The sequence below is a fragment of the Ranitomeya variabilis genome, chromosome 4 (assembly GCF_051348905.1).
Source record: "Ranitomeya variabilis isolate aRanVar5 chromosome 4, aRanVar5.hap1, whole genome shotgun sequence".
Taxonomy (NCBI): Eukaryota; Metazoa; Chordata; class Amphibia; order Anura; family Dendrobatidae; genus Ranitomeya; species Ranitomeya variabilis.
The window spans coordinates 387,828,355-388,087,059 of NC_135235.1; the positions used below are offsets into that span (position 1 = coordinate 387,828,355).

General features: G+C 44.2%; 3 protein-coding genes across 8 annotated transcripts; 2 read left to right on the forward strand and 1 right to left on the reverse strand.

Annotated features, from left to right (window-relative positions):
* Positions 1 to 73,591: 73,591 nt before the first annotated feature.
* Positions 73,592 to 115,438, reverse strand: LOC143764859 (gastrula zinc finger protein XlCGF66.1-like). Of its 2 annotated transcripts, XM_077250909.1 has the most exons (8): positions 115,192 to 115,270; positions 103,510 to 103,569; positions 92,948 to 93,075; positions 92,689 to 92,865; positions 92,489 to 92,612; positions 92,294 to 92,391; positions 89,818 to 89,914; positions 73,592 to 74,416 (listed from the first exon to the last, which is right to left on the reverse strand). In XM_077250909.1, the coding sequence occupies exons 3-8, from the start codon at positions 93,059 to 93,061 to the stop codon at positions 73,656 to 73,658; spliced, it is 1,371 nt and encodes a 456-aa protein (XP_077107024.1). In that variant the 5' UTR covers positions 93,062 to 93,075; positions 103,510 to 103,569; positions 115,192 to 115,270; the 3' UTR covers positions 73,592 to 73,655. The 2 variants fall into 2 exon arrangements, with proteins under 2 accessions (XP_077107024.1, XP_077107023.1); XM_077250908.1 differs by lacking the exon at positions 103,510 to 103,569 and having other exon boundaries at positions 115,192 to 115,438.
* LOC143764854 (uncharacterized) lies at positions 83,901 to 196,628 on the forward strand. 5 transcript variants are annotated; one of them, XM_077250886.1, is made up of 13 exons: positions 83,901 to 84,157; positions 142,633 to 142,772; positions 147,253 to 147,435; positions 148,110 to 148,182; positions 148,293 to 148,387; positions 148,516 to 148,606; positions 152,873 to 153,121; positions 161,313 to 161,452; positions 169,468 to 169,650; positions 182,852 to 182,924; positions 187,985 to 188,079; positions 188,228 to 188,318; positions 190,859 to 196,628. In XM_077250886.1, exons 2-13 carry the CDS (start codon positions 142,695 to 142,697, stop codon positions 191,794 to 191,796), a joined length of 2,289 nt encoding a protein of 762 aa, XP_077107001.1. In that variant the 5' UTR covers positions 83,901 to 84,157; positions 142,633 to 142,694; the 3' UTR covers positions 191,797 to 196,628. The 5 variants fall into 5 exon arrangements, with proteins under 5 accessions (XP_077107001.1, XP_077106999.1, XP_077107002.1 ...); XM_077250884.1 differs by lacking the exon at positions 83,901 to 84,157 and adding an exon at positions 130,953 to 131,216; XM_077250885.1 differs by lacking the exon at positions 83,901 to 84,157 and adding an exon at positions 131,251 to 131,345.
* Positions 196,629 to 227,614: 30,986 nt separating this feature from the next.
* On the forward strand, positions 227,615 to 230,617 carry LOC143767886 (uncharacterized). Its single transcript, XM_077256407.1, has 3 exons — positions 227,615 to 228,513; positions 228,668 to 228,830; positions 229,618 to 230,617. The coding sequence occupies exons 1-3, from the start codon at positions 228,417 to 228,419 to the stop codon at positions 230,615 to 230,617; spliced, it is 1,260 nt and encodes a 419-aa protein (XP_077112522.1). The 5' UTR covers positions 227,615 to 228,416.
* The last annotated feature ends 28,088 nt before the right edge of the window (positions 230,618 to 258,705 follow it).

A 258,705-nucleotide genomic window follows, 5' to 3' on the forward strand; every position in this document is an offset into this window, starting at 1 on the left:
ATACCATTGGGCAGTGAAGAAAAAATAATTACAATTTTACTACAAAAATTTAGTTTCAGTCGCAGATTTTACATTTTACAAGGAGTAAAAATGGCACCAAAACTTTTCACAATTTCTACTGTGTGGCAGAAAAGCAGAAACCTCCATTTTGACACCCTCTGGAAATGTACCCACAGGTGTATTGACTACCGTATTTTGACTCCATGGGTGTTTTCCATAAATAAGCTGCAGTGCATGTTGCTCAGTGAAAACTGCATATCCTGCCGTTGCAGTGCCCAGTACATTGTAGTGCCCAGTATGTTGTAGTGACCATATATTTGTAGTGCTGATACATTGTGACCAGCTCGTGGTTCTGGAGACACACAGCCGTAAATTAAATGGGCTTTCATCGATACAGAAATGCTAATCATGTGGAAGCTAAATATGGTTTAGACACACAGGGGTTCAGAAGGGAGGGTGGAATTTGGATTTGGGAGTGCAGAATTTGCTGGATTTCTTTTGGGGGGCGAGGAGCTATAGCACCCCCTATATTTCCGTTAACAAATAATGTACCTGAGTGGGGATTTGCTTTTCTTGCGGATTGAGTTGAAGCTTTTGCTGGGAACATGTTACATCACATTTATCATATGCTCTACACTGAGCACTTACTTTGGGGTTTCCATCTAAATCTTTGACTGACGTGATTCAGATAAAACCCCTAAGGGATCCATTCACTAATGATAAAGCAGAGTTACTCTGGACTCCGGCTGACGGCATTTTAAGGCTATGTTCACATGTTGCATTTTTGCTGTGTTTTTTTTAATGCAAATTTTAAGCTGTGTTTTACAGTACCAGAGATTTCAGAAAGCTCATGCACACATATTGTTTTTTTTCCTGACAACTTGAAAACTGCTGTTTTTACAAACTGCAGCATGTCACTTCTTTTAACGATTGTGCGGCATTTTTTCACTCATAGAAACAACGAGTAGGTGCAAAAATGCAGCATAAAACACAGCTATCAGGTTTTGCTGCGTTTTTGAGGCAAAAACCTAAGGAAGGTGCATCATGGTTTTTTTGGCGACACTGAACTTTATCAGCATGCACAAGACAATAAAAGAGCAGCAAAGAAAAATAAAAAATACGCACCAAAATCTGCCAAGAGAGCAGGTTTTGCCTGCATAAAAAACACAGCAAAACCGCATCAAGTGATCATAGCCTTATGCACGCTTAAAAAGATGGACACCTTGTCTCTATCAGCCTCATTATAGAGAATCTTCCACCGGGGGCTCCATCTGAATCACGTATTTCAGAGATTTACATTGAAACCCCGATGCAAGAGCTCAGCGCAGAGAGCAGGATAAAGTGAGCTGAGCCTTTCTGCAATCTTTGAGAGGCAGAATGAAAAAAATAAAAATAAAAATCAACAGCAGGTGAAGAATTGGTTTCATTTATTTTGTACGCCATTCCTCTTACAGTGTAAGTGATTAGATGACTTTATTCTTCGGGTCCATGTGATTACAGCAATACCTGATTTATATCATTTTTATATGTTGGGCTGCTGTCACACAGGAAACTGCTTTTTTGTGCAAAAATAGGTGTCTGTATCGCCATATTTTGAGAGCTATAATTTATCCATATTTCTGGCGACAGTCATTTGAGGTCTTGTTTTTTGCAGGACAAGTTGATGTTTTTTTTGGTACCATTTTCAGGCACATGACATTTTTTGATCGCTTTCTATTCTGATTTTTGGGAGGCTGAATGAACAAAGACAACCAATTCAGGAATTGTTTTTTTTTTGTTTGTTTGTTTGTTTGTTTTTTTAATGCTATTTACCATTTGGTAAAAGTGATAACACAGCTTTATTCTTCGGGTCAATGCAATTACGGCAATACCACGTTTTTTTCATGTTTTCCGCTTTTACACTACAAAAGCAATTTTATAGAAAAAATAATTGTTTTTGCATCGCTATATTCTAAGAGCTGTAGCTTTTTTATTTCTCTGCTCTCAGAGTTCTATTGCAGCTTATTTTTATCGGGACAAGATGGCGTTTTCAGAGATACCATGTCTATTTTCATTTGACTTTTTTATTTTGTGTTTTGTTGGGTTTTTTTTAAGTATTTTTAGATTTTTTTTTCTAATTAGTCCCTCTATGTGACTTTAATTTTTATTAGGCTGGGGTCACACTAGCGTATATATATATATGGTCCAATGTTGATCCAGGAACAATGGACTATAGGATGCACTTTTTTCCCCAAAAATTTTGGGGGGACCGTCTTATAGTCCGAATGTAGCTAACAGGGGGGTTGCAGTGGTGGTGGAGCGGGAGCATGCACCAATTCTGCATGTTAATAGCAGTCACTCTACTGCTATTCACAGTCGCCGGAGACAGATTCAGGGAACGTTGAGCTTCGTTTTGGGTAATAAATTGATGAACGAGGGACTGACTGTTGTTTTTGTTTCTGTCTTTATGTTTTTCAGGTGTCCTTTTCTTAACAACTTTGGATTAATTGGATTACAGCGGATCTGCATGGGATTTCTTTTTCTTTTTCAATAAATTGGTGAACGAGGGATAGTGTGGGGGAGTTTTTATTCAAATAAAGTGTTTTTTTTTTTCTATGTGTTTTTATTTTTTATTACCAGGTGAGTTATAGGGGTGTTTGATAGACACCTCTCCATTACTAACATCAGGGGTTGTTGGTAGCTTGGATTTTTGACAAATCACAACTGTTATCAACCCCAATTACCATTACCACAATTGCCAACGCACCAAGGCTGTGAATTTACTGTACTTGGCTGATGAAATTTCGAGTTTCCTTTGAGATGTGTGTGCAAAAATCGGGCGGCATACAAAGTCTGTGTGCCATCAGATTTTTCTTCTCGCACCCAATGACTTGCGTTGGCGAGTGCAATCCGATTCTTGCATCCACTTGCAGCATGCTGTGAAATTTTCCTCAGTCAGATTAGAGAGAAGGAAAAACTCACAGATAAGCACTGACTCATTTAATAACATTGATGGAAGTGCAATGCGATGTTTTCTCGCATTGCACTCATCCAATATATATGCTTGTGTGAGCGAGACCTTACTCTGATCACTGGTGTAATGCATTGCATGGTCTAACAGGTTTGCCGTAGCTGGCTCACCCAGAGCTAGTCATGACAACGATCGGGCCCTTGTGATGATGTTGTGGGGGGCGCCAATTGGAAGGGAGAGGGAGCTCCCTTCTTCTCCTAGTCTCACAAATGCTGCAATTGATCTCGATTGCGGCATTTAGGCTATGTGCCCACGTTACGGATTCGTGTGCGGATTTTTCCGCCCCCTTTTTGTAAAATCCGCAGGTAAAACACACTGCGTTTTACCTGCAGTTTTTGTGTGGATTTCATCTGCGGATTCCTATTGAGGAGCAGGTGTAAAATGCTGCGGAATCCGCACAAAGAATTGACATGATGCGGAAAATCGTAGTTACTTACCGATAACGGTATTTCTCTGATCCCATGACGGCACCACGGAGAGAGAGGGATCCACCCTCAGGGACAGGAAACCTACAGGTGAAAAAGGCGGTACCTCTGTCCCACATCAGTTGGTTTACAGAGCATTATACAGAACTTCAGCTGCAACTCAAATGGTTATACAAAACAAATTATTTAATTCAAGCTTAATAGAGGCACCACGTGGCTAATTACTAATAACCAACTAATTCTAGTGTGCACACCTATGTGAAGGGAGGGAATGTAAGGGTGCCGTCATGGAATCAGAGAAATACCGTTATCGGTAAGTAACTACGATTTTCTCTTTCCCCCATGACGGCACCATGGAGAGAATAACATAGATTGTACATTAGGGGGGGGGGGGGGACCACTGCCTCCAGAACCCTTCTCCCAAAGGTGAGGTCTGAAGAAGAAGTCAAGTCTAGCCGTTAATGGTTAAAGAATGTAGAGGGAGAAGACCAAGTAGCGGCTCTACATATCTGCTCTATCAAGGTGCCGTCTCTTTCTCCCCAGGATGTCGCTACCGCTCTGGTTGAATGAGCTCTTATCTCCCCCGGGACGGTTGCTCCACAGGAGGAATAGGATAGGGTGATGGCGTCTCTTATCCATCTTGCCAGTGTGGCCTTTGATGCTTTTTGTCCCTTCTGCGGACCCTGGAAGCAAACAAAAAGAGCCCTATCCTTCCTACACTCCCTCCTAGCTATCAGATACTGGGTCCTATGGAACTATGATGCAACCAGGGCCGTATTTGCCACTAGGCACGTGAGGGCACGTGCCTAGGGCGCCAAGATGCGGAGGGCGGCACCCGAGCAAGGTTTTTTTTTTATATAAAGGCTGAGAGAGTGTGATGAGAGAGTACAGCATAAATACTGGGCCCTATAGTGGGGACACAGTGTGAGAGGACAGTGTGAAGAGGGGGCCGGTATGGAAAGGAAAGGTCAGTGTGAAGAGCATGTACCATAAGAGGGACAGTGTGGGGGTCATATTTTGTGCAGACAATATAGTGAGGGGCAATTTTTTATTCAGGAGCATTATAATGACACTTGTATCTTTAAGGGCATCATGTGGAGATTTTCGGCAAAAGAGCGGAGAAGATGGAAGTCTGCAGAGACAGCTGTGAATGACAAAAACCCATCATGGGGTCTGGACAAGATGAAGAAAAGAAGGAGAACGACTCCAGAGACGACGTCATCTATAAGGTACCTGGATGTAAATGTTATTTGTGATACTAACTAACTCTCATGTTTTTATTTATGTTAGGAGCATTAAAGGGGATGTCCAGGTTTGTAATGAGTCTGCAGTCATTCTTTGTGACTGCAGACTTCTGAATTCTCACAGTGCGCACTGCACGCTGTCAGGATTCTTTCGTGCTGGCGATTTACATACATGCGGTCACATGCTGACTAGACATGTGTGGCCTCACTCAATGAAAATGAACTGAGCGAGGCCGGGCACGTCTAGTCGGAATGTGGTCAGAAGTATACAAATCGCATGCTTGTGCTGACATGACTGTCCACCGGCAAGGGAGAATCCTAAAAGTGTGCAGTGCATGAGTTGTGAGAATTCAGAAGTCTGCGATGTCAGGATTCAGCTCTGCAGGTTCCAGTAGTCGTCATATGGACACTTCACTGATATGTGACTTTCATACTTGTGGTCCTGTGATGACGAGCTTCTCTTCTGCTTCTCAGTTTTTCACTGATCATTGAGAGCATTAGGGAGAGGAGCTCATTGGTACATGACTAAGTGTGCAAATCACATATGTCCTGGGGAGGGGGGGCACCAAACTGAATTCTTGCCCCGGGTGCCAGAAACCCTAGGTATGCTACTGCGAGCGGTGATTACCGGGTCCGGTGGAGGGATGTCTGTGCACAGGCAGTGAGGCAGGGAGTGAGGGTGTGCACAGAGAGAATGGAGACCCGGAGACTGCCCATCCCAGTCTACGCCGTAGCCTGGAGCCCTCATTATCGAAGGAATATGGCAGTTAATAAATTGTTTTTCTAAAGCTTTATAGTGTAGTTTTAGGTCAGGGAGGGATAGTTAGAGATGAGCTAGCAAGGTGCAGGGACAGGTAGTGATGGCTACTTGCGGACATGTGCGGCACTTGAGGTTTTGCACTTGCGGTGAGACAAAAAAAACACTGCTAGCAGCGGTTTTTTTCCATTGCTGCAAGTACCGCAATTGCCGGATCACTGCAAAACCGCAAGTGCCGCACATGTCCGCAAGTCCCATAGGGACTGAATGAGGCCGAACGCAGTGTTGCCGTAAGTGATCCATTACGCGGCAGATGCGGAAAAACTGCCGGATCTGCTGCAAAAGGCTACTTTCACATCAGCGATTTTTGCCAAAGTCACTGCCGATAGTGTCATACTCACCAAAGGGGGAGGCAGCACTAAAAGTGCCTAGGGCAGCAGAAACTCTAAATACGGCCCTGGATGCAACTTTCGGGAGGTAAGCTGGGTCGGTCTTAAGGATGACTATCTTCCAGTATCTGTGTAAAGGGTGGGTATGCCGATAAAGCCTGTATATCGCTAACCCTACGGGCTGATGTTAAAGCTACGAGAAGGGAGGTCTTATGGGATATGATTTTCAGCGGAACCTCAGACAGAGGTTCAAAGGGAGCCTTAGTTAATGCATTCAGAACTAAGTTTAGATTGGGGGAAGGAGTAGTATGAAGGGGAATAGGCCTGGATCTACTTGAAGCCCTAATAAATCTTATTATCCAACGATTTTTAGCTAGGTCATAGTTGTGCAAAGCTCCTAGAGCAGCCACCTGGACTTTCAAGGTGTTTGTAGATAACCCCTGTTCCAACCCTTTTTTGTAAAAATTCTAAGATTTTGTTTATTGGGACTTCCCTGGTTAGGTCGACGCCGGATACTTTTTCCACACTCGCCAATATGCTTTAGTAGTTACTGGTTACCTACTTTGTAGTAGGGTGGATATCAAGTTTGAAGAGAAACCCCTACTGCTTAGGAGTTCCCTCTCAAATGCCAAGCTGTCATGCGTAAGTTTATGTGTGTATGATACACTGGCCCCTGGGACAAAAGGTCTGGAGTGTCTGGCAGGACCCAAGGGTCTGAGATGGACATCACCTTAAGCCACGAGAACCATATTCTTCGTGGCCAGAAAGGTGCTATTACAATAACCCTTGCATTGTCCTCCCGAATTTTCCTCAACGCTAAGGGGATTAGAGCGATTGGCGGGAAAGCATAAGCTATATGCTAATCCCAGGGTATTGTGAAGGCGTCTAGAGCTACTGGCCCCCCCAGGGATCGATTGAGCAGACGGTTTCTATTTTCCGATTCTGACTGTTCGCGAATAGATCTATTTCTGGTCGACCCCACAGCTCTACAATCTGAATCTTGAATACTGATTGATTTAGTTCCCACTCCCCTTGTCTTAGGCGTGTCCTGCTTAGGAAGTCCGCTGTTCGGTTCTCTGTGCCTTTTATGTAGAGAGCTGTCAATGACTCTAAACTGCCCTCTGCCAGATAAAGGATGGATTTTGTTACCTTAATTAAGGCCCAATACCTGGTGCCTCCCTGGTGGTTTAGGTGTGCCACTACGACTTGGTTGTTCGAAAACACCCTTATGTGTTGGGATCGAAGAGAGCCCAGAAAGTGGATGAGAGACAATTTTACTGCTAGTAATTCTTTCATGTTTGAGGAGGCGATTTTTGTTCCTGTGATCAAGGGCCCTGTGCTATTTGATTTTCTAGGTGTGCCCCCACCCCCAAGGGCTTGCGTCCATGGTTAGAGTTTTGGATGTTGGCCATACCCAGGGAACCCTATGGTCAAATTGACTGACTCCGCCCACCATGCCTGGGAGTGTACTGTTTTTGATGAGATGCTTAACTGCCGATCTAAATTCCCGCCTAGGGAAGCGCCTGCGTCTAATATTTCCCATTGAAGATCCCGGGTATGGCTTTGTGCCCACTGGACTGCCGAGATACAGGCTGTCATTAATTCCAGCAGGGACATCGCCTTTCTCAGGGTAGTGACCGGGGAGTCTCTCATGTGTGATACCATCTGTATTATATTTTGAATCTTCCCCGGTGGGAGATAACATTTTTGTTCGTTCGAGTCTAGGATTATCCCCAAGTACTCCTGTACATGACTTGGTACGATTCTGTACTTGGCTAAGTTCAGCATCCATCCCAGACTCGTTAGAGACCTCAAGACTATGTCCAACTGTTCTTTACAGTGATGTGAAGAGACGCCTATTACTAAGAGATCGTCCAGATACGGAACTATTAGCACATTTCGTTCGCTTATGTGGGCAATAACTTCCATTATTTTGGTAAATACTCTTGGAGCAATGGCAAGGCTGAAGGGGAGCGCTCTGAATTGGTAATGTTTTACCTCCCCCTGAATCATTACAGCTACTCTGAGAAATTTTTGGTGGTCCCTGTGAATGGGTACATGGTAGTACGCATCTCTTAAGTCTAATACAGTCATGGGAAAAGCATTTTTACACAGGATTTTATTGCTTCCATTTTGAAATGTTGGGTTTGAAGGAACTTGTTTAATTTTTTAAAATGTATGATTGTCCTGTATGTCCCGTCTGGTTTCTTCCGGAGAAAGAGAGGGGAGTAGAAACCTTTGCCTCTTTCCTAGTAAGGGACTTCTTGTATCAGGTTCAAAATGTCTCCTTGAAGTGCTAACTGTTCTTCTGCTGTTTTTTTGGGGACTATTATGAAGGAATTGTTTGGAAGGACATGGAACTTCAATTTTAGGCCTTCTTTTATTATGTCCAGGATCTATGAACTTCAGGATATTTTTTCCCAGGCCGGAAAAAATAGGCCAATCTTCCTCTGACCCAGGGAACACCTTCATTATTGCTTTTTGTTATTAGGGGGTTTATTAAACATTAATCCTTTGTTTTTATTTCTTTTATCCTCCCATCCATCCTTTTTTCCTTTCGGGGGCTTTCGCTGCATAAATCTTCTGTTCCAAGAAGGCCGTCTGTAGGACTGGCTGGGGAACCCAGGAAAAGATTTTTTTCTTGTCCCATGCTTTGTCTAGGATGTCATCCAGAGTTGAACCAAACAGGAAATCGCCTTCACACAGGATGGAGCATAATTTAGACTTCGTTTGCAGATCCCCCGGCCAGCATTTGAGCCATAGGGCGCGCCTTGCAGCATTTGAGAAGGAGGCGGACCTGGATGCCAACCTGGCCGAGTCAACCAACGCGTCCACTAAAAACGCTGCTGCCCCTTTCATTACAAAAACTGATTGTTGAATGGTTTCTCTGGGTGCTTTCCCCTTCAACTGAGAATCTAAACGATCTAGCCATACCATTAAGGCTTGGGCAGTACACGTGGCTGCTATCGCTGGCTTCAATCCTCCCCTGCCGCTTCCCAGGAACCATTTAAAAAAGTTTTCGCTTTTTTATCCATGGGGTCTTTTAATGTCCCTATGTCTTCGAAGGGCAGGGCAAACTTTTTGGAGGCTTTTGCTATTGCTATGTCTAGTTTCGGCGCTTTCCACCATAGGGAGCATACCGGGTCATCAAAGGGATACTTCCTTTTAGGGGTCAGGAGAACCTTTTTGTCTGGTCTTTTCCATTCTATTTTAATTAGGGAGTGGATTTTTTCATTTATTGGGAAAGCTCTCCGCTTTTGCTCCAACCCACTAAACATCAGGTCTTGGGCCGTTTTCTTAAGGCCCCGTCTCACTTAGCGATTTACCAACGATCACGACCAGCGATATGACCTGGCCGTGATCGTTGGTAAGTCGCTGTGTGGTCGCTGGGGAGCTGTCACACAGACCGCTCTCCCCAGCGACCAACGATCAGGGGAACGACTTCGGCATCGTTGAAACTGTCTTCAACGATGCCGAAGTCCCCCTGCAGCACCCGGGTAACCAGGGTAAACATCGGGTTACTAAGCGCAGGGCCGCGCTTAGTAACCCGATGTTTACCCTGGTTACCAAAAAAAACAAACACTACATACTCGCCTTTCGGTGTCCAGGTCCCTTGCCGTCTGCTTCCTGCTCTGACTGAGCCGCCGTACAGTGAGAGCGCAGCGGTGACGTCACTGCTGTGCTCTCACTTCTCACTGTACGGCCGGGAGTCAGTGAGAGCAGGAAGCAGACGGCAAGGGACCTGACGGACATCAGAAGGCGAGTATGTACTGTTTGTTTTTTTTTACATTTACGCTGGTAACCAGGGTAAACATCGGGTTACTAAGCGCGGCCCTGCGCTTAGTAACCCGATGTTTATCCTGGTTACCAGTGAAGACATTGCTGGATCGGTGTCACACACACCGATTCAGCGATGTCAGCGGGGCCTCAACGACCAAAAAAAGGTCCAGGCCATTCCGACACGACCAGCGATCTCGCAGCAGGGGCCTGATCGCTGGTACGTGTCACACATAGCGAGATCGCTATGGAGGTCGCTGTTGCGTCACAAAACTTGTGACTCAGCAGCGATCTCGCTAGCGATCTCGCTATGTGAGACGGGGGCCTTAGGCCGTTCATCTACTAACCCCATAGTTGATCTTACAGCTTTTATGAGGGCGTCAGTCTCTTCAATCGGGAAGAAGCTGCAACCCCCTTCCGAGGATGATGAAGAAGACTGGGAAGATGATGATTTATTTGAATCGGACAATTGACGTTCTGATTCACTAACACTAGATTCAGGAGATCTTTGTTTGGCCCTATGTTTTTTCTTTGAGCTTTTAATGCCTTTTAAGGCATCTTCTACCTGACTTCTTATCAGTGTTTTAAGGTCTAATGCAAAATTCGGGATTCCTCTTGGATTGTTTGCTCTATACATATAGCGCAGAGCTTTTTCCCCCACGTTGTGGGCAGCTCTTCTGAGCATATAGCACACGCAATGTGTTTGGACTTGGCTACACATTTCTTCCCCTAGAAAAAAAGATAACAATAAACAATAAAAGATCAAAATAACAATAAAAGATCACTCACCCTCCTGTAGTAAGAGAGATACCGTCTCTGGCCTAGGGATTATGTCCACAACTGGATCCACTTCTGCCATGCCGTTTTGCCGGAGCTTCTGCTGAGCCGAGACCCTGAACGACCACTGCTACTACGCTGCTGGGAAGAAATGTCTCCCTTGCACTGCTGTCGCTGTGGGTGCTGGTGTTGCTGGTGCCTCCTTGGAGCCTGCTTAGGGGGACTGCACGTGGACATCCTGCTCCTCTGGCTGCTCATGGTCACTCATGATGACTGGGCACTTTTTTACCCCCATTCAGGGGTTTAAATATCTTTCCATAGGCCCTCCACGCTCTCAGGTAATGCGGCGCTGCGCAATCACTGATTTCCCAGTGATGCACCGTGCCACCGCCGGAAACGTCCCTAGTGCATGCGCATTACTGATTACCCAGTAATGCCTGGCGCTGCTCGTGTCATAGGGGGTCTCACGCGCGCGTGCCCTTGTCTCAGCTTCACAACCGAGCTCCGGGGATATCCAGCGGGGTGTGCTGCAGTCAGGGTCCGCGGCGTGCAAAAATGAGGTGACCGCCGTCCCCCTTACGCCGTCTTGAAGTCGCTCTGGCGAGGGATCCTCCCCAAGTGACCGCCGTCACTCAACCGCCATGGAGGATATTTTTTTTTCTCTTTTTTTCCCGGGAGAGGCAGACTCGGTCCTTTCTTCACTGCCTCAAGGTCCGCCGACCCCGGCGTGGCGCTTCGGGGACACAACCGCCCCAGCCGAGGCAGGGAGCCCCGCTGCCTAAATCGCACTGGTTCGGCCCCAGGCATCCCACGATGATCATAAGGTACGTGCTGTAGGTTCCCCATCAGGGACAGGAAACTAACTGAGAGGTACTGCCTTTTTCACCTGTATGTCTCCTGTCCCTGAGGGCGGATCCCTCTGTCTCTGTGGTGCCGTCATGGGGGAAAGAGAAAATACAACGCAGCGTTTCCGAGTGGTATTTTCCGCATCATGGGCACTGCGGATTTGGTTTTCCATAGGATTACATGGTACTGTAAACCGCATGGAAAACAGATACGAATCCGCAGCGGCCAATCAGCTGCGGATCCGCAGCCAAATCTGCAATGTGTGCAGATAGACTTAGGGGGATAAACAGACGGAGGTGGTAGAGGTACAACTCCTGGCACTGACAGCCAGGGATCGGCTATAATATAAGCTGATCTCCCAATGACTATCACGCAGGCACAGCTCCTGTGCGCACATAATCGCCATATCACACACATGCTACGGTCTGGAACTCCTACCCGACCAGGACATAAGGGTATGTCAAAGGTCATAAATGGGATTGTCACTTTGGTATATACAGAAATTCTTACCTCTCCAGTCAACAAGAATATCATCTCCAAAGTTAGATTTAATATCAAGTCAGTATTATTTCTTGTTTCTTCAACCATCCTCAATGACTTGCTTTGATGACCTTCGTAATATTTCATCTTGACCCAGCAACCTGTCAAAAAAACCAAACTAATTACTTGTAGATGAGGGACTCAAAGGTAACCACAGTATCAAGGTGGAAATGAACTCACCAAACAACATTGTACTATTAGGCTGTTATCTATTGTAACTTGCAGGTGTAATCATATACTCAGCACTAGATAAAACCTATTGGTCAATTGGATGGAAGTAAGGCACTCCTGGTAGTAGTGCACAAGTACGATCCTATCCCGGAATATATTAGTAAGAAAACTTGGAACTCAAATACAGATGGATTTTATTGCCACAAACAATCCATGGATATATTATAAATGTTTCGATCTTGGAACCAGAACTTTACCAGTAATATTAATTATGCTTTGCTTATATAGCACTATCATATGCCACAGCACTTTATATTAATGCTGCCCCCATTGGGGCTCACAATCTATATTCCCTATTAGTATGTCTTTGGAGTGTGGGACGAAACCAGAGAACCCGGCGGAAACCCACACAATCACGTAATACAGATTGACAAAGAATTTAATGTAGACAAAAGAAGTCAGTGCTGTGGGAATGAGAGGTGCATGCTGCAATGGAAATGGGCTCATTAACTTTAGTCTTACATAAGACTATTCTATATACACACTAAGTACACAGTTAACCCCTCCCAACATCCCCCATATGGGGATGAGAGGTGTTTTTATGGAACGGGCTCAGGATCCAAGCCCAAACCATAGACTGCAGGTGCTGGCTGTGTTAGCTAGCTCTGACTGTTGCTGTTTAACCACTTAAAAGTCTTTGTTAATTTATGACAGCAGCAATTAAGTGCTAAAATCGATCAAGGTTACAGGTCCGTTCTGATGCCAATTGCACCCATGACTATATTGAAGGGCTGCCCCTCTACACTCCTGTACTCCTCTATTCAGATGGGTAATTGCCATCTCAGTATTACCATCATTTTACTACTACACTGCAAGTTTAAGTCCCCTAGGGCTGACTGAGCACAATGTCCTTTATTTATTTTTTTCTCCAGCCTCAGTCCTACTGCATCCTGCAGTCCTTAGTCTCTGCCTCCTACTGTAATGCTGTCAAACTGAATGAGCAGAAATTAGCACGGAAGAGGATGCAGCAAAGGGATTTATTTTTCTCATCGCACAGTCCCAGGCTGCGGCTGAGTGAAGTATGTTTGTTCATGATGACAGTCGAGACCCATCTTGAGCTGTGCTTCTTCAGTCTACAACCTATCCACACATGTGACTAGGACAGGCTGCAGTTTGAAATATGTGACAAGGGCAATTCATATCACATTCACGGAGAACTCTTAAGATTTATTTTAGTCACTTATTGCGTTTCATAGACACAATCATCAGTGATTCCATTGGGGCTCACAATCTAGACTCCTTAGCAGTATGTCTTTGGAGTGTGGGAGGAAACCTGGGTACCAGGAGGAAACCCACAAAAACACTTCGAGAACATACAAGCTAATTGCAGATGTTGTCCTTGGTGGGATTTGAAGCCAGGACCCCAGCGCTGCAAGGATGCAGTGCTAACCACCACTGTTCAGTTTTATTGCTTTGACATATCTGAATACTGCGTCACCTAATGTACAATAAGGAGAACCAAATCTGAAGGCTGCCATTACTCTTCACCTGATCACTGAATGAGGATGTTCAGCACTGACATACATACTAAACACCAGGGGACAGACCTGTAAACCACTCTTACAGATACCAAATGAGAGAACAAACAACCCACAAACCCACCCCACCAAAGACACCCTCACTTATTATGTATCTCTAAATCCCTCCAGACACATAACTCTCATTATGCACATCTCACTATCATTATACACCCATCATATTACAAACCACAACTTCATACACTGTGAGAATACTACCCCTCCCTCGCCGGGGGCATAATTATAAGGCCGGGACTACACACACAGCGAGATACGGCCGAGTCTCGCAGGTTAAAACCAAGCTCTGGCACCGGAACTCCAGAGCGGAGCGTACGGCCGCATAGCAATACATGGAGCCGCACGCTCTGCTCCGGAGTGCCGGTGCCAGAGCTTGTTTTTAAACTGCGAGACTTGGCCGTATCTCGCTGTAGTGTGACTCCGGCCTAATAGGTGCAGAGGTCCTGGAAACTAGGGGGCCCAAAAAGACCCTTTACCAGATAAGAAAAGACCATTACTATTAAAAACCTGTGATAGTTGGGGGCAGAGTTGGAGATTTTGCATTGGGGCCCACAAGCTTCAAGGTAGGCCACTGCCCCTCATCCATTTTTAACGGTTACTCACTTATAGAGTAAATGACAGCAAAACATGGGATGAAAAAAAGAACAGGCCTGCTGCGTGACCAGGTGGCCATAGAGATCAAAGGGCGTCATAACTCCCGGAGAAAGGGCCAGCGTTAAAGGTAGGCAGTCTAGGCATTTGCCTAGGGCCCCCATTCCACCAGGGGCTCACAGCCAGTGGTGTACTACCAATAGTGGCACACTATGAAGCTGCTATTGGTCCGCGAGTCAGAGGGGTCCGGTGCCAGCACCACCCTCCCCACGTTGCACATTCAATTGTATCAGCATCATAGATGCCGATACAGTTGAAAGCAATGGTGAAGGAGAGAGCATCAGATGACACTCCCTCTCCTATCATTCCCCTCAGCCTCTGACGCAGCGGGCGTGATAATGTCACTTCATTGCACGCCATGCTGTGCCAAGCAGTGGAGCTGCTGAGAAGCGCTGCAGAGAACAAATGCAGGAAATGAGGAAAGGTGACTACACGACTGTGGGGCTGTGTTATTCTATATCAAGGACTATGGGGCGTGCATTATACTATATGGGACCTGTATTATACAGTATTGAGGTCTGGGGAAATGCATTATACTCAATGAAGGACTGTGGGGTGCATTATACTATGAGGATTGCATTACAAAATATGGAGAACTATGAGAGGTGTATTTTACAATATGGAGGACTATGGGATGCATTATACAATAGGTAAGATATGGGGAGTCTATTATGCTACATGGATGACTATGGGTAGTGCATTATACTATGTGGACATTATGCTATGTGGACATTATGCTATATGGACAACTATGGGGGGTGCATTATGCTATATGGATGACTATGGGGGGTGCATTATGCTATATGGATGACTATGGGGAGTTCATTATGCTATATGGATGACTATGGGGGGTGCATTATGCTATATGGACGACTATGGGGGGTGCATTATGCTATATGGACGACTATGGGGGGTGCATTATGCTATATGGACGACTATGGGGGGTGCATTATGCTATATGGACGACTATGGGGGGTGCATTATGCTATATGGACTACTATGGGGGGTGCATTATGCTATATGGACAACTATGGGGGGTGCATTATGCTATATGGACTACTATGGGGGGTGCATTATGCTATATGGACGACTATAGGGTGCATTATACTATACGGAGGACTATGGGGTGCATTATAGTAAACAAGCAAAATGCTGCCTATTCACTGAGTGATTAGACTGTTTATGCCGGAACAGAAATCATTGTTCTCAGCAGCACATCGCCGGTGTAAACTGTATACGTGCTGCTGATAACATGATGATATGTATGGTGCACATTGATCTATTAATGATCACTCACATCATTGTTCCTCAGCTGGTGTAAAGAGGCCGGGAAACAAGCATTGAATGATTTCAGTATTGTCGATCACACTCATTTACCGGCCTGAACTCAGCACATGTAAATACAACCAGAATGTTTCTGTGTGATGGAACAACATGTCAGCATTCGGGGGGCCCCTTTGCCTAAAACAGGCCTTGCCAGGAGATAACACACCCTAGCATGTACCCTGTGACAAGCAGGCACACCTGTATGTGCTCTTTATGCACAGGGCACAGAAGTCACAGCAGTCCCCCTGACCTGACCCTGGAATCTGTATCACACAGAGGACACTACAGTGCACTGCTAACACCACACTGATCAGTCAGGACGCCGGGCTCCTGCACATGTACGTGACCCACTGCCGCCTCACCAGTGTTTCTGCCAGGCTCTGTACCGCTCCTCCTCACCTCTCTGACCTGGATGTTATGACACTTTACTTCCTCTCTGTGCATTCATTTCACCCTGTTCTTTTGATTGCAGGCCGTAGCTATGCAACCCTGGCCGCGCCCCATGACTCTCATTGGTTAAGGTGGCGGCCATTTTCTTGTAGCCTGTCTAGCTACACAGCATGTGGGCAAAGCTCGCGATGCAGCGGTTGGATTCTTATTCCTCCAATTTGTTATATCCAGTGTCTTCTTCCCAATTTCTTCCTCGTCTCTCAATGAGCATACACAATGCCGTAAGGAGCCCTGAGGCGAAGTCACTTGAAAGCAGCTGCAAAACACAAAGCACTGGCACAGAAATGGGCCTTCATATATCATACATGTTGTGGCTAGGCTATCTGATACACTGATATCACATATGCCCACGTCAGAATCTTTTCACTTCAGGCGATTACAAACAAGAAAGCTGGCATTATGGTGGCATGTTCAAAGCTACAGATAAGGATGCAGAGATCACACAGTCTCGGGCCGGTTTCACACGTCCTGATATTTCCAGTACCGGAAAAAACGGTACTGGAGATATCCGTGGCCGTGTGATACATCCATGTGGCACACATGCGACAGCCGTGAGCCATATAAGGACCACACGGACGGCTGCCGGGAAGCAGCGCTACAGTAAACGCTGTCTCCTGCGTGTGGTGCTGACACAGGCTGTCATCCGTTCTCCCCTGCTCGGCCTATTGTAAGGTGACATTTAGCCGGCTTAGTAATGGCACAGTGTCAATAAGACACCTATCCATTACTAATCCTAAAGTTGTTAAAGGGTTAATAGAACACACACCCAGTAAGAAAAAAGTATTTTAATGAAATAAAGCAATACACTCAGTTTTGCCATCTTTATTAGTCTGCTATTCTAAGCAAAGCCATCGTTCTCCTGTAATAAATCATAAAATAAAAAAAACAACAATATACCCATACCTGTCCGCCCTACAGTCAGTCCCACGCAGTAATCCATATCTGGGGGCATTTACAGTTTAGCACTGCTAATGTGACCGCTCCCGGCTGTAAACGATTGGTGAATTAATGAAATGCTGGGAGCGGAGTTTCAGTGACTATCGGTGACGTCACTGAAGCTGCGCTCCCTGGTGGCCTGAACTCAAATGAACTCCAGCGTGGGAAAATCATTTGAGTTCATGCCGCTGAACTATGCGCATATCGCAGCGCAAGAATACGCGCATAGTGACAGCATCCCCTGGCCACCACATACCTCCGTTCTCCTTATTTGTTTGCACCTTGATGCTACATATTTACTACCTTATGGGTCTCACAGAATCTAGAATTAGCATTGTTTGAGAAAGATTAGTCATAGAGTCGAAACGTCACGCTGCTTGATTCTGTGCCCTCTACGTGAAAAATCATTATATATGGTGTCACTACTCTTCTTACTAAATATTCACTAGCACCACAAACTGAGAGAGCAGCTGTTTGACTTTTTATCAGGATCCCCCAATAACGCCAGAACGGTATGCTACCACCAGTTCCTCGTTAGATACAAGCCTAGTCCGTTAAAGGGCACCTGTCACCTCGTTTTTTCAGTATGAGATAAAAATACTGTTAAATAGGGCCTGAGCTGTGCATTACAACCACCTATGCTGCCGAAATACGTTACCAAAGTAGCCGTTTTCGCCTGTCAATCAGGCTGGTCTGGTCAAAAGGGCGTGGTGTCTTCCCCCAGATCTTGCTTAGTTTTCCGTTGGTGGCGTAGTGGTTTGCGCATGAGATGCGAACTCTGCTTCAGGAAAATGGCCGCCGCGATCTCCATCTGCGCACGCGCGGCATCCCGCGGCCATTTTCCTGAAGCCGCAGCCAGCAGAGCGCCGCTTCTGCGCACGCGCGGCCAAAGGAAGATGGCCGCCCCCACCGATGGCCTATGAAATAGTGCACATCACGCTCTTTTAACTCCCCTGTGCAGTGGATTCGGGACCTTGGGCATGCGCAAACCACTACGCCACCAACGGAAAACTAAGCAAGATCTGGGGGAAGACACCACGCCCTTTTGACTAGACCAGCCTGATTGACAGGCGAAAACGGCTACTTTGGTAACGTATTTTGGCAGCATAGGTGGGGAATCGGGGTCCACAAAATACACTGTTGTAATGCACAGCTCAGGCCCTATTTAACAGTATTTTTATCTCATACTGAAAAAACGAGGTGACAGGTGCCCTTTAACAAGCTTATATCGGGTCAGAAACCAACCCCAGGTATTTCACAGACATGAAAAATCGGGTTTCGAGATAAAAGAGCAGCCCAAAATTAATTAATATTTTAATTGCCGAAAGTCTCACTAGAAACTACAAATATATACAGAGTAATATACAGGTATTACAGCCAGAAGTACAGATAAAAATTAGTGTACAGGTTTGGAATAGCAGTTAGCTGTATGTGTCACGTTACCAGTTCTTATCACTTGTGGCTGGAGGGGAAGCTGTTATGGTTCTCAATGGCAAGAGAACATAGCCCAGCAAACATAAAAACTAGCTCTTGGAAGGATGGAAACTAAACTGACCATGAACTAAACCTGCCGCACAACTAACAGTGGCCGGGTAGCGTTGCCTACGTTTTATCCCTAGACGCCCAGCGCCAGCCGGAGGACTAGCTAATCCTGGCAGAGGAAAATATAGTCCTGGCTCACCTCTAGAGAAATTTCCCCGAAAGGCAGACAGAGGCCCCCACATATATTGGCGGTGATTTTAGATGAAATGACAAACGTAGTATGAAAATAGGTTTAGCAAAATTGAGGTCCGCTTACTAGATAGCAGGAAGACAGAAACAAGACTATCAAAACACCATCCTGAAATTACTTTAAGACTCTAGTATTAACTCATAACATCAGAGTGGCAATTTCAGATCACAAGAGCTTTCCAGACACAGAAACGAAACTACAGCTGTGAACTGGAACAAAATACAAAAACAAACGAGGACTAAAGTCCAACTTAGCTGGGAGTTGTCTAGCAGCAGGAACATGCACAGAAAGGCTTCTGATTACAATGTTGACCGGCATGGAAGTGACAGGGAAGCAAGGCTAAATAGCGACTCCCACATCCTGATGGAAACAGGTGAACAGAGGGGATGATGCACACAAGTTCAATTCCCCCAGTGGCCACCGGGGGAGCCCAAAATCCAATTTCACAACAGTACCCCCCCCTCAAGGAGGGGGCACCGAACCCTCACCAGAACCACCAGGGCGATCAGGATGAGCCCTATGAAAGGCACGGACCAGATCGGAGGCATGAACATCAGAGGCAGTCACCCAAGAATTATCCTCCTGACCGTATCCCTTCCATTTGACCAGATACTGGAGTTTCCGTCTGGAAACACGGGAGTCCAAGATTTTTTCCACAACGTACTCCAACTCGCCCTCAACCAACACCGGAGCAGGAGGCTCAATGGAAGGCACAACCGGTACCTCATACCTGCGCAATAATGACCGATGAAAAACATTATGAATAGAAAAAGATGCAGGGAGGTCCAAACGGAAGGACACCGGGTTAAGAATCTCCAATATCTTGTACGGGCCGATGAACCGAGGCTTAAACTTAGGAGAAGAAACCCTCATAGGGACAAAACGAGAAGACAACCACACCAAGTCCCCAACACAAAGCCGAGGACCAACCCGACGCCGGCGGTTGGCAAAAAGCTGAGTCTTCTCCTGGGACAACTTCAAATTGTCCACTACCTGCCCCCAAATCTGATGCAACCTCTCCACCACAGCATCCACTCCAGGACAATCCGAATATTCCACCTGACCAGAAGAAAATCGAGGATGAAACCCCGAATTACAGAAAAAAGGAGACACCAAGGTGGCAGAGCTGGCCCGATTATTGAGGGCAAACTCCGCTAAAGGCAAAAAAGCAACCCAATCATCCTGATCTGCAGACACAAAACACCTCAAATATGTCTCCAAGGTTTGATTCGTCCGCTCGGTCTGGCCATTAGTCTGAGGATGGAAAGCAGACGAGAAAGACAAATCTATGCCCATCCTAGCACAGAATGCTCGCCAAAATCTAGACACGAATTGGGTTCCTCTGTCAGAAACGATATTCTCCGGAATACCATGCAAACGGACCACATTTTGAAAAAACAGAGGAACCAACTCGGAAGAAGAAGGCAACTTAGGCAGGGGAACCAAATGGACCATCTTAGAGAAACGGTCACACACCACCCAGATGACAGACATCTTCTGAGAAACAGGAAGATCCGAAATAAAATCCATCGAGATGTGTGTCCAAGGCCTCTTCGGGATAGGCAAGGGCAACAACAATCCACTAGCCCGAGAACAACAAGGCTTGGCCCGAGCACAAACGTCACAAGACTGCACAAAGCCTCGCACATCTCGTGACAGGGAAGGCCACCAGAAGGACCTTGCCACCAAATCCCTGGTACCAAAGATTCCAGGATGACCTGCCAATGCAGAAGAATGAACCTCAGAAATGACTTTACTGGTCCAATCATCAGGAACAAACAGTCTACCAGGTGGGCAACGATCAGGTCTATCCGCCTGAAACTCCTGCAAGGCCCGCCGCAGATCTGGAGAAACGGCAGACAATATCACTCCATCCTTAAGGATGCCTGTAGGTTCAGAATTACCAGGGGAGTCAGGCTCAAAACTCCTAGAAAGGGCATCCGCCTTAACATTCTTAGAACCCGGCAGGTAGGACACCACAAAATTAAACCGAGAGAAAAACAACGACCAGCGCGCCTGTCTAGGATTCAGGCGTCTGGCGGACTCAAGATAAATTAGATTTTTGTGGTCAGTCAATACCACCACCTGATGTCTAGCCCCCTCAAGCCAATGACGCCACTCCTCAAAAGCCCACTTCATGGCCAAAAGCTCCCGATTCCCAACATCATAATTCCGCTCGGCAGGCGAAAATTTACGTGAAAAAAAAGCACAAGGTCTCATCACGGAGCAATCGGAACTTCTCTGCGACAAAACCGCCCCAGCTCCGATTTCAGAAGCGTCGACCTCAACCTGAAAAGGAAGAGCAACATCAGGCTGACGCAACACAGGGGCGGAAGAAAAGCGGCGCTTAAGCTCCCGAAAGGCCTCCACAGCAGCAGGGGACCAATCAGCAACATCAGCACCCTTCTTAGTCAAATCAGTCAATGGTTTAACAACATCAGAAAAACCAGCAATAAATCGACGATAAAAGTTAGCAAAGCCCAAAAATTTCTGAAGACTCTTAAGAGAAGAAGGCTGCGTCCAATCACAAATAGCCTGAACCTTGACAGGATCCATCTCGATGGAAGAGGGGGAAAAAATATATCCCAAAAAGGAAATCTTTTGAACCCCAAAAACGCACTTAGAACCCTTCACACACAAGGAATTAGACCGCAAAACCTGAAAAACCCTCCTGACCTGCTGGACATGAGAGTCCCAGTCATCCGAAAAAATCAAAATATCATCCAGATACACAATCATAAATTTATCCAAATAATCACGGAAAATGTCATGCATAAAGGACTGAAAGACTGAAGGGGCATTTGAAAGACCAAAAGGCATCACCAAATACTCAAAGTGGCCCTCGGGCGTATTAAATGCGGTTTTCCACTCATCCCCCTGCTTAATTCGCACCAAATTATACGCCCCACGGAGATCTATCTTAGAGAACCACTTGGCCCCCTTAATGCGAGCAAACAAATCAGTCAGCAGTGGCAACGGATATTGATATTTAACCGTGATTTTATTCAAAAGCCGATAATCAATACACGGCCTCAAAGAGCCATCTTTCTTAGCCACAAAGAAAAAACCGGCTCCTAAGGGAGATAACGAAGGACGAATATGTCCCTTTTCCAAGGACTCCTTTATATATTCTCGCATAGCAGCATGTTCAGGCACAGACAGATTAAATAAACGACCCTTAGGGTATTTACTACCCGGAATCAAATCTATGGCACAATCGCACTCCCGGTGCGGAGGTAGTGAACCAAGCTTAGGTTCTTCAAAAACGTCACAATAGTCAGACAAGAATTCAGGAATCTCAGAGGGAATAGATGATGAAATGGAAACCAAAGGTACGTCCCCATGCGTCCCCTTACATCCCCAGCTTAACACAGACATAGCTTTCCAGTCGAGGACTGGGTTATGAGATTGCAGCCATGGCAATCCAAGCACCAACACATCATGTAGGTTATACAGCACAAGAAAGCGAATAATCTCCTGGTGATCCGGATTAATCCGCATAGTTACTTGTGTCCAGTATTGTGGCTTATTACTAGCCAATGGGGTGGAGTCAATCCCCTTCAGAGGTATAGGAGTTTCAAGAGGCTCTAAATCATACCCACAGCGTTTGGCAAAGGACCAATCCATAAGACTCAAAGCGGCGCCAGAGTCGACATAGGCGTCCGCGGTAATAGATGATAAAGAACAAATCAGGGTCACAGATAGAATAAACTTAGACTGTAAAGTGCCAATTGAAACAGACTTATCAAGCTTCTTAGTACGCTTAGAGCATGCTGATATAACATGAGTTGAATCACCGCAATAGAAGCACAACCCATTTTTTCGTCTAAAACTCTGCCGTTCGCTTCTGGACAGAATTCTATCACATTGCATATTCTCTGGCGTCTTCTCAGTAGACACCGCCAAATGGTGCACAGGTTTGCGCTCCCGCAGACGCCTATCGATCTGGATAGCCATTGTCATGGACTCATTCAGACCCGCAGGCACAGGGAACCCCACCATAACATCCTTAATGGCATCAGAGAGACCCTCTCTGAAATTCGCCGCCAGGGCGCACTCATTCCACTGAGTAAGCACAGCCCATTTACGGAATTTTTGGCAGTATATTTCAGCTTCGTCTTGCCCCTGAGATAGGGACATCAAGGCCTTTTCCGCCTGAAGCTCTAAATGAGGTTCCTCATAAAGCAACCCCAAGGCCAGAAAAAACGCATCCACATTGAGCAACGCAGGATCCCCTGGAGCCAATGCAAAAGCCCAGTCTTGAGGGTCGCCCCGGAGCAAGGAAATCACAATCCTGACCTGCTGAGCAGGATCTCCAGCAGAGCGAGATTTCAGGGACAAAAACAACTTGCAATTATTTTTGAAATTTTGAAAGCACGATCTATTCCCCGAGAAAAATTCAGGCAAAGGAATTCTAGGTTCAGATATAGGAACATGAACAACAAAATCTTGTAAATTTTGAACTTTCGTGGTGAGATTATTCAAACCTGCAGCTAAACTCTGAATATCCATTTTAAACAGGTAAACACAGAGCCATTCCAGGATTAGAAGGAGAGAGAGAGAGAAAGGCTGCAATATAGGCAGACTTGCAAGAGATTCAATTATAAGCACACTCAGAACTGAAAGAAAAAAAAAATAAAAATCTTCAGCAGACTTCTCTTTTCTCTCCTTTCTCTGCCAATTACTTTAACCCCTTGTGTCCGGTCAAACTGTTATGGTTCTCAATGGCAAGAGAACATAGCCCAGCAAACATAAAAACTAGCTCTTGGAAGGATGGAAACTAAACTGACCATGAACTAAACCTGCCGCACAACTAACAGTGGCCGGGTAGCGTTGCCTACGTTTTATCCCTAGACGCCCAGCGCCAGCCGGAGGACTAGCTAATCCTGGCAGAGGAAAATATAGTCCTGGCTCACCTCTAGAGAAATTTCCCCGAAAGGCAGACAGAGGCCCCCACATATATTGGCGGTGATTTTAGATGAAATGACAAACGTAGTATGAAAATAGGTTTAGCAAAATTGAGGTCTGCTTACTAGATAGCAGGAAGACAGAAAGGGCACTTTCATGGTCAGCTGAAAACCCTATCAAAACACCATCCTGAAATTACTTTAAGACTCTAGTATTAACTCATAACATCAGAGTGGCAATTTCAGATCACAAGAGCTTTCCAGACACAGAAACGAAACTACAGCTGTGAACTGGAACAAAATACAAAAACAAACGAGGACTAAAGTCCAACTTAGCTGGGAGTTGTCTAGCAGCAGGAACATGCACAGAAAGGCTTCTGATTACAATGTTGACCGGCATGGAAGTGACAGGGAAGCAAGGCTAAATAGCGACTCCCACATCCTGATGGAAACAGGTGAACAGAGGGGATGATGCACACAAGTTCAATTCCCCCAGTGGCCACCGGGGGAGCCCAAAATCCAATTTCACAACAGGAAGCTCTCGTATCCACAGGCACCTTCTTAGTTCTTGTTCCGTCTCCACATGTCACGTGACGTGGCTTCCATTGCAGAACAAAGATGAAGACTAAATGTGTGTAGCTAGCTTTTAACCCCTAGCTCACCCCCTCCCATATTTGCCACCACCCCTCTGGGTTGGACTGAACTCTTCTCCCTTGACATCCTAGCTGAAATAATTCCCAATATCTAGGATGGGTCATAACTTCCTAGGGGAGGTCCAAACAGGACGACTGATGTCTCAATGGGTTCATTAGGGCTGGACCAATATGGAGAGTCCATACTTGGGTCGGCTAAGTGGTTCTGGAGAGCTCAGAAGCTGGGAAAGCTAGAGAAACATGAGATGCATGTGTGCGTGCAGAGGGCTCCCAGGGTTCTAGTGGTATATTGGAGTTGACCCCGAGATGCACGGTGCTTTCATGATTCATCTCTAGATGTCGGTGCCAAAGAGTCTAGAGTTTTCTCTTGAAGTAGGCAGACTTGTACAAAAGACAGCAAGGGGTCTCAGCTCTGCCTGCCTTCATTAACACTTGGCCTCTAATTCTCTGGCAATTTGGCAAAAGCTCTGCTCTTTTGGGAATTGTGTACTTTTCCCCAAGGGTGGGGAGGCCACAATTCAGGAGTGGAGGGAGATCTCTGGATAATCTATGGGGCCTGAATTCATAAATCCAAAATGGAGTCTCCCTCGTCCCTCACAATAATAGACTATTAGATTATTCCAAAAGTTTTTGTCTGTTTGTTTGACACAATAAAGAATAAAACGATTGGAATAATCTAATAGTTGCTTATATACATATTTTTTTTTACCTTTATAATGTCGGTTATAGTCTGGACATGATACATCATTGGGTACCTCCATAACTTACATCCTAATCCTAATCTTCCTATAATAAGGTCTGCCCTTTATATTAACAAATAATTTCTTCACGTTTCAAGGAGAATTCTACCATCAGATAAGAGGGACTGCGATGGGGTTGAAGGTCGCACCCACATATGCAAATCTGTTTATGGGGGAAATTGAAGAATTATTTACATATGAAAAAGAATGCCAAGAGAATATAACTGTATATAAGAGGTTCATTCATGACCTCTTTTTTATATTGGACAATTCCAATTATGAATATAAACAAAGAACCCTACTTGAGATCAACGAGAGAAGAGGGCAACAAGATTAATATGATTGTAATTTCATAATACACTGCTCAAAAAAATAAAGGGAACAGTTAAACAACAGAATATAACTCCAAGTAAATCAAACTTCTGTGAAATCAAACTGTCCACTTAGGAAGCAGCACTGTTTGACAATCAATTTCACATGCTGTGGTGCAAATGGAATATGGAAACAGAAGGCTAGCACTCAACTAAGGGAGTTGGACGGTGCTAGTAAGAAGAGACTGATTGTCCCAATAGTCAATGATTCCGAAAAATACTGCACTCGTCAAAAAATGAAGTTTTATGCTTAATAGTGTAATTTTATTTGCAACAAGTGATTTGTAGCGACAAGCAATACGTTTCGGCCAATTTAGTGACCTTGGACATGGAGTCCATTGTCAGACACGGCAGTGTCAGCACCTGCAGCTGTACCACCACCGATTGGCTGCTGCCTTATACCCCACAGACTGGCCATACTTCTTATGCATCACTAGGGGACACAGTAGCATATGTTCCCTGCACAGTGCAACTATGTGACCAAGGCAACTAAATTGGCCGAAACGTATTGCTTGTTGCTACAAATCCCTTGTTGCAAATAAAATTACACTGCCTGATGAAGAGACGTATGTAGTCTCGAAAGCTTACAATTTGTTACCATCTTTTCAGTTAGCCATTAAAAGGTATCAACCACTGAGGACTCTCAATTCTAAATATTTTACTATTAAGCATAAAACTTCATTTTTGACTAGTGCAGTATTGTGCAAATGGAATAGACAACAGATGGAAATTATTGGCAATTATCAAGACACATTCAATAAAGGAGTGGTTCTGTAGGTGGGGACCACAGACCACATCTCAGTACCAATGCTTTCTGGCTGATGTTTTGGTCACTTTTGAATGTTGGTTGTGCTTTCACACTTGTGGTAGCATGAGACGGACTCTACAACCCACACAAGTGGCTCAGGTAGTGCAGCTCATCCAGGATGGCACATCAATGCGAGCTGTGGAAATAAGGTTTGCTGTATCTGTCAGTGTAGTGTCCAGAGGTTGGAGGCGCTACCAGGAGACAGGCCAGTACACCAGGAGACATGGAGGGGGCCGTAGGAGGGCAACAACCCAGCAACAGGACCGCTACCTCAGCCTCTGTGCAAGGAGGAAAAGGAGGAGCACTGCCAGAGCCCTGCAAAATGACCCCCAGCAGGCCACAAATGTGCATGTGTCTGCACAAATGGTTAGAGACCAACTCCATGAGGATGGTCTGAGTGCCTGACGTCCACAGATGGGGGTTGTGCTCACAGCCCAACACTGTGCAGGACGCTTGGCATTTGCCACAGAACACCAGGGTGTTCAAATTCGCCACTGGCGCCCTGTGCTCTTCACAGACGAAAGCAGGTTCACACTGAGCACATGTGACAGACGTGACAGAGTCTGGAGACGCCGTGGAGAGCAATCTGCTGCCTGCAACATCCTTCAGCATGACCGGTTTGGCAGTGGATCAGTAACTGTGTGGGGTGGCATTTCTTTGGAGGGTCACACAGCCCTCCATGTGCTCTCCAGAGGTAGCCTGACTGCTATTAGGTACCGAGATGAGATCCTCAAACCCCTTGTGAGACCATATGCTGGTGTGGTTGACCCTGGGTTCCTCCTAATGCAGGACAATGCCAGACCTCGTGTGGCTGGAGTTTTTCAGCAGTTCCTGCAAGATGAAGGCATTGAAGCTATGGACTGGCCTGCCCGTTCCCCAGACCTGAATCCGATTGAACACATCTGGGACATCATGTCTCACACCATCCACCAACGTCACGTTGCACCACAACGTAGGCTTCAGGCAACTGCAGTCCAGGGCACCAGATCACAGGTACAGGCAGGGTCCGGCCAGCTTGGAAGCGAGTTCAGAGCCCCCTTTACCAGCTGGAGATGATAGCCTTCCTACTAGCGCTTTGGTGTAGTCCCTTTCTGCCTATGGCTACAGTCAGGGTCCTCACTGTTCTTTCTGCCCTCCTCAAAGGTAGGACACTAACCCACATGACAGGTGGCTCGAGCCTTTTTACATGGTCTCTATCATGACCCGGGCTCTATGGGCCACTGTGTCTCCTAGGTGTTAGCGCGGACAGGTGATGTGAAATCCAGCTGTCCTGCCGGTTCCTGCTGTAAGTCCTGGAGTCCCACACAACCTCGGTCTTCCGGCTACCAGAATCTGCGCTCTGCAGGGAGGTAGCCCAATTGTAGCTGTCATCCCCAGTTATCACTCGCCTGTGCTTCTTCCTCCTGTCAGTCTTTACAAGTTGCTCTGCTCTCTTTTTCCTTCCCAGGAGCTGCAGAATCACTCGTCTGCACAGCCCCAGCTTTCCTTCCTCACTCTTCGCTCTCCTCTCACCAACTGTCTAACTCTAACTGCCTAGTAACTGCCTAGCAACTGACTCCACCTCCCGACCAGAGAGAGCTGCTCCCCTGAAGTCTGGTGTAGAGCTCCCCTCCTGGCCTGGAGTCAGAACGGTGTTTTATGTGCTGAATACCTGTTAAAGGGATCCTTCCTCGCTTCCAAGCATCACATCACTCTCCCCCCCGTGAGGAAAGCAATGCCACTGTAACAACCAGGACCCTGGGGTGTTACATCATACAGGCACATGAAGGCCACACACACAACTGAACATAATTTCCTTGTCTTGAGGCATTTCCACTGAAGTTGGATCAGCCTCTAATTTGATATTCCACTTTGATTTTGAGTATCATTCCAAATTCAGACCTCCATGGGATATTCATTTTGATTTACATTGATCATTTTTATGTTTTATTGTTCTCAACACATTCCACTATGTAATGAATAAAGATTTGCAACTAAAATATTTCATTCAGTGATATCTAGGATGTGGTATTTTAGTGTTCCCTTTATTTTTTTGAGGAGTGTATATGGCACAAGGAAATCTGAACAAAGAAAAAAAAAATCAGGACCATCCTTTTAAATGATCCTGTTTTAGGTAAACCTCTACCCAAAAACCCAGGCTTGCCATTCTGCAGAGTCCGTATACAGTAATTAAAAAAAAAATCAGCTCCAAGTCGACTCAGATCACGGTCCAATACGAATAATTTCTAAATGTAACAATATACTGTCTATCCTGTCTTTCTATTTGCAATGGTTCTACCACCATCTCCTCATTCACTATGGGTGAAATATTCCCTATTAATGATCAACTTACATATATGTCAATTTATGAAATATATGTAAATGAATGCCAGTGACGGAAACAATATGTCGGACATACAACACAACCCCTGCACAGTAGGATAAACTCCCATAGGTCAAACATAGGAAAATAATTTCTTAACCATGGACTGGCCCTTTCATTATAGTTTTATACTTAATAAAAGTCTCAGTGAAATATCATATAAGTCCTATAGAACATGTTTCACAAGAAACACGGAACCGCGTCCAACAAGTAAATAGGAAGGAAGTATACTGGATATATAAACCTAATACATTAAAACCCAAAGGCCTAAATGAGATTACTGATGTATTTTTATATGATATAATGTATAATTTTATGGGATCTTATGTTTTTTAGGAGTGTCAATTTTTAATTCTATATGTTTATACATTATTTATATCACTGTATATAATTAATCTCTTTATATGACAGACTTCTTTTATATATATATATACAGTATATTTATGTGTGATGTTTACACATATAGATTTTAATAACCAGTAGTGCATATTTCTTTATACATATGTACTTTTAAACTAGCCTTTGCACATGGATAATTTATACTACTCACCCACAGTAGTCCTCGATCTCTCCATTTGTTATACTCTCAGAAGTGTCGCTCCTTTGTTTCTTCTATAGTTCTCCACCATGGGCTCTTCACAGCCTCTACAGCTTCTCCCCTATGTAGCTTTTTTCCCATGCCTACGTCATTATTGACCTAGTTCCCAGCCTCGGTGGTGTGGAACCCCAAATGTGGAAAGCAGTGAAAATTAACATAAGGGACTTTTTGGCTGGCCTAGATCCCCACTCCTACTTCACACTTGAGGATAGGTGCACACGGTCAGTAAATGCTTAGTTGCGTAGAGTCCAACCCACAGCATCCAGATATTACAAGAAATCCCATGCCCACTACGTGTCCAGAGACGCATGCGGATCACCCGTGGAGACGGACATGCGGGGCGTGTTTACATACCGAAGCACAAGCCTCTGCAAGATAGATTTCAGCCGGTCAATGTATTCGGCACTGTGATTCCGCACGGTTCAATTAACCCACAAGGATTCACCTGCATTCAATAGCCGACAGCACTTTGGACGCAGCAGACATGTGCTACATCCAAAGCGTTGCTGATTACTGACCGTCTTAAGTCTACACATACCCGGAGTCATTCTACATTCAACTTTCATTCTGAAAGGGTTCACTTCACTTTTTTCACTTGGAATAAAGTTTTAAAATATTTTAACTTTGAATATAATTAAGAACACGCATACCACCAACACATTTGTAAATAAAAAAACCTTTTAATTACTTTTATTTTTAGATTACAATAGTTTTTATCCTTTATCAGATAGTAAATCACCTTCGCTCATTCACAGCTAGCTCTTTTAAACCAGGTCTATTATTTGTGGCTCTTGGAAAAAAAGCACTCTGTAATTTGACATTAAGACAATAATACTTCATGAGTTCGTAAAAATAATGTCCGTGATATTTTACACCCATAAAAAAGTAATAAAAATGCTTACGTTGAGGCTGTGTTCACACATAAGGTACCTTCACACTAAACAACTTTACAACGAGAACGACAACGATCCGTGACGTTGCAGCGTCCTGGATAGCGATCTCGTTGTGTTTGACACGCAGCAGCGATCTGGATCCCGCTGTGATATCGCTGGTCGGAGCTAGAAGTCCAGAACTTAATTTGGTCGTCAGGTCTGCATGTATCGTCGTGTTTGACAGCAAAAGCAACGATGCCAGCAATGTTTTACATGGAGCTAACGACCTGTGAGAACGATAAGTGAGTCACCGTTATGTCACAGGATCACTCCTGCATCGTTCTGGAGCTGCTGTGTTTGACGTCTCTACAGCGACCTAAACAGCGACGCTCCAGCGATCGGCTCGTTGTCTATATCGCTGCAGCGTCGCTGAGTGTGACGGTACCTATAGCGTAAATGCTGCATTTTTTCTACTGCTTTCTTTCCTGCAGGTGCCCTCACCACACAATCTTCTCCGATTATTGCACGTTTTCTGCATTTCTTTTATAGGTGTTCCCCTTTGGTGCAGATGTGAATCCGCGTTTTTAATAGCACAGAAAAGCTTTCATTTTGCACTTAAAAAAGCAACAGCGTTTTTTTCCCTTGTGTTTTTTCAGGCTCACCTAGAAGCCTATAGCGAAAAAAAGCACCTAAACCGCAGACTACAGCAGCATCTTTAGACACATCGAGTGTGGAGATTTCATGAAATCACATCCGCTTTGCTTAGGCTACTTTCACATTTGCGTTTGGAGCCGCTGCGGAGGGCTGTGGACTTCCTCCGTGAAGCCCCGCCCTCCGCCGATAGCTCCGCCTACTTCTGCATGCGGCCGGCATGCGACCTGGGTACCTATATTTAACATTAGGTACGCAGGTCGTGCCGCAGTATGCGGATGCTGCCGCATGCGTCGTTTTGACGATGCGGAAAAAAAAAAAATTGCTACGAGCTGCGTCCTACGCTGGTCTCCGCATCGTCAAAAGGACGCATGCGGCAGCATCCGCATACTGCGGCACGACCTGCGTACCTAATGTTAAATATAGGTACCCAGGTCGCATGCCGGCCGCATGCAGAAGTAGGCGGAGATAGCGGCGGAGGGCGGGGCTTCATGGAGGAAGTCCATAGCCCTCCGCAGCGGCTCCAAACGCAAATGTGAAAGTAGACATTTAGATCATGTTCACATGTTGTGTAAAAACTGCAGTTTTTGCTACAGAAATTCTGCTGTGTTTAACTGTCCAAGCAAAGTGGATGTGATTTCATAAAAACTGTGCCTCCTGCGGAACTGTGTGGTTTTGCTTTTTTCTTCTCTGGAAACTTCCATGTGTAGCCTAAACATATCTAGAAAAATAACAACTGTAGTTACTTTTTTAAAGTGCAGGATCAAAACTTTTCTGTACAATAAAAAGCATAATAAAAACATGGGTTTGCATCTGCACAAAAAAATACAAATAAGGGGCAAAAGGCATAAAAAATGCTGTAAAGATGCAATAACCAGAGAAGATTGTTATTACATAGTTTGGTGTAGACACCTGCAGAAAAGAAAAACACAGTATTTGTGCCAGATGGTAAGGCTACTTTCACACATCAGGTTTGCAGGATCGGGCAAATTTTTGAAAAAAACGGATCCATTGCAAATTGTGAAAAACTGATGTGACAGATCCGTTTGTTTTTTTTTTTTTTTTTTTTTTTTAATTTTTTATTTTCAAATTTTCAAATTACATTAACAACAAAATGGTACACATAAATCTGAGACATGAACCCGGGGATAGAGTTTGGACTTCCTGTTTGGGGAGAGAGAGACCCCAGAACGGAAAATGTGCATGATTTGTATGGAGAATGTTCCTCTGGACGGTTTCTCCAGCTGCTGGAAAACTAATTTTTGACGGATCCGGCAAAAAACGGAAGAAACGTGTGGCCATCAGGCACAATCTGGCGCTAATACAAGTCTATGAGAAAAAAACCGATCCAGCAGAAAAAAAAACGATCCATTTTTTCAAAACTCGCCGGATTGTGCCTGACGTCAAAAGCCTGATGTGTGAAAGTAGCCTAAGAGGTTTGTGGCCTCTGGTCCAGCAACAATGTTCTACTAACCTGCATGCTGGACCAGAGACCTGTGAATCCATCGGCTCATCTCCTGTATACAGAGGACAGTTCCGGATTCGGGTCTATTCAATTGAATCTCAGTCGTCTGAGTTTTTCACTACCACCGCTCCTCTGACATCTCCTCCTGCCAGGGTAGAAATAAATTATAAATGGGTGTGGATTGGGGTTTGTTCAGGGGTGTGGCCAAAATATGCAAAAGCTCACGTAGCGCACTGCATGACCTGTCCCTCTTTTTGTTCTTCAAAAGTTGGGAGGTTTAACACCTGAGAGTCTTTTTGGTCCATGTGAGGAATCATTGCATCGGGACCCTCAACCGTATATATATACCACAAACTAACAGATGAGTATTGAGTGCATCATAGAGGTACCCTTATCATAGGTGCACATTGTGCATCTTTTGGTCTGATACTTTCAGCTGGGTGATATATCAGCGGATTATGACATCTGAATCTGTGTTGTGTTAGTATGTTGTTCTTTAGGAGTACCAGGAAATTCCCAATATGCTTATGGGGTTAAGTATATGGTATTATTATGTTGCTGAGACCTAGACACTTATTTTCTATGTATCTATATATCTGTTACTATGCGTATGGGGGGTGAATGATACTTTCTATCGCCTTACTTACATCACATTTTTTACCCTATCTTTGTTATAAAATATAACACATTATTACATTGCTATGACAAGCTGTCTGGCTTTCAATTTCTAACTATCATCTTATAGGGCATAATCAGGAGATTAGGGACAGCCATCGCACGAGCGGGGGCGCCATTCTTGTATTTCCTAGGGTGCCAACCTCCACATCTAGGTAAGCATAATTATTAGAATATAGTGTCTAGGGATATATCACCTGCACTTCTATGGTATGAATATATGACAGCACTGTTTTGTCACTGGTACTTCTATATGTTATGTGAAGGTGGGCTTACCTCTTTATCTTTTTTTATAGAGGTTAATAGTGACTGGGCACTATTATATATATATATACAAATTTGTATATATATATATATATATATATATATATATATATATATATATATATATATATATATTTATTCGTACACAAATGTATATATATATGTATATATATATATATATTATATATATATTGTGGTGCAGTGACCAATCTTACAGCCAGGGGGCGCTGTGGGTGCGCAGCAGGATGCGCTTAGATGTATAACTGTGGTGGTGAGAGAAAGTCCGGCAGGATTATAAATGGCCGGTATGTGTGTCGCAGAGGAGGACACTCTGCGCTGTCAGTCTTAAGTTATGTTGTGTTCTGGGACCTGTAGTCCAACAAGTAGTTGTGTAGTTCTAATGAGAGACTGGCAGGGCTAGTTATGAGAGATGGGAGGGTCAAATTAGCCACACACACCCACGCTCCCACCCAGGGGAGTGGTTACAGGTATGTAATGTGACCAGGGTGTGGGTCACATGGTTCCTGTGTATGGATCCGTTTGGTCCATGTGCAAGGTCTTGGCCGGTCAGTGTTGGAGTCTCCTGGCATTGGAGAAGTCCTGGAAGCACCTGAGACCGTGGACGGTCAGTGTTGGAGTCTCCTGGCATTGGAGATGTCCTGGAAGCACTGAAGAGAGTGAGTCCTGCAATAGCCTGTGTGTTGGATTGTCCTGGAGTGGGCTGGAGTCCTGGAAGCACTACTGAGGCTATGGACTGAATGCTCGAGGGTGTTGGATTGTCCTGGTATGGACTGGAGTCCTGCAAGCACCTGGTAAGAGTGTGAGTCCTGGAATGGTCAGAGTGTTGGATTGTCCTGGGATGGGATGGACTGGAGTCCTGCAAGCACCTGGTAAGATCATGGAATGATGGCCTGTGTGTTGGAAGTGCCTGTGATTGGACTTCCTGGAAGCGCATGGAAAGCTGCATCTACAGAGCCTGAGACGGTTTCTGTGTTGGGGAAGCTACAGTTCCTACTGTGGGTCTGGACTATCCGAGGGCCCTGGGCACAAGGACGGTGATCCCAGTGAGGCAGTTTCCCTGTGAACCAGCACTGGCAGGAGTCAGTGTGTGGAGCCGAAGCTCCTGAGAGGTAACCCCCGGTATGGGAAAAAAACCTGTAATATACGACAGAGACGTATCGCCATTGGAACAGACTGTCAGTGGGTAATATGTTCTGTTGATACATGCAATGAACTGTGCAGTCACCTGGTGACTGAAGAGATAAGGTGTGACTACTGAATGCTTTGTAAAGCCACACGTGTTAAAGTAATGTTGGGTTGAACAATTAATAAAATGTTCAATTCTCTAGTTGCCTACTTCTGGCCTAATGGATATTGATCAGATGCGCACCAAAAGAAATACACCACACAGTTGGATGTAAACTCTCCTTGATCAATCTCTGGCTCAGCTCCAAGAAGGACTTTATTTGGCTTAAAACACAAGCTTATATATTTCCTGTAAGGGGGCTCGATTAGCTCTAAAATGGGAGTGATCGGATGTATTTCATTGGTTAGTGGGTTGGGCAATGAGCAAGTCCATGGGCGGATCTATGAGGTCATCAGGGTGGGTTGGTCCATGAGGTCATCAGGGTGGGCGTCACTGTGGGTGGATCCATGAGGTCATCAGGGTGGGCGTCATCTTGGATACTAGCACACGGTCTGCTGATACAGGAAATGGCAGCCATCTTTAGGGTCTCATTGATCATCGTGGATACCAGCACATGGCATGCTGACACAGGAAATGGCAGCCATCTTTAGGGTCTCACTTTGATCTGAGGAAACTTATGTAAGGTTAAACAGTACATGTTATGGGTCTTGAGGTTAATTAAGTATTTGATCTTATGGCTCTCCTCAACAGTCCCCCCTAAATACTTTATCAACCCTTTTTTTTTTTTTAAATCTTGATCCCACCGTGGTTCCCTAACCCACCGGTGTTAAGTGTCACTATGACATCAGAGGCTTCATGACAATATGGATGCTATAGACACCAGAGAATGTGTGACCAATTATGGGTATACCGAGGAGGTATATCGGAGCGCGTTACCCATGTTCTCGGGACTTTCCTACCTGCTGGATCTATTACTCTCCAATCTCCCATCTCCATGGTTACATAAAATACACATGTGCGACTAACCCTGATGTACACATCCTAGATCTGACCGTCTCGCCCGGGAGGGGGGAATTGGAGTTTTCACCAGTTTGAGACAAGTTTTCCCTTGTGGAAAACCTCCCTTTGTAGCTGGACTTTGACAAGCAGGTCAGATCCTACTCTGTCCCTAACTGTCTAACAAGTTTATAATGTGAGAGATGGATCCAGGAGGAGCTCAGCAACCCTGACCGAAGTAGGAGTAGTCAGTAGCACTTAGTAGGGACTGTTGTGGATTCTGTTGGTGGGCTCCCTCTGGTGGTTACTGCTGGTACTGGGTGACTTTGGTGGGTTGCGGCCTTTGGTTTCCACCTGTCCATCAGAGGCTGGGTGTTTCCTATTTTACCTGGCCTTTCTGTCATTTCCCTTGCCAGCTATCAATGTGTTCAGATGTGCTCTGTTTGGTTCCTGCCTACCTGCTCCCAGATCTTTCAGGATAAGCTAAGTGCTGATTTTCAGTTGTTTGGTTTTTGGTCCAGCTTGCTTAGAATGTCTCTATGCTAGCTGGTTGCTCTAGTGGACTGAGGTTCTCCCCATGTGCCATGAGTTGGCACATGGGTTCTTGTAATCTCAGGATGGTTTTTTTTTATTAGGGTTTTTTGCTGACCGCTCAGTCCCCTTTTGTATCATTCTGCTTTCTAGTTTTCAGCGGGCCTCTATTTGCTAAAGCTATATACATCATCTCTATGTGTGTGCCTTCCTCTCATTTCACCGTCAATACATGTGGGGGGCAACTATACCTTTGGGGTTAATTCCTCTGGAGGCAAGTGAGGTCTTGTTTTCTCTGCAGTACTAGTTAGCTCTTAGGCTGGTGCGTGGCGTCTAGAACCAACGTAGGAACGCTCCCTGGCTATCTCTAGTTGCGTTTGTCAGGCGTAGGGCAGCGGTCAGCCCAGGTTCCATCACCCTAGAGCTCGTCCGATATTTGTTATACTTTGCTTGTCCTGTGCTATCCCTAGCCATTGGGGATTCATGACAGTATAGCCGGCCACAAAGTGTTAATTGTTTGGGCTGAAGCAGGAGGAAAAGAAGTGTTCAAGGAAAATTTTTTTTTTTTTTCCTTCAGAGTTTTGCTGCCTAGCCCTTAATTGCTGTCTAGCTGCTTCTTACCTCCTCTTAACCCTTGAATGGCTCTGATCTTAGCTGTTTATCATGGATGTCCAGAGTTTGGCTTCCAGCCTGAGTAATCTCGCGGCAAAGGTTCAAAACATACAGGATTTCGTTGTTCACACTCCCATGTCTGAACCTAGAATTCCTATTCCAGAGTTTTTTTCTGGAGATAGATCTACCTTCCTGAATTTCAGGAACAATTGTAAATTGTTTCTCTCTTTGAAATCTCGCTCCTCTGGAGACCCTGCTCAACAGGTCAAGATTGTTATATCGTTCCTACGGGGCGACCCTCAGAATTGGGCATTTGCATTGGCACCAGGGGATCCTGCGTTGCTCAGTGTGGATGCGTTTTTTCTGGCATTGGGATTGCTCTATGAGGAACCTAACCTAGAGATTCAGGCTGAAAAGGCTTTATTAGCCCTCTCTCAGGGGCATGATGAAGCGGAAATATATTGTCAGAAATTTCGGAAATGGTCGGTGCTTACTCAGTGGAATGAGTGCGCCCTGGCTGCAAACTTCAGAAATGGTCTTTCTGAGGCCATTAAGGATGTTATGGTGGGGTTCCCTGCGCCTACAGGTCTGAATGAGTCTATGGCTATGGCCATTCAGATTGATCGGCGGTTACGGGAGCGCAAACCCGTGCACCAGTTGGCGGTGTCTTCTGAACAGGCACCTGAGACTATGCAATGTGATAGAATTCAGTCCAGAAGTGAACGGCAAAATTATAGGCGGAAAAATGGTTTGTGTTTTTATTGTGGTGATTCAGCTCATGTTATATCAGCATGCTCTAAACGCACAAAAAGGGTTGATAAATCTTTTGCCATTGATACTCTGCAGTCTAAGTTCATTTTGTCTGTGACTCTGATTTTTTCACTGTCTTCCATTTCCGTCGATGCCTATGTGGATTCAGGCGCTGCCCTGAGTCTTATGGATTGGTCATTTGCTAAACGCTGCGGTTTTAGTCTAGAGCCTCTGGAAGTTCCTATTCCTCTGAAGGGAATTGATTCTACACCATTGGCTATGAATAAACCGCAGTATTGGACACAAGTGACCATGCGCATGACTCCCGTTCATCAGGAGGTGATTCGCTTCCTTGTACTGTATAATTTACATGATGTACTAGTGCTTGGTCTGCCATGGTTACAAACTCATAATCCTGTCCTGGACTGGAAAACAATGTCTGTGCTAAGCTGGGGATGTCAGGGGGTTCATGATGATGCACCTCCGATTTCTATCGCTTCATCGACTCCTTCGGAGATCCCTGCGTTTTTGTCAGATTATAAGGATGTTTTTGAGGAGCCTAAGCTCAATTCACTCCCTCCTCATAGAGAGTGTGACTGTGCTATAGAATTGATTCCTGGCAGTAAGTTCCCTAAGGGTCGTTTATTTAATCTGTCACTGCCAGAGCATACTGCTATGCGGAATTATATTAAGGAGTCCTTGGAAAAGGGACATATTCGTCCATCTTCGTCCCCTCTGGGAGCAGGTTTTTTTTTCGTGGCAAAAAAAGATGGTTCCCTGAGGCCTTGTATAGATTATCGCCTTCTGAATAAGATTACAGTCAAATACCAGTATCCTTTGCCATTATTTACTGATTTGTTTGCTCGCATTAAGGGGGCTAGGTGGTTCACTAAAATAGATCTTCGTGGTGCGTATAATCTGGTGCGGATAAAACAGGGTGATGAGTGGAAAACCGCATTTAATACGCCTGAGGGCCATTTTGAGTATTTGGTAATGCCTTTTGGACTCTCCAATGCTCCGTCAGTCTTTCAGTCCTTTATGCACAATATTTTCCGTGAATATCTGGATAAGTTTATGATTGTGTATTTGGATGATATTTTGGTGTTTTCTGATGACTGGGAGTCTCATGTTCTACAGGTCAGGAAGGTGTTTCAGGTTTTGCGGGCCAATTCTCTGTTTGTGAAGGGCTCAAAGTGTCTCTTCGGAGTCCAGAAGATTTCTTTTTTGGGGTACATTTTTTCTCCTTCTACTATTGAGATGGATCCCGTTAAGGTTCAGGCTATTTGTGACTGGACACAACCTACATCTGTTAAGAGCCTTCAGAAGTTCTTGGGGTTTGCTAATTTTTATCGTCGGTTCATTGCTAATTTTTCCAGTATTGTTAAACCTTTGACTGATTTGACTAAAAAGGGTGCTGATGTTGCTGATTGGTCTCCTGCGGCCGTGGAGGCCTTTCGGGAACTTAAGCGCCGGTTTTCTTCTGCTCCTGTGTTGTGTCAACCAGATGTTTCACTTCCTTTTCAGGTGGAGGTTGATGCTTCCGAGATTGGAGCGGGGGCGGTTTTGTCACAGAGAAGTTCTAATGGCTCGGTGACGAAGCCATGTGCTTTCTTCTCTAGAAAATTCTCGCCCGCCGAGCGCAATTATGATGTGGGTAATCGGGAGCTTTTGGCCATGAAGTGGGCATTTGAGGAGTGGCGTCATTGGCTTGAGGGTGCTAAACATCGCGTGGTGGTCTTGACTGATCACAAGAATCTCATTTACCTTGAGTCTGCCAGGCGTTTGAATCCTAGACAGGCTCGTTGGTCATTATTTTTTTCTCGTTTCAATTTCGTGGTTTCATACCTGCCAGGTTCAAAGAATGTGAAGGCAGATGCTCTTTCCAGGAGTTTTGTGCCTGATTCTCCTGGAGACACTGGGCCTGCTGGTATCCTTAGGGATGGGGTAATATTGTCCGCCGTATCCCCAGACTTGCGACGCGCATTGCAGGAGTTTCAGGTGGATAAACCGGATCGATGTCCACCAGAAAGACTGTTTGTTCCGGATGATTGGACCAGTAGAGTCCTCTCCGAGGTCCATTCTTCTGTGTTGGCTGGTCATCCTGGAATATTTGGTACAAGAGATTTGGTGGCCAGGTCTTTTTGGTGGCCTTCCTTGTCTAGGGATGTGCGTACCTTTGTGCAGTCTTGTGAAGTGTGTGCTCGAGCTAAGCCTTGCTGTTCACGGGCTAGTGGGTTGTTGTTATCTTTGCCCATCCCGAAGAGGCCTTGGACGCACATTTCCATGGATTTTATTTCTGATCTCCCGGTTTCACAGAAAATGTCCGTTATCTGGGTTGTGTGTGACCGCTTTTCTAAGATGGTTCATTTGGTGCCCTTGCCTAAGTTACCCTCCTCCTCTGAGTTGGTTCCTTTGTTTTTTCAGAACGTGGTTCGTTTGCATGGGATTCCGGAGAATATCGTTTCTGACAGGGGATCCCAGTTTGTGTCTAGATTTTGGCGGACGTTTTGTGCCAAGATGGGCATTGATTTGTCTTTCTCGTCTGCATTCCATCCTCAGACGAATGGCCAGACGGAGCGAACTAATCAGACCTTGGAAACTTATTTGAGGTGTTTTGTTTCTGCTGATCAGGATGACTGGGTTGCTTTTTTGCCACTGGCCGAATTTGCTCTTAATAATCGGGCTAGTTCTGCCACGTTGGTCTCTCCTTTTTTTTGTAATTCGGGGTTTCATCCTCGTTTTTCCTCTGGTCAGGGGGAATCTTCGGATTGTCCTGGAGTGGACGTGGTGGTGGACAGGCTACATCAGATTTGGAATCAGGTGGTGGACAATTTGAAGTTATCTCAGGAGAAGACTCAGCAGTTTGCTAATCGCCGTCGCCGCGTGGGTCCCCGACTTCTTGTTGGGGACTTGGTGTGGTTGTCTTCTCGTTTTGTCCCTATGAAGGTCTCTTCTCCTAAGTTCAAGCCTCGGTTCATCGGTCCTTATAGGATCTCGGAGATTCTTAACCCTGTATCTTTTCGTTTGGATCTCCCAGCATCGTTTGCTATTCATAATGTGTTCCATCGGTCGTTGTTGCGGAGGTATGAGGTGCCCGTTGTTCCTTCGGTCGAGCCTCCTGCTCCGGTGCTGGTGGAGGGAGAATTGGAGTATGTTGTTGAAAAGATCTTGGATTCTCGTGTTTCCAGACGCAAACTCCAGTATTTGGTTAAGTGGAAGGGTTATGGTCAGGAGGATAATTCCTGGGTGGTCGCCTCCGATGTTCACGCGACTGATTTGGTCCGCGCCTTCCATAGAGCTCACCCTGATCGCCCTGGGGGTTCTCGTGAGGGTTCGGTGACCCCTCCTCAAGGGGGGGGTACTGTTGTGGATTCTGTTGGTGGGCTCCCTCTGGTGGTTACTGCTGGTACTGGGTGACTTTGGTGGGTTGCGGCCTTTGGTTTCCACCTGTCCATCAGAGGCTGGGTGTTTCCTATTTTACCTGGCCTTTCTGTCATTTCCCTTGCCGGCTATCAATGTGTTCAGATGTGCTCTGTTTGGTTCCTGCCTACCTGCTCCCAGATCTTTCAGGATAAGCTAAGTGCTGATTTTCAGTTGTTTGGTTTTTGGTCCAGCTTGCTTAGAATGTCTCTATGCTAGCTGGTTGCTCTAGTGGACTGAGGTTCTCCCCATGTGCCATGAGTTGGCACATGGGTTCTTGTAATCTCAGGATGTTTTTTTTTTATTAGGGTTTTTTGCTGACCGCTCAGTCCCCTTTTGTATCATTCTGCTTTCTAGTTTTCAGCGGGCCTCTATTTGCTAAAGCTATATACATCATCTCTATGTGTGTGCCTTCCTCTCATTTCACCGTCAATACATGTGGGGGGCAACTATACCTTTGGGGTTAATTCCTCTGGAGGCAAGTGAGGTCTTGTTTTCTCTGCAGTACTAGTTAGCTCTTAGGCTGGTGCGTGGCGTCTAGAACCAACGTAGGAACGCTCCCTGGCTATCTCTAGTTGCGTTTGTCAGGCGTAGGGCAGCGGTCAGCCCAGGTTCCATCACCCTAGAGCTCGTCCGATATTTGTTATACTTTGCTTGTCCTGTGCTATCCCTAGCCATTGGGGATTCATGACAAGGGACCCTCAAATCTCGACTCCAGGGATGTCTTTCTGATGAACTTCTTTACCAGCACGTAGTCACCAGGTTGGAGAGCATGGGTACCTTCAGTGGAATCTGGACCTGGAATGGATGATAAAACTTGTACATGTGTTACTGACAGTTCTTTAGTAACAACAATTACATAATTTACAAGAGTATCACTTCCTAAGGCTAGCTGTTGTGGAAAATATTGACCCAACCTTGGAGGCCCCCCCAAAAAGAATCTTGTATGGTGTGAGTTTAGTGGGACCCCTTGGAGTGTCTCTGACTGAGTATAAGGCAATGGGCAAAATGTCTGTCCAAGTCTGACCTCCTAACTGGCTTTCAGTAATTTATTTTTGAAGGTGCCATTCAGTGTTTCTACTTTCCCACTGCTCTGTGGGTGATATGGAGTATGTAAACCCAAATCAGCTCCCACCAATGTCCATAGTTCCTTAGTGCTGCAATGAATGCGGGTACTTGGTCACTCTCTTACCTCTGGGACCCCATATCTGCATACTACTTCAGTCATCAGTCTCTTAACAGTCACTCTGGCAGTCATGTTTGTTACTGGATAGGCTTTGGGCCATCCTGAGAACGTCAGTCACTACCAATACATACTCATACTTCCCTACTTTTGGCATTTGAATGTGATCAATCTGAATTCTCTGAAAGGGATAGAGTGGTTTAGCCAAATGTTTCTGAGTAACTTTCTGAGGTGGTGCTGGATGGCATCTTGCACACACAAGGCAGGACTTGAAATATTTTTGGGTGACAATAGAGATCCCAGGGGCCATATAAATCTTCCAAATCAGGTCATTCATCTGATTCTTGCCTCTGTGGGTGATACCGTGTGCCCATTCTGTCACCGAGGGGTACAGATTACGGGGTAGACAGAGCTTTTTGTTCACCCTCCAGACTCCATCTTCATCTTTTTTTAGCTCCTCCTTCTTGCCATGACTTCTTTTCATCATCTGATGTCTTGTCTTGATGTAGATGGATAATCCTCATAAGAGTGCCTTTAGTCCCTTCTTCAGTGTCTTGTGACACGTACACCGCTGCTTTCTCTTTCCCAAATGGATCCGCAGCATAGGTTTTTGCTGTTTTGTCAGCCAAGAAGTTCCCCCTAGCTTCTGGAGAATCCAATCTCCCGTGAGCTTTGATCTCGATCACTGCAACCTCTGAAGGTAGATCCAGAGTGACCACAAGTTCTTGCATGGTAGCAGCATGTTTTACAGGAGTTCCACTGGACGTTAGGTATCCTCTGGCTGCCCAGATACTGCCGAAGTCATGAGCCACTCCGAAAGCGTATCTTGAATCCGTGTAGATGTTAACCACCTTCTCCGTCGCTTCCTGACAAGCCAACGTCAAAGCTTTAAGTTCCGCTTCTTGTGCAGACATGTGCGGTGGTAGCGATCCAGCTGAGATGATCTGGTCATGTGTAACCACGGCATATCCCGTATGGAACCTTCCTGTTTCATCTGCAAATCTGGAACCATCAGTGAAGAACGTCACGTCAGCATGTGGGAGTGGGTCTTCAGACACATTTTTCTTGGAGGCTGCTTCTTCCTGCATTTGTTTGAGACAGTCATGATCCTCTGAGTGTGTAGAGGCATCTTCTCCGAGAGCATCAGTATCATCATCCACATCCCCCCTGGAAAGAGGAAGCAGCGTGGATGGGTTGAGGATGCTGCAGCGGACAAGAGTGACATTATCCGGAACCAAGAGCGAAAATTGGAGTCTCATATGACGCTGCACCAACAGATGTTTAGGTTGCAAGAATAGCAATTATGTCGTGTGGAGCCATTAAGAGAACTGGATGTCCTCAGATGATATCAGAATTTGGGATTCCAAGAGCTGGTGCAGACTGTATGGCCTGTTTAAGAGCGTAGAAAGCTTCCACGGATTTGGTACATAGTGGAAAAGCTGAAGTCTTGAGGTCACCGTACAATGGCTGCATCAGCTTGGAGGCATCTGGAATCCATTGGCAACAATAAGTGGTAGGTCAGCCAGCTCATCCGAGGCCCATGTCTTAGGTTCTTGGCAGAACTCAACACCAGAGTCCCATGTAGTGTCACTGGCAAGTGAGGCATCATTGAACGCGATTTCCATAACAGGCCAATATGCATCGCCTGCTTTAAAATTTGCCAGGGTAATGAGATCTTGCCACGTGGCTGAGTAATTCCTTTGGATTTGAAGCATGCTTCTGTAGAAAGGCATCGGCTGTTTTTCTGGATCTAGAACTTCGTTGAACAGAGTAGCAGCTTGCTGGGGTGTAAACTTGACATAGAGGGTGGGCCCCTCAGACATGAGCATTGGCACTGTTGGTGGTGGAACCTGAGGCGGGAGTAGAGATGGCACCGGGAGTACAGATGTATTCCCTTGTGTATGAGGAGCAGGAGGAGGTAACAGTCCTGGAATGAGGGGCTCTATTTGGGCAGCTCCAGTATCATGGTGTGGGGTCCGTGTGACGCAGGCAGTCTTAAAAGCTTTAACAGTCCTGTCCTCATTACTAATTAACCTGATTTCAGAGAGGCAGCAAAAGCTTGGGGGGCTACACTTGTTTATTATAATTCCAATGATTTCCCTTGTACAAGCATGAACAGGGAAACCGAAAATGCCAACACCAATGGTGGGAATTGTCATGGTCTCAATCTGCTCACTAATATTCGCATACTCTAAAATGCAAGTTATTGCTGCACCAAGTTGTTGAGCACTAACGTCTGGATGAATAGGGTCATAAGTAGCGGTCACAGCGTGTATGATCATTCTACACGGGAGATTGCCAGCTTTAGTCACCGCTATGTCCCCAACAGCTATCTGACCACGTGACTCAACAATGATTTGACTGTCAGCTTGAATAGTCACCCCTCCTGCTTCCACTATAGCTCTAGCTACACCTCCATTGTGCTCTGACCGAGAATTGGCAGCATTAACAATAGCGTCTGTCTCCACTGTTATGTCACCCTTTCCTACCACTAACAAGGGTCCCTCAGGAAGTTCTTTTTCAAAAATAGGTTGCCAACATTCCCTCCCCTTTGTGCTTCCTGTGCTATTGGTATCCCCCTCCCAGATTGAGCCCCCCTTGTTACAGTTGCCACCATCCCATACAGGTGTGCGCTTGGCTGCGAGACAGCCTGTGAGGTACCGGGTATAAGGTTAGGTAGACTGCGTGAGAGTGCTGTTGTAGTGGAAGCATTGTGAGGAGAGGCCACTGCTTGGAGCATCTCATGTGGGTGTGTGGCTAAATTGGCAGTGGAAGTGACAGTAGAAAGGGTCGGTGCCGGGGACGATCCAGGTGGGAGGATTGCTGGATTCACGACAGGAATGATAGCGGAAGGGGTCGGTGCCCCATTGGAAACCACTGAGACAGGAAACATGGGTAAAGCCTGTTCACTTCCCGAAGGAATATAGTATTGGCCGTTAGTGGTCATTACTGGGTAACAAGGATTTAGTGATGTGGTGTGTAGCCTTAGTCTGAGATGTTCACCACCAGGAGCAGCACATTTGCCATACACAAAATGGCTGCCACCAGAATTACAGTTGCCATCCACAAAATGGCCGCCGTCAGAATTACATTTGCCATCCACAAAATGGCTGCTGCCAGCATTAACACATTTGCCATCCACAAAATGGCTGCCGTTAGCATCAACACATTTGCCATCCACAAAATGGCTGCCGTTAGAATCAACACTTTTGCCATCAACAAAATGGCTGCCGTTAGCATTAACACATTTGCCATCCACAAAATGGCTGCCGTTACAATTAGCACATTTGCCATCAACAAAATGGCTGCCATTACATTTAGCACATGGCCCATCCACAAAATGGCTGCTATTACAATTAACACATTTGCTATCATCCACAAAATGGCTGCCATTACATTTAGCACATGGCTCATCCACAAAATGGCTGCTATTACAATTAACACATTTGCCATCAACAAAATGGCTGCCATTACATTTAGCACATGGTTCTGGGCCACCATCAGGGCCGTATTTGCCACTAGGCATGTGAGGGCATGTGCCTAGGGCGGGGACACTGCAGGGGGCGGCACCTGAGCAAGGTTTGGTTTTTTTTTTTGTTTTTGTTTTTTTAAAGCTGGGTCACCTCCCGACCGACCCCGCCCCAATGCCCCCCCGGCCCCCCCCTGGCTGCCCGCCCACCCTCCTTGAAGACGATACTCACCCTGCTCCATCGATGCTTGGTCTCGGCGTCTGGAGCTCGTCCTGAATGAGCGGTCACGTGGTACCGCTAATTAAGTCATGAATATGCGCATATTCATGACCTTAATGAGCAGAGCGGTATCACCTGACCGCTCACGCAGGAAGAAGGTGCAGCGCGCCGGGAGTCTCGGACAGCCAGAGGGACGTCGCGGCCGCGCGGTGAGGAACAGGTGAGTATGAGGGATGGGGGGACAGGGTAGGGGGGAAGGAGGACGGTAAGCCATGCCATTCAAGATGGGGGGGTGGAATATGAGCCATGCATACGGGGGGGTGGAATATGAGCCATGCATACAGGGGGGAATATGAGCCAAGCATACAGTGGGGGAATATGAGCCATGCATACAGGGGGGGGGGAATATGAGCCATGCATACAGTAGGGGGGGGAATATGAGCCATGCATACAGTAGGGGGGTGAATATGAGCCATGCATACGGGGGGGGGGGAATATGAGCCATGCATACGGGGGGAATATGAGCCATGCATACAGTAGGGGGTGAATATGAGCCATGCCTACAGTAGGGGGGTGAATATGAGCCATGCATACAGTAGGGGGGTGAATATGAGCCATGCATACAGTAGGGGGGTGAATATGAGCCATGCATACAGGGGGGGGAATATGAGCCATGCATACAGAAGGGGGGTTAATATGAGCCATGCATACAGGGGGGTGAGTATGAGCCATGCATTCGGGGGGTGAGTATGAGCCATGCATTCAGGGGGTGAATATGAGCCATGCATACAGGGGGGTGAATATGAGCCATGCATACGGGGGGGGGGGGGAATATGAGCCATGCATACAGAAGGGGGGTTAATATGAGCCATGCATACAGGGGGTGAATATGAGCCATGCATACAGGGAGGTGAATATGAGCCATGCATACAGGGAGGTGAATATGAGCCATGCATACAGGGGGGTTAATATGAGCCATGCATACAGGGGGGTGAATATGAGCCATGCATACAGGGGGGTGAATATGAGCCATGCATACAGGGGGGTGAATATGAGCCATGCATACAGGGGGGTGAATATAAGACGATACTCACCCTGCTCCATCGATGCCTGGTCTCGGCGTCTGGAGCTCGTCCTGAATGAGCGGTCACGTGGTACCGCTAATTAAGGTCATGAATATGCGCATATTCATGACCTTAATGAGCAGAGCGGTATCACCTGACTGCTCACGCAGGAAGAAGGTGCAGCACGCCGGGAGTCAGGATAGCCAGAGGGACGTCGCGGCCGCGCGGTGAGGGACAGGTGAGTATGAGGGATGGGGGGACAGGGGAGGGGGGAAGGAGGACGGTAAGCCGCGCCATTCAAGATGGGGGGGTGGAATATGAGCCATGCATACGGGGGGTGGAATATGAGCCATGCATACAGAGGGGGGAATATGAGCCAAGTATACAGGGGGGGGGGAATATGAGCCATGCATACAGTGGGAGAATATGAGTCATGCATACAGGGGGGGGGGGGGAATATGAGCCATGCATACAGTAGGGGGGGGGAATATGAGCCATGCATACAGTAGGGGGGTGAATATGAGCCATGCATACAGGGGGGGGAATATGATCCATGCATACGGGGGGAATATGAGCCATGCCTACAGTAGGGGGGTGAATATGAGCCATGCATACAGTAGGGGGGTGAATATGAGCCATGCATACAGGGGGGGGGAAATGAGCCATGCATACAGGGGGGTAAGTATGAGCCATGCATTCAGGGGGTGAATATGAGCCATGCATACAGGGGGGTGAATATGAGCCATACATACAGGGGGGGGGGGAATATGAGCCATGCATACAGAAGGGGGGTTAATATGAGCCATACACACAGGGGGTGAATATGAGCCATGCATACAGGGAGGTGAATATGAGCCATGCATACAGGGGGGTGAATATGAGCCATGCATACTGGGGGGGTGAATATGAGCCATGCATACAGGGGGGTTAATATGAGCCATGCATACAGGGGGGTGAATATGAGCCATGCATACAGGGAGGTGAATATGAGCCATGCATACAGGGGATGAATATGAGCCATGCATACAGGGGGGTGAATATGAGCCATGCATACAGGGGGGTGAATATGAGCCATGCATACAGGGGGGTGAATATGAGCCATGCATACAGGGGGGTGAATATGAGCCATGCATACAGGGAGGTGAATATGAGCCATGCATACAGGAGGGGGGTCATTATACAGTATGGAGAACTGTGTGTGGCCATAATACAGTATTGAGCATCATGTGTGGCCATTATACAGGATGGAGCATCATGTGTGGCCATTATACAGTATGGAGCATCATGTGTGGCCGTTATACAGTATTGAGCATCATGTGTGGCCAATGGCCATTATACAGTATGGAGCATCATGTGTGGCCGTTATACAGGATGGCGCATTATGTTTGGCCATTATACAGTATGGAGCATCATGTGTGGCCATTATACAGTATGGAGCATCATGTGTGGCCAATGGCCATTATACAGTATGGAGCATCATGTGTGGCCGTTATACAGTATGGAGCATCATGTGTGGCCAATGGCCATTATACAGTATTGAGCAGCATGTGTGGCCGTTATACAGTATGGAGCATCATGTGTGGCCGTTATACAGTATGGAGCATCATGTGGGATCATTATACAGTATGGAGAACTGTGTTTGGCCATTATACAGTATGGAGCATCATGTGTGGCCGTTATACAGTATGAAGCATCATGTGTGGCCGTTATACAGTATGGAGCATCATGTGTGGCCGTTATACAGTATTGAGCATCATGTGGGATCATTATACAGTATGGAGAACTGTGTTTGGCCATTATACAGTATGGAGCATCATGTGTGGCCGTTATACAGTATGGAGCATCATGTGTGGCCATTATACAGTATTGAGCATCATGTGGGATCATTATACAGTATGGAGAACTGTGTTTGGCCATTATACAGTATGGAGCATCATGTGTAGCCATTATATAGTATGGAGCACTGTGGCCATATTTTTTTGTTTATAATTATTGTATATAAAACAGTGTGATCAGCAGTGCTAAATGGCTGTGGTTGGAACGTGGTTATGGGTGTGACTAGTTGTGAAATGGGTGTGGTCAGAGGCGTGGCCTAAAATTTGCCGCGGCGCACATAGTGCGCCGCAAACTTTATACCTCCTTCCCTTCATCAAAAGTTGGGAGGTATGGTACCGCATTTGCCAGATCATGGCAAGTGCCGCAAAGCCCATAAGGAATGAATGAGGCCGAACGCAGTGTTGCTGTAAGTGATCCGTTACGCGGCAGATGCAGAAAAACTGCCGGATCTGCGCAAAAGGCAACTTTCACATCAGCGATTCTTGCCAAAGTCACTGCCCATAGTGTCATACTCACCAAAGGGGGAGGCAAGCTAAAAGTGCCTAGGGCAGCAGAAACTCTAAATACGGCCCTGGCCACCATTATACGGTGGTGGCCGCTCACAGGATATATTTTTGTAATACACAAGTCAAAACTCTACCCTATTTACTCCTTTCCTCCTCTACCCAATTTTCTTTATACAAACTTTCAGAGACTCTTTCCCACGCCCTAGCAGTAGACCACAATCCATTATCTTCTAGGATACCTTTTCTTTCTTTCAAGACAAGCTTCCACTCCAGGGGCTGCAACCTTCCCCCTTCTGGCATTCCACACAACTTCATAAGCTTTTTACATTGTTTAACATGACTCTTCCCTTCACGAGTCGCTACTAATGTGCACGGGTCTAACTTGCCATCTGAATTTGGCTTAGTGCCAATACGGCAGAACTGCATTAATTTCTCCATCTTTCTATAGATATACAGTATATATATCTCTCTATCAAGATAACAAACACCAAACAAACAATAAGACGGGGGAGATGACTCAAACCGGAGATTCTAAAGGGAACTGAGTCTGCAGTACTCAGTTCCTATTCCTTCTTGTCACGTGGTCCCTGTCTGACTTCCGTGTTCCGTACTTTACAAACCAATTATTCCCTACTTAATCAAATTACTCCCTAACTTACCAGTCCCCGTGCAGTCAATCCACTCGATGTCACGAGGCAAAAACTATAAATTTATTTATTTGGCTCGAACGGAGTCATCTCACTCCAAGTTTTACCGGGCCCCCGCTAGGCCGAGTCAATTCACTCAAGGTCCTAGTCTCTCTTATACAGAACTGAAAATCTTATCACAGGCGACAACCATGTACTGTACCACAGACAAAATTTTTTTTTTTTTTTTCTTACACTTGCTTGCTTTTCTTTTATAAAAAACTTGCTTTTCCTGTTCTAACACTTGCTTCTCCTTCTCTAAAACTTGCTTCTCCTTCTCTAAAACTTGCTTTTCCTGTTTTAACACTTGCTTCTCTTTACTACCAGTCATCTCCCCTCTTCACAACATGTAACAGGCAGTAGGCAACTAAAATATGTGATGGTTCTTGCAATTAAATGACCAGCAGCGGAGAGACCCTTCTGCCGTCTTACAGATACCAAGAAAACCGGACATGGTCAGGCAATCTGCACAGGATACCCCGAAGGACACAGGTAAAGACTACAGATTATAAATAATCAGCAGACTTACCGTGTTCTGTTAAGGAGGTGATCAGTCTCCAGGTTTGGGGTATTCAGCGCGTCCTGCCGTTCCACTCGCCGGTCCTCAGGGTTCAGGGCTCTCCTCTGCTGGCCCCAGGTTGGGCGGCCAAATATGTTGGGTTGAACAATTAATAAAATGTTCAATTCTCTAGTTGCCTACTCCTGGCCTAATGGATAGTGATCAGGTGCGCACCAAAAGAAATACACCACACAGTTGGATGTAAACTCTCCTTGATCAATCTGTGGCTCAGCTCCAAGAAGGACTTTATTTGGCTTAAAACACAAGCTTATATATTTCCTGTGAGGGGGCTCGGTTAGCTCTAAAATGGGAGTGATCGGATGTATTTCATTGGTTAGTGGGTTGGGCAATGAGCAAGTCCATGGGCGGATCCATGAGGTCATCAGGGTGGGTTGGTCCATGAGGTCATCAGGGTGGGCTTCACTGTGGGTGGATCCATGAGGTCATCAGGGTGGGCGTCATCTTGGATACTAGCACACGGTCTGCTGATACAGGAAATGGCAGCCATCTTTAGGGTCTCACTTTGATCTGAGGAAACTTATGTAAGGTGAAACAGTACATGTTATGGGTCTTGAGGTTAATTAAGTATTTGATATTATGGCTCTCCTCAACAGTAACAGACTATGTGTAAGCTGGTGATGTGTAACCTGGCTTACAGTGTGGTTTATGATGCTTTAATAAACCGGAATGGACTTTGAGTGAGGTATCGTGCCTGTATGCGTTATTCCCGTGCAAAGCGAGTGTCCCCCAAGACCCGAAGTAAGGGAAATGCTACTATATATTTGTATTTTTATGAAAAAACAAGCAAAAAACATATTTTGCATCGCTGTGTCCAAAACGACCTGACCTATATCACGGTCCCCACTAGCTATCCCCTTCAGTGAACACCATAAAAAATAAATAAAAAGGCAAAAAATAACCTATGCTTTTTCATCCAGCTGACGAACAAAAAGTGGAATATAATGCGGTAAAAAAAAACGAATGTAAATAAAAATAGTATAGATGAAAGCGTCATCTTGTTCTGCAAAACAGAAGCCGCCATACAGCTCCATGAGCGGATAAGTGAAAAAATTATAGCTTTTTCTAAAGACTAGTTTTTATTGTGTAAAAGCACCAAACCATAAAAAAAAAATCAATTTTACCATATACAGAACGGCATAAAAAAAATAATGCCTGAATTGCTGGATTTTGTTCATTCTGCCGCCCAAAAAAACGGATTACTTACCAGTAATGCTCTTTTATAGAGTCCACGACAGCACCCACTGAGAGGGGATCCGCCCCTAGGAATAGGAAACATACAGAGAGATAAAAAGGGTGGCCCCAATCGCTCCCTCACTTGGATTTCAGAGAATGAGAGGAACCGCCACACAAGCTTTAGTTAAGTGCTCCGCAAACCATTTAAAGGGCACCTGTCACCCCGTTTTTTCAGTATGAGATAAAAATACTGTTAAATAGGGCCTGAGCTGTGCATTACAACAGCGTATTTTGTGGACCCCGATTCCCCACCTATGCTGCCAAAATACGTTACCAAAGTAGCCGTTTTCGCCTGTCAATCAGGCTGGTCTGGTCAAAAGGGCGTGGTGTCTTCCCCCAGATCTTGCTTAGTTTTCCGTTGGTGGCGTAGTGGTTTGCGCATGCCCAAGGTCCCGAATCCACTGCACAGGGGAGTTAAAAGAGCGCGATGTGCACTATTTCATTGGTGATCGGTGGGGGCGGATATCTTCCTTTGGCTGCGCGTGCGCAGAAGTGGCGCTCTGCTGGCTGCGGCTTCAGGAAAATGGCCGCGGGATGCCGCGCGTGCGCAGATGGAGATCGCGGCGGCCATTTTCCTGAAGCCGAGATGCCGGCGTTTGCATCCCGCTAGCTCTATCTGCGCTAGCAGTGACGGACCCAGAAACGCTGCAGCCTGCGTCTCAGGGTCCGTCACTCAATGATGGCACATCGCTAGCGCATGCCCATTGTGGGCGTGCGCTAGCGATGCGTCCGCCATTGCATTCAATGGCGGCGTTAACGGACTACGTTACACCGCGTTATGCCGCGGTGTAACGTAGTCCGTTAAACGGGTCACACTAACGCTGTGTGAACCCAGCCTTAGGAAGGGTCTGTTTTCAACACTATCCTATCGTGTAATACTGACAGAAAGGAGGGAATCTACTGACAAGGCCTGGATATCACTCACTCTTCTTGCTGATACTAAGGCCACTAATAAGGACGTCTTTAATGAAACGTACTTTATTGAGGCTGAGAGTAATGGTTCAAATGGGGCCCCTGTCAATGCATCTAGAACTAGGTTGAGATTCCAAGGTGGTATCTGAGCAATATGTACTTGCAGGGCCGCGCTTAGTAACCCGATATTTACCCTGGTTACCATTGTAAAAGTAAAAAAAAAACAGTACATACTCACCTTCTGATGTCTGTCACGTCCCCCGTCGTCAACAGGGTTACGCGCTGCTGCTCAGAGCTTCCTGCACTGAATGTGTCAGCGCCAGCAGTAGCAGAGCACAGCGGTGACGTCACCGCTGTGCTCTGCTTTATGGCCGGCGCTGACACAGTCAGTGCAGGAAGTTCTCGGCAGCAGCGCGTAACCCTGTGGACGCCGGGGGACGTGACAGACATCAGAAGGTGAGTATGTACTGTTTTTTTTACTTTTACAATGGTAACCAGGGTAAATATCGGGTTACTAAGCGCGGCCCTGCACTTAGTAACCCGATGTTTACCCTGGTTACAAGTGAACACATCGCTGGATCGGTGTCGCACACGCCGATACAGCGATGACAGCGGGTGATCAAGCGATGAAATAAAGTTCTGGACTTCTAGCTCCGACCAGGGATATCACAGCGGGATCCAGATCGCTGCTGCGTGTCAAATACAACGAGATCGCTATCCAGGACGCTGCAACGTCACGGATCGTTGTCGTTCTCGCTGCAAAGTCACTTAGTGTGAAGGTACCTTAACTCAAGACCTCTCTGCAGGAATTCTAAGATAGCAGGGATAGGTACCTCATTAGAAAGGGCCACCGAATGGAAACTAAGAAATTTTCTCCACACTTTAGTGTAAATTCTGGTCGTGGCCTCTTTCCTACTGTGCAGGAGGGTATCAATTCAATTCTCAGAGAATCCCCTTAGGGTATGTGTCCACGTTCAGGATCGCATCAGGATTTGGTCAGGATTTTATGCAGGTAAAATCCTGATCAAATCTGCACCTGAGGTCACTGGCAGGTCACCTGCGGTGTTCTTGCATGATTTGCGCATTGTAAGGACATGCTGCGCTCTTTAAAGACGTGCCGCATGTCCGTTTTCGCGGGTCTGCCGCATGCGTCTTTTAATGCATAGTGGAGACGGAATTTCATGAAATCCCCTCCACTATGCTGTAACATCTGGACGCTGCGGGTTTGACGCTGCGGCTCAACGCAGTGTCAAACATGCAGCGTTTCCTGAACATGGAAACATACCCTTAGTCTCAGTAACTGCCTCTCAAGTTCCATGCCGTCAGGCGTAGGCCCTCTACCTGAGGAAGATAGAAGGGCCCTTGAGAGAGCAGGTCCCGATCCCAAGGGAGTATCAATGGGTTGGAGACTGACATGGCTCTTAGCCATGAAAACCACGGCCTCTTGGGCCAAAAAAGGGGCTATCAGGATCACTTTCGCTCCTTCCTCCCTTATTTTTCTGATGACTATCTGCAGAATCAGGGGTGAACCTAGTCACACTGCTGCCTGAGGTGAACTTCAAAACGGCGTCCCCCCCCAAACACATATACAGTATAGTCCTCCATACAGTATTATGGGCACCACATAGTCCTCCATACAGTATTGTGGGTACCGCACAGCGCTCCATACAGAATAACATGCCCCATATATTGCTCCATACTGTATAATGGCCACATATGATGCTGCATACTGTATAATGGCTGCACATGATGCTCCATACTGTAAAATGGCCACACATGATGCACCATACTGTATAATGGTCACACAGTGCTCCATACTGTATAATGGCCACACAGTGCTCCATACTGTATATTGGCCGCACATAATACTGCGTACCGTATAATGGTCACACAGTCACTCCTACACACGCGGCTGCCCTCCGTACACCTTGCACACACGGCTCCGCTCCGTACACCTCGTACACACGCGGCTCCGCTCCGTACACCTCGCACACACGCGGCTCCGCTCAGTACACCTCGTACACATTCAGCTCCGCTACATACACCTCGTACACACACGGCTCTGCTACATCCACACTGTAAACCCCTTCTGACCACACATAAGGCAGCTTACCATGGCAACCAGCACAGCAGAGTCCTGCAATCCATGGAGGTCCCGATCATGTGACCCCTGACTCCTCCACTCCTGTGACCTCATCACAGGTCCTGTGGGCACAGAGCAGCCAATATGTGGTGTGCTGCTCTGCGGTGCAGGGATGACCAGCTGATATTGCACACCGTGGATTGTGACTAACCTAACAGTTAGGTTGTGAGCAGGGGCGTGCGCACCGCACTAGTGACACTCAGCAAATGTCAGGGATTATGGAGAGTCGGCACCACGTGTTCGGACTGCCGCTCTGCCGCCCCCTGTTTTTCAGTGAGGACTGCCGCCTGAAGCAAAGGGCTCAATTTGCCTCATGATAGCGCCGCCCCTGGGCAGAATTATCATCGGGGGAAAGGCATAAGCCTGATGAAAGGCCCATGGGGATTGAAGGGAGTCGAGTACATCCGGATGGTCCGCTCTGTATAGCGAAGCGAACCTTTCGACCTGCCTGTTGTTTCTTGTAGCAAAGAGGTCTATTTCTGGCATGCCCCACATGTCCGTTATCTTCTTGAAAATGCGACGGCTGAGCACCCATTCCCCTTGATGCAGGGTATGGCGACTGAGGAAGTCTGCTCTTGAGTTGTCTACTCCCCTCACGTGCAGAGCTGATAGGGACAAGAGATGTTTTTCGGCCATTCTTATGATTCTGTCTGTGGTAGACATCAGAGTTCCTGATCGTGTTCCTCCTTGATGATTTAAATATGCTACCGCGGTGATGTTGTCCGATAGAACTCTTGTATGAGTTCCTCGCAGCTGTAGAAGAAATTTACGTATGGCGTGATAAATAGCTTTTAACTCCTTCAAATTTGAAGAGTCATCTGCTTCACTTATGGACCACTGTCCCTGAACTATGTTTTTCCCCTAAATGTGCTCCCCACTCGAAGGGACTAGCGTCTGTAGAAATTATTTTTGAGGGTCTTACTACCAATGGAACTCCTCCTGAGAGGTGGTTTGGATCTAGCCACCGTGCTAGGGATCTAACTACCTCAGTCGATGGCCTGCTGTAACTGTCTAGTATGGAACTGGGCCCACTATACTGCAGGAATGAATACATGATGTCAGGGAGCCAAGAAGAGACATACCCTCCCCTCAGGGACATTCTAGGGTTGTCAACTGCTGAACGCACTTAATTAACTATTTTTAATCTCTCGGCTTTTGGAAGGAGGCATTTCTGACTTAGAGTCCAGATGAAGGCCCAGGAACGTCTAAGCAGGTTATCGGGAGCAACCCGGATTTTGTTTCAATTGATCAGCCAACCCAAAGCCTGCAAAGATCAAATTCCATCAACCAGCCGCTGCTCACATTGGAAGGCGGAGTTTCCTACCACCAGAAGATTGTCCAGGTATGGGACTATTAAAGTGTCCTGTAACCGTAAGTGCGACATCACCCCCAGCATTAATTTGGTGAAGACCCGGGTTGCCATGGACAACCCGAAGGGCATCGCCACGACCTGAAGATGACGCAATTGACCTTCTAACACAACCGCCACCCCACCCGGAGGTATTGTTGATGCAAAACATGTAGTGGGAGATGATAATATGCATCCTTGAGATCCAGGACTGCCATGAAGCACCTGGGAAATAAAAGTTTTATGGCTAATCGAATGGACTCCATCTTGAAGGTCCAAGATCTTAGAAAGATATTCAGTCTCCTCAAATTAATTATGGTCCTATAAGAGCCATCTGGCTTAGAGAACAGAAATAAGGGGGGGGGGAATAAAATCCTTTCCACCTTTGGTCTGCGGAACCTCTACTAGAACACGTTTGGATAACAGACCCTTAATTTCCAATTCCAAAGCCTCTTGCTGAGCCTGAGATTTTAGAGAAGTCAATAGGAAGGCGCCCAGAGGGACCCGGGCACTCTCTAATCTTAAGCCAGATGTCAAGAGGCTAATGGCCCAGGAGTTAGATATTGCCTTCCATTACTGGCACAAGAGTAATAACCTGTCACCCACCGGCAGGTCGGTGCTACCAGGACTTATCTCCACTCTTGAAGGGACGTCTGCCAAACAAGGCAACCTTTTGCTTGGCTTCTTTGCTGCCCCAGTGGTCTTGGTTCCTATAGTCCCTCTTTCTGCCGAATGAAGGCTTTCTGAAAGCTTTCCTATAGGATGTAACATATGCATTAGGGATCCCCTTCTTTCTTTCACCCACTTTGGTGAGAATTTCATCCAATACTGTGACAAACAGGTACTCACCCTGGCATGGTGTGGCGCAGAGTTTCGATTTGGTCTGCGCATCACCTCTCAAGCCTTTTAACCATACGGCCCGACGGGCTGCATTGGTTAATCCTGTCAATTTGGCCGCTAGGCGCAGGGAATTGGCTGAGGCGTCTGCCAAGAAGGCTGCTGCGCCTCTGATTAGAGGAATGGAGGAACGTAATTTGTTTCTGGATAGACCGCCTTTTCTATTCTCCTCTAACTGATCTAACCATACCAGTATGGATCTCAAGGTACAAGTGTCCGTCATCCTCCACTCCCCTCCCTGCTAAGATTGTCCATGTTTGAATAAAGGACTGGATTTTACCTGATCTGTGAGTGCGTTCCTCTTTCTTCTCTTGCATTTGGATATTTATCAAGTGGCCGATATTGATGACTTGAAGGCTCCCGTGCATGAATTCCAGGACCTTTTAAGAAGCGTATCCGCTTTACGATCCAGGGGGTTGGATAGCATTCCTGAATTTTCCACTGGTAAGGAAGAACTACGTGAGGTGGAGGCTACGGCTACATCTACTTTGTGAGCTTTTGACCAAGAAGCTAGATCTTCATCATCAAAGGGATATCGCCGCTTAGATGTTGAGGGAAGGAATCCTCTCTGCCCATGCTTCTCCCATTTTTTTTTTCACCAGTTCTTTTACCGCTGGTATTACCGGGAAGTCCCGCCTCTTCCTCTGAGAGAGACCTGCAAACATAATTTCCTAAGGAGTTTTGGCGTCCTTGGTATCCGTCAACCCCATAGTCTGCCGAACCGATCTGACAAGGTTATTAATGCTGTCGGTTGGAAAACATGTATGCTCCTCATCCTCTGAAGACAATGACTCCCGGGAGGAGTCTGCTGCAGCAGAGGATGCGGCTCCCACCGCCGGACCCGCTATTGGGCTGAAATCTTCGGGAGAAGCAGGGTAGCCGATGCCTGCACCCTGCTCTCTTCCTCGCAGTCCCGGACAAGTACCGCCCGTCCTGCCATACCACGCTCTCCACGTGAGCCAGGGCAGCCTTTCCCGGACCCTGGCCTCATGGTGTCCTTACTGCTGAGGGGGGAGCTGAACACAGGAGTCCCCCGATGCTGCATCCGGCGCTGGAGCCCCTGCCATTCCCGCAGAGACCGCACAGGTGGCATCACCGCCCAGGTATCCACTTGCAACCTTCTTTCCACAGGTTCCATTAGGAACAGGAAACCAACTGAGGGAGCGAGGGGGGCAGCCCCTTTTATCTCTCTGTAGGTTTCCTGGTCCTAGGGGCTGATCCCCTCTCTCAATGGGTGCTGTCGTGGCAAAGAGAAAAATTAGAATAGCAAGTGATCAACAAACGTTATGAGACCAAAAATGGTATCAATAAAAACGTCAACTAAATGACTCTGTTGGTAGAAATATGGAAAAATTATAGCACTCAAAATATGGAGATGCATAAAGTTGTATCAAAAAAATAAAAGCGTCTTTTAGTTTGTGACAGCAGCCAAACCTCGAAAAACAATATAAACCTGGTATCGCACCGACTCAAAGAATAAAGGAGTCCAATCACTTATCCAGAACGGCATAAAAAAAAAAAAAAAAAAAAATTCTTCACCTGCTGTTGATTTGTTCACTCTGCCTCTCAAAGATTGCAGTAAGGCTCGGCTCACATTTATCCTGCGCTGAGCACTTACATCGGGGTTTCTGTGTAAATCTCTGAAATACATGATTCAGATGAAATTGCCAGAGGAAGATTCTCTATAATGAGGCAGATGGAAGCACCGAGGATGCCAGCTGGTCTATTAGTGTTTTTAGACATGCATAAAAGTGCCATCGGACAGAGTTTTGTGCACCTCTGAAAACAAGGACAGAACAGAGGCCAGACTGAGTCCAGAGTAAGGCTGGCGTCACACTAGCAAGTTTTACGGACGTATGAGAGGTGCAGAAAATACGGATTGCATACGGTACAATGATTCTCTATGTCCCAGCTCCTATCTGCCGTATTTTACGGATCCGTATTATATGGTCTTGTACGGCCGTAGAAAATCGCAGCATGCATCACAGAAAGTCTATGGGGGCAAGAAAAATACGGATAACACACGGACCAGCAGTGTGACTTGCGAGAAATACGCAGCGGTGTTCTATAGAAAAGCCAGTAATTCAATTGCCGGCTTTTTCTTTCTCCTACACAAACCCGACAGGATATGAGACATGGTTTACATACAGTAAACCATCTCATATCCCTTTTTTTTTTGCATATTCCACACTACTAATGTTAGTAGTGTGTATGTGCAAAATTTGGGCACTGTAGCTTGTAAAATAAAGGGTTAAATCGCGGAAAAAATTGGCGTGGGCTCCCGCGCAATTTTCTCCGCCAGAGTGGTAAAGCCAGTGACTGAGGGCAGATATTAATAGCCTAGAGAGGGACCATGGTTATTGGCCCCCCCGGCTAAAAACATCTGCCCCCAGCCACCCCAGAAAAGGCACATCTGTAAGATGCGCCTATTCTGGCACTTGGCCAATCTCTTCCCACTCCCGTGGAATTTTTCCCAGGCTCGAGTTCATATGAGGACATCCAGCAGAGGGGCGCATCACCGCGACTCAAGGTAACTACAGGACATTCCCCTGCATTACATTCATAGCACTTAGGGGCTCTGTATATGGAGTCTGCAAATCATTCTAGGAAAATCTGTGCACTAGGAGGCAAATAGCGCTCCTTTCCTCTAGAATCTCACCCTGTGGCTAAGCAGTACTATACAGTACTGTATGTGTAACAAATTTTGGTGCCATTTTTATCCATTTCCCCTCATGAAAATGTAAAATCGCAGGATAAAACAACATTTTAGTCGTAAAAATGTCAGTATGATCACTGTACCCTTAGATGAATTCATTAAGAGGTATAGTCTGTAAAATAGAGTCACTTATGGGGGAGGTTCTGCTGTTTCAGTGCCTAAGGGGCCCTTCCCAGTGAGTCATGCACCTGCAAACAATAACAGTAAAATCTGCACTAAAATATGGCGCTCCTTCCCTTCTGAGTTTTGCACTGTGCCTTAAAAGTACAGTGCCTTGCGAACTTGGAACTTTTTAATGTTTAAAGGTTTGGAAATCATTTTGTATCCAAATCTGGCTTATAACCTCTCCACAACAGTATCACGGACCTGCCTGTTGTGTTCCTTGGTCTTCCTGATGCTCTCTGTGCTTCAAACGGAACCCTGAGGCTATGTGCACACGCTGTGGATTTTGCTGCGGATCCGCAGCGTTTCCGCAGCTGCTTCCCATGAGTTTACAGTACAATGTAAACCTATGGGAAACGCAATCCGCAGTGCACATGCTGTGGAAAAAAACAGCGGTTTACATTCCGCAGCATGTCAATTCTTTGTGCAGAAAACGCAGTGGCTTTACACTTGTCCATAATAGAAAACCGCAGGTGTAAAACCGCAGTGGAATCCGCAAAAAAACCGCGGTAAATCCGCGATAAATCCACAGGAAAAACGCTGCGTTTTTGCCCTGCGGATTTATCAAATCCGCTGCGGACAAATCCGCAGAGGACCGTTCTGCGTATGCACATAGCCTGAGACTATCACAGAGCAGGTGCATTTATATGGAGACTTGATTACACACGGGTGCATTATATTTATCATCATTAGGCATTTAGGACAACATTGGATCATTCAGAGATCCACAATGAACTTCTGGAGTGAGTTTGCCGCACTGAAAATAAAGGGGCCGAATAATATTGCACGCCCCACTTTTCAGTCTTTGAATTTCCACAAAAATTTAAAATAACCAATAAATTTCTTTCAACTTCACAATTGTGTTTCACTTGTTGTTGATTCTTCACCAAAAATTTACATTTGGTATCTTTATGTTTGAAGCATGATATGTGGAAAATGGTTGAAAAGTCCCAGGGAGCCGAATACTTTCACAAGGCACTGTAGTTCCTGATTACATGTAGGGTATTGGTGCAAACAGGAGAAATTGCACAACAAATTGAGACGTCCATTTTTTTCTATTAGCTCTTATAAAAAAAAAATAAAAAATTGGGGGTTAAAACAATTTACTAGTAAAAATGTAATTATTCATTGTTCACTGCCCAATGGTATAAATTTCTATGAGCCACATATGGTGTCTATATGATCACCGCAACCCTAGATGAATTCATTGAGAGGTGTAGATTGTAAACTGGGGTCACTTATGGGGGAATTTGTGCTGTTCTGGTATCTCAGGGTCTCTATAAATGTGGCATGACACCCTCAAACTATTCCAACTCCAATGTGGAGCGGTTTCCCTTCTGAGCATTGCACTGTGCCACAAAAGGTAGATTTCGACCACATATGGGGTTATCGGTGCACTCAGGAAAAATTGTACATCAAATTGTATGGTGCAATTTCTCCTGTTACCCTTGTAAAAATAAAAAAAATTGGGGCAAAACCAACAGTTTTGCAGGAAATTATTATTTCTATCTTCACAGTTCATCGTTATAAACTTCTGGAAGCACCTGTGGGTTCAAGGTGCTCATGACACATCTAGGTACATTCCTTGAGGCCGGGGTCTAGTTTCCAAAATGGGGTTACTTGTGAGCGAGCTCCACCGTTTAGGTACATCAGGGGCTCTCCAATCCACGTCACCTGCTCTCAACTTCAGACAATTTAGCACTGAAAAATTCAAAGGGCGCTCCTTCCCTTCTGAGCCATGCCGTGTGCCCAAACAGTAGTTTTATCCCACATCTAGGGTATCTGCGTGTTCAGTAGAAATTGCACAGCATATTTTAGGGTCCATTTCCTCCTGTTATCCTTGTGAAAATAACAAAAAAAAAAATGGGTCTAGCGTTACACTTTTGTGAAAAAAAAAGTTAAATGTTAATTTTTTCCTTACACATTGCTTTAGTTCCTATTAAGCACTAGGTGGGTTAATAAACATAAATGGATGAGACACAATGGCTCTCCTGAGATGCAAAAAAGTGGGCTCAAGCTGCTGGTGTCAAGACAGACCCTGTGTCTGTTCTGTCACTGTGTGATTATAAATAAATAGTAGGAAAAAATACACCACGCTAAAGCTAGGGTCGTGATATACACGAGAGCACACTGCCCCAGCAATCTGTAAGTAAATAAATATTATAAAATATATATATTATATATATATATTCAAGATTCAAAGAAGCTTTATTGGCAGGACCAAATACACATCGGTTTTGTCTAAGCAAGTGTATAAAGGCAATAGGGATAGGGACTGTGGGGATGTTGGGTAGGAGCTGTAGGGGAGGTGGATGGGGGCAGATCCATGGTGGGGGCTATAGTCCATGGCATAGGGAAGGTGGATGGGGGCAGATCCATTGTGGGGGTTATAGTCCATGGCATCATAGTTCTCTTTCTCGCAGTCTATGACATTCGCTCACATACCGCGCTGCTATCTCCACTGCTCTCTCTTCTTCTCCCAGCAGGATATATGTTTTCTCTTCCTCCTTCATGGTGATGAAGTCCGGGAAGAGATGTGAGAGTCTCCTGAAGCGAGTGTCCCTCACTGCTGAGTATTTGGAGCAGTGTAGCAGGAAGTGGGTTTCGTCCTCTATGGCCTCCTGATCACAGTGTTGGCACAGTCTTTCCTCCCTGGGCTTGTAGTTCTGCCTGTGTCAGCCACATTCGATGGCCAGACTGTGGGCACTGAGTCTATATCGGCTCAAGATCTTGTGATCTCTGAGGTCCGGGAGTTTCTCCAGATATGGGGCCAGTCTGTAGTCTCTCTGTAGACTCCGGTACATGATCAGTTTCTGTGAGCTGATGATATCATTCTTCCAGTCACTGACATACTTCTCCTGGCCTTCGTCTGCCATCTTCCTGATTCCGGCTTTTGTCAGGTTGTTGTGATTGGTGTTCTGGTCTGGTTGGGTTTGGCTGGGCTGTTCCGAGGGTTCTGGTTTTTCTGTTTCACCTACATGTATCAGGGCTTTATGGTGTTGGGAGCTTGGATTGCTCCTATGCAGGTGAGCCCGGAATGACAGCGCCCTCTTTAGAACTGTTAGGTGTAGAGGGAATCTGCCCAGCTCGGCCCGACAAGCACTGTTGGAGGTGCTCCGATGGACCTGGAGAAGGTGCTTGCAGAATTCCAGGTGGAATATTTCTGTTGGACTGGAATCCCACCTTGACCAATCTGGGTAGGTGTGAGGACCCCAGACTTCGCTGCCATACAGGAGCATTGGGGCGATGATAGAGTCGAAGATTTTTAGCCAGACACTCACTGGTGGCTTCAGATGGTAGAGTTTCCTTTGGATGGCATAGAAGGTTTTGCAGGCCTTGTCTTTCAGGGTCCCTGACCGGTGAATCTCTAGGCCCAGGTAGGTATATTTGTCCATTCCTGTAAGATCGCAGTTGTTGAGGACAAATGATGGGTGCTGGTCTGATCTTCTCTTTCTCCTCTGGAACACCATGGTGTTGGTTATCTTTAGGTTGACTGGTAGAGCCCAGGTGGAGCTGAATTTCTCTAGGATTTTCAGGTTGTCTTGGAGGCCTCTCTCGGTTGGTGACAGCAGCAGGTCATCTGCATACAGCAGGAATTTCGCCTGAGCATTGTGGAGGGTGAGACCTGGTGCTGAGGAGGATTCCCCAGGGCGGTAGCCAGCTCGTTGATGTAAATGTTGAAGAGCGTTGGACTTCGGCTGCAGCCTTGTCTGACCCCGCGGTTCTGCTGGAAATAAGCCGTTCTTCTGCCGTTCACACTCACGCTGCAGCGGTTCTCGGTGTAGGAGCTTTTGATGACATCATAGGTCTTTCCTCCTATTCCACTCTCCAGCAGTTTCAGGAGTAAGCCCGGGTGCCACACTGAATCAAAGGCCTTTTAAGTCCACAAAGCAGGCGTATATCTTCCCATTCTTTGTATTGTAGATGTGTCTCTGAATGAGGCTGTGCAGAGTATAGATGTGGTCAGTGGTGCGGTGGTTCGGCATGAACCCTGCTTGGCTCTTGCTGAGGACGTTGTGCTTGGAGAGGATCCTCTTGAAGTTTTCCCAGGTTGCTGCTGACACATATGCCTCTGTAGTTGGCTGGGTCATACCTGTCCCCACTCTTGTGGATGGGTGTGATGAGGCCTTGGTTCCAGGTACGAGGGAAGTAGCCGGCACTCAGCACAATATTGAAGAGTTTAACCATTGCAGCCTTTATTTCTGGTGGGCTGTACTTCAGCATTTCTGGTAGGATTCCATCCGGGCCATTGGCTTTTCTACATCTTATGGAGGAGAGTCTCTCGGCTACTTCCTGTAGTGTTATAGGTGTATCCACCGGGTTTTGGAAGTTTTTGATTTTTTTCCTCCATTGCTTTTAGTTTCGCCATTATGTTTTCCTGTTCTTGGCTTAGTTCTTCCTTTGGAATGTCTTTATAGAGGTCTCTGAACTATTGGAGCCAGAGGTTGCCATTTTGGATATGGGTGTTTTTCTTGTCTTTGGTGCCCATGTAGGTTCCATAGTTCCCAGAACTGTCTTGGAGGGTGTCTTGGAGTTGGTTAAGCTTGGTAGAGATGTAAATCTGCTTCTTCCTCCTGAGGATGGTTTTGTACTGCCTTTGTATGGAGTCATAGGGATCCCTCAGACCCAGGTGGTTGTGGTCTCTGTGTTTCTTGTTGGAGGCTGTTCTCAGAGTCTTCCGTACAGCTTTACATTCTCTGTCAAACCAGCCATTGGCCTGTTTCTTTTGGTCTCTTGTAGTCGACTTTTCTAAGGTCGGACAGTCTGGCCATTGCGTAGAATATATTGTTGAGGTCCTTTGCGGCTTAGCTCACTCCCTCTGGGTTTGGCTTATACTCGAGGTTGTAGAAGTGGTGGAGCATCCGCTGTATTTCAGGTCTCCTGGAAGCTTCTTTATACTTTAGTGCCGACATTTTGGACCATTTATAGGATGGAGGCCGGGTGAAGAGGCTGCTCTGCTGTGGCTTCTGAGTGGTTTCTCTGTAGATTTCATGTACAGAAGAAGTTGGCTGTGGTCTGACAGGTGCGTTTGTGGGGTGACTATGAGGGCGCCAACATCTGCCAGGTTCAGATCTGTAATGGCGTAATCTACTACACTCCTCCCTACATGGGAGTTTAGTGTAGACCTTCCTAAGGAGTCACCCTTGCTTCGTCCATTAAGGATATGAAGTCCTAAACTTCTACATACGTTCAGGAGCTTTCTGCCACTTTTGTTGACTGTACTGTCATAGCTGTTTCTCTCAGTGTGTACAGGGTCTTGGCCGTCATTCTCTGCTCCAAGTATGTAGATGTTTCCATCCATGGTCAGGAAGTCTCTCTCTCTCTCCCTGTTCTTGCATTGAGGTCTCCAAAGATGAGAACTTTGCCCAGGGCCTGATAATGGGTGGCTTCTCTTTGTAAGATCTCGAAGCAGTCTGGATATATATATAGATATCTAATATATAAAGCTGAATGTGTGTGTGTGTGTGTGTGTGTGTGTGTGTGTGTGTGTGTATGTCCGGGATTGGCATCTGAACCGTCGCAGCTACAGCCACAAAATTTTGCAGTCACACGTCTGGACCCCGAGAGCGTCATAGGCTATGTTGTGAGGTGAAATTTTAACCCCGCGCTTTCCAATTCACCAAACAATTTTGCCCCTATCTACATAATGGGGAAAAGTGAAAGGAAAAGTGTTGGAGGCGTCGCAGCTACAGGCACAAAATTTTGCACAGTCACACGGCTGGACCCCGAGAGCATCAAACCTATGTTGTGAGGTGAAATTTTAACCCCGCGCTTTCCAATTCACCAAACAATTTTGCCCCTATCTACATAATGGGGAAAAAATTAAAGGAAAAGTGTTGGAGGCAAATTAACAGCTGCCAGATGTGAACAGGGGGGACTTAAAGAATGAGAGCGATGGCGCCAAAGAGTATATACTGTACAGTTGCTAAGGTGGGGCCCCGACATGGGATAATCACCACACCACCACGGGGATATGAACACACACACAAAATGCGCCACACACTACCACGTGCTCGAACACATATACCACCCTCAGCGCACATTTCACCACACATACACCAACCTTGCCACATAAAAGTCGAAACACAAAAGTCGCCGCTCAAAACTCGCCACGCGCAAAACTCTCCACATGCAAAACTTGCCACACGTGCAAAACTCACCTCATGGAAAACTCGCCACACGCGGAAAAATTGCCACATGCACAAAAGTTGCAACACATGCAAAAGTTGCCTCACACAAAACTTGCACATACTCAAAAGGCACCACACATAAAACTCGCCACGCGCAAAACTCGCCATGCGCAAAACTGGCTGCACACAACTTGCTACACTAACCTGTCACATGCAACTCGACACACAAAAAGTTGCTACACGCATGTCGCCACACAAAACTCATCTCACAAAAGTCGCTACATGCATGTCGCCACACGCAACTCAACACACAACTTGACACACGAAACTCGCCCTAAAACACACACAAGTCTGGTATTATCCTTCAAAAATAAAAATCTGATTAATAAGCAGACAAACTACAAGAGCAACAAATGTACCATATAGGAATCCGTAGCTGTCAGTCACATGACCTGTCTATTATGTGTATGTGTGAGCTAATATATACTGCCAGGGGGTGGGCTTACTGTTGGCTGGGAATTTATCAGGCTGCCAATTTAGCTTACAAATACTGAGGTAAAAATACTGACCAAATAATGTGTGAACGAGGTCTAATACAGGAGGAGATGACATACAGATATATACTATATACAGGAGGAGATGACACACAGGTATATACTATTTACAGGGGAGATGACACACAGGTATATACTATATACAGGAGGAGATGACACACAGATATATACTATATACAGGAGAGATGACACACAGGTATATACTATATAGAGGAGGAGATGACATACAGGTACATACTACATACAGGAGGAGATGACATACAGGTATATACTATATACAGGAGCAGATTAGCTACAGGTATATAGTATATACAGGAGGAGATGACATACAGGTATATGCTATGTATAGGAGGAGATGACATACAGGTATATACTATATACAGGAGATGACATACAGGTGTATACTATATATAAGGGAGATGACAAACATGTATATACTGAGGTGAAAATGAGAGGTGTGAGGTGAAAATAAAAAGGTGTGAGTGCAAAATGAGAGGAGTGAGGGAAAATAGTGGAGTCATCGGAAAATGACAGATGTGAGGTCGAAATGACAAGTGTTAGGGGGGAATGAGAGGAGTGAGGGGGAAAATGAGGTGTGAGGGAGAAAATGAGAGATGTGAGGGGGAAAATGAGAGGCGTGATGGGAAAATAAGAGAAGTGAGGTGCTATAACTAACCACAGATATTTACTATGCCCAGGCAACGCCGGGCTCTTCAGCTAGTCTAATATATAAAGCTGAATGTGTGTATGTGTGTATGTCCGGGATTGGCATCTGAACCGTCGCAGCTACAGCCACAAAATTTTGCACAGTCACACGTCTGGACCCCAAGAGCGTCATAGGCTATGTTGTGAGGTGAAATTTTAACCCCGCGCTTTCCAATTCACCAAACAATTTTGCCCCTATCTACATAATGGGGAAAAAGTGAAAGGAAAAGTGTTGGAGGCGTCGCAGCTACAGGCACAAAATTTTGCACAGTCACACGTCTGGACCCCGAGAGCGTCAAAGCTATGTTGTGAGGTGAAATTTTAACCCCGCGCTTTCCAATTCACCAAACAATTTTGCCCCTATCTACATAATGGGGAAAAAATGAAAGGAAAAGTGTTGGAGGCAAATTAACAGCTGCCAGATGTGAACAAGGGGGACTTAAAGAATGAGAGCGATGGCGCCAAAGAGTATATACTGTACAGTTGCTAAGGTGGGGCCCCGACATGGGATAATCACACTACCACGGGGATATGAACACACACACAAAATGCGCCACACACTACCACGTGCTCGAACACATATACCACCCTCAGCGCACATTTCACCACACATACACCAACCTCGCCACATAAAAGTAGAAACACAAAAGTCGCCACTCAAAACTCACCACGCGCAAAACTCTCCACATGCAAAACTCGCCACACGTGCAAAACTCACCTCATGGAAAACTCGCCACACGCAAAACTTGCACACGCGGAAAAATTGCCACATGCACAAAAGTTGCAACACATGCAAAAGTTGCCTCACACAAAACTTGCACATACTCAAAAGGCACCACACATAAAACTTGCCACGCGCAAAACTCGCCATGCGCAAAACTTGCTGCACACAACTTGCTACACTAACCTGTCACATGCAACTCGACACACAAAAAGTTGCTACACGCATGTCGCCACACAAAACTCATCTCACAAAAGTCGCTACATGCATGTCGCCACACGCAACTCAACACACACAACTCGATACACGAAACTCGCCCTAAAACACACACAAGTCTGGTATTATCCTTCAAAAATAAAAATCTGATTAATAAGCAGACAAACTACAAGAGCAACAAATGTACCATATAGGAATCCGGCAGCTGTCAGTCACATGACCAGTCTATTATGTGTATGTGTGAGCTAATATATACTGCCAGGGGGTGGGCTTACTGTTGGCTGGGGATTTATCAGGCTGCCAATTTAGCTTACAAATACTGAGGTAAAAATACTGACCAAATAACGTGTGAACGAGGTCTAATACAGGAGGAGATGACATACAGATATATACTATATACAGGAGGAGATGACACACAGGTATATACTATTTACAGGGGAGATGACACACAGGTATATACAGGAGGAGATGACACACAGATATATACTATATACAGGAGAGATGACACAGGTATATACTATATAGAGGAGGAGATGACATACAGGTACATACTACATACAGGAGGAGATGACATACAGGTATATACTATATATAGGAGATGACATACAGGTATATACTATATACAGGGGAGATGACACACAGCAGGTATATACTATATACAGGGGAGATGACATACAGGTATATACTATATACAGGAGATGACATACAGGTGTATACTATATATAAGGGAGATGACAAACATGTATATACTGAGGTGAAAATGAGAGGTGTGAGGTGAAAATTAAAAGGTGTGAGTGCAAAATGAGAGAAGTGAGGGAAAATAGTGGAGTGATCGGAAAATGACAGATGTGAGGTCGAAATGACAAGTGTTAGTGGGGAATGAGAGGAGTGAGGGGGAAAATAAGAGGAGTGAGGGGGAAAATGAGAGGTGTGAGGGAGAAAAAGAGATGTGAGGGGGAAAATGAAAGATGTGACGGGGAAAATGAGAGGCGTGATGGGAAAATAAGAGAAGTGAGGTGCTATAACTAACCACAGATATTTACTATGCCCAGGCAACGCCGGGCTCTTCAGCTAGTATATTATATATATATATATACACACACATATACAAAAAAGGAACTGACTATTGCTTTTCACAGTTCCACTCGTCACCTATTATGTGCAGCATGCTTGCCACTATGTGCAACCAATGACTGAACATGTGGGATACTCATCTACTAGAGAGCACTCTTTTATTCTCTCATACTAACCCAGGTAACCACCTTGTGACATAATTTGGTTGCTAACACACATTATATTATATATATTTACAGATTGTTGGGGCAGTGTTCTCTCATGTGTATATCACAACCCTAGCTCTTGAATATGGTTTTGAGCACCTTGAGGGGTGCAGTTTTTAGAATGGTGTCACTTTTAGTGTCATATAGACCCATCAAAGTAACTTCAAATGTGATGTGGTCACCAAAAAAAAGGTATTGTAATTTTGTTGGAAAAATTAGAAATCGCTGGCCAACTTTTAACCCTACTAACAAAAATTATGTTTCAAAAATTGTGCCGATGTAAAAGTAGAAATTTTATTTATTAAATTTTGTGTGACATAACTCTCTGTTTTAAGAGCATAAAAATAAAAAATTTTAAATTGGAAAAATGTAAAACCTTTTCCACCAAATTTCCAATTTTTCACAAATAAATGCAAGTCATATAGAAGGAATTTTACCACTATCATGAAGTACAATATGTCACAAAATAATCTCAGATTCAGCGGGATCAGTTGAAGCGTTCTAGAGCTATTACCTCATAAAGGGACAGTGATCAAAATTGTAAAATTTGGCTTGGTCAGGAAGGTGAAAACAGGCTTGGGGGATGAAACAAAAAAAACAATGTAAAAAAAAAAATAAAATACATATTTGGGATTGCTGTGTTTATATCAAAATATAAAATAAAATGATCCCATCAGTAAACTATGGTATGCAACAAGAAAAAAAATCAAAACAAATTACTTTTTTTTGTCAGCTGTGATATTGGAATAAAATGCAATAACAGGCAATCAAAGCATGGTATCTACCCCAAAATGGGATTAATTAAAAATGTCAGCGCAAAAATTAAGCTCTCACTCAGCCTCAGATCACGAAAAATGGAGACGCTATGGATCTTGAAAAATGGCTACATACTTTTCTATATTTTTTTTCTTACGAAAAAGTTCAGATTTTTTTTTACCACTTACCGTATATACTCGAGTATAAGCCGACCCCCCTAATTTTGCCACAAAAAACTGGGAAAACTTATTGACTTGAGTATAAGCCTAGGGTGGAAAATGCAGCAGCTACCGATAAATGTCAAAAATAAAAATAGATACCAATAAAAGTAAAATTAATTGAGACATCAGTAGGTTAAGTGTTTTTGAATATCCATATTGAATCAGGAGCCCCATATAATGCTCCATACAGTTCATGATGGTCCCCATAAGATGCTCCATACAAAATACGCCCCATATAATGCTCCATATTAAAATATGCCCCATATAATGCTGCACAAAGGTTAATAATGGCCCCATAAGATGCTCCATAGAAACATTTGCCCCATACAATGCTGCATAAAGGTTGATGGCCCAATAAGATGCTCCACACATTACGGCCCAATAAGATGCCCCATACATTATGGCCCCATGAGATGCTCCATACATTATAGCCCCATAAGATGCTCAAAACATTATTCCCCATAAGATGCTCCACACATTATGGCCCCATGAGATGCTCCATACATTGTGGCCCCATACATTGTGGCTCTATACGTTGTGGCCCCATACATTGTGGCTCCATTCATTGTAGCTCCATTCATTGTGGCCCCATATATTGTGGCCCCATACATTGTGGCCCCATAAGATGCTCCACACATTTGCCCCATTTGCTGTTACTGAGATTAAAATAAAAAAAAAAATATCACATACTCACCTCTCTTCGTTCAGGCCCCCGGCACTTGCGATAGTCACCTTCCACGTTCCACCGCTGCGTGCTGCTCTGTCTTCCATCCTCTGCACTGACTGTTCAGGCAGAGGGCGGTGTGCACACTAATCGCGTCATCGCGCCCTCAGACCTGAACAGTCACAGCCAGAGGACGGAAGACAGAGCAGCGCGCAGCGGTGGAACGAGGAAGGTGACTGTCGCGCAATGCTCTCCTCCCCTGATATACTCACCTGCTGCCGGCGCGGTCCCTGGCAGCGTCTCATTGTCAGATGGTCTCCGGGAGCATCTTCCTGTGTTCAGCGGTCACGTACTGCTCATTACAGTAATGAATATGCGTGCCTATTCATTACTTTAATGAGCGGTACCATGTGACCGCTGAACACAGGAAGAGCTGCCCGGAGACCATCGGACATGCAGGGACCGCGCCAGGAGCAGGTGAGTATGTGACAGCCGCCGCTCCCCCTCACCCGCCGACCCCACACCGACACTGACTCGAGTATAAGCCGAGAAGGTAACTTTCAGCCCAAAAAAAGTGGGCTGAAAATCTCAGCTTATACTCGAGTATATACGGTAAATAAAAAAAGAACCTATACATGTTTGGTATCTTTGTACTCATACTAACCAGGGGAATCAGATTTGCAGGTCAGTTTTACCATATAGTGAACATGGCAAATAAAAAATTCAAAAAACAATTGTGGAATTGCACTTTTTTTCCCGTTTTCCAGTATCCTATAAGGTAAAATGAATGGTCGTTCTAAACTACAACTCTTCCTGCAAAAAACAAGAACTCATACGGCTATATTGCCGGTAAAAATAAGGCTATGTGCACACGTTGTGGATTTACTGCAAATCTGCAGCATTTTTTCCATGCAGAAACGCTGCAGAACCACATGTGATTTACAGTACAATGTAAATCAATGGGAAAATAAAAATGCTGTGCTAATGGTGCAGAAAATTCCAAACGGAATCTGCAGCGAATTAAAAAAAGGACCATGCCAATCATTTGTGCGTTTCTGCAGCATTTCTGCACCCATTCCATTATAGGAAAATGCAAGGGTAATATGAAATGAAATCCGCACAAGATCTGCAGCAAAAACACACAAAATCCGCATAAAAAATGTGCAGATTTTGACCTGCATTTTCTGCCAAGTGATGCAAAATCCGCACGGAAAATTCCACAGGCAAATCCGTAACGAGTACACATAGCCTAAAGTTATGGCTTTGTGAAGAAGGTGGAGCAAAAAAATTAAAAAGCAAAAATTGTCTAAAAATTTCCATTCGCCCCACTTTTTCCCTCTAAGGCTACTTTCACACTAGCGTCGGGAACAACCCGTCGCTGTGCGTCGGGCCGAGGTTCCCGACGCTAGCGTGGTCTCCGCCGCACAACGGGGGCAGCGGATGCATTTTTCCCACGCATCCGCTGCCCCATTGTGAGGTGCGGGGAAGTGCGGGGAGGTGGGGGCGGAGTTCCGGCCGCGCATGCGCGGTCGGAAAAAGCGGACCGTCGGGAGCAAAAAACGTTACATGTAACGTTTTTTTCTCCCGATGGTCCGCTAACACACGCCCAAGCGTCGCAAAACGGACGCGACGTTTTGCAATGCGTCGCTAATGCGTCGCTAATGTTAGTCTATGACGAAAAAACGTATCCAGCAAGAACTTTTGCTGGATGCGTATTTTCGGCAAAACGACGCATTTGCGACGTATTGCAGTTAACGCTAGTGTGAAACTAGCCTTATGAAAAAATAAAAACATACTTGACGCAGTGTCTGTAAAAGCACAACCAAACTAAAAACTGAAATTAAAGGGGTTGTCCACTACCAACCCCTTGTTTAAAATGTTTGGCCCCGATAAAATAATAAAGCCTGTACTCACCTTCTGTACCGCCACAGTTCCTGTAGCATCAGCACTCACGTTCCCGGGGCTTGAGTGTGGTTGTTGTTAAACTGGTGCCTAATCAGTGCCGGTGTCACTATCCCCGCTTTCGGAAGCTGCAGCTGACCTCGGACTTCTTCATGCTCAATTCGACAGGAGGCGGTCACAGTGACGCAAGCGATGATTGGGCACTGGCGTCATGTGTCACAACAACAGCACAGGAGCTCCAGTAGATGGAATGCCGACACCGCGGGAATGGCGACCGCATGGGAATGGCGACAGCATGGGAGGTGAGTATAGGCTTTATTATTTTATGTGGGCCAAGTGAGGGGTATGAGAAGTTGTCCAAGTAGTGGACAACTTCTTTAACGATCAGTAAATATTGTAATGAAGAAAAAAAACAAAAACAATTAAAGAAACTGATGAAAACATTGTCTGTACCCAAAATTAGTATCACTGAAAAAAACAACTACTCCCTAGGAAAAAAAACAAGCTTTGGCACAGGTCAATTGAAAAAAAAAAGCCATCAAGTAGAGGACAGTGGCAATTTTTTTTTTTTTTATTATTTTTTACACAAATTAAAAATCTTATTAATGGGATTGTCTACTACTCGGACAACACCTATACTTATCTCCGGTGCCGGCGCCATTCCAGTGGTGTTTTACTGTCTCTCCCGGGGATCATGTGACATTGTTAGGCTAGCCGATTCCTGCTGCCAAATCGCACTGGCTTCACTCTCCACATCTTCGGATGAATCACATCCATCCAGGGGAAGTGAAAAAGCAGGAGCTCTATGGTTTTACACCTAGGTTGTCTAAGAAAAAAAACAACACTGCAGTCTTTTGAGCCAAAGCTAGAATTAGAAATAAGAAAAAAACCTGAGAAATCTGAAGAAAGCTGTTGAACATCTTTCTGCTGAATCAATTTTTAGCATTTCATGGAAAAAAAAAACCTATAGTGGCATTTTTTCCAAAAATCCTCAATATTGCATAATTTCTACAGATACAAAAATCTCCTAAAAAAATATTTTAAATATATGTTCCATCATTTTATTTTACAAATACAAACAGAAAAACGAAGGCTCCTGTTATCATAAATGATTGCGACTTCTCTGATGGATAACCAAATTTGATTTCTTTGTAAAACATTTTCCACATAGTGAACATGAAAATGGTTTTTCACCCGTATGGATTCTAAGGTGTTCAAGTAGTCTGGACTTGTTTGTGAAACCTTTCCCACACTCCGAACAAGGGTACGGCTTCTCCCCAGTGTGAATTCTCCGATGCTCCACCAAATGAGATTTATTTTTAAAACATTTTCCACATTCAGAACATGGAAATGGCTTCTCCCCTGTGTGAACCCGAAGATGTCCGAGGAGATTGGACTTCTGGGCAAAACTCTTGCCACAATGAGGACATACAAACGGCTTTTCCCCTGTGTGAACTCGCTGATGTTCTAGAAGATTTGACTTCTTGGCAAATCCTTTTCCACACTGAGAACATAGAAATGGCTTCTCCCCTGTGTGTGTCTTGAGATGATTGACAAGGTTAGATCTTTGTCCAAAACATCGACCACATTCAAGGCATATATGATCATGTTTTCCCAGCAAAAAGTCATTATGAGAATCTAAACTTGTATATATCGTATTGTCAATGTGAGCGGAACTCTGTGCAGCCACTTGATCCGAATTAGTGGAAAAACGTCTATGTGTAGTGGGGTCAAATGAACAATGTAGGCCATGAAGGGCTGGGTGTATATTCGAAGTAATGGAGTTTTGCTTTGAGTTGTTCACATCTTCAACTTCTGGATATTGTCCAAACCGACTCTCCCAAGTATTGATCATGAGTTCATCTACAGGAAATAAAATGAAAGACAATTTAGAATAAACTGTATTCACTTTCTGCATATATAAATGTATAATTACATGGCAGCCATATAGATGTAACAAATCTCAATTTTGACTCAGATGAAAAGTTACAAATGAAAAACGAGACAATTCCTTTAACCCCTTACTGACATCGGACGGGATAGTACGTCCGATGTCAGCTCCCCTGCTTTGATGCAGTGCTCCGCGGTGAGCCAGCATCAAAGCCGGGACATGTCAGCTGTTTTGAACAGCTGACATGTGCCCGCAATAGCGGCGGGTGAAATCGCGGTTCACCCGCCGCTATTAACTAGTTAAATGCCGCTGTCAAACGCAGACAGCGGCATTTAACTACCGCATCCGGCAGGGCGTCCGGAAATGACGGCATCGCCGACCCCCGTCACATGATCGGAGGTCGGCGATGCTTCTCCATTGTAACCATAGAGGTCCTTGAGACCTCTATGGTTACTGATCGCTGGTAGCTGTGAGCGCTACCCTGTGGTCGGCGCTCACAGCACACCTGATTTTCTACTACATAGCAGCGAACAGCAGATCGCTGCTATGTAGCAGAGCCGATCGTGCTGTGCCTGCTTCTAGCCTCCCATGGAGGCTATTGAAGCATGGCAAAAGTTAAAAAAAATGTGAAAAAAATAAAAAAAATATAAAAAATTGAAATCACCCCCCTTTCGCCGAAATCAAAATAAATTAATAAAAAAAAATCAAATCTACACATATTTGGTATCGCCACGTTCAGAATCGCACGATCTATCAACAGAAAAAAAGCATTAACCTGATCGCTAAACGGCATAACGAGAAAATTGGAATTTTGTTTACCGTTTTCTAGTACACGACATGGTAAAACCAATGATGTCGTTCAAAAGTACAACTCGTCCCGCAAAAAATAAGCCCTCACATGGCCAAATTGACGGAAAAATAAAAAAGTTATGGCTCTGGGAAGGAGGGGAGCGAAAAACGAACACGGGAAAACGAAAAATCCCACGGTCATGAAGGGGTTAAAAGAGGTTTTCCCACGAACAAAAATTCATTTTAACCAATTGCAGTGTGAATATAAAAATGGATATTTTGAGTCCATATTGAAAAATACAGAATGCATACAGACCATTACAAAGCAACATCGCTGGTCATACATTTACAGACAGACAATGCTCATAGTGACACAATCTTGAGAACTGTTTACTTATTGTCTTAAAGCCTTCACCTCACAAACAGTTCTATGATTCTGGTTTGTTTTAGTAAAACATGAAGGCTTATCTAATCTCTGTCTGTGGTGGTTTTATCTAAACCTTGTGGGCTTTTCTCATCGCTTGATGTTTGCCTGGTATCTATGTTTCATCTTATCTTGAAAGCTGGCCACTGGACGGGCAGGGTAAAACCAGAGTTACAAGGTGTAAATCGCTATATAAGGCCAGAGAAGCATGACTGAGATAGAAGCAAAAACTTGTGTACCTGTACACGTGTACAGTGAAGTGATACTTGCATAAGTGGGGACGCCCGTACAGTGTTGTGAATTTCCCAGGGGTTCTGTCTTGGTGCATGCTTCTCTGATATTACAAACAGATAATGTTTAAAAGCCTCTTGGTGGTGATGTGAGTATATGTAGTTAATCTTTAATATGTACTTAATCATTATATGCATTTAATCTTTATATGTACTTAACCTTTGTATGTTAAAATATACAAAAGTGTACGCAATCATACTATTCCTTTAATTTTCTTCATTGAAATAAAATTGCATTATATCGCCTTCTTTAAAGCCGTATCCGAACCTTAGTGTTAGAAACTTGGCAAAACACCAATAGATCTTTGAATAATAATTTCCAGAATTGTATATGTTAAAAGAAGTAAAGAAATAAGAGAAAAAAAGGTCAGCTCACCCCTTAGATGTCCAGGAACCAGAGCATGGAATCTGTAGTGCAACAGGATTAGTAATCGAAAAAGGAGGTAATCCAGCTCTTTGTTCCTTTAAAATCCAGCATCATCTCATACAGCATAAGTGTCAGCAGCTTCCCCAGGGAACCATAAGCAGACGCGTTTCGAGCTTAGTGGCTCTTATTCATATCCCTGGGGAAGCTGGGGACACTTAAGCTGTATGATATGATGCTGGATTTTATAGTTTTGCTTCAATAAATGATGGATTTTAAAGGAACTGGATTACCTCCTTTTTCGATTAAAGAACAAATGTGGTATGATCAGATCATATTCCTGCATGATCAAACACAGACATTACATAGTACACAGCAAGGGCACTTTTATAAGATCTCAGCACTGGAGCATTTTATTTAAACACATCCAATTCACATAGCTGGGCAATGGAAAACCAATACTTTATCGATAACCCAGGTGAAAAAAAATGGATAAATTGAATTATGCTATATGAAAAAATAGAAGCCACCACATCCGACTCTCTTCAAATTTTCCGAGGTATTTGGGACCCATGGATCCAGACTCAGACTGATGGCGACTTTTCCAGAATAATGTCACTATCTGTATACATTAAAACATGGATACTTCTAATTGATGACTAGGACTTGCATCCTACACGAATTATAGAGTATGTCAACATAACCCCCAAAGCTATTACCCAAGGTTTTGCATTCCTTCCTTTTTTTTTTTTTGCTTTGTTTGTTGTATTTTCTTCTCCATTTGTTCTTTTATTAAGTCAAGGATATTGTATTAATATTATTTACATTGATATACTTCCCCCTGCGAGGGGATCCTTGTACTTCATATTCCATGTTATTCATGTTGTTCTGATAATATCTGCAATAAAATTGTTGAAACTAAACACATCCAATTGTAGAACTTATTATTATTCCAAGATCTATTAATTAAAATTAACTTTTGTTCATGGGAAAACCCCTTTCACCCCGAAGCCTTTGTTCACCTTCCTAACCAAATGATATTTTACAATTCTGACCAGTGTCACTATGAGACTGCTTTTTTTCGTAACATATTGTACTTCATGATGGTGGTAAAATTTCTTTGCTAATGTTTATTAGTGCAAAGTCGGAAATTTGGCAAAAATTTTATAATTTTCAAACTTTCCATTTTTATGCCCTTAAACCAGGGTTAGGTCACATAAAAATAGTTAATAAATCACATTTTCCACGTGTCTATTGTACATTAACACAATTTTTGAAACACATTTTTTTTTCTTAGGAAGCTAGAAGGGTTAAAAGTTGACCAGTGATTACTATTTTTTTCCAACAAAATTTACAAAACCATTTTTTTTTTTCTTAGGGACCACATCACATTTAAAAAGACTTGACTTTGAGGGCCTATATGACAGAAAATACCACAAATTCACACCATTCAAAAAACTGAACCCCTAAAGGTGCTCAAAACCACAGTCAAGAAGTTTATTAACCCTTCAGGTGCTTCACAGGAATTTTTGTAATGTTGAAGGAAAAAAATGAACATTTAACATTTTGCCACAAAAATTTTTTCTTCAGACCTAAATTTCTTTAATTTTCACAAGGGTTACGGAAGAAAATGGACCCCAAAATGTTTTGTGCAATTTTTTTTGAGGACGCAGATACTCCATATGTAGGGGAAAAGTACTGTTTGGACACATGACCGAGCTCGGAAGGTAAAGAGCGCCAGTTTGAACACAAAATTTGCTGGAATCAGTGGACGACATATATTGTTTGAAGAGCCCTTGATGTGCCTAAACAGTGGGAAACCCCCACAAGTGACCCAATTTTGGAAACTAGACGCCTCAAGGAACTTATCTAGATGTGTAGTGAGCACCTTGAACCGCCAGGTGCTTAACAGAATTTTACAACCTTCATCTATGAAAATAAACAAAAGAAAAATCCCACAAAACTGCTGTTTTAGCCCCAAAGATTTTCATTTTCACAAGGATAGCAGGAGAAAATAGACCACAACATTTGTTGTCCAATTTTTCCTGAGTACACAGATACCCCATATGTGGTTGAAAATTACTTTTCAGGCAGTGCAAAAGCACAGGAGGGAAGAAGCACGATATAGGAGTTCAGATATTGGTGGAATGATTTGAGAGTGCCATGTCACATTGGCAGAGCTGAGGTGCCAGAAGAGCCCCCATATATGACCACATTTTACAAACTACACCCCCATTTAATTAAACTAGAGGTGCAATGATTATATTAAAACCACTGGTATGTCACAGAATTTTATACCATTGGGCAGTGAAGAAAAATTACCATATTTTTTGCTTATAAGACGCACCTCCTAATTTTATGAAGAAAAATAGTTACATAGTTATTAAGGTTGAGGGAAGACTTTAAGTCCATCTAGTTCAAATAGAAAATAAATATTTTTTTTATGTTAAATGGGGGTCTGTTTTATAATGCCAGTGTCCGTTTTACAAATCATATATATGTCTCTCATCCTGGTATCTATATAACCCCCACCCTGCCACATGGCTCCCCCTGTGCTGCTGGCACGCTGCCCCCCTGTGCTGCTGGCACGCTGCCCCCCCTGTGCTGCTGGAACATTAGCACATAGCCCCCCATCCCATCCTGGATATGGCCCACTGCGGTCACTATATGCTCCCCTGCTGGCAAGCACATGGCCCCCCTCTCTCTATATGCCCCCCTGCTGGCATGCACATGGCCCCCCGTCACTATATGCCCCCCCTGCTGGCACGCACATGGCCCCCCGGGTCACTATATGCCCCCCTGCTGGCACGCACATGATAAAATACTTAATTCGCCTTCCGATGATGACTCCGTGCTCCCAGCTCCTCGGTTGCGCTTCCTGGGCATCTGAACATCTGACCAGGGCACACAGTGATGACATCACTGTGCTGTGCCAATCGGATGTCGGCACAAAACACAGGAAGAGCCACGGGAGCTAGGGGCACGGAGCCATCATTGGAAGGTGAGTTAAGTATTTGTTATTTTACCATGTGCGTGCCAGCAGGGGGCATATAGTGACCGAGGGGCCATGTGTGTGCCAGCAGGGAGCGTATAGAGTGACAGGGGGGCATATTCATGATGGGGGGAGTGCAGGCCCCTGTTAACCAACTCGGCGCGGCTTCAGCAGCAAGGTGATGGACAGCAGGTGCAGTGAATATTACGTGAGGCTAATGAGCGGGAGCACATGACCTCTCGCTGTCTGCAGCCCACAACCAGCCCACACCAGCACCCTGTCACTACTCCTGAGCCGCCCCCCACCCCCCATTCTCTACAGCACAGCACACAGATTCGGATTGTAAGACGCACCCTCTACTTTCCCCCAAAATTTAGGGGAACAAAAGTGTGTCTTATAATTCGAAAATACTCAAGCTACTTACCGGTAGCGGTGTTTTTCAGGAGCCCATGACAGCACTAAACGAGAGAGGATCCGCCCTTCAGGGACAGGAAACCTACAGAGATAAAAGGGCGGCACCTCTCTCCCGCATCAGTTGGATTACAGAGCATGAGAGGACCTCCTTGTTTAGTAGCACATAAATAATTTACACAAATCACCCTGTGACTAAACTTAAAAAATTTATATAAATAAGTGGTGATAAGCCATATCAGTAGAAAGGGAGGGAATATAGGAGTGCTGTCATGGGCTCCTGAAAAACACCGCTACCGGTAAGTAGCAGGAGTATTTATTCAGTCGCCATGACAGAACTAAACGAGAGAATTACAGATAAAAGAGTCTTAGGGAGGGACTACTGCTTCCAGCACTCTTCTACCAAAAGTGAGATCGTTGGAGCCACCCAGATCTAATCTATAATGCTTAAAGAAAGTAGATGGAGATGACCATGTGGCCGCCTTACATATATCCTCAATGGACACCTCCGACTTTTCTGCCCAGGAAGTCGCCATGGCCCGAGTGGAATGAGCTCTTATGCCTTCCGGGACTTCTAGGCCACCTGCTGAATAAGACAAAGAAATCGCTTCCCTAATCCATCTACCTAAGGTGTTTTTGGACACCCTAAACCCTTTCCTGACTCCCTGAAAGGATATGAATAAAGAATTACCTTTTTTCCAGGGGTCTGTTAAAGATATATACCTAAGTAGACATCTTTTGACATCTAACGAATGGAGTTTGAGTTCTTTTTGATTTTTAGGATTAGGACAAAAAGTGGGGAGATTTATTTCCTGAAGTCTGTGGAACTTTGACGCTACCTTCGGAAGATAGAGGGGATCAGTTCTTAATACTACCCTATCTTCTTTAAACTGAATGTATGGAGGCTGTCTAGAGAGAGCCTGTAAGTCACTAACTCTCCTCGCAGATGTGAGAGCAACCAAAAGAGCTGTTTTTAAAGGACAGGACTTTTATAGGAGCAGATTCTATAGGCTCAAAGGAGGCTTCAGTCAAAGCTGTAAGTAACAAGTTTAAGTCCCATGGGGCCAGTCTTTTCTTAATAATTGGTCTTGATCTAGCCGCTGCTTTGATAAATCTAGCAATCCAATAATTGTTAGCTAAATTACAATTGTACAAAGCCCCTAAAGCCGATACATGAACTCTAAGGGTGCTTATAGCTAGACCCATCTCTAGACCTCTCTGCAGGAACTCCAGAACCTTAGTAATACTGACTTATTGACCCATCTCTGATCCTGAAACAGTCATGAATTTTTTCCAGACTCTAACATAAATATTTGTCGTGGAAACCTTCCTGCTTTTTAATAGAGTATTAATAAGACCCTGTGAAAAAACCCTTTTTCTTAGTAATGACCCTTCAAATCCCACGCCGTCAGATGTAAATTGGACACTCGTGGATGGAGAATTGGACCCTGTGAGAGGAGGTTTGGGAGATCTGGGAGAATCCAAGGCTGAGAAATGGACATTTTCCTCAGCCATGGAAACCACGGCCTCCTGGGCCAGAACGGCGCTATCAGGATTACTCGAGCTCTGTCCTCCCGAATCTTCCTCAGAACAATCGGGATTAAGTTCAATGGGGGAAAGGCATAGGCCATATTGAACTGCCATGGAATTAGGAGGGCATCCACCACGTACGGATTGTCTCTGGGGTTTAGGGAGCAAAACCGGTGACACTTTTTGTTCTCTTTGCTGGCGAAGAGGTCTATATCTGGGCACTCCCAAAGAAGTGTGATCTGGTCGAAGATGGTCTGATTGAGAACCCAATCTCCTTGTCCGAGTTTTCTGCGACTTAGGTAATCAGCCATAATGTTGTGTTTTCCCTTTATATGAAGCGATGTGAGTGACAGTAGATGAGTTTCGGCTATGTGTAAGATACGACCCGCCACTTCCATTAAAGATCTGGATCGGGTTCCCCCCTGATGGTTAATGTAAGCTACAGTTACCTGATTGTCTGAGAATAGCCTGACGTGATGGCCCTGTAAGGACATAGGGAAATGGCTCAGAGCTCGTTCTACTGCCAATAACTCTTTAAGGTTAGAGGACAAACTTTGTTCGGAATGTGACCAAACCCCCTGGACCCACATATCACCCATATGTGCTCCCCATCCCCTGGGGCTAGCATCTGTGGTCACCACTCGAGATATATGGTTTATCCAGGAAACACCTCTACGCAGGTTTGGAGTGTGTAACCAACGTAAGGACTGAATAGAGACAACGGACAAGGAAAAGGTACTATCCAGGTGGCCCTCTAACAGACGAGTATTGTACAATACATCCCACTGTAGGACTCTGGCCGGAAGAGGAATTCCACATTCCGCACATTCTTTGTGTTTAGATTTAGAGTACCGCTTTTTTCCCTGATGGATACGGAGAGAGGGAAATAAGGGGAGATACACATCACTAACTGAACTTTCTCGGCGATCACTTACCCCTATAGTAACCGAGTGGTACCGTAGATTGCGGGGGGACCCTCTCAGCCGATGTAACGTCCTCACGGCTTGAGGATTTTCCGGCTTTAGAACTTTGATTAGTTCTTTCACCTCCAGGACGACTACTGCCACTAGATCGCCGCTGGTTGCTCACTGATTGGGGCTTCTCCAAGGATTGACACTGCTGCTCCGACTGCAATGGTTCCTGCTCCTGAGAGTCCATTATAACATGGATAGGAAGCATGTGGTAGCCTAAACCAAATGTTTAAGTAGCCGGCCCCTTTAGGTACCTCCCCCGGATGGGGTCAGCAGGCCAATCCTGGTGAACTGCCAGGTACTCGGTATATGGGAGGCCCCTCCCCCATGAGACCACACCACCGTCGGCACCTACTCCGCTCGCCGAGCCAAACACTGCTCCCTTATCCCAACTATCCGGCCCCCTGCGATAAAAAAAGGAAAACCGCTTAGCGCCCAGTTTTTTTGTCATTAATCTAAAGGGCGCAGCCATATTTTCCGGCGCAACTTTACTGCGCATGCGCTGCGCGTCATCGCCCACTGACGCGCCAGGCCCCGCACCTTTCTCGCGCATCACTTCCGATGCGCCCCGCTACTCCCAGAATGCCGACCACGCCGCCCCCAGATTCTGCTGTTATTCTAAAGGGCGCCGCCATATTTACCGTCGCGACTTCACTGCGCATGTGCCTTCTCGCACGTCACTTCCGATGCGCCCCGCTGCTCCCAGAACGCCGCCTGTCATAGATATTCAGCCCCTGGTCAGAAGGAAACGCCGGCGCGTGCAGTCCCGGAAGATAAGGCCTCCCATACAATACTCACCCGTACCAGTGACGATGGGACACCGAAAAGACAGCACTCCCCCTGAAGGCTGCTTCTGCTCTGCTGCTGCCTACCCCCACAGCCCTCTGTGGTGTGGCACCTCCAGAACTTCGATCAGCACCGAGGAAGGGGAGCTCCCGCCTCCTGTATCGGTGTGTCGGATCTGGGTCCAATTCTTCTATCTTCACCTTCTTCAAAAAGGTATGTCTGCAGGGTCCCCTGTCAGGGACAGGAAACCAACTGATGCGGGAGAGAGGTGCCGCCTTTTTATCTCTGTAGGTTTCCTGTCCCTGAAGGGCGGATCCCCTCTCTCGTTTATTGCGGTCATGGCGACTAAATAAAATACGGTACATTTTGTTTGAGCCCCTGATTTTACATTTTCACATGGGAAAATGGGTAAAAATTACACAAAAATTTTGTCCCACAATTTCTGCTGTACGTGGAATTACCCCATACGTGGATTGCCAATTAGTGCTTTATCCCTCCCGAGTTTCGCCGTATGGCTAAGCAGTACTGTTATACATGAGGCAACCTGGAGCGCAGAATTTTCTATAAGGGTATGTGCACACGTTGCGGATTCGCAGCAGTTTTCCCTGAGTTTACAGTACCATGTAAACCTATGGAAAACAAAATCCGCCGTGCACATGCTGCGGAAAAAAACTCGTGGAAACGTAGCATTGTTTATTCCGCAGCATATCAATTGCGGTAAATCTGTGGTAATTCCGCAGGAAATCCACAGTGCAGTTTACCTGCGGAATTACCAAAATCAGTCCGGAAAAATCCGCACAGTAATCCGCAACGTGTGCACATACCCTAATAGTTTGCGGACTCCATATACAGAGCCCTCAGTGTTAGAAGAGCAGAATCCCACCCTCAAGTTATCCGATTTTGAAAATTATACCCCTTTGGGAATTTATTTATAGGTGTGATGACGATTTTGACTCCATGAGCGTTTTCTAGAAACAAACAGCAGGAGATGTTGCTGAGTGAAAATTGCAAACTGCCGTTGTAGTGACCAGTAGGTTGTAGTGACCAGTAAGTTGTGCCGAGCTCATGCACCCGTAAATTAGACGGGCTGTCATTGCTACAGAAATGCCAAACATGTGGACGCTAAATGTAGATTAGGCACACTGCGGCTCAAAAGGTAAGGGGGGCAATTGGATTTGAGAGCACAGAAATTGCTGGATTTCTTTTGGTGGGCGAGGGCCATTTAGCTTTTCCAGAGCTTTTGTGTTACCAGTAACGTGGAAACCCCCTATATTTCTGTTAACAGATGACAGACCTGAGTGGGGATTTGCTTTTTTTGTGGATTGACTTAAAGCTGTTATTACAAACATTTTACGTAACAATTTGGATAACATTTATCCTGTGCTCTACGCTGAGCACTTACATCGGGGTTTCCCTTCCCTTTAAATCTCTGAGTGATGTAATTCAGATGAAACCCGTGGGGGATCCATTCCCTATAATGAGGCAGCAGAGTTACTCTGGCCTCCGTCTGGCCACTGTTCAGCGGTGTCCTTTTTTTCCCCAGAGGTGCAGAAAACTGTGGCTGAAGGCACTTTTATGTATTGTTAATAAAAAGATGGATCACAAGTCAGACAGCGTCCACAGTGCCTCCATCTGCCTCATTATAGGGAATCTTCCACCAGAGGTTCCGTCTGAATCACGCATTTCAGAGATTTACACGGAAACCTCGGTGCAAGCGCTCAGCGCAGGATAAATGTGCGCCGAGCCTTACTGTGACCTTTGGGAGGCAGAATGAAAAAAAAAATCAACAGCAGGTGAAGAATTGGTTTTATTTATCTTATGCAGTTCCTTGTGCGGTATATGTGATTAGGCGACTTTATTCTTCAGGTCGGTGCGATTACAGTGATACCAGATTTATATAGAGTTTTTCTGTTTGGTTGCTGTCACACAATAAAAGATGTTTGTGTTTTTTTGTTTTCAAAAACTCGTTTTTCATCACCATATTTTGAGAGCTATAATTTATTTTTCCAGATTTCTGCTGACAAAGTCATGTGAGGGACTGTGTTTTGCGGGACGAGTTGACGTATTTATTGGTACCATTTTCGGGTTCATGACTTTTTTTTTATCCTATTCCGTTTTTTGGGAGACAGGATAATCAAAAACCAACACAGGAATTGCTTTTTTTTTTTTTTTTAATGCCGTTCCACGTGTGGTAAAATTGAGAAGGCAGCTTTATTCTTTATGTCAGCATGATTACAGCGATATCATATTTATATCTTTTTTTGTTTTGGTGCTTTTACACAGTAAAAACTATTTTATAGAGAAAAATTATTATTTTTGTAGACAGTTGCAGCAATACCATTTTTATTTACATTTTTTTTATCACGTTTTATTCCACTTTTTGTTTGGCGGTTTCATGATAAATCATTGGCCTTTTCCTTGTTTTTATTTATTTTATTTGTTTTTTACATTGTTCAATAAAGGGGTTAAGTACTGGAACAGTTTTATAGGTCGGATTGTTCCGGATGTGGCGATACCAAATATATGTACTTTTAATTGTTTTTTCATAATAATATTTATTAATGGGTACAATATTGTTTTTTAATGATTGTGATTTTTAAAAAAAAAATATATATATTTTGGAAAAAAAAATTTTCACTTTCTCCACTTTTTTTTTTACTTATTCCTACTATGGGACTTTCACTTTCTGCAGTCTGATCGCACTTACATGGCATAGTAATGCAAGAGCATTGCTATATCTTACAACCTTGCCAGTGCTGTAGACACAAGTTAGTTAGATCATGCTCTCCGCACTGTGCCCGGTGACCTGGATGTTGTCATGACTACATCAGATCACCATAGCAACGCTCGGGACCCTGAGATGACGTCGCGGGAGCCCCAATCCAAGGGCAGAGAGGCATTGCAGCATTTAGGTGGTTAAAGTCCCGGCAGAGTTGTGGGCACCGCTCGTGGCACTGAGAGCTGGGTGTCAGCTGTCAGAATCAGCCGAAATCCTCGGCGATTGCCGGAGCCAACCCCCTGTGAGCGGGAGATCGCCATATCGTACATGTACTGCATTGGTTAGAAAGTCCCTCTCGATCATGACGTACATGTACTGCAAGTGTCAGGAAGGGGCTAAAGAAGAACAAAAATGTGGATTTATTTGCCAAAAGTATCAACATGTTAACTTCCTAGGTATTTTGTGGGATTTATTTTACACATATGTACGTACATATTATATATATATATATATATATATATATATATATATATATATATATATATATATATATATATATATATATATATATTAGGGTGTTTCATTTTTCCGAAGTTATGATTTTCATATGACTTTGCTTGAATCCTTGGTCTAAGTCATCTAAAAGATCCATGTAAAAAATTTTAGCAAAATCAATTAATATTTAGAGGTTGCACACTTTGATCACTTTTATCTGAAAGTACCGAAATTCATGAAAATGTATCATTGACATCACACTAATGTGTATGTTGTGTTTCTATTATGTTTTGCGGGTAGTTTAACTGAAAAAGAGTACTAGAAAGGGAATTTGGTTACTTGAAAAGGTGCCTGGTAGTGAATTTTTGGGAGCTCAACTCCCTTCCAAAGAACACGTGCTTTTAGTTTTTATTTACCATCACAAGGAAATAAAAGAAACACTCTCGTGTGCTGCTAAATCCACAAGTATTAAACCAAAGGAAGTGTGGAAGAAAGCAAGTATCCCTGTCATGACAGAGGAGAATATCCGAACTCGTATACAGAAGTTATACAAGGAATATCAACATCTGGGTAAAGAGAAATCAAGAAACATTGACAAAGTAAATATGAAGCTGCAGATTTGGAAAGGTGATCTTGTTGAGCTATTTGATATTGCCAGGCAAAATGTGATCTCCATGAATAGCGTACTAGAAGACGATAAAGCATTCCTTGTGTCACAAAGAGAGGATTATATGAGTTTGTCAATGAGTGGTGTAGATAAGGTTCTTGCCTCACAAACTAAAAAGAAGAAAATAAATGCAGAAAAAAAAGGAGGCATACAAGGAGAAACATTATAAAGAAATCGTCAAAATGAACAGTGGAACACTCAGTCTCATCTCCATCATCATCAATTCACGAAGAGGACAAATTTTCTGCACCACCAGTGAAAAAATCTTGTGCAGGTCGTAGATTAAAACCTCTTGATCACACACTCACGGGTTACATGGGATCGCGAACAACTCTCCATTCGACAAGCAAGTACTTCATTTATTGCAATTGCAAAAAGCCTTGGTCTCGATGTTTCATGCATTTCCATATCTCCATCTACCGGTTTCCGAGCTCGGGCGATTAACAGAAGACAAATGGCTGAGAACATGGAAAAGTCACTGTTTGAAAATCCTCCTTATTTAATCTTACATTGGGATAGTGAATTCTTGCCTGAGGGAGTGTCAAAACTCTAGAAGATAGAGCTGCTGTTCTTGAAACTGGAAAAGATTTTGAGCATTTGCTTGGCGTACCTGTTGCCCAGAAAGGTACTGGTGAGCTAATGGTTGAAGTTGTTATTCAGGAGGTGGACCGATTCGCGCTACGTGACCTTATCATTGGTATATTTTTCGATACAACTGCATCTAATACAGGAATGAACCAAGGAGCATGTATCAGAATTGAAACTGAATTTGGGAGACCATTGTTGTGGTTGGCTGGCTGCCACCACACCCACGAATTAATCTTGAAAGGAGTGTTTGGTAACTGTTGTAACATCCCATCAAGTTGTCCTGACATCCAGATTTTCCAAAAGTTCCAAAATCAGTCGAATTCAGTTGATAAGAAGTCCTATTTCACGATGTTAGATGAAGAAAATCCCATTCAAGGTTTTCTAGAAGAACAACGTGTGAAAATAGTGGACTACCTCAACAATGTCTTGCAAGATGGCAGTCATCCAAGAGAAGATTACAAAGAGCTATTAGAACTATCATTTCTATATCTTGGAGGCTGGGATGAAAACTATTTCGAATTTAGGGTTCCAGGGACTCTGACTGAAGCAAGGTGGATGGCAAAGGCCATATATGTACTCAAAATTGTGCTATTCACTAAACAATTGCATATTTCTAATACCGAATTGAATGGAATAAGAAAAGTAGTGCGCTTTGTCTGTCTAATATATGTCCGCTTTTGGCACGAGGCAGTTGTAAGTCGATCGGCTCCAAAGAATGATTTGGAGATGCTACAGCTTTTGCAATATTATCCAGATAAAGATGTCAGAGAAAGTGCCCTCACAGTGGCTAAGAGTCACATTTGGTATCTGTCAGAAACGAACATAGGATTGGCATTTTTGGATGAACGTATCAGTCAGGCTGAGAAGGATAAAATGTTTGAAAATTTAAGAATAAAACCTGCAAAGAAAAAGGAGCTGAAACAGTTGGAAGGTAAAAACTAGTTTTTGAAGAAGGAAAAGACCTCAGCGATTTTGTTACTTTCAATTGAATTTTGGGATCCACGATGTAGAAGAATATTGCAGTGATACACTAAGAAGCTCCATCAATGCTCTTAAGGTGGTGAGTGACACCACAGAAAGGGGCATTTCTCTGATAAAGAAGTTTAATAATTCAATCAGACGAACAACCGAAACAGTTCTTGTTAAGAGTTGTCGAGTATCATAGAAAAGCCGTCACCAAGCGAACAAAAGGAGTTGCATCTTTCACAGCACATTAGTGTAAATCATTTAATACGTATGATATTGCCTATCAATGTTACTGTTTATTGTCACTATTATTCTAAGTTTTTAATTGTTTGAATTTCTAATAAAAAATACTTAACATTGAAAATCTGTTTTTTTTTGCGTGCTTTTATTAAACTGATAAAAGTGTGCAACCTCTAAACATAGTTCGATCATCTTGAAAATTGGCATATATACTTTTTACATTAGTGAGACTCGGGGCGTAAGCAAAGTCTGCAAAAATTTGACATTTAAATTTTTACCATTCAAAATGAAACACCCTAATAAATATATATATATATATATAAACATTATAAGGTGGGGGAGTACATTTGTAGGCAGTGTCTATTATTATAAGTAGCTAAGTATTAGAGTGCGTGTATACATATACCACACACACATACATTTTTTTAAAACGCTGATGACTCGCAGCCTTATACTGACAGACAGAGCAGTAAATGACCTCAGACTCCAGTTCTCTAATTAAACAAAAAGAAACATAAAACTGCATATCCTCTTTACAAGAGTAAAAACCAAAAAAAAATCCACACAATGCCCAAATCTGCTTTTTGCTCCACTGTGTGAGTGGAAGGTGAAGATGATCCCACCCATATCTCTTAAGTGTCAGCAGCCGTGCAATGTTCCCATAGTGACGGCTTCCCCAGCATCGGCACAGTTAATGGCTACGCTCAGCTCATGCATGGATACAGGATTAAACAGAATGCATTGACAAACTGCATTTCTGGATACCATTTATCTTTAATCCCCAGTCTACGGGTAGCGCAAAATTAACCCTTTCAATGCCATTTATATCTTTTGTGGGTCTGCATTTTTACTGGTTGCGGTCGCACAACCATACAAAGTGAGTAGCATTGCCCTAGGTCTCCCCGCTGTCACTGGGATAAAACCCTATTGCACATATTATTTCAGTTTTTAACTTCAAACATGACTAAGCATATCAGCCAAACAAGGGTCTCATCTGCAGACAGTGTTTTGTGTGCCTGCGCCTTGTCAGTAGTGTGGGATTATGGTTCTCTATTCTGACGAGAATGAAAATCACAGATACAGTGCTATATAAAAGTTGCATCGGGTTTGCCTTATATTGGCTTTACTCGGAAATATTTACCTGTATTGATATCTGTACAAACTTCAGCATTATACTGCTGATCATCCATCTCCTCTTCATCTAGATTTTCAACCTTAATCTTGATCAAGTCTTCATCCTAAAAAGACATGTAATTGTTTAACCTCAGTTATACAGTGGGTACGGAAAGTATTCAGACCCCTTTAAATTTTTCACTCTGCTTCATTGCAGCCATTTGGTAAATTCAAAAAAGTTCATTTTTTTCTCATTAATGTACAGTCTGCACCCCATCTTGACTGAAAAAAAAACACAGCAATGTAGAAATTTTTGCAAATGTATTAAAAAAGAAAAACTGAAATATGTGGTCATAAGTATTCAGACCTTTTGCTCAGTTTTGAGTCGAAGCACCCCTTTTGAGCTAGTACAGCCATGAGTCTTCTTGGGAATGATGCAACAAGTTTTTCACTCCTGGATTTGGGGATCCTCCGCCATTCTTCCTTGCAGATCCTCTCCAGTTCCGTCAGGTTGGATGGTGAACGTTGATGGACAGCCATTTTCAGTTTCAATTGAGTTTAAGTCAGGGCTCTGCAAGAATAGTCACAGAGTTGTTCTGAAGCCACTCCTTTGTTATTTTAGTTCTGTGCTTAGGGTCATTGTCTTGTTGGAAGGTGAACCTTTGGCCAAGTCTGAGGTTAAAAGCACCCTGGAAGAGGTTTTCATCTAGGATCTCTCTGTACTTGGCCGCATTCATGTTTCCTTCAATGTCAATCAGTCGTCCTGTCCCTGCAGCTGAAAAACACCCCCATAGCATGATGCTGCCACTACCATGTTTCACTGTTGGGATTGTATTGGGCATGTGATGAGCTGTGCCTCATTTTCTCCACACATACCGCTTAGAATTATCACCAAAAAGGTCTATCTTCATCTCATCAGACCAGAGGGTCTTATTTCTCATAGACTGGGAGTCCTTCATGTGTTTTTTTTTATCAAACTCTATACAGGCTCTCATATGTCTTGCACTGAGGAGAGGCTTCCGTCGCATCACTCTGCCATAAAGGCCCGACTGGTGGAGGGCTGCAGTGATAGTTGACTTTTGTGGAACTTTCTCCCATCTCCCAACTGCATCTCTGGAGCTCAGCCACAGTGATCTTAGGATTCTTTACCTCTCTCACCAAGGCTCTTCTCCCACGATTGTTCAGTTTGGTTGGACGGCCAGGTCTAGGAAGACTTCTAATGGTCCCAAACTTCTTCCATTTAAGGCTGCCGTCACACTAGCAGTATTTGGTCAGTATTTTACATCAGTATTTGTAAGCCAAAACCAGGAGTGGGTGATAAATGCAGAAGTGGTGCATATGTTTCTATTATACTTTTCCTCTAATTGTTCCACTCCTGGTTTTGGCTTACAAATACTGATGTGAAATAGTGACCAAATACTGCTAGTGTGACGGCAGCCTAAGGATTATGGAGGCCACTGTGCTCATAGGAACCTTGAGTACTGCGGAAAATCTGTTGTAACCTTGGCCAGATCTGTGCCTTGCCACAATTCTGTCTCTGAGCTCCTTGGCCAGTTCCTTTGACCTCATGATTCTCATTTGGTCTGACATGCACTGTGAGCTGTGAGGTCTTATATAGACAGGTGTGTGCCTTTCCAACTCAAGTCCTATCAGTTTAATTAAAACACAGCTGGACTCCAATGAAGGAGCAGAACCATCTCAAGGACGATCACAAGGAAATGGACAGCATGTGACTTAAATATGAGGGTCTGAATAGTTATGACCATGTGATATTTCAGTTTTTCTTTTTTTAATAAATATGCAAAAATTTCTACGTTTGTTTTTTTCAGTCAAAATGGGGTGCAGAGTGTACATTAATGAGACAAAAAATGAACTTTTTTTGAATTTATCAAATGGCTGCAATGAAACAAAGAGTGAAAAATTAAAGGGGTCTGAATACTTTCCGTACCCACTGTATATATGGGTCCATAGAGGTGGTCCTGACACCTAATTGTTTATACTGTAGAGGGTGCTTTACCTGCCTCACCAGTCAGCTGAGGAGGTGGGGTGGTGATCTCCTATTGAATTCACCACCCACATTGAAGAATGTTCCATTGTACTTTTCCTAAGTATGTAGTCATTGTCATGGGACAAGGACTCCATTCCAGTCACCATCCTAATAGAAGTGGGTTCCAACCAGAGACAACCATCCCTCCTGGTGAATTGCATATACATACTCTCTTAACTCACTTTCTATAGGAAAAGAATTTGAGCACTTTTATTTGGTCATTTTTGAACTTCCACAAAACTGAAGCGAGAGAGGGCATATCCAGCCACAATTCCATTCACAGTTGGCACATTATTGAACCAGATAGGACATAGGTGCAGGTCACATCTCCAGAACTAAGATCCTCCAATCTATCAGACATTCATAGCATATCATTTTTATATGTCAACACTGCCTACATCGGGAAAACACCAGCTGTAATGTGTAATAATGCTTGGTATCTGGAAATGCCAATTACCTGAGGATCCTCTGGGATATTGTGATTTTCCTCTGGGCAATCCTGGAAATTATTAGGACTTGAACATTTTTTTAGTAGCTTTCTCTTACTGGTTCTATCTGAAGGAAACATATACAGTTTATTTAGTCACCATGTGTAAATGATGATCAGTTGATGGGTGTATCTGTAACCTCGAAAAGTGAACTCTTCTTTTACCCTCTGAGAAAAGAGACAAGTCTTTCTCCATCATGATGTCCTTGTACAGATCCTTGTGTCCTTCTAAATATTCCCACTCCTCCATGGAGAAATAGATGGTGACATCCTGACACCTTACAGGAACCTGATGTACAATGATACAGTCATTATCCACATATATTATCCCATATGTTACGGTATAACGTCCCAGCAGAGCTCACCTCTCCAGTCAGCATCTCAATGATCTTACTGGTGAGTTCTAAGATCTTCTGCTCATTGTTTCTTTCATTTATCAGTAAGCAGGATGAAGGCAGCATAAGGGGACTTTGTGGCATGCTCCATCTGCTGGAAACATGTGGCTGCCACCGCTTACCCAATTTCTTTACAGGTTCATAATTCTAAATTAGAAAGGAAACTATTGTATACTAAATGCCCTCCATGCTTTGTAAAGGTCATCCTTTTATGTGAAGAATCTCTCACCTCTCCAGTCAGCAGGTACATAATTTCCAGAGTAAGGTCTAGTATCACATCAGTGGTGTTCTTTTCTTCACCAATCCTCAGTGAATCGGTTTGATGACCCATAGAGTATTTCATCTTGACCCCAAAGGCTGCAAGACAAGAAAAAGGTTGAATCACAAGGTTGAGGGCCAGATGTTTCTATGCACATCTCAACAGAAGATTATGCTACCACTGAAACTGAGAGGGTAATGGGAACCTGGATTTCTTCTGTAAGAACTTGGTATCACCATCTAAAATTGGTAGATTAGTAACTTTCATGATGAGACAGGTGGATTTTTGTTTAACCCTTTAAGGACCGTACAATTTCATTTTTGCACTCATTTTTTCCAAGAACTATAAATTACCAAAAACGCCTCTTCAATATAGCCGCATGAGAGTTTGTTATGCACGTGGCATGCTGTAGTTTTGAATGGCACCATTGATTTAACCATACAATACACTGAAAAAAATGAGGGGAAAAAATCCAAGTAGTATAACAAAAATTTTTAAAAATTAAACAAAAAAATGAATTTCCAGTAGGTTCATTCAGTTTTGTTTTAACTGTATGGTAAAAGAGACCTGAAAACATGATTCTCCAGGTCAGTCCAACAGCAATAACAAGTTTACATGTTATTTTTTTTTTTCTTTAAAGGGGTTGTCCTCTACTTTCAATTAACCCCCAATGTATCCCCCCGGGGCCCCTAATGAATTTTGTAAATACCTTGTGTTGCCTTTTTTGCCTGTGAGCGACGCTATGCCGGCAGCTGAGTCCGAGTCACGTGACCCCCAGGCTGCAGCCGCCGCTAATTTCCGCCGACGTCACGTCAATTTTCAGACTCTAGGATTTGACGTGACGTCATCAGTAGGAGTGACCCAGCCTCCACAGACAGCGGTCACTCATCAAGAGTGACTGGCCTGTGGGCGGTGCTGGGGGCTGCTGAGATGTGCGGGCAGGGTCAGGCTGGGATGTGCAGGCTGTGCTGGGATAGGCGGGCACGAGGGGTCTGCGTGGCTGCGCCAGGATGTGCGGGCGCCAGGCGGTGCGGTGGGGCTGCGCTGGGATGTGCGGGCGCCAGGCGGTGCTGGGGTCTGCGGGTGTGTGCGGTGGGTCCGCTGGCCGTGCTGGGGTCTGCTTCGGGCGGGGAGGTCATTGGTGTGTGTGTCTCTCTGTGTGCAGGCATCGTCCAATGGGACTACAAGTCCCACCGGGCTATGCCTGCTACAGTGACAGTGAGTGACACATTAGCCAATGATGGGACAGTAGTAGTCCCATCATCCGGCTAATGTGTTGAATGTAAAAAAAAACAAAAAAAAACATATACAGACATACAACATACATACAGACACACAAAATACATACATACAACGTACTACATAGACGTACAACATGCATACAGACATACAACATGCATACAGACAAACAACATGCATACAGACAAACAACATGCATACAGACATACAACATGCATACAGACATACAACATGCATACAGACATACAACATGCATACAGACATACAACATGCATACAGACATACAACATGCATACAGACATACAACATACATACAGACATACAACATACATACAGACATACAACATACATACAGACATACAACATACAGACATACAGGACATATAACATAGAGTACATACTCACCATCACCTTGTCACCTTGATCCCCGAAGCCAGGGTCACCTGTAAAAAATATTAAAATAATAAACACTATACTCCCTGATCCGCAGATATCCAATTAAAACGAGTGTCCCATGATAATCTCCCGTGGAGAGCAGCAGCAGCATCAGCTGATGTGACCGCTCTCCAGGAATACAATGATGGAAGGTATCCTTCCGCACTGTATTCCCCACAATGTATTCCTATGCCCCTGAGAGAAAATAGTCCCTAGTCTCACTTCTGGCACTGCTGTGTGGGAAAATTCACACGGAGCATTGCCATAAAGTGAGACCCTGAACTGAGGTAACCTCTTCAGTGATGCACTGCAGGAGCCACTGTCTCCTGTCAGTGTGTCCCTGGAGGCCTATAGAGCAGTGACATCACCAGATGTCACTGTTCTATAGGGGAGATCGTCGTGGCACATTCGTTATTAAATGGACTATGGCGGACAGGTAGTATACAGTTGGTTTATTATTTTAATTTTTTTGCAGGCGATCGAGTATGGTGAAATTAAGAATATTAAAAAACTTTTTTCTGGCTGTGTCTTTAATTTTTTTTTTATCCCTTTCACTACTATAGCCTTTCTGGCTATAAAATATAGGGGGACCCCACATCATTTTTTTGGGGGGTCACCCTAGTTTAATAGCCAATAAAGGCTTACGCAGACAGCTGCGGGCTGATATTCATAGCCTAGAGAGGGGCCATGGGTATTACCCCCTTCCCAAGATACAAATATTGGCCTGGCCATCGGCTTTCCCCCTCTGGCACAGAAAATTGCACAGGAGCCCATGCCTTTTTTTTTTTTTTTTCATTTATTTATTTTTTTAACTGATACATATTGTTCATTAACTCTTTTCTGCCAGCTGACAGAACAGTACGTCAGTTGGCAGCATCCCCCACTTTGAGATGGGCTCCGGCGGTGAGCCCACATCAAAGCCGCAACATGTCAGCTGTTTTCAGTTAAAAAAAAAAAAGTTTACATGATAGCTAAATGGCGTAGCGAGAAAGAAAATCAAAAACCAAAATTATGCTTTTTTGGTCGCCGAGACATTGCATTAAAATACAATAACGGGCAATAAAAAGAACGTATCTGCACAAAAGTGGTATCATTAAAAACATCAGCTTGGCACTCAAAAAATAAGCCCTCGCCCAACCCCAGATCACGAAAAATGGAGACGCTATGGGTATCGGAAAATGGCACAATTATTTATTTATTTATTTTTAGCAAAGTTTGGAATTTTTTTTTCACCACTTAGATAAAAAATAAATGAACTTGTAATGACCTGGAGAATCATAACGGCAGGTCAGTTTTAGGCTGTGTGCACAAGTTGCAGATTTTGGTGCACAATTTTCTGCACAAAATCTGCATCTCCTGGCAGAAAACGCAGCTGTGTTTTTAATGCGTTTTTGCACATTTTTTGCACTGTTTTGATGCGGTTTTTGATGCACTTTTTGGTGCGGTTTTTGCGTGGTTTTGATGCGTTTTTGCGCAATTTTGATCCACGTTTTGGTGGTTTTGTTGCGCTTTTGGTGCGTTTTTGCGTGGTTTAGGTGCAGTTTTTGGTGCGTTTTTGCGCGGTTTTTATGCGTTTTTGGTGCGGTTTTTATGCGCAGTTATGGTGCAGTTGATGCGTTTTTGATGCAGTTTTTGGTGCGGCTTTGATTCAGTTTTTGGTGCAGTTTTTGCACGATTTTGATTCAGATTTTGATGCATTTTTTATGCAGTTTTTGGTCCGGATTTTGGTGCTTTTTTTGGTGCAGTTTTTAGTGTGGTTTTTGCGTGGTTTTGATGCAGTTTTTGGTGTGGTTTTTGCACGATTTTGATTCAGGCTTTGATGCAGTTTTTGATGCGGTTTCAATGCATTTTTTGATGCAGTTTTTAATGCATTTTTGAAAGCTAAATAAAGTATTATTGAACAAAAAAAAAAAAGATTTGTGATGTCACTATTGCCCAACCTCCTCTTTTACATTTGTCCAACCCACACTCCATCACACACACAGACTGATAGATGAGATGGATAGACAGATCTACATATAGATAGATCTATAGATGCATACATCTATCTATAGATATATCTGGATAGATATATTTGTATATACACTGCTCAAAAAAATAAAGGGAACACAAACAACAGAACATAACTCCAAGTAAATCAAGCTTCTGTGAAATCAAACTGTCCACTTAAGAAGCAACGCTGTTTGACAATCAATTTCACATGCTGTTATGTAAATGGAGTAGACAACAGATGGAAATTATTGGCAATTATCAAGACACTCAAAAAAGGAGTGGTTCTGCAGGTGGGGACCAATGGACCACATCTCAGTACCAATGCTTTCTGGCTGATGGTTTGGTCACTTTTGAATGTTGGTTGTGCTGTCACACTCGTGATAGCATGAGACGGACTCTACAACCCACACAAGTGGCTCAGGTAGTGTAGCTCATCCAGGATGGCACATCAATGCGAGCTGTGGCAAGAAGGTTTGCTGTGTCTGTCAGCGTAGTGTCCAAAGGCTGTATGCGCTATCAGGAGACAGGCCAGTACACCAGGAGACGTGGAGGGGGCCGTAGGAGGGCAACAACCCAGCAGCAGGACTGCTACCTCACCCTTTGTGCAAGGAGGAAAAGGAGGAGCACTGCCAGAGCCCTGCAAAATGACCTCCAGCAGGCCACAACGTGCATGTGTCTGCACAAACGGTTAGAAACCGACTCCATGAGGATGGTCCGAGTGCCCATTGTCCACAGATGGGGGTTGTGCAGGACACTTGGCATTTGCCACAGAACACCAGGATTGGCAAATTCGCCACTGGCACCCTGTGCTCTTCACAGATGAAAGCAGGTTCACACTGAGCACGTGACAGAGTCTGGAAACGCCCTGGAGAGGGATCTGCTACCTGCAACATCCTTCAGCATGACCGGTTTGGCAGTGGGTCAGTAATGGTGTGGGGTGGCTTTTCTTTGGAGGGCCGCACAACCCTCCATATGCTCACCAGAGGTAGCCTGACTGCCATCAGGTACCGAGATGAGATCCTCAGACCCTTGTGAGACCATATGCTGGTGCGGTTGACCCTGGGTTCCTCCTAATGCAGGACAATGCCAGACCTCATGTGGCTGGAGTGTGTCAGCAGTTCCTGCAAAATGAAGGCATTGAAGCTATGGACTGGCCCGCCCGTACCCCAGACCTGAATCCAACTGAACACATCTGGGACATCATGTTTCTCACCATCCATCAACATCACGTTGCACAGCAGACTGTCCAGGAGTTGGCGGATGCTTTAGTCCAGGTCTGGGAGGAGATCCCTCAGGAGACCATTGGCTGCCTCATCAGGAGCATGCCCAGGTATTGTAGGGAGGTCATACAGGCACGTGGAGGCCAGGGCTGTGGAGTCGATAAGCCACAGTTGCGACTCCGACTCCTGGATTTTATCAGGTTCTGACTCCGACTCCTTCATAAATGGCCAATTCATAACAATAAATTTACTGTTGTAAAATATTAACATCGTGCTTATTCAGTTTCTAACCATCATATAAGCAATCAGACCACTTAGAGCAAAAACCATATTTATTAGAATATAATTAGAATATAGCAAATAACTTTTATAAACTTTTATAAACTCTTGTAAGTAAATATGCAATAAACATTATTATGCAGTTAATAAGAATAAATCTATAAATTTGTCCTCAGAAAAAGTATTGCCTCTGTCAGATCCTCCTTCATGGATGCCCTCAAATCTGATCTAATTATTTTGAGAGCAGAGAACAACCTCTCTATACTAACTTGGGTTGGTGGCAAAGCAGTAACCACTTGGGCAACATCTCTGACAATTTCAGGATACAGCGGAAACGCTTGTTGCACTGTTATTTTTGATGAACGGTCAAATTTCTCAATTTCTTTTAGTGCACATGAAATATTCTGCTGAAATGTATTGGCTGTGTTCTTTGATGGGGATGACTCTTCTTCTATGCGGGAACGCTTTGCACGGTCCTTGTGATCCAAATATTTTTCTAAATTAAATTCTTCATCAGTTGATGAGGGTGAAGATGTGGCAGGACGACCAAATTCTTCTTGTTCCTCCTGACTGTTCTGCAACCCTTTCATCCTTACTGCTATTTCAAACAGAGCTTCTTTTCCTTTGTTAGCTGTTGATCATCTAGAAGAATCCGATGCATTGGGTCTACATAAACAGCTGCCAAAAGAATGTTATTTTGTAATAGTAGCTCCTCTCTCCGTTTCATTGATGTAGCAATGCCACTTGCAATTAACCCTCCTCTTTGGGACAGGCGAAACATCAGGTTCTTCCACTCCTTTAAGAAAATACCTGGAGTTAAGTCCTCTGCTTGTAATTTTTTAGTCACTGTAAATGGGTGCTCTAGCAATTTTTCCAGCTCAGTCACCTGATTCCACTGACTTTCATTTAGCGTCAGTTGAGGGTTAGCCATGTCTACAAGAAAGGTTTTCAGTTCAACCAAGCGCTGAATCATTAAGTACTGCCCCATCGTGTGGCTTGATCAATAATTGCCCCTTTTCCAGCACGTCTCTTCAAAATTGAGTCAACTTTAGGGGTTCTGGCAACAGTAGCCAATTTTCTCACCTTCCCAATCAGTGCAGCAGCATGTCCTTCTTGCAGACTGTCTCTTATAGCCAGCTGTAGCGTATGCACAACACAGCGCATGTGATGAATGAAAGAACGTATTGACACAGTTTCAACAAGATCATCTAAACTATCATGTTGCTGTTCATCTGAAGCAACTTCAGTTTGCTCCTCAGTTACAATACTGTGTTCCTCTATTTCAAACATTTCTGTGTCTGTGGACCCAGAATGTTCTTCTAGCTGCTGGTCACCATCATTACTCTCATTCATTAGCTTAATAGTACTTATCATATTTGAAGCATTGTCAGTTACGACAGAAAGAACTTGGTCTTTTTTAAGTTCATAGACTTGCAGAACCTTTTCCACCAAGACCTGGAGAAACTCACTGGTGTGATAAGCTTTGGTGTCTTTTACTGCCAATGTCTTGGTAACTATTTCATTTTTGTCACAAACAAATCAGACATTGATGGCAAAATAGTTCACTCTGTGACGTGTGCAGGCATCCATTTTAAGAAACAGAAAGCGTCCCTTGAGAGTTTTTTTAAGTTCTTCCTTTTGTTTAAAAGCTTCTTCGATGACTAATTTTCTAATACACTCTCTCTCCAGAGAAACACCAAGCTTGCGGGCCATTTCCCCATTCAGACACATAAAAGCTGGTCGTGAAAATAATGAAATAGGCACACTATCCTTTACAACAAGCTCTATGATCTGTTTTTTAAATGTATCTACTGTCATTGTCACAGTAACTTTGTCACTGACAAAATATCTTGCAACTGATGGCTGCAAAGTTCTCTGCTCCTTTGTTTGGCTGGAAGAGCTGGGCACTCGTTCATTGGTTTGGATTCAGTCTCTCATCCACTGCTTTCAGTACTTCTGGATGAAAGCGCTGTAAATGTCTCTTTAGATTAGAAGCTCTGGTAGGAGCATTTTTATCTTTGCCTGAATATGCACTGATCTTGGCTTCACAGCATTTGTTTTCATCTGGATCATTTGTCATACACTGACAGACATAATGTTTTCTATCTTGAGTGATGTGAAATGTTCAAATACAGCTGATTTAATGTGACGCTTCTTTGACATTCTCAGGTTTTTAAGTCTGTATTCACAATCCAAATGACAATTGTTTTTCCTAAAAACAATTATACAAAATTGCCAGGCCGTACAACTGATATAGTGGTCAGTAATACTGTTATTCCTTATGTACTCACAGTTAACTGATGCAAAGTTTGTTGAAAGGATAATACTTCTTACAGTCTTCCTCTTCTGAGTAGCAGCTGTGAGATGCTTGGAAGACGCACACCTAGTAAACATCTAGTCTAGAGGAGGAGCTTTACTACTAAGAATTTGCAACACATTTTCACTTTCAGTTTCATACATTGTAAGTAGGGGGGTTGGGGCAGCATGAGGTTAACCAAGTATAAGATTAGATAAGGGCAGTGGAGAACAGTGACACACAAAAAGTAAGAAATGTCTCTATCTCAGCAGAACTGCTTATCACTGTTGTTCATAGTTTGATAGAACATATATATTTGAGTAACATTTATAAAATTCATATGAAAGTTCAATTATAAAATATTAATACATTTTTTTTAAAGCTGGAGTCGGAGTCGGTACATTTCTACCGACTCCGACTCCAACCAAAACTAACTCCGACTCCACAGCCCTGGTGGAGGCCACACACACTACTGAGCATGATTTCCTTGTCTTGAGGCATTTCCATTGAAGTTGGATCAGCCTGTAACTTCATTTTCCATTTTGAGCATCATTCCAACTCCAGACCTCCGTGGGATATTAGTTGCGATTTAGGTTGATCATTTTAAGGTTTTATTGTTCTCAACACATCCCACTATGTAATGAATAAAGATTTACAACTGGAATATTTCATTCAGTGATAGCTAAGATGTGGGATTTTAGTGTTCCCTTTATTTTTTTGAGCAGTGTATTTAAGAAAACAGAACTGGTTTGTGTTGTTATTTTCACTATACTCATAACGTTTTTATTTTTCTAGTGATGGGAGCTGTGTGAGTGCTTGTTTTTTTTACGTTTTAATCACTTTTTATAGTTTTCTTTAAGGAGGTGTGGTGACTAAAAAAAAACACTACATTTCTAACATTTTGATCATTGTGGAGGAATGAACAATTGCAAAAAAAAATCCTATGCTAATTAGGTGAGGATGTGCAGAATAAAGAGGAATGAGCACATATCCCATATATACAGGTGTATATTGCATTCCAGGGGCTTACTACATGGGAATGCAGGGCTGTGGAGTCGGTATAACATGGAACGACTCCTAAAATATAGAATAAATTGGGTACAGGATTGCAATGCAGTATGTGCTGAATATTTTTTCATAATAATTTGGGATAATTATGAAATCTAATAAATAAAGCTGAATGTGTGTGTGTATGTGTGTATGTCCGGGATTGGCATCTGCACCGTCGAAGCTACAGCCACAAAATTTTGCACAGTCACACGTCTGGACCACGAGAGCGTCATAGGCTATGTTGTGAGGCAAAATTTTAACCCCGCGCGTTCCAATTCACCAAACAATTTTGCCCCTATCTACATAATGGGGAAAAAGTAAAAGGAAAAGTGTTGGAGGCAAATTGACAGCCAGGATGAGATGGCGTACAGGTATATACTATACACAGGGGAGATGATATACAGCTATATATTATATACAGGAGGAGATGACATACAGGTATATACTATATACAGGGGAGATGACATACACGTATATACTATACACAGGAGGAGATGACATGCAGCTATATATTATATACAGGAGGAGATGACATACAGGTATATACTATATACAGGGGAGATGACATACAGGTATATACTATATACAGGGCAGATGACTTACAGGTATATCTAATATATAAAGCTGAATGTGTATGTGTGTATGTCTGGGATTGACATCTGCCCCGTCGCAGCCACAAAATTTTGCACAGTCACACGTCTGGACCCTGAGAGCGTCATAGGCTATGTTGTGAGGTGAAATTTTAACCACGCGCGTTCCAATTCACCAAACAATTTTGCCCTTATCTACATAATGGGGAAAAAGTGAAAGGAAAAGTGTTGGAGGCAAATTGACAGCTGCCAGATGTGAACAAGGGGGACTTAAAGAATGAGAGTGATGGTGCCAAAGAGTATATACCGTACAGTTGCTAAGGTGGGGACCCGACATGGGATACTCACCACACACGGGGATATGAACACACACACAAAATGCGCCACACACTACCACATGCTTGAACACATATATCACCCTCAGCACACATTTCACCACACATACACCAACCTCGCCACATAAAAGTCAAAACACAAAAGTCGCCGCTCAAAACTCGCCACGCGCAAAACTAGGCTCACGCAAAACTCGCCACACGTGCAAAACTCACCTCATGGAAAACTTGCCACACGCAAAACTTGCACACGAGGAAAAATGGCCACATGCACAAAAGTTGCAACACATGCAAAAGTTGCCTCACACAAAACTTGCACATACTCAAAACGCACCACACATATAACTCGCCACGCGCAAAACTCGCCATGCGCAAAACTTGCTGCACAACTTGCTACACTAACCTGTCACATGCAACTCGACACACAAAAAGATGCTACACGCATGTCGCCACACAAAACTCAACACACACAACTTGACACATGAAACTCGCCCTAAAACACACACAAGTCTGGTATTATCCTTCAAAAATAAAAATCTGATTAATAAGCAGACAAACTACAAGAGCAACAACTGTACCATGTAGGAAATACGGCAGCTGTCAGTCACATGACCTGTCTATTATGTGTGAGCTAATATATACTGCCAGGGGGGAGGGCTTCCTGTTGGCTGGGGATTTATCAGGCTGCCAATTTAGCTTACAAATACTGAGGTAAAAATACTGAGCAAATAACGTGTGAACGAGGTCTAATACAGGAGGAGATGACACACAGATATATACTATATACAGGAGGAGATGACACAAAGGTATATAGAGGAGGAGATGACATACAGCAGGTATATACTATATACAGGGGAGATGACATACAGGTATATACTATACATAGGAGGAGATGACATACAGGTATATAGTATATACAGAAAAGATGACATACAGGTATATACTATATACAGGAGGAGATGACACATAGGTATATACAAAATACAGGAGATTACATACAGCAGGTATATACTATATACAGGGGAGATGACATACATGTATATACAGGAGATGACATACAGGTATATAGTATATACAGAAAAATAGAATTAGTTCTTACCGGTAATTCAGTTTCTAGGAACCTTCCACGACAGCCACTTCGGAGGTTGTCTTCCCTGCCCTAATAGGGGACAGGAACACAAAGAGGTTAAATACCCCTCCCCTTCCTGCACCGCCAGTGTTTTCCTGGACACAGTAGCATGTATAATTACCACAAAAGTGCAGGAATCATCCAATAAGAATATCAGCTAGGGAGGGAAATTAGTGCTGTCGTGGAACGTTCCTAGAAACCGAATTACCGGTAAGAACTAATTCTATTTTCTCTAGTCACCTTCCACGACAGCCACTTCGGAGTAGTACCAACAGCTAATTTCTCTAGGGAGGGACCACGGCCTGCAGAACACTTCTGCTAAATGTTAAATCCCTATTGAAATGTAGCCGGTAATGTCTGGTGAACGTATGGTGGCGGCTCTGCATATCTGCTCTGATGAGGCATTCCCCCTCTCTGCCCATGATGTTGCCATCACTCGGGTAGAGTGTGCTTTCAGAGAGGCAGGTGGATCCAGTCCTTGTGATGAATATGCCAGACAAATAGACTGTTTGATCGTTTGCAATAGTGTTTTTTGCCGCCTTCTTTCCCTTGTTTCATCCCGAGAACTGGATGAATAAATTTTGATCAATTCGCCAGGCTTCAGTCTGTTGTAAGTAAGATAGGACCACCCTGCAAACATCCAAGGTGTGGAAGGTCTGTTCTTTAGGGTTGGAGGGGTTTGGGCAAAATGAAGGTAGTGGAAATTCGAGACCACTTTAGGTAAAAAGGACCGGTCTAGTTTTAGTATAATGCTATCCGTAGTGAACGTTAGATAAGGTTCCTGTATTGACAGGGCCTGTAACTCACCAATACGTCTAGCCGTAATGATTGCGACTAGAAAGACTGTTTTCAAAGTTAAGTTCTTTATGGTTATAGCATCCAGGGGTTCAAATGGATCCTGGGTTAGTGCGTTAAGTACTGTATTGAGGTCCCAGGAAGGCACCTTACTACGGAGCTTAGGACGAATTCTGGATGCTGCTGTCATAAATTGCTTGATCCAGCGGTGATTGGCTAAGCTTAAATCAAAAAATCTACTAAGGGCCGATACTTGCACTTTGAGTGTGCTAGGGTTAAGGCCTATTTCCAAGCCCTTCTGTAAAAATTGTAAGATTTTCGCTATATCAGGATTGAAGGGGTTTGGAACTTCTGGGAAGCACCAGGACGTAAATTTTTTCCAGACCTTAGTATAGATGGCATTGGTTACCACTTTTCTGCTTTTTTTAAGGGTCTGAATTACGTCATCCGAGAGTCCTTTAGCTTTTAAGATTGTGGCTTCAGTAGCCATGCTGCCAAGTTCAACCTGTTTAGGTCCGGATGTAGTAGGGGACCCTGGTGTAGGAGATCGAGCTTTTGAGGTAGAAGGCAGGGACCTTCCAGGGCCATATCTAACAGGGCGCCGTACCAGCTCCTCCCGGGCCACAATGGGGCAATCAAGATTGTGGTCACTCCGTCCGCTCTGATCTTTTGCAGAGTTTTCGCCAGCATGGGAATGGGAGGAAAGGCATATGCAAGGTTGAACTTCCACTGCTGTGAGAAGGCATCTATTCCCTGTGCCTTGTCTTTGTGATGAAGGGAGAAAAATGTTTCTACCTTCGCATTTTGCCTGTTGGCGAATAGATCCACCTCTGGAGTACCCCATTTTGAGGTTAGTGATTGAAACACTGTTTGGTCTAGGGACCACTCTCCTGGATGAACATCTTTCCTGCTGAGGAAATCCGCCTGAGTGTTGTCCAACCCCCTCAGATGTACCGCTGTGACCGATAGAAGGTTTTTCTCTGCCCAGAAAAATATTCTTGCAGCTACTTCCTTTAGAGAGGCATACTTTGTTCCCCCCTGGTGTCGTAGATAGGCTACCGTGGTCATATTGTCTGAGTAAATACGAACGTGATGATTTTTGATCAGCGTACATGACGCCTTTAGGACTTCCTCTACAGCTTTCAGTTCTTAAGGTACCTTCACACGAAGCGACGCTGCAGCGATAGCGACAACGATGCCGATCGCTGCAGCGTCGCTGTTTGATCGCTGGGGAGCTGTCACACAGACCGCTCTCCAGCGACCAACGATGCCGAGGTCCCCGGGTAACCAGGGTAAACATCGGGTTGCTAAGCGCAGGGCCGCGCTTAGTAACCCGATGTTTACCCTGGTTACCAGCGTAAAAGTAAAAAAAACAAACAGCACATGCTCACCTGCGCGTCCCCCAGCGTCTGCTTCCTGACACTGACTGAGCTCCGGCCCTAACAGCACAGCGGTGACGTCACCGCTGTGCTTTCACTTTCACTTTAGGGCCGGCGCTTTAGGGCAGGTGAGTATGTACTGTTTGGTTTTTTTACTTTTACGCTGGTAACCAGGGTAAACATCGGGTTACTAAGCGCGGCCCTGCGCTTGGTAACCCGATGTTTACCCTGGTTACCAGTGTAAAACATCGCTGGTATCGTTGCTTTTGCTTTCAAACACAACGATACACGGCGATCGGACGACCAAATAAAGTTCTGGACTTTATTCAGCGACCAGCGACATCACAGCAGGATCCTGATCGCTGCTGCGTGTCAAACGAAACGATATCGCTAGCGAGGACGCTGCAACGTCACGGATCGCTAGCGATATCGTTACAAAGTCGTTTCGTGTGAAGGTACCTTTAGATTCGAGGAGCTGCTGCTGATATTCGATGCCCATTGTCCCTGAAAGTGGAAACCCTCTACCACTGCACCCCAGCCTCTTTTGCTAGCATCTGAGCGGAGTGTTTTTAGGAGAAGGTGATCCCAGCTGACTCCTCTCTGGAGATTTTGGTAATCTAGCCACCATTTTAGAGCTGATTTCACATGGCCAGGGAGAAGAATCTTTTGACTCAATGGAGTCTGTCGTCTCCTGGAATGTAGGAGCACGAACGTCTGGAGAGCTCGTGTGTGAGCCTGGGCCCAGGAAACTGATTGTATACATGCGGTCAGGGACCCTAGTACAGACATCGATTCTCTGAGGGTCGGTGCACGCTGGCCCCTGAATTTGGCTACTTTGCAGACAAGGTTGATTTGATGATCTTTGGGCAGAAAAGATGTTCTTACTTCCGAGTCCAGTACCACCCCCAGAAATTTCCTTCTTGTGGAGGGATGGATCTCTGACTTCTCCAGATTTGGGATCCAACCCAGGGTTTGTAATATCTCTAGGGTCTTTGATACGTCTGTTTCCAGATGGGGGGCAGATGGAGCCATAATAAGGAAGTCGTCTAAATACGGGACGATGCGTATTCCTTGTTGACGGATGAAGATTACTGCTTCCGCCATAATTTTCGTTAAAACCCGTGGGGCCGATGAGATGCCAAAGGGGAGGACATTGAAGTGGAAATGTTCGATCTGGTGACCCTTGGAGACTGCAAATCTGAGGAATTTCCTGTGCTCTGGGTGGATTGGAACATGGTAATACGCATCCCTCAGATCCACAGTCGCCATCATCCAATTTTGACCGATGAGGGGGATTACTGATTTGACTGTCTCCATTTTGAATCTCCTGTACCGGACTGATTCGTTTAAGGGTTTCAAATTTAAATTCTGTTCTTCCCCGATGGCTTGGTTATCAGAAAAAGGCGTGAATAATGACCACGTCCTTCCTCCAATTTCGGTACCTGCAAGATCACATTTGATTGCAGTAGTTTTTGTAGCTCTTGTAACAAGGAGTTTTGGAGGTCTGAGTTTTGAAGGGAGGTTATCCTTAAGCATTGTGGGGGTGGTCTCACGAATTCTATTTTTAGTCCCTCTTGAACGGTACGAAGGACCCACTGATTTGTGGAGATGGTCTGCCACTTGGTGAAAAAGCGTGAGAGTCGACCCCCGACCGGAGCACAGTCATTGCTTATGTGGGGTCTGCTGGGCCTGAGGGGCCAGGATTTTTTTCCCCTGCCTCCCTTGGGATAGCTCCACCTTCCCGTTTTGCCTTTTCCTCTCTGCGAAGATTGGTCACGGGAGGGACGAAAAAAGCGTTTTTTAGGAATCTTCTGCTCAGGGAGAGATTTCTTTTTATCTGCCGCCTTATCCAAAATATCATCCAGAACGGGTCCAAATACATTATGACCCTGAAAGGGTATGCTACATAATTTGGACTTGGAGACAAAATCTCCTCCCCAGGATTTTATCTAAAGTGCTCTCCTGGATGAGTTAGAGAGGATGGCAGCTTTCGCGGCTACTCGGACCGATTCAGCAGAAGCATCGGCTAGGAACCCCATTGCTTTCTGTAGCAAGAGTAGGGAGTCTAAAATCTCCTCTCTTGGGGTGCCCTGTGTCAAGTGATCCTCAAGCTTGCGTAACCAGACAAATAGAGATCTGGCCACGCAAGTGGAGGCTATATTGGACTTTAGTAAATTTGTGGAGGTGTCCCAGGACTTTTTTAATGAACTCTCTATTTTACGATCCATCGGATCCTTGAGTTGAGAAGAGTCCTCAAAGGGAAGGGCTGTTTTCTTAGTTACCCTGGACACCTGTACATCCACTTTCAGGGTCTCCCACAGGGAGTTATCCCCGTCCAATGGACACCGGTTTTTTAGCTCTGATGGCACAGTCAGACCCTTTTCAGGGAGGTCCCATTCATGCAGAATTACATCTCGTAAATTCTTATGTACTGGAAACCCTTTTTGATCTTTGGGTTTCAGACCCTCAAACATCTCATCCTGTACTGTGAGTGTAACTTCTTCATCCTCTACCCCCATGGTGCCTCTTACTAAACTGATTAGGTCACTCATGTCCTCAGAATTAAAACAGTATTTTTTGTTTTCTGATTTAAGGGTGGGGGTAGAAGTGGAGCCTTCATTTTCCCAAATATCCTCCGAACCCGAGGACTCTCTTCTTTGGAGGGGGTGGCTGAGGCACCGATATTTGTGAGAAGTTGGCCATAGAAGAACGGACCTCATCTTTAATGAGGGATCTGATGCTATCCAGCAGTGAGGGTTGTTCAGAGCGTAGGACCTCATCCGTACAGGACTGGCAGAGCTTTTCCCCGTATGTTAATGGGAGTTTGGTCGTACACACTTTACATTTGCGGCTTGACTTTTTAGGATTAGAAACCTTTTCTCCCTATAAGAGAGATAAAAAGGGTTTGCTAAGCCACTTAGGGGTATATAGCTATATATACATATATGCATATACGTATATACGGGATAGCTGGGCCCAACACCTGCTACTTACTTTGGTAGGAGGGGGAACGCTGGCATCTGCAGATGCAGAGCAAGGGGGTCTGTCACCGTCCATGTCCGTCACGTAGTGTAACAGTCAGACAGCTTACCTTGCTACCCGGATCTCTTTATGTAGGATCGAAGGCCCAGCATCATGGTGCTCCTCCCCCCTATTGCCCGATTGGGGTAGGGTCCTGGAACGCCCCCGAAAACGCTGTCTATGTGGCGTGTCTGCTGCTCGGATGCCATTGCCGGCCGGCGTGTGCTCCATCCTGGAACGCACCTGAGTGAACGGGAAGTGACGCGCGTTAACGCGGAAGTGACCCAGCCATCGGCCGGCCACAGACTCCGGGACGCGTGCCACCTCCAGAGCTGCAGCCAGGGAGGAGGGAACCGGGGGGCTGCAAGAGGCCCCTGGTATGCACGTCACCGCCCCGCATTACCCCCGAAGGGAGCGCCGGAGGGGCGGGAAGGTCCCGAGTCCCTCCGAAGAGAGGAGACGGGAGCAGCGTTTTTGAGGAGGGAACGCCCGACCTTCATGCTGCCCGGCTTATCTGGTAAGTGGAGCTCCGGTCGCTGGCCACGGCAGCCCCTTCAGAATCTACTCATGCCCCATAGGGGACAGGAAAACACTGGCGGTGCAGGAAGGGGAGGGGTATTTAACCTCTTTGTGTTCCTGTCCCCTATTAGGGCGGGGAAGACAACCTCCGAAGTGGCTGTCGTGGAAGGTGACTAGAGAAAGAGGACATACAGTTATATACTATATACAGGAGGAGATGACACATAGGTATATACAATATACAGGAGGAGATGACATACAGCAGGTATATACTATTTACAGGGGAGATGACATACAGGTATATACTATATACAGGAGATGACATACAGGTGTATACTATATATAAGTGAGATGACAAACATGTATATACGGAGGGGGAAATGAGAGGTGTGAGGTGAAAATGAGGGGTGTGAGGTGAAAATGAAAAGGTGTGAGTGCAAAATGAGAGGAGTGAGGGAAAATAGTGGAGTGATCGGAAAATGACAGATGTGATGTCGAAATGACAAGTGTTAGGGGGGAATGAGAGGAGTGAGGGGGAAAATAAGAGGAGTGAGGGGGAAAATGAGAGGTGTAAGGGAGAAAATGAGAGATGTGAGGGGGAAAATGAGAGAAGTGAGGTGCTATAACTAACCACAGATATTTACTATGCCCAGGCAATGCCGGGCTCTTCAGCTAGTGTCCTATAAAGGTCTGTTCTATTCCTGATCTAAGGATCTCTGCTTTTAGTTGAGATGAATCTGTGCTGCAGTTTATGTACGTTACAGACCAAAAGTTTGGACACACTTTCTCATTTAAAGATTTTTCTGTATTTTCATGACTATGAAAATTGTACATCCACACTGAAGGCATCAAAACTATGAATTAACACATGTGGAATTATATACTTAACAGAAAAGTGTGAAACAACTGAAAATATGTCTTCTATTCTAGGTTCTTCAAAGTAGCCACCTTTTGCTTTGATGACTGCTTTGCACACTCTTGGCATTCTCTTGACGAGCTTCAAGAGGTAGTCACCGGAAACGGTTTTCACTTCACAGGTGTGCCCTGTTAGGTTTAATATGTGGGATTTCTTGCCTTAAAAATGGGGTTGGGACCATTAGTTGTGTTGAGCAGAGGTCTGGTGATACACAGCTGATAGTCCTACTTAATAGACTGTAAGAATTTGTATTATGGCAAGGAAAAAGCAGCTAAGTAAAGAAAAATGAGTGGCCATGATTACTTTAAAAAATGAAGGTCAGTCAGTCCGAAAAATTGGGAAAGCTTTTGAAAGTGTCCCCAAGTGCAGTTGCAAAAACCAACAAGTGCTACAAAGAAACTGGCTCACATGAGGACCGCCCCAGGAAAGGAAGACCAAGAGTCACCTCTGCTTCTGAGGATAAGTTTATCCGAGTCACCAGCCTCAGAAATCGCAGGTTAACAGCAGCTCAGATTAGAGACCAGGTCAATGCCACACACAGTTCTAGTAGCAGACACATCTCTACAACAACTGTTAAGAGAAGACTTTGTGCAGCAGGCCTTCATGGTAAAATAGCTGCTAGGAAACCACTGCTAAGGACAGACAACAAGTAGAAGAGACTTGTTTGGGCTAAAGAACACAAGGAATGGACATTAGACCAGTGGAAATCTGTGCTTTGGTCTGATGAGTCCAAATTTGAGATCTTTGGTTCCAACCACCGTGTCTTTGTGCAACGCAGAAAAGGTGAACGGATGGACTCTACATGCCTGGTTCCCACCGTAAAGCATGGAGGAGGAGGTGTGATGGTGTGGGGGTGCTTTGCTGGTGACACTGTTGGGGATTTATTCAAAATTAAAGGCATACTGAACCAGCATGGCTACCACAGCATCTTGCAGCGACATGCTATTCCATCCGGTTTGCGTTTAGTTGGACCATCATTTATTTTTCAACAGGACAATGACCCCAAACACACCTCCAGGCTGTGTAAGGGCTATTTGACCAAGAAGGAGAGTGATGGGGTGCTACGCCAGATGACCTGGCCTCCACAGTCACCAGACCTGAACCCAATCGAGATGGTTTGGGGTGAGCTGGACCGCAGAGTGAAGGCAAAAGGGCCAACAAGTGCTAAGCATCTCTGGAAACTCCTTCAAGATTGTTGGAAGACCATTCCCGGTGACTACCTCTTGAAGCTCATCAAGAGAATGCCAAGAGTGTGCAAAGCAGTCATCAAAGCAAAAGGTGGCTACTTTGAAGAACCTAGAATATAAGACATAATTTCAGTTGTTTCACACTTTTTTGTTAAGTATATAATTCCACATGTATTAATTCATAGTTTTGATGTCTTCAATGTGAATTTACAATTTTCATAGTCATGAAAATACAGAAAAATCTTTAAATGAGAAGGTGTGTCCAAATTTTGGTCTGTAGTGTAGATGCTCAGTAGTAAAGCTCTTCCTCGACAGATCAGAGCAAAAAGGCACTGGTAAGGAATGCCTGCAGCCCTGCACTCATCTCAAGAACTGCTAGCGTGAACAGGAAAACAGGATTAAAGGCTGAGTCACACATAATGATATCGTTAACGATATCGTTGCAACGTCACGCTTTTGGCGACGTAGCAACGATCCCGCTAACGATCTCGTTATGTGTGACAGCGACCAACGATCAGGCCCCTGCTGGGAGATCGTTGGTCGATGGGAATGATCAGGACCATTTTTTGGTCGCTGATCACCCGCTGTCATCGCTGGATTGGCGTGTGTGACGCCAATCCAGCGATGTGTTCACTTGTAACCTGGGTAAACATCGGGTTACTAAGTGCAGGGCCGCGCTTAGTAACCCGATATTTACCCAGGTTACCATTGTAAAAGTTAAAAAAAAAAAAACACTACATACTCACATTCTGATGTCTGTCACGTCCCCCGCCGGCGTCCACAGGGTTAAAACTGCTTTCAGCAAGAGCGCTGCTAATATGCATGCGCTGCTGCCGGCCGTAAAGCAGAGCACAGCGGTGACGTCACCGCTGTTACTGCTGGCGCTGACACATTCAGTGCAGGGAAGCTCTCGGCAGCAGCGCATGCATATTAGCAGCGCTCTTGCCGAACGCAGTTTTAACCCTGTGGACGCCGGCGGGGGACGTGACAGACATCAGAATGTGAGTATGTAGTGTTTTTTTTCTTACTTTTACAATGGTACCAGGGTAAATATCGGGTTACTAAGCGCGGCCCTGCACTTAGTATCCCGATGTTTACCCTGGTTACCCGGGTGCTGCAGGGGGACTTCGGCATCGTTGAAGACAGTTTCAACGATGCCGAAGTCGTTCCCCTGATTGTTGGTCGCTGGAGAGAGCTGTCTGTGTGACAGCTCCCCAGCGACCACACAACGACTTACCAACGATCACGGCCAGGTCGTATCGCTGGTCGTGATCGTTAGTAAGTCGTTTAGTGTGACTCCAGCTTAAGGATAGTTAAGCATATCTAAACTTTCAATAAAACAATAGTCCAGTGCATATTTTCTCTGTAACATATTCATAGACTGCACAAATGTTATTCTGTATATTTTTGTTGAAAACTTTTTTCCCCACTTACTGCAAAGAGTATTCGATATTACAATTTATTTGTGTTCTAAAGGGCTCAGGCTGATTTCACATTTGCGGTTGTGTCCACAGCGTATCGTCCGCAAACGCATGCGTTTTTACATGCGTTTGCGCTTTTTATGCGCATGCGTTTGATATTTCCAGGAGAGCGTGTCTCAATGGGAGTGTCTAAATCAGTTCCTGGACATGCGCAGTCCGATGTACGCAAGCGCATTGAACGCATGTGTATGCAAAGACATGCGTACACGTGTTCCCATAGTCAGTAATGCGTTTTTTTAACGCACTCATCCGCATGCCTGCGCATATTTGATGGAAATTTGCAGCCTCAAAAATTCCAACATGGTGCGTTAGCCACGCCCCACCCCACACCGCAAAAAAATGCATGGGTAAGCAAACGTGGGTGCACCTGCGTCTACAATTTTAAAGATAGGAAATTAAGACGCATGCGGATATATGAGTGAGAAACGCTGCGGACACAACCGCAAATGTGAAACCGGCCTCAGTCAGACGTCTGCGAGTCATTTATGCGTTCTTTACCTATACCCCTTATAGTGTTGCTGTACATGTCCATTTATTATCAGTCACAGATCAAAATTACCAATCCAAGATCCTACAGCCCCTCGCACTAGTAACAAGCTGCAGAGCCGGCAGCCCCCCACACTAGTGACACAAGCAGCAGAGCCTGCAGCCCCCCAGCACTAGTGACACAAGCAGCAGAGCCTGCAGCCCCCGAACTAGTGACACGCAGCAGAGCCTGCAGCCCCCCGCACTAGTGACACGCAGCAGAGCCTGCAGCCCCCCGCACTAGTGACAAGCAGCAGAGCCAACAGCACCCCACACTGGTGACAAGCAGAAGAGCCGGCAGCCCACCGCATTAGTGACAAGCAGCAGAGTCAGCAGCCCACTGCATTAGTGACACAAGCAGCAGAGCCTGCAGCCCCCCGAACTAGTGACACGCAGCAGAGCCGGCAGCCCCCCGCACTAGTGACAAGCAGCAGAGCCGGCAGCACCCAACACTAGTGACAAGCAGCAGAGCCAGCAGCCCACCGCATTAGTGACACAAGCAGCAGAGTCAGCAGCCCCCCACACTAGTGACACATGCAGCAGAGCCTGCAGCCCCCCCACACTAGTGACAAGCAGTAGAGCCGGCAGCCCCCCCACACTAGTGACAAGCAGCAGAGCCAGCAGCCCCCACTAGTGACAAGCAGCAGAGCCAGCAGCCCCCCACACTAGTGACAAGCAGCAGAGCCTGCAGCCCCCCCCACAATAGTGACAAGCAGCAGAACCTGCAGCCCCCCGCATTAGTGACAAGCAGCAGAGCCGGCAGTCCCCCCGCACTAGTGACAAGCAGCAGAGCCGGCAGCCCCCCGCACTAGCGACATGCAGCAGAGCCTGCAGCCCCCCATACTACACTGGCCCCATCAGCAGAGCTTGCAGCCCCCCATACTACACTGGCCCCATCAGCAGAGCCTGCAGCCCCCCATACTACACTGGCCCCATCAGCAGAGCCTGCAGCCCCCCATACTACACTGGCCTCATCACCAGTGCCTGCAGCCCCCCATACTACACTGGCCTCATCAGCAGTGCCTGCAGCCCCCCATACTACACTGGCCTCATCAGCAGTGCCTGCAGCCCCCCATACTACACTGGCCTCATCAGCAGAGCCTGCAGCCCCCCATACTACACTGGCCCCATCAGCAGAGCTTGCAGCCCCCCATACTACACTGGCCCCATCAGCAGAGCCTGCAGCCCCCCATACTACACTGGCCCCATCAGCAGAGCCTGCAGCCCCCCATACTACACTGGCCTCATCAGCAGAGCCTGCAGCCCCCCATACTACACTGGCCCCATCAGCAGTGCCTGCAGCCCCTCATACTACACTGGCCCCATCAGCAGAGCCTGCAGCCCCCCATACTACACTGGCCCCATCAGCAGAGCCTGCAGCCCCTCATACTACACTGGCCCCATCAGCAGAGCCTGCAGCCCCCCATACTACACTGGCCCCATCAGCAGAGCCTGCCCCCCATACTACACTGGCCCCATCAGCAGTGCCTGCAGCCCCCCATACTACACTGGCCCCATCAGCAGTGCCTGCAGCCCCCCATACTACACTGGCCCCATCAGCAGAGCCTGCAGCCCCTCATACTACATTGGCCCCATCAGCAGTGCCTGCAGCCCCCCATACTACACTGGCCCCATCAGCAGAGCCTGCAGCCCCTCATACTACATTGGCCCCATCAGCAGTGCCTGCAGCCCCCCATACTACATTGGCCCCATCAGCAGTGCCTGCAGCCCCCCATACTACACTGGCCTCATCAGCAGAGCCTGCAGCCCCCCATACTACACTGGCCCCTCAGCATTACAATACACAAAGACTAGAGAGCTGCTCCTACCTGTTACAGTGATGTCTGCTTCCTCTGCATGTGACAGGTCACACTATACATTGCTCGCAGACAGTCTCTTCTGTGCACTCTCTGTGCCGGCTCCTCTGTCACCTCTGACCCGGATGTTATTCCTAATTCCTAGTATTATCGTGCAGTCAGGCTGGTTTCTGACTAACCACACCCCCTTACTCCTATTGGTGCTGTAGTTAGCAGGAGGAAATCACGTTTGGAAGTAGTGACGTCACTGGCACGCAATAACAAAAGCACAGTATTTATTTAACCCTTTAAGACCAAGGCACTTTGCACGTTAATGAATGTGCCTCAGTTTACAATTCTGACCACTGTCACTTTATGTGGTTATAGCGCTAGAACACTTCAACGATCCTGATGATTCTGAGAATGTTTTCTGGTAGGATGAATGACCTCGGGGAGATCAAAACATCCAACACTGTGGAGACACCATCACATGTTTCTCAACGCAGTGATCCAGAACACTGCCCCCATCACTAAAGGAAAATATGCAAATGCATGTAGAAAAGCCGCGGAGACACCATCATGTGTTTCTCAACGCAAGCAATGAATAGCCAGGTCTTTCACCGGGAAGGAACAACCACGGGAAGGGCAGCATCCAATAAAGGAAAACCACCTATGCCAAAACATGGTATCCATCCACAGACAGCTGTTTCGGGGTATTTGCCCCTCATCTGTGTGGAGTAGGAAACTGGCTATTAGGAGCAGTGCCTGGTGAAAAGACTATAAAGATATGGATGAATGACCTCGGGGAGATCAAAACATCCAACAGCTGAAAGACCTGGCTATTCATTGCTTGCGTTGAGAAACACGTGATGGTGTCTCCGCGGCTTTTCTTCATGCATTTGCATATTTCCCTTTAGGGATGGGGGCAGTTGTTGTGAAATTGGATTTTGGGCTCCCCCGGTGGCCACTGGAAGGAATTGAACTTGTGTGCATCATCCCCTCTGTTCACCTGTTCCCATCAGGATGTGGGAGTCGCTATTTAACCTTGCTCCTCTGTCACTTCCATGCCGGTCAACATTGTAATCAGAAGCCTTTCTGTGCATGTTCCTGCTACCAGACAACTTCCAGCTAAGTCGGACTTTTGTCCTTGTTTGTTTTTTGCATTTTGTTCCAGTTCACAGCTGCAGTTTCGTTTCTGTGTCTGGAAAGCTCTTGTGATCTGAAATTGCCACTCTGATGTTATGAGTTAATACTGGAGTCTTAAAGTAATTTCAGGATGGTGTATTGATAGGGTTTTCAGCTGACCATGAAAGTGCCCTTTCTGTCTTCCTGCTATCTAGTAAGCGGACCTCGATTTTGCTAAACCTATTTTCATACTACGTTTGTCATTTTCATCTTAAATCACCGCCAATATATGTGGGGGCCTCTGTCTGCCTTTCGGGGAAATTTCTCTAGAGGTGAGCCAGGACTGTATTTTCCTCTGCCAGGATTAGTTAGTCCTCCGGCCGGCGCTGGGCGTCTAGGGATAAAACGCAGGCTACGCTACCCGGCTACTGTTAGTTGTGCGGCAGGTTTAGTTCATGGTCAGTTTAAGTTTCCATCCTTCCAAGAGCTAGTTCCTATGTATGCTGGGCTATGTTCTCTTGCCATTGAGAACCATAACAGGCAGTGTTCTGGATCACTGCGTTGAGAAACACGTGATGGTGTCTCTGTGGTGTTGGATGTTTTGATCTCCCCGAGGTCATTCATGCTTATGTTTATAGTCTTTTCACCAGGCACTGCTCCTAATAGCCAGTTTCCTACTCCACACTGATGAGGGGCAAATACCCCGAAACAGCTGTCTGTGGATGGATACCATGTTTTGGCATAGGTGGTTTTCCTTTATTGGATGCTGCCCTTCCCGTGGTTGTTCCTTCCCGGTGAAAGACCTGGCTATTCATTGCTTGCGTTGAGAAACACGTGATGGTGTCTCCGCGGCTTTTCTACATGCATTTGCATATTTCCCATCAGGGATGGAGGCAGTGTTCTGGATCACTGCGTTGAGAAACATGTGATGGTGTCTCCGCAGTGTTGGATGTTTTGATCTCCCCAAGGTCATTCATCCTTATGTTTATAGTCTTTTCACTAGGCACTGCTCCTAATAGCCAGTTTCCTACTCCACACTGATGAGGGGCAAATACCCCGAAACAGCTGTCTGTGGATGGATACCATGTTTTGTCATAGGTGGTTTTCCAGTCTTGGTATGCAAACCTCAGAGCAGGCAGCTCTGCAAGATTCAGCCTGTGTGAAGTAACATGCAGCCTAGCAAAGTCAAAAGGCCTGGCACCCCTCAGTGTGACACGGCGGTGCAGTCGCCCACGGTAACCGGTCTTGGATACAGACTGTCTTGACACCTCAGCTGCGATCCAGAGTACATCGTTTGTTTTCCAGTTGTGAGTTTCTTTTGACAATAAAAGGATTTTGCTTTGAACTTTTCTGTGGCCCTTGCCTATCTTTTGCACTGCACCAACCCCGCTGTACTACATATGGTGGAGAATGCGGGCAGTATGAACTGAGACACACCCAAAGCCCACTGAATGTCAGTAATTAAGCCTGCCTTTGGTATTGTTGTTGCCGCTACTCCTGCTGTCATTGCTGCATGAGGGCTGACTGCTTGAATATTTCCTCCATCAATTCTGTACCTATAGCTGTTATGGGGCTACTGTGACTGTAGCTGTTATGAGGCTACTGTGACTGTAGCTGTTATAGGGTCTACTGTGACTGTAGCTGTTATAGGGGCTACTGTAGCTGTTAAGGGGCTATTGTGACTGTAGGTGTTATGGGGCTACTGTGAGTGTAGCGGGTATAGGGGCCACTGTGACTGTAGCTGTTATGGGGCCACTGTGACTGTAGCTGTTATGGGGTTACTGTAACTATAGCTGTTATGGGGCTACTGTGACTGTAGCTCTTATGGGGCTACTGTGACCGTAGCTGTTATGGGGGCGCTGAGACTATAGCTCTTATGGGGGCACTATGACTGTAGCCATTATTGTGCCTCTGTGACTGTAGCTGTTATGGGGCTACTGTGACTGTAGCTGTTATGGGGCTACTGTGAGTGTAGCTGTTATGGGGCTACTGTATCGGTTATAGGGGCCACTGTGACTGTAGCCATTATTGTGCCTCTGTGACTGTAGCTGTTATGGGGCTACTGTGACTTTAGCTGTTATGGGGTTACTGTGACTGTAGCTATTATGGGGCTACTGTGACTGTAGCTGTTATGGGGCTACTGTGACTGTAGCTGTTATGGGACTACTGTGACCGTAGCTGTTATGGGGCTACTGTGACTGTAGCTGTTATGGGGCTACTGTGACTGTAGCTGTTATGGGGCTACTGTGACTGTAGCTGTTATGGGGCTACTGTGACTGTATCTGTTATGGGCCTACTGTGACCATAGCTGTTATGGGCCTACTGTGAGTGTAGCTGTTATAGGGGCCACTATGACTGTAGCTGTTATGGGGCCACTCTGACTGTAGCTGTTATGGGGCTACTGTGACTGTAGCTGTTATGGGGCTACTGTGACTGTAGCTGTTATGGAGGTGCTGTGGCTATAGCTCTTATGGGGGCACTATGACTGTAGCCATTATTGTGCCTCTCTGACTGTAGCTGTTAGGGGGCTACTGTGACTGTAGCTGTTATGGGGCTACTGTGAGTGTAGCTGTTATAGGGGCCACTGTGACTGTAGCTATTATGGGGTTACTGTGACTGTAGCTGTTATGGGGTTACTGTGACTGTAGCTGTTATGGGGTTTGTGTGACTCTAGCAGTTATGGGGCTACTGTATCTGTTATAGGGGCCACTGTGACTGTAGCCATTATTGTGCGTCTGTGACTGTAGCTGTTATGGGGCTAAAGTGACTGTAGCTGTTATGGGGCTACTGTGACTGTAGCTGTTATTGGGCTACTGTGACTGTAGCTGTTATGGGACTACTGTGACTGTAGCTGTTATGGGGCTACTGTGACCGTAGCTGTTATGGGGCTACTGTGACTGTAGCTGTTATGGGGCTACTGTGACTGTAGCTGTTATGGGGCTACTGTATCTGTTATAGGGGCCACTGTGACTGTAGCCATTATTGTGCGTCTGTGACTGTAGCTGATATGGGGCTACTGTGACTGTAGCTGTTATGGGGTTACCTTGACTGTAGCTGTTATGGGGGCACTGTGACTGTAGCTATTATAGGGTTACTGTGACTGTAGCTGTTATAGGGTTACTGTGACTGTAGCTGTTATAGGGTTACTGTGACTGTAGCTGTTATGGGGCTACTGTGACTGTAGCTGTTATGGGGCTACCGTGACTGAAGCTGTTATGGGGGTACTGTGACTGTAGCTGTTATAGAGTTACATAGTAATTAAGGTTGAAGGAAGACTTTAAGTCCATCTAGTTCAACCCATAGCCTAACCTAACATGCCCTAACATGTTGATCCAGAGGAAGGCCAAAAAAAAACACGTGGCAAAAAGTAAGCTCCACATTGGGGAAAAAAATTCCTTCCCGACTCCACATATGGCAATCAGACTAGTTCCCTGGATCAACGCCCTATCAAGGAATCTAGTGCATATACCCTGTAACATTATACTTTCCAGAAAGCATCCAGTCCCCTCTTAAATTTAAGTAATGAATCACTCATTACAGCATCATACGGCAGAGAGTTCCATAGTCTCACTGCTCTTACAGTAAAGAATCCGCATCTGTTATTATGCTTAAACCTTCTTTCCTCCAGACGTAGAGGATGCCCCCTTGTCCCTGTCTCAGCTCTATGATTAAAAAGATCATCAGAAAGGTCTTTGTACTGTCCCCTCATATATTTATACATTAAAATAAGATCACCCCTTAGTCTTCGTTTTTCCAAACTAAATAGCCCCAAGTGTAATAATCTATCTTGGTATTGCAGACCCCCCAGTCCTCTAATAACCTTGGTCGCTCTTCTCTGTACCCGCTCCAGTTCAGCTATGTCTTTCTTATACACCGGAGACCAGAACTGTGCACAGTATTCTAAGTGTGGTCGAACTAGTGACTTGTATAGAGGTAAAATGATGTTCTCCTCATGAGCATCTATGCCTCTTTTAATACATCCCATTATTTTATTTGCCTTTGTAGCAGCTGCCTGACACTGGCCACTGAATATGAGTTTGTCATCCACCCATGCACCCAGGTCTTTTTCGTTGACAGTTTAGCCCAGCGTTTTAGAATGAAGCACATAGTTATACATCTTATTACTTCTACCCAAGTGCATGACCTTACATTTATCCCCATTAAAGCTCATTTGCCATTTATCAGCCCAAGCTTCTAGTTTACATAAATCATCCTGTAATATAAAATTGTCCTCCCCTGTATTGATTACCCTGCAGAGTTTAGTGTTATCTGCAAATACTGAAATTCTACTCTGAATGCCCCCTACAAGGTCATTAATAAATATGTTAAAAAGAAGAGGGCCCAATACTGACCCCTATGGTACCCCACTGCTAACCGCGACCCAGTCCGAGTGTGCTCCATTAATAACCACCCTTTGTTTCCTATAACAGAAGAAAAAAAAAAAAATGAGACAAACCCAGCTCACCTACTAGGCATTTGTTGTGGGGAAGCCCGGATGACGTGCAGTCTTCACGTGAGGCAATAGAACAAATAGAGGAGAAAATCCAGCTTCCAAAAATATCAAAATTTATTAAAGATAAAATCCAAAGTCCAAAAACATGGTTCACAGGAGAAGAAATAGCAGCAAGCTACATGTTTCGAACAATAAGTTCTTTTTCAAAGCTGCTCACCATGCACCAGAGTGAGGTTTAAATAGCAGCTGTGAAAATCACAGAAAATCACTCCACCACCTGATGCAGCAGTGATTATATACAATAAAAACGCAAAAATATCACAAAAAACATCACAAAAAAACAAAGAAATATATAATATACATATGTGAAATATATAGTACAACTAGACAATGTGAATCTCTCAGTAATGAAACATGATTTCCTTGCGAGCATTTAAGCCCATGGGATGGCAAGTGTTAAGGTAAAACATCCAATAAGCTTCACGCGTCATAAGAACTGTGGGCCATGTTATTACCACCTCCACATTTCATAAACCCCTCTCTGGCAATAGCATTTTACATGCGTCCAGCAGCCATCCTGGACATACAATAAAGTCCATACCAGTGGGCGAGCTTACCAGAATAACCAGGAATTGTAATGATGCCAGTATTTTAAAGCAAGAGACCGATCTGTGTTGTAAAAAATTAGAAAAAAGAGGCTATTCTAAGTGGGCTCTTGATAGAGCTAAAAATATAGTACAACAAAAAAAACGCAGCGATATGCTGGTATCAAAAAATAAGGAGAAAAAAGTGTATCAAAATCAAAAAACCTTTTGCTCTATCAAATATAGTCCTCAATACAACGATATTAAATCTCTTATCTTGAAAAACATTCCTATTTTATATGAGGACGAGATTCTTTCTGAAATTCTATCTTCAGGCTGTCAGGTGATTGCAAAAAAGGCTACCACTTTGTCTGACGTTCTCTCACCCAGCCTATTTAAATCTAGTAAAGTCTCCCATACATGGTCACACCATATAGGTTTTTATCACTGTGGTGCTTCTAAATGTCGCACATGTGCCCATTCTGTTGTCACGCATTCTTTTACTGATAGCAGTGATAAACAAGAACATAAAATCCAGCAATTTATTAACTGCAATAGTAAGAATGTGGTTTATATGATAACATGCATGAAATGCAAATTAAGTTACATAGGTTGTACCACTCGCATGTTAAAGACGCGTATCTCTGAACATATCACTGATATTGTTGTGTCCACTAATAATAATCGTTCTGTGTCTCATGCGTCTAAGCATTTTATCACCAGTCATCAAAGAAATACTGCATTCCTTCGGGTTGTCGGCATTGAGAGGCTTGGAGTGACAGCCAGAGGAGGAGACTTGAAGAGACGTCTTATGACGCGTGAAGCTTATTGGATGTTTTACCTTAACACTTGCCATCCCATGGGCTTAAATGCTCGCAAGGAAATCATGTTTCATTACTGAGAGATTCACATTGTCTAGTTGTACTATATATTTCACATATGTATATTATATATTTCTTTGTTTTTTTGTGATGTTTTTTGTGATATTTTTGCGTTTTTATTGTATATAATCACTGCTGCATCAGGTGGTGGAGTGATTTTCTGTGATTTTCACAGCTGCTATTTAAACCTCACTCTGGTGCATGGTGAGCAGCTTTGAAAAAGAACTTATTGTTCGAAACATGTAGCTTGCTGCTATTTCTTCTCCTGTGAACCATGTTTTTGGACTTTGTTTCCTATCCCTGAGCCAGCTCTCAACCCACTTACACATATTTTCCCCTATCCCCATTATTCTCATTTTATGTATCAACCTTTTGTGTGGCACCGTATCAAAAGCTTTTGAAAAGTCCATATACACCACGTCCACTGTGTTCCCTTGGTCCAGTCCGGAATTTACCTCTTCATAGAAGCTGATCAAATTAGTCTGACATGAACGGTCCCTAGTAAACCCGTGCTGATACTGGGTCATGAGGTTATTCCTCTTCAGATACTCCAGCATAGCATCCCTTAGAATGCCCTCCAGGATTTTACCCACAGTAGAGGTTAAGCTTACTGGCCTATAATTACCGAGTTCAGTTTTTGTCCCCTTTTTGAATATTGGCACCACATTTGCTATACGCCAATCCTGTGGTACAGACCCTGTTATTATGGAGTCTTTAAAGATTACAAATAATGGTCTATCAATGACTGTACTTAGTTCCTGCAGTACTCGGGGGTGTATCCCATCCGGGCCCGGAGATTTGTCAATTTTAGTGATTTTTAAACGCCGCCGTACTTCCTGCTGGGTTAAGCAGGTGACACTTAATGGGGAATTTTTGTTATCACTGATCATATTGTCTGCCATGGGGTTTTCTTTTGTAAATACTGATGAAAAAAAGTCATTTAGCATATTGGCTTTTTCCTCATCCATTATTTCACCCAGACTATTTTTAAGGGGGCCAACGCTTTCATTCTTTAGTTTCTTACTATTTATGTAGTTAAAGAATATTTTGGGATTATTTTTACTCGCTCTGGCAATGAGTCTTTCTGTCTCAATCTTTGCTGCCTTGATTTGCTTTTTACAGAATTTATTTAATTTTCTGTATTTATTTAATGCCTCCTCACTACCTACTTCCTTTAATTCTCTAAATGCTTTCTTTTTGTCCCTTATTGCGCCCCTTACAGCTCTATTTAGCCATATTAGTTTCCTCCTATTTCTAGTATGTTTATTCCCATACGGTATATACTGTGCACAGGTCCTATCCAGGATGCTAATAAACGTCTCCCATTTTCTTTGTGTATTTTTATGTCTCAGGATATCATCCCAGTTAATTGCACCAAGATCCTCTCTCATCCGTTGGAAATTTGCCCTCCTGAAGTTTAGTGTCCTTGTCACCCCCCTACTACACATCTTATTAAAGGTTACATGAAAACTTATTATTTTGTGATCACTATTCCCCAAGTGACCCCCAACGCTTATATTTGATATGCGGTCTGGTCTGTTGGTTAATATTAGGTCTAGCAGTGCCCCCCTCCTTGTTGGGTCCTGAACCAGTTGTGAAAGGTAATTGTCTCTCATAGTTGTCAAAAACTGATTACCTTTGCTGGAACTGCAGGTTTCTGTTCCCCAATGTATCTCAGGGTAGATGAAGTCCCCCATAATAATGACTTCTCCTTGAGTCGCAGCTTCATCTATTTGCTTTATGAGGATATTCTCTGTTGCTTCCATTATTTTTGGAGATTTATAACAAACCCCTATCAGTAATTTATTATTTTTCCCCCCTCCCCTTATCTCCACCCACAGGGACTCTACATTTTCATTTAATTTAGTTATGGGGCTACTGTATCTGTTATAGGGACCACTGTGACTGTAGCCATTATTGTGCGTCTGTGACTGTAGCTGTTATGGGGTTACTGTGACTGTAGCTGTTATGGGGCTACTGTGACTGTAGCAGTTATGGGGCTACTGTATCTGTTATAGGGGCCACTGTGACTGTAGCTGTTATGGGGTTACTGTGACTGTAGCAGTTATGGGGCTACTGTATCTGTTATAGGGGCCACTGTGACTGTAGCCATTATTGTGCGTCTGTGACTGTATCTGTTATGGGGCTACTGTGACTGTTATGGGGTTACTGTGACTGTAGCTGTTATGGGGTTACTGTGACTGCAGCTGTTATGGGGCTACTGTGACTGTAGCTGTTATGGGGTTACTGTGACTGTAGCAGTTATGGGGCTACTGTATCTGTTATAAGGGCCACTGTGACTGTAGCTATTATTGTGCGTCTGTGACTGTATCTGTTATGGGGCTACTGTGACTGTAGCTGCTATGGGGTTACTGTGACTGTAGCTGTTATGGGGTGGTGTGACTGTATCTGTTATAGGGGCCACTGTGACTGTAGCCATTATTGTGCGTCTGTGACTGTAGCTGTTATGGGGCTACTGTGACTGTAGCTGTTATGGGGTTACTGTGACTGTAGCAGTTATGGGGCTACTGTATCTGTTATAGGGACCACTGTGACTGTAGCCATTATTGTGCGTCTGTGACTGTAGCTGTTATAGGGTTACCGTGACTGTAGCTGTTATGGGGTTACTGTGACTGTAGCTGTTATGGGGTTACTGTGACTGTAGGTGTTATGGGGCTACTGTGACTGTAGCTATTATAGGGTTACTGTGACTGTAGCTATTATAGGGGCACTGTGACTGTAGCTGTTATAGGGTTACTGTGACTGTAGCTGTTATGGGGGCACTGTGACTGTAGCTGTTATAGGGGCACTGTGACTGTAGCTATTATAGGGTTACTGTGACTGTAGCTGTTATAGGGTTACTGTGAGTGTAGCTATTATAGGGTCACTGTGACTGTAGTTGTTATGGGGTTACTGTGACTAGCTGTTATATGGGCACTGTGACTGTAGCTGTTATGGGGGCACTGTAGCTATTATAGGGTTACTGTGACTGTAGCTGTTATAGGGGCACTGACTGTAGCTATTATAGGGTCACTGTGACTGTAGCTGTTATAGGGGCACTGTGACTGTAGCTGTTATAGGGTTACTGTGACTGTAGCTATTATAGGGTTACTGTGAGTGTAGCTATTATAGGGGCACTGTGACTGTAGCTATTATAGGGTTACTGTGAGTGTAGCTATTATAGGGTCACTGTGACTGTAGTTGTTATGGGGTTACTGTGACTAGCTGTTATATGGGCACTGTGACTGTAGCTGTTATGGGGGCACTGTAGCTATTATAGGGTTACTGTGACTGTAGCTGTTATAGGGGCACTGTGACTGTAGCTATTATAGGGTCACTGTGACTGTAGCTGTTATAGGGTTACTGTGACTGTAGCTATTATAGGGTTACTGTGACTGTAGCTATTATAGGGTTACTGTGAGTGTAGCTATTATAGGGGCACTGTGACTGTAGCTATTATAGGGGCACTGTGACTGTAGCTGTTATGGGGGCACTGTGACTGTAGCTATTATAGGGTTACTGTGACTAGCTGTTATAGGGTTACTGTGAGTGTAGCTATTATAGGGTCACTGTGACTGTAGTTGTTATGGGGTTACTGTGACTAGCTGTTATATGGGCACTGTGACTGTAGCTGTTATGGGGGCACTGTAGCTATTATAGGGTTACTGTGACTGTAGCTGTTATAGGGGCACTGTGACTGTAGCTATTATAGGGTTACTGTGAGTGTAGCTATTATAGGGCTACTGTGAGTGTAGCTATTATAGGGGCACTGTGACTGTAGTTGTTATGGGGTTACTGTGACTGTAGCTATTATAGGGTCACTGTGACTGTAGCTGTTATGGGGGCACTGTAGCTATTATAGGGTTACTGTGACTGTAGCTGTTATAGGGGCACTGTGACTGTAGCTATTATAGGGTTACTGTGAGTGTAGCTATTATAGGGCTACTGTGAGTGTAGCTATTATAGGGGCACTGTGACTGTAGTTGTTATGGGGTTACTGTGACTGTAGTTGTTATGGGGTTACTGTGACTGTAGCTATTATAGGGTCACTGTGACTGTAGCTATTATAGGGGCACTGTGACTGTAGCTGTTATAGGGGCACTGTGAGTGTAGCTATTATAGGGTTACTGTGAGTGTAGCTATTATAGGGGCACTGTGACTGTAGTTGTTATGGGGTTACTGTGACTGTAGTTGTTATGGTTTTACTGTGACTGTAGCTATTATAGGGGCACTGTGACTGTAGCTATTATAGGGGCACTGTGACTGTAGCTATTATAGGGGCACTGTGACTGTAGCTGTTATAGGGGCACTGTGACTGTAGCTGTTATAGGGGCACTGTGACTAACTATTATAGGGGCACTGTGACTGTAGCTATTATAGGGTTACTGTGACTGTAGCTGTTATAGGGGCACTGTGACTGTAGCTAATATAGGGTTACTGTGACTGTAGCTATTATAGGGTTACTGTGACTGTAGCTATTATAGGGGCACTGTGACTGTAGCTATTATAGGGTTACTGTGACTGTAGCTATTATAGGGGCACTGTGACTGTAGCTATTATAGGGGCACTGTGACTGTAGCTATTATAGGGGCACTGTGACTGTAGCTATTATAGGGGCACTGTGATTGTAGCTATTATAGGGTTACTGTGACTGTAGCTATTATAGGGTTACTGTGACTGTAGCTATTATAGGGGCACTGTGACTGTAGCTATTATAGGGGCACTGTGACTGTAGCTATTATAGGGGCACTGTGACTGTAGCTATTATAGGGGCACTGTGACTGTAGCTATTATATTTAGATTGTGAGCCCCATCAGGGACAGCGATGATAATGTGTGCAAAATTTTAAAGCGCTGCGGAATATGTTAGCGCTATATAAAAAAACAAATTATTATTATTATTATTTAGGGGCACTGTGACTGTAGCTATTATAGGGGCACTGTGACTGTAGCTATTATAGGGGCACTGTGACTGTAGCTATTATAGGGGCACTGTGACTGTAGCTGTTATGGGGGCACTGTGACTGTAGCTGTTATGGGGGCACTGTGACTGTAGCTGTTATGGGGGCACTGTGACTGTAGCTGTTATGGGGTTACTGTGACTGTAGCTATTATAGGGGCACTGTGACTGTAGCTATTATAGGGTTACTGTGACTGTAGCTGTTATAGGGGCACTGTGACTGTAGCTGTTATAGGGGCACTGTGACTGTAGCTATTATAGGGGCACTGTGACTGTAGCTATTATAGGGGCACTGTGACTGTAGCTATTATAGGGGCACTGTGACTGTAGCTATTATAGGGGCACTGTGACTGTAGCTATTATAGGGGCACTGTGACTGTAGCTATTATAGGGGCACTGTGACTGTAGCTATTATAGGGGCACTGTGACTGTAGCTATTATAGGGGCACTGTGACTGTAGCTATTATAGGGGCACTGTGACTGTAGCTATTATATTTAGATTGTGAGCCCCATCAGGGACAGCGATGATAATGTGTGCAAAATTTTAAAGCGCTGCGGAATATGTTAGCGCTATATAAAAAAAAAAATTATTATTATTATTATTTAGGGGCACTGTGACTGTAGCTATTATAGGGTTACTGTGACTGTAGCTATTATAGGGGCACTGTGACTGTAGCTATTATAGGGGCACTGTGACTGTAGCTATTATAGGGTTACTGTGACTGTAGCTATTATAGGGGCACTGTGACTGTAGCTATTATAGGGTTACTGTGACTGTAGCTATTATAGGGGCACTGTGACTGTAGCTATTATAGGGGCACTGTGACTGTAGCTATTATAAGGGCACTGTGACTGTAGCTGTTATGGGGGCACTGTGACTGTAGCTGTTATGGGGGCACTGTGACTGTAGCTATTATAGGGGCACTGTGACTGTAGCTATTATAAGGGCACTGTGACTGTAGCTGTTATGGGGGCACTGTGACTGTAGCTGTTATGGGGGCACTGTGACTGTAGCTGTTATGGGGGCACTGTGACTGTAGCTGTTATGGGGGCACTGTGACTGTAGCTGTTATGGGGTTACTGTGACTGTAGCTATTATAGGGGCACTGTGACTGTAGCTGTTATGGGGTTACTGTGACTGTAGCTATTATAGGGGCACTGTGACTGTAGCTATTATAGGGGCACTGTGACTGTAGCTGTTATAGGGGCACTGTGACTGTAGCTATTATAGGGTTACTGTGACTGTAGCTATTATAGGGGCACTGTGACTGTAGCTATTATAGGGTTACTGTGACTGTAGCTATTATAGGGTTACTGTGACTGTAGCTATTATAGGGGCACTGTGACTGTAGCTATTATAGGGTTACTGTGACTGTAGCTATTATAGGGGCACTGTGACTGTAGCTATTATAGGGTTACTGTGACTGTAGCTATTATAGGGGCACTGTGACTGTAGCTATTATAGGGGCACTGTGACTGTAGCTATTATAGGGGCACTGTGACTGTAGCTATTATATTTAGATTGTGAGCCCCATCAGGGACAGCGATGATAATGTGTGCAAAATTTTAAAGCGCTGCGGAATATGTTAGCGCTATATAAAAAAAAAATTATTATTATTTAGGGGCACTGTGACTGTAGCTATTATAGGGTTACTGTGACTGTAGCTATTATAGGGGCACTGTGACTGTAGCTATTATAGGGGCACTGTGACTGTAGCTGTTATGGGGGCACTGTGACTGTAGCTGTTATGGGGGCACTGTGACTGTAGCTGTTATGGGGGCACTGTGACTGTAGCTGTTATGGGGGCACTGTGACTGTAGCTATTATAGGGGCACTGTGACTGTAGCTATTATAGGGGCACTGTGACTGTAGCTATTATAGGGGCACTGTGACTGTAGCTATTATAGGGGCACTGTGACTGTAGCTATTATAGGGGCACTGTGACTGTAGCTGTTATGGGGGCACTGTGACTGTAGCTGTTATCGGGGCACTGTGACTGTAGCTGTTATGGGGGCACTGTGACTGTAGCTATTATAGGGTTACTGTGACTGTAGCTATTATAGGGGCACTGTGACTGTAGCTGTTATGGGGTTACTGTGACTGTAGCTATTATAGGGTTACTGTGACTGTAGCTGTTATAGGGTTACTGTGACTGTAGCTGTTATAGGGTTACTGTGACTGTAGCTATTATAGGGGCACTGTGACTGTAGCTATTATAGGGGCACTGTGACTGTAGCTATTATAGGGGCACTGTGACTGTAGCTGTTATGGGGGCACTGTGACTGTAGCTATTATAGGGTTACTGTGACTGTAGCTGTTATAGGGGCACTGTGACTGTAGCTATTATAGGGTCACTGTGACTGTAGCTATTATAGGGTTACTGTGACTGTAGCTATTATAGGGTTACTGTGACTGTAGCTATTATAGGGTTACTGTGACTGTAGCTATTATAGGGGCACTGTGAGTGTAGCTATTATAGGGGCACTGTGACTGTAGCTGTTATGGGGTTACTGTGACTGTAGCTATTATAGGGTTACTGTGACTGTAGCTGTTATAGGGTTACTGTGACTGTAGCTATTATAGGGTTACTGTGACTGTAGCTATTATAGGGTTACTGTGACTGTAGCTATTATAGGGTTACTGTGACTGTAGCTATTATAGGGTTACTGTGACTGTAGCTATTATAGGGGCACTGTGACTGTAGCTATTATAGGGTTACTGTGACTGTAGCTGTTATAGGGGCACTGTGACTGTAGCTATTATAGGGTTACTGTGACTGTAGCTATTATAGGGTTACTGTGACTGTAGCTATTATAGGGGCACTGTGACTGTAGCTATTATAGGGGCACTGTGACTGTAGCTGTTATAGGGGCACTGTGACTGTAGCTGTTATAGGGGCACTGTGACTGTAGCTGTTATAGGGGCACTGTGACTGTAGCTATTATAGGGGCACTGTGACTGTAGCTGTTATAGGGGCACTGTGACTGTAGCTATTATAGGGGCACTGTGACTGTAGCTGTTATAGGGGCACTGTGACTGTAGCTGTTATAGGGGCACTGTGACTGTAGCTGTTATAGGGGCACTGTGACTGTAGCTGTTATAGGGGCACTGTGACTGTAGCTATTATAGGGGCACTGTGACTGTAGCTATTATAGGGGCACTGTGACTGTAGCTATTATAGGGGCTCTGTGACTGTAGCTATTATAGGGGCACTGTGACTGTAGCTGTTATAGGGGCACTGTGACTGTAGCTATTATAGGGGCACTGTGACTGTAGCTGTTATAGGGGCACTGTGACTGTAGCTGTTATAGGGGCACTGTGACTGTAGCTGTTATAGGGGCACTGTGACTGTAGCTATTATAGGGGCACTGTGACTGTAGCTGTTATAGGGGCACTGTGACTGTAGCTGTTATAGGGGCACTGTGACTGTAGCTATTATAGGGGCTCTGTGACTGTAGCTATTATAGGGGCACTGTGACTGTAGCTATTATAGGGGCACTGTGACTGTAGCTGTTATAGGGGCACTGTGACTGTAGCTATTATAGGGGCACTGTGACTGTAGCTGTTATAGGGGCACTGTGACTGTAGCCATTAGTGTTCCTCTGAGTGTAGCGTTATGGGGGCACTGTGACGGTTTCTGTTAATTGGGGTGTTAGCAGTCACTAGTATGGGGCTCAGTGGCTGGTGAAATTGTGCAGACCCTGAGCCCATCTCTTTATAAGGGGCTATGGTGTCATTGATCACGGGGGCTATAACTTGCCATGTGGGTTGGCTACAGCGCTCACTGTTCCCCCACAATAGACAGCCCCCCACACCAGTGTATACCGTCACACCTACTACTGAGATGTGGCCATCAGCACATAATCAGGGGTGCAGCGCGGCGGATTACTCCAGCTAGTAACAGTATACAGGCGGACAATGTACCGGGCGGCGGGGACACTCCACCGCTCACAGGAGCAACTCCCGAGAAACTACATCTCCCAACACCCCCAGCGGCGCACGGGCTCCGCTTGGTGACGTCATCCTTGTGCGTCTGTGTGAGCAGCGGAGGAGAGGTGAGTAGCTGCGGCTTCTCCTTTGTTATGTGAGGTGCTTCTGGGGATGTGACACCGAAGGATCCGGCAGGTGTGTGCGATCACACGGTGTTACTGGGAAGGTGAAGGCTTCTATGTGATGTCATCAATGTAAGCACCAGTGGTATACCAATCTCTGAGGAGTGTGGCCAGGATTTGTGTGGGAGCTAAAGGGAGTGGACGGCACTGATTATAGTCTCCAGTGCCATGTCGCTATGTGCCCACTATCTGGAAGGAGCAGCGTATTTTTGCTGTGTGTTGAGTTCTAATCATGCAGGTAAAGCCACTTGACCTCTGACCCACGCGCATTTACCGCATCCAGTGTATTTCTATTGTGGAGACTGAGCGTGTCCGCTGCGGATAATTGACATGCTGCGGCTCGTACGCCCACACTGCGGGTGAGATTACGCAGCGTTAAGTAGAAGCACAGTGGGCATGGGATTTCTATAGGTGTCATCCACTGTGCTTGTAGAACCCTAAGTGAAGGACGGTGGTAGCATTTCTATGAAGGTAGGGAAAATAAGCCGCACTGTCACCCTTCCCAGGTCCAGTGCTTCCTCTCTGCTGCTACGCCTGCTTTTGTTGACAAGCTGCAGCGGTGATGTCAGGAATATAGATGACTGCTGCAGACGATCGTTGAGCTCATTTGGTTGTGTTGTCTATATCACCATTATTCCGGATCGTATAGTGGTTATGTGAAAAAACATTAGTCTGTATGGCTGTGACCGTTCAGAGGGAACCAGTCATGTCTATTAACCTGCACACGGGATTAATCTGTGAGTAAATGACATTAAAAATCCTGATAGCCTGTCTTACTGGAGCAGCAGCTGCAGGGAGAAAATAACCTGTGTTCTACCTGTGGCTGCTTGCTGCCAGTCACAGAGCTGATTCAGGGGCTGTTAGATAGGAGATGGCAGCTGCTACTGATAAGATTCTATGTAGACAGGAGGATGGAGGCGCTACAGACAGAGCTCCACCCTGCTCCTCCTTCTTCCTCTCGTCTACATAGAATCTCATCAGTAGCAGCCGCCATCTTCTATCTCAGTAATGGGAAAGTCTTCACTGAATACAGATTTTACCTCAGAATTGAGAATTTTGATAATGACGGATCAGTCCTGGCAGAGAAAGGAGATATCTCTCTCTGATAAGATATAAAGTTGCTGATTTTCTTGTGTACTGTTGATTTATGAAATACAAATTAAAACCCATTTCCCAGCTGAGGCGTACCCATACATCCCTGTGACCTGAGCCTTATTTACCTGGGACGTATGGATATGTCCCAGCGTACACAAGTGTTGTGCGCACGATTGCTGCCGGGTGTCAGCTGATTCTGACAGCTGACACCCAGCACTGAACCGGGAGGCTCAGTGCCAGGAGCGGTCCCGCCCCGCTCCCGGTACTTTAATTCCTTAAATGCTGCTGCATCCCCATGCTATGCAAGTGATCAGTCTGCAAAAAATAATAGTCCCATAATGGGCCAAGTAAGAAAGTTAAAGGGAACCTGTCACCAGGTTTGGCCAATACGAGTTACAGCCACCCCATTTCATGGCCTATCTACAGAATTCTGTATATAAGCCCCGATGAGACCTGCAAGGGAAGAAAAATAACTTTTATTATGCTCACTTGCAGGGCGGTCGGGTCTGATGGGTCGCTCTTCTTGGTTCTACATCTCCCATATTCTTACAATCCCCGTCTACCTGCGTGCTTCATGTGGATGATGCATCTCTGCGTCCTCCCCACTGGCTCCCCAGCATCGCGCTCCTGTGCAGGTGTACTTCTCTGCCTTGTTGAGGACAGAGCAAAGTACTGCAGTGCTCAGGGGCCCCCCTTCTGACCCTTACAGAATGCCTAAACCACATACAGCGTCCACATGTTTGGCATTACTGAAGTGATGAGAGCCCACCTAACTTACGGGTGCATGTCTCCAGAAGCATGAGCTGGGCATAATGTACTGGTCACTAGAACCAGGGCCAGCGTCAGCACCCAGACAAGTGCCGGGGCCCTTAGCAGGCCGGGGGCCCACTCGCCGTCGGAAACATCGGCGCGCTATAGGAGCCCGGTGCCAGCACCAACGAGTGCCCCCTTCCTGCTTGCTCAGGGCTCCAGTACTTGCAATACTTACCTCTCCCCTTTACTCCAGCATCTGCGGCGTCTTCCTCATCTCCTGACTCTGACGTTTCAGGTCAGAGGGCGCGATAATGTCACTATAGCATGCCCTCTTCCTTAACATTCACAGTGCAGAGGGCCGGAAGACGTAGACGCTGATGAGTCTGGGCCTTCCACCAGCGAGGAGCGGTGAGTATTTGATTTTTTTTTTTGTGTGTGTTTGGAAAAATATATGGGGCTCATTCTGTATGGAGCATTATATCGGACCCATCATATATCAAGCATTATATGGGGCCCATCATATACTGGAGCATATGGGACCCATTATGTATGCAGCATTATATGAGGTCCATCATATACTGGAGAATTTTATGGGGTCTATTCTGTATGGAGCATTATATGGGGCTCATCCTGTATGTAGCATTTTATGGGGCCCATTCTGCATGGTGCATTAAACGGGGCCCATTCTGCATGGTGCATTACATGGGGCCCATTCTGCATGGTGCATTACATGGGGCCCATTCTGCATGGTGCATTACATGGGGCCCATTCTGCATGGTGCATTACATGGGGCCCATTCTGCATGGTGCATTAAATGGGGCCCATACTGCATGGTGCATTAAATGGGGCCCATTCTGCATGGTGCATTAAATGGGGCCCATTCTGCATGGTTCATTAAATGGGGCCCATTCTGCGTGGAGCATTATATGGGGCCCATTCTGCGTGGAGCATTATATGGGGCCCATTCTGCGTGGAGCATTATATGGGGCCCATTCTGCGTGGAGCATTATATGGGGCCCATTCTGCGTGGAGCATTATATGGGGCCCATTCTGCTTGGAGCATTATTTGGGGCCCATTCTCCACCGAGCATTATATTACCATTCTTCATGGATCATTATATGGGGCTCATTCTGCATGGAGCATTTTATGGGGCCCATTCTTCACGGAGCACTATATGGGGCCTATTCTGCATGGATGATTAAATGGGGCCCATTATGTATGGAGCATTATATGGGGCCCATTATGTATGGAGCATTATATGGGGCCCATTCTGCATGGAGCATTATATGGAGCCCATTCTGCATGGAGCATTATATGGGGCCCATTCTGCACAGATCATTATATGGGGTCAATTATGTATGGAACATTATATGTGGCATTATATAGTGCCCATTCTGCATGGATCATTATATGGGGCCCATTCTGCATAGATCATTATATTGGACCCATTATGTATGAAGCATTATATGGGGACTATCATATACTGGAGCATTTTATGGGGCCCATTCTACATGGAGCATTATATGGGGCTCATTATGTATGGACCAATATATGGGTGTCATTATACTGTATGGAGCATTACGTGGGGTCCATTATTCTGTGTTGATCATCATTTGGGGTCTGTGATACTGTATGGAGCAATATATGGGGCCCATTATACTGTATGGAGCTGTCACGACTCAGCTGTCGGGTGATCCGGGACCAGGGGCTCCTTCCCTGTCCCTAACACCAGGGGGTGCCCTAACTCGCCCTATTCCCCGGGATGCTTCTGAAGGTGAAGATGTCGGGGCTACCACCCTTGCCTTATGTCCTGTATCAGCCCTCCGTCTGTTCTCTTCTCCCACCCAGGGAAGAGGGGTGCTACCATGTACTGCAGTACACTAACCCGACAAGCAAGGCAACATGAACAAGGGCGAATATAAATACCAGGCATACAAATATTCTCTCAGATATAACAGAGGAATCCTCCGGGGAGTGGAGGATGGGGATAAACCAAAATAAGAGGAGGGAAGGGAAGTATCACTTCTATAAACCCACACAACTGTCACAGATTACTCTTCCAAGATCCTCATATAAAGACCTCTCCTCCAAGCCATGCAGCATAAGCTAGCTCTGACATGGATTTTAATCGGGACACAGATTATAAAGGGGATGGGAGTGGCTAACTGAACACAACAGAGAGCTCAGATTCTCAGAGCTCCCAACATAGCCAATAAACCCCTGTTCTGACAAAAGAAATTAACACCATTTAAGAAGAAGGTGATGTGCTTCTTTTCAGCGCAGGAGTATGAGCAATCAGACGCTGCAGTCTTCTGGCTCATCTCTGTTGCGGCAACCAACAGGAGCAATATATGTGGCTCATTATACTGTATGGAGCAATATATGGGGCTCATTAGTCTGTATGAAGCAATATATGGGGCTCATTGTACTGTATGGAGCACTATGTGGGGCTCATAATACTGTGTGGAGCAATATATGTGGCTTATTATACTGTATAGAGCAATATATGGAGCTCATTATACTGTATGGAGCACTATGTGGTGCCCATAATACTGTATGGAGGACTATTCTGTCCGGTTTCTAAGCTTTTGTAGAACTTAGGCTATGTGCACACGTTGCGGATTTCCTGCGGATCCGCAGCGTTTTTTTACCGTGCAGAAACACTACAGATTTGCAAGTGATTTACAGTACAATGTAAATCAATGGAAAAAAAAATGCTGTGCTAATGGTGCGGAAAATTCCGCGTGGAAGCACTGCGGATTAAAAGTAGCATGTCACTTCTTTTGTGCGGATCTGCAGCGTTTTTGTACCCATTCCATTATAGAAATCTGCAGGGGTAAAAACGCAAGAAATCCGCACAAAATACACATAAAAACGCATCAAATCCGCACCTGCGTTTTCTGCCAAGAGATGCAGAATCCGCACAAAAATTCCAGAGGCAAATCTGCAACATGTGCACATAGCCTTACTATAGATATCACTCATGTAATGTGAGAAGTGAAATCTTTGACATTGTACTATACCTATATTTCTCTGCTGTATCAGTGCATCATGGATCGTGGTATGTGTTACAGGGGCCTACTGAGACTTTTTTGCTTGGGGACCACAAAACCTGGAGCCGGCCCTGACTACAACGTACTAGTCACTACAACGGCAGTTTGCAATTTTCACTCAGCAACATCCACTGCTGCTTGTTTCTAGAAAACACCCATGGAGTCAGAATTGTCAACTACATCTGAGGATAAATTCCCACAGGGGTATAATTTCAAAAATGTGGTCACATAAGGGGGGATTCTGCACTTCTAGCAATTAGGGGCTCTGTATATGGAGTCCACAAACTGTTTTAGGCAAATAGTGCTCCATCCCTCCTGAGTCTCTCCATATGGCTAAGCAGTACTGTACAACCACATATGGGGTATTGCCACATTCTGGACCCATTTCTTGTGTGAAAATGTAAAATCTGGGCTAAAACAAAATTTTGGTGTTAGAAATGTAGTTATTTTTTCTACACTGCCCAATGGTATAAAATTCTGTGACACACCTGTGGTGTCTATATGATCACTGTACCCCTAGATTAATTCATTGAGAGGTGAAATGTGGTCACTTATGGGAGTTCTGTTGTTCTGGCACCTAAGGGGCTCTGCCAATGTGACATAGCACCCTCAAACCATTCCAGCAAAATCTGAACTCCATTATGGCGTTTCTTCCCTTCTGAGCTTTGCACTGTGCCTCAAAAGTAGTTTTCGATCACATATGGGGTATCGGTGTGCTTAGGAGACATTGCACAACAATTTTTTGAGTCCATTGCCTCCTGCTATCCTTGTGAAAGTGAAAAAAATGGGGTTGAAACAACATTTTTGTGGGAATTTTTTTGATTTTCACAGACCAGCGTTGTAAAATTCTGTGAAGGAACTGTGGGTTCAAGATGCTAACCACACATCTAGGTAAATTCCTTGAAAGGTCTAGTTTCCAAAATAAGGTCACTTGTGGGGGTTTTCCACATCAGGGGCTCTCCAGGACACCCGCAGACCATTCCATGAAAGTCTGCTTTCCAAAACATCACTCCTTCTTTTCTGACTCCTTTTCTGCGCCGAAACAGTAGTTTTCCCCCACATATGGGGTATCAGTATACTCAGGTGAAATTGCACAACAAATTGTGTCATGCAATTTCTGCTTCAACCTTTGTGAAAATGCTAAATTTTGGACTAAAAAAATTTTTTTTTTGTGGGGAAAAATGATTTTTTTTTATTTTCACAACTCAACGTTTTAAACTTCTATGAAGCACCTGGGGTTTGAAGGTGCTCAATACACATCTAAATAAGTTCTCTGAGGGGTCTGGCTTCCAAAATGGTGTCATTTATGGGGGAATCCACTGTTTAGGCACATCAGGGGCTCTCAAAATGCGACATGGCGTCCGCTAATTAACCCCTTAATCCCATATGACGTACTATCCCGTCAAGGTGACCTGGGACTTAATTCCCAGTGATGGGATAGTACGTCATTATGCGATCGGCCGCGCTCACGACTTTCGCAGCTGACATCCGGCACTATGTGCCAGGAGCAGTCACGCTATAAAAAGCGTCTTTTAGTGTGTGACAGCTGCCAATCATAAAAATCCGCTATAAAAAACGCTATAAAAGTAAATCACCCCCTTAGTTAGGGAAAAATAATAAAATTTTTAAAAAATGTATTTATTTCCATTTTCCCGTTAGGGCTAGGGTTAGGGCTAGGGTAAGGGTTAGGATTGGGGCTAAAGATAGGGTTTGGGTTTGGATTACATTTACGGTTGGGATTAGGGTTGGGATTAGAGTTAGGAGTGTGTCAGAGTTAGGGGTGTGGTTAGGGTTACCATTGGGATTAGGGTTAGGGGCGTGTTTGGATTAGGGTTTCAGTTAGAATTGGGGAGTTTCCACTGTTCAGGCACATCAGGGGCTCTCCAAACGCGACATGGCCTCCGATCTCAATTCCAGCCAATTCTGCGTTGAAAAAGTAAAACAGTGCTCCTTCCCTTCTGAGCTCTCCCGTGCGCCCAAACAGGGGTTTACACCAACATATGGGGTATCAGCATACTTGGGACAAATTGGACAACAACTTTTGGGGTCCAAGTTCTCTTGTTACCCTTGGGAAAATAAAAATTTGGGGGGCTAAAAATCATTTTTGTGGGAAAAAAAGATTTTTTATTTTCACGGCACTGCATTGTAAACTGTAGTGAAACACTTGGGGGTTCAAAGTTCTCACAACACATCTAGATAAGTTCCTTGGGAGGTCTAGTTTCCAATATGGGGTCTCTTATGGGGGTTTCTACTGTTTGGGTACATCAGGGGCTCTGCAAATGCAACGTCACGCTGGCAGAACAATCCATCTAAGTCTGCATTCCAAATGGCGCTCCTTCCCTTCCGAGCTCTGCTATGCGCCCAAACGGTGGTTCCCCCCCACATATGGGGTATGAGCGTACTCAGGACAAATTGGAAAACAACTTTTGGGGTCCAATTTATCCTGTTACCCTTGTGAGAATACAAAACTGGGGGCTAAAAAATCATTTTTGTGAAAAAAAAATAAAATAATTTTTATTTTCACGGCTCTGCGTTATAAACTGTAGTGAAACACTTGGGGGTTCAAAGCTCTCAAAACACATCTAGATAAGTTCCTTTGCGGTTCTACTTTCCAAAATGGTGTCACTTGTGGGGGGTTTTAATGTTTAGGCACATCAGGGGCTCTCCAAATGCGACATGGTGTCCCATCTCAATTCCAGTCAATTTTGCATTGAAAAGTCAAATGGCGCTCCTTCCTTTCCGAGCTCTGCCATGCACCCAAACAGTCGTTCAGCCCCACATATCGGGTATCCGCGTACTCAGGACAAATTGCACAACAACTTTTGGGGTCCAGTTTCTTCTCTTACCCTTGAAAAAATAAACAAAATTGGGGCGAAAAGATCATTTTTATTTTTACGGCTCTGCATTATAAACTTCTGTGAAGCACTTGGTGGGTCAAAGTGCTCAACACACATCTAGATAAGTTCCTTAGGGGGTTACCCTTCGTAAAATAAAACAAATTGGAGCTGAAAAAAAGTGAAATGTTCATTTTTATTTAAACATTCCAAAAATTCCTGTGAAACATCTGAAGGGTTAATAAACTTCTTGAATGTGGTTTTGAGCACCTTGAGGGGTGCAGTTTTTAGAATGGTGTCACACTTGGGTATTTTCTATCATATAGACCCCTCAAAATGACTTCAAATGCGATGTGGTCCCTAAAGAAAAATGGTGTTGTAAAAATGAGAAATTGCTGGTCAACTTTTAACCCTTAAAACTCCCTAACAAAAAAAAAATTTGGTTCCAAAATTGTGCTGATGTAAAGTAGACATGTGGGAAATGTTACTTAAGTATTTTGTGTGACATATCTCTGTGATTTAAGGGCATAACAATTCAAAGTTGGAAAATTGTGAAATTTTCAAAATTTTCGCCAATTTTCCATTTTTTTCACAAATAAATGCAAGTTATATTGAATAAATGTTACCACTATCATGAAGTACAATATGTCACGAGAAAACAATGTCAGAATCGCCAAGATCCGTTGAAGCATTCCAGAGTTATAACCTCATAAAGGGACAGTGGTCAGTATTGTAAAAATTGGCCTGGTCATTAACGTGCAAACCACCCTCGGGGCTTAAGGGGTTAATCAAGTAAGTTTTACATTCAAAAAGTCAAATAGAGCTCCATCCCTTCCGAGCTCTGCCGTGCGCCCAAACAGTAGTTTTCCCCTATATATGGGATATCGGCATAATCATTTTATCTCAAGATGCTATGCAATATAATGTAATAAAGAAACTCAAGTCCTAGTGGGTGAATAGTTCTTCGGCTATTCCTCTTGATTTGATACTCTGTCCTGTTTTTAATATTTTAACCATATATTGCCGTTTACCCACCTCTTCTCGCCCCTTTCATTTTATATCTTCCCTTTTTTTCCCCTCCCACCTTTCCATGTCTTCTTTTACATCACGTACCCAGCTCATTTTGACAATTCTTTGTCTTCTCTATAAGCTAGATCTATATTTTTCTCAATAAATACTATGTTACATACACCTGTATAATACGGCTTTGCTGTCAGTTTGTACTGATAACCTTTATTATTGTTCTTCGTTTACTGAATCCCATTGTATTTACCCTTTTAATAAGTTAGTAAGTGAAGAAAAATAATCTTAAAAAATAGATACACTTTTATTGCCAGTGAAGGGAACCTCGCACCAGGTTTGTGCAGCTAATGAGAGCAGCATTATGTAGAGACCCTATTTCCAACAAAGTGTCACTTACTGAGCTGCTTGCTGTAAGGCCCCGTCTCACTAAGCGATTTACCAACGATCACGACCAGCGATACGACCTGGCCGTGATCGTTGGTAAGTCGCTGTGTGGTCGCTGGGGAGCTGTCACACAGACAGCTCTCTCCAGCGACCAACGATCAGGGGAACGACTTCGGCATCGTTGAAACTGTCTTCAACGATGCCGAAGTCCCCCTGCAGCACCCGGGTAACCAGGGTAAACATCGGGTTACTAAGCGCAGGGCCGCGCTTAGTAACCCGATGTTTACCCTGGTTACCAAAAAAAACAAACACTACATACTCGCCTTTCGGTGTCCAGGTCCCCCGGCGTCTGCTTCCTGCTCTGACTGAGATCCGGCCGTACAGTGAGAGCAGAGCGCAGCGGTGACGTCACTGCTGTGCTCTCACTTCTCACTGTACGGCCGGCAGTCAGTGAGAGCAGGAAGCAGACGGCAAGGGACCTGACGGACATCAGAAGGCGAGTATGTATTGTTTGTTTTTTTTTTTACATTTACGCTGGTAACCAGGGTAAACATCGGGTTACTAAGCGTGGCCCTGCGCTTAGTAACCCGATGTTTACCCTGGTTACCAGTGAAGACATCGCTGGATCGGTGTCACACACACCGATTCAGCGATGTCAGCGGGGCCTCAACGACCAAAAAAAGGTCCAGGCCATTCCGACACAACCAGCGATCTCACAGCAGGGGCCTGATCGCTGGTACGTGTCACACATAGCGAGATCGCTATGGAGGTCGCTGTTGCGTCACAAAACTTGTGACTCAGCAGCGATCTCGCTAGCGATCTCGCTATGTGAGACGGGGCCTGTAGTGTTTATGTAATCACTGTTTTATCAGCAGGAGATTATCACTAGAAGACTAGTAAACCTACTGCCATGTAGTCCTCCATATTCATGACCTCTATATAACCCTGGCTCAGCATTCAGAGAACTGCTAGACCTCAAGAAGATAAAACCGTGATTTTATCAAAACTACAGCAAGCAGCCCAGTAAGAGACACTGCTGGAATTGGGGTCTGTGTTCCTACATCATGCTGCTCTCAGATTACATAACAAAAACCTGATGAGAGATTTCTTTTAAAAAGATTAACCTTGGTGCTTCTTTTATAATGGAGAAAACCGATGACGGCTTGGATGAGCTATGTTCTCAGTCAGAACATTGCGTCGGCATTGTGTCATTCAAGAGACCAACACCCCCAGAAAGGAGTCCAAACTTTTTTTTTCAAAACTATTTGCCTTATTGCAGTGAATGGATATGTTAGGGGTACAACTTAAACCATCTTTTGGTATGAAGACGTAGCCTTGTGACTGCTTAGCTCAGATCGCTTCTGTATTCTGAGCTCACCCATACAGAATAGTATGTAATAATGAGCTGACAATAATGGAGGAGAGAAATAATTAGGCTTTGATCCGCCACTGGCGTTGTAATCATAGTTTTGTAATCTGAATATATTCCCTGTATAGAGCAGAGAAGGATAACAAAGGTGGGGATAGCGGGAAGGGTGAGGATGAACAAAAGCCCATTTAGATAGACATATAATTGGGAATGATCATTCTGTACTCCTAAAAGTTAGAGAGGCCGACCAGGACAGACAGCTAAACTGCCACCCATCGGCTTTCATGTAGATGCTTGTCTACGGTCGGCCTTTCTAAATGGGTTTTTAGTGAGCGGGAAAGGTCCAAGGCTCTAGGTAAGCCAAAGATAAAGATCTTTCTTCCTTATCAAAGTTACTCATCATGTGGGCGATCACTTCTGTCAATGGTGCATTCTGGGGAGCAGCAGATGTTTGCTAACTAGTGATGAGCGAATATACTCATTACTTGAGATTTCTCGAGCACGCTCGGGGGTCCTCCGAGTATTTTTTAGTGCTCTGAGATTTAGTTTTTCTTGCCGCAGCTGAATGATTTACATCTGTTAGCCAGCATAAGTACATGTGGGGGTTGCCTGGTTGCTAGGGAATCCCCACATGTAATCAAGCTGGCTAACAGATATAAATCATTCAGCTGCGGCGCTAAAAGCTAAATCTCTGAGCACTAAAAAATACTCGGAGGACACCGGAGCGTGCTCGGGAAATCTCAAGTAACGAGTAGATTCGCTCATCACTATTGCTAACCATTAGGGCATATCATTTATTCGGTAGGAGTTCTGAGATGCTCTACATTGTTGTTGCTTCTCACTTCAGTTTTCAGAACTACTAGAAGCAATCACAGACCGGATACCAACGTGGACCTTTCTGCCATTGGAATGGAAATGGATAAAGCTGGAATGGCTGAGAAGTTATTGGACCTCACAATGGAGATCATCAATCTCCTTACTGGAGAGGTGAGGAATTCTGGAAAGTCTATGGCATTATTTCTATATTCATAAATCAGTCACTGAGGGAGAGGATTAAAAAATATTGGAAATATCAAATTCTACTTAGACATCACTGGAAAGTAGTGTGCAAAAAAAAAAGATTCCCATTCCTGTTGTGGCATCTAGGCTTCTCCTCCGAGGCAGCAGGACCACGGCAGTCTTCACATGTGTGGCTGGATGCAGGGCCAAGGGTGAAAGTCTGGTCACAACAATACATTTTAAAAGTCACATCACATGCTTAGTAGTAATAAGGTGTTATCCGAGCGTCTTTGGCGTGGTTTAATAATATGTTTGAGTCCCTGTGGCTGCATATCTCGTGGCTGTTCGACTGCTACAACACACGCAGGGATTGCCTAACAAACAGACCAGACCTTCTGCAAGCACATTCGCTCATCACTAATACTTAGTGATATAAGGTCCACCTATGTGCAACAAAGTGTCAGTCTGTTAGTATAAGTACACCTGCTCCAAAGGGCCCTGGATCTGCAACACCACTGAACAGGCAACATGATGACCAAAGAGCTCTATTGACTACTCAGAGACTATATTATATTGACTAGTCAGATACTATTATATATTATATATAGAATTACAAATACTGAGGTACAAAACTGACCAAATACTTGACCAAATACTGAATGTGTGAACATGGCCTTAAAATGTAAGTCTATGGACTCTCGCACAGACGCTCCATAGATTTATATTGTAAAATCAAGTCGTAGCGTCAGTAACTTGACTCCTGAAGATATATCTTGCAATAAGCCCTGGAAGCCTTAGGCAGAAAACGCAGATAAAAATCTACCCGGATTTGATGCGGCTTTTCATGCGGATTTGTATGCGTTTTTGAAAGCTAAATAAAGGTCTATTATTGAGCAAAAAAATTAATTGCGATGTCATCGTTTCCTGTCCAACCTCTTCATTTACATACCCCATTGAAGAATAATGTTCACACACACAGATAGGTAGATCGATAGATAATACCAAGCCCAGTATGTAGTAATAAACATAATAAAATGGTACTTAAAGTCTTAAATAAAGACACACACAAACACACACACACACACACACAATCTGCGTTAGGCCGGGGTCACACTTGCAAGAAAGTCGCACGAGTCTCGCACCTCAATACCCGGCACTGCTGCCGGCAATCGGGACCGAAGCGATCAGCTGCATAGAAATACATGCAGCTGCACGCTCCGGTCCCGAGTGCCGGTGGCAGTGCCGGGTATTGACGCAAGAGACTCGTGCGAGTTTCTCACGTGTGGCCCCTAGCCTTAAAAGCAATATTATTATTATTATTTATTTATTTATATAGCACCATTGATTTCATGGTGCTGTACATGAGAAGAGGTTACATCAAAATACAAATATCACTTACAGTAAGCAAACTAACAATGACAGACTGGTACAGAGGGAAGAGGACCTGCCCTTGCCAGCTTACATTCTACAGGATTATGGGGAAGGAGACAGTAGGTCGAGGGTTGCAGGAGCTCCGAAGGTGTTGAGGTGGCCATGTGGTCATTACAGGTTTACAATACCTGTTTAATTGAAAAAAAAAAAATGGCGTGGGCTCCCACACCATTTTCTGCACCAGAGAGGGAAAGCCAGCGGCTAGGGGCCGATGTTTATAGCCTGGGATCTTCCCAGGCTATGAATATCAGCCCGCATCTGTATATTTAGCCTTTACTGGCTTTTAAAATAGGGGGACCCCCCCAAAAAAAAAACGATGTGGGGTCCCCCTATAATTAATAGCCAGAAAAGGCTATTCAGACAGCTGCGGGCTGATAATCATAGCCTAGGAAAGGACCATGGATATTGCGCACACCCCCCCCCCCCCCTTCCCGGCAACAAACACCAGCTGCTCCAGAAATAGTGTAAAGTGCACCAATTCTGGCACTTAGCCTCTCTCTTCCCACTGCCCTGTAGCCGTGGCATATGGGGGGTTGATGTCACCTTTGAATTGTAAGGTGACATCAACCCGGCTTAGTAGTGGAGAGGCGTCAATAATACACCAATCCATTACTAATCCTATAGTTAATGGGTTAAATAGACACACACACACACATATGCAGAATAAAGTATTTTAATGAACGAAAACACCGCACAGTTTTGCCATCTTTGTTGTTCTGCCAATCCATGCAACGCCCTCGATCTCCTGGAAAAAAAGAAAAAATAATAAACCAACACAGATACTCACTGGTCCGACGCAGTCCATTTAATAACTAGTGTCCCACAACGATCTCCCCTATAGAGCTGTCACATTAGGAGATGTGACTGCTCTATAGGCCTCTCGCGATGCACTAACAGGAGACAATGGCTCCTGCAGTGCATCACCGAAGAGGTTACCTGAGTTCAGGCTCTCATTTTATGGCAACACTGCATGAGAATTTTGAGTATGCTGTTGATTTATTATTTGTAATTTTTTACAGGTGATTGATGGCTTCGGGGATTAGCTGTATGATGAGTATATACTGTATGTTGTATGTACTATATGTCTATATGTATGTATTGTATATGTGTGTATGTGTTTTTTTTTTTTCTTACACTTGAACACAGTAGCCGGATGATGGGGCTACTACTGTCCAATCATCCGGCTAGCTGTCAATGCAGCAGGCATAGCTGGATGGGACTAGTAGTTCCATCAGACGATGCCTGCCTACACACAGCCCCACACACACAGCCCCGCACATCTTCTCCACACATACAGTATCTGCCCACACACTCTTCTCCATTCTGATCTGCAGCTTTCTAACAGGCACATCCGCAGCAAAACCGCAGATCTATTTTAAACCTGCGGGTTTGCTGCGGATTGGCCTGACACAATGGAAGTCAATAGGTGCAGAAACGCTGCAGATCTGCAAAAAGAATTGACATGCTGCGGGAAAAAAAAGCTGTGATTCCGTGCGTTTTTTTCCGCAGCATGTGCACACCAAATGTCAATTTCACATTGACTAACATTGCTTGTGCACTACACTGCCACACTGCCGTCACTCAAGGCTTCTTCGGCACCGCCCCCTCCGCGCTGTTTTCAAATCAAATCCGGCGCCTGCGCTGTTTTGTTCTGCCTGGGGCAGGCTCAGTGAACGCTGCCTGTCTGACCTCAGATGCAGCCTCGCAGACTGCGCCTGTGCGGCCACCCAGCTTGTGAATCCCAGCCCCGCAGTGTTATGCATTATGCACAGTGCGGGGCTGGGATTCACAAGCTGGGTGGCCGCACAGGCGCAGTCTGCATCTGAGGTCAGACGGGCAGCGTTCACTGCGCCTGCCCCAGGCAGAACAAAACAGCGCAGGCGCCGGATTTGATTTGAAAAACAGTACGGAGGGGGCGGCGCCCGGCACCGAAGAAGCCTTGAGTGACGGCTGTGTGGCGTGTGCAGCAGGGGGGCTTAAGACCTGCCTCCAGGGCTAAAGACAGGTATTTTTGCGAAATTATAAAACGCTTTATTTCTGCTTTGACTGCACCAATAACTAAAAGAACCACCTTGTCAGAATGCAGCATTACTGCTGCACAAGGTGGCTCTTTTAGTTTATAACGGCTGGAGGGGGTGACAGTGTCCCTTTAATGTGTCTTGGGGGTAACAGAGTCCTCTTAGGCTACTTTCACACCTCCGTTGGTACGGGGCCGTCGCAAGCCGTCGGCCCGACATACCGATGGACGTTGTGCTAAATGTAGCACAACGTGGGCAGCGAGTGCAGTTTTACAACGCATCCGCTGCCCATTGTGATGAGCGGGAAGGAGGGGGCGGAGTTCCGGCCGTGCATGCGCGGTCGGAAATGGCAGACACGTCGCACAAAAAAAACGTTACATTAAACGTTTTTTTGTGCGTTGCGTCCGCCAAAACACGACGGATTTGTCGCACGACGGATGCGATGTGTGTCCATCCGTCGCTAATACAAGTCTATGGGCAAAAAACGCATCCTGCAAGCACATTTGCAGGATCCATTTTTTGCCCATAACGATGGATTGCGAAGGAGCCCAGAAGACGGAAGTGTGAAAGTAGCCTTAATTGTTTGTTCTTTGGTCTTCAAAAACAGTAGGCAAAGGCCAAGTTCACACCTGGATTTCCCCCTGTGGATTCTGCACCTAAACTCTCTGGCAATTTACAGTACAATACAATTAAGTGGGTATTTTTTAATCCAATCCACAGTGAAAACTTTCTGCAATGTGTGAACACAGCCTTAAGCTCTTTTAGTGGACAGGCAGATTGGGGCATGATGGAAAACTGACAGAGTAAGCTTTAGGGTCTCGTTGGAGGACCACTATATTGTAAGGTGCGAAACCAATGTGTTGAACCAGAAAATCAGTTTCCATGCTGTTCCCAGTGTTTAGGGACAGGAGGTCAGAATGTCATGATGTCGCTTTTTCTATTAAACTTGTCAAAATCAGAAAAAAACCCACAAGGATTTCTGCCCCTGGATGATGTTTGCTGTTTGTATTCATGTACAGGACTGTGTAATCATGAAGAAAACCGACCAGGACGCCTCGGTCAGCAAACCTAGTTCTGAAGGATGGAGCAAGACCCAGAACCGCATAACCGTGCGTTTGCCCCATTCACTAATGCACGAGAGGAACAATGATGACAAAATCTTAGCGCTTACATACAAGATCATTCATCTTTTGACTGGCGAGGTGAGAACTGCTGGGGCGGGACACAGTGCCACATGGGAGCTGCCTGGATGATAATTATATAGCTGTGTCAGGTTTCTAGAAGGGGTCATCAGAAAATGGATCAGGCAAAATTCGAATTCCCCTGTTCACACAAATATTCCTGGGAAATTCAATTTGTAGAGAAGTTATTCTCTGTGAATTTAATGTTTTTTATTATTCTCTGGGGTCTCTCCAGACTCCAAAGCATAATACTTGTAAATCAAATTCGTTTTTAATATAATCACTCATTTCTAAGTGCAAATCTTATATTAGGCCTTAGTTGTCAGTGAGGAAGTTGCAAGTCCAATGGGTCACAATCCCTATAAATGGCCTATATCCCTAGATAGCCGTGGTCCTGTTGCTATTTCCCACTACACCCCAATACAAACGAATGCTCGGCTGAGCGCTCGTGTGTTCTCTGTGGGCAGAGCGGTGTGGGACACTACCTGACATCTCTGGCAGCAGCCCATCTAGCTGGAGAACAAGAGGAGTGGATTCTTTATTTCAAATGTCCCGATCCTTCTCTACCTCATCTTCTGTTAGAAAAGAGTCTTGAAGCCTCCAGAGACATCAGCGCGTCGTCTAATCCCACCAAATAAATGACTGTACCCTGTATGTTGTCTTTTAGGGTGTCACAGTCTTATCTGTTTTCTCAGGAATGGAATTATTTAGAAGATAAGAATGAATACAAGGACATGATTGAGAATCAGCAGTCTGTGCAATCACACGGTAAGAGGTGGTGACCATTTTCCGGGGTCACCTAGGTTCACCTATTACCCAGTCATTACAGACTACGAGTGTGCTCATACAGTGTGTCTGCATGTGTCCGTTTCCCATAGATTGTCCCAGTAATGGAAATACCCCAGAGAGAGGTTCCAGCTCTTTAGATTCCCAGAGTTTCAAACAGGAAAATGACAACACTCAGGAACATCAGGTTAGTAGTGATGAGGTTAAATGGCAAAATATTGCCGTAAATCTACTTGTGCAGATATTCTGTCCTGATATAGTTTCTCAAAAAATGTATCGAGTGTGACAATGTTACTTATTGCTATTGTTACTCAGGATGAAAACCTGCTCAACATTAAAGTGGAAGTTTTAGATGAAGACGAGGAGGATATTAGTAATGACGAGGGTCCTACTGATAGGAGTCCAGGTGAGTAACGGACTCCACCACACAACTGTAGAGACTCTACATCTTCCTCTGTATCACAAAGTGGTCTACATCCTCCGTGTCTTCTGTGTTCCTCCTTCCATGTCAATAGTGGACATACACATATTTCATCTTTATTTAAAGAGTGTAAATGTAAAAGTGATACGATTCAAACTTGGTTAAATTAGATTGTAGGTTTGGCCATTCAAGACTCTTCCATTTCTTCTTTTCCAGCCTTTACGTCATTAAAGTGGCATGTTTAGGGTCATTGACACATTGCAAGGTCCTCTTTAGTCAGCTGCAATTCTCTATCAAATTGGTGTTCTCGCAAACATCATTTGGGACAATGAAGAATTCCTAGCAATTTGTGAGATAGAGATATATATATTATAATACTTGACAAGGCTTGCCAGTCTTGATGAATGTGATGGCGTAAAATGCAAACCACCCATTGGGGGGTAAAGGGGTTTAGATTTTTTAGATTTTTCGCGTTTTTTTTTAAAACCGCGAAAACAAACGCTCATATTAAGCATCCTATTAAAAGAATGCAATACGCATTTTGTTTTCCTACGCATTCTGGAAAAAAATGCAGCATGTTCATTAATTTGCGGAATCGCAGGGATTCCGCACACATAGGAATGCATTGATCCGCTTACTTCCCGCATGGAGCTATGCCCACCATGCGGGAAGTAAGCGGATCATGTGCGGATGGTACCCAAGGTGGAGGAGAGGAGACTCTCCTCCAGGCCCTGGGAACCATATACCTGTAAAAAAAAAAAAAAAAAAAGGTTAAAATAAAAAATCGGGATATACTCACCTTCTGATGGGCCCCCGGAGTCCTCCCGCCTCTCAGCTGTGCACGCGGCAACTTCCGTTCCCATGGATGCTTTGTGTGAAGGACCTGCCATGATGTCGCGGTCACCGTGACGTCATCCCGGGTCCGTCACACAGAGCATCCCTGTTCTATTATTTGTAACATTATATCTTTTTACTATTGATGCTGCCTAGGCAACATAAATAGTAAAAAGTTGGTCACACTTGTCAGGCACTATGTTTGACAAGTGTGACCAACCTGTCAATCAGTTTTCCAAGTGATGCTACAGATCATATGGAAAATGCTAGCATTCTGCAAGCTAATTACGCTTGTAAAACGCTAGTGTTAAGCGGGAAAACGCATGCCAATTCTGCATGCGATATACCCGCAGCAGGAGTTGTGGAATTGCCGCGGAAATCTCCTCGGCAATTCTGCAACGTGTGCACTTAGTTTAATAGGTGTGTGCTTCTTAACCCCTTAATGATCAAAAGTGAATGTACTTTTATGGCTGGATTACTTTCTTTTTTTTAATCCATTTTGATCTCTCACTTTTTTATTTATGTGGCTGTGTGAGGCTTGTTTTATGATGATTTTTTTTTTTTTTTTACATTTTTTGGGATAGACCTAAATTACTTTGTGATTGATATCATTTTTCTTTTTCTATATTTTTTATTTGTTCATGATTCAGAGCAAATGACCTGTTGAATGAATTCTCCAGGTTATTACAGTAAGCATGGTGGATTCCTAATATGTGTGGGTTCATTTTTCCTGTGTATGCATGTAAATATGTATGTATTATACACATTTATTTATTTTGCATTATTTTCTTCCATAGATAGTAAAAGTTTTCTGGGGGAAAAAAAATCCATTTTCTTTTATTGTTCCCTTCTTCCTCTGTAATTGGGGCCTCCATAGGAGCCCCAGTTACAGGGTAAAACAGTCACTGGCAGATCTGATCAGGGTCTGTTAGGCTACTTTCACACTTCCGTTTTTTTGAATCCGTCACAATGCGTCGGCGCGACGTATCGACGGATGCGTCAAAAATAGTGAAAAACTGATGCAACGCATCCAGTATTTCGACGGATCTGCTACACGGTTCCGTCGAAAAACTGGATCCGTAGCATCCGTTTTGTCCGTTTTTACCATCCATTTCATCTGTTTTTTGACGGATCCGTTTTTCATGCCTAAAAATGGGAGTCTCCCAAATGTGATTGGCTACAGGAAAATAGGGAAACCAATATATTGAGTGGCTGTCTGTCTTAAGGCTGGCAGGAGTCTTGCTGGCACATTTGGGGGTGACGCCCCAGGCCAAATTCCTGATTCTGAGCATGCTCAGTGTAGAAAAGCGGATTCCAGCGCTGGATTCCGTCATGCAACGTGTCACGTCGGATCCTGCGTCCATAGGCTTCCATTCTAGTCAACGACATATGCCGCAGGATCCGTCGCAACACGTTTTCCCGACGCAGACAAAAAAACGTTACATTGAACGTTTTTTCCAGACGACGGTCCGCCAAAACACGATGGATCCATCGCATGACGGATGCGACGTGTGGCCATCTGTCGCGATTCGTCGCTAATACAAGTCTATGGGAAAAATAAGGATCCTGCGGGCACATTTGCAGGATCTGTTTTTTCCCCAAAATGATGCATTGCAACGAATCTGAAAAGACGGAAGTGTGAAAGAGGCCTTAGGAGCCAGCAGCTTTGCTATACCAGCACACAACCAGCTATTATGTGATTGTCATGTCCTAAAGAAGCCTTGGCAATGCGTTCACTTCATAGTCCTCAGTGAGCTCTGTTGCTGGGGAAAGAGGAGACTGCTATCTACACCCCAAGGTCCCTTGGGGACCAGACTTGCGGAGACTAAATTGCATCCATTGTTTCATATATTATCAATCATTCGGGGTTAAAGCCTAGGAACTAGTGCCATACATTTACTTGGTCTTCTCTTTTAGCTTCTGTGTGCCACCACAAGAAATGTTCTCTAGTCAGTCTGGACTACATGGATAGGTGTCAATGTCTAGTTGCCTGGCAGCTGCTTCAGGGGGAATCTGTCAGCTGAATTTTACTTCCCAAACTACTTATAAGTGCATTTAGCTCTTTCAAAAGCAAGTCCAGTATTACCTTTACCTAGACAGTCAGTTTCTTCGTAATTGAGAAATCAGTGTTTTAATTGAGATGCAAATGAAGCTGAAGAGCTATTTGTAGATCTGAAGCTTTGGTCACTCCAGCTCTATTCCTCACCCAGCTCCGCCTACTGCTTGACTGACAGGCTATAAGCTGCGTGATTTTAGGCAATGGAGCCTCCAGTCAAGCAAAAAGAGGCAGAGCTGGGCTGGGAATAGAGCTGGAGTGAAAGAATCTTCTGATCTACAAATATTTCTTCAGCCTCATCAAATAGAACACTAATTTCTCAGTATTAGAGAAACGGACTGGCCGTGTAAAGGTATTGCTGGACTTGTCTTTGAAAGCGCTACATGCAAATTTAATTAGGAAGTGAAATCCTTTCAACAGATTCTGTTGAAATCCATTTCCATTCCCTCAGTCATCTACAACTACCTATAGGAACACCACAGAGAACTCCTTACATTTGGGCTTGGTAATACTACACATTTCAGCTACAAAGAAGTAAACAAAATGTCTTTATGTCTAAAAAGGATGGGTAACTGCAATAAATGCTCTGCAAAATGTTGGTGTAAAGCTATTACAAAGTTACTTTGTTGCTTTTATTGTTTAGTTGCATCACCTTTATCTGTAGACACCGTTTTAAATGAAGTTGTAGTATTGAAATGTCCATATATTAGAATAATACAGCACAACAAACTGGGTCATGGGTTGCTAATGATCTGCTATTACGTTACTCTCCCTAACGGAGGCCTTGTGGCTACTATCCCGACCCTGCGGTATTTTTACACTGACTTGCTTTAATAGGGAATCTATCACTAGGTTTTTGCACCTAATCTGAGAGCAGCATAAAGTAGAGACCGAGACTCTGATTCCAGCAGTGTGTCACTTACTGGCCTGCTTGCTGTAGTTTTGATAAAGTCACTGTTATTGCAGCAGGAGATCATCACTAGAGGTCTAGTAAACCTGCTTCCAGGTAGTCTGCTCGATTAATGAGCTCTGTATACCCTACCACTGATTGGCTGATTTCTGCTTATTCACAGCTTCCAATCAGTGGTGTGGGCGGGGTTATACAGAGCACAGCGTTAAGACTACTGATAAGTCTGCAGCAAATAAAGCTGTGATTTCATCAAAACTACAGTGAGCAGCCCAGTAAGTGATACATTGCTGGAATCATGGTCTCTGTACCTTACATCATGCTGCTCTCAGATGGGGTAGGAAACGCCCGATAACAGATTCCCCATATCGCATTGGAATACTGTCCAGTGCATTACAGATGAAAATTCAGTCATTGTTAAAAGTCCATATATTTGTGTATACTTTTTCCTCAGGAGATGCACAGAACAGCCCGAATGCCTCAACAGAACATTTTTCTTTAACTGCTAAGTGTAAAATAGAAAATGATGAAACTACACAAGTTTCCATAGGAGAAGATACCAGTAATCCACACACAGCCCATGATGCATATCTATCACCCTATCTCTATAAACAGGAGCCACATTTATCGAACACTGGCATCTCCGGTGGTACAGGCCGTGGCAGAACAAAACCGTTGTCTATTCATCGGAGAGTGCTAAATGGTGAGAAGCCATTTTTGTGTTCTTACTGTGGAAAATGCTTTTCTTATAATTCGGATCTCATTCGACATGAGAGAATCCACACAGGGGAGAAGCCATTCACATGATCTGAGTGTGGAAGAAGTTTTACCTATAAATCAGTTCTCATTCGGCATCATTTTCCTGTATTGATTGTGGAAAAAGTTTTGGGAGATGATAAACCATGTGCATGTCCTAAGTGTTACAGGAGTTATCATACAACGAAAGTCAGAATCAAGAAATAAGAAAAAGAAGAATACAAGTAATTGAGCAAGTCAGTAATTGAGATAAATGTAACGGTATCTATATCGTAAAGAATTTTACCTGTGATTAACCCCTTCCCGACCTGTAACACAGCGTATGTGTCATGGAAGTCGGTGCCAATCCGACCTGTGACGCATATGCTGTGTCACAGAATGATTGCATCCCTGCAGGCTGGGTGAAAGGGTTAACTGCAATTTCACCCAACCTGCAGGGACAGGAGGAGTGGTACTTCAGCCCAGGGGGTTGGCTTCGCCAATGAATTGTTCGCCAAATGAAAATTGGTGAAATATTACAATCCAGCCATGGCCGATGCTGCTATATCATCGGCCATGGCTGGAGACCGCGATCTGCCACCTCCCCCGTCCTGTCCTGTGCTCGCTCCCCTCCATCCTCCTGTCCACTCCCCCCGCAGTCCGATCTCACTCCCCCGCTGTCCGATCCCACCCCCGCATACTTACCGACCTCCGGTGTCTGTCCGTCTTCTATCACAGCGATCAAAGTAAAAAAAATAATAAATAAACCCCCCCTTTATCACCCCCATAGGTAGGGACCATAATAAAATAAAATATATTTACTTTTATTTTTCCACTAGGGTAAGGGTTAAAACTAGGGTAAGGGTTAGAACTAGGGTAAGGGTTAGAACTAGGGTAAGGGTTAGAACTAGGGTAAGGGTTAGAACTAGGGTTAGGGTTAGAACTAGGGTTAGGGTTAGAACTAGGGTTAGGGTTAGAACTAGGGTTAGGGTTAGAACTAGGGTTAGGGTTAGCACTAGGGTTAGGGTTAGAACTAGGGTTAGGGTTAGAATTAGGCTATGTGCACACGTTGCGGATTCGTAGCAGTTTTCCATCACTTTTACAGTACCATGTAAACGTATGGAAAACCAAATCCGCTGTGCCCATGGTACAGAAAATACCGCGAGGAAAAGCTGCGTTGTATTTTCCGCAGCATGTCAATTCTTTGTGCGGATTCCGCAGCGTTTTACACTTGTTCCTCAGTAGGAATCCGCAGGTGAAATCCGCACAAAAAACACTGGAAATCCACTGTGGGAAAAATCCTAACACGAATCCGCAACATGGGCACACAACCTTAGGGTTAGGGTTGGAAATAGGGTTATAATTAGGGTTAGGTGTGGGTTAGGCTTGTGGTTAGGGTTATGGTTCAGGTTGGGATTAGGGTTACGGGTGTGTTGGGGGTATGGTTAGGGCTGGGATTAGGGTTAGGGTTGTGTTGGGGTTAGGGTTGTGGTTAGGGGTGTGTTGGGGTGAGGGATGTGATTAGGGTTATGGCTAGAGTTGGGATTAGGGTTAGGGGTGTGTTGGGGTTAGTGTTGGAGTTAGAATTGAGGGGATTCCACTGTTTAGGTACATCAGGGGTCTCCAAACGCGACATGGTGCCACCATTGTTTCCAGCCAATCTGGCGTTCAAAAAGTCAAATGGTGCTCCCTCCCTTCTGAGCCCCGACGTTTGCCCAAACATATGGGGCATAAGCGTACACAGGAAAAATTGCACAACAACTTTGGGGGTCTAATTTCTCCTGTTACCCTTGGGAAAATATCAAAATGGGGGCTAAAAACTTATTTTTGTGGGGAAAAAAATGATTTTTTATTTTCATGGCTCTGCGTTACAAATTTCTGTGAAGCACTTGGGGGTTCAAAGTGCTCACCACACATCTTCACTACTTCCCTTCCGAGCCCTGACTTGTGCCCAAACAGTGGTTTATCCCCACATATGGGGTATCAGCGTACTCAGGACAAACTGGACAACAACTTTTGGGGTCCAATTTCTCCTGTTACCCTTGTGAAAATAAAAAATTGCGGGCTAAAAAATAATTTTTGAGGAAAGAAAAATGATTTTTTATTTTCACGGCTCTGCGTTATAAACTTCTGTGAAGCACTTGGGGGTTCAAAGTGCTCATCACACATCTAGATAAGTTCCTTGGGAGGTCTAGTTTCCAAAATGGGGTCACTTATGGGGGAGCGCCAGTGTTTAGGCACACAGGGGCTCTCCAAACGCGACATGGTGTCCGCTAAAGATTGGAGACAATTTTTCATTCAAAAGTCAAATGGCGCTCCTTCCCTTCCGAGCCTTGCCGTGTGCCCAAACAGTGGTTTACCCCCACATGTGAGGTATATGTGTACCCAGGAGAAATTGCCCAACACATTTTAGGATCCATTTTATCCTGTTGCCCATGTGAAAATGAAAAAATTGAGGCTAAAAGAAATTGTTTTGGTGAAAAAAGGTACTTTTTCATTTTTACGGATCAATTTGTGAAGCACCTGGGGTTTGAAAGTGCTCACTATGCATCTAGATAAGTTCCTTGGGGGGGTCTAGTTTCCAAAATGGGGTCACTTGTGGGGTAGCTCCAGTGTTTAGGCACACAGGGGCTCTCCAAACGCGACATGGTGTCCACTAAAGATTGGAGCCAATTTTTCATTCAAAAAGTCAAATGGTGCTCCTTCCCTTCCGAGCCCTGCCGTGCACCCAAACAGTGGTTTCCCCCCACATATGGGGTATCAGTGTACTCAGGACAAATTGTACAATAACTTTCGGGGTCCAGTTTCTCCTTTTACCCTTGGGAAAGTAAAAAAAAATGTTGCTAAAATATCATTTTTGTGACTAAAAAGTGAAATGTTCATTTTTTCCTTCCATGTTGCTTCTGCTGCTGTGAAGCACCTGAAGGGTTAAGAATCTTCTTGTGTGTGGTTTTGAGCACCTTGAGGGGTGCAGTTTTTAGATTGGTGTCACTTTTGGGTGTTTTCAGCCATATAGACTTCTCAAAGTCACTTCAAGTGTGAGGTGGTCCCTAAAAAAAAAAAAATGGTTTTGCAAATTTTGATGTAAAAATGAGAAATCGCAGGTCAAATTTTAACCCTTATAACTTCCTAGCAAAAAAAAATGTTGTTTCCAAAATTGTGCTGATGTAAAGTAGACATGTGGGTAATGTTATTTATTTACTATTTTGTGTCACATAGCTCTCTGGTTTAACAGAATAAAAATTCAAAATTTGAAAATTTCAAAATTTTCTAAATTTTCGCCAAATTTTTGATTTTTTTTCACAAACGCAAAAATTATCGATCTAAATTTACTACTATCATGAAGGCCAATATGTCACGAAAAAATAATCTCAGAATCGCTAGGATCCGTTGAAGCGTTCCTGAGTTATTACCTCATAAAGGGACACTGGTCAGAATTGCAAAAAATGGCCAGGTCATGAAGGGGTTAATCATTACTTAAGTTAAGGAGTAGTGAAGAAATGAGATAGAAAGGAGGTTGAGAAATTTAGATTAGTCCTCATGGTTCCCGAATGCTAAACACCAAATGGTATACACTATATTATAGATGATAAAATACCTTCAAACGGAGGGGTTATGGAGAATGTAAAAACAGACTTAGGTGTGGAGAAAGAACATAGTGGGGATTATCTCAAAATGTTCTGGTAAGACAGGGAGGCCAGAAAGGATTCCCAGTGAAACCATTTAGTAGCAGTTATGGTGTTTCTGCCTGTGTGTTTGGGCTATCGTTTTTTCCATATGATGACCAGTAACTATCTCTGCGAACCACTCCTCTAAAGTTCTCCTCTGGAGTTCTACTGACTTGCAATGGTGAGGATTTAATGTTTTGGCTGTGCGAAGAATGTGTCTTAACGATTTTTTGTAAGCGAACTTGGACATACACCATGTTCCAAATTATTATGCAAATTATATTTTTCTCTGATTTTCGTAAATGGTCTGTGCAAATGACAGTCAGTCTAATAAAAGTCATCACCCGTTAGAGTATACATCGAATCTTATTGAAGAAACCTTCCAATGATAACAGTATAATCTCCAAAATGAATAAAAACTCAAAAGGCACTGTTCCAAATTATTAGGCACAGTAGAATTTGTTTGTAGAGTTGTTGCTCGGAAACCCTCCAATGTGGCTGAATTAGAACAATTTTGTAAAGATGAGTGGGCCAAAATTCCTCCAGAGGATTGTAAAAGACTCATTGGCAGTTATCACCAACGTTTGATTGCAGTTGTTGCTGCTAAGGGTGGCCCAACCAGTTGTTGGGTTTAGGGAGCAACCACAGGGCCCTGTAGATTTTGATTTTTTTCCCTTAATAATAAAGACCTTCATTTAAAGGGAACCTGTCACCCCCAAAATTGACGGTGAGCTAAGCCCACCGGCATCAGGGCTTATCTACAGCATTCTGTAATGCTGTAGATAAGCCCCCGATGTATCCTGAAAGATGAGAAAAAGAGGTTAGATTATACTCACCCAGGGGCGGTCCGGGTCCGATGGGTGTCGCGGTCCGGTCCTCCCATCTTCTTACGATGACGTCCTCTTGTCTTCAGGCTGTGGCTCCGGCACAGGCATACTTTGTCTGCCCTGTTGAGGGCAGAGCTAAGTACTGCAGTGCCTGCGCACTGCAGTATTTTGCTCTGCCCTCAACAGGGCAGACAAAGTACACCTACGCCGGAGCCGCAGCGTGAAGACAAGAAGAGGACGTCATCCTATGAAGATGGGAGGACCGGACCGGACCGCGACACCAATTGGACCCAGACCGCAGCGGGACAGCCACTGGGTGAGTATAATCTAACCTCTTTTTCCCAACTGCAAATAAGTTCTTATTCAACATCAGATGATCCACAATGGTGAGAGACCTGTTCCTTGCCGTGACTCTGTCAAGAATCGATTTTTGTGTAAAAGGTTTTTCAAACATTGTAAAATTCACTCCACTTCAGTAAGCTTGTAAACAAATTAGTATTTTATGCAACTAAAGCATAATTTGTGAAGGAAACAAGCATCAGAAATGGTAGGAAAGCCTCTTCAACATGCTATTTTACATTTTACTAGTTCACCTGTCTTCAAAACTGTATTTTGAAACAATGTCCCCACAGTACTGTATTGTTGTCTTCTCACAGGGTCAGTGAATAATCCTGTTTTCTAATATGCTAATGACATATTGACCTAGCTTGTTGAAACAATGAGCCCCTGCAACCTTCCCCCTCCTGACCTGTGAATGAGGAGGGAGACTTTTAAAATATCAGGGATGTGAGACACAGATCAGTCCTGTGTGGAATGATGATGTGTTCACAGCATATCAGAGAGAAAGAAAAGTATATGGACTATGCTTTTATCCTGTTACTGAACTGCATTCGTGTTCTGGACTATTTTATCCTTTGTGTGGCGGATCGTATATGGACCTTTCGTATTTTTGCCTAAATAAAGGTATTGGGATTGTTCACTCTTGGCTGGATCTGTTGATTGTATGGTACCGGAGAAGGACACCGTGACAGTCCCAATTATGGTTGGTGTTTACCACAGTAGAAGGGTACACTCCGTTATACAATAACAATACACTACTAATTGTCGACAAATCACACATTTAATGCACACCAAAAAAGCTGCAGCAACGCAGCAAAAGAAGAAAAAAGAAAACCTAAAACAATAGATACGTTTTATTGCCATTAAAGGGAATCCGTCACCAGGTTTGTGCCATCCAACATGAGAGCAGCTTAATGTAGATCCCAGCAATGTGATGGTTTGCGTTATTGCAGTGAATGGATTTGTTAGGGGTACAACTTAATCAATTTTTTGCCTTCTGACTGACTGCTTAGCTTGGATCGCTTCTTTATTCTGACCTCACCCATATAGATTAGTATGTAATAATTAGCTGACAATAATGGAGGAGAGAAATAATTAGACTTTGAGCTGACAGTGGGGAGGTAATCGTAGTTTTGTGATCTGAATATATTCCCTGTAGGGCAGAGTCGGAGTGAAAATGGGGATAATGGGAAGGGTGAGGATGAACAAAAGCCCATTTAGGCTACTTTCACACTAGTCCGTCGGTACGGGCCGTCGCAAACCGTAGGCCCGACTTACCGACGGACAGTCTGTTAATGTAGCACAACGTGGGCAGCGGATGCAGTTTTACAATGCATCTGCTGCCCATTGTGAGTTTCGGGGAGGAGGGGCAGACTTTTAAATTTTTCACTCTTTGTTTCATTGCAGCCATTTGGTAAATTCAAAAAAGTTAATTTTTTTCACATTAATGTACACTCTGCACCCCATCTTGACTATGAAAAACAGAAATGTAGACATTCTTGCAAATTTAATAAACAAGAAAAACTGAAATATCACATGGTCATAAGCATTCAGACCCTTTGCTCAGACACACATATTTAAGTCACACGCTGTCCATTTCCTTGTGATCCTCCTTGAGATGGTTCTACTCCATCATTGGAGTCCAGCTGTGTTTAATTAAACTGATGGGACTTAATTTGGAAAGGCACACACCTGTCTATAGAAGACCCTCACAGTGCATGTCAGACCAAATGAGAATCATGAGGTCAAAGGAACTGACCAAGGAGCTCCGAGACAGAATTGTGGCAAGGCACAGATGTGGCCAAGGTTACAACAGAATTTCTGCAGTACTCAAGGCTCCTAAGAGCACAGTGGCCTCCATAATCCTTAAATGGAAGAAGTTTGGGACCACCAGAAGTTTTCCTAGACCTGGCCGTCCAGCCAAACTGAGCAATCGTGGGAGAAGAGCCTTTTTGGGAGATGTAACGAAGAACTCCAAGATCACTGACTGAGCTCCAGAGATACAGTAGGGAGATGGGAGAAAGTTCCACAAAGTCAACTATCACTGCAGCCCTTCACCAGTTGGGCCTTTATGGCAGAGTGGCCCGACGGAAGCCTATCCTCAGTGCAAGACATATGAAAGCCCACATAGAATTTGCTAAAAAACACATGAAGGACTCCCAGACTATGAAAAATAGGATTCTCTGGTCTGATGAGCCGAAGATAGACCTTTTTTTTGATAATTCTAAGCAGTATATGTGGAGAAAACCAGGCACTGCGCATTACCTGCCCAATACAATACCAGCAGTGAAACATGGTGGTGGCAGTATCATGCTATAGGGGTGTTTTTCAGCTGCAGGGACAGGACGACTGTTTGTCATTGAAGGAAACATGAATGCGGCCAAGTACAGAGATATCCTGGATGAAAACCTCTTCCAGAGTGCTCTGGACCTCACACTTGACTGAAGATTCAACCTCCAACAAGACAATAACCCTAAGCACACAGCTAAAATAACAAAGGAGTGGCTTCAGAACAACTCTGTGACCATTCCTGACTGGCCCAGCCAGAGCCCTGACCTAAACCCAACTGAGCATCTCTGGAGAAACCTGAAAATGGCTGTGCACCAACGTTCACCATCAAACCTGACGGAACTGGACAGGATCTGCAAGGAAGAATGGCAGAGGATCACCAAATCCAGGTGTGAAAAACTGCATCATTCCCAAGAAGACTCATGGCTGTACTAGCTCAAAAGGGTGCTTATACTCAATACTGAGCAAAAGGTCTGAAAACCATGAAGAGACCATGTAATATTTCAGTTTCTTTTTTAATAAATTTGCAAAAAGTTCTGCATTTCTGTTTTGTTTTTTTTCAGTCAAGATGGGGTGCAGAGTGTACATTAATGAGAAAAAAAATGAACTTTTTTTGAATTTACCAAATTGATGCAATGAAACAAAGAGTGAAAGGTTTAAAGGCATCTGAATACTTTCCTTACCCAGTGTATAATTGGGAATGATTGTGCTGTACTCATAAAAGTTAGAGATGCCGACCAGAACAGACCGCTAAACTACCGCCCATCGGCTTTCATGTGGCTGTTTGGCGGTTGATTACCGGCTATGGTCTGTCTTTCTAAATGGGTTTTTAGTGAGCGGCAAAGGACCAAAGCTCTAGGTAAGCCAAATATAAAGATCTTCCCTATCAAAGTTACCCATCATGTGGGCAATCACTTCTGTCAGTGGTGCATTCTGCTGGCTGGGGAGCAGCAGATGTTTGCTAACCATTAGGATTTAGCATTTATTCGGTAGGAGTTCTGAGATGCTCTACATTGTTGTTTGCTTCTCATTTCAGTTTTCAGAACTACTAGAAGCAATCACAGACCGGATACCAGCGTGGACCTTTCTGCATTTGGACTGGAAATGGATAAAGCTGGAATGGCTGAGAAGTTATTGGACCTCACAATGGAGATCATCAATCTCCTTACTGGAGAGGTGAGGAATTCTGGAAAGTCTATGGCATTATTTCTATATTCATAAATCAGTCACTGAGGGAGAGGATTAAAAAATATTGGAAATATCAAATTCTACTTAGACATCACTGGAAAGTGGAGTTTAAAAAAAAAAGATTCCCATTGCTAGTCCAGCATCTAGGCTGCTCCTCCGAGGCAGCAGGACTAGGGCAGTCTTCACTTGTGTGGCTGGATGCAGGGCCAAGGGTGAATGTCTGCAGGGCCGGTTTTAGGCAAAGTGGGGCCCTAGGCTAAAGTTTAAAATGGGGCCCCAAATGCTACTAAATTGCACCATCACACAGAAACATTTCGGTTGTAGTTACATGTGCCGAGTTCAGGCCACTAAACGAGTGTGATATTGAAGTCATTCGTCGCTTGTTTCCCGGCCTCTTTACACCGGCTGAGGAATAATGATGGGGACAGAATGGTCACTAGTAGATCAATCTGTCCCCATACAGTATCATCTTAGCAGCATATCAATATTCATTCCCTTTAGTAGCGGGCACATGTGATCGCCTAGCAGCAGGAAGCCTGCAGCAGCGGCTACTGTGACCCCTATTAAAGTGAAATGAATATTCACGGCTCTCCACACCTATAGTCCCTCCCATCTCTCAGCATCGGCTTCAGTGCATAGTGGTGGGAGTGACTATGGGCGTGGGGAGGAGTGACTATGAATTTCTCTTTAGCAGCGGGCACAGGCTTTAGCCTCAGCAGCCGACTCCTGTCTCCTGTCACCCACTGCTCCTTCACTGGCACCGGGCGAGCCCCCCTGACTCACAGGCCCCATAGCAGCTGCATGGTGTGCTGCTATTAGCGACACGCCACTGGCTGAGGGCAGGGGCGGACACTAATAGCTTGAGGCCCCTGTTCAAGAAATTTGTCTGGGCCCCCCTTCCTGCCCGGTACACTGCTAATGATGATGTCAATCTGGCAATGGCACCCTGGAGCCTTGGGCTCCGAGAAACATGTCAGATTGTCCTCTCTATTACTGCCCTGCAAGCAGGGGCGTACATAGCAAATACAGGGCCCCCATAGCAAAAGTTCTATTTGGGCCCCCACACCTCAAAAAAATATTTATGTTTTTTCACTGAGATGGATATATATATATCTCTATCTATCTCTATATATACTGTTTGTGTTTGTAATAAATATATATATCCGTTACACCGTACATACACAGATATAAATTCATATACCGTATATGCAAACACACATATACCATACATACACACAGATACACATACATATACCGTCATACATACACGTACTATACATACACACATGCATATACCGTACATACACACATACCATACATACATATACCGTACATACACACAGATACACATACATATAACGTGATACATACACGTACTATACATACTATGTACGTACATACGTACTATACACGCATATATAGTACATACACACACAATAATAATTTGTATTTATATAGCGCCAACATATTCCGCAGCGCTTTACAACTTATAGAGGGGACTTGTACAGACAATAGACATTACAGCATAACAGAAATCACAGTTCAAAACAGATACCAGGAGGAATGAGGGCCCTGCTCGCAAGCTTACAAACTATGAGGAAAAGGGGAGACACGAGAGGTGGATGGTAACAATTGCTTTAGTTATTTGGACCAGCCATAGTGTAAGGCTCGGGTGTTCATGTAAAGCTGCATGAACCAGTTAACAGCCTAAGTATGTAGCAGTACAGACATAGTGCTATTAACTGCATAAAGTGTATGATAACATGATGCGAGGAAGCTGATTATGTTTTTTTTTAATAAGCCACACAGGAATACCGTACATACATATACCGTACATACACACAGATACACGTACATATACCGTATATCCAAACACACATATACCGTACATACACACAGATACACATACATATACCGTCATACATACACGTACTATACATACACACACGCATATACCGTACATATGCACATACCGTACATTAATATACCGTACATACACACAGATACACATACATATACTGTGATACATACACGTGTACTATACATACACTCATATATAGTACATATACACACATACCGTACATACATATACATACACATATACTGTACATACATGCACATAAACGTACATATATACATACAATTGTATCGCACATACAGATACACACATATACTATACACACAGACATACACATACACTCCCTGACATAAGTTATGTCGCTTATCCATGTTATGTACATAAAAGCTTATAACCTGACATTAAATTCATCCATTGGTTGTATAAATTATTCTTTTGAAAGCTGACACCCTCCGAAATGTGGTTTAGGTTAAGAAAATAAATTGGCATCAATGCAGAAATATTGATCAATTAATGGACACAGAATGGTCAGATTTTGGCAAGACAAAAGTTTTGTCGCCCACAGAAAGTAATGTGATATTCAAACAAATAATTAACTTAAAGACAAATATATGTTGCATAACATTGGTGAACGAAGTTGCGGTGCTATTAGAGTCATATTTAAAATTTTGTGTGACTTCCATGAGCTTGAAGGACTGCATCCAAGCGGTTCAACAATGATTCATACAATTTATTAATGAAGTCATCAGGAATAGCAAAGAATGCAATCTTACATGCCTCCCAGAGTTCATCTAGACTCTTTGGTTTTGTCTTCCAAGCTTCCTCTTTCATCCTACCCTAAACATGCTCAATGATGTTCATGTCTGGTGACTGGGCTGGCCAGTCCTTGAGCACCTTGATCTTTTTTGCCTGAAGGAACTTTGTTGTAGAGATGGATGTATTTGAATTTGACCCCTTTTATGATTTGGAATATAAATGGTAGCTAATACTTCTTGATATTTTAGGCTAATGATATTGTTTTCCACACCCCCATACTGAATGTAACCCCAGACCATGATCTTTCCACCACCAAATTTAACTGTTTTCTGGGTGTATTTTGGATCCATACGGGCTCCAGTAAGTCTCCTGCAGTATTTGCGGTGGCTGTGGTGTAATTCTACTGAACATTCATCAGCGAAATCCACCTTCTGCCACTTTTCCAGCGTCCATCTGTTTAGCAGGCTGTGGGACTTTGCAAACGCCACACGGTTTTTTATTTACCTTTTGTTTACTGCTTTCTTCTGGGCACTGATTCGACTATGAAGGCCATTTCGAGACAGAATCCTACAAACTGTTCTAGTTGACACAGGGACTTGAGGTGACCAGGCCTGTTGGAGCTCTGATGCAGTGGAAGAGGGGCTTGCTTTGGATTTTCTAACCAACAAACGTTCCTCCTGAGCAGTTGTCTTGTAGGGTCTGCCGGACCTGGGCTTGTCAAACACATCTCCAGTCTCTTCAAATCTTTTTTTAATTCTTTGTACTTGACGCTGAGACACATTAGAGGCTCTGACAACATGCCAAAAATCCACCCTGCTACCAAAGCCTGGATTATAAAGAGGCTGAAGACCAGATCCACTGCAGAGGTGACTGGCACCTCTAATAATAATAATAATAATAATAATAATAATAATCTATATAAATAAAGATTATTATTATTATTATTAGAGGTGCCAGTCACCTCTGCAGTGGATCTGGTCTTCAGCCTCTTTATAATCCAGGCTTTGGTAGCAGGGTGGATTTTTGGCATGTTGTCAGAGCTCAAGTTGCAGTTCAAGTGAAGGTCTGGGGTGCTGGGTTTCTTTTTATACACACACACTAATTAACCAATTATTTACTGAGCATAGGTGAGGATGTAAATTAGGACTGGGTGCATTATATGACCAGGAGACAAAACTTTTGTTTTGCCAAAATCTGACTATTCTGTGTCCATTAACTAATCAATATTTCTGTATTGATGCCAATTTATTTTCTTATCCTAAACCACATTTTGGAGGGTTTCATCTTTCAAAAGAATAATTTATACAACCAAGGGATGAATTATAAGCTCTTATTTACATAACATGGATAAGCGACATAACTTTTGGCAGGGAGTGTATACTGTACATGCATACACACACACACACACACACACACACACACACACACACACACACACACACACACGCATACACATAGATACACACATACTGTACATACACAGATGCACATACATACATAAACAAGCACATACACACACACACACACTCACGCACATACACAGACACACACACATACTAATCTCGTATATCGGGTGATCAGATGAGCCCTGGAGGTCAGTTCAGTTGGAGAGGGCTGCAGAACCCACTGTGGGGGATGGGGCACAGAGCAGACAGCACTGATATCAGCCCCTTAATGCTGCCCTGTTGTCCCGTACAGTGAGCTCCTCCCCCATCTCTTCTCTGTGAACAGAACAGTGGAGGGAGCAGAAGACACACTGTAAGTCCTGCTGTTCCTGACTGCTGTGCGGCGAGGCCCCTGACTGTAGGTGAGTAGTCACCAGTGGGACACGCCATGCTGGAGAACAGAGACACCAGCCAATGAACGCTCTCCTCAGTCTGGTGAGGAAAGCCTTCATTGGCCAGCGTCTCTCCCTGCATGACACGCCCCCCTTTTGAACCTCTGCACTCCGTGCCATTCTCTCCCCAGCTGATGTTGGCATGATTACAGGAGGGAGTGAGAGGGGCCCGATGCTACATGATACTGGGCCCGCCTGCAGGGTCCACCTCTCGGCCCTAGAGAAGTGGCATCGGCGGTATAACAGCCCCTGGCTGGAGGCCCCTAGGGCAGTGGGGGCCCTAGGCAGCTGTCTAGTCTGCCTGCCCCTAACGCCGGCCCTGAATGTCTGGTCACAACAATACATTGTAAAAGTCACATACTTAGTGATATAAGGCCCACCTGTGTACAAAGTGTCACATTCTGTTGGTATAAGTACACCTGCTCCAAAAGGCCCCTGGATGTGCAGCCCCGCACCATCTTCTGGGAAATGTGACTACTAATCTGACTTGCTGGGGCTTGTGTGAGCTGAAAAACACTATTAAAATGTAAGTCCATGGAACCTCACACTGTCAGTCACATTACTCTGAAGTGGACAGCAGTTGTTGTGGACACTGATAACCGGTGAGTATATTAATGCACCTACACTTCATGTACACGTACGCAGGTTTACCGAATATACAGTTTAAAGGGAACTTGTCAGCAGGATTATTCACAGTGACCTACAGACAGTGTCAGGTTGGTGCCGTTATACTGATTACAATGATACCTGGGTGATGAAATCTGTCTTGTGGTTGTTGTTTAATCTTTATTTTCAGTTAATGATATGCTCGTGCATCGGGGCGGCTGTGGGGGTCTTCCTTTGGTGCTCTGATTAGGTATTCATTGGTATGGCTTCTGACAGGTCACTAATCCCTTAGTGTCCTGCCCCATATTTTACATAATGAATATAATATGGTATGAAAAATAAAAACATTCACATTCAGCAGGCGCCTGCACTGTAGCATAATTGCATCTACATAATCCATTTATTTATTTTATGTAGTAATATAAATTTCTTAAATATATACAGTTTTGCTCAAAAGTTTACATACCTCGACAGATTTTTTGCTTTCTTGGCCTTTTTTCAGAGAATATGAATGATAACACCAAAACGTTTTCTCCACTCATGGCTAGCAGTTGGGTGAAGCCATTTATTGTCAAACTACTGTGTTTTCTCTTTTTAATTCATAATGACAACCCAAAACATCCAAATGACCCTGATCAAAAGTTCACATACCCCATTTCTTAATACCGTGTATTGGCCCCTCTGACATCAATGATAGCTTGAAGTCTTTTGTGATAGTTGTGGGTGAGGTTCTTTATTTTCTCAGATGATAAAGCTGACCACTCTTCTTGGCAAAAAGCTTCCAGTTCCTGTAAATGTCTGGTCTGTCTAGCATGGACTGTGCACTTGAGATCTTCCCAGAGTGACTCAATGATATTGAGGTCAGGAGACTGAGATGGCCACTCCAGAACCTTCACTTTGTTCTGCTGTAGCCAATGACAAGTTGACTTGGCCTTGTGTTTTGGATCATTGTCATGTTGGAACGTCCAAGTACGTCCCATGCGCAGCTTCCAGGCTGATGAGTGCAAATTTGCCTACAATATTTGCTGATAACGTGCTGCATGCATCTTTCCTTCAACTTTGACCAAGTTTCCTGTGCGTTTGTAGCTCACAAATCCCCAAAACATTGGCGATCCACCGCCATGTTTTACAGTAGGAATGGTGTTCCTTTCATCATAGGCCTTGTTGACTTCTATCCAAATGTAACATTTATGGTTGTGGCCAAAAAGTTAAATTTTGGTCTCATCACTCCAAATTACCTTGTTCCAGAAGTTTTGAGGCTTGTCTCTGTGCTGTTTTGCATTTTGTAGGCGAGATACTTTGTGGCATTTGCGCAGTAATAGTTTCTTCTGGTGAGTCGACCATGCAGCCCATTTTTCTTCAAGTGCCTCTTTCTGGTGCATCTTGAAACAGCCACACTGCTAGTTTTCAGAGAGCCCTGTATTTCTGCTGATGTTATTTGTGAGTTTTTCATTGCATCCCAAACAATATTCCTGGCAGTTGTGGATTAAATTTTTGTTGGTCTACCTGACCTTGGTTTTATTTTTAGAGCCCCTGATTTTCCATTTGTTAATCACAGTTTGAACGCTGCTGACTGGCATTATCAATTTCTAGAATATCTTTTTGTATACCTTTCCTGTTTTATACAGATAATAATAATAATAATAATAATAATAATATTAATTGTATTTGTATAGCGCCATCATATTCTGCAGCACATTACATTTTAGAGGGGACTAAAGACATTACAGCATAAGAATAAACACATAGATCAAAACAGATGACAAGAAGAATGAGGGCCCTGCTCGCAAGCTTACAATCTATAGGAAAAGGGGAGACGCAAAAGGTAGATGGTAACAATTGCTTTCATTGTTCAGACCAGCCAAAGCGTACAGTTCAACTACCTTTCCCTGTACATCCATTGACCGTTCTTTTGCTTTCCCCATGACTCACAATCCAGAAATGTAAGTGGCTAGATGACAAATGCAAGAGTCTGTCTGGATCCCAGAAACTCAGCTTTTATACACACACTGATTACATGCAAGCAGGTCACAGGTGAGGATGTTACCTTTAGTAGCCAGTCAAACCCATTTGTGTCAAATTCTGTGCATGTTCTTAGGCCAAAATCATCAGGGTATGTAAACTTTTGATCAGGGTCATTTGTATGTTTTGGGTTGTCATTATGATTAAAAAAGAAAAACACAGTAGTTTGACAATAGTCTTGAATATCATTCATATTCTCTGAAAAAAAGGCCAAGAAAGCAAAAATTCTACCTGGGTATATACATTTTTTAGCACAACTGTATATATTTCTCAAAATGGCAACGGCCGCACCTGCGCAGTACCATAATTCGAAACGTGATAGATGCTACTGCACAGACGCCACCACCGGTGCCATTTTGCTAGAGGAAAAATAAATTGATCCACACCAAGATGGCGCTATCATATTTTATTTTTTCCTGTAGCAAAATGGCGGCCCCTGCGCAGTAGCATCCATCAGATTGCCGATAGATGCTACTGCACAGGAGTGGCATGCGCCATTTTGAGAAATATTTTTTTTTTTCTGAAGAAGTTTATATCAGTAAATAAAATAAGTGGATATTGTAGATGCAATCAAGTAATTTACAGTACAATACAATTAATTGGGTAATTTTTAATCCAATCCACAGTGAAAACTTTCTGTAACTCGTGAACACAGCCTTAAGCTCTTTTAGTGGACAGGCAGATTGGGGCATGATGGAAAACTGACAGAGTAAGCTTTAGGGTCTCGTTGGAGGACCACTATATTGTAAGGTGCGAAACCAATGTGTTAACTAGAAAATCAGTTTCCATGCTGTTCCCAGTGTTTAGGGACAGGAGGTCAGAATGTCATGATGTCGCTTTTCCTATTAAACTTGGCAAAATGAGAAAAAAACCCACAAGGATTTCTGCCCCTGGATGATGTTTGCTGTTTGTATTCATGTACAGGACTGTGTAATCATGAAGAAAACCGACCAGGACGTCTCACTCAGCAAACCTAGTTCTGAAGGATGGAGCAAGACCCAGAACCGCATAACCGTGCGTTTGCCCCATTCACTAATGCACGAGAGGAACAATGATGACAAAATCTTAGCGCTTACATACAAGATCATTCATCTTTTGACTGGCGAGGTGAGAACTGCTGGGGCGGGACACAGTGCCACATGGGAGCTGCCTGGATGATAATTATATAGCTGTGTCAGGTTTCTAGAAGGGGTCATCAGAAAATGGCTTATTGTTTAAATCTGGTTTTATGGTAAATTTTGTTTTTGTTTTTTTTTTAATTTACAAAATAACAGAAATCTTGCATTGTTCCCACTGGGCCTTATACTAGGTTCACATTTCCTGATCTGTAGAGAAGACTTTGCAGCTATGTTACTATCATCACAGACCAGGTTACAGTGAAGGGTAACACCTCTATCCAGAGTACATCACATTTGTGCAGCTCCCTCTTCCTCTTCTGCCCAGATTAGAGCATGCCCAGAGGATACTGGTTCAGTAGGGAGGGAGCCAACTATTGCTGCTTTTACCTATGTGGCTGCTGAAAAGAACTAGTACAAGTAGAGATGAGCAGATCGGGCAAAATTCGAGTTCTCCTGTTCGCAATGTTATCCTCTGTGAAATTAATGTTCTTTTATTTTATTTTTTTTTAAACATCCTTTTTTTTAGATTTTTTTTTTTTAACATAACATTGGATAGGATAACGTAACGTAGGATAGGATATAACATCAGCAATGACACTGTAAATTACCAAAAGTACATATACAAATCTTCCTTGTCAGACAACATAACTTTTTAAAAATAGTATACAGATCATAGTTAGATCTCCGTCAATGCCTTGTAACACAAATTTTGGGGAAACCGTAAGAGAAAGAAATGGCAGACAAACTACAAAGAAGGGTAATAGGGGAAGGAAGAGAATCTCTTTTACTGTACTTTGCATGGTCAAGAGCGTTGTTCTACGGTAATATATGCTGTATCTTTAATAAACATTATACATCTGGAATGGTTCCCAAGACCCCGAACGTCCCGCTCAGATCCTCCAGACAGTACCATTCCGTGTGGCGGAAGGGACTAATCATTCTCGATATTTCATGAGGGCTATAGTGGGAACCAATGAACGTTTTCCACAGCGGAAATACTTTCCCTGCAGATTTTTCTTCCTCCTCTATTCAGTTCCCAGTAAGTGTTTCATCTGGGCGATTATCATCATCGATGGGGCGTTTGGTTTAAGCCATTTGCCAAATAAACCACGTAAGGTTACAACTAAGAATGTGTGGATGTTTTTAGGGATATTTGCTTTAACTCCTGTGGGTTGTGTCTCTGGGGGTCTTAACTGGTGGAATAGCATAGTTTGTGGGAGATTGTGTACCTGTTTCCAGTACTCTCTAACTGCCCTGCGTTCCCACACCCCGTGCCAGAGATTCGTTGAAGGCGTTCCGCACTTAGGGCACACTGTAATCCTGTCGGAGAATCTAGGAGAGGATGGGATATTGAAACCATATAATGCTGTATGCATGAGCTTGAAATAGGTTTCCCTCCATCTTTCACATAAAATGGATTTTCTTACCTGTTCCCACCCCTGTAAAATTGTCTCTGCGATATCCTTATCCCCGGTCCATTTCTCCCAAGTCTTAAACAGCTTGTTCTGCTTTAGCTTCAGGAATTTATGTCTTAGGCCGGCGTCACACTCAGCGTAAGACAATACGGTCCGTTTTTTACGGCCGTAATACGGAGAAATGTTCCCAAAATATTGATCCGTAGTCAGGGTGTGTCAGCGTATTTTGCGCATGGCATCCTCCGTATGTAATCCGTATGGCATCCGTACTGCGAGATTTTCGCGCAGGCTTGCAAAACCGACATCTAATGGATTTATGTGCTCAAATGTTCGGTAAAACATATATATATATATATATATATATATATATATATATATATATATATATATATATATATATATATATATATATATATATATATATATATATATATATATATATATATATATATATATATATATATATATATATATATATATATACACATATATATATATATATATATATACATATATACACACACACACTCACCGGCCACTTTATTAGGTACACCTGTCCAACTTCTTGTTAACACTTAATTTCTAATCAGCCACTCACATGGCGGCAACTCAGTGCATTTAGGCATGTAGACATGGTCAAGACAATCTCCTGCAGTTCAAACCGAGCATCAGTATGGGGAAGAAAGGTGATTTGAGTGCCTTTGAACGTGGCATGGTTGTTGGTGCCAGAAGGGCTGGTCTGAGTATTTCAGAAACTGCTGATCTACTGGGATTTTCACACACAACCATCTCTAGGGTTTACAGAGAATGGTCCGAAAAAGAAAAAAAATCCAGTGAGCGGCAGTTCTGTGGGTGGAAATGCCTTGTTGATGCCAGAGGTCAGAGGAGAATGGGCAGACTGGTTCGAGCTGATAGAAAGGCAACAGTGACTCAAATCGCCACCCGTTACAACCAAGGTAGGCCTAAGAGCATCTCTGAACGCACAGTGCGTCGAACTTTGAGACAGATGGGCTACAGCAGCAGAAGACCACACCGGGTACCACTCCTTTCAGCTAAGAACAGGAAACTGAGGCTACAATTTGTACAAGCTCATCGAAATTGGACAGTAGAAGATTGGAAAAACGTTGCTTGGTCTGATGAGTCTCGATTTCTGCTGCGACATTCGGATGGTAGGGTCAGAATTTGGCGTAAACAACATGAAAGCATGGATCCATCCTGCCTTGTATGGAGCATCTTTGGGATGTGCAGCCGACAAATCTGCGGCAACTGTGTGATGCCATCATGTCAATATGGACCAAAATCTCTGAGGAATGCTTCCAGCACCTTGTTGAATCTATGCCACGAAGAATTGAGGCAGTTCTGAAGGCAAAAGGGGGTCCAACCCGTTACTAGCATGGTGTACCTAATAAAGTGGCCGGTGAGTGTATATATATATAGATAGATAGATAGATAGATAGATAGATAGATAGATAGATAGATAGATAGATAGATAGATAGAGAGAGAGAGAGATATATATATATATCATTGAGACACACACACATACATATATATATATATATATATATATATATTTACTTCAGCGCGATAATGTTGAAAAGCCGGTAATTCAATTGCCGGCTTTTCATTTCTCCTGCACAAACCCGACAGGATGTGAGACATGGTTTACATACAGTAAACCATCTCATATCCCCTTTTTTTTTGCATATTCCACACTACTAATGTTAGTAGTGTGTATGTGCAAAATGTGGGCGCTGTAGCTGCGCAAATAAAGGGTTAAATGGCGGTAAAAATTGGCGTGGGCTCCCGCGCAATTTTCTCCGCCAGAATGGTAAAGCCATGACTGAGGACAGATATTAATAGCCAGGAGAGGGTCCACGGTTATTGGGACGGTTATTGGGATCTGGAAGATGCGCCTATTCTGGCACTTGGCCACTCTCTTCCCACTCCCTGTAGCGGTGGGATATGGGGTAATGAAGGGTTAATGCCACCTTGCTATTGTAAGGTGACATTAAGCGAGATTAATAATGTAGAGGCGTCAATGATGACACCTATCCATTATTAATCCAATTGTCTGAAAGGGTTAAAAAACACACACACACACATTATTAAAAATTATTTTAATGAAATAAACACACAGGTTGTTTTAGTATTTTATTGCTCTCTCAATCCATCCGGAACACCCTCGCTTGGCAAAATAATAAACGCACAAGATACATACCCTCAGATGAACCGTCACGTCCCACGAAGTAATCCATCTGAAGGGGTTAACTCAATTTACAGGCAGGAGCTGTGCTAATGCACTCGCTCGTGTCTGTAATCCCTGGGGAAATAAAAGACCTTGCACTCAACTTATAAATGCTCAAGTGAGATTTTTTAATGTAGTACTCCACAAAACGTTTCGGTCCAAACATACAGGACCTTCATCAGTTACTACAACCAAAGGTGAGACACCACAAATAAATACATGAAATATAAACCATACATAAAGGAACAAGAAAAAAATAAATAAAGTATATACAATAACTCGATAATAGACATGATGTCTCTGAGCAAAACAGTATGTCATGATTTAGACCATAGAGACTCTTTTGGACCTATCGTCCTGCTTGAAGAGAGATACCAATAATATCTGGTGCCGATACAGGTGAAAAGTGTGTATGGGGACAAGAGAGGACAGCTTAAAACCGTACCGTACTAATAGAAGGGTTGTGGATGCACGCTGCCAGCGTGTCTCTAGGCACTGGTGTACACAGCGTCTATAGCAGAAAAAGGTGGGGTGATGACCACAGATTAGTGTGTTATATATACGCGTGCTGACTGAAAGTCAGAGGGGAGGCATACCTGTAATGGGGTATTAGGAAGAAACCAGAACTTCTAAAGAAGAGGATAAAAGAGCCATTAAGACTAGTAGGATCTACAGCGGCATGCCGCCGCCAGTGAAGTGCATCTCATTGGAAGACATTACCTGGTGTCCGTTGTTATGTGGATGTGTGCCCAGATCAGACGCGGAATCCCCCGCTCGTCTGTAAAGTGCTGTGGGCGTGCGCGCTATAACAAGAGAGGGCGTTCCTAATACTGCCTCTCGGCGAATAGGGGTTTGGATTGTGTAGGCGGAAATGACGTTATGGGAAGCGTCCGTTCATGTCAATCAAGGCGCTGTGTGTAACACGCCAGTGTAGCCCTCCCGGTGGAAGCAGCAGGTCCGGACGGAATGACGTCCGTGTGCTGCCTCAGTGCGGTGATAGTAGTTCCGCCCTAACGGGGTAACTTACATGGAGAGAGGATTTCATAAAGGAGAAGTGCATAATAACAGAGAAAACAGAAAAGAACGGTATGAAGATAATGCGGGTGCGTGAGGCACAGTAGATGTGGGTTGATCGTGCCAGTGGACCCATATTCATGCGGTGGAGTGACAGCAAGAATGATGTGCACGGAAAGCTTCAGTAGAGGCGACTCTAGAATGAAGAGAACCATAAGTTAGAAGAAGGAACATATAAATCCCACATATCTTCAAATCTTATTCTCCATCTATCCCACAGGTTCTAATGGAAGGTCCACTTTAGAGAATTCGATACACCAGAAAATGGTACATTTGCAATAAAATATACACCATGTCCTCAAATCTCCTACTAGTATAAACAAAATAAATCTGTCCCACATGTGTTATGAGATGGTCCATTTAAGAGAATTTGATAAACCAACACTTGGAAAAAATTGCAATGGATAATAGGTTAAAGACAGATTCATAATGGGACCATAGTTATACTGCACGTATTGAGCTGAAACATATGTTGTGCTTGTCCCTGGAAAAACAACTAGGGATGTGGTACCTGGATGTATAACGTACGGTATAGGGGTACTGGAATCCAATCCTGCATCCGGAGCCTTAAGTGTAACATAATCAGAATACATATATTATTATGAAAAGTATGGACATTATTACAAAAAGGCTGCCAAGTCGTAATCCCTGTTGAGGCCCTTCGGATATAGTGTTTCTAAGGTATGAATCCAGAAAGCCTCCCTGCGCTTGAGTCGGTTAATCCTATTACCTCCCCTTCTTGGTGGGGGTTTGTGGTGTCTCACCTTTGGTTGTAGTAACTGATGAAGGTCCTGTATGTTTGGACCGAAACGTTTTGTGGAGTACTACATTAAAAAATCTCACTTGAGCATTTATAAGTTGAGTGCAAGGTCTTTTATTTTTATACTGTATGGTGTGGGAACCTACCATTGCACCCTTAACTGGTTGTGCACACGCTCTTATTTTGTAATCCCTGGGGAATGAAGGAAATCTGAGTGATCTGTACTTACATTGAGTTGCGGTGAGGCGCCCTCTGGTGGATGTTCTCATGAACTGCAGCCTTGGAAAGTTCCCACGCTCGAGTTCATATGAGTTCATCCACCAGAGGGCGCATCACCGCAACTCAATGTAAGTACAGATCACCCAGCTTTCCTTCATTCCACGGGGTTACAGGCACGAGCGAGTGCTTTAGCACAGCTCCTGCCTGTAAATTGAGTTAACCCCTTCAGATGGATTACTTCGTGGGACGTGACGGTTCATCTGAGGGTATGTATCTTGTGCGTTTATTATTTTGCCAAGCGAGGGTGTTCCGGATGGATTGAGAGAGCAATAAAATACTAAAACAACCTGTGTGTTTATTTCATTAAAATAATTTTTAATAATGTGTGTGTGTTTTTTAACCCTTTCAGACAATTGGATTAATAATGGATAGGTGTCATCATTGACGCCTCTCCATTATTAATCTGGCTTAATGTCACCTTACAATAGCAAGGTGGCATTAACCCTTCATTACCCCATATCCCACCGCTACAGGGAGTGGGAAGAGAGTGGCCAAGTGCCAGAATAGGCGCATCTTCCAGATGTGCCTTTTCTGGGGTGGCTGGGGGCAGATGTTTTTAGCCAGGGGGGCCAATAACCATGGTCCCTCTCTATGCTATTAATATCTGCCCTCAGTCACTGGCTTTACCATTCTGGCGGAGAAAATTGCGCGGGAGCCCACGCCAATTTTTTCCGCCATTTAACCCTTTTTTTGCGCAGCTACAGCGCCCACATTTTCCACATACACACTACTAACATTATTAGTGTGGAATATGCAAAAAAAGGGGGGATATGAGATGGTTTACTGTATGTAAACCATGTCTCATATCATGTCGGGTTTAGGCAGGAGAAATGAAAAGCCGGCAATTGAATTACCGGCTTTTCACTAACACCGCTGCGTATTTCTCGCAAGTCACACTGCTGGTCCGTGTGGAATCCGTATTTTTATCGCCCCCATAGACTTTCATTGGCGTATTATTTGCGCAATACACTGACAAACGCAGCATGCTGCGATTTTGTATGGCCGTAGAAAGCCGTATAATACTGAACCGTAATATACGGCTGATAGGAGCAGCCCCATTGAGAATAATTGTGCCGTTTGTTTGGCGAGTTTTACGGACGTATTTTCTGCGCTCTTACGTCCGTAAAACTCGCTAGTGTGACGCCGGTCTTACAGTGTTGTATATTGAGGATATTCTCGCATTCTGAGTGTTCATACCCATTCTATTATCTAGAATATGTAGTTCCATTTCATTAAACCGCCTACGAAGTCTAGATAAGCAAAAAGAATAGACCTGCATGACCTGTAGGAAGTGTCTGCTTTCTATATGGAATTTGTCCATGATTTCTTGTGGGCTCAGCCATCGTTTAACCTCTGTATACATAATGTCCCCTGCTTTCTTCATGTTATCGCCTGCTTGTCCTATCTCTCTTTTGATTTCTGTTCCCTGGGGAAATTCCGGGTGACCAAATAGTGGCATATGTTTAGAGATCTGGAAGGGAAGGCCGAATGCCTTCCTTACTATCTTCCAGCATACAATCGTATCCCGAAGCAATAGGGAGGATTTTACGTTTTGCAGGAGTTTGGCCTGTTTTGTATGTAAGAGGGCATTTAATTCCTACGGTGCCGCCAGCTGTCTTTCCAGTTGCGTATTAGAGTAGCAGTTAGTCTCCTGTAGCCAATCTATCACATGTCTAAACAGACTTGCTATGTGGTAGGCTCTGACATTCGGAAAATTGATCCCATCTTCACTCCTAGTTAGAATCAGTTTTCCCAAGGCGATTCTGGGCCTTTTACCCGCCCATATAAAATGGGTAAAAGCGCTACTTGTTTTGTTTATATCTAGATGTTTGCGTATCAGGGGTAATGTCTGTAATGGGTATAGTGGTCTGGCAAAGCTGATCAGTTTAATTAAATGGCATCTTCCCAGAAGAGATAGCGGTAGATTCTGCAATCTCCGAAGTTCTGATAGCATTTTTTAGATCAGAGGTGTATAATTTAGTGAATATAGTTGTGCCGGGAGCCTGCCTATCTTAATTCCCAGGTAGGTGATATGTGTCTTTGCAATATGTAGTTCTAAACCTGGTTTCTTCCATTGTTCTGCAGGCGTTTTGTCCCCCAAATCCAAGAGTTCGCTCTTAGCGATATTGACCTTATAGCCCAAGTATTCACCGAATTTCTGGATAAACTGAAAGATATTTCCTAATTGTTCCAGTGGCAGGGACAAAAAACAAGATGACAACATCATCTGCAAATAATGCTATTTTAGTGGTGCTAGCGCCCACCCCGATTCCCTCAAATAAATCTGATTCTTCCATATACTGAGCAAAGGGTTCCAATGCCAAGTTGAACAGCAGTGGTGACATCGGGCACCCCTGCCTAGTCCCTTTATATAAATGAAATGGCTCAGAGAGGAAGCCTGGCGTGTGTATTCTATCTGTCGGGTCCCTATACACCCCCTCCAGGTATATTCTAAAATTGCCCTTTACGTTGAACGAGTCCAGAGTTGCCCCCAGCCAGTTTCAGCTAACATCAAAAGCTTTCGCTGCATCCAGAGCCAGCAGAGCCCGTCTCTCTTTCCCCCTGGCAGCGACAACCCACTCCATCCAACACAGTACCTTTCGTATATTTTTCACCGCCGTCCTACCCTTAACAAATCCCACTTGTGCAGGGTTTACCAGTTGGGGTAATACTACTGCCAATCTGTCCGCCATTATTTTTGATATAATCTTCTGGCCTACATCAGTGAGGGAAATGGGTCTGTAAGAGCAGGCCTCAAGGGGGTCCTTGCCTGGTTTGGGTATGACTTTAATATGTGTTTCTTTAGATCTTTCTGGTATGACCCCCGTTAAGAGAATGGTGTTGTAATAGTTTGTTAGCAGTGGGGAGATATGTTCCCTAAGGGCTCTATAAGGCTATGTGCACACGTTGCGGATTTAGATGCAGATCCGCATCGTTTTTGGACATGCAGAATTGCATCAAATCCGCAGTGTAGTGCATAAGCAATGTTAGTCAATGTGAAATTGACATTTGGTGTGCACATGCTGCGGAAAAAAATGTGCGGAATTACAGCTGTTTATTTTCCTCAGCATTTTAATTCTTTTTGCGTTTCTGAACCCATTGACTTCCTTTGTGTCAGGCCAATCCGCAGCAAAACCGCAGGTTTAAAAAAAGATCTGCGGATTTGCTGCGGATGTGCCTGCGAGAAACGTTGCAGATCGGGAGGGGGAAGAGTGTGTGGGCGGAGATTGTGTGTGTGGGCAGAGACTGTGTGTGTGTGTGTGTGTGTGTGTGTGTGTGTGTGTGTGTGTGTGTGTGTGGAAAATGTGCGGGTGTTTGTGTGTCTGTGTTTGCCTGCTGGGCTCTGCGGGGGTGTGCGGGTCTGTGTGTGTACGGAGATGTGCGGGGGTGTGTGTGTGTGCGCGGGTGTTAGTGTGTGTGTCTGTGTGTAGGCAGGCATCGTCCAATGGGACTACTAGTCCCATCCAGCTATGCCTACTACAGTGACAGGTAGCCAGATGATGGGGCAGCAGTAGTCCCATCATCCGGCTACTGTGTACAAGTGTAAAAAAAAAACAAAAAAAAAAACATACACACATATACAGTACATACAACGTACAGTACATACTCACCAATCACCTAGTCCCCGAAGCCCTCGATCACCTGTAAAAAAATGTTAAAATAATAACCCAACAGTATACTCCCTGATCCAATGTAATCCATGTAATACCAAGTGTCCCTAGACCATCTCCCGTGGAGAGCTGTCACATGGGCAGATGTGACCGCTCTCCAGGGGCTCCGGGATACAATGACGGAAGAAATCCTTCCACACTTTATCCCTCCACCATTGTGAGTACAGTATAGTTCATACTGTCACTTGCGGCACCGCTGAGTGGGAAAATTCTCACGCAGGAGTGCCATAAAGTGAGAGGTCATTGAACCCTCACTGATAACACTGCAGGAGCCATTGTCTCCTGTCATTGTGTCTCTGGAGGCCTATAGAGCTGTCACATCTCCCGATGTGACAGCTCCATAGGGGAGATCGTTGTGGGACACTCGTTATTAATTGGACTGCGTCGGAACAGGGAGCATTTGTGTTAGTTTACTATTTATTTTTTGCAGGTGATCGATGGCTTCGGGGAATTAGGCGTGGTTGTAAGTTTGGTGAAATTAAGAATATTAAAATACTTTTTTTCTGGCTGTGTCTTTATTTAACTCTTTCACTACTATAGGATTAGTAATGGATAGGTATCTTATTGATGCCTCTCCATTACTAACCGGGCTTAATGTCACCTTACAATCAAAGGTGACATTAACCCCTTATTACCCCACATATTACCGCTACAGGGCAGTGGGAAGAAAGAAAGCGACTACGTGCCGGAATTGTGCCATTTCTGGGGTGGCAGGGGGATGCTATTTGTATTGGGGGGCAATATCCATGGCCCCTCTCTAGGCTATGAATATCAGCTCGCAGCTGTCTGCATAGCCTTTTCTGTCTATTAATTATAGGGGTACACCGCGTCGTTTTTTGGGGGGGGAGGGTCCCCTATTTTAATAGCCAGTGAAGGCTAAATATACAGCTGCGGGCTGATATTCATAGCCTGGGAAGATCCATTGGTATTAACCCCTTCCCAGGCTAGAAACATCGGCCCTCAGCCATCGGTTTTCCCTCTCTGGCACAGAAAATTGTGCCGGAGCCCACACCATTTTTTTTTCCTTTTTTTTTTTTTCCAATTAAAGATATTGCGTGCAGATTTTGTGTGTCTTTATTTAACTCTTTAAGTACGGTACCTTTTTATTCTTCATTACTAAACATTGGCCTTGGTATCTATCTATCTATCTATTCTCTATCTATGTATCTATCATCTATGTATTGATCGTCTATTATCTATCTATCATCTATCTGTCTATAATCTGTGTGTGTGTGTGTGTAAACGTTATTCTTCAATGGAGTATGTAAAATAAGAGGTTGGACAAAGAAATGACATCACAATTTTTTTTTTTTTGTTAACTAGATCTTTATTTAGGTTACAAAAACACAGACAAATCCACAAGAAGAAACGCATGAACATCCACACACAAAACGCATCAAAAATGCGCAGATTTTTACCTGCGTTTCCTGCCAAGAGATGAAGATTCTGTGCAGAAAATTCTGCAGACAAATCTGCAACATGTATACCCTAAAACTCCCTGCTAAATCCATCTGGGCCTGGTGCTTTCCCATTTTGAAGATGGCTTATGGTTTGTCTCACTTCTCCTTCTGTTATTTCTGCATTAATTGCATCTTGGTGTTCTTGTGTTTAGTTTTGGAAGAGTGACTTGTTGGAGAAATTTTTTACCCTCTGCCAAATTAGTATGTGAGGGTTTATACAATTCTTTGTAAAAGTTTTGTAGTGTTTCATTGATTTTCCTCAGGTTGGAGGTTATATTTCCCTGGCCATCTTGTAATCTACCTATTGGATTCACCTGCAGTCTCCCTTTTGCCAGTTTTGCCAGCAATTTCCCCGCTCTGTTCCCATTTCTCAGTAATTCAGCATCCTGCCTAGAGAGGAACATCTGCTCCCTCCTATCAGTCCAGGTTTCATACTCTTGTTTGGCCAGCTTTTTCGATGTTTTGAGTTGTGGGGCTCTGCAAGAACTCTGTATATAGATTTCTAAGCTTTGCATTAGAATCCGAGTATTTTTCCGCTACCCTTTTTCTTGAGTGAGGCCACAAACATCATAATTTTGCCATTTAGCACTGCTTTCGCCGTATTCCAGTACAAAGCGTGTTGGTTTGCATGTTCCTTGTTGTCCCATTCAAATTCCTCCCACCAGCCCTGTAATTTGTCATTAAATCCCTCATCTTTTGTAAGATAAGCTGGAAATTTACATATGTAATGTGTTCTTTTTATCTGGTTATCCACCAATTCCATAACCACCGGAGCATGGTCAGATATGAGCAGGTTATGGATCTCCACTGACTTCGTTCTATTTAATAGTCTCTCCGAGGTCAGCAGATAGTCTATCCTTGACCAGGTTTGGTGGGCATGAGAGAAGTGGGTAAACTCTCTATCTTCTGGATATAACCAATGCCAAACATCCCTCAATCCAGTTTGTTCAAGGAAGGAGGGGAGAGCAGTCTCTTCTTGCAGGGATCAGACTCTGGCTCTTTCCAGAGCGTGAAAAAAAAAAACCCCTTAGAATTACGGTACCTCACCGCTTATCTCTCTGGTTTCTCTACCCCTCTTTGTCACCCATCTGGTCCTGCCACATCTTCTGATCACCATTGTTTGCTCTGAAATAGACAGACTTCTGTCTCTGATGAGGTCCAGGAGGGTTCTGCATATGCGCGCAAAAGGTCACAACGTTACGATTTCAGCACAGGCTATGATTGAAGATGCAGCCAAAACCGTATGGGTGACAGTAAGGGGTCAAGAGACTGGAGAAGTAAGGTAAATGGAAGTTGTTGTTTTTTGTCTTAGCACTCTATACGGCTCATGAAAATGGCAACCAACAGCCAACATCTTGCTTGATCCACATGGAAAGCAAATAAGAAAAAAAAATCCACATTTTGGCGAATGCAGATTTCTGGAAAATTTGAGTAGAATTTAATTCCACTGTAATATATTCACTACTTTTTTATTTTTTTTTATTTTAAGTTCAAGGCTTGTGTTAGGGCTAGTGGTCAGTGTGAAAATTGCAATACTGTGGAGAAAAATAGGTGATTTCCTAATAACTCATTTCTTTAAAGGGAATCTGTCAGCAGGTTTTTGCTATTTAATCTGAAGACCGTGGGAGATAGAGGCTGAAACACAGAATTCAGGGATGTCACTTGTTTACGAACTGTGAAGGATTTATGACTAAGAGATTAACATTGCTGGACTAGACTAGTATGGCAACACCTCCTCCTGTGATAAGCAGCTCACTGTCTATGGACTTTGTACACAGAGAGCCTGATAGGGCCGGAGTTAGCTTCCTCAGCTCTGCTTCATTCTGAATCTAAAAGCTCTGTGTCAGAACTGCTGAACCCAGTAATCTAAGTGATACATCGTTGGATTCAGCTTTTCTTTACCTACATTATGCTGCTCTCAGATGAGGTAGAAAAAACCTGCTGACAGATTCCATTTAAGTGACCCATAAAGATAGCTGTGGTCTTGTTGCTATTTCCCACTACACCCCAATACAAACGAATGCTCGGCTGAGCGCTCGTGTGTTCTCTGTGGGCAGAGCGGTGTGGGACACTACCTGACATCTCTGGCAGCAGCCCATCTAGCTGGAGAACAAGAGGAGTGGATTCTTTATTTCAAATGTCCCGATCCTTCTCTACCTCATCTTCTGTTAGAAAAGAGTCTTGAAGCCTCCAGAGACATCAGCGCGTCGTCTAATCCCACCAGATAAATGACTGTACCCTATATGTTGTCTTTTAGGGTGTCACAGTCTTATCTGTTTTCTCAGGAATGGAATTATTTAGAAGATAAGAATGAATACAAGGACATGATTGAGAATCCGCAGTCTGTGCAATCACACGGTAAGAGTTCAATTATAGGAGCAAATAATCATTTAAACGATGACATTTTTGCGATTGTAATTCACGAGGTGCAAACAATGTTAGACAAGAGTTTGTACAGGAAGACCATCGTGAATGATATGATTGATAATGATTTTTTCTGCTAATTACGAATATATACTCTCTCCATCTGTTACTATGTCCTCATTCCAATGCTGTAAAGGGACTCTTGTCAGCACAGAATGACTGTTCAAACTAAGTCCCGCCGCTCGGTGTTTCACGGCGGGGCCAATCATTTATATACACCTTCCCACCTGCTTGTTTTCCCTCAATCGTCGCCCACCTCTTCTTTGATTGACAACTCTGGCTTGATCAAGCCACAGAAGGGAGGAGATATATGGAAACGAACAGGTGGGAAGGTGGTATATAAATGATTGTCCCCGCCGTGAAGCACCGACCACCTGGACTTGTCTTGAACAGTCATTCTGTGCTGACTCTGACTCTAATTTTGAACTGTTGTCTTGGAATGTGGTGAACCCTATTTAGGACTTGAGCTAATGAGAATAGTAATAATCACTGTGCTAAAAGGAAGCCGAGGATGGGCTGAAAAATAGGTAAAAATTAGTGAACTTACTAATTTGGTTCCCTGGTGGTAAGTATATTGGAAGTCCAAGAAAAACGATAACCAGATAATTGAATATATGTGTACTAGATGGTGGCCCAATTGTAACGCATTGGGTATTCTATAAGCGGTGTTTAAATTGTGCACCAATATCGCAGCGAAGCGTGGTTCAAATCTCGCGCCAGTTCGCGGCCAGACTGCGCCTGTCGCTGATTGGTCGCGCCCGGCCGGCCGTGACCAATCAGCGACGCGGGATTTCCGTTACAGACAGACAGAATTAGACGATTATATATATAGATTCAATACAGTAGTATCCAGAGGGTGTTGAAGCAGGATTCCCTGTAGGCTACAATAGAAATTACCGTATTTTCCGGCGTATAAGACGACTTTTTAACCCCCGAAAATCTTCTTAAAAGTCGGGGGTCGTCTTATACGCCGGGAATCGACTTGTACGCCGGTGTATATGGTGGGTGGGGAGGGGGAGTGATCCTGATGACGAGGGGGCGTCTCACAGGAAAGCGAGTAATCCCCATTACCTTATCCTAGCGGTGCAGCGTGGGGGTGTCAGTGCTGGGAGCGGCGGCGGCTGCTGTGTTCTGGTGCGGCGGCTCCTCTTCTGTGTGGGGCCTCTGTGCTGTGAGGTGGCGGCAGCAGCGGCGTATCTTTATCCAGTTGGGGCTCCTCCGGCATCTCCTTAGCCCTGGAGGCCCCGCCGCAACTCCATCGGTGCAATGTGGTGGCCTCCGGGAAAATGGCCGCTGCTCAGATTCAGATCTCGTGTCCCGAGATTTCGGGACGAGATCTGAATCTGAGCAGCGGCCATTTTCCCGGAGGCCACCGCATCGCACCTATTGAGCTGCCTCCGGGAAAATGGCCGCTGCATTGCACCGATGGAGTTGCGGCGGGGCCTCCAGGGCTAAGGAGATGCCGGAGGAGCCCCAACTGGATAAAGATATGCCGCCGCCACCGCCACCGCACAGCACAGAGGCCCCACACAGAAGAGGAGCCGCCGCACCAGAGCACAGCAGCCGCCGCACCAGAGCACAGCAGCCGCCGCCGCCGCCACTCCCAGCACTGAGACCCCCACGCTGCACCGCTACGATAAGGTAATGGGGGATACTCACTTTCCTGTGAGACGCCCCCTCGTCATCAGGATCACTCCCCCCCCCCCCCCCCCCCCCAAAAGGCACATATTCACCGGCCCTATAAGACGACATAGGGTGTATAAGAAGACCCCCGACTTTTAAGAAGATTTTATATTTTAACTGGTAAAGTTGGGGGGTCGTCTTATACGCCCAGTCGTCTTATACGCCGGAAAATACGGTAGTTACTGGCCTGCTGTATATAGAGAGAGTGATGAATATGATGAATATTCAGATGTCTGCGTCCTGATTTAGATGTACTCACTTATTTCAGATAGCTGATATTATGAAGATCCAATTTGATGTCAAATAATAAAGATGATAAATGTACCGTATATACTCGAGTATAAGCCGACCCGAGTATAAGCCGAGACCTAGGGTGGAAAATGCAGCAGCTACCGGTAAATGTGAAAAATAAAAATACAGTTGATATCAATAAAAGTAAAATTAATTGAGACATCAGTAGGTTGTTTTTGAATATCCATATTGAATCAGGAGCCCCATATAATGCTCCATACAGTTCATGATGGGCCCCATTAGATGCTCTATATTAAAATATGCCCCATATAATGCTGCACAAATGTTGATTATGACCCCATAAGATGCTTCATACAGACATTTGCCCCAAACAATGCTGCACAAATGCTGATTATGACCCCATAAGATGCTCCATACAGACATTTGCCCCATACAATGCTGCGCAAATGCTGATTATGGCCCCATAAGATGCTCCCCAGACACATTTGCCCCATATAATGCTGCACAAATGCTGATTGTGGCCCCATAAGATGCTCCATAGACACATTTGCCCCGTATAATGCTCCACAAATGCTGATTGTGGCCCCATAAGATGCTCCATAGAGATATTTGCCCCATATACTGTTGCTGCGTTTAAGAAGAAAAAAATCACATACTGACCTCTGGTCGCTCAGGCCCCCGGCACTTGCTATAGTCACCGTTCCACCGCTGGGTGCCGTTTTGTCTTCCGTGTCCTCTGCACTGAAGTTCAGGCACACTAACGCGTCATCGCGCCCTCTGACCTGAGTGTCACTGCAGAGGGACGCGGAAGATGGAGCCCGGAGGTGGAACACGGACAGGTGAATATCGCGCAATGCCCCCGTTATACTCACCTTCTCCTGACACAGTCCCTGCAGGTCCCTGGTTCTATGGGAGTGGAGTCGGGTCCATATTCATTACTGTAATGAGCGGTACCATGTGACCGCTCAACGCTGGAAGAAGCTGCCGGTGCCCGGAGAACCAGGGACCGCTCCAGGAGCAGGTGAGTATGATTAGACAGCTGCCGACCCCTGGGTATGACTCGAGTATAAGCCGAGAGGGGCAATTTCAACCTTAAAAAATGGCCTGAAATTCTCGGCTTATACTCCAGTATATATGGTATATCATTATCATATGTTTCCTCATACAGGATGGTTGCGCGCCAGCTAAGTGAGGAGGCAGTTGAAGTGAACGGTTTATTACATGCACTGGTGTGAATGCCGCATTAAATATAGTGAATTGACTGAGACAAGTAAAGTGCACTTACTACTGCTTGCGTGCGGTGCAGATTGGACTCAGTAGTGCTGGCGTGCGGTACATCTGTAGGTAACCGTGTTTCAGGGGGTACGAACAAAGAAAATAAGTTACCGGAGAATAACTTGTTCGGAAATCCCCGCTGAGCAGGAGAAGGCTCAACCATCGCGTGCTCCGGCCGGAAGCAACGCTGAGGCCACTGCGTGGGTGGCGGGGGCGAAGATGAATGTGACATCACAGGGTTCAGGGTCGGGTGCGTGAGAGAGACAGCTAGCCAACACGTTTCAAGGGAAACAATCCCTCTTCATCAGGGTTGTCTACATCGTGTATCCACATCCTTATATAGTCAAACTCCTCCTCCCTCTGCATGCTGGACACCTGTTGTACTATAAAGGGACTTGTGTATGTAATTATTTAATGAATGAATGAAGACCCAGGTATTGGAAGATCTGGAATGATTAGTCCTGGATATATAATGTCGCTAATGAGTGATTAGTTAAACAAATAACTACTGGGAAAACATGACCCACATTTAAAATGTGCAAGCTTAATGAAAACTAAAATCTATCTATATAATTGTCTAAGGGTCACTTCCTTCTGTTTGTCTGTCACGGAAATCCCGTGTCGCTGATTGGTCGCAGCCGGCTGTGACCAAGCAGCGACGGGCACAGTCCGGCCACGATTTCGCCCCTCCCTACTCTCCTCCAGTCAGTGCCCCTCCATACTCCCCTCCAGTCAGCACTCACACAGGGTTAATGGCAGCGTTAACGGACTGCCTTACACCGCGTTATGCTTTTTTTTTTTAACAGGGATATATTTCCCACATTGCTATATACTATGTGGGCTGTGTTGGATACTACGTGGGCTGTGTTATATACTGCATGGGCTGTGTTATATACTGCGTGGGCTGTGTTATATACTACATCTGTGTGCTATATACTACGTGGCTGTGCAATATATTACGTGGCTGTGTTATATACTATGTGGGCTGTGCTATATACTATGTGGGCTGTGCTATATACTATGTGGGCTGTGCTATATACTACGTGGGCTGTGCTATATACTACGTGGGCTGTGCTATATACTACATGGGCTGTGCTATATACTACGTGGGCTGTGCTATATACTACGTGGCTGTGCTATGTACTACGTGGCTGTGCAATATACTACGTGACTGCTATGTACTACAGGGGCTGTGTTATATACTACGTGGCCTGTGTTATACACTACGTGGGCTGTGTTATATACTACGTGGCTGTGCAATATACTACGTGGCTGTGCTATGTACTACGTGGGCTTTGTTATATTCTACGTTGGCTTTGTTATATACTAGATACATATTCTAGAATACCCGATGCTTTAGAATCGGGCCACCATCTAGTTTATTTAATAACTGAGTTAAAACCTAGTGTCTCTGCATGTGTGCATTTCCTATAGATTGGTCCAGTAATGAAAATACCCCAGATACTACGTGGGCTGTGTTATATACTGCATGGGCTGTGTAATTTACTGCGTGGGCTGTGTTATATACTACGTCTCTGTGCTATATACTACGTGGGCTGTGCTATATACTATGTGACTGGGCAATATACTACGTGGGTTGTGTTACATACTACGTGGGCTGTGTTACATACTACGTGGGCTGTGTTACATACTACGTGGGCTGTTACATACTACGTGGGCTGTGTTACATATTCTAGAATACCCGATGCGTTAGAATCGGGCCACCATCTAGTTTATTAATTGAGTTAAAACCTAGTGTGTCTGCATGTGTGCATTTCCTATAGATTGGTCCAGTAATGAAAATACCCCAGAGAGATGTTCCAGCTCTTTAGGTTCCCAAAGATTTCAGGAGAAAAATGACATCTCTCAGGAACATCAGGTTAGTAGTGATGAGGTTAAATGGCAAAATATTGCCGTAAAGCTGAACTGTGTGATCTTCAAATACTTGTGCAGATCTTCTGTCCTAATATTATTTCTCAAAAAATGTATCAAGTGTGACAATGTTACTTATTGCTATTGTTACTCAGGATGAAAACCTGCTCAACATTAAAGTGGAAGTTGTAGATGAAGACGAGGAGGATATTAGTAATGAGGAGAGTCCTACTGATAGGAGTCCAGGTGAGTAACGGACTCCACCACACAACTGTAGAGACTCTACATCTTCCTCTGTATCACAAAGTGGTCTACATCCTCCGTGTCTTCTGTGTTCCTCCACATATTTAATTTTCGTTTAAAGGGTGTATAAAGAAAACGTGATATGATTCCAACTTAGGACAAATAGATTGTAGGATTGGCCATTTAAGAATCTTCCTTATCCTCTTTTGAAACATTTCCTTCATGAAAGTGGCATGTTTAGGGTTATTGTTATATTGAAAGTCCTTTTTTAGCAGTTTCGATTATCTGACACATGGTGTTCGCTCAAACATCATTTGGCACAATGGAGAATTTCTAGTAATTTCTAAAATGGTGAGCTTCCCAGGCCAAGATGTTACATTATGACAATTCTATATGTATCTGTCCAGAGCACATTGGTACTGATTCGTCAAGGCTTGTTTTTTTACGTCAGCTATAGTGAATGCGCTGGCTTAAGATTCACCTAATTCATTAACAGATGTGTGCCTCTTATCCTTTTAGTGACAAAAAGTGAATGGGCCTTAATAGCCAGCCAAGTTTTATATAAATTGTTTAATTTTATATAATTTTTGTTTGCAATTTTTTTTATTTTTTTTTTATTTTTCACTGTTGATATTTTACAACAAATACTTTGGAAAATTACACAGGTTATTGCAGCAAGTGCAGGTTCTAAATATATGTAGTTTTTTTTTGTTCTGTGTATAATTGTATTTAACGTTGAAAAAGAAATATATATTGATGTCTTATTTTTTTTTTTTGTTTGTTTGCAGGTGTTTTATACATATTTATAACAATTTGTCTTCAAAGAGATAGTAAAATTATTTTGGAGTGCATTTTTTTGTCTTTTTTTTCTTTTATTCACTTCTTCCAATGTAAATAGGGTATCGACAGGTGTCCCAGTTACAGGGTAACACAGCCCCCTGGTGTGCCAAGTGCTACTGGCAGAGTTGGCAAAGTCTTCTATAGATAAAGAGGAGAGACATGGTAACAGGCCACTCTTTCTACTCCGAGAGGTGCCCTGACTGTGTCTCACAGGGTCAGACCTACTCATGCTACATTACTGGAACTTTTACCGTATATTTTCAGTTGTGTGGGGTTAAAGCCCAGGATCAAGTGCCCTAAATTTAATGCTCTTGGTCTTCTCTTTCAGCTTCAGTGCACCACCAGAAGAAATGTTCTCTAGTCAGTTTGGAATACATGGATAGGTGCCAATGTCTAGTTGCCTGGCAGTTGCTTCAAAGGGAATCTGTTAGTAGGATTTCAACCACCACATTATATGCACATGTAGTTCTTTCAAAGAGAAGTCCAGCAAATGAAGTTGTAGTATTGAAATGTCCATACATTCCTTCGTGTCTCGTGATAGAATAGTACAACACAGCAAACTGGTCTTTCCTGCATACTGCTATACTGTTACATTGTGAACAGTTCACACACACAAACAAAGCAATCATGGGGTACTTATGACCTGCTATTGAATTATTATTATTATTATTATTTATATAGCACCATTAATTCCATGGTGCTGTACATGAAAAAAGGGGTTACGTACAGGGTTATAGATATCGTTTACAGTAAACAAATTTGCAATGACAGACTGATACAGAGGGGAGAGGACCCTGTCCTTGCGGGCTTATATTCTATGGGATAATGGGGAAGAGACAGAAGGTCGGGGGTGCGCCAGCTCTGGTGGTGGTGAGGCGGCTTCTCGGGTGGTGGTGAGGCGGCAGCTCGGGTGGTTGGTGAGGCGGCAGAATGATTATTGCAGGCTGTAGGCTTTCCTGAAGAGTTGGGTTTTCAGGTTCCATCTGAAGGATCTGAGGGTGGTGGTTAATTGGACATATTGAGGCGTGGAATTCCAGAGGATGGGGGATATTCGGGAGAAATCTTGGAGGCGGTTGTGTGAGGAACGAATAAGTGTGGAGGAGAGTAAGAGGTCTTCCTCTCCCTAACAAAGGCCTTGTGGCTACTATCCCTACCCTGCTGTATTTTTACACTGATTTGCTTTAATAGGGAATCTATCACCAGGTTTTTGCCACCTAATCTGAGAGCAGCATAAAGTAGAGACCGAGACTCTGATTCCAGCAGTGTGTCACTTACTGGCCTGCTTGCTTTAGTTTTGATTAAAAGTAATTGTATTGTTCTATCAGCAGGAGATCATCACTAGAGGACTAGTAAACCTGCTGCCAGGCAGTCCTCCTATTAATGATCTCTGTATAATCCCGCCCCCACCACTGATTGGCTGCTTTCTGCTTATGCACAGTGTTCAGCTGCCAATCAATGGTGTGGGCGGGGTTATTCAGGGCTCAGCATTCAGACAACTGATAAGTCTGCAGCAAATAAAGCAGCAAGCAGCCCAGTAAGTGACACATTGCTGGAATCATGGTCTCTGTACCCTACATCTCAGATGGGGTAGGAAACACCCAATAACAGATTCCCATAACGCATTGGAATACTGACCAGTGCATTACAGATGAAAATTTAGTCATCATTAAAAGTCTATATATTTGTGTATATTTTTTCCTCAGGAGATGCACAGAACAGCCCGAATGCCTCAAAAGAACGTTGTTCTTTAACTGCTAAGTGTAAAATAGAAAATGATGAAATTACACAAGTTTCCATAGGAGAAGATACCAGTAATCCACACACAGCCCATGATGCATATCCATCACCCTATCTCTATAAACGGGAGCCACATTTATCGAACACTGGCATCTCCGGTGGTACAGGCCGTGGCAGAACAAAACCGTTGTCTATTCATCAGAGAGTGCTGAATGGTGAGAAGCCGTTTTCATGTTCTTACTGTGGAAAATGCTTTTCTTATAAATCGGATCTTATTCGACATGAGAGAATCCACACAGGGGAGAAGCCATTCACATGTTCTGAGTGTGGAAGAAGTTTTACGTATAAATCAGTTCTCATTCAGCATCAGAGGATACACAATGGTGAGAAACCATTTTCCTGTACAGATTGTGGAAAAAGTTTTGCGCAGAGATCCGTACTTTTTAAGCATCAGCGAATTCACACAGGTGAAAAGCCATATGCCTGTCCTGAGTGTGGCAAATGTTTTAATCAAAAATCTTCTCTTGGCGAACATCTTCTGATCCACTCCAGTGACAAACCGTACACCTGCTCCGATTGTGGAAAATCCTTCACCCAGAAATCACATCTGGCCCAACATCAAAAGATTCACACAGGAGAGAAGCCGTTTTTATGTCCTGAGTGTGGTAAATGTTTTCGATTCCAATCAGATCTTATTCGTCATAAAAAAATCCATACAGGGGAGAAGCCATACCCCTGTACAGAGTGTGGAAGATCTTTCACATATAAGTCCGTTCTTATTCAACATCAGAGGATCCACAATGGTGAAAGACCTTTTTCTTGCTCTGACTGTGGAAAACGTTTTACACAAAAATCGATTCTTGACAAACATCGTAAAGTTCACGCCGCTTCAGTAAGCATATAGACAAAATATTATTTTATTCAACGAAAGTATAATTTGTGAAGAAAACTGGTAAGGGAAGCCTCTTCAACATGCTGTTTTACATTTAGGTCTTTTCTTTGGCCTTCTAACAAATCATTAGTTTACTTACAACTACAGTGTTCCATCACAATGCTGAACAAGTAGGATCATTTTATGCTCGGTTCTCAGAACATCTGTATTCTCTAGCTGTCAGACACAGCTTAAAATGGGACTAACTGCCAGGGTAACAAACATTTTCCGGGTTGTGTTGGCTTAGATCTAGTGATTGACTTCTCCATGATTGATTTGTTTTAATAACTTGGGACTTTGTATTTATATGTATATACACAGAGGGCATCTGCTGATTGATTCCTCCAGTTCCAGAATCGCTTGTGGCTTCCACCAAGTTATTAATACAAGGAAATTAGGACTACTGGAAGCAAACAGGCTCACCTGTCTTTAAGGATGTATATTGAAACTATGAATTACAGACATCTCCCCTAATGCAGACAACCACAGACAGGGTCTTCATAATCCAATCAATACATATTTCTAGATGCATACCAACATATCCCAACTATGCATGGTGTTTGCATCATTACAGTATTCAGGAACTATACAATTACTAATTGGCAAGGTAAATTAACATATTTATTAACTAGACTGTCTACTTTGTGTGTGCCTGCAGTCAGAACATTGTGCAGTGGGCACAATGTCACTATTCCCCTCTATTCCCTGTGCAGCTACTTGACCGCGCTTATGTGATTTTTCATTTACATACAGTCGAATGACGACTAGTCTCCAGCTTCTCTTATTGGAAGTGAATTTAGAAAAGTGCAAGAGTCTAGTCAGTACATCACGAAGTATGCCAATACATATATTCAATCATGGTCAGGTGACCACCCATCATGGGGTACCACACTGGGGTACAGGGGAATTGTGACTGTGTGCACATCACACACTTTCACAATTCAGCCGTCACATAGGAACTTCAGACTTTTCTTCTGAGAGGACAACCTCTAAGTAGTAGTGATACCTGTATTGTCTCCATATTATGTTGGATTAGGTTTGCTACTCACTAAATTAAGAAAACTGAGCTGCAGCTGAATATTTGAAATCCCACTTTATCAGAACTTAGATCTGATAATGACATCTGAAATTTCAATGGCAATCATACAGGAGTCTATTCAGGTTATTGGCGAGAAAGATGAAGGTCTGAAAATATGATTGGGTTGTGCAGTACTATAGCTAAAAAAGAAAAAAAAGCACTCAAAGGTGATATTCTATGAGCAGACAACCCCTTTGAGTGCATAACATGGTCCATTTTCTCCTATTATCTTTGTGAAAATGAAAAATTTAGGGCTAACAACATTTTTGGGGGAAAAAACATACCGGTATTTTTTAATGTACACAGTCCAATATTTTAAAATTCTGTGATGTAGCTGTGGGTTCCTGATGCTCACCATACTCTATACAACTAATTTCCTTCAGGGAGTAGTTTCCAAAGTGGTGTCACTTTTTGGGGGGTTTCCAATGTTTAGGTACATCAGGGCTCTGCAAATGCCACATGGCATTCACTAAGGCTGCTTTCACACATTAGGTTTTGCATCAGGCAGAATCCGGCGAATTTTCAAAAAAAACGGATCCGTTTTTTTCTTATAGAATTGTATTAACGTTGGATTGTGCCTGATGTCCCAAAGCGGCAAAAATTGCAGGTTCGGAGAAAATGCTCAGAGGAACGTTTTTTTGTTGCGGCGAAAAACCTGATGGCACCGGAATTGGCGCCGTCCGGTTTTTCTGACAATGGACGCCTATGGGAGCCGAATGCGCCACATGACGATATCCGGTGCCCGAGTCCGGCCTCCAAACTGTACATGCCCTATTCTCTCTCTCTCTTTCTCTATTTACTCTTGATGCTGCCTATGCAGCATCAATAGTAAAAAGATATAATGTAAAAAAATAATAAACAAAAATAAAAAAATTGTGATATTCTCACCTTCCGGCTCCCCCCGCTGCCTTCCCACTCTTTGCGATGCTCGCGGTCCCAGTAATGCATCGCAGCAATGACCCCAGATGACGTGCGGATAAAGATATAATGTAAAAAAATCCAGCAATTTGTCCCTTTCGCGGGATTATGCGGGACGGATGTGTGAAAGTAGCCTATCCCAGCCAACTTTGCATTTCAAAAGTCAGATGGTTCACTTCCAAGCCCTGCCATGTGCCCAAACACTAGTTTTCCATGACATAGGGTATCGTCGTACTCAGGAGAAATTGCGCAGCAAATTGTACGTCCATTTTCTCTCATTATACTTGTGAAAATGAAAAATGTGGGGAAAAAGCTACATTTTTGTGAGAAAAAATTAAGCTTTCATTTTTTCCTTCCACATTTTTTTTTTTATTCTTGTGATGCATGTAATGGATTCATAAACTTCTTGAATGTGGTTTTGAGCACTTTTGAGTGTGCATTTTTAGAATGATGTCACTTTTGGGTGTTTTCTGTCATTTAGCCCCTCAAAATTACTTCAAATGTGAGGTGGTTCCTAAAAAAAATTAGTTTTTGTAAATCTTGTTGGAAAAAAATGAAAAATTGCTGATAAAACTTTAGCCCTTTTAACTTTATAAAAAAAAAATAGTTTAAAAAATGATGCAGATGAAAAGTAGACAAATGGGAATTATTCATTAACTATTTTGTGTTGTATAAGTATCTGATTTAAGGGCAAAAAATTAAAAGTTTGACAATTGCGAAATTTTCGAATCTTTTGTCAAATTTTCAATATTTACATAAATGCCAATCATAGCGACCAAAATTTACTACTAACATAAAAAACAATGTGTCACATAAAAAAACCTGTCTCCGAATCACCGAGATTCATTGAAGCTTTACAGAGTTATTACCTCATAAAGTGATGCTGGTCAGAATTTAAAACTGCTACACTGTAAAGCGCTGCGGAATATGTTGGCGCTATATAAATAAGTATTATTATTATTAAACTGAAGCTCGGTCATTAACTTAGAGTGGATCGGTACTTAAGGGATTAATCCAGATATAACCATAATTGCTGTACAGGTTAGTTGCATATAACTCTTGTCCATAGAAAACACACCCTGGACAGGTGAATGATTAGTAAAAATAGACAGGTTGGGTATACTTGATATATTCAAATAATGTCTCTGACTGCTTGTAGATTGGGACACGGAGAAGGGTGAGCAAAAAATCTAGAACAATTAAATATTGTATATGTACATACTAGATCTTCATTCCAGGCTATTGACATATAATGGGGAAATCGGCAATTCAATAAAATGTGTGAAATTACACTTATCACCGTAACACACATTTCTCTATCACACATGTTAAGATAGTAATTTATAACAATGATTATTTGTCCCCTCGGTCTATGATTTTTGCTCGCCTTTCCCAGTTTCTCAGTCTATAAGCAATCAGAGCCTTTACATATATCAAATAGACCCATGCCTGTTGCATCTGTTTTAACTAATTACCAATCACGTACATCCATGGTGTGTTTTCTATGCACAACATTGCTGTTGAACTGTGTAGAATCATTATGGTTACACCAAGAGTAAGAAAGCATTCTGCATTTGAAACGCATTGGTATTTTATAGTTTTAGACTATAGATTTTAACTAGGATTTAAATAAATCACATGTAAAGCGCCATGGAATAAATGGCATAATAATAATAATAAATAAATCTGCTTTTTATCTTGGATGAAGCTGGACAATTTCCTTTCTTCTACTGCCAAATATTGTTGATGACACCTATCGTGTTATAGAGCAGAAGGAGAAGAATAGATTGATACATACTGTATCGGCACACAGAACCTCAATGGGTTACTAGCATGTTATCCAAGTGAAATAGTAGGATTAGACTAACAATGTGCTTAAGTTGACCTCTGTATGATCAGTCATTGTATATTCAGATGGTTGTAGAAACTTTTATCAGGTTGGAAAAAAGCCTCCGTTTTGGCCAGAGAATGACACTTCTAGCAAAATAGGGTATTTGCCACCTATATATTTTTAAATAACTCTAGTACATTTGCATGTTCTTTATTAGAGATGAGCGAACCCGAACTTTAAGTTCGGAGTTCTTATTGGACAATTAGTGTCCAGTGCTGAACAGGAACTTCCCTTGGAAGGCGAGAGAGAGAGATTTTCTCCACCTCAAAAGTTTGGATCCTCATTGTTTTCAATGGGGTTCGAGTTCTTGTTCAAGTACTGCTACCCGAACAAAACTTTGGAATAAAGCCCAAGCAGAACCTGAACTTCCATGGGTCCGCTCATCCCTATTCTTTATGCTGCTGGTCATTACAGGACATGCCATAGCTGCCCATTTTTGCAGTACTTGGCTCCTATTTGTAGTAGCACATTTACTCTTTGCAACTTGATTTGCCTTGTGTTTTGCCCAGGTCTTGTAATAAAGATAAATATATGGATCCATTATATGACCATGTGATATGTATATACACTCACTGGCCACTTTATTAGGTACACCTGTCCAACTTCTTGTTAACACTTAATTTCTAATCAGCCAATCAGATGGCGGCAACTCAGTGCATTTAGGCATGTAGACATGGTCAAGACAATCTCCTGCAGTTCAAACCGAGCATCAGTATGGGGAAGAAAGGTGATTTGAGTGCCTTTGAACGTGACATGGTTGTTGGTGCTAGAAGGGCTTGTCTGAGTATTTCAGAAACTGCTGATCTACTGGGATTTTCACGCACAACCATCTCTAGGGTTTACAGAGAATGGTCCGAAAAAGAAAAAAAATCCAGTGAGCGGCAGTTCTGTGGGCGGAAATGCCTTGTTGATGCCAGAGGTCAGAGGAGAATGGGCAGACTGGTTCGAGCTGATAGAAAGGCAACAGTGACTCAAATCGCCACCCGTTACAACCAAGGTAGGCCTAAGAGCATCTCTGAACGCACAGTGCGTCGAACTTTGAGGCAGATGGGCTACAGCAGCAGAAGACCACACCGGGTACCACTCCTTTCAGCTAAGAACAGGAAACTGAGGCTACAATTTGTACAAGCTCATCGAAATTGGACAGTAGAAGATTGGAAAAACGTTGCTTGGTCTGATGAGTCTCGATTTCTGCTGCGACATTCGGATGGTAGGGTCAGAATTTGGCGTAAACAACATGAAAGCATGGATCCATCCTGCCTTGTATGGAGCATCTTTGGGATGTGCAGCCGACAAATCTGCGGCAACTGTGTGATGCCATCATGTCAATATGGACCAAAATCTCTGAGGAATGCTTCCAGCACCTTGTTGAATCTATGCCACGAAGAATTGAGGCAGTTCTGAAGGCAAAAGGGGGTCCAACCTGTTACTAGCATGGTGTACCTAATAAAGTGGCCGGTGACTGTGTATATATATATATATACACACACACACTTTTTCTTATTTGTGAACAGAAAACTTTCTTACTCCTGTTATGCAACATTTGAACTTACTTGGTGTTGCAATTGCTGTCGGGCTATTGGTTTTGCTGGTATTATATCCCAACCAATTATGTGTTTGTGACAGACTGTATTACAGCAAATAAGAATTTTCCAAATATGATGGGTTAATAGTTTTATAAGAACACTAAATGCTCTAAGATCCCGTAAACCAAAACTCACAGCAATGCAATATGTATGGCTACTGTGGATGAAACCGAACATTATATTATGTGCATGTAATAGGAGTGCTGTTTTATAGCTTTGTAATCTTGCCTTTTACATTGACTGCATTTGGATGTTTGTTTGTTTTTTTGTTTAGATTCTCTTTTTCAGCCTTAAAGGTAACCTGACACATAATACATGCTGCCCGGTTAACGGTCGACACGTATCTGACACTGGCTGCATGATTTCAACCATGCGTGTTTAACTCTGAAACACTGCGGCGTTTCAAAAACAAGCATACTTTAAAAGCCGTTGAGACACAGATGCACAGATTAGTCAGATGGGCAAGTCCCTGGTGGCTTCTCCCTGCCCGCAGCCCTGAACTGATTGGACTCTTTCCTATGTGTGTGTGTGTGTGTATATAGGGAGAGATCTGTCACTCCAGTGGAACGGGCATGGAGATGCTGCCAGGGACCCTCCAGTCTGATAAGTCTCCCATGCAGCTTTTAAACTGTTATTCTCTGAAACACTACAGCGATTCAAAGTCAAATATACCTGGGTGGAATCGTACAGCCAATGCCTCATACATGCTTTGATTCCCTTTAAGGATAGTCAAATAATATAGTTTTGCTCAAAAGTGTACATACCCCAGCAACATTTTTGCTTTCTTGGCCTTTTTTTCAGAGAATATCAGTAACCCCAAAACTTTTTCTCCACTCATGGTTAGTGGTTGGGTGAAGCCATTTATTGTCAAACTACTGTGTTTTCTCTTTTTAGATCATAATGACAACCCAAAATATCCAAATTACCCTGATCAAAAGTTTACATGCCCCATTTCTTAATATTGTGTATTGCCCCCTCTAACATCAATGACAGCTTGATGTCTTTTGTGGTAGTTGTGGATGAGGTTCTTTATTTTCTCAGATGTAAAGCTGCCCACTCTTCTTTGCAAAAAGCCTCCAGTTCCTGTAAATTCCTGGGCTGTTTAGCATGAACAGCGCACTCGAGATCTCCCCAGAGTGGCTCAAGATATTGAGGTCAGGAGACTGAGTTGGGCACCCCAGAACCTTCACTTTGTTCTGCTGTAGCCAATGACAAGTAACTTGACCTTGTGTTTTGGATCGTTATCATGTTTGAACGTCCAAGTACGTCCCATGTGCAGCTTCCGGGTTGAAGATTTCAAATTTTCCTCCAGTATTTGCTCATAACGTGCTGCATTCATCTTTCCTTCAACTTTGAGCAAATTTGCTGTGCCTTTGTAGCTCACAAATCCCCAAAACATCTGTGATCCACCTCCATGCTTTACAGTAGGAATGGTGTTCCTTTCATCATAGGCCTTTTTGACCTCTCTGAAAATGTAATATTTATGGTTGTGGCCAAAAAGTTCAATTTTGGTGTCATCACTCCAAATTACCTTGTTCCAGAAGTTTTGAGGCTTGTTTCTATGCTGTTTTGCTTTTGTAGGCGAGATACTTTGTGGCATTTGCGCAGTAATGGCTTTCTTCTGGCGACTCAACTATGCAGCCCATTTTTCTTCAAGTGCCTCCTTATTGTGCATCTTGAAACGGTAACACCGCTAGTTTTCAGAGAGTTCTGTATTTCAGCTGATGTTGTTTGTGGGTTTTTCTTTGCATTCCAAACTATTTTCTTGGCAGTTGTGGACAGCATTTTTGTTGGTCTACCTGACAGTGGTTTTGTTTTTGCAGAGGCCCTGAATTTCCATTTGTTAATCACAGTTTGAACTCTGCTGACTGGCATTATCAGTTCCTTGGATATCTTTGTATCCCTTTCCTGTTTTACACAGTTCAGATGCCTTTCCCCATGACTCACAATCCAGAAACATCAGTGGCTGGATGCAAGAGTCTGTCTGGATCCCAGAAACTCACTCAGCTTTTATGTGTGTACGCACGCACGTACGCACGCACGCACGCACACACACACACACACACATACACATTACAAGCAAACAGGTCACATGTGAGGATGTTACCTTTAGTAGCCATTCAAACCCATTTTGTGCATGTTATCAGGCCCAAATCACCAGGGTATGTAAACTTTTGATCAGGGTCTCTTGGATGTTTTGGGTTATCATTCTGATTTAAAAAGAGAAAACATAGTAGTTTGACAATAGATGGCTTCAAAAAACACTAACCATGAGTGGAGAAAAAGTTTTGGAGTTATTTATTCATATTCTCTGAAAAAAGGCCAAGAAAGCAAAAATTCTGCCGGGGTATGTAAACTTTTGAGCACAGCTGTATATATAAAAGAGAAAAAGAAAGGAACAGCACTTTAAAAAATAGTTGGTGCAACGCTTCATGGGTACATCCCAGTCCTTATATAGAGAAAGTGAAGAAGCAGCGCACCATTGCTTTAGTGCAAAAAAAAAAGCTGTTTTACTGGCCCAAAGTGCAACATTTCGGCTCTGTTTCTGAGCTTGAAGAAGGCTCACACACAAAGTCGAAATGTTGCACAATGGGCCATTGAAACAGCTTTTTTTTGCACTAAAGGAATGGTGTGCTTCTTCCTGATTTTCTGTCTTTCTATCTATTTGTATATATGTGTGTGTGTGTGTATAATATCATATTTAAAAAAAAAAAAATTTTTTTTTGAGAAATACCTGTACATTTTTTTCTTTTTTTGTCGGTATGCAATAAATGGAGCAGCCCGGGAGGAGTGTAAAGTCTACATCTATGTCAAAATTAGAATATTATCAAAAAGTTAATTTATTTCAGTTCTTCATATAATATAGGAGTTTCACTTTTTGTATTGGAGCCATTATAAACACATTGATCTATTTCAAGTGTTTATTTCTGTTAATGTTGATGATTATGGCTTACAGCCAATGAAAACTCAAAAGTCCTTATCTGAGTAAATTAGAATACTTTATAACACCAGTCCTTTTACATCAATTACTGCATCAATGCGGAGTGGCATGGAGACGATCAGCTTGTGGCACTGCTGAGGTGTTATGGAAGCCCAGGTTGCTTTGATAGCAGCCTTCAGTTCATCTACATTGTTGGGTCTGGTGTCTCTCATCTTCCTCTTGACAATGCCCCATAGATTCTCTATGGGGTTAAGGTCAGGCGAGGTTGCTGGCCAATCAAGCACAGTGAGACTGTTGTTTTTAAACCAAGTATCTGTACTTTTGGCAGTGTGGACAGGTGCCAAGTGCTGCTGTAGAATGAAATTTCCATCTCCAAAAAGCTTGTCGGCAGAAGGAAGCAAGAAGAATGTTCTAAAATTTCCTGGTAGAGGGCCGTGCTGACTTTGGTCTTGATAAAACACAGTGGGCCTACACCTTCAGATGACATGGATCCCACACCATCACTGACTATAGAAACTTCACACTAGACCTCAAGCAGCTTGGATTGTGTGCCTCTCCACTCTTCCTCCAGACTCTGGGACCTTGATTTCCAAATGAAATGCAACATTTACTTTCATCTGAAAACAAAACCTTGTCCCACTGAACAACAATCTAGTTCTTTTTCCCCTTGACCCAGGTAAGATGCTTCTGGCATTGTCCATTGGTCATGAGTGTCTTGACACAAGGAATGCGACACTTGTAGCCCATGTCCTGGATACGTCTTTGTGTGATGGCTCTTGAAGCAATGACTCCAACAGCAGTCCACTCCTTGTGAATCTTTCCCAAATTTTTGAATGTCCTTTTCTTAACAATCCTTTCAAGGCTGCGGTTCTCCTGGTTGCTTGTGCACCTTTTTCTACCACACCTTTCCCTTCCATTCAACTTTCCATTAATATGCTTGTATACAGCACTCTGTGAGCATCCAGCTTCTTTAGCAATGACCTTGTGTGGCTTACCCTCCTTTTGGAGTGTCAGTGACTGCCTTCTGGACATCTGTCAAGTCAGCAGTCTTCCCCATGATTGTGGAGCCTGCTGAAACAAACTAAAGGACATGTTTAAATGCTTAGGAAGCCTTTGCAGGTGTTGTTTGTGAATTATTCTAATTTACTCAGATAATGACGTTTGGGCTTTCATTGGCTGTAAGCCATAATCGTCAACATTAGCAGAAATACGTGAAATAGATCACTCTGTTTGTAATGACTCTATATAACATATGAGTTTCACTTTTTGTATTGAAGAAGTGAAAAAAAATAAACTTTTTGATGATATTCTAATTTTGCGAGAAGCACCTGTAGCTTTCTCAAGGTCCAGATTATGATTAGCATCAATATAAGCAGGCATATTTATCCATACTGCATACTTTTTAGACTGAACAAACTTAGTCTAGACAGTCTAGAAATGCACCTGTTTGAAAACCACTTTCTAAGTCTAAGTTTACACCCACCTTTTAGTTGGCTCACTTTGTCTTGAAATGTTCTCCCCAATTGTGGTGCATTGTATTGCATGTTTACACGCCTTTCCTGCTAAGCCAAACTTCTTCCCAGTGAGGCCACACACCCTCCTGATAAGCTACACCACTTTTCAGTGCGGTCACAGCCCCTTCCGAGGCAATGCTCAGAAAGTGTCTAAAATTAATAATATGGTGCAAGTCATGAAATTCTGGTACATTTTAACTTTATAAATCTCCCCCAATGTATTTTTCAAGTTTAGTCATAGACACAAGAAGACCTTTAATGAAATTATTTTTTAACGTTGTTTTACGTGTAGTAGTCCTCCGTAGGCTTCAACCACATATATTTGCGGGTTTTGAGCCAAAGCCAGGAGAATATTCAGAAGGAATAGGAAATAGCAATGCATATTGGAAATATAGAAAGCATTTCTCCAAGTTAAACAAATGCTTCAAAAACTCCATTGGTATTGCAAACTCTAGAGATGCGTGTGAACCCCAGAACCTGATGGTAACAGAGTAGTGGGGATCGTAGCCTTTAGGGACATATATAACCGTGTGTTTGCTTTTATAGTTGTACTATTGTATAATTCTACTATAAATCTATAAATGTATTTTACCTGCCATATAATGTAAATATTTCTGCGTATTCATCCAAAGGTTAGCCTCTCCACCCCAATAAACCTGAAACCTTTCCACCAAGATGAGGTAGAGTAGAATCAGACCTGATCAGACTCGCTTTAGCATTGTTTCTATCAAGACTTGGTAGAATTTCCTTATGGACATGTATTGTATATTTGTGTAATAAACAGTTACTTGTTCATCAGTGTTACTAATACTTTTTTTACTCTTATTTTAGCCATACTTGTCAGTTTATAGCATTATATAGAGGTTTAGGTAAAGGTTATGCTTTAGCAGTCAGCGGAGAACCGTCATAGAGTTGTAATAATTCATGTTTGAATTGACTTCTATAAGGGGTTTTCTGGCGCCCTCTGTAACTGCAGATTTCCGAATTCCGACAGTGTGCACTAGGCACATTCCCCCTCAAATGCTGGATCAAATGGGCAGTGACATGGCCGCTGGTATGTGATGCGACCACGTGCAGACTAGATTATCATTCACTTCTCTCAATGCCCTATAGCAGGAGTCACCGACCTGTGGCATCGGACCACTCGTGTGGCTCGTGACTGCTCGAGCGAGTGCCTCTCTGAACTGCACTGCCCTTTATGGGGGTATTATTACTTGTTAATAGGGGAATTGAGAGACATTATTACTTTTATAAGTCACACTAAGGTCATTGCTTCTTTATAATGGGGTACTTGGAGAGATTATTGCTTTACAAGGGGGCATTCAGGGCCTTATTAACCTCTTCCTAACATGGCTATTTTCCCGTTTTTGTCTTTTCTTTCCTTGCAAGAGCCATAACCTTTTTTATTTTTCTATCCAATAGACATATGAAGGCTTGTTTTTTTGCAGGATAAGTAGTATTGAGTGGCACCATTCAATTCATCTTGGAATTTTTCTATTTTGCTTTCCAAAACATTACAAGTGCGGAGAAGTTGTATTGCGTCTTTTATTTTCAGTGTTCAATATACAGTAAAAATGACTCAGCAACATGAATTTCCAGCTCAAAATGAATACGGCAATACCAAATATTCATGGATTTTTTCTTTTACTTTGGCAGTGAAAAAAAATTCAGAAATTTGTAAAAAAAAAAACACAAAAAAACAACTGCTTTGCCATTTCCTGAGATCTGTAACATATTCAATATTTTTGCTCTGCAAAGCTGTGCCAGGGCTTTTGGTTTTTTTTTTGCATTAAAAGGATATTCCAGCTCACTGTGAAATCATTGCTATGCAGTCCGGAGTGCTGATTGTGGCTCTGCCTTGGCACGGGGAAAATGTGAGAGAGGAAGGATAATCCAGCCCAACGGGACAATTCATTTTTCTTCATTCAAGTAGGTATCATACGGAGGACAACAGGTAAAACATCCTTGTAGATTGTGAGCCTTCGCGGGCAGGGTCCTCACTCCTCCTGTACCAGTTATGACTTGTATTGTTCAAGATTATTGTACTTGTTTTTATTATGTATACCCCTCCTCACTTGTAAAGCGCCATGGAATAAATGGCGCTATAACAATAAATAATAATAATAATAATAATGTTAACATAAAAGATGGCATCTACGCATTTCAGGTGCTGCAGAACCCTAAGTCCTGATGCTTAGCCTCAGTAACCAGTGGACTGAAATAGCTTCTCATTCTGGTGTATACATCGGTTATATGATTAATCATCAAGACTGGTTAAAATCAAGTATACAAATAACTTGCACAATATACCCAATAACAAAATATACATATAAAGTAAACATAGGATCGTTATAGTTTAATCATTTCTATGTTTTATAAAAATATATTAAAAAAAACACGATTTAAGCCTCAAGCATCACAGCAGTGACTTTGGTGCTACAATGTAGTAATCAGTTCCAACAAATTAAAAATATTTTTTACAAAAACGTCTCCATTTTAGAAGAGAATAAAGTTGTGACAAATATCAAAAATGGTTGCCAGGTTGTATCCAGGTGACCCCCATTTGTAAGTCAAAAGTGTAATTAGAACCCCTCAAAAAACTAGTGTAATTCTCATTAGTTAAACATTTGCTAATACATTAGGAGATGCAAAATATTCAGCGATGCTGAAGATAAAAACATTTTTTTAAATAAAATATTTTTTGAACTGTATGTAATCTATATAATATTATGTACAACCTGCAATTTCAAATATGTAGCATGTAGGGAATGCAAGTGACCTTAGGAATATGTTTCAAGCGTCAAGACATTCTGGTAGTTGTCATAATAGCAGTTTGTCTTCTGTGAATATCTATGCCATTGATCAAATAAAATGGTGGGAGGCCTAATCGGATGAAGGATGATGGATGGAGCCAACGAAGGATCAGCAGTTTGTCGATACGTTTTGAAGAATTTGTATACATAAAATACCATACATGACGAATGAAAAATTAATAAATGAAAAATAAAAAAAGGATTATTATCGAAGATATGTATTTATTTATTACATTTGAAATGAGAGTATGTGGGGAAAAAAAATGGTCTGATGGAGAATTGATCTCATGTTTGTACGGTCATTGTCAAGGGAATCAGATTCAAATATTGGAGTGCAGACCTCGTGAGGCACCGTGAGCAACGTGATGAAATGAGGGATTTTCTGTGAATTTGCCTCTTTTTTTAACTTTCGTATTATTTGAATTGAAATCTATAGTTACATAAATTATATATGATAATGAAATATATTTAGAATTGAGAGTCCTCAGTGGTTGATACCTTTTAATGGCTAACTGAAAAGATGGTAACAAATTGCAAGCTTTCGAGACTACATACGTCTCTTCATCAGGCAAAGACTAAAACAAATTCTGAAGAATCACATATTTATGCACAACATAGTATAGAAAAAAAAAAAAAGGGAGAGGGGAAAAAAAACATGGATAAGCCAGGTGACATGAAGCAGAATTACCATGGGTGATAAACAGTTACGTCCATAAATATTGGGCCAATTCTTAGATAAGGATTGTTTTATTGTCCTGTGATTAGGGTCTCTGTTGTGATGACCCCACATGGTCTGATGGGCAGGTTCCTTAGTTGATGTAAAAAGACATAAATCCGTGTGACACATTCATTCCTGCATTTAGAGTGTCAAAGGTCGTCATCAGTTTATATTCCCAGACTCTCCTGTCTTTCTGCGATTTGAAGTTACCCTTTAATACAAGTAATTTCATGTCCATAATGTTATGATTTGGGAGACAGAAATGTATTGCCACAGGTATGTATATACAGTTATATGATATATACCTGATATATGATATGATATATGATATATATATATGTATATACAGGTATATGATAATGATTAATTTGAAACACGATTACCACGTAGTATTTATTCTATCATGGTTTATTCCCATATTATGTATTTCAGTAGGTGTATATGCAAGTGCTTCTGACTAAATTAGAATATCATGAAAAAGTTAAAATGTATTTCAATTTTTCAATATAAAAAGTGAAACTCATATATAGTCCTAACAAACAGTGATCTATTTCAAGTGTTTATTTCTGTTAATGTTGACGATTATGGCTTACAGCCAGTGAAAACCCCAAAAGTCATTATCTCAGTAAATTAGAATAATTACAAATAATACCTGCAAAGGCTTCCTAAGCATTTAAAAAGATCCCTTAGTCTGTTTCAGTAGGCTCCACAATCATGGGGAAGACTGCTGACTTGACAGATGTCCAGAAGGCAGTCTTTGACACACTCCACAAGGAGGGTAAGCCACAAAAGGTCATTGCTAAAAAAGCTGGCTGATCACAGAATGCTGTATCCAAGCATACTAATGGAAAGTTGAGTGAAAGGAAAAAGTGTGGTAGGAAAAGGTGCACAAGCAACTGGGAGAACCGCAGCCTTGAAAGGATTAAGAAAAGGCCATTCAAAAATTTAGGAAAGATTCACAAGAATTGGACTGCTGCTGGAGCCATTGTTTCAAGAGCCACCACTCACAGATGTATCCAGGATATGGGCTACAAGTGTCGCATTCCTTGTGTCAAGCCACTCTTGACCAATAGACAATGCCAGAAGCGTCTTACCTGGGTAAAGGAGAAAAAGAACAGGGGACTGTTGTTCAATGGTCCAAGGTGTTGTTTTCAGATGAAATTTTGGATTTCATTTGGAAAGTAAGGTCTCAGAGCCTGGAGGAAGAGTGGAGAGGCACACAATCCAAGCTGCTTGAGGTCTAGTGTGAAGTTTCCACAGTCAGTGATGGTTTGGGGAGCCATGTTACAGTGCCTACAAGTAGTATTCAACCCCCTGCAGATTTATCAGGTTTACACATTTGGAATTAACTTGGCATTGTGACATTTGGACTGTAGATCAGCCTGGAAGTGTGAAATGCACTGCAGCAAAAAAGAATGTTATTTCTTTGTTTATTTTTTTTAAAAATTGTGAAAAGTCTTTTCAGAGGGTCATTTAGTATTCAACCCCTCAACCCACCAGAATTCTGTTTGGTTCCCCTAAAGTATTAAGAAGTAGTTCAGGCACAAAGAACAATGAGCTTCACATGTTTGGATTAATTATCTCTTTTTCCAGCCTTTTCTGACTATTTAAGACCCTCCCCAAACTTGTGAACAGCACTCAAACATGGTCAACATGGGAAAGACAAAGGAGCATTCCAAGGCCATCAGAGACAAGATCGTGGAGGGTCACAAGGCTGGCAAGGGGTACAAAACCCTTTCAAAGGAGTTGGGCCTACTTGTCTCCACTGTTGGGAGCATCATCCGGAAGTGGAAGGCTTATGGAACTACTGTTAGCCTTCCATGGCCTGGACAGCCTTTGAAAGTTTCCTCCCGTGCCGAGGCCAGGCTTGTCCGAAGAGTCAAGGCTAACCCAAGGACAACAAGGAAGGAGCTCCGGGAAGATCTCATGGCAGTGGGGACATTGGTTTCAGTCAATACCATAAGTAACGTACTTCACCGCAATGGTCTCCGTTCCAGACGAGCCCGTAAGGTGCCTTTACTTTCAAAGCGTCATGTCAAGGCTCGTCTACAGTATGCTCATGATCACTTGGAGGACTCTGAGACTGACTGGTTCAAGGTTCTCTGGTCTGATGAGATCGAGATCGTTGGTGCCAACCACACACGTGACGTTTGGAGACTGGATGGCACTGCATACGACCCCAAGAATACCATCCCTACAGTCAAGCATGGTGGTGGCAGCATCATGCTGTGGGGCTGTTTCTCAGCCAAGTGGCCTGGCCATCTGGTCTGCATCCATGGGAAGATGGATACCACGGCCTACCTGGAGATTTTGGCCAAGAACCTCCGCTCCTCCATCAAGGATCTTAAGATGGGTCGTCATTTCATCTTCCAACAAGACAACGACCCAAAGCACACAGCCAAGAAAACCAAGGCCTGGTTCAAGAGGCAAGAAATCAAGGTGTTGCAGTGGCCTAGTCAGTCTCCTGACCTTAACCCAATTGAAAACTTGTGGAAGGAGCTCAAGATTAAAGTCCACATGAGACACCCAAAGAACCTAGATAACTTGGAGAAGATCTGCATGGAGGAGTGGGCCAAGATAACTCCAGAGACCTGTGCCGGCCTGATTAGGTCTTATAAAAGACGATTATTAGCTGTAATTGCAAACAAAGGTTATTCCACAAAATATTAAACTTAGGGGTTGAATAATAATTGACCCACACTTTTATGTTTAAAATTTATAAAAATTTAACTGAGCAACAAAACTTTTTGATTTGTAAGATTTATGCATCTGTTAATAAATCCTGCTCTTGTTTGAAGTTTGAAGGCTCTAACTTATTTGCATCTTATTAAACCTGCTAAATCTGCAGGGGGTTGAATACTACTTGTAGGCATTGTATCTGCTGGTGTAGATCCACTGTGTTTTATCAAGCCAAAAGTCAGCGCAGCCATCTACCAGGAAGTGGTAGAGCACTTCATGCCTTCCTCTGCCGACAAGCTTTTTGGAGATGGAAATTTCATTCTCCAGCAGAACTTGGCACCTGTCCATACTGCCAAAAGAATCTGTTATTTTGCCAAGAGGAAGATGAGACACCAGACCCAACAATGCAGACAAACTGAAAGCTGCTATCAAAGCAACCTGGGCTTCCATAACACCTTAGCAGTGCCACAGGTTGATTGCCTCCATGCCACACTGTAGTAATTGATGCAAAAGGAGCCCCAACAAAGTATTGAGTGCATTTACTGAACATACATTTCAGTAGACCAACATTTTGGATTTTTAAATAATTTTTCAAGCTGGTGTTATAAAGTATTTGAATTTACTCAGATAATGATTTTTGGGTTTTCATTGGCTGTAAGCCATAATCATCAACATTAACAGAAATAAACACTTGAAATAGATCAATGTGTTTATAATGACTCTATATGATATGAGTTTCACTTTTTATATTGAAGAACGGAAATAAATTAACTTTTTGATGATATTATAATTTTATGAGAAGCACATGTATGGGGCAATATATGGGGCTTATTATTCTGTATGGAGCATTTTATGGGGCATGAAAATAGTGGGCACCGTCAACAAATGTCACTAGAAAAAGGTGGGATCTACCTGAAGCATGTTAAAACATGAACAACAAGAAAGAGTACAGAAACATGCTATAAAACAGGGACCACCACTAATATATAGCAAAGTCAATTTTATTTTATTTATAGACGTCAACCAAAAACACCACAAATATAAAAACATTTAAAACCAAACACATTTCATAGATCCCATGGAGGGATCCGCCCCCTGGACATAGCAGCTCCAAAAAACATCAATAGTGTAGACTAAATACTGAACTATAAATAGCTGATTTACAACTTATCCTAAACAATGAAAGAATTCTCAAAATAGGCATATGGCCCGATTAAGCAAGGAAAACAGTGCCTGCAAAAATATTATAACATCGTACATTTATGCTCTCAATCAATCCCTATCAACTGTAGCTCCTTTTGTATGTCAATGTATTGCTTGAACTTCTCAAAGAGCTGGAGCATGCTGAGATACCACTCCCGATATCACTCTCGTTAGTTTAACGGGCCATATGCCTATTTTGAGAATTCTTTCATTGTTTAGGATAAGTTGTAAATCAGCTATTTATAGTTCAGTATTTAGTCTACACTATTGATGTTTTTTGGAGCTGCTATGTCCAGGGGGCGGATCCCTCCATGGGATCTATGAAATGTGTTTGGTTTTAAATGTTTTTATATTTGTGGTGTTTTTGGTTGACGTCTATAAATAAAATAAAATTGACTTTGCTATATATTAGTGGTGGTCCCTGTTTTATAGCATGTTTCTGTACTCTTTCTTGTTGTTCATGTTTTAACATGCTTCAGGTAGATCCCACCTTTATCTAGTGACATTTGTTGACGGTGCCCTCCATTTTCATCCCCCATAAAATGCTCCATACAGAATAATAAGCCCCATATATTGCTCTATAAAAAATATAATAGGCCCTATATCAGGGGTGTCAAACTGCATTCCTCAATGGCTGCTAACAGGTCATGTTTTCAGGATTTCCTTGTATTGCACAGGTGATCATTTAATCACCTGCACAGAATGATTCCAGCACCTTGTGCAATGAGAAGGAAATCTTGAAAACACGCATGGTTTGAGGCCCTCGAGGAATGCAGTTTGACACTCCTGCCCTATATATTGCTCCATACAGTATAATGAGCCCCATACATGTGCTTCTCATAAAATTAGAATATCATCAAAAATTTATTTTATTTCCGTTCTTCAATATAAAAAGTGAAACTTATATATTATATAGAGTCATTATAAACACATTTATCTATTTACAATAGATATCACTCATGTAATGTAAGAAGTAAGTGAAATCTTTGGCATTGTACTATACCTGTATTTCTCTGCCATATCCGTGCATCATGAATTGTGGTATGTGTTAAAGGGGCCCATGAAAACTGGAGCTGGTCCTGGTCCTCGCAAAGTCCCACTGTTAAAAAAAAGACATGCACTGAAGCAGATATAATTTTCCAAAGAACACATCAACTGGCCTAAAGAGAAATGGAGAATCATTTTGTGGACTGATGAAAGTAAAATTCTTTTTTTGGGTCCGAGGGTCGCAGACCGTTTATCACACAACCCCAAACTCTGCATTTGATCCACAATACACTCTGAAGACAGTGAAGCATGGTGGTTAGGCATCATGATATGGGCATGTTTCTCTTACTATGGTGCTGGACCTAGTTACCGCATACCAGGGATCACGGAACAGTTTGCATATATTAAAATACTTGAAGAGGTCATGTTTCCTTATGCTTAAGAGGATATGCCCTTTGAAATGAGTGTTTCAACAAGACAACGACCCTAAACACAACAGTAAACGAGCAAAATCTGGCTTCTAGTCCAACAAAATTGAGGTTATGAAGTGACCAGCCCAATACCCGGACCTTAATGTCACCCTCACTTGTGGGGTAAAATTAAAAATGCCGTTTCTGAGACAAAGCCAGCAAATGCCAAAAATTGTGGGATGTAGTCCAAGCATCCTGGGCTGGAAAACAGGTGACAGGAGCTAGAAGCTGGTTGGTGAAGCAGTTTTGAAAAACTAGGTATACAACTACACCCGTGGTAAAAATTGTTGGTAACCCTTGTTTAATGACAGAAAAACCCACAATGGTCACAGAAATAACTTGTATCTGACAAAAATGAAAATTCGCTGAAAATGAACAACTGCTTTTCAACCATGCTTTCACAGAATTTAAAAAAATAGAACTCATGAAAAAGGCCTGGATAGAAATGATGGTACCCTTAACTTAATATTTTGTTGCACAAACTTTTGAGGCAATCACTGCAATCAAACGATTCCTGTAACTGTCATTGAGACTTTTGCACCTCTCAACGGGTATTTTAGCCCACTCCTCAGGAGTAAACTGCTCCAGTTGTCTCGTGTTTGAAGGTTGCCTTTTCCAGATGGCATGCTTCAGCTCTTTCCAAAGATGCTCAATAGGATTTAGGTCAGGGCACAGAAGGCCACTTCAGAATAGTCCAATGTTTTCCTCTTAGCCATTCTTGGGTGTTTTTAGCTGTGCGTTTTGGGTCATTATCCTGTTGCAAGACCCATGACCTGCAACTGAGATCAAGCTTTCTGACACTGGGCAGCATATTTCTCTCTAGAATCCCTTGATAGTCTGTAGATTTCATTGTACCGTGCACAGATTCTAGACACCCTGTACCAGATGAAGCAAAGCAGCCCCAGAACATAACAGCCTCCTCCATGTTTCACAGTAGGGACAGTGTTCTTTTCTTGATATGCTTCATTTTTCCATCTGCCAAAAAGTTCCATTTGTCCATAGGACATTCTCCCAGAAGCTTTGTGACTTGTCAACATGTAGTTTGGCAAATTCCAGCCTGGCTTTGATTTTTTTCAACAATGGTGTCCTCCTTGGTCGTATCCCATGAAGGTCGTATCCTATGAAGTCCACTTTGGCTCATACAACGACGGATGGTGTGATCTGACACTGATGTTCCTTGAGCTTGAAGTTCACCTTTAATCTGTTTAGAAGTTTTTCTGGGCTCTTTTGTTACCATTCGTATTCTCTGTCTCTTTGATTTGTCATCAATTATCCTCCTGTGGCCACATACAGGGAGATTGGCTACAGTCCCATGGATCTTACATTTCTCAATAATATGTGCAACTGTAGTCACAAGAACATCAAGCTGCTTGGGAGATGGTCTTATAACTTTTACCTTTAAAATGTTTGTCTATAATTTTCTTTCTAATATCCTGAGACAACTCTTTCCTTCGCTTCCTCTGTTCCATGCTGAGTGTGTGATACACCATTTCACCAAACAGCACAGTGAGTATCTGTAGCCCTATACACAGGCCGACTCACTGATTCCAAGATTGTAGACACCTGTGATGCTTGTTAGTGGACACACCTTAATTTAACATGTCCCTTTTGTCACTTTATTTTCAGGGGTACCATCATTTCTGTCCAGACCTATTTCATGAGTTTTATTTATTTTGTATTCTGTGGAAGCATGGTTGAAAAGCAATGTCTGACTTTCATTTGTTTATTTTCATAGATCTTTTATTTATTACTACTTTTGTCAAATTCAAGTTATTTCTGTGACCATTGTGGGTTTTTCTATCATTAAACGAGGGGTACCAACAATTTTGACCACATGTATAAATATTAGGTTAGTGATTCACAGGAAAGCTAAATCCTCAAAAAAGTACATATTTTGAGTTTGTAAAGACAAATGCAGACACTAGTATTTTTTTTTAGAACAGTCCAATGTTCATTTTTTTATTTTCTGTAACGTAGTTAAAAATTATATACATTTGTCTTCATGTTTTGAATTAGAACACAGTTTGCAATGTTCCTAATGCTGGAAACAAAAACTAGTATAAAGATTTTGTGATTAACATGTTTTTGAACCCACTGCTATTATTTTGAATACTACTGTAAATGATGCATTCAAATACACAAAATTGGATCAAAATTACTGCCTCAACAAGGGGGATTCCATAAGAAAAGCTAATGATGCAACCAAATCAATTACAATGAAGCATACGGAGTTAAATAAAAAAAATAAAAAAATCAAATATAGTTTTATAACAACATTCAATCAATCCCATAGCATGATGCCTTGACAAAATATTGGCCAATCCTACCCAATGATCCCATCGTTTCAGGGATTATAGTAAAAAAAACAAAAACTAATGCACTGTTCAAAAAAATAAAGGGAACACTTAAACAACACAATGTAACTGCAAGTCACTCGCAGTTCTGTGAGATCCTCCTGTCCAGTTATGAAGCAACACCGATTGTGAATCAGTTTCTCCTGCTGTTGTGCAAATGGAACATACAACAGTTAGAAATGATAGGCAATTAGCAAAACAAACCAATAAATGAGTGGTTCTTCAGGGGGTGACCACACACTATTTCTCTGTTCTCATCCTTTTTGGCTGTTGTTTTGGGCACTTCTTCATTTTTTTCATTGCTCTCAACCCTAGAGGTACAGTAGCATAAGGTGGTTGTCTACAACCCACAGAAGTTGCCCAGGTAGTGCAGCACATCTAGGATGGCATATCAATACGAGCTTTGGCAAGAAGGGTAGCCATGTCTGTCAGCACAATGTTCAGAGCGTGGAGTAGATACCAGTAGACAGACCAGTACATCGGTAGATGTGGAGGGGGCCGCTAACATCCATGAGTCTGCTCAACTGTCAGAAACAGACTCCATGATGGTGGTATGCGGGTCTGACATCCACAAGTGGGTGTCCATGGAGCAGATACCAGGAGACAGTTCAGTACACTAAGGGTGCGTGTCCACGCTCAGGATGGCCGGCGGTATCGCCGCAGCGGAGAAGCCGCTTGGCGCTAAGCCCCGCCCCCTTTCTGGGACGCGATCATGCCGGATGTGTACAGTACACATCTGGGATCATCGCACCCCTCCCATAGGGCACTGTGATATTACCTGCGGCGCCGCAGCGTTGCCGCAGGTAGCACGGACATGCTGCGATCTGAAAAGACGCGCAGCATGTCCGGAGTCGCAGGGCCGCCGCGTGCGGGTTTCCACGCATAGTGGACACGGGATTTCAAAAAATCCCCTCCACTATGCTGGAACATCCGGACGCTGCGTGTTTGACGCTGCAGCGTCAAACACGCAGCGTTTACTTACCGTGGACACTCACCCTAATAGATGTCGAGGGGGTGGTGCTTAGAGCCCAACACCATGCAGGGCGATTGGCATTTGCAGAGAACACCAAGATTGGCAGATTCGATATTGACATCCTATGCTCTTCACGGATGAAAGTAGGTTCACACTGAGCACGTGACAGAATCTGTAGACACCGTAGAGAACGTTCTGCTGCCTGCAACATCTTTCAGCATGACCAGTTTGGCAGTGGGTCAGTAATGATGTGGAGAAGAATTTCTTTAGAGGGCCGCATAGCTCTCCATGTGCTAGCCAGAGGTAGTCTGACTTCCATTAAGTACCAGGAAGAGGATAGCTTGCAGTCATGATTTAGATAGTGCTAGTTATCCATTGGTGTAAGTAATTCTATAATGTAGTCATGAGCGCGCGCGCTCGGATAACATGTTAACCGAGTATCTAGGGCATGCTCGGATAACAAGTACGAGTCCCTGCGGTTGCATGTTTTGCAGCTGTTGGGGAATCCCCGCATGTGTTGTGGCAGTCTAACAGCCACAAAACATGCAGCCGCAGGGACTCGAACATACTATCAATTCACGCAAAAGAACCTCGGATAACATTCGAGCATACTTGGATAACATGTTCGCACATCACTAATATGATGTGTTTTGATATAATGAATAAGTAGCAGTATCTGAATTATCATGGGAATGGATGCTTGTGTTTAGCAGCACAGTCTCGCAGATGGTAGGATTAGGCACCCCAGCTCATTGACCCAGTATCAATGATCATGAAATTAGATGCACAAGCACAACAGCATAACATGTAAAGTGAAAGGTTTAGGCTATGTTCACATAGCGTTTTACCCTAGTTGTGGCTTAACTCTGAAGCCATGCAAAACAGGATTCAGGCATATTTCTGCCATTGACTGTTATGATGCAGATGGAGTCAGTGTGTCCTGTCGTGCATCAGTTTCGGCCAAGTACGACTGAACTAGAGGAGGAGAGCAAGCAAGTTGTCGGCAGCTCGTCAAGAATTTGTTGTTCGCTATGCCACAAATCTTACTTCACGGGGCACTGGAGAAGGTTTGGTGACGAGGAGCACACAGTGTATGCACTTGTACGGTGCTCCCGATGCATGTGGGGCCTTCATATCTTTGTGAATCATTAGCGTCTGACTCTAGACTATCTCATCAAGACCAGGCGAACAACACCAGTCATTATGTATGGGGCCCTTTTGCGTTTCTGTGCAGTTTGATAACCTAGTTCTCAGGCCCTGTTCACTCTGTTTTTCTACAGAGCATGCGGGGTTCCTTCGGCATCCCCTAAAAGAGACTCAGATGGGTTTCAGAAAGACAACAGACAGGGCCACAGACTGTGACGACATGAACAGAGTTCAAATAAACAGTGGTTATGTTTTGTTTCTGAACAAGTCCTTTAAGGTGGGTTGAGATATGTAGTAGACTACATTTCTCTGCCAGAAGCCAGCAGAAATTTATCTACCCAAGAAAAAGAACATTTTTCAATGTTTATTAGATAAAATATAAAAGACACAAAATGTAAAAATGAATTCAAGGGGGATTATTTTACATAGACATATAGTGGTAATCAATCATATATACATATAAATAATTACATACATACACAGTTTTACAGTACTAGATAATGAACACATATATGCAATAAATTCTGTAAATCGTGTAGAGTCAGGCTGATGTCAAATGCCAGATGCTATGGCTCTATCTAGTGGTTATGTGCAATAGTGTTGTCAAAAGGTAAGTATCTACTATATAATTGTCTAAGGGTCACTTCCGTCTTTCTGTCTGTCTTTCTGTCTGTCTTTCTTTCTGTCACGGAAATCCCGAGTCGCTGATTGGTCGCAGCAAAACAGCCACGACCAATCAGCGACGTGCACAGTGGCCGCTCCATACTCCCCGCAGTCAGCGCTCACAAAGGGTTACTGACAGCGTTAGCGGACCGCATTATGCCGCGGTGTAGCGCAGTCCGTTAACGCTGCTATTAACCCTGTGTGACCAACTTTTTATTATTGATGCTGCCTATGCAGCATCAATAGTAAAAAGATCTAATGTTAAAAAAAATAAAAAATAGTTATATACTCACCGTCCGTCGGCCCCTCGGATTCAGAACAGGCCTTTCCCGCTCCTCGCGACGTTCCGGTGACCGCTCCATGCATTGCGATCTCGCGAGATGATGACGTAGCGGTCTCGCGAGACCGTTACGTCATCATCTCGCGAGACAGCAATGCACTCTTGGGACCGGAGCGCGCGAGGAGCATCGGTAACCGCTTCGCCTGGATCCAGGGGCCAACGGAAGGTGAGTATATAACTATTTTTTATTTAAATTCTTCTTTTTAACAGGGATATGATGCCCACATTGCTATATACTACGTGGGCTGTGCAATATACTGCATGGGCTGTGCACTATACTACGTGGGCTGTGCAATATACTACGTCGGCTGTGCTATATACTACGTCGGCTGTGCTATATACTACGTCGGCTGTGCTATATACTACGTGGGCTGTGCTATATACTACGTGGCTGTGTTATACACTACTTGGGCTGTTATATACTACTTGGGCTGTGTTATATACTACGTGGGCTGTGCTATATACTATGTGGGCTGTGTTATACACTACGTGGGTTGTTATATACTACGTGACCTGTGTTATACACTATGTGGGCTGTGTTATACACTGCGTGCGTGGGCTGTTATATACTATGTGAGCTGTGTTATATGCTACGTGGGCTGTTATACACTACGTGGGCTGTTATATACTACGTGGCTGTGCTATATATTATGTGGGCTATGCTATATACTACGTGGGCTGTGTTATACACTACGTGGGCTGTTATACACAACGTGGGCTGTGCTATATACTACATGGGCTGTGCTATACACTGCGTGCGTGGGCTGTTATATACTACGTGAGCTGTGTTATATGCTATGTGGGCTGTTATACACTCCGTGGGCTGTGCTATATACTACGTGGCTGTGCTATATACTCCGTGGGCTGTGCTATATACTCCGCTGTGCTATATACTACGTGGCTGTGCAATATACTACGTGGCTGTGCTATGCACTATGTGGCTGTGCTATTTACTACGTGGGCTGTTATATACTATGTGGCTGTGCTATATACTACGTGGCCGGCCATGAACAATCAGCGATAGGCACAGTCCAGCCGCAAATTGGCGCGGGATTTGAACCACGCTTCGCTAATTGGTCGCGGCTGACCAAATCCTGTGTATTCAATGTATTATTCTAAAATCTTCATAAATAAACTACATATATATTCTAGAATACCCGATGCGTTAGAATCGGGCTACCATCTAGTATCGTATAAAAGTATCCCTATTAGGGTTAAAAAGACAATAGGTGCACCTTATCCATTAAATATTAAATAAATACATAAATAAAATATATATATGTATCCACTGTAAATGGTACTTTAGGAACAATTTGAGGGGTCAATGGATGCCATGCACTTATAAATGAATGATTAGAATACTGAGAGCACATAAAGCTAAATAAATAGCCAATAGCGCATCACATTCATGGAATAAAAAAGTATAAAGTGCAAGCTAGTGCTATATTAAATATTCCATGAATATGGTGTAACCCAGTGTTTTTCAACCAGTGTGCCGCGGCACACTAGTGTGCCGCGACACATGGTCGGGTGTGCCGCGGGGAACGGGAGTCAGCTGTTCTCTGTGCCGACTGTCAAGCTGACAGCCGGCACAGAGAAGCTGCAGTGCGCCGGCTCCCGGAGATCAATTGTACTCGCAGACATCTACCAGCTGCGAGTACAATTGAGGCTCTGACTGCCGGGTCAGAGCGACGCCAGCAGCGTGATCAAGTCATGTGATCACGCTGCTGACGTCACTATCCGGCGCGCAGGAGAAAGAAGAGACTTGGTGGTAAGTGCTCCTGTGCTGTGGAGCTGAAGACACCGAAGATTCAGCGTGGGGTGGGTTTATGGGGAGTATGTGGGGGGATTTATTAAGTGTGTGGGGGGATTTATTCAGTGTGTGGGGGGATTTATTCAGTGTGTGGGGGGATTTATTCAGTGTGTGTGGGGGATTTATTCAGTGTGTACGTGGGGGGGGGGGCTGGAATTTATTTAGCATGTGTGGGGCAGGGTGCATTTATTCTGTGGAAGGGGATGGATTTATTCTATCGGAAGGGCAGTGGATATATTCTGTGGGGGTGAGTGGGGAGATGGGGGTGGACTCAGTAGCGAGGGGAAAAATGTGTGCTGACAGTACTGGGAGCAACGGTGATGGGATGTGTGAGGACAGTATGGGGAGTCGGGGGAATGTGTGAGGGGGGAATGTGTGAGGAGGAAATATGGAGAGAGCAAAGGGGTATGTTAGCAGGGGGGGGATGTACAGGAGGAGGCTATTAGAAATGTGTGCAGACAGTATTGGGGGATGAAAGTGTGAGTGGACACATAATAGATACTGAGTAGTGTGAGGGTAACAGCCAGGAGGAGACAGTATGCCAAGTAGGAGGAGTGTAATGAAGGGGCACAGTAGCGAGACTGGGCTCTCTATGAGGGACACCGTATGAGAAGGCAGTGTGAAGTATGGAAAAGAGAGAGAGGGTAGTGTGGATGGCATGTACCATAAGAGGGACAGTGAGGGTCATATTATGTGCTGGGAATAAAGTGAGGGGCAATTATTTACTCAGAGGCTCAGCCTAGGGCAGATATTGTTATTCCGGAGCATTATAATAACACTGCTATCTTTAAGGGTGTTGTGTCGGGATGTGCTGCAGAAGACAGGAGAAGATGGAAGTCTGCAGAAACGAGCTCTGCCGGTGGATGAGAAGAGTCATCATGGCATCTGGACAAGGTGAAGATGAAAAGAAAGAGGCGACTCCACAAACAACGTCATCTATCAGGTACCTGGATGTAAATGTGTTTTTTTTGTGATACTAATTCTCATTTTTATTTGTTAGGAACATTAAAGGGGATGTCCAAGGTTGTGATGAGTCTGCAGTCATACTATGTGACTGCAGACTTCTGAATTCTCACAGTGCACACTGCTATCATAATTCTCTGATGTTGGTGATTTACATACATGCGGTCACGTGCTGACTAGACATGTGTGGCCTCATTCAATGAAAATGAATTGACTGAGGCCGGACACGTCTAGTTAGAATGTGACCAGAAGTATCCAAATCACATACTTGTGCTGTCATGACCGTCCACTCTGGCCACCGGCAAGGGAGAATCCTGAAAGTGTGCAGTGCTTGCGCTGTGAGAATTCAAAAGCCTGCAGTCACATAGAATGACTGCAGACTTTCATCTCAAACCTGGACGCACCATTTTGTGCCATTTTGGTTGGTGGTGTGCCTCGGGATTTTTTAAGTATAAAAAATGTGCCGCGGCTCAAAAAAGGTTGAAAATCACTGGTGTAACCAATATAATTTAGAGGAGTAGACATCCTATACAAAAAAAGAAAGTTGCAAAGTTCTACAAAAGACTTGCCAGCAGTATATAGACAGAGATGAAATATTTATCACCATTCCCTCTAAGGATGCTAATCATTCATTTATAAGTGCCAAGTATCCCACGATCCCTCAAATTATTCCTAATGTGGCATATTTGTAGTGAATATATATATATATATAGTAAGATGGCTGCCGGACAAGTACTTCAGGGGAGATATGTGTCATTGCTGCTATTAGCTGCGGTGATATGATCTCTCTCGGAAGCATGCTCCAGCACATATAGTGCTGAGAGAGTTATTTGGGCCATTCCAGGGCCGGGTTTTACAAGCAGTCACAAGAGATGGGTGGGAATGACCGCTCGCATATCGCCACCCCAGGGGCATGTGTTGCTGAATAAAATGGAGGCCAATTGCCTCATTCAGTGTCTGTGGCTGGAGGTGTGGAGACCTCCATTGTGTGTGTTGTAAAAGACACCTGTGCAGGCGGACCCGCTGTACTACAAGCAGGGCTGCCATCAGTGCATTGCTGCCCTGACTGGCATATGAGGCCCGATGACTGGAAGGGGCCCGCATCAGGCCTTCTCTCTTCTGGTCATCGGGCCCCAGGAGCAGGATTCTCCCGATGCAGTAACTGAACCTGCTTCCGAGACGCAGGTTCAGTTAAACTCTATTGCCATGCGGGCCCGCACGGCAATAGTTAAAAGCTGCCAGCCAATCAGAGTCTGGCAGCTGACATCAGTGCGCACATCGCCGGCGTATGATGTTATTGTCATTCGCCAGCAAGTGCGCGCCTGGACTGCATTGAGGGAACTTCACCGCAGGAGCGCGGCCAGGTAAGAAGAAAGATTTATTTATTTTTAATGAAAGCGGCAGGGAGGCAGGATGGGAGACACAATGGACATACAGGGGGAAGTATGAAAACACGGGGCTGAATGGGAGACACGGGGGGAACGATGGAGATACAGGGGGAAGTATGGAGACTGGGAAATATGGAGACACGGGGTAGAATGGACCTCATTACCTCGAGCAGTTTACACTGCAGTAGTGCCATTCATTTCACACCACGTCCAAGGGACGCCTCTATATCTTCCTTATGGAAATTGTTACTGAAGAAGGCCAGGCATTGAGGCCGAAACGTTTATTTTGATGACTACAATAAAATCACAAAAAAACCTCATTTAAGTTGAGTGCCTTTCTCTATATACGGCTTTGGACCCTACTAAGGCACCATATCCGGGTAGTGCATGCGGTTTTCTCTTATACGGGGTAGAATGGAAACAAGGGGGAAGAAGGGAGACATGAGGGAGTATGGGGACCCGAAGTATGGAGACATGGGGAAGAAAAGACGGGGAAGTATGGAGACACGGGGAAATATGGAGACGGGGAGGAATGGAGACGGGGCAGGATGGGAGACATGGGGGGAACAATGGAGATACAGGGGGAAGTATGGAGACACGGGGAAATATGGAAACACGGGGAAGTATGGTGACATGGGGAAGAATGGAGACACGGGGAAAAATGGAGACACGGGAAGAATGGAGACATGGGGAAGTATGGAGATACAGGGGGACGTATGGAGATACAGGTGGAGAATGGAGATACAGAGGGAAGAATAGAGATACAGCGGGGAGAATGGAGATACAGGGGGAGAATGGAGATACAGGGGGAAGTATGGAGACGGGAAGAATGGAGATACAGGAGGAAGAATAGAGATACAGGGGGAAGAATAGAGATACAGGGGGAAGAATGGAGATACAGGGGGGAGAATGGAGATACAGGGGGGAGAATGGAGATACAGGGGGGAGAATGGAGATACAGGGGGGAGAATGGAGATACAGGGGGAAGAATGGAGATACAGGGGGAAGAATGGAGATACAGGGGGAAGAATGGAGATACAGGGGGAAGAATGGAGATACAGGGGGAGAATGGAGATACAGGAGGGAAAATGGAGATACAGGGGGAAGAATGGAGATACAGGGGGAGAATGGAGATACAGGGGGAGAATGGAGATAGGAGGGAAAATGGAGATACAGGGGGAATAATAGAGATACAGGGGGAGAATGGAGATACAGGGGGAGAATGGAGATACAGGGGGAAGAATGGAGATACAGAGGGAAGAATGGAGACACGGGGAAGAATGGAGACACGGGGAAGAATGGAGACACGGGGAAGAATGGAGATACAGGGGGAAGAATAGAAATACAGGGGGGAGAATGGAGATACAGGGGGAAGAATAGAGACACAGGGAAGAATAGAGATACAGGGGGGAGAATGGAGATACAGGGGGAATAATGGAGATACAGGGGGAGAATGGAGATACAGGGGGAAGAATGGAGATACAGGGGGAGAATGGAGATACAGGGGGAGAATGGAGATACAGAGGGAAGAATGGAGACACGGGGAAGAATGGAGATACAGGGGGAAGAATGGAGACACGGGGAAGAATAGAAATACAGGGGGGAGAATGGAGATACAGGGGGAAGAATAGAGACACAGGGAAGAATAGAGATACAGGGGGAAGAATAGAGACACAGGGAAGAATAGAGATACAGGGGGAAGAATAGAGACACAGGGAAGAATAGAGATACAGGGGGGAGAATGGAGACACGGGGAAGAAAAGAGATACAGGGGGAAGAATGGAGACACGGGCAGGATGGGAGACACGGGGCAGGATGGGAGACATGGGGTGGGATAAGAGCCACAGGCGGCAGGATGGGAGACACCGGGGGATGGGAGACACGGGGCAGGATAGAAACAGATGGGGCAGGATGGAGACACATGGTGCAGGATCATGGGCAGGATGGATACAATGGAGACAGATGGGGCAGGATCACGGGACAGATGGGGCAGGATCGAACATCACATGGGGCATAATGGATACCCATGAGGGCAGGATGGGAGAACATATGGCTGGAGCCAGGAATGAGACACACGGGGGCCAGGATGGGGGATATTATTACCATAAGGGCTAATTATTTTATTTTTTGAGGATACTGTTTTAAATGCGGAAGGCGGTCATGTTACTGTGCAGTGCGACACTATGTCACCTTTTTTCTTCATCTGGTGTAGTTTAGAAGTTGGGAAAAATTAATGTGTTCTGCAAGCGGTGCTTTAGCTAACTGTTATTTCCTGCAGAGATGAGCTCTGGCTGGAAATGATTGCGGTCTGTGCTGGATGAAGATGAAAAGCAAAGATGAAGGACTTCACCTAGAGACGTCACTGGTGAGTCAGTGTGTTACCTGTACACTGACACTATACACTGTATACTATATACAGCGATATCACCAACCATTCCCATTTTAATTAGGTGTATCCATATAAATGGCCCACGCTGTATATACAGAGCTCCTGTGTATGTAATTGATCACAATATAACCTGTACAATATATACAGTTCTCGTGTGTGTAATGTCACTATTGATCACTGTATTACCTGTACACTATACACTATATACAGAGCTCCTGTGTATGTCACTGGTGATCACTGTATTACCTGTACACTATACACTATATACAGAGCTCCTGTGTATAATGTCACCGGTAATCAGTATATTGCCTATACACTGACACTATATACAGAGCTCCTGTGTATAATGTCACCGGTGATCAATGTATGACCTGTACACCGACAATATATACAGAGCTCCTGTGTATAATGTCACCGGTAATCACTGTATTACCTCTACACAAACACTGCATACTAAGTACAGATCTCCTGTGTATAATAGCACTTATAGTGATATTAGTATTGTGGGTTTTTTTTATTAATGATATTACATAGTAATATTTTGTCCGGCCATGGTGTGGCGGTATTTGTTTCTTGTATGCGCTATTATTTGGACACTATGTGATCTAGACATGGTGCAGTGGTATTTGTCCCTTGTATGTGATATTATTTGGTCACTGTGGTGGTAATATGTTTTCTGGACATGGTGTGGTATTTGTTCCTTGTATGTGGTATTATAGGTCTCTATGTGGTGGTAACATGGTGTCTGGTCATGGAGCGGTGGTATTTGTCCCTTGTATATGATATTATTGGTCATTTTAAAAATAAGTAAAAATATACCTAAATTGTATTGGATATTTTAAGAAATGATTAATAGGTTAGAGTAGAATAGAGCTCGGCCAAAAGAGTCTACCTTGTCGTGGTGGCGGCTTAAAAAATCTCTTGGCCAAAACAAAAGCTGCTGGCTATATGTGTGATCTGGTGATGGGAACTGTTACAGCCCTGACTGTAGCCCTGACTACAAGGACTATGTACTTTTTTTTTGCTGTTTATTACTCTATGCCAGGAAAGGCTATTCATTTTTTTTCCTAACCAGAGAAGTTTATGCCATTTCAATAAACTTGCTGGGACATTTCAGTGATACCACTTCTGTGCCTACCTCAACAAGAGCTGAGTGAGTACAGATCCCTACAATATAAATATCTTTATACTGTATATACCTTTTGACAACACTATTGCACATAACCACTAGATGGAGCCATAGCATCCGACATTTATGCTCTATACATGATTCACAGAATTTATTGCATATATTTGTTCATTATCTAGTACTGTAAAACTGGGTATGTATGTAATTATTTATATGCAGTAGCGTAGCTACCGGGAGGGCAGAGGGGGCAAGCGCCCCGGGCCCGGAGCTCAGAGGTGGCCCACCCGGAGCTACGCTATTGTAACTGTATCGGCTGAATCGGTCTCCATGCTCTGCCGCCCGGTCGCTATGGGGCCCCTGAGCAGACAGGGGGGCCCGGTGCCAGCAGTGGGCTCCCCACCCATCACCGAAAGGTCAGCTGTATAGGCATTTAGCTGATACAGCTGACCACATTGATGAGGGAAGGCGCGCGCAGCGCTCCTTCTCCCATCACCCCCGTCAGCGTCTGACGTCGCCGACACTGACAGTGGGCGCGGTGATGTCAGCACCCGGCGCTCACTGTCAGGAGATGAGCGGGAGCTCGGAGCACCGCTGGAACAAGGAGGAAGAGGTGAGTATTTATTGTTTTTTTTATGGGGGCTGCCTTATACTACAGGGTCTGCCTATGGGGGTACTGTCTTATACTTACAGTGTCTGCCTATAGGGGTAATGTCTTATACTACAGGATCTGCCTATGGGGGTGCTGCCTTATACTACAGGATCTGCCTATGGGGGTGCTGCCTTATACTACAGGGTCTGCCTATGGGGGTGCTGCCTTATATTACAGGGTCTGCCTATGGGGTGCTGCCTTATACTACAGGGCCTGCCTATGGGGTGCTGCTTTTTACTACAGGGTCTGCCTGTGGGGTGCTGCCTTATAATACAGGGTCTGCCTATGGGGTGCGAGCTCATACTACAGGGTCTGCCTATGGGGTGCTCTTATAATACAGGGTCTGCCTATGGGGTGCTGCCTTATACTACAGGGTCTGCCTATGGGGTGCTGCCTTATACTACAGGGTCTGGCTATGGGGTGCTGCCTTATACTACAGGGTCTGCCTATGGGGTGCTGCTTTATACTAGAGTCTGCCTATGGGTTGCTGCCTTATACTACAGGGTCTGCCTATGGGGTGCTGTCTTATGCTATAGAGTCTGCCTATGGGTGCTGCCTTGTGCTATAGAGTCTGCCTATGGGGAGTGCATTATACTATATTGAGGACTATCTGGTGCATTATACTATATGGAGGCTATCTAGTGGGCCATCGTACAGTGTGATTACAGTGAAGGGGCCATCATACAGTGGTGGAGCCATCAAACAGTTTGGGGGCTACTAAGGGGTCAGTATACTGTGTGGGGGTGCATTACAGTGAGGAGGCATCATGGTATATATAAGAGAGCATCATACTGTGTATAGGGGAGCTGTATAGGGGAGGAGACTCAGGACATTATTAAATGTGAAGTGGGCACTTGTTATAGGGGAACTCGGGTTACTGTGACTATTAAAGGGGCACACAGGGCAGTATTACTTTCTAGGGGGCAAAATGTGGGCACTTTTCTAGGGCACTTGCACCCAGCATTACTATATTATAGAGGGGTGCTTTAGAATTTAGAGGGCACAGAGAATCACACAGCAGGTGCAGTGTTAGGGACACATATGGCAGCAGCAGCTCAGTATTGGATATCAGGTGCAGTAATAGGGAGACATACGGCAGCAGTGGCTCAGTATTGGGGTATCAGGTGCAGTAATAGGGACACATACGGCAGCAGCGGCTCAGTATTGGGGTATCAGGTACAGTAATAGGGACACATAAGGCAGCAGCAGCTCAGTATTGGGGTATCAGGTACAGTAATAGGGACACATAAGGCAGCAGCGGCTCAGTATTGGGGTATCAGGTACAGTAATAGGGACACATAAGGCAGCAGCGGCTCAGTATTGGGGTATCAGGTACAGTAATAGGGACACATCCGGCAGCAGCGGCTCAGTATTGGGGTATCAGGTACAGTAATAGGGACACATAAGGCAGCAGCGGCTCAGTATTGGGGTATCAGGTACAGTAATAGGGACACATCCGGCAGCAGCGGCTCAGTATTGGGGTATCAGGTACAGTAATAGGGACACACATGGCAGCAGCGGCTCAGTATTGAGGTATCAGCAGGATGAGGAGTTTGTGCAGGTTGGGAATAGATGGTGATGGGGCTGGAATGTGAGAAGTGAAACGTGTCTTTGTTGTATTCTCTGCAGCCGAGTTGTTGCTGGAAGAAGTTGTCATGTCGGTCTGGGCCAGATGGAAAAGACGGGAAAAGTGAACGATTCCATCAGAAAGAACGTCAGCAGTAAGGCTACGTTCACATTTGCGGTGTGCGCCACAGCGTCGTCGCCGCAACAAAACGCATGCGGCGTGCGGCCCTATCTTTAACATTGGGGCCGCATGTACATGCGTTGTCATGCGTTTTGGTGCGTTGTACGCCGCATGCGGCGTTAGGTCGCACCTGTCAGGGCGCGGCAAACGCAACATGTTGCATTTTTTGGGCGGCGCAGACTTTGTAAAAAACGCATGCGTCGTGTTTGCGTCGTGTTTGCGTCGTCGATGCGCCTTTTTTCTCATTGACTTGTATTGACAACGCAGACGACGCAAGTACTTGCGTCGTGGTGCGTTGTACGACGCATGCGTTTTCCAATAAAAAATGCAAAACATTGTCTAGACACTAAAAAAACACTATATATATATATATAAAAAAAAAAAGGGGGGTTGTCATTGTCTTTCACAAGGCTATCCACACAACACACAGAGAAGACACTGAGAGGAGCAATCTGCTTTCCAAACCTGTAAGTATATATTTCTCTTTGCATATTTTTTATTCTGTTTTATTTTTTGATTTTGATTTAATTTGTGCAATGTTTGGTCTGTGCTATTGTACGGTTATGGCACTGTGGGTTGTTAGTGAAAAATTGTGTTTTTTAATCTGGTTTTGATGTACTTCTGGCGTTATATGATGGCGTTTCTTGTCACCGGCCTTGCTTGGTTTTGGATTGGTTTTATGGATTTTGGGTTGTTCTGGTGTCATGCGGTTGGTCAATGTATTTTTTTTTGGCTTATTTTTTCTTGGTAAATTTCTGGTGCATGTCTTTTTATGGTTTCTATTGTTGGGGGTAACCGTATGGCATTTTCTTGTCTCATGTCTTGCTGTGTTTTATTATGCTGTTGGCATTTTTTTTTCTTTCCTTGAGTGTCTTTTCTTGCTGGTGGGGGGGCTACATTTATGATGTTTCATTTGTATTGTATTGTTCTGTGCTGCTATGCCATTCTCTTTTCAATTGTATTTTCCCTTTTTTTTTTTTGGTTTTTATCTATGATGGTTTTACGTCGTTTTCCGTATGGCTTCCGTATGTATCTCCTTTCTTGAATGTTTCCATTGCCAAGTGTGTAGTATGGCCTTTATTTATTAATTTTTTTTAGTTGGGGCCCTTTTTTTTTAAATTTATTGTGTTTTCTTTTCTATTTGACTATGGTTTATCTTTTGGGTTGCTGTATATTGTAACAGCGGTTGTCCCGTAATGTTTATTGCTTATTATCTAGAATGGTATTTATCGCCTTTTTCTGATGTATTTCGGTGGATGTCACCAGATGGTGTTGTTTTGGATCATGTCTTGTTGTAATTGTAAATTATGGCATTCATTAGTTTGCTATTTCATTGTGACTTTTTTTTTCCTGTAAGGTTTTTTTTTTAAGTTTTTATCTTTAAAAATTTTGACATAGGTGTCTATTTTTGCTTAATTTTGTTTGGGTCTATTCTTGTATTGTTTCTTCGATTGTATTCTCTTGCAATGTATGGCGTTGTGGTGTCGCTTTTTGAGTTTGCATTGTCCTATCAGTCAACAGTCAATTGTGGTTGTTTTAATGTTTTGGGCCTATTTTATTGTATGTGGCATTGGATGTGATTTTTTGCTCATTTTTTCATTGCAGAACAAACTTGCAAGAATGCCAAGTTCTTCTGAGCATAGCCAATCGGCGCGGGGGAGTGCGGTGAGTAATTATGTCCAGTTGCTTACTATTCGCTGCCATTTGTAGCATTGACAATAATTTTGTTAAACAATTTTTCCAGGCTTCTTCAAGTGAGGGAGAAGGCACACAGCGGGAGCAGAGAGATCGGGGTCAAGATGTGGCGTCAGGCCGGACAGTGAGTATTTTTTTTTTTTTAATCTTTTTTTTTGAGTAGCATCCTGCTGTGAGGAATATTACATTTGAGGAGCATCCTGGTTTCACTAGGGATGTTTACTAAGCTTAATTACATTATAGCTTGTCAGGGCAGCAAGTATTGGGGGAAGGTAAAATAAAGTTGAACTCCCTGCACACAAACATTCCAAAATACAGGTGTAGAAAACATCAATATACATACATCAAATGGCAAAGGATAGGGCAAAGGTACCTATCATGCCAGGTGCTGGTGGTTGTTAATATTTGCATATTTGTAACCTATTTGTTTTCTAATTTTTCTAGGTTTCACAACGGGACCAAGGAGACAGTGCCATAGATGTGGACCTCCTGATCTCCAGCATCCAGGAGCGTGGCCCGTTGTGGGACAGCCGTGACCCCCGGCACATGGACCAGGTGGTGTTGAGGCGTTTGTGGGCAGAGGTGGCAAAGTCGCTGTGGGATGGCTTTGACAGTGCCTCAGCGAAGGACAAAGGCAACTTTAGTGAGTATTGCAGAGACGCTGCTATGACCCATCTTGCCAGGATAAACACAACCGTGTGTGATGCGATCAACGCCTAAACTTTGCATCGCACACGGTTGTTTTATCCTTTTAAAATGCTAAATATGTAACCATTTTTTTGTCTTTACATTCACAGTGAAAAAGTTGAGGACCAGATGGCGATCCATGAAGGACCGTTTCAATAAGGGGATCCGTGCTGCGGAGGAGCAAGCTCGGAGTGGTGCTGCTGCGTCCAAGTCGGTGCCCTATAAATATAACAGGGCACTACAGTTCTTAAGACCGGTCCTTAGCCGCCGACAGTAAGTATTTTCTCAACATACCATATTGCACAGCCACATTGTACATTGCCCAGACACATAGCATATTGCACAGCCACATAGTACATTGCCCAGCCACGTACATTGTGCATCCACATAGTATATTGCCAGGCCACTATATCGCAGCCACATAGTACACGTTATAGCCACGTATCCACATAGTATATTTCCAAAGGAACATAGTGTATTGGCCATCCATGTAGTCAGCGTAGCATATTGGCCATCCTTTTACCCTAGTGGAATGGTATATAGCCCATTAGTAATTTTTTTGGTTAGGCGTGAGTCATTGTAGTCCATGACAGGTTACGTTCTGAGTCAGGGTAGTTCTGATCGCAGGAATAATGATGACGTCTGGATCACATGATCCTAACGTCATGGCCGTTCCTGCAATCAGATCAGCAAAGTGACTGGTTTTTTTTTTTTTTTTAATGTTTTTCTTGACTTTACATTTTATACTATTTTGGCGGCATAGGCAGCATCAAGAAAGATTTTTTGACAAAAATTTTTTGAAAACGATGACAGAGGTATGCATTGGCTTTGGCAGCGGGAATGACCAGTCATTTTCTGCCGTAGGTATGTCCATGATTGTTATCGTCAGCCCTAATGGTCAGCTGGCGATAACAATCAGCAATTTATTATAGGCCACACAGACTGAGAGACAGGGGATTGTAATGTATTGATGTGTCATGTAATGTTAATTTTATTACAGGAGTTGGCGTATGTGATAGGTAATTAATTGAAGGCTAATTCTTTCCTTATCTTTTCACAGGACACACAGCAGCACCCTCGAGCGAGCTCGCCCCGCAGGAGCGGACCTTCATGAATCGCCATCTGACCCGTCACAGCCCTCCCACAGCGACAGCAGGCTTGCACCACCATCTGGAGAACCGGCAGCCGGTCCATCAGGTGTTCCCCTGCACGAGGCCTCTGGCGCACCTTCGTTCGGGAATTCCCGACAGCGCCAGCGGGCCTCGGACAGGCCAGCCATGCCCGAATTTTTGCATTTGAGCACGGTTTTCCAGAACTGTTTCAAGGCGTTGAGCGATAAAATGGACACTCGTCTGTCCAGTATCGAACGGCGCCTTGAAAATCTGGAAGCCGAGCTCTCGAATCCGGCCAAACATTTTTTAAGTACTATTAGTAAGGGCATGGTGGAACACCTTACGCCGGAACTCCAGATTTCGGTGATGCAATCCTGCAACAATGCCTACGTGAGGGCTCTGCAGCAGGCTCGGGTCATGCAGTCAGCGACACTGCCCGTAGTGCCGTCGCTGGCTAGCATGACTCCGACTCCTGCTGCAGAGCCACTCCAGCCACCCCACCCTGGTCCAAGTGCCGAGCGACGCCACCACAGGCACCATAGCAGTGTGCCGCCGACTCCTGCTCCTGCCAGGCCCTCATCCTCCCGCAGCCATCATTCTGGGGGAGCTGCCGCAGTTGGAAAGAAAAGAAAACACAAAAGAAAGAGGACACGCACTGAGGCTCTGGCTGCTCCAATACAAACACCAAGTACACGTCGGGCCTCTAGCCGCAGCAGGAGCAGCCAGAGCCAACCAAGAACCTCGCAAAGGCTCGTGTTGCCTCCTCCCTCCCCTACAGAGGTGGCGGTTTCCTCCCCATTATACCCTGCGGAGGGTTTGGACCTGCCATCGAGCCTCCTGGACTATAGGTCAACATCCTCCTCGTCGTCATCATCCTCATCTTTCTCTCCCCATTCCCAAAAAGATACATACCATTCCCCCATGGTGGCACAGGTTGATACCCCCTAAGTTTATTTCCCCTTTTTTTTTTCTGTTTCCCCCAATAAAAAAATTTTGTTTTAAAACAACAATATTTGCTCTTATTTTCCAGTATACTTCTCGGCAAGTCACACCGTGCGCCGTCTACACATATTTTGTGCTTCAAACACCTCATATATGCAATGTCAGACACTATTTTTACCATTTTTATTTTGCCTTTTTTGGTGTGTCTCTCATTGCTGTATGAGGTGTTTACAAACAATAAAGTGTATGAGGTGTTTTCAATCACTAAGGGTATGTGTCCACGCTCAGGATTGCATCAGGATTTGGTTAGGATTTTACATAAGTATTTGTAACCCAAAACCAGGAGTGGGTGATAAATACAGAAGTGGAGCAGATGTTTCTATTCTACTTTGCCTCTAATTGTTCCACTCCTGGTTTTGGCTTACAAATACTGATGAAAAATCGTGACAAAATCCTGATGCAATCCTGAACGTGGACACATACCCTAAAGGTACCTTCACACTTAACAATGCTGCAGCGAAACATACAATGATGCAGATCACTGCAGCATCGCTATTTGGTCGCTGGAGAGCTGTCTGTGTGACAGCTCTCCAGCGACCAACGATGCCGAGGTCCCCGGGTAACCAGGGTAAACATCAGGTTGCTAAGCGCAGGCCGCCGCGCTTCCGATGATTACCCTGGTTACCAGTGTTAAATGTAAATAAAACAACAGTACATACACTCACAATTGCGTCCCCCGGCGTCCGCTTCCCTGCCCTGACTGAGTGACGGCCCTAACAGCAGAGCGGTCACATCACCGCTGTGCTGTGCATTCACTTTCCGGCCGGCGCTCAGTCAGTGCAGGAAGCGGACGCCGGGGGACGCGAAGATGAGTATATGTCCTGTTTTTTTTTTAACTTTCACACTGGTAAACAGGGTAAATGTCAGGTTACTAAGCGCTGCCCTACGCCTAGTAACCCGATATTTACCCTGCTTACTAGGGTTGAGCGACTTTCATTTTTTTAAGATCGAGTAGGGTTTTGGGAAACCCGATTTTGTCCAGAGTCGAGTCGAGTGCAGTCGGCCGATTATCGCTAAAAGTCGGGGATCGACCGAAACACGAAACCCAATGCAAGTCAATGGGGAAGCATAGTCGGCAGTGAGTGGAGGCCAGGAAAACACCTACAGTGCCCATTTTAATGCCAAAAACATCCATTCTTGTTTCTGAAGCTTGCCAATCTTAATTAACTGTATAATAATAGTTGGGCATAAGGAATTGGGGGAAAGTTGTGGGGGGAGTAGGGCTGGCTCAAGTTTTTCGTGGGCCCAGGAAATGCGGACTACGTCACGGCGGTGTTGCAGGGAAAGGTAAGTATTTAAAAGTTGCAAGTGCTGTGATCCTGAGCAAGCAGGGGGGGCCCACTCGTTCGCATTGCCACTGGCACAGGGCCCCTCAAAGTACGGCGGTGTGTTTGCATGGCGGGGGCGCCTCCCACCAGCAGCGACACTTTTGCGTACTCTGAGGGGCCCTGTGCCAGTGACGTCGCCAACGAGTATGCCCCCCCACCTGATGAAGGAACCTGCACTTTCATCTGCACCTTCCTCTTTGTCCCTGTGTAAGGTGGTATAACATGCGGGAAGGGGAACCTTACTTTCAGCAGGGTCAGATTCTGGCTGTGTAGAGTACAAGGGGAATGTAGTGGTCTAGGTCAATGTACCAGCAGACTCATTTAGCAGTGGCTGGGCAATGGGCAGGATGAGGAGGAAACAGATATAGGGCCAAAGAATAAAGTAGGCTACATGCAGTTCAAAATTGGTAACAGGACTAAACAGGCGGCATTGCTTTGTTCAGTGGAGTAGCAAACCCAAGAGCAGCAGACACTGTTTCAAGGGCCTAACCACACTAGTAGGCCAAATGCAGTTTAATATCTGATAGTATAGGGCGAAAGCCAGAATGTGGAAGCTCAGCTTTGTTCAGTTGAGGACAACACCAGGGAGGGGCAGACACCTTTAGTAGGCCGGAAAAGCCTATTGCATTTTTTAAAATGGTAATTTGGAGCAGAAGGTTGAAGCTCAGCTTTATTTAGTTGAGGGCAACACCAGGGAGGGGCAGAAGCCGTTAGTAGGCCCTAACCACCATTTTTTTTTTTTTTAAAACCACTTAATGAGAGCCGGAAGGTTGAAGCTCAGCTTTATTTAGTTGAGGACAACACCAGGGAGGGGCAGAAGCCGTTAGTAGGCCCTAACCACCATTTTTTTTTTAAAACCACATAATGAGAGCCGGAAGGTTGAAGCTCAGCTTTATTTAGTTGAGGACAACACCAGGGAGGGGCAGAAGCCGTTAGTAGGCCCTAACCACCATTTTTTTTTTAAAACCACTTAATGAGAGCCGGAAGGTTGAAGCTCAGCTTTATTTAGTTGAGGACAACACCAGGGAGGGGCAGAAGCCGTTAGTAGGCCCTAACCACCATTTTTTTTTTTTTTAAAACCACATAATGAGAGCCGGAAGGTTGAAGCTCAGCTTTATTTAGTTGAGGACAACACCAGGGAGGGGCAGAAGCCGTTAGTAGGCCCTAACCACCATTTTTTTTTTAAAACCACTTAATGAGAGCCGGAAGGTTGAAGCTCAGCTTTATTTAGTTGAGGACAACACCAGGGAGGGGCAGAAGCCGTTAGTAGGCCCTAACCACCATTTTTTTTTTTTAAACCACATAATGAGAGCCGGAAGGTTGAAGCTCAGCTTTATTTAGTTGAGGACAACACCAGGGAGGGGCAGAAGCCGTTAGTAGGCCCTAACCACCAATTTTTTTTTTTTTAAAACCACTTAATGAGAGCCGGAAGGTTGAAGCTCAGCTTTATTTAGTTGAGGACAACACCAGGGAGGGGCAGAAGCCGTTAGTAGGCCCTAACCACCATTTTTTTTTAAAAACCACTTAATGAGAGCCGGAAGGTTGAAGCTCAGCTTTATTTAGTTGAGGACAACACCAGGGAGGGGCAGAAGCCGTTAGTAGGCCCTAACCACCATTTTTTTTTTAAAACCACTTAATGAGAGCCGGAAGGTTGAAGCTCAGCTTTATTTAGTTGAGGACAACACCAGGGAGGGGCAGAAGCCGTTAGTAGGCCCTAACCACCATTTTTTTTTTTTAAACCACATAATGAGAGCCGGAAGGTTGAAGCTCAGCTTTATTTAGTTGAGGACAACACCAGGGAGGGGCAGAAGCCGTTAGTAGGCCCTAACCACCAATTTTTTTTTTTTAAAAACCACTTAATGAGAGCCGGAAGGTTGAAGCTCAGCTTTATTTAGTTGAGGACAACACCAGGGAGGGGCAGAAGCCGTTAGTAGGCCCTAACCAAAGTTGAAGGCCAAATGCAGTTTAATTTCTGATACTATAGGCCGAAAGCCAGAAGGTGGAAGTTCCGATTTAGACAGTGGAGGACAATTTGAATTAGGGACTGCAGACAGACTTAGTAGGCTGTCCCCTGTGGACCATGCATCCACCACATTAACCCATTGCGCCGTAATGGACACGTAATCTTCCGTGGCCATGCCTACAGGTCCATGCGTCTGTTGTCAGGTGCACCTTTGTACTCACAGATTGCCAGAGTGCATGGACAATGCGGTCTTCTACATGCTGGTGGAGGGTTGGGATGGCTTTTCTCGCAAAAGAAGTGTCGACTGGTTAGCTTGTAGCGTGGTACAGCGTAGTCCATCATGGCCTTATTAATAGTAAATAAAATATATAACTAGGCTCTATGAACTTTTAAATAGGTTCCAGGGGTACACGGGCAGCATTGGTGTGGTCAGTGGAGGAGTATTGCAAGTAGGGGCTGCAGACAGGCTATCAAAGGCCTAAAATAACAAACAGTAGGCAGTCATGGCAGTTTTACATCGGTTACATGGATACACAGGCAGGCACTCCAGGCAGCATTGTGCTCAGTGGAGGAGTATTGCAAGTAGGGGCCGCAGACAGGCTATCAAAGGCCTAAAATAACAAACAGTAGGCAGTCATGGCAGTTTTACATCGGTTACATGGATACACAGGCAGGCACTCCAGGCAGCATTGTGGTCAGTGGAGGAGTATTGCAAGTAGGGGCCGCAGACAGGCTATCAAAGGCCTAAAATAACAAACAGTAGGCAGTCATGGCAGTTTTACATCGGTTACATGGATACACAGGCAGCTAGGTGGTGAGTGGAGGAGTATTTAAAGTAAGGACCGCAGACAGGCTATCAAAGGCCTAACATAACAAACAATAGGCTCATGGCAGTTTTACAGCGGTTACATGGATACACGGGCAGGCAGCTTGGTGGTGAGTGGAGGAGTATTTAAAGTATGGACCGCAGACAGGCTTCGAAGGCCTAACACAATAAAATGGGCTGGCTGTAGGCACTTTAAAATTGGTTCCAGGGGTACACGGGCAGCAGTGGTCTGGTCAGTGGAGGACTAGTGGAAGTATGGACCGCAGACAGGCTTCGAAGGCCTAACACAATAAAATGGGCTGGCTGTAGGCACTTTAAAATTGGTTCCAGGGGTACACGGGCAGCAGTGGTCTGGTCAGTGGAGGCCTAGTGGAAGTATGGACCGCAGACAGGCTTCGAAGGCCTAACACAATAAAATGGGCTGGCTGTAGGCACTTTAAAATTGGTTCCAGGGGTACACGGGCAGCAGTGGTCTGGTCAGTGGAGGACTAGTGGAAGGAGGGAGCGCAGAAAGGCTTCAAAGGCCTAAAATAACAAACAATAGGCTCATGGCAGTTTTACAGCGGTTACATGGATACACGGGCAGGCAGCTTGGTGGTCAGTGGAGGAGTAGGGACCGCAGACAGGCTATCAAAGGCCTAAAATAACAAACAATAGGCTCATGGCAGTTTTACAGCGGTTACATGGATACACGGGCAGGCAGCTTGGTGCTGAGTGGAGGAGTAGTGCAAGGAGTGTCTGTCCCAGTACTCCCAAAATATAAATAGATGTTAATGTCTCGCAAAACAACCAAAACAAAAAAAAAGATGGCATACTTAGGTACAGGGGTGGGCTCATCTGCTGTGTTTCTGACATAGTAATTTGGCAGTAACTATTTAATGGTGCCAATATAGGACACAGACACAGACTACTTTAAGTTGCATCATAGATGTCTACAAATTTGTATTGTCAGTGCCAGACATTGAATGATGTCAGCGAATAGACTAAAGATTGGTGGAGCTGTGCGACATAATTTTGCACGTAGTACAGCCCAGTTTGAGCTGGGGTAGGGGGGAACTCTCTTGAGGCCGGCGGGACCGCCCCAGGGCCACTCATGTTACAACGGTGTGTCTGACGTTGGGTGCGCACCACCACCGCCAGAGACACTACATTGTACTATGAGGGACCCAGTAGCAATGCCGTCAACCAAAAGCGAGCACACCCACCTCTTCAGACAAACAGCAGTCTCACGGGTGCTTGCGCCAAGTCGCGATACCACGGCCCCGTGTGGGGAGTTTGGCCATTTAGGGAGGTGTAAACATGTCGTATGCTGTACAATCTGCAGCAGCAAATTAGACATTAGAAAAGTAATTCACAGGCAAGAGCTTTTCATAGGAAAGCTAGGTGTCGGCCGGGCAAGGTGGGGCAAAAGATTTTGAAATCCAGTTGTGGTTCATTTTAATGAATGTTAGATCGTCAACATTTTGGGTAGCCAGACGAGTCCTTTTTTCGGTTAATATTGACCCTGCAGCACTGAATACTCTTTCTGATAGGACACTTGCTGCCGGGCAAGCAAGCTCCTGCAATGCATATTCTGCCAATTCTGGCCAGGTGTCTAATTTGGAGGCCCAGTAATCAAATGGGAATGACGGTTGAGGGAGAACATCGATAAGGGATGAAAAATAGTTAGTAACCATACTGGACAAATGTTGTCTCCTGTCACTTTCAATTGATGCAGCAGTACCTGTCCTGTCTGCGGTCATAGCAAAATCACTCCACAACCTGGTCAGAAAACCCCTCTGTCCAACGCCACTTCTGATGTGTGCACCCCTAACACTCCTAGTCTGCTGCCCCCTGGAGCTCGTGTGAGAACGATCACGTGCGCTGTGTGCTGGGAATGCCTGAAGCAAACGGTCAACAAGAGTTGATTGTTTGGTTGCTAATATTAGTTCCAAGTTCTCATGTGGCATAACATTTTGCAATTTGCCTTTATAGCGTGGATCAAGGAGGCAGGCCAACCAGTAATCGTCATCGTTCATCATTTTCGTAATGCGTGTGTCCCTTTGTAGGATACGTAAGGCATAATCCGCCATGTGGGCCAAAGTTCCACTTGTCAAATCTCCGGTTGTGATTGGTTGAGGGGCAGTTGCAGGCAAATCTACGTCACTTGTGTCCCTCAAAAAACCAGAACCCGGCCGTGACACGCAACCAATTTCCTGTGCCCCCGTGAAAGTTTCCGCATTAAAAATATACTCATCCCCATCATCCTCCTCGTCCTCCACCTCCTCTTCGCCCGCTACCTCGTCCTGTACACTGCCCTGACCAGACAATGGCTGACTGTCATCAAGGCTTCCCTCTTCCTCTGGTGCAGACGCCTGCTCCTTTATGTGCGTCAAACTTTGCATCAGCAGACGCATTAGGGGGATGCTCATGCTTATTACGGCGTTGTCTGCACTAACCAGCCGTGTGCATTCCTCAAAACACTGAAGGACTTGACACATGTCTTGTATCTTCGACCACTGCACACCTGACAACTCCATGTCTGCCATCCTACTGCCTGCCCGTGTATCCTCCCACAAATAAATAACAGCACGCCTCTGTTCGCACAGTCTCTGAAGCATGTGCAGTGTTGAGTTCCACCTTGTTGCAACGTCTATGATTAGGCGATGCTGGGGAAGGTTCAAAGACCGCTGATAGGTCTGCATACGGCTGGCGTGTACAGGCGAACGTCGGATATGTGAGCAAAGTGCACGCACTTTGAGGAGCAGGTCGGAGAACCCAGGATAAGTTTTCAATAAGCACTGCACCACCAGGTTTAAGGTGTGAGCCAGGCAAGGAATGTGTTTCAGTTGGGAAAGGGAGATGGCAGCCATGAAATTCCTTCCGTTATCACTCACTACCTTGCCTGCCTCAAGATCTACTGTGCCCAGCCACGACTGCGTTTCTTGTTGCAAGAACTCGGACAGAACTTCCGCGGTGTGTCTGTTGTCGCCCAAACACTTCATAGCCAATACAGCCTGCTGACGCTTGGCAGTAGCTGGCCCATAATGGGACAACTGGTGTGCAACAGTGTCATCTGCCGATGGAGTGGTTGGCCGACTGCGTTCTGTGGAAGAGCTGTAGCTTCTGCAGGAGGACGAGGAGGAGGAGGAGGGGGTGCGAACGCCTACAGCCAACTGTTTCCTAGACCGTGGGCTAGGCACAACTGTCCCTAAATTGATGTCGCCTGTGGACCCTGCATCCACCACATTCACCCAGTGTGCCGTGATGGACACATAACGTCCCTGGCCATGCCTACTGGTCCATGCATCTGTAGTCAGGTGCACCTTTGTACTCACAGATTGCCTGAGTGCATGGACGATGCGCTGTTTAACATGCTGGTGCAGGGCTGGGATGGCTTTTCTGGAAAAAAAGTGTCGACTGGGTAGCTCGTATCGTGGTTCAGCGTACTCCATCAGGGCTTTGAAAGCTTCGCTTTCAACTAACCGGTAGGGCATCATCTCTAACGAGATTAGTCTAGCTATGTGGGCGTTAAAACCCTGTGTACGCGGATGCGAGGATAAGTACTTCCTTTTTCTAACCAGAGTCTCATGTAGGGTGAGCTGGACTGGAGAGCTGTAGATCGTGGAACTTTCGGGTGTGCCGGTGGACATGGCAGACTGAGAGACGGTTGGAGACGGTATTGTTTCCGCCGGTGCCCTACATGCAATATTTCCTCCTACAAAACTGGTGATTCCCTGACCCTGACTGCTTTTGGCTGGCAAAGAAACCTGCACAGATACTGCCGGTGGTGCGGAAAATGGTGGCCTTACAGTGACGGAAGGGATGTTGCGTTGCTGACTAGCTTCATTGGCCGAGGGTGCTACAACCTTGAGGGACGTTTGGTAGTTAGTCCAGGCTTGAGAATGCATGGTGGTTAAGTGTCTATGCATGCAACTAGTATTTAGACTTTTCAGATTCTGACCTCTGCTTAAGCTAGTTGAACATTTTTGACAGATGACTTTGCGCTGATCAGTTGGATGTTGTTTAAAAAAATGCCAGACTGCACTCTTCCTAGACTCTGATCCCTTTTCAGGGATTGCAGACTGAGCTTTAACCGGATGGCAACGCTGTGCTCCAACAGGTTTTGGCTTTGACACGCGTTTTGGTCCAGATACGGGCCCGGCAGATGGAACCTGTTGCGATGTTGATGCCTGCTGCGGCCCCTCCTCCACCTCCGCTTCTGAACTACTGCCGCCTGCACCCTGTTCCCCCAATGGCTGCCAATCGGGGTCAATAACTGGGTCATCTATTACCTCCTCTTCGAGCTCGTGTGCAACTTCGTCTGTGTCACTGTGTCGGTCGGTGGTATAGCGTTCGTGGCGGGGCAACATAGTCTCATCAGGGTCTGATTGTGGATCTGTACCCTGAGAGGGCAATGTGGTGGTCTGAGTCAAAGGAGCAGCATAGTACTCTGGCTGTGGCTGTGCATCAGTGCACTCCATGTCAGAATATACTTGTAATGGGCATGGCCTGTTAAATGTTTCACTTTCTAAGCCAGGGACGGTATGTGTAAAGAGCTCCATGGAGTGACCCGTTGTGTCGCCTGCTGCATCCTTCTCTCTTGTTGTAGTTTTTGCTGAGGAGGACAAGGAAGCGACTTGTCCCTGACCGTGAACATCCACAAGCGACGCGCTGCTTTTACATTTACCAGTTTCGGAAGAGGAGGCAAAAGAGCTAGAGGCTGAGTCTGCAATGTAAGCCAAAACTTGCTGTTGCTGCTCCGCCTTTAAAAGCGGTTTTCCTACTCCCAGAAAAGAGAGCGTTCGAGGCCTTGTGTAGCCTGACGACGAAACTGGCTCCACAGCTCCAGACTTAGGTGGAATATTTTTATCCCCACGACCACCTGATGCTCCACTACCACTACCATCATTACCAGCTGACAATGAACGCCCACGACGACCTCTTGCACCAGACTTCCTCATTGTTTTAAAATCTTAACCAAAGTAACTTTATTTGTTGCTATCAAACAACTTACACGGTGAGCTATAACTTCAGTATGATTTCAATATCCCTTAACAGGTTGGTGAGACCACAAGGAAAATCAGGCACAATGTTACACACTCTGTTTTCTGTGGCACAAAATCACAGAGATGACACACACGCAGGACTGTCACTCAAGCACTAATGTCAATATTAATCTCCCACCTAATTTATTTATTTTTTTTTCTCAGGGAGACTTTAGAAACCAAATAATATTAAAAAAAAAAAAAAAAGGCTTTCTATGGCCCACAATTAGAGAGAGAGAGGTGGCACAACCAGGAGTCAAGACTGGCACACAAGCTGAAAGGGCAATATTACTCTCCCACTGTTTTTTTAGGTTTTTTTTTTTTTTTCAGGGAGAATTAGAAACCAAATAATATTAAAAAAAAAAAAAATAGGCTTTCTATGGCCCACTGAATGAAAGGGAGAGAGGTGGCACACCCAGGAGTCAAGACTGGCACACAAGCTGAAAGGGCAATATTACTCTCCCACTGTTTTTTTAGGTTTTTTTTTTTTTTTCAGGGAGAATTAGAAACCAAATAATATTAAAAAAAAAAAAAATAGGCTTTCTATGGCCCACTGAATGAAAGGGAGAGAGGTGGCACACCCAGGAGTCAAGACTGGCACACAAGCTGAAAGGGCAATATTACTCTCCCACTGTTTTTTTATGTATTTTTTGTTTTTTCAGGGAGACTTTAGAAACCCAATAATATTTTAAAAAAAAAATAAATAGGCTTTCTATGGCCCACTGAATGAGAGGGAGAGAGGTGGCACACCCAGGAGTCAAGACTGGCACACAAGCTGAAAGGGCAATATTACTCTCCCACTGTTTTTTTAGGTTTTTTTTTTTTTTTCAGGGAGAATTAGAAACCAAATAATATTAAAAAAAAAAAAATAGGCTTTCTATGGCCCACTGAATGAAAGGGAGAGAGGTGGCACACCCAGGAGTCAAGACTGGCACACAAGCTGAAAGGGCAATATTACTCTCCCACTGTTTTTTTATGTATTTTTTGTTTTTTTCAGGGAGACTTTAGAAACCCAATAATATTTAAAAAAAAAAATAAATAGGCTTTCTATGGCCCACTGAATGAGAGGGAGAGAGGTGGCACACCCAGGAGTCAAGACTGGCACACAAGCTGAAAGGGCAATATTACTCTCCCACTGTTTTTTTATGTATTTTTTGTTTTTTTCAGGGAGACTTTAGAAACCCAATAATATTTAAAAAAAAAAATAAATAGGCTTTCTATGGCCCACTGAATGAGAGGGAGAGAGGTGGCACACCCAGGAGTCAAGACTGGCACACAAGCTGAAAGGGCAATATTACTCTCCCACTGTTTTTTTAGGTTTTTTTTTTTTTTCAGGGAGACTTTAGAAACCAAATAATATTAAAAAAAAAAAAAAAAAAAAAAAAAATAGGCTTGCTATAGCCCACTGAATGAGAGATAGCACACACAGCAGTGGCACACAAGCCCTTACTGAGGCCAATATTTTTCTCCCACTGATTGATGTAGTGTTTTTGTGTTGAGGTAGAATTTAGAACACAAATCACGGAAAAAATAAATAGGCTTTCTATGGCCCACTGAATGAAAGGGAGAGAGGTGGCACACCCAGGAGTCAAGACTGGCACACAAGCTGAAAGGGCAATATTACTCTCCCACTGTTTTTTTATGTATTTTTTGTTTTTTCAGGGAGACTTTAGAAACCCAATAATATTTAAAAAAAAAAATAAATAGGCTTTCTATGGCCCACTGAATGAGAGGGAGAGAGGTGGCACACCCAGGAGTCAAGACTGGCACACAAGCTGAAAGGGCAATATTACTCTCCCACTGTTTTTTTAGGTTTTTTTTTTTTTTCAGGGAGAATTAGAAACCAAATAATATTAAAAAAAAAAAAAAAGGCTTTCTATGGCCCACTGAATGAAAGGGAGAGAGGTGGCACACCCAGGAGTCAAGACTGGCACACAAGCTGAAAGGGCAATATTACTCTCCCACTGTTTTTTTATGTATTTTTTGTTTTTTTCAGGGAGACTTTAGAAACCCAATAATATTTAAAAAAAAAAATAAATAGGCTTTCTATGGCCCACTGAATGAGAGGGAGAGAGGTGGCACACCCAGGAGTCAAGACTGGCACACAAGCTGAAAGGGCAATATTACTCTCCCACTGTTTTTTTAGGTTTTTTTTTTTTTTCAGGGAGACTTTTGAAACCAAATAATATTAAAAAAAAAAAAAAAAAAAAAATATAGGCTTGCTATAGCCCACTGAATGATAGCGCACACACAGCAGTGGCACACAAGCCCTGACTGAGGCCAATATTTTTCTCCCACTGATTGATGTAGTGTTTCTGTGTTGAGGTAGATTTTAGAACACAAATCACGGAAAAAATAAATAGGCTTTCTATGGCCCACTCAGTGAGAGATGGCACACACAGGGATGGCACTGTAGCAGAAATGCCAATCTTAATCTCCCACAAAAAAAAAACAAAAAAAAAAAAAAACTGTCCTACAATTACTATCTCCCTGCAGTAATGTAAGCCAGGTATGGCAGGCAGCAATAGGAGTGGACTGATGCACAAATTAAATAAAAAGTGTGGACAAACAAAAAAGATAGCTGTGCAGAAAGGAAGGAACAAGAGGATATGTGCTTTGAAAAAAGCAGTTGGTTTCCACAGTGGCGTACACACAGCAATACAGCTATCACGGAGCCTTCTAGGGCAGCCCAATGAGCTACAGCGCTGAGGGGAAAAAAAAAAAAAAATAGATTCCACTGTTCCTGCACACCGAAGGTGGTGTTGGACAGTGGAAATCGCTGCAGCACAAGCGGTTTGGTGGTTAGTGGACCCTGCCTAACGCTCTCCCTGCTTCTGACGAAGCGGCAGCAACCTGTCCCTAAGCTCAGATCAGCAGCAGTAAGATGGCGGTCGGCGGGAACGCCCCTTTATAGCCCCTGTGACGCCGCAGACAGCAAGCCAATCACTGCAATGCCCTTCTCTAAGATGGTGGGGACCAGGATCTATGTCATCACGCTGCCCACACTCTGCGTTCACCTTCATTGGCTGAGAAATGGCGCTTTTCGCGTCATTGAAACGCGACTTTGGCGCGAAAGTCGCGTACCGCATGGCCGACAAGCACAGGGGTCGGATCGGGTTTCATGAGACGCCGACTTAGCCAAAAGTCGGCGACTTTTGAAAATGATCGACCCGTTTCGCTCAACCCTACTGCTTACCATTGTAAAACATCGCTGGTATCGTTGTTTTTGCTGTCAAACACAACGATACACAGCAATCTGACAAACAAATAAATATGTTATATGGTATGGTATAAATTTTGTCTTTGAAGCAGGGTAGAAAACTGAAGAAATAATTTTTATTAAAACACAACATTTTAAAAACAAAGGATTCCAACTTTTTTAGATAAGGCACATTACATTGGTGAACTATTTTAAGCATAGTCACACCAGAATACAGTCCAACAGTTTACTACACCATTGTATCTTGCCATGACAGACGGCCAACATCTGACACAAAATAGGCCGCAAAACGATCCCTCATCTGCGCAATTTCCACACTTGTCCTCAGAGGATGATCATGGAAATCGGGCAATGGGTTGGCTATGGTTTCATCGAGATCCACGTTCAGTCTCTCTTTGGCCAGAATATAATTGTGGAGAACCACACACGCCTTCACCACCTCATCCACTGTCTCAGTTTTCAGATTAATGGCGGATCCTAATATCCGCCATTTGGAGACAAGGATGCCAAAGGCGCACTCCACAGTCCTTCTGGCCCTGGACAGTCTGTAATTGAAAACCCTTTTGGTGTGGTCCAAGCCCCGACTGGAGTAGGGTTTCAATAGGTTGGCAGACATTTGGAATGCCTCATCCCCAACCACAACAAATGGCATCGCAGGGCCTTCAGTGTGGGGAAGAGGTCGTGGCTGGGGGAAATTGAAATTGTTGCCATATAATTTTTGGCCCATATCCGACTCTTTAAATGTGCGCGAGTCATTTGCACGGCCAAACGCACCAATGTCCACTGCGAGAAAACGGCAGTCCGCACCGGCAATTGCCATGAGCACAGTGGAAAAGTATTTTTTATAGTTGTAGAAAAGGGATCCACTTTTCCCTGGCTTGGTAATCCGAATGTGCTTTCCATCCACTGCGCCAATACAGTTTGGAAACGAACACACTTGGTCAAATTTCTGTGCGTTATACTCCCAGATTTCGCTTGTAGGGACGGGTAAAAATTCCTCCCGGAGATTATCCCACAAAGCGCGGCATGTCTCAGCAATAATTCCGGAGAGAGTGGAGACTCCAATCCGGAACTGAAATTGAAGGGATCTCAAGGTCTCTCCGGTAGCCAGGAAACTGCCAAGAAGATAAAGAAATTACATTAAAGTACATTGTAATTTATAAAAGTACATTGACCATACCAACCCACAAAAAAAAAAAAAAAAAAAAAAAAAAGAGAAGAACATATCACAGTCATTCAAACAGCTACGTACCGTAGAGTCACCAGCAGCCGCTCCTCTGCGGAAATAGCTCTCCGGAGCTGCGTGTCCTGCCTGCTAATGGCTCCTTCCACCCGACGCAAAAGATAGCGGAAGCTCTCCTGAGACATCCTGGTGTATTCGAAATATTTCTCCAGGTTGTCATTCAGTTCGCCAAACAAGCTATGGTACGCTCCACGGCTCTCCCGGACTTCCAAGATAGGGTGTATCCAAAAGCGGCGACGACTCCATCTCCGTTTTTCCCTTTCCCTTTGATGAAAACAGGCGACAGTATAGGCATGAGCCAAGGCAAATTCCATCTCCATATCCATGTAGATACTGTCCATGGGACGCTCCATCATGAATACCAGAAAAATGGGAGGAATTCATGTCTGCCAGGGTATATATACACAATTACATAAACACCAACCCTCTTCTAGCCATTGGTGGTCCTTATCTATTGTGTAGACACTTTTTTTTGTGGGTGGGATGAAGAATGACTCACTGCACAAAAAAACACATGTGGCGCAAAACGCTGCATTTTTTGTTGAAAACGCAACTGCGTTTCCCAAAAACACAGCGTTTTGCACCGCATGCGTTGAACGCATGCGGCGCAAAACGCAGCGTTGTGCATGCGTTTTGCTGCGTTTTTGTTTGCGTTGTGCGTTGCGGCGCCGACGCTGCGGCGCACACCGCAAATGTGAACGTAGCCTAAGTCATTATCTGTAACTGTGCTGTGATCTCTTATATGTTCTGTAGGGCTGGTATCTATCACTGACCATATGGCGGTAATATCCATGTTGGTCTTGAAATAGAGATTATCTTCAGTAACAGCGCAGTCATCTGCTGAGGTTCTCCTCCACTATTAGGGGGTGTCACCGAGTTGTAATCAAGGATACCTGGTTAGGGGCCCACTCAGAAGTCCCCCCTCCCCCGAACCAAAACCAAAATAAAAAAAAGGGAAGAACATATCACAGTCATTCAAACAGCTACGTACCGTAGAGTCACCAGCAGCCGCTCCTCTGCGGAAATAGCTCTCCGGAGCTGCGTGTCCTGCCTGCTAATGGCTCCTTCCACCCGACGCAGAAGATAGCGGAAGCTCTCCTGAGACATCCTGGTGTATTCGAAATATTTCTCCAGGTTGTCATTCAGTTCGCCAAACAAGCTATGGTATGCTCCACGGCTCTCCCGGACTTCCAAGATAGGGTGTATCCAAAAGCGGCGACGACTCCATCTCCGTTTTTCCCTTTCCCTTTGATGAAAACAGGCGACAGCATAGGCATGAGCCAAGGCAAATTCCATCTCCATATCCATGTAGATACTGTCCATGGGACGCTCCATCATGAATACCAGCAAAATGGGAGGAATTCATGTCTGCCAGGGTATATATACACAATTACATAAACACCAACCCTCTTCTAGCCATTGGTGGTCCTTATCTATTGTGTAGACACTTTTTTTTGTGGGTGGGATGAAGAATGACTCACTGCACAAAAAAACGCATGCGGCGCAAAACGCTGCATTTTTTGTTGAAAACGCAACTGCGTTTCCCAAAAACGCAGCGTTTTGCACCGCATGCGTTGAACGCATGCGTCGCAAAACGCAGCGTTGTGCATGCGTTTTGCTGCGTTTTTGTTTGCGTTGTGCGTTGCGGCGCCGACGCTGCGGCGCACACCGCAAATGTGAACGTAGCCTAAGTCATTATCTGTAACTGTGCTGTGATCTCTTATATGTTCTGTAGGGCTGGTATCTATCACTGACCATATGGCGGTAATATCCATGTTGGTCTTGAAATAGAGATTATCTTCAGTAGCAGCGCAGTCATCTGCTGAGGTTCTCCTCCACTATTAGGGGGTGTCACCGAGTTGTAATCAAGGTTACCTGGTTAGGGGCCCACTCAGAAGTCCCCCCCCCCCCCCGAACCAAAACCCTAGCTACGCCTCTGTTTATATGCATACAGGTATATGATTGATTACCACTTTATGTCTCTGTAAAACAATCCCCCTTGAATTTGTTTTTAAATGTTGTGTCTTTTATATTTTATCTAATAAAGAAGAGTTATTTTGATTTAAAAAAAAAAATAATTTCTTGGGTAGTTTAATTTCTGCTGGCTTCTGGTTTATCTTATAAAACTCCCATTTATATTTATACCACGTATTGTTCACATATTTATACCACGTATTGTTCACATATTTATACCACGTATTGTACACATTTCTCTGCCAGTCTGAACAAACGGATGTGTTCAGAGATCATGTGACTTCTTTCTATGTCATTACAATCTATGGCCCCCTTGGTGGTCCGTCTTATTCCCATTTTTAGGAGGTGCCAGATGGAACCCATGAATGCCCAGCAGAAGCAGTGTGTAAAACTCAGGGTTACTACACTGCTACTGACCAAAGGCTTTGCCTAGCATCAAGCCTAGAATCCGGGGACATGTCATTAAACTACAGCGGGCTAACCTGCCAACACCAAGATGGTGGCTCCAATTATCTGTGTTCAGGATGGCTTTTTCATGCTATAATGACCATATTCACAGTCAATATGCTTCTAAATGTGAAATTATCCATGTTTAGTTATATTTACTTACTACCTTTTAAAGGGAACCTGTCACCCCGTTTTTTGAAGATGAGCTAAAAATACCGTTAAATAGGGGCAGAGCTGGGCGTTACATTAGTTTCTTTTGTGTGCCTTTATTACCTACCTAAGCTGCCGAAATACCTTTGTAAAATCGCCGTTTTCTGCTGTCACTCACGCTGGTCTGGTCATATGGGCGTGGTGACAGCGCTGTTTCTCCCCCAGAAACCTGCTCATCATTACGTTGGTGGCGTAGTGGTGTGCGCATGTCCAAAGCGAAGATCCACTGCCCAGGAGATTCAAAACAGCGCGGTCTTCGCTATTCGCCGTTTACCGGTGGGCGCGGCCATCTTTCCTGTGGCCGCGCGTGTGCAGATGGAGCGCTCTGCTGCCCGGGGCTTCAGGAAAATGGCCGCGGGATTCCGCGCGTGCGCAGATGGAGATCGCGGCGGCCATTTTCCTGAAGCAGAGTTACCAGACCTGTCCTTCCTTCCAAAAGTCACTCCCAAATTCCATAGGTCCCAGGAGATAGTCACAAAAAGAAACACTATCTTAAATCGGGAAAATAAAAAGTTTAACTGCTTATATGTGAGGGAATGCGTTATTGAATATCTCAAAGTTACATCTTTTTTTTCTACTAATTTTTTCATTCAGTGCGGGGGACCAAATAAAGGGAAGGTGGCTAGCAAAAGGCCCATAGATAGATGGATTAAACAGCCAATTGCTGGGGCCTACAAGTCTTCTACTCCAGTTTAGGGGGGTTTTACAGCACACTCCACTAGGGCCATATCCACTTCTTAGGCAGAGAAGTCAGAGGCTTATAGAATCTATATGTACAGTAAAGCAGCTACTTGGTCTTCCCCATTGACTTTTTTTTCCAGACACTACATATTCGATCCCTTGTTTTCCTCTGATTTGTCCTTTAGAAGTAAAGTTCTGCAAGCGGTTCCAAAGTAACTGACAATTCTTCTGCAATCTTTCAATGTACAGTTTTGTGCAAAGGAACAAATAATAATTACACTAACCAGTAATTTGATTATCCACAGACCATAATGGAACCAGTTCATTCCCCCACTTCTTTTCTGTCTTGATATTGGTGGGAGTCATATAACTTGGGGGGGGGGGGGGGGGTACCCACAAAAAATTTTTTTTGTATATAACCTAACAGTATTAAAGCAACCTCTTTCTCGGAAACCACTAAAGAGTGGCGGGAGGCTCCTCCTTTTTGTATCCACAGGTTTCCTGTCCTAGGAGACGGACCCTCTGTCTTGGTGAAGTCACGGACACCAGAAAATCATATTATCAGCGTAATTTCCATTTTAGGAATTGTACCTATTCTATATCTATCAAAATGCTTGTTCCAGTTAGTTAGTAACTAGAGGTTAATAACAAAAATAGAGCAAAAACGAGAATATTTGTTGCAAAAAACATATATTGAATTTATAAAAACAACTCCACAATCAAAGTTTGCCCAAAAAATAATTTAACTAATGCAACATGGTACATATTAGGCTGGCGTCACACTCAGCATAGGGAAGTACGGTCCGTATTTTACAGGCGTAATACGCAGAAATTATCCCAAAACAGTGATCCGTATGTCATCCGTAGGCAGGGTGTGGCTGCGTATTTTGTGCATGTAAACCTCCGTATGTAATCCGTATGGCATCCGTACGGCGAGATTTTCTTGCCGGCTTGCAAAATGGACATAGAATGGATCCATGGGCTCAAATATTCGTGAAAACATATACAGTTAGGTCCATATATATTTGGACAGAGACAACATTATTCTAATTTTGGTTCTAGACATTACCACAATAAATTTTAAACAAAACGATTCAGATGCAGTTGAAGTTCAGACTTTCAGCTTTCATTTGAGGGTATCCACATTAAAATTGGATGAAGGGTTTAGGAGTTTCAGCTCCTTAATATGTGCCACCCTGTTTTTAAAGGGACCAAAAGTAATTGGACAGATTAAATAATTGTAAATAAAATGTTCATTTCTAGTACTTGGTTGAAAATCCTTTGTTGGCAATGACTGCCTGAAGTCTTGAACTCATGGACATCACCAGACGCTGTGTTTCCTCCTTTTTGATGCTCTGCCAGGCCTTCACTGCAGTGGTTTTCAGTTGCTGTTTGTTTATGGGCCTTTCTGTCTGAAGTTTAGTCTATAACAAGTGAAATGCATGCTCAATTGGGTTCAGATCAGGTGACTGACTTGGCCATTCAAGAATATTCCACTTCTTTGCTTTAATAAACTCCTGGGTTGCTTTGGCTTTATGTTTTGGGTCATTGTCCATCTGTAGTATGAAACGACAACCAACCAGTTTGGCTGCATTTGGCTGGATCTGAGCACAGTATGGCTCTGAATACCTCAGAATTCATTCGGCTGCTTCTGTCCTGTGTCACATCATCAATAAACACTAGTGACCCAGTGCCACTGGCAGCCATGCATGCCCAAGCCATCACACTGCCTCCGCCGTGTTTTACAGATGATGTGGTATGCTTTGGATCATGAGCTGTGCCACGCCTTCGCCATACTTTTCTCTTTCCATCATTCTGGTAGAGGTTGATCTTGGTTTCATCTGTCCAAAGAATGTTTTCCAGAACTGTGCTGGCTTTTTTAGATGTTTTTTAGCAAAGTCCAGTCTAGCCTTCTTATTCTTGATGCTTATGAGTGGCTTGCACCGTGCAGTGAACCCTCTGTATTTACTTTCATGCAGTCTTCTCTTTATGGTAGATTTGGATATTGATACGCCTACCTCCTGGAGAGTGTTGGTCACTTGGTTGGCTGTTGTGAAGGGGTTTCTCTTCACCATGGAGATTATTCTGCGATCATCCACCACTGTTGTCTTCCGTGGGCACCCAGGTCTTTTTGCATTGATGAGTTCACCAGTGCTTTCTTTCTTTCTCAGGATGTACCAAACTGTAGATTTTGCCACTCCTAATATTGTAGCAATTTTTCAGATGGGTTTTTTTCTGTTTTCGCAGCTTAAGGATGGCTTGTTTCACCTGCATGGAGAGCTCCTTTGACCGCATGTTTACTTCACAGCAAAACCTTCCAAATGCAAGCACCACACCTCAAATCAACTCCAGGCCTTTTATCTGCTTAATTCAGAATGACATAATGAAGGGATTGCCCACACCTGTCCATGAAATAGCCTTGGAGTCAATTGTCCAATTACTTTTGGTCCCTTTAAAAACAGGGTGGCACATGTTAAGGAGCGGAAGCTCCTAAACCCTTCATCCAATTTTAATGTGGATACCCTCAAATGAAAGCTGAAAGTCTGAACTTCAACTGCATCTGAATTGTTTTGTTTAAAATTCATTGTGGTAATGTCTATAACCAAAATTAGAAAAAGGTTGTCTCTGTCCAAATATATATGGACCGAACTGTATACAGTCTATATATATATATAGATAGATAGATAGATATATATATATATAGAGAGAGAGAGATATGTCAGTGTGATGTGATATATATATATATATATATATATTTCATACAGCGCAAGATAGCAGAAAAGCCGGTAATTCAAGTGCCGGCTTTTGCTATCTCCTTCCCGGACCCGACATGATATGAGACATGTTTTACATACAGTAAACCATTTCATATCCCTTTTTTTTTTTACATATTCCTCACTACTAATGTTAGTAGAGTGTGCGTGCAAAATTTTGGGGCTCTATCTGTTAAAATAAAGGGTTAAATCGTGGAAAAAAATGGCATGGGCTCCCACGCAATTTTCTCCACCAAAGTAGGAAAGTCAGTGACTGAGGGCAGATATTAATAGCCTAGAGAAGGACCATGTTTATTGAACCCCCTGGCTAAAAACATCTGCCCCTAGCCACCCCAGAAAAGGCACATCTGTAAGATGCACCTATTCTGGCACTTAGCCTCTCTCTTCCCACTCCCCTGTAGCCACCTTGCTATTGTAAGGGTTAATGCCACCTTGCTATTGTAAGGTGACATTAAGCCTGGTTAATAATGGAGAGATGTCAATAAGACACATATGCATCATCAATCCAATAGTAGTAAATGGTTAATAAAACACACACACATTAGGAAAAATGTATTTTATTGAAATAAAGACACAGGGTGTTGTAATAGTTTATTATACTCTCAATCCAAATGATGACCCTCGTTCTGTAAAAGAAAAAAGCAACAATATCCCATACCTTTCCGGTGCTCAGTCACGTCCCACGCTGTAAATCCATCTGAAGGGGTTAGAAAAATTTGCAGCCAGCAGCCTGCTAATTATTCAAAAATATTCAGAAAAATTCCCACGCTAGAGTTCATATGAGTTTATGCCAGCAGGGGGCGCAGCACCGCAAGTCTATGCTACGTTCCCCTGCTTTCAATTCATTCCCCAGATTTTACAGTCAGGAGCACAGCTGCATTAGCAGGCTCCTGGCTGTAAATTTTTCTAACCCCTTCAAATGGATTTACAGCATGGGAGGTGACTGAGCACCGGAAAGGTATGGGATATTGTTGCTTTTTTATTTTTCCTTTTTTACAGAATGAGGGTCGTCATTTGGATTAAGAGTATAATAAACTATTACAACCCCATGTGTCTTTATTTCAATAAAATACATTTTTCCTAATGTGTGTGTGTTTTATTAACCATTTACTACTATTGGATTAATAATGGATAGGTGTCTTATTGACACCTCTCCATTATTAACCAGGCTTAATGTCACCTTACAATAGCAAGGTGACATTAAAGGTACCTTCACACTAAGCGATGCTGCAGCGATACAGACAACGATGCCGATCGCTGCAGCGTCGCTGTTTAGTCGTTGTGTGGTCGCTGGAGAGCTGTCACACAGACGGCTCTCCAGCGACCAACGATGCCGAAGTCCCCTGGTAACCAGGGTAAACATCGGGTTACTAAGCGCAGGGCCGCGCTTAGTAACCCGATGTTTACCCTGGTTACCATTGTAAAAGAAAAAAAAAAAACACATACTCACATTCCGGTGCCCGGCGTCCGCTTCCCTGCACTCCTCCTGCATCCTGTGTCAGCGCCGAACATCTCCGGCATCTCCCACAGAGCAGAGCGGTGACGTCACCGCTCTGCTTTACGGCCGGCACTTACACAAGATGCAGGAGGAGTGCAGGGAAGCGGATGCCGGGCACCGGAATGTGAGTATGTGTTTTTTTTTTTTTTTACAATGGTAACCAGGGTAAACATCGGGTTACTAAGCGCGGCCCTGCGCTTAGTAACCCGATGTTTACCCTGGTTACCAGTGAAGACATCGCTGGATCGGTGTCACACACACCGATTCAGCGATGTCAGCGGGAGATCCAGCGACGAAATAAAGTTCTGGACTTTCAGCAACGACCAGCGATCTCACAGCGGGATCCTGATCGCTGCTGCGTGTCAAACACAACGATATCGCTAACCAGGACGCTGCAACGTCACGGATCGCTATCGTTATCGTTGTAAAGTCGCTTAGTGTGAAGGTACCTTAACCCTTTATTACCCCATATCCCACCACTACAGGGGAGTGGGAAGAGAGAGGCTACGTGCCAGAATAGGCGCATCTTCCAGATGTGCCTTTTCTGGGGTGGCTGGGGGCAGATGTTTTTAGCCCGGGGGGGGCCCCAATAACCATGGTCCCTGTCTAGGCTATTAATATCTGCCCTCAGTCACTGGCTTTCCCATTCTGGCGGTGAAAATTGCGCGGGAGCCCAAGCCAGTTTTTTCCGCGATTTAACCCTTTATTTTAACAGCTAGAGCCCCCAAATTTTGCACACACACACACACACACACACACACACACACACACACACACACACACACACACACACACACACTACTAACATTACTAGTCAGGAACATGCAAAAAAAAAAAGGGATATGAAATGGTTTACTGTATGTAAACCATCTATATATATAATTGTCTAAGGGTTTTTCCGTCTGTCTGTCTGTCTGTCTGTCCTGGAAATCCCGAGTCTCTGATTGGTCGAGGCCGCCAGGCCTCGACCAATCAGTGACGGGCACAGTATCGACGTAGATGTCATAATGGTTGCCATGGCGACGATGATGTCATAAAGGTTGCCTCGACCAATCAGCGACGGGCACAGTCTGCCGCAAATTCTGGAATCATCATTGTCCATATACTATGAGGACATGCATATTCTAGAATACCCGATGCGTTAGAATCGGGCCACAATCTAGTCTACTATATAATTGTCTAAGGGGTACTTCCGTCTTTCTGTCTGTCCTTCTGTCACGGATATTCATTGGTCGCGGCCTCTGTCTGTCATGGAAATCCAAGTCGCTGATTGGTCGTGGCCATAGTCTGGCAGCGAAATGGCCGCTGCTTTACTGCCCTGCAGTCAGCGCTGAGCGCTAACACAGGGTTAATGCCAGCGTTAACGGACCGAGGTGTAATGCACTCCGTTAACGCAGCTATTAACCCTGTGTGACCAAAGTTTTACTATTGATGCTGCGTATGCAGCATCAATAGTAAAAGATCTAATGTTACAAATAATAATAATAATAAAAAGGTTATTCTCACCATCCAACATCGGGCGCTGTCCTCGGCAGTGCAAGCGGCAGGTTCCGGGGCCAAGGATGCTATGCGAAAAGGACCTGCCATGACGTCACAGTCATGTGACCACAAAGTCATCACAAGTCCTGCGCTCATACCAACCCTGGGACCGGAAGCTGCCACGTTGTCACGGGAAGCCTAGGTGGGCAAGAGCTAATAACCCGGGCCCCTGCAATTTCCCTCCGACTAGGGAAATCCTGACTGACCCTCTACCTAGAGTTTACACTGATGGTGTGCATGTCTAGGCCTCCACCCTCACCCTGTCTCCTGTTTCAACCCTAGGCTGAAACCACCACCCAGTGAAGAGATCATACACCAATACCCACAGTTAGCACAGACAAGGATAACGGAAAATATACACCACGCCGCAGTCACTCAGGAATACACTATAAATGCACAGGGCAAAATAAATACAAATATAGGAAGGAGTAAATAAGACAAAGGGAAATACACCACCAGATACAACACTTCAACTCCTAGCTCACCACTCCAGACCGAGATAACCAAGCACTAGACAGAAGCTATAATCGGCGACGCCCAATGTTCAGAAGAACTATTTAAAGGCAGTAGGCGTGGCCCAGCTTCCAATCCGAGCACCAGCTAAATTAACCCCGGACCAGCTAGATAAAATCTAGCCGACGCCACTGAGCACATAGTGGACAAAAGCGGAATTACCGCTGTCTGTCGAACGCCCTGGTATGAACAGCATCCGACATGACAGTACCCCGCCTTCTACGAGGGACCCCAGATTTCCGTCCATGGCTTACTAGGTACCTCAAGAGGAAGTAGTGTGCCAACAGGACGGGAGCGGGGCGTCTTAGCCCTAGTGCACGTGGTACAAGCTGACACATATGAGACCACGTCCTGTCGGATCTTGGGCCACCAAAACCGACGTGACACCAACTCCAAGGTACCTCTAACCCCCGGGTGGCCAGCCAGGACAGCATCAGGATGCTCCGCCAAAACCTTTAAGCGGAGATGAAGCGGTACAAAAGACTTGTTGATGGGAAGCTCAGATGGTACCTCCTCCTGAGCCTCGGCAATCTCAGCCTCAACCTCGGTAGTGAGAGCCGAAACCACAACACCCTTTTGGAGGATGGGTACTGGATCTTCCCGAGGCTCTCCCCCCGGGAAACACCTGGACAGAGCATCCACCTTAGTGTTTTTAGACCCTGGTCTGTAAGTGACAACAAAGTTGAACTGCGTGAAAAACAATGCCCAGCTTCCAATCCGAGCACCAGCTAAATTAACCCCGGACCAGCTAGATAAAATCTAGCCGACGCCACTGAGCACATAGTGGACAAAAGCGGAATTACCGCTGTCTGTCGAACGCCCTGGTATGAACAGCATCCGACATGACAGTACCCCGCCTTCTACGAGGGACCCCAGGGCCCTCACGGCTTATAGGACCCGGCTTGTCCGGATGACGGCGGTGAAACATACTGACCAGCCGATCCGCATGAACGTCCGAGGCTGGTACCCAGGACCTTTCCTCAGGCCCATAACCACGCCAGTGTACCAAGTACCGTATTTTCTGGTGTATAAGACGACTGGGCGTATAAGACGACCCCCAACTTTTCCATATAAAATATGGAATGTGGGATATGCCCGCTGTATAAGACTGGGGTCATCTTATACGCCCAGTCATCTTATACAGCGTGTGGTTCCCAGGGTCTGAAGGAGAGGAGACTCTCCTTCAGGCCCTGGGATCCATATTCATGTTAAAAATAAAGAATAAAAATAAAAAATATGTATATACTCACCCTTCCGAGAAGCCTGGCTCTCACCGGTGTAAGCGTCTGCCTCCGTTCCTAAGAATTGCAGAGCATGAAGGACCCTCGATGACGTCACGATCAGGTGACTGGCCTGTGATTGGTCCGTGACCGCTCATGTGACCAGTCACCTGACCGTGACGTCATCGAAGGTCCTTCACGCTCTGCAATTCTTAGGAACGGAGGCAGACGCTTACACCGGTGAGAGCCAGGCTTCTCAGAAGGGTGAGTATATACATATTTTTTATTTTTATTCTTTATTTTTAACATGAATATGGATCCCAGGGCCTGAAGGAGAGTCTCCTCTCCTTCAGACCCTGGGAACATCCAGGATCGCTCCCTGCATACGCCGTACCCGGCGTATAAGACGACCCCCGACTTTTGGGACAATTTTTAGGGGTTAAAAAGTCGTCTTATACGCCGGAAAATACGGTACTATAAATTGCGGCGCACTACACGAGAGTCAACCACCTTGGAGACTTCGAATTCCAAATTACCATCCACCAAGACTGGAGAAGGCATCGGTGTCGCGTCCACAAGACCCACCGTCTTTTTTAGCAACGATCTGCGGAACACGTTGTGTATCTTATACACCGTAGGAAGCTCCAATCGATACGCTACAGGGTTAATGACGGAAAGGACCCTAAATGGACCAATAAACCTTGGACCCAATTTAAGGGATGGTATTTTGAGTCTTATGTTTTTTGTGGATAACCACACCCAGTCATCCACACTCAGGTCCGGACCTGGCACACGCCTACTGTCAGCCACACGTTTGTACCTAGCACCCACACTCAACAGGCGTTGTTTAACTCTCCTCCAGACTGATGACAATTGTGCTCCTAACTGGTCTTCCTCCGGAACGCCGGAAGAGCCCCTCTGACTCAAAGTACAAAATTGAGGATGTAGCCCGTAAACACAAAAAAACGGAGACTCCCCAGACGACTCCTGGCGGTGATTATTGATGGCAAACTCAGCCAAAGGAAGGAAGGTAGACCACTCCTCCTGGTTATCAGAGACAAAGCAGCGTAAGTACTGTTCCAAATTTTGGTTCTTACGCTCAGTCTGACCATTTGACTGAGGATGAAACGCCGAAGAATGAGACAACTTGATCCCCAGCCGTGAGCAAAATGCTTTCCAAAATTTTGCCACAAACTGAGTACCCCTATCAGACACGATGTCAGACAGAACCCCATGAAGTCTGACCACCTCCTGCACAAATACCTGAGCCAGAGTCTTAGCGTTAGGCAACGAAGGCAAAGACACAAAGTGCGACATTTTTGAAAACCGATCAACAATCACCAAGATGACCGTGTTCCCAGCTGAGGAGGGCAAATCAGTGATGAAGTCCATGGAGATTTCCGTCCATGGCTTACTAGGTACCTCAAGAGGAAGTAGTGTGCCAACAGGACGGGAGCGGGGCGTCTTAGCCCTAGCGTACGTGGTACAAGCTGACGCGTATGAGACCACGTCCTGTCGGATCTTGGGCCACCAAAACCGATGTGACACCAACTCCAAGGTACCTCTAACCCCTGGGTGGCCAGCCAGGACAGCATCATGATGCTCCGCCAAAACCTTTAAGCGGAGATGAAGCGGTACAAAAGACTTGTTGATGGGAAGCTCAGATGGTACCTCCTCCTGAGCCTCGGCAATCTCAGCCTCAACCTCGGTAGTGAGAGCCGAAACCACAACACCCTTTTGGAGGATGGGTACTGGATCCTCCCGAGGTTCTCCCCCCGGAAAACACCTGGACAGAGCATCCACCTTAGTGTTTTTAGACCCCAGTCTGTAAGTGACAACAAAGTTGAACCGCGTGAAAAACAATGCCCAGCGAGCCTGCCTGGGAGACAGACCCTTGGCAGACTCCAAATAAAGCAAATTATTATGATCGGTAATAACAGTAACCTGATGAACCGACCCCTCCAAGAAGTGTCGCCATTCCTCAAAGGCCAACTTGATTGCCAACAACTCCCTGTTGCCGATATCGTAGTTACGTTCGGCGGGCGAGTTTCTTGGAAAAATAGGCGCATGGACGCAAATCACTCAAATATGAGCCTTGAGATAGTACCGCCCCCACACCAACCTCAGACGCATCGACTTCCACCACAAAAGGTTTTGATACGTCTGGCTGCACAAGAATGGGGGCTGAAACAAAACTGTTCTTAAATTCAAATGCGCGCACAGCAGCCTCAGGCCAAACAGAGAAATTGGTACCCTTTTTATTCATGTCAGTTAGCGGTTTAGCAATGATGGAAAAATCCTTGATAAATTTCCTATAGTAGTTAGAAAACCCAAGGAATCGCTGAAGTGCTTTCAGGTTATCAGGCCGTTCCCAATGCAGCACCGCTTGCACCTTAGCGGCGTCCATTTTAAAACCAGAAGCAGACACAATATAACCCAAGAAAGGCAACTCTTGAACACAAAATACACATTTCTCAAGTTTAGCATACAGCTTATTCTCTCTGAGAAGCTGTAACACCTGCCTGACATGATCTAAATGAGTATCACGGTCGCAAGAATATATGAGAATGTCATCTAGGTACACGATAACGAATTTCCCCAAAACATGCGAGAACACATCATTAATGAAATGTTGGAACACTGCAGGTGCGTTAGTCAACCCAAATGGCATCACCAAATTTTCAAAATGACCCTCAGGGGTATTAAAAGCCGTCTTCCACTCATCACCTTGACGGACTCTTATGAGGTTGTACGCCCCCCTGAGGTCAAGCTTGGTAAACTATTTAGCACCTGCCACCTGATTGAACAAATCCGGTATCAATGGCATAGTGTATGGATCACGAACCGTAATCTGGTTCAACTCCCTGAAATCCAAACACGGGCGTAATCCGCCATCTTTCTTCTTCACGAAGAAGAACCCTGCTGCCACAGGCGAGGATGAAGGCCTGATGTGCCCTTTGCTCAAACTTTCAGCAATGTAATCCTTTAACGCTTGTCTCTCCGGACCGGAGATGTTAAACATCCTTGCTTTAGGCAATTTGGCCCCTGGTTTAAACCTGATAGTACAGTCATAGGGACGATGTGGTGGCAACTCTGAACAACCTCAGAGAACACATCCACAAAATCCAGAAGTGACTCCGGAACGCTTGAAGTCACAGCAGACACACATGTGGCCAGGCAATTCTCCTGGCAGAACTCGCTCCACTGAATTATGTCCTGAGTTTTCCAGTCAATAACTGGGTTGTGCATAGACAACCATGGAAAACCCAAAACCACCTGAGCAGGAAGATTCCTGAGCACCTTACATGTAACCTGCTCGGAATGTAGAACCCCAATGTGGAGTTTCTCCTCAGCCACAAACTCAGTAATCTCCCCCTGTGAGAGAGGAGCAGCATTGATGGTGACCACGCGGATAGGATGAGGCAGTTTTTCAATCCTAAAACCTGCTGTGCGCGCAAACTCCTCATCAATGAGATTTGTGGCTGAACCACTATCCACAAAAACAGTAATTGGCAGCTCACTGCCAGCGATAATAACCTTAGCAGGGAGCATGCATTGAGAAACCACCATG

Coding starts and splice junctions, on each gene's coding strand:
- LOC143764859 (XM_077250908.1), bottom strand. CDS start 93,061: ATGAAATACTCTATGGGTCATCAAACCGATTCACTGAGGATTGGTGAA. Junction 92,613..92,688: donor TTGAGATGCTGACTGGAGAG/GTGAGCTCTGCT, acceptor ATTGTACATCAG/GTTCCTGTAAGGTGTCAGGA. Junction 92,392..92,488: donor CTTGTCTCTTTTCTCAGAGG/GTAAAAGAAGAG, acceptor TGTTTCCTTCAG/ATAGAACCAGTAAGAGAAAG.
- LOC143764854 (XM_077250886.1), top strand. CDS start 142,695: ATGGAAATGGATAAAGCTGGAATGGCTGAGAAGTTATTGGACCTCACA. Junction 148,607..152,872: donor TCCTACTGATAGGAGTCCAG/GTGAGTAACGGA, acceptor CTTTTTCCTCAG/GAGATGCACAGAACAGCCCG. Junction 161,453..169,467: donor TCAATCTCCTTACTGGAGAG/GTGAGGAATTCT, acceptor ATTCATGTACAG/GACTGTGTAATCATGAAGAA.
- LOC143767886 (XM_077256407.1), top strand. CDS start 228,417: ATGGACCAGGTGGTGTTGAGGCGTTTGTGGGCAGAGGTGGCAAAGTCG. Junction 228,514..228,667: donor GAAGGACAAAGGCAACTTTA/GTGAGTATTGCA, acceptor TTACATTCACAG/TGAAAAAGTTGAGGACCAGA. Junction 228,831..229,617: donor CCGGTCCTTAGCCGCCGACA/GTAAGTATTTTC, acceptor ATCTTTTCACAG/GACACACAGCAGCACCCTCG.